Below are 242,348 nucleotides of genomic sequence, written 5' to 3'. Positions count from 1 at the left end.
TGTTGAGAAAAATGAGTTTCGTACTTGTGTTGTGCACTTAACAATGAAGATGAGCATATAAATATTGTAATAGTAGTAAAACATGAAATATATTTTTCAAGGTGATTGTGTTTTTTGATTGTGCAGTAAGTTGACTTTATACTCTTCCAAGGTGATGTTAAATGCTGATTACATTTGTAGAAAAAAGAAAAAGAAAAAAAGAGGTCAGTCACCTGTTGGTTCTCTTTGAGGCTATAATGAGAATCTATATCTAAACATTACAAGACGTTGCCGATGTCAGAGCTTTTTATACATACACATTTTATACGTTTATATCAAGAAATTTACTCCCAGATGACTTGGAATCTTTCATTTGCAACTCTTGGACTTTGTCCCTTTCAACACAGTGAAAGCTAAAACTTCACTGCTACATAACATAACACACACTAGAATACCACACCCACCAACTCAGGTCATGTGACAAATAAACTAGTATATTCAAGACAAATAACATGAACAGTCTTTTCAATGTTATGCTAATGCTAAATGAATACCGAGATAAGCCAGACCCGGATCACAGGTTTCCACAGATGATTTTTGACCTTTAGTGCAAACCAATCCTAGGCTTGTTTTACTACCCTCCCCCCTCCCCCCCTGGATCTCTGCCCCACCACACTCACAAACACACATGCACAGTCCGATGTCAAGAACACTGCATTTAGGAGATGTATTATCCCAGTAAATATAAATGTTGCTAAATCACACACTGTTATCTTGTGATTCCATGATTTGTGTGGGAGCTTCTGGAATGGGAACGGATGGAAACTGCTCATTCCTTGGCATCAAGTTCTTGCAAAAACATGAGGTCTTGAGTTGGATTGGCAATTGCCTGAAAACTGGTGGAGTGATTTTATAAAGAGATATGAAACAAAGTCTTCAAACCGTAGTGATCAGCTCACACTGTACTTGAGATCCACCAAGGGCCCCAGGCAGTTTGGTTTCTCTTTGCAAATGTGTTACTCATCTCCATTCCTTGTAAATCCTTTCATCTCGTCTTCCCACTCTCCACTTGAGAAAGATGCCAATCGTTATCAACTGTGTAACTCTCATTGGCTCTGAACATGACTCATTGCTAATGCCATTTCCACATACATGCAATTCCACTATTCCCCCCTTCTTTCATGATGAAATCGTAGTGAAACTGCAGAAATGCAATGTTGTTATCTTTCACAAAGGTGCGTGACAAGAGAAGCTTTTATGAAGAGGAACTAGCGGCCGTCTCCAGTCTGAAAAGTCCAGTGCATTGAAACTCCCAGAGTGGCCTCTCCATACGGGTAATTTACTCCGGTAACTCATGTCTGTGAGCTCATGTACAGCTAACACTGTACGGCTGCGGCAAAAACACACATTTTCACATAATCTATGTTTGTGACTGTCACATATTTGCACATACAGCCCTTACAGCAAACAAACATGGCAAATTATGTAAGCCCATTGTAGTTACCGTTAGACTTTCCTAACAGTCAATTTGGCACGCAGTAGAGTATTAGACATGTTGTGACATATTATACAAGTTAAACAGGTTAATAAACTCCACTGTATTTCCTTATAGGGGCCCGAGACTTAATTTCCGAGCACTTCTTGTCAAATGTTCCCCAAACACATCCCACAATCTGCACATAAAACATAACCTGCCTCAGCTCCTTCACATGTGGCCAGTGAGGACACTCCCTCACTCTTTGTCAGTAAAGATATAATTGGATTTTTTTCCAAAGCAATTGGCAGACAGTTGATCATTTTAAAGTTCTTTTAATGGTTTTTAAGTGTCTTAATGGTCTTGGTCCTTCTTATCTTGCAGAACTGGATTTACCTTATGAATCTTCGTGGCCCCTTCGCTCCTCCGGCAGGGATCTCCTAGTTATTCCTAAAGTCAACCAAAAGACTCACGGCGAGGCGTCTTTCCAGTATTATGGTCCTCGCTCTGGAAAGACCTGCCGGAGGAGCTCAGGGCTGCAGAGAACGTTCATGTTTTTAAGAGCAGGCTCAAGACCCACCTTTTTAGCTTAGCTTTTAGCTGATATTTATTTATTTTAGTCCCATTTATTTATTTATCTATTTATTAATTTTGACAACTTGATATTTACTCACTTTTGTTTTTAAACTTTTTATCAATGTTTTTATACTGCTTCTTATTATTATTTTTTAGAATCTCCAGTGTTTCCTCTGAAGGAGCCCTCTGCCTCGGGGGCGGTGACTGGCTGTGGCTGTGTGGGTGCTGTCCTGTGGGTGCCCAGGTGGAGGTGTGGTGTCTCTGCCGCGCCTCCTAGGGGGAACCTTGTGTTGTTGTGTCACCCATTTTTTGACAGGGAAGGCCACAAAGGAGATGGATTGAGCAGTATGCACGTCACACACACACGTTAGATTAAAGTGGGACAAGGGGCCAACCCACTTTCTCACACTCAGACAGTTTTGTATACTGTAGAAGTCAAGCAACGTGACATGTTCCTGCATCGTGTGAAGAAAACTGCGGAAAGTAGTTAAAACTTGTAAAGCAAGTTCTCAAATTGAAAGACGCTCTTCACTTTATTCTTTTCCATTTGGCAGCAAGGTGCAAAGTCCACAAAGCAAAGCACAGGTCATACCTTCAAAAACCACTCATGTGCAACTCAAACCGCGAAACCTTGTGTGAAAATATGCACTTCAATCATGTCCCCACAGCTCCACCAGCGCTGACATGACTGACTTGACTCAGCGCTTGCATCTGTCCAAGCAGCTTTCACAACAGCTCTTCTGATGGTTGTCATTCTGTCATGCTTGATTTGCTCACTTCTTTTTTGTGATAACATTTTATATGAATCACTCTCTCTGTGGCTCAGATTGCGTGATTGGAGCACTTTGATTCACTTCAGGCACGGTGTGATAAAGTGAATGTCTGAGATGGGATTGAGGTATTCAGATGAAACTGAGAAAGCCGGGCGGACAGCTAAACGGTCAAGCAGATCAAATAAGGATCACTGAAGCTAATGGTCCGTGTCAGTGAGTCAGACTCCAAAGGTGGAAGAAGTAGCTCAGCTCAAATCTGTATTCACCTAAACATAAATCTTACGAAAGAAAGTTTTTACCAACAACTTCTTTGCTCCTTTAATGTTCGAACAACTACGAAGAGCTTGTGCTACATACTGTCATTTTTTCTACAACCCACACTCCTTGTTTTCAAAACCAGTAGTGGAAAGGTGAAAGGTGAGTAAAGTGTCTTGCTGAAAGTACTATCCAATCAAATCTTGCCATGTTGTGGAAACCCAGGGTGCTGAGGGCGCTGCAGCACGCCCTGGTGGATAGTTTTCGAACTGCAGGCAATATTAAAGGAAATATACACAGAAAAAGCATTTTTGGGGAACATTTTGTCCCTCAGCGCCCCTAACAAAAATATCTTCCCATGGCTCTGCACGTTAATGGTTAGAAACTCCAACTCTAAGACTTTGAAAGCATTGTCTAGACTCTAAGTTTACAAAGTTGAGGTGAAGTCGTTCTCATTGCTTGTTCTTGCAGTGCCGTCAGCCAGACTCTGCAAGCAAGTGTGGTCAAAACTGTGTGGGTTTCTATGGTGTATATCTTGTTACATATTCTGTGTCCTCGTTTCAACTCCGTGCACTCCATAGTCATCGGCACAATCTCCATTCACCGTGATCTTACCCAGGCCGAAAACAATGCAGGTCATGAAGAATGTTGGGAGGCCCCATGTGGAAAAAAGCTCATTAGAATCATATGTAAGTCTTTCTTCCTTTCCCTCTTGGTAAAAAAAAGAAAAAAGAAAAAAAAAATCCTACCTCATCATGGGAAAAACAGAAAGGAAATGATCCGGATCCAAAGTGTTTCAGTTGGTCCACAGAGTGTTTTTATAGAGGCCAAAACCACCGTTCAAATAACTCTAACATAAATACACATGGTGAAGAAATTTCACAGGAAATATTTGCTTGGTGGGATTCCTCCTCTTGTTGTCCTTGTGTGTCTGCCAAACTTCTTTTTCTGACTGCTCGCCATTGATAAGGAAACCATTTTGCTATTGTTTCTTTTGTCCGCCCTTATCTTGCTCTCACAGTCATTCACACAATCAAAGAAAACCAATCCATTTCTGCCAGTGTCCAAGTTCGTCTGGAGAAAGGTGGATTTTTTGAATTAAAAATAACGATTCGCCTGCATCTTCTTCTGCTCTGCGTTTGACCTGAAGATGTAAATGGATTCTTTCACAGCACTTGCATTTGGGTCAATTTGCGACCCCTAATTGATTTATCTCTGGCTGGACAAACCGTCAGTCGATTTGTTTTGGCTGTTTGGAAACAAGTAAATGCACTCGCTTTGTATTGACTCCTGTGGGGAAACATTAATGGTGAAATGATTTCATTTCCAGCAGAAACCATAGAAACGGAGCTTTATGATAATACGCTGAATATGTAACTCCAATAACCTTGAAAAAATACTCTTCATTATAAATATCATGTTTCCTTACAATTATTCGCAGGAACACAATTTAATAGAGGGTGATTTATGTAGGATTGTGGGGGAAGAAAACACAAACACTTAAAAAGTTACTACACAAGCACTACAACAAGTTGCAACAAAGCATCAGCATAATTGTTGAAAATCATCATAAATTACCACCAGATCATTTGGAGGAAGTAAAACCAACACTAGAATGCTTTTTTTATGGAATTTAATAGAATAGAGAAGTAAAACTGCAGACTATTATTAAATTGTCACATAAGCTTTGCTTTCGTCTGAAATGCACATCCTCCTATAGTGCCTATATGCTGGTTGCGTCTTCTGTGCCTTTGCTGAGTGGAGTGATTTGAAATGAAAGCAAACCTCTTTTGTAGTCTCATTGCTCCCACACATCCCCTCTGCCCTCTGCTTTAAAGCCCACTCTCACATCCCCCACTGACTATCGACCAGCACGCACAGCTGCATACAAAACACTGCCATGCTGTACTTTAAAAAACCCGATGGGTGAACACAACGCCCAGTGAACCTTTAATGAGCTACCAAAGCCAAAAAGTATTCAGGGCAATAGATTAAGTCAGACAGTGAGATATCCAAGGGGAGTTGCAAGGAGTATTTGTCCTGTACTGTGCGAGGCTACTAAGTGGGACAGATGGAGCAGGAGGGATTGACGTTTTAAGATATGATACACAGTGTTGCTACAGATGTCGCATCTGCTACAAAACTAAATCTCAATCAAATACCAAAGGTCCAGGCTTAGCAGATTTATCCGAGCAAGGTGGAATGACCCACTGACATCGCCCTGGTTTTCTGAAATCAATCCTTTATGATGTGGCGTCAACGTCCAGAAGAGGGTAGTTTTTGCTCTCTGTGCCATTGGCTACAGTAAACTCGGGTGCTCAGACATTTTTCTTCAACTATCACATAGCAGATGGTCACACACTATGACTTAAAGTACTAAACTATTTGGCTTTCCATGAGATGTATCAAGATGCCAAATATTAGCAAAAATCAACACAGTAACAAAGTGCTGCACCAAAGCAACCACCAAATTAGGGTTTGTCAGCTCCAACTCAGCAAACACATGACAGAGGACTTTGACTTAAAGCTGAGGACAAGGCAAAGACAATCATACTGCATAACTCATTTCTGTCTTTATATTCTGATTTCGATCATTAAAATCGAGACTGATTTTTCTCTCTCTCGAATCCTTAATCTATTACTTGCAAACGAACAACAACAAAATCATCCTGTCAGGGCCTTAAAATCAATCATCCAGTCAACCACCAACCTTTTACTTTCTCTCGGGAATAATTTGTTCACCTCAAACGCTGGATCACCAATTTTGTGATTTATTTACGCAGTGCAGGAGGGTGCTGGAAGGCATCCCAAAAGCTGCACTATTCTCCTCACAAAAATCTTTTTGCCAAGGGCAGTAAATCTACAATTAACCTGAATAGTGAGTCGAAATCTTTCTGTCCTCAGGCTGGCATCACGGATAATCAATGCTCCCTGTTAACGAACTCTGCCTTGTTGCGGAACAATAAACAGAAAGTCCGCTAGTCTTTGTTCGATTGAGGCCTGCCTATTTACTAATTCTGGATGGCAGCATATGAATAGCTGCTTGAAATTCTGCTGAAACAGAGGGGTCTTTCATGGGCTCTAATGAGAGACTATGGGGATAATCTCATCCTCAAACAAACTCCTGTGGTTAATAGTGGGTAAAATTAACCAGTCATCATCATACAACAGAGAGGACACCGCAGCTGCCTGTTTGAGTTCTTTCAAGCTATACTGTCCAAAAATATGCATGTAGTATTGTAAGTTTGTGAAACATATGGCTCCAAATGATGTTTTGTCCACATGTTAGCTGAACCTCGGACCCACCTGCCTGATGAGTCCCTTGCTTTTCTTGTCACTGTCCTGAAGTTTCAGCAAGAAGTGCCAAAATGCACCTCATCTTTCTGATGGTAGTTTGCCTGCCCATAAAAGGGAACAATTTAGTGGCCCGTGTGTTGCTACGCTGGGAGATAAACTGTTTATGTGTCATTTTGTGTATCGTGGAATTTGAACGTATTAGGAATTGTGCCATAGGGGCCTAAAAAGAATACACACTATTTGGACTGTTTTGTAGAGATATATTGTGGGGAAACCTGAAAATCAAAGCTGACAGGAGGTGACCAGGACAGGGTTGTTTTGGCTTTAGAGTGGTGCTCCACAAGATGTATCTTTTGTCCTATACTGTTTATGAATTTTTCATCGCTGAGAAGGAGGGTCTACGAACGGGTGACGCCCAGAGCAACTATCTGTTTCTGCTTAACTGTTCATGTGTACAATTGTTTGTCTTTGAACTGCTTGAAAACGTATTCATTTCTGTTTGTCAAATGCAATATTTTGGGGCTATGCAATAACGTTTTGCCTGATTGACGTGATGGCGGCCGCAATTGCGCAAAATAGTAATGGCTGGGCAGCAGAGTGGCAGTGTTCAGCATTCTCAACTCAAAATCATTTACAAATACTTTCAAATACATGAACCACATAGGGTTCATCTGCACTCTAGATGTCCTGTCTTTACCATTTTTTTTTTTTTTTTAATAATCCAGCTTTGCTCATAGACCTACTCAGTCATGAGGTATTGAAGGGTTCCCCGAGCATTTCCCTGTAGTAATAAGCCGAGATGGTTGCATTGTACCTGAGTGGCGAGCAAGAAGGTCTTAGGTCAATTCCCAGACTTTGTGGGCCTTTCTGGATGGAATTTGCATGTTCTCCCCAAGTCTGGATGGGTGCACCTGTTTCCTACCATGACCCGCAAACAAAAACATTAGGGGAATCCCACAGCCAGGTGATTCTGACCATGAGCCTGGTTCCACATCTGGAGCAGGGTTGCCATGGGTAAAAAAGGACAAAGTTGATTGCATATCCATATGGGTTTTCACAGCATGAAACCCTCTTGTGGTTCATGTATGTCTTTAGTACTGGTCCCCTTTTGACGCGCTATTGTTCGTTCACATGAGAGGATGTGGGTTCTTCTGGCTGGTTGCAGAAAGATAAACATGACAAAGCATACATTTCTGATGCCTCGACCTACCTTTATTGCTCAGTGTATATCCAGTACCCGGCACCCGTTTTTGCAGCTGACCATATCCCCTAAAAAAAATACAATGAAAAAATGCATCCAACACACTGAAAAGATTACTACGCTTTGTTGAATTATATATTAATAGCACATCTGACCTTAAACTTTGTTCGATGTTGAACTTCCACTCTTCTTTGCCAACGATTGTTCATTATCTAGTTGGTTTCAAAAATAGTGGAGGGACCTAAAATACTCACACAATGATTAATCTTTGTCTGTCTCTGATTGTCTCTCTGCCTTATCTTTTCATTACTAAATATTTACATTACAGGTGTTCCAAATATTTACAACTGCCATGAGACAGTCCATGTGTATAATAATAACATGTATGTTTCACCAATTTGCTATTGTATGTTAACAAACACACTTGTAATAGAAATGCTGCAAAAACAAAAAAATGTTTTGCAGACTTGGCCACAACTCTGATTTGAGTTCCTCGTTGCAGAAGATCGCTCTGGCTAAACCCAACTGTGATTTCCCATGGTGCACATCCTGACATGTACTTTCTGATGTAATCTTAGGTGCCTGTCCACCCCCGTGATAGACGACAGTGTTGAACAAAGAACACTGTGTCGTTTAACTCAATAACTCAATCAATTCCTTACTTAAAAAAACAAAATCATTTTACTCATCATATTATGTGGCAATTGAAACCTCCAAAACAGATTTTGTACTTTTTGCTCTGGAATTAATAATCATAATCATAATCATAATAATAATCATAAAAATGCATTGGTTTTATATAGTGCTTTTCTGGACATTCAAAGACGCTTTACATTACATTATTCATTCACTCCATACTTGGTGAACATTGTCCTATTTAATCATCAATGGTGGAAATTGATTCCTCTGCATGATAGTCATTAACTAACATATTTTGGCTTTGGAAGCTGACCTTGAGTTTCTCCAGAGCCCATTTTATACTTTTCATAACAAAATATGGTCTTGGTCCTTGGGGCTGTTATCTGTGTGTCCACCATTATCCGCTGCAGTGACAGCCATGACCCAAGGCCAGTTTATCCAAAGGAAGGAAAAGTGGACAATACAGGAAGATGCCCTGATGTCCGCAGACAAAACATGCTTATTAAGTAAAAAACTTAAAAAAAAATAAAAAAATAAAAAGATAAAGTAGTAAAGAATATGATGACCTGTTGTGTATTCAGAAAACGTTCAAAGCAGAATAGCTCTGAACAGAATGAACTGGAAAAACTTATCCAGTCCATCAGCCTATTTTCAGTATAGCCTGCCTATGCAATGTAGGCATAAGATACCTATAAAAAATATATATAAATATATATTATATTTTTTATAGAAAAAGGCTTAGTGGACAGTGCCCTCTGGCGGACAAAACCCGGACAGAACTGCGCAAATACTTGGAAAATGTAGATAGATGAGATGGTACAACATTATTTGACTAGCATTACAGAAAGTGTACTCAATTCTTGAGTAAACTTTCTTCAAAGTTTAAAAAAAAAAAAAAAAAGAAGAAGAAAAGTTGGGCTCGTCCGGGATTTGAACCCGGGACCTCTCGCACCCTAAGCGAGAATCATACCCCTAGACCAACGAGCCACGTGACGCACTTTGTGAAATTCATCATTGAAGATCCGCTGGGAAAACATGGTCGGCACAACTTTCATTTGCATTGTAGTATTATCTTTTATATAATTTTAATTTATTAATATATATACATATATTTTTTATTTTATTTTATTGATTGCACTTTTTTGGGGGCTGCCCCTGTTTTGTATTATAACTACTTTACTTTGATACATGTTGTACTTTTATAAAAGCCTGTAAAACAATACTTGCTTTTTGAAAAATTCTATAAAAATATACTTTAAAAAAATAAAAAAAATAAAAATAAAATCAGCTACAATATTGCGTTACAAGTAGCGAATAGTTAGGGACACATCTACAGAAACCCAGGAGTTACTTCGCGGTTATGTAAGGACTTGTAAGCCTTTATTAAACCCAATAATAATTACTGTGCTTTGAAATGCAATAGATTGCATTCTGCTGTTATTATTATTATCATACATTTGGCTCCTAAATAGCAGAATACATACACAATGTGGAGTGATGTGTTTCTCCTCTGGTCGGCTGATCAGCTCCTCCTCAGCCTCCCAAAGACCGAACGAAAGCTCAGGGGGATCGGGCTTTTGCGGTGGCTGCACCAAAATAAGCTTCTTCTGTGCCTGCTTTTAAAGCTGTTCTTAAAACTCACTTGTTCACTTTGGCTTAACACAGCTTGAGTTTTCGACATTTTACCAGATTTTATTCATTTGTATTCGATGCACCTTTTGTATTTTATGTTATGTTTGACCTTTGTAGCACTTTGGTCAACTCAGTTGTTTTAAGTGCATTATAAATAAAGTTGCCATTGCCACTGCTCAGTTCAACAAACTGAGATCTGTTTAGTCCTGGTTTAGTCCAGGTTTAGTCCTGGTATTTTCACTGCGTGCCTTTTACCTGTACTTGAGCCACATTATTTGTGGTCAAGTTGTTGGCTACTGCTCTAACTCTACCCATCTCTGAACAACAACAACTTCAAAAAAATGTCTAAAGAGCAATGATGGATCCGGAAATGCTTGTAGCTTGTTCTGTCCATTTCTAAAAACACCAAAGAACGTTTTCAAGAAATCGAAATAAAAAATATGAAATATCACGGACTTTACTCAGTCCAAGAGACTGTCCAAGATTCACTGTTGTGAATCCGCTGCAAACAGCAGAGGGCGCTGTGACTATTGTGGATGCGCCTATAGCTCTGCTCTGCTGCTTCACACGATAAAACATAAGCCCAGAGCAGAAGTATATTTACTTTAAAAAATAATGGAAGAATAAAAGAATTACCCTTCGTTCCGCGTTCAAGGTCTTTTTTGTGCTCTGTGATAAGTTTATTAGCCCTAACAAAAGCTGCGTTTATAGAACTGCCCCAAGGTTAAACTCTCTTTGCTAGTTACTGGCTCCTTATAAAAATGCCTGAGATAAAACAAAGGATTATTTTTGACTCATCTGATTTTAAAATGTGGTGTCACTAAAGGCTAAATACATTTAATCCAAACCATTTTTCAAACCTTAACCTTAAGTGTTTCCCTATTCCTAAACTTAAAGGTGCATCATGCAATTTTTTATGCTGAAAAGTCAATATTATGTGTATTTGACCTTTCAGTGACCCAGTGGCTGCAACATGGCACCTTTGTTTTCCATCCGGGTGGCCTCTGACACTCCACGATCAATTTTATTACAGTTTCTGGTAAATTTTCTGGATGGAATGTATTCACCTTATTCCAGAAGATCCCGTGGCGGGTGCTGCCATTCATTGTGTCCTTCACTCATATTATTTAGAGAAAATCAGTTCTACAGGAACACAAAGCCGTTTGGTCGCTCAGAGAAACCCGTCCTGGAGCATCGTAGAGGCCACCGGGATGGAAAGTAAAGTTGCCATGTTAACCACCCATACAGCTGTTGGGTCACTGAAAGGTCAAATACGCACATTTTTTTTTCTTGTTTTTGCATAAAATGTTACATAATGCACCTTAAAGCGTTTTCAAACTCCTGGCCCTAACCCTTACCAGTTTGATATCACCCATATCGAACACATGTGGCCGGCTACTGACAAAATCTTTATTATCAAAATGTTATGATACAGTGAGTTCAAAAAGGAGCAGAATAGTAAGAGCATTTCAACAGTGTTTTGCTTCAGCATGCATTAAGGGAGACACATGTAGCCTATAGTATATTAAAATCCAGACCGTACCGATGCCTTTTATTGGCTTAGCTTCAGTAGCCTTTTGTCCTGTGCTGCCAGAAACCGGTATCCCCCAGTTTCACTGACGCCCCACGGGTGAGTGAGCCTTGTGGAGAAGCAAAGCTGTCTCTGGGAAAGATGTTGCTTCATGCATGACAGCCGTAGCAGGCGGGGTTGGCACAGATCTCGCATGGATCCACAGGTGAAACGAGCATGACTGAGAAATGATAGAAAATTGTCAGAAAATGTGTTCAAAACAACAAGCTCACATATAAGTTTTTAGTAATGGGAGACACAGCCATATTATCAGCAAAGGTTGTTTACCTGCGCTGATAATATGGTCCTTTAGAAGTGCACATGATTAATGTTTATCGGTCTTATCGTTGTAGGTCACTTTAGGGAGCTGCACTTGCGGTTCCATTGAAAAGGTTAATAGTTACCATGGAGATCCGCCATCTTTGCAGCTGTCAGCATACATTTCCATAGACTAACATTAGCTAAAAACAGTATAAAAAGTGGAGGAAAAAAAACAGTGGAATGACTCCGTTAGCTGCTGAGATACTGCTGGTAAATACATCTAGCACACTGTGGTCTCCAAGTGTTTTAATGTGAACAATAACTCCAGTATTTTAACTTTTAAAATCTCCATTAGTTTATTATTGCTGCTAATCCATAATGCTTAGCGATATGACGTCACATTCCCGAACTCTATAGTGAGAACAAATTCATTCAACCTAACTTGCAGTGACATATGAGTAGCTATGTAGCAGTTGCAGAGGAGGGACAGGTAGTTCTCGACATAAATAGCATCCATTTATGTAACTTGTTGTTGAGACCTCAGATTAAACCAGGAGTACAAATAAATGCAATGTTCTTCCAGATGTTAAGATGTTCTGAGCATTTAATCCTTTTGTATCTCTCCCCATCTCCTTTATTACACCGCATGTCAAGAGCCATGACTTTATTCATGCGATAGCTATTGTAGTGCTCTTTAAGAGGAGGCTTTCTATTCATATGCAAAACAAGCATGTTGTCAAGTGGTTTGACGTTACAGCTTTGCGTGACATAATGTTAAATCTCTTGTGTTTGTGTCTTACCTAGTGTGGATAGGGTCATGGCTGCCCCTTTGCCCTGGCACACTGGGGTGAAGATTTGTGGCAGGAGAGGGTCTTTGCAAACAGATGCGACACTCGTTTCCGCAACACGTGGGTTGACATCGAAATCCTCAGTGTCCATCAGAGCCTTCAGAGTTTTCACCGCCTCCAGAGGGAAGCTGCTGTCTTCCACCTGCAAGTGTTCAGGCAAGATTGAGTGGGATTACAAAATCTACGGGTTTTGTTGTAGGAACGTAACGTAAACCTGATGTTGACAGGAATGAATATGGATTAATGTTAGTATTAGTAGAAGTCATTCATCTGAAAGAGGTTGGCTGAAGGCATTGTAACTTAAACTTGTTTACATTTAAGTGACGTTTCTATAAGTGTATGAATAGAAAGAACAACAAAACTCAAAACTGTTGCTTAGTGTGACAGTTTATTTTCAGATTTAATTTGATTTTGAAGCTGATTTCGTTCAGGTTAAGCAGTTGTCGAGAGTTTGTTTAATCCCGCTTAAGGCCTATCTTAGCCCTGGCTCTTACCTCTGGTTTCCGCATAGTTTGGCGAAGCTTCAGACTTATTGATTAAAGATTGTTTGGGGGTTAGCCCTGCTCCTCGTGTTATTTTGTTGACCCTGTCCTTGTTAGTTTTTTGTGTACAAATAGAGTTTCTCATTGTTGAAAGTTTGAATTGCTGATTGCGGCTGTTCAAATACACGTAGCCTGTCTCGCTGTAGAAACTGGATCCACAAACATGAGATGTTAATTTCAGTCACAGTGCAATGAATAAACACAATAACTTCTTTTTGTGTGTGAGGAAAAATACCCTCAGTGTAAAATATTGCGCAAAATAGCTTTTAAATTATCTTAGCCCAATTGCGTAAAGCTAGAAGCAATTCACCCGCGCTTCTGATTAGCACATGCGAATATAGCTTTACACGCTAAACATTGTATTTACCTGTACAAACACGCCAAGGGCACCGCTGCAGAGGCATACTCCGAGAATACAGAGAAAAACGTTCATTTCTGCTTGGAGTTCAAGTTCTATCTGACTTATTAAGCTTCGGATTAGATTTCTTCTTTGGTCTCTTCTCTTTTTTTGTCCAGCCCCTTTTATAAGTCCCGGGACAGGCTTGGCAGAGATTTATGAGTGAATGTCTGATAAGATGAGGAACAAAGATAACCTCAAAATGTACACAAAGTCTTACATTTTGTTTATTAGAGCTCATTATTAACCTCCACAGTTGCCACAGTACCTCACTGTTGACTCAAGGGTTTTTCAGTAACTCAAACTGAGCCTCGATGTCTACTCATAAATTAAAGTCTTAGCCTTCCTCGCAGACATGTCATGGAAATGCAGATAAAGACAAGCCGGTCTACGTGCAGAGCAGGTGATTGTGGGTAGCTTGTTTAAACAGCTGTGATGCAGTATGATGAGTTTTGGATGCAATGGCGACTTTGGTTATTTGTCCCCACAGCTTAAAATGTCACCCTGAGTGATATGTGGAGCCATACGTTGAACTGAATACGTACAAAGAAAATTCTATTGCTGACATAGAATTGTGGACTGCTTTGTTATAGATAAGCTGATGATGCTGTGAGTTAAATCAATATGCAGTTTAGGGCTTTAAGTACTTTTACTCTATATCCCTACTTTACATTACTTAACAACAATTTATTGGCTCGATTCATGCGTAATTACTGTGTTTTTTAGTGCACACTTATTGAGTACATGCTATTATGATTAAAGCAGTGCTCAGTAACTAGTGTTAATGGGATGATTGGGGGGTCTTTCATCTCCCCAGTGTCTCTGGCCCGAAAACCACGGGTCAGAGGCCCCAATACACAAAAAAAAAAAAGGTAACAGGCTAACGGGCAAAGCTAACTGCGGGCTAGCGCCACTTAAACAGTATTTACAACCAAGTTTGAGTGAAGAAAATATCTCCATTGTGTCATTGGATGTACAATATCCCTCTCTCCCTTTGTCTTTTCTGTCAGCATAGTATTTACTCTCATGGACAATTAATGAGTTAAAAAACGCAACATGCTACGATACCTGCAGTAGCGCGTATGGCCTCTAGGGGCATGAAGTACATAGTCATGCTATATTAAAAAAACAGCACTAAAGTATACACCTTGTTCCAAATTTTGTGGATTGTCTTGTGTCCTAGGAAAAGTCTGGAAAACAAACTTCATCTTAAAGGAACTATACATACTGTATATACTACACTATATATAACAAATGTTGAAATTATGTATTTTCCTCCCCTACTTGCTCCAGCAATGTCCTAATGTGTAGAATGAGCCCAGACCTATTCACCACAACTGCCTCTAAAATTCGGCATTGTCACTCAAAAAGTTAAGTGCACGAGCTTAAAGGAATAGTTCACAGTTTTTCCCATGAGATATTCATTCATTCATTCAGGCCTTACAGGTAACTGCAGTTTCTATATTAAAGGAATAGTTCACTGTTTTTACATACTGAGATATGTTCTTACCTGAGCTGAGATGAGTTTACCTGTCTGGTCTTTGTGCGTGCCTGTGGAGGAGCGTAGTAGCTCCCAACTTTACCCCTGTTTGGAGCTATAGGAATACATTGGGAGAGGCCAAATGCTAACAACATCTTTGGTCTTTTTGCGTGACTGAGCGCACGCACAAAGACCAGACAGGTACATATCAACTCATCTATGCTCAGGTAAGAACATATCTCAGTATGTAAAAACAGTGAACTATTCCTTTAAAATAGAAACTGCAGGTACGTGTTAGACCTGAAGTGGCAGTAGTGAGTATAAAAAATGTCAACTTCCATCTAGTCCCTTTAAAGCCATACCCACAGCTATACTCCTGGAATTTATTTCTGTCAGTAGGTATGAGTAGTGAACTCTGCTCAGCCAGTGCAGTTTCTTTTTGAGAAACAAAATCCTTTGGAGACCATTCTTTTATCCTCACAAAACCTTACCACACAGAGAACATTTTCAGTGCCTGTTGCATCTTATAGTAATCCTTTTAAATCCATATGAGCCTTGGTGTACGTTTCAAAACTTTGTGTTGACTCGAGTGTACCAAAAAAAAAAACTTTAGAAATGTCTCTATGCGGTATTCATTGAAGTTTCTATAATTGGGGAGACTCGTGCTAATGTGTGATTCATCGCTAATTCACTGTATCAAAAAGCCTGTCTTCAAACACTCCCCATGGCTCTAAAGTGCTTATGCTTATTAAGTCATTATTTCAGGAACACACCAGACCAGCTTATATTCAATATAGGTTTGTGTTGGTCATAGTAGTAGTTTTTACATATGGTTAATTGGTCATATTTTAGACACATGTTCTTTTCAACAATTTGCGCACATTTAGCTAAACATAGTAAAGTTTAATGTGTTGTGGGTAACTGTCCAGGGAGAACTTGAAGTCGTATGCAAGTATCTTCATGCCGAAGTTGAAGTGCGACTTTCCACTTGGTGTCACTGAGCAGGGACAATACATTGCCATCACAGAACACAACACAGAAGTGTGAAAAAAACAAAAAAACTGGAACATTGTTTTAGCTGTGTTTTGTGAGTGTTCATCTTAAAACATGTCGATTAACATTTGAACTCTTTTGTTGTGTGAATATACTTCTAACCACTTTTTATTTACCAATTTAGAGAACCATATAATGTGGATTGGTCACTTTGTAGACTCAAGACACACTTTGAGATACTCTCTACATTGTGCTGAATGGATAGATTGAACAGCTTTATTAAAATGTCCATCGTTTGGTCACTTACATATGAAGTATATCGCCATATAAAGAAAGAAACCATCTGTAAATTCCATCTACACCAAATATATTCCAGTGTTCCTGTTCCTACTTGTTCGGGTGCAGTAAGTCCCCAAGTAGATTCTTAAGCTTATGCCAGATGAAAAATGAGGTCCTTTCAGCTGAAGATTTTCTAAGAGCAGAAATTCTCAGTTCTGAGCAGGTAGTTGTGAAGCACTGAGTCATGCCCCAAAAGAGTGTTGATATATTTCCCCCTGGGCCTGGCTATTTGCTCTGTGTGATGCCTTTTCCATTTGTGCTGTTTCGACGTTGGTAATTTCCTGTCAATCTCTGCTGCGCCCTGTCAATAAAGGATATAAGACCAAAACAAACATCACAGGAGGGCAGCTGCTGGAGGCATGGTCTGATTGATGTTTTGATGTTTTTGGTGTGTGAACAAATCGGAAATATGTACTTGTAGTTCAAGTAGTAGTACTATTAGCTAGTTAGGAGTCATGACGGGTGGAAAGTGATTGAGCAGTGCATTAGCAGTGTTTTATAGCTTGAAGGTCAAAGCAAAACTATTTGAGAACTGGTCTTGACTTATCCATCTTGTTTATTTTTAATTCTCCATTCCTTATCGAGGTAAATGATTGACCACATCTGGCTAGAACAGAGTTGCACAAGGGCACAAGATTAGCTGAACAGTGAATAGTTTTATGACTGTTTTTGTTTTATAGTTTTCTTCCATTCTTTATAACACCTCGAAGTCACATCATGTATGTGGCAAGTAAAATAAATATAAGTGCACCATACACAGAATATACGAGTGTCGCTACAGTTATAGTATATTTCAATCGATTTTTCATAATTACTTTTGTCATTTTGTTGAATACTATTCACGTCATAAAATAATATAAACTATATCTACCATGTAAAAATAGGTTGATTGCAGAATGAATTGCTTTGGAGGACAAGGAGTTGTGTGGTAGTGCATTTCCACGTTGTGTTATTTAGAAGAAAACAAATTGGGGTAGAACGATGTGCCTCTTTCCGAAATTGAGCACAAAAGCAACTAGTACATACTCCCAAATTTGAGTAAAGGACAGGCATTTATGACATTGTATCAAAGTATTTAGCTAAACCTTTGCTATTTCCAAAACAGTCCAGACTCAACTTTACAAACTGCCTGTGTGTGTGTATATATATATATACTATATATATATATATATATATATATATAATAAATCGGTTTTATATAGCGCTTTTCTGGACACTCAAAGACGCTTTACATTGCATTATTCATTCACTCCTTACCCGTGGTGGTAAGCTACTATTGTAGCCACAGCTGCCCTGGGGTAGACTGATGGAAGCGAGGCAACCAGTCATCAGCCCCTCCGACCACCACCAACCACTCACTCAGCTAGGCTTCCTGGTGTTACTAAACGGTCTCCCATTCAAGTACCGACCAGGCCCTGCCCTGCTTAGCTTCCAAGGTCTGACGGGATTGGGCATCGCAAAGGCGGGTACTTATATATATATAAAAAAGACTTACTCTAAAAATTCAAAATGAGAAATACTTGTGCTTTCCCACTGACATTGACTAAGCAGCCCACAGTTAACACTACCTTTGCAGCCAATACTAACTAATTTATAGAACTGTTCAGGAATGTGTGCTGTCCCTTTCAAATAAACGTCACAACATTGCACAGAACCAGTCATGGAGTCATTAAAAACACAAGACAATTTAAAACAAATCCTTTACAAATGTTTCCACTTCATTTAGCGTTGACCTGGGACAAAGCTCACAATATGCACGGTTTACACATTGCAATTTTGTTACTCACTTTAGCACATATCCTCAGTACCTTAAAGAAAACTTCTACAGTAAGTTTTCTCAGTACCAGTATATTAAGACCAAAACTTGTGTTTGAGTTAATTTAGCCTTAAATATAGTTTAGTATTATGTTTTGATAGTTCTGTCAGTATATTGTGCAGCTGTTCAGAACGAACAGTGTTATTGTTAGCTGAAAAAACAGTTGTAAATCTGCTGCACAAACCTGACCTTGCCATCATTAACTCCAGGCATATTAACAATTTACCAAAGTAGGTCTGATAAGATACATGCTCCGTTTTGGAAAAAAAAATAAAGTACAGCAGCCATGAGAATGCAAGCCATTTATTTTTTTTAAAGATACAGCAGAAACAGTAATTTAAATAGCCAGTCTATAAAATGGGCAAAAGCAATTTAACAAATCAAAACATCTTACGACAGGCAATTCACTTGAAGATGAAGTTGCTCTACCTTACTGCATACAATGTGTTGATGATTTTATAATTCCTGAAGGACTTTCATAATGGAAGACAATTTCACAGTATCTTGTGGATCCCCTCAGCAGCCAGAGCAGGCAGCGAAGGCGCAAATCTCACACAGGTACAAAGGAACAATCACTAAAGAGAAAACCACAAAATGTTAGACAATTGCAATGACTACTGTGAGTATACCTGAACTCTACCACCAGCAATTCTATCGCCTGCTATTGCGCCACTGCTCTTAGAACCATTACTACAGCTGCCACCTCAACCAGTCAAACTCTGAGGTTGTGCAATCTAGTTAACACTCATCTACAAGTAGCCATTTACCTTGTACCATTATTGCGATTGCACTGTAGAATCTTATCAAAAACCGGTGCTATTATCAGAACTGCGACCATTAAGTGCAGCCACACCTCAAAAACACTATTGCAACACTTAAAAACTTCACTAAAACCCACTACCATTTTTAAATAAAGCTGCATTGGTCTTACCCAGCCTGGCCAGTGATGCAGATGCCCCCCTCTCCTTACAAAGGGGCAGAAACTCCTGAGGGAGCAGGGGGTCGGTGCACATGGACACAGCGCTGGGCCAGAGGCATGGGTTCTGCTTTGCGGCCAGCGTGTTGTTGGTCAGCTCTTGCAGGCGCCTCACAGCCTCCAGGGAGAACGACAGCCCGCCCTCCTGGAAACATAAAGAAGCACATGTTAGGGAGTCAGGAACAGGTTGTAAAGAGCAGAGCGGTTTTGCCGGGTCATGCTTTGCAGCAAACTTTGTGACTTGTGTGACCAGCATAACCAGCATTATTTCCGTATATCCGCACACATAGTCCGGTAGTTAAATCACTGATACCACTGCGGGCATTGCCATAGCAACACAACAGCTGGATCAGATAAACATTTAATTAACTAGCCTACATTGGGTGACAAGTCGGCTCACAGTAACAAATAAGATGGATTTTGTCGTCAAGTTCAAAATGTGTGGCCAAAACAACTTTTATACCGTTATTATGAGTCTTCCATTTCTCTTGAAAACGGTTCAGTGGAGGCTTACTTGTCAGCCTTTCTGTATATTATCAGACTTACCTTCACAATCACAGCTTCAGAGGTCCAGGCATGTGCCAGTACAAGGAAAGCAACTATGACAAGTGCGGTCTTCATGGTGATTACTGACGCTGTAGGAGTGTCTGCTCTGCCTCTGTCCACAGGCATCCTTTTAAAGTGTTCTGCCCAACACACCTGCGCCTGCGACGAGGTGCGCACCTGTGACGAGGTGCGCACCTGTGACGAGCTGCGCACCTGTGACGAGCTGCGCACCTGCGACGAGCTGCGCACCTGCGACGAGCTGCGCACCTGCGACGAGCTGCGCACCTGCGACGAGGTGCGCACCTGCGACGAGGTGCGCACCTGCGACGAGCTGCGCACCTGCGACGAGCTGCGCACCTGCGACGAGCTGCGCACCTGCGACGAGGTGCGCACCTGCGACGAGGTGCGCACCTGCGACGAGCTGCGCACCTCGTCGCAGGTGCGCACCTGCGACGAGGTGCGCACCTGCGACGAGCTGCGCACCTGCGACGAGCTGCGCACCTGCGACGAGCTGCGCACCTGCGACGAGGTGCGCACCTGCGACGAGGTGCGCACCTGCGACGAGGTGCGCACCTGCGACGAGCTGCGCACCTGCGACGAGGTGCGCACCTGCGACGAGCTGCGCACCTGCGACGAGCTGCGCACCTGCGACGAGCTGCGCACCTGCGACGAGCTGCGCACCTGCGACGAGGTGCGCACCTGCGACGAGCTGCGCACCTGCGACGAGCTGCGCACCTGCGACGAGCTGCGCACCTGCGACGAGCTGCGCACCTGCGACGAGGTGCGCACCTGCGACGAGCTGCGCACCTGCGACGAGCTGCGCACCTGCGACGAGGTGCGCACCTGCGACGAGGTGCGCACCTGCGACGAGCTGCGCACCTGCGACGAGCTGCGCACCTGCGACGAGGTGCGCACCTGCGACGAGCTGCGCACCTGCGACGAGCTGCGCACCTGCGACGAGCTGCGCACCTGCGACGAGCTGCGCACCTGCGACGAGCTGCGCACCTGCGACGAGCTGCGCACCTGCGACGAGGTGCGCACCTGCGACGAGCTGCGCACCTGCGACGAGGTGCACACCTGCGACGAGCTGCACACCTGCGACGAGGTGCACACCTGCGACGAGCTGCACACCTGCGACGAGTTGCCTGCCTCATATTTTCTCATCACAGAGATCTACTTAAACCTGCAGAAATGCTACAGAGTCTTCATATTTGACAGAAAGTGCCAGTGTGTTCAACATATGGCCTACATTTAAATAAGCATAAGTTTATTATTCTAATCCTAAACTGTAAGAGGAGAGTGTGTTATTTTTGCTGTAGTGATGGGGCTTCTGTCTGGTGTGTGGGAGAAGCAGAAATGTGTCCACAAACTTCTAAAATAGTTTTATTCCCAGACTCTTTCTAACAAACGCGAGACGCTGCGTGATCTGAGGCTCCTCTCTGTTCTCGGGGCTGAGATGTGTCTGCCTTGATTAGAGGCGCCTTTCTCTGCCCTTGGACGCTACCGCCAGGTCTAGTCTGGAATCGAGGCGAGGCGCACTTCATCTTAAACACTAGTCTCGCCAACCAGACTCCGCTTCTTTACAGAAGAGGGTCTGGCAACACTCCATTGCTCGCTTTCAAAGGAAGTGACGCAGCGATATGGAGCCTACCAACCAATCAGAGCAGCTCCCTGAACGGGCGTCACGTTGTTGCGCCTTTGTTTTATAGTTTTTCAACACAAGCACCCACTTCCCGTAATGCTCCGGTATGCTTGTATTCTTAAGTTTTTCTGACATAAACGACAGAAGTCATTTCCTGAACTCCGTGTGGCAGGAGCGCCATTGTTAATGTCCGAATGACTACACAACTTTCTTGTCGCTGTTTCTGCCGTCACATCCACTATGTTCTCATTGGCTGCTATGCGCTTCTGTTGTCCCACATTAGTCCCGCCTCAAGCAGTAGCTTTTCTACGACAGGGTCGCCAGACTATTCTCCTATTTATTAATTAATAAACATCGGAGATTAGTCTGGATGCCAGGCTACTTAAACACACCTATTGTGACCGGTTCATCCACAAAAATAATCAGTGGGAAGATTGAGTTTGGGACATTGTTTTGGTATAATATCAGTTTGATCAGTGCAGCTACTTCCATAGTGTTGAACTACAGACTTGTCCCATAGACTCACATTTGAATTAGCATATTTTCACCTGCAAAATAAAGAGAAAAAAAATATATATATTACTTTCCATTTTCTAGAAGCAGTATTCGTCTAAGCAGAATAACCCAGTTTTGCAAAAAAAAAAATTTTTTCAAAATGAAACAGAATTTTTCCCACCCCAAATATTGTCCCTGAATGCATGTGTTTGACGACTCTTTCAGATTCCCACACATTTCCCCCGCCCCGCCTTTTGCTCCCACAGTGGGTCATTGGGTGTTGAACATGAAGGGACTATTGTGCGTTTAGTTAAATCCCCCCCAAATTAAGATATTCAATTCAATTTTATTACGGACTCGAGGTCCAAAGAGACAGAGTGACATCACAAACAAACAACACCAAAAATACAAAAAAATAAATACAAATGAATCAGTCACTTTAAAAAGACAGCTACATCAGTGCCTCCACATCCTCGACTGATAGCGAATGGCACTACAGGTGACATCAATCATTGAACCAATTACTGTATTCACCGACCTATTCAAATGGCATATAAAACGGTACATGCAGTGTTAATTCCAGCAGAGAAACATCTCACTCGCACTGGTCCATCTCAGCCTCCTGAGAAGCACACGCAGAGCATCATTATAGGCCACGCTCTAAATTGTCTGTGTATGTCAGCATCATCAAACAAGTCCTCTGTCAATATACGCCCAAGATATTTTATTTTGTTTGTAACATGAAGCGTTACATTAGACAAATAAAAATTACGAAATGGTGTCTTTTTATCCTCCTTGGTTCTACAGATCATAACCAAACTTTTCACAACATTATATTTAGTGTCATGCTCCAGGCTGTAGCTTGAACAAATGGTAAGTAACTGTTGCAGCCCAGCAGTGCTTGGACTGAACACAACTAGATCGTCAGCATACAACAAATGATTTAACACAAGGTTACCAGCTGTACATCCAGTAATACAGGCCTTAAGTCTTGTTGACAGATCATCCAGATACAAGTTAAAGAGAATCGGGGATAGTATACCCTCTTGTCTGACCCCCATTGCTTTTTTTAAATGGAGCAGACACACTGTTCCCCCACTTAACCTGCATCTTTTGCTGAGCATACTAGTATATAAGATCCGCACAATGAATTTGGGAAAACCTTTCTGAATTAGTTTAATAAATAATTTCCTGTGATTAACTCTGTCAAAGGCCTTAGAGGCATCTAAAAAACACATAAAAACCGAGGAGTTTTGACTCTTATATTTAGAAATCATTTCTTTGAGAGCATATATACACATGTCTGTGCCCAGGTTAGTGTAATGGCCGGTGGGGCAGTTTTACTTATTGGTTCAACCAAGTCACTTCCGGACAACGCCACCCTGGAGTAGACTAGTGCCAGAAAATATACAGTTTATTTTGTAAATGTTAAAACAGGAGACAAACAAAATAATGCAAACAGGTAAAATTCAGTAGACTACTTTTTCGTTTTCAATTAAAATTACCAAGTGAACACGAGTTATTGCACAGATTCCCTCAACACAGCAGCCCCAAAGTGTTCATGTGCCCGAAGGCCCTACCCGGGATGCGCGTGGGTCCACGGGCGCAGTTTCTGCACAGCCTTTTGCGGCCGCGGTCCGGCCCGACGGCGGCGGCAGCGAACAAGACCCGAGGGTCAGGCGACAGTTTATTTTGTTGTTGTTGTGTGTAGCTAACTAAAACGCTGAAGGAAGACCCATGGGCAACGGAGGAAACGGTGGGGGAGGAGAGGAGAGGAGAGAAGAGACCCGCGAGTGTCCTAATCCTAGAGGTGAAATTTGGGGAATTAATATCCTGTAAGAATGTCCATAACCATACGTAGCATGAGAGGCCAAACACCAAAAATACCTACCAAAGCGTACGCAGCGCACAGCGCGTAGCCTATAGATGGCAATCCAAGAGGTGGCCGTATCCAATGTGCCACGCTACAAAAAAATAGAAAAAAATGAGCTAATGTAATCTATAAATTTCGTCTCGTTTGGAGGGTTAGGATGCTTACCAGAAGTTTCTTTCAAACGAGGCACCGCACAAGAGGGGAATTACCCTGCTTCGACTTGTGCGTAAAAGCCGCTTGACGCCACCACTAAAGACAGCGGGAGGTTAGAAGATGTTGATCTAAAACCAATGTTTATTTAGAAACGAGCTTTCGACTATGCCGAGCATGTAGCACGGGCCCTAGGTGTAAAGGTGGAGCGGAACCTTGTGCGTGTGCGATGCGCCACCGCAACGCAGTCAGCACGCACTCTGAATCCCAGTGTCCAAGAAGGAGTTTAGCTGTAATACGTTTTAACGTTAAAAGGATCAATCCCGTAGGACAAGGCTCCACTCCTCGTGCTCCGTGCTCAGCTCCCAAACGGCGGGTGACGTCAGAGGCGACCAAGGGGGCCGGCAGGTGAGGATACCTCCTCTTAAAGGTTCAGGTGGCGCGTAATAGGCTGCCGGTGGATGTGAGGGCCTACTGCCACATTAGCTTTCAAACCAAACTGGCTATCTGAAGACAGAACAAACTTTGATTTTTTTTATCCAGCAGAATAGGTTCAACCATTTTGGACAGAATACTGGCCAATGCTATTGGTCTGTAATTGTCTGAACAGCCAATCTTCCCAGTTTTATCTTTTAAAACCTGAACTGACAAAACATTGAGCATAGAATCAGGCAAAAACCCATGGGCAAAAAAAGCTGTGAAGCAGATGGAGAGCAAAGGTGCTAGCCGTGCACTTGCAAATTTGAAGTGCTCAGCTGAGACATGTAAATTTTTTACTTGTATTTTTTAGGCTTGGTTGTTTCATTAAAATGAATGCCTGCGCTTGAATGTGGAAAATTAAGTTTCCGAGGCACATCTGGATTTAGTGATTCTGACGCGTTTCGACCCTTGGGCCTCTGTCAAAGCAATATACCACTCTGCACCTGATGAATGCCTGCACTTGCTGTAAATTAATTTTTCCCCCTGCCTTACAAAAGGAACAAAAAGTGTTGTTTTTATAGTTTTGTTTACTATAATGGCTTTACATGAGGAGAGTGGAGCCTGCATTTAAAAAAAGTCTGGTTTCTACACACGAATAACCAATGCTGCCTAGTTGTGGTTTAGGGCCTTAGGGCACGGGAGGGAAGGGGTTAAAAATAGGCAAAACTAATAATTGCATATTTTTTATACATTAAAGTAAGGGGTTGGTACTAGCATAAAAACTGGAAGTACTTGATTTATAGAGGTGAGGTCAAAATATGAAATAACGGAAGTCAATGGGAAACACTGATTTATTGATCTGCAATTACGGCCAGGGGGAAGGGTTTAAGTGTTAAAAAATCATTTTCAATTCATTTTTTATTTTATTTAAAGGGTTAGAAGATAAAAAGGGGAAATTGCAGGGAAATTAAGATTCACTTTTAGACCGGGAGCCAGACCTCCTCCTCAGGCACATTTTTGCTACCTTTTCCAAACTAGTATCTTTCAATAGAGTATATCCTGGGTCATTTCCAGTGGGGACCCCCCATTGCAACTCGGCCCCGTTCGGCTGTGGGACCCCAAAAACCACTTTAATGGGACAGGCTTCAAATGGAACTTTGTGATTCTATCCAAAGTGGTGCTGTGGTCACATACAGAGTCACAGATTAAGGAAATTTAGAACACAGAAAGCTGACATGATGAGGAACAAAGGAATATGACAGTTTTGGGCTTTAGCTTTTTCTTTTTCCATATATTCAACTATATATCTGCAAAAATGAAAAATAAATGTCATATAGATAAGAAAAGCACTTCACAAATGAGTGCATTATTGTCTTTTTTGTTTATTTTTACCTTTTCAAATGTAAATAGAAAACTGCCCCAACTCATCAGCTTCACATTAAGCCCAAGATGAGCTCAGTACCTCAAACAGATCAGCAGCTATAACAGAAAATGTGTTCCATGTTCCCTCTCAGAGCTATGGAATTCTCATGCATTTGTCCATATAGGCCTGTGGGACCATTCCATGGTGAAGTTACAGCTTTTAGGACAACAGTTCAACTTCACCTTTTTGGATTTGCTTTAAACTTGGCACAGTCGATGTTGATATACTAAATATTCTGTGAATAAAATTTGAGCTGCATATCTTTTTTAATTTCTGAGTTTTAGGGGTTTTCAAAGGGGGGTAGGGTAAAATCAGGCCTTGATGCAACAACAAGTTTCACCAACTTTGGGGACTTTGGACATTTGTGACAGACTGTTGGGAATTTTGTTACTTATTAAATTAATATACATTATGCATTATTATATCAAAACACTACAATGACAATATATACCGAATATGTTGCCATTGTCATCACTAAGTATGATATATGACGGTTCAAACATATGTAACATTAACTTAACAACAACTAAGAACAGTTTAGGACCTGTTCATCAGCCTTATCCGACTTTACTTAAACTCCCCAGTGTTTACTGAAGCAAAATGTATTGCTTTGTGGTTTACCATCTCTTCTATGCATTTTTATTGCACATACTGTGTTACTAGTCCACACGTGGGTATTAACGTATTGAGGAGAGACACAACTTTTTTTCATACAGTCATCAATTTTAGGTTCTTTGTTTATGTTTTCTCACTCCACATCTTAGTTTTATTGTCACAGTAAATATTGGACCAAATTCACACATTAAAATGACCATTTGTGAATATTCGCCTTTGGATTTTTTCCTAAAATTATTAGAAATGTGTGTAACGCATTCTCCACTCACAAAAACCTGACCTGCCTGATGCTGTTATATTAGAGTAGATTGAACTTTAATGTCTACATCAGTTTAGATTTGTCTTTGGTTTACCATCAAGTGCTATAGGTTGATACCATGTACAATATAACTGAAGCACAATTCAACTTATAAAGCCTTCGTATGGTTTTGAAGGATTTGTCTGAAGGGTTTTTCAATCTAATTTCTAGCCTGAGTTATAGAAGCTTCAATCCCTTGTGTTTTGGGGATTCAAATAATTAATTACACCGACCAACGTTTCAGGAATTATCCATTTCACTTCTTCATTGGGCCAAAGAATTTCAGTACCACTATATTGTAAAATGGCTGGTTATTCATTATTCTGAAAAACAGAGTATTCTTATCTCTATTCTAGACAATTGAGTTTTTAAATTCAATCTAAACCAAGTCAGAGTCTATCTACACCTATTGTGGTTAAGCTTCGGTTTAGACCAGGTTTATGTGTGGTTAGACTGGATTTTAGATCACATCTAAACCCAGTCTAACCTTAAAAGAACAGGTTTAAGCTCTGAATCGGTAAACACAGACTCAGACTGTGTTAACTCAAGCTCCAATTAGACTGATTCAGGCAGGGTTGCCAGGTCCTTGGGCAGGTTTGACTCCTGAGACCTGGCAACCCTAGACTTAGGTCAGCTTTAGACTGGGTAAAGGGGAAGGGAATCTTATTTTATATAGTGTGTTTCATGACACAAGTCCCCCAAAGTTCTTCTCAAAAGGAATGGGGATTTTCACTCATGTCACACCAGCTGCAATGCAGCCAGTTTCTTCTGGGGCAGACTGACAGAAGCGTGGCTGCTTACATCTAGACCACCAACTCACACTCACTTAGATGTGATGTTTAGATGGGCTTTGATTGGATTTAAAGTGGATTGGACAAGCTCAAATTGAAATGATTGAAATATTACCAAATACCAATGCCACCAACACTTGGGTCTCGAGTACTCTGCAGTGATAAGCTACTGTTGTAGCCACAGGTGCCCTGGGAGCTGTGGCTATGGAAGCAAGGCTGCCAGTATATGCTTCGACCAATCCGACCAGCACCATTCACTCACACACTACATTCATATATAGACAATGTGGGCTAAGTTTCTTGCCCAAGGACACAATGGCAGTCTGCACCTGCGGGAGCTTGGATTCTCCGCTTTACAATCTGAGCCACTGTCGAGGGTAGAAATGGGATTAATTTTTAGAAACAGTCCACAGTTACTGAGGTTTTATCAAATATGAATGATATCACATGTATTTTTGTTATATCATTAAACCATACCAACCTTTTATCAACCGAGGGCGATTTCAAGAGCATTAAGTTGTTTGAGAGTTACCAGTTAAAAACGAATCCTAAAGACTTAGACGTTCTGTGTACTTGTAGGATATTGACCCCATATTATAGCAAAATAGTTTTGTTTTAACCTCATATTGAGTCACATGAACAGAAACAACTGTATTTGTATTTGATTCAAGAAAAATACGTTTTTTACACCTTAAAAAAAGTACTTTCGTAGGTGACCCCTGCATTAAACCATTGTGTATCTTATTTAGAGATGACACTGGCAACATATTCGGTATTGATTGTCAAAGATATTTTGAAAAGTAGAAATAACTAATACAATTCCCAACAGTCTGTCACAAATGTCCAAAGTCCCCAAAGTTGGTGAAACTTGTTGTTGCATCAAGGCCTGATTTTACCCTACCCCCCTTTGAAAACCCCTAAAACTCAGAAATTAAAAAAAGATATGCAGCTCAAATTTTATTCACAGAATATTTAGTATATCAACATCGACTGTGCCAAGTTTAAAGCAAATCCAAAAAGGTGAAGTTGAACTGTTGTCCTAAAAGCTGTAACTTCACCATGGAATGGTCCCACAGGCCTATATGGACAAATGCATGAGAATTCCATAGCTCTGAGAGGGAACATGGAACACATTTTCTGTTATAGCTGCTGATCTGTTTGAGGTACTGAGCTCATCTTGGGCTTAATGTGAAGCTGATGAGTTGGGGCAGTTTTCTATTTACATTTGAAAAGGTAAAAATAAACAAAAAAGACAATAATGCACTCATTTGTGAAGTGCTTTTCTTATCTATATGACATTTATTTTTCATTTTTGCAGATATATAGTTGAATATATGGAAAAAGAAAAAGCTAAAGCCCAACACACTCATATTCCTTTGTTCCTCATCATGTCAGCTTTCTGTGTTCTAAATTTCATTAATCTGTGACTCTGTATGTGACCACAGCACCACTTTGGATAGAATCACAAAGTTCCATTTGAAGCCTGTCCCGTTAAAGTGGTTTTTGGGGTCCCACAGCCGAACGGGGCCGAGTTGCAATGGGGGGTCCCCACTGGTAATGACCCAGGATATACTCTATTGAAAGATACTAGTTTGGAAAAGGTAGCAAAAATGTGCCTGAGGAGGGGGTCTGGCTCCCGGTCTATTTGATTTAGAGATGGGAGGTCAAAAAAGAGTTTATAATGGAAGTCTATGTACATAGATTTCTGCAGAACTGAATGAAACTAAATATGTTCAAAAACATGTAAAAACACACATCGGTGCCAATTTTCATGGGAATTGGACAACCATAGCAAAAGTTAGCCCCAAGAGTATACCCTTAAATACACAGATTTACCTTAAAGGAATAGGCCACCGTTTTTTCATGTGTTTACGTGATTGAAGGCACGGGTGAAGACCAGACAGGTCCGAAAGAACTCGTCAAAGCTAAGGTAAGAACATATCTCAGTATGTAAAAACAGTGGCCTATTCCTTTAATAGGGCACAAGGGTTAATGAGTAGAAGCAGTTATTTACACAGTAGTAAAGATAAATCAGATATCCTTCTTTGGCCAAATCTCCAGTGACTAATGAGGTTTTATGACTCGGCCTACCTGTCTGAAATGTTGATCGCACCTCATCCGCGGAGTTGGAGATTTACCAAGGAGGGGGACAGCTCATTGCCCTGTTATATTTCAAGAAAACACCAAATTGTGTGGGCGTAATGTCACAGCCACTGATATGCCTTTACTTTAAAATGATTCTGATACATTTACTGCAGTTTATGGTCCCTGAGCAATGAGTCTCCGAAATCTTTATTGATAATTTTAAGATCAGACTTTGTAATGTTCTAATCTTAATTGTTGATTGTTGAATTGTTGATGACTTTACTTTTACACAGTATTGTATTTTTTCTGAGATGTACCTGTATATTAAAGGGACTATGCAGAGTTTAAAAATGTTAAAATTAAGTATTTTCCTCCCCCTACATGTTCCAGTCCTAAGGTGTTGAATGAGCCCAGACCTGTTCACCACAACTGCCTCTGAAATCCTGCACTGTCACTCAGAAAGGTGTTACTTCGGGTCCGAAATGCCGTCATGCACGAGCTTAATATAGAAGGTGCAGTTACACGTATGACCTGAGGTGGCAGTAGTGAGTATAAAATGGCTAACTTGCATCTAGCCCCTTTAAGACTAAAACTTGTATTTGAGTTACATTGAATTTAGCTTTAAACTTAAACAGAGAAATGTGCATATTTCATTCAGAATGTAGTTTTTTTTTCATTATTATGGTTTCATGATAGTATTTTGTCAGTATATGGTGCAGCAGTTCAGAAAACCATAGGGTTATTGTTGGCTGAACAGGAAGTGGTGACTGTTTGTAAATCTGCTGAACAAACAAACCTGACCTTGCCATCATTAACCCCAGGCATATTAACAATTTACCAAACTAGGTCTGATAACAAGACATGTGCTCTGTTTTGTTCACGGAGACTGGGAAAAAAAAGGCACAGCAGCCATGAGAATGCAAGCTGTTTATTAATAAAAAGATATGACAGCAGATAACACAGATAAATTTAAATAGTCGGTCTATAAAAATTGGCAAAAGAGAAATGTAACAAAAAGTAACAGCGTAAGACAGGCTAATTCACTTTTAAGAGAAATTTGCTCTACCTCACTGCATACAATGATGTATTGACAACGATACAACATTATGAAAGTCGTTCAGGAATTATAAAATGAAAGAAAATATATAATCCCAGTTTCTTGTGGATCCCCTCAGCAGCCAGAGCAGGCAGCGAAGGCGCAAATCTCACACACGTCCAAAGGAACAATGGCTAAAGAAGAGAAAACCACAAAATGTTAGACAATTAAAATGACTACTGTGAGTATACCGACTACTCTTCCTCCGCTGCTCAGTACCATTACTACAGCTGCCACCTCAGCCAGTCAAACTCTGAGGTTGTGCAATCTAGTTTACAACACTCATCTATAAGTAGCTAACTTATTATGGCAATTATGTCTTTTAATCTTATCACAAACCGGTGCTATTATCGGAACTGCGACCATTAAGTGCAGCCACCCCTCAAAATAACACTATTGCAACATTTGAAAACTACTTCACTAAAACCATTACAAGTATCAAATAAAGCTGCATTGGTCTTACCCAGCCTGGCCAGTGATGCAGATGCCCCTCTCTGCCTACAAAGAGGCAGGAGCTCCTGAGGGAGCATGGGGTCGGCGCACAAAGACACAGCGCTGGGACGGAGGCGCGGGTTCTGCTTCGCGGCCAGCACGTTGTTGTCTGTCAGCTCTTGCAGGCGCCTCACAGCCTCCAGGGAGAACGACAGCCCGCCCTCCTGGAAACATAAAGAAGCACATGTTATAGGGAGTCAGGAACAACAGGTTGTAGATACATTTGTAAAGAAAGAGCAGAGTCTGTAATGCCAGGTCACACTTTGCATCAGTTTGTTTTGGTGACTTGTGTGACCAGCATAACCAGCATTTTCAGTTGTTTTCCTCTTCTGTTTGTGTATGTGTGCTCCTATGCATAGTTATGTTACCACTGAGTCTTACTTGGTTCTGACATGGACTTACAGTTTTCATCATGGCTATTTAGCTTCCCCATTCAACAACAGCACTTTTACCTTAATCTCAATGTTAAGTCATATAAGGCAGTAAATGAAAAATGAGCATATGCCCGATTTACCTCCACTACCACAGCTTCAGAGGTCCAGCCAAGTGCCAGTACGAGCAAAGCAACGGCGACAAGTGTGGTCTTCATGGTGATTGCTGAAGTTCTTTCTCTTTCTTTTGTTTATGATATTCTCTGTTGGTTCTGAGCCGAGTGTCTGCTCTGTCTCGGTCCACAGACATCCTTTTAAAGTGTTCTGCCCGACACACCTGTGACGAGGTGGGATTCAAAGAAGAGCGAAGTTTTTTCTCACGGGTTAATGATTAGAGGCAGTTATTTACACAGTAGTAAAGATAAATCACACATCCTTCTTTGGCCAAATCTCCTGTGACTAATGAGGTTTTGTGACGCGGCCGGCCTGTCTGAAATGTTGATCGTGCCTCATCCAGGGAGTTGGAGATTTACGAAGGAGGGACAGCTCATTGCACTGATGCATTTCAAGAAAACAACACCGAATTGTGTTTGCTAGGTGTGGACGTGATGTCACAAGCTGATGTGCCCTTACTTTAAAATGATTATGATACATTTACTGTCACATATAGCAGTTTATGGTGGTCCCTGAGCAATGTGTCTCCACAATCTTTACTGATAACTTTAAGATCAGGCTTTGTAATGTTCTGATCTTAAAGCAGTACTAAGTAACTCATGTCCCTAGAGGCCAGAAGCGCCACTGCAGGTGTCATAGCATGTTACGTTTTTTGTTTTGTTTTTGATTGTCTGTGAGAGTAAATACTACACTGACAGAAAAGACAAAGGGAGAGAGGGATATTGTACATCCAATTACACAATGGAGATCATTTTTTCCACTCAAACTCGGCTGTAAATATTGTTTAAAGAACTACTAACCCCTCCTTCCAGAGCCTCAGCGCCAGAGCCTCAGATTTGAAAATCTCAACAGAAAGGGGGCGTTGCCTGGAGGACTAAGGGGCACGCGGGAGGGGTGAGGGGTGGGAGGGGCCTGGGTCTGTGATTGACAGGCTTGAGGCTTCTGACTTCGACGCTGCACCTGCACCGCTCCTCGTAAACAAAGTCCGACCATGGGAGCATGGAGTTCCAGCGAGCTAACTTATTTAGCAACATGTTCCACTGGGACAGCTCGACAGCTCTCTCTACACAGGGGGGGCATCGTGGCAGACAGCGGCCTTGTACCTGAGGCGCTGGCTCATTTATTCCTCTGTCATTTACAAAGCTAGCAGCTTAGCATTGAGCTCGATCGACGTTAGCATCGCAGCTAAGGGACCAGACGTAACTGTCCTGGCTGCTTTCAGAATTTACCGATCTATTTTAGATGTAGACTTTTGCTGTGGTCTACGTGAACATGGGAGATGTATCTCAGTGTCCTCAGCAGAGTGTGTGATATAGAGACGTGGCTAATTGTGTTACAAAGATTTTTATTATAGCAAAGTGCACAAAACATATCACATAAATAAATATATGTAGGCCTGTATTATTGAGCAGGAACACTGTCTTTTTGAAATTGTTTTTGGTTTGCCATTGAAGATGTGAAATAATCTTTCAGGTTATGTTTCTCTAAAGGCTTGACTCTAACATTGTGAACCCAAAGAGCCAGTTAGCCCTAAGTAAATAGCCTGAAGTAATTTCTATAACTAAATTTAGTGAATTAAAGGTTTAACCAACGTTAACACATACACTAAACTACCACTGAATGATGACACTGTAGAGTAAAGACTATAATTAAGTATTTATATGTATGCTGTTTTAGTTGAATATTGAAATATTATAGATCTTGTTTTGTACCAGTTTTCTTACTTGATTCTGCACTTCTGGCTCTTACAACAGTGCAATTTCCCTATTGTAGCACAATTTCTTTGGTAAAACTTACTACAAACTTACTACATCAGACAGCTCATATTTCACTTGAGGTTGAGCTGCATGTGCCACTCACTTGGCCTACATAGATGTGTGCAATAAACAAATTGAACAGACAAAGTTGACTGGTTATGTTATACAATACCAACTGTAATAAATATACATGCAGTAAGTTTTCAGCTTCTAGAAACAGAAAGTGGTGCTGCATACACCTTCCTGTGACATATCTGACAGAACATATACAGGCTTCATTTTTTTTTCACTGCCCACAATTACATCTTGCATGAAACATTGATTTTAATCTATTACGTTGTCCAATGGGCACAGAGTGGTTCAGGCACAGGTGCTTTGTCTGTGTGCTCCTGATATGGGAGAGGATCCTCGACCACACTTTCAAACAGCAGGGCCATTAGTTGGTCAAAGTAGACTGTAAACAAAGCACAAAACATTTGTCCTTGCATTGGTTGTGTTGTTTTTAATGTGACATACCTGAGGTAGCTCTGGTCTTCATGGCTCTCACTGTGTAGTCTCCACGCTTGAATTTTGGATACACTATGGCATACAGCAGCAAAACGATTTGCCTTTTTAATCATAATTCAAGGCACCAACCTGCACCCTAAAATTTCACAAATAAACATTAATATGCAGTATCTATGTATTATTTTCTAAACATTTCAAAGTGCTAAAATAACTCTAGTGAATATTTGTTGAACCTTTAGGATTCATTACCTGGCCAGCATTCCTTTGGATAAGAAGCCCAGACTATTGTGAGAGAATCAGACTATGGATGCCTCAATATGCGAAGTGTGGTATTGTGGGCTTATTTTAGCTTAATCTTTCAAAAAACGTGGTGTTGGAGCCGCTTTCAAGAGCCTCCCTGATGAGGTCATCCTGCTCCAGCTTCCACTGCCAGTTGACCGTATGGATGAGGAGCTTTGCCTGATGCCTGTAGAAGCACTGCTCTGACAGTCCCTGAATATTGAAGGCCCCCAAGAACTATAAAATTAAAACATCTGTTATCATCGGATAATATATGGAAAAATAAAATGTTTTTGTAGTACCTTTGAAATCTGGCTAAAGGATGAGCCGGTGAACAGCACAGCAGCACAGAGCTGTAGGTTTCCAGCTGAGATGTTGTTCACCATGGGCTGACTGGACCACTGACTGGAGAACTCACAGCGAGGACACTGTTGAGTGACCCAGACAGGACATCGCCTAAACAGCTCCAGCAGTTGGTCCTCAAGAACAATATGTTCTTTGTCCTTGTGTGGAGGGACTTCAGCAGGAATGCTATATAAAAGAAAGGATATTTCATCCCTCAAAAAACCAGGACGCTGTATATATTTTTTCAATTAAAACTCTAGATTTTCTTTTTACCTTGAACAGTTCACAGTGCTGGCACTGTCATCAATGTGGAAGCTGGGGTCAGACGCTGACACCTCACACCTTCTCCTTTTTAAAGGTGTAGAGGCTGCTCTGGGACTGTCAGGAAGAGGGATTTCCATCAGGTCCCCTGTCCCACAACCGACGCTTGTGTAAGCGGTCCGGGCTTGAGTAGCTGTACAAAACACAAACAAAATAAACACGTTTAAAATGGCAGTAATTACACAACTTGTGTCTAACTACAGTATATAAAAAAACAAAAGTGTAGACTGTTTTATACATAAAATGACAGTACTGTATAAAGGATAAATAGATTTCACCTTTGCGTCGCCTGCTCGGCTTCACATTGGCCTGGACACTTGCATGCCTTGTAATGACTGGATCAGTCTGGACATTTCTCTCTGCTCACTTTTGGCTGAAAACATAACAATAAATAATATTTATAAAGTGCACACACAAGTGACATGCAAACACATTGTTTGTATTGATGATTTATAGACTTTAGAATATGCCCCCTATAGCAGATCAACCAAATATTTGTATCAGGTTAATTCTGGCTACAGTCGGCTACTAAAAACTTCCAAATGGTTTGGCATTTTGAATAGCTGCGTCCAAATAGGTGTAAACTTTGGTTCACTTCAGAAAACTTGTCAACATGAACATAATTATCAGAATTTATCCTACTTTGTGAACCTGTTCAACAACAATGGCAATAACAACTATACTGATTCTGAAAGCACGTAAGAACAGCTCACATCTGTGAGCGCCCACTGACCACACGGTCCACCTGGAGAGGTCAGCCCTCTCCTCACTGACCACACGGTCCACCTGGAGTGGTCAACCCTCTCCTCACTGACCGCAGTCGAGCATCAAACGGGAGCAGAGCGCACACGGAGCCGCTCAGTTTAGCCTCCGACACACAGTGCATTCTAGCTATACGTTAGCTTTACAGGCTAGCTTGTAGCTACTGTCAAAAGCTACAGTCATATCAAACTTAGATTAGTTTGGTGCTCACTGCTCAGACTCGTGCACATTTGCGCACAGTGTTGGCGTAACTTTGCAGACTGATGCATTAGCAGGCTGCCCCGGGCAGCGAGTAGACGCGCTTATAACCTGTGGCTGCTGTTCCTCAGCCACAGTGAGCGAGTGCGGGACACGTCGCCTGGAGCTGAGGCTGCAGTGTCTATTTACACGCCATATTTTTTCAACAGATCTACACGACTCATGTGATTGGTATAATCAGAGGCCAAAACAGCGCATTTGTTTGAGACACTACAATAACGATCTATTCTGACGTGCACATAAACATTCTATATACTGTACATGACTCAATCTGTGAGCAAAGTAGCTTCTACTGACAGAAATGACCGGGACAGAGTGAACCAAGTGCCTCTTTTTACAGCAGCTACAATCAATGCAATTATTACCAAATCCAAAATGGGTAAATCAGCATTATTTTTCTCACTCACCTCACATTGTTGGCGGGGCAGCAGAGTCGGTGGGGACGGCCTCGCTCTTCAAACGGAGAAGACTAGCATAGCCCAGTTCAACCTCGGTGAAGTTGGCGAAGGAATCAACACGTAAAATGGTCTTTGCAAACTCCAGCCCCACTACGCTACACTTCCTCCCCATCCTAACACAGTACAATTAACAACTAACAATTAAATTATACACGATAGAACACTAAAAGCAATACTAACAAACGCCCTAAGCTAAATTGAGCGAACTAATCTAACAATAAAAGCAACTAGTGATTACAACTACAATATTCAACAACTAACACTACTAAAACTATACACTTATTTATAATAAAAAAAAAAGCTATCCTAATAAAATCTACCTAAATGCTATGATAACTAATCGCAAACCTGACAATCGATGAAAATATTCTCTCGTTATTCCAACACCAACTCGCTACGGGGGCGTGAGCGAGACTGAGCCCTTTTATACCCCAGAGCGGCAGGGCCCGTGACATCATCTCTCGCCTCCTGACATCATCTCTCTCCCCTCCGCTAATTGGGTGCCGAATTCAAAAAATCAAATGCAGTACCGACAGTTCGCTGCAGATGGCGCCACACAGACGGTTTGGGACACAAAGACAGGATTTCAACAAATTTGCACTAAATTGTTAAAATAGTGACATATACACGTAGACAACACTATAAGATACCCATTTATACAACTTAGCTAGAAAAAAAAGTTGATTTGGGGGTTAGTTGTTCTTTAAGTGGCGCTAGCCCGCAGTTAGAATTGCCCGTTAGCCTAGCTTCTTCTCCGTGATGCTGTTAGTGCGTATTGGTGGCACCTACCCAGAGGCAGCAAAGTTGCAATTGTGATTTTCTGGCCAGAGACACCATTAACACTTGTATTACCCCCAGAGGTACTACGAAAAGGATTTATTAAGGTAAACAAGTTACTTAGTACTGCTTTAATAACTGTTGATGAAAACAACCATTACAGTGTGAAAAATCACATATAACAGGGATCGCAAAAAGTTTGAGAACCCCCATGTTACAGTGAAGCATGTAACTTAAACAGCCTTATTTAGCTCCACTAATCTCAATGAAATCCAAATAAGAACAATATAAAATCACTAGATATAAAACTTTAGGCTACATGGAAAAATAAGACTCAAAACAAAAACAAAGTAATCCATATAAGATTGATGGTTTTGTTCTGGTTTATAGCCTCCCTATATAAATGAAGCGGTGATCATTGAAGGCAAAATGTGACAAGTTGTACGCAGGGAATTTATGAATCAGATAAACTCGTGTGGGAAATTAAACCTGACCTTCAATTTTCAACCAACTAGCTGTGCTACCGATCCGATTGCAAATGAACACTGGAGTTAAGTTTATTTACAGTGCACTTTAGGGATCTCTGAGTTATTACTTCCGCCCAGCCATTGCCCATTGTGTGTGAAGCGCAAATTAGCTTTAGAGGGACTGTAAAGCGCCCGGGATACAAGCTCCAAATGAGTCATCATGACAGACACAGACTACCATTTCATGACTGCCATGTGCATAAAGAACAATTGTAATGGAGGTCTGTCATGCAAGGCCACATCCTGTCTGCACCGAAAGGTCAGACATGTTAAAGAGTTCATCATGAAGGAGGCACGTAGATCATCTAAAGCCGATCCAGACAATCAAGAATCAGATTTATGACCTTTAACCAACGACTCCACTTGTCTAATTGCCTTGGTGCTAAAGTGAAGTGGTCCACCGCAGCAAATCAGTTTGTTTCACTTAGTGCTGGGACCAAGTCTGCACAGCCAAAATGTCCCAGATTTCCCTAATGAGTCTCGTAATGAGCTCATTAGTCATGAGACACAATTCTCTACTCCGGGAAGTGATGGTTGTGTGATCTTATTCGATTCCTGATTAAAAGTTTTGACGTCAAAATATGCAAACAATTGCAACCCACTCAAGTCATTTTCTTGACCATTCTTTTGGGATTGACTGGTTTCAGCAGAGCATTATGAAATCGATTTGCAGCAGGGATAAAGGATGTCCAAAAACGCTCCATGGAGAGACGGTTAGTTCCATGGCTTGTATATTTTTCCCCATGCACTTCTTCACCACAGCACCGACTGTGTCCAGTGATCCCCCTGACCACTGATCCCGCCCTTTTAACCAGCTCGTCCAGCTTGTTGCAGTTTTTAGCAGAGATGTTAATGTCAACGGTATCAAGAAGAGTGTGGTATCAGAAAGAGAACACTTTCTGTTTACATGCAGGTATTTCATTTCAGAGAATTTGCTCCTTGAGAGGAACCTAATATGATAACCAGCCATCAACGTAATTCACCTTTCCTTTTTGTACCCCACTCTCACCTGGAAGATAATTAGACTTATAGTTAAATCTATAATGACTGAAATGGCTGAACCACTGTGTCATTCAATGTACACGTCATTAACTGTGCTCTTCGCCCGGTGGTGGGCGGGCCATAAAACAAGACAAATCACACTGTTAAGCATTAACCGCTGCATCATCTGTATAGATTTACTTCATAATGTGACGTTTTGAAAGTAGGCCACAAGCTACTAGACCTGCAGCTCTGGCGGAAATGGGTGTATGCAATATGACGCAGCCAGGTTAAAATACGAGAACTCGTCAGCCTGATCCATGTGTTTTCTGAGCTTTGGCATTTGAATGTAAAATCTACCTAAATTGTATAAACTGCTTGAGGCGGACACCACTCCTGTTGTGAGCGATTCTACATGGCAATTGGCCTCAACCTGTAGCTCTTTTCTACCATCATTAGGCCCAAAGCACATAACAGCAAGGAACCAGTCAGCCATTCACACACAGACACTTGAGGAGATGTGGGTGAAGTGCCCAAGGACAAAACAGTAGTGTGCATCATCAGGAGCCGGAATTCAAAATTGCAGAAACACCATTAGCTGTCTGAACCTGTTCCCACATCTGTTAGCCAATAATGTGTTCCCGGCGCTGTTTAAACGGAACGTTCATTCCCCTTAAAAATGAAAGGCACATTTCAACAACCAAACGTTTCCAAAGTGCTGCGCATGAGATCATAAAAATAAATAAAAACAGCTATCAAAAACAAGAACAATTCAAAAAATAAAATAAAAGACAGGCGATGTTGAGTGGTCCCTGGGAGGAAAATAGCATTTCTCTCAGAAGCCACTTTTATGCAAAGAACTAATGAACTCTGAAATCTTTCCCCTGACTTGCTGACTGTCGAGCACCTCTTCTCCCTTTTATTTATTTGTTTTTTTCATTTGGATTCTGTTGCTTTCTTTCTTTTATGTCCTGGCCATGGGCACTACATCTGATTATCTTGCACTTATGTTTCATGAGTTTATTTATTTTTTGGAAGTAAGATTTGCATTTTCCAGTTAGTTCTGTGTGACAATGACTGCTCTCCCAAGTGTAATTAGTGATCGGGACATGATGTGTGTAACAAATAACCCTTACAGACAGTGTAATTTAAATCCTTCACTTCTTCTCAATTTCTCTTTCATTTGTAACCTGTTGTGGCATATGGCAGATATCCATTAACTGTGCTGTCTGCTTTGACTCAATTATTCAAAGATATGAATCAGCAGCTTCTCAACAGGAGAATGATAATATGTCAGCAAGTAAGGAACTCTCTGCAGTTTCTGCCTGTTGTTGGTACTGTCATTTGAAAGTGGTTCCTGTTTCCTGAAAGGTAGTTGCCTTACATCAGGGCTGCGGGTCGCGGGCCGAAATTCAGCTCCCACGACGGGTCGCGCCTGCAAATAAAACAGAAATATAAAATAAAATAAGCTGTGATTTGATCAAAGGCCCAACTTCACTGTAGCTTCATTAATAACAGTGGCTTACACTTGTATTGCACTTTACTACATACAGTAGTAGTCATTATTCATTCACTCCACACTCGGTGGTGGTAAGCTGTTATTGAAGACACAGCCGCCCTGGGACAGACTGTCCATTTACCACGTGACTATATTATGTGTTGTTCATATCCTGAGCTCTTATTATGTCAGTGTGGAACTCTTTCCTTTTTTTTATTTAATGCCCCCTAGTGGCTAGAATGAGCATTCTGGTTATTCTTTAAAAGATCATAACTCCGCACAGGAATGGGCTTTTTTTTTTTACATACTCTGGAATGTATGCTCTACAGGGCAGGGGGCCGGATTAAATCATCTGATCCGGCCCGCAGGCCGTTTGTTTGATACCCCTGCCTTAGATGCTCGAATGGGCGTGATTATTAAAGAAAATTGTATCTCTGCTCCTGCATATTGATATGTATCGTATCATGAAGTTCTTGGCAATGGATCATCATCGTTGTCATGTAAAATATGAATAATAAGTATAATTTGCTATAATAATCTATATATGTTTGTAAGCTTTCAGTTGTACAGTTTTCCATCATAAAGAAGGGTTGTCAGTCCTTGTTGGTGAGTAAGAGATTACTAAGTAATCATCCACTGTAATTAGAGTACTTTTTAAGTAACAGTAATATATTACAGTTACCATTACAAAACTGGTCATTAAATTAATTAATTAAAATTAATTACTTTGATCCTATATGAAAACTAAAGTAATTAGTAATCAGTAATCAGTAATCATATTACCCTTGAAATAATACAATCAAAGAAGTAAATGACTTTTAGAAGGAGTAATCAATAACCACTAGTTGGTTTACTTTTATGGTCTAATCCCATTAACACCTTATCAGATGAGGATTTGAACAAACATTCCTCTACCAAATAGCTGTCAAAATGCTGCACAATGAGAAAAAAAAGAAAAAAAAAGAGAAAGAAAAATAAAGTATCTAAAAATGTCTGAAAAGAAGAATAAACAACCAGACGGTCAATGTATGAAACATTACAAGACAACAAAATAAAAACACCATTATACCCTCATTGGAAGCTTATGGGCCTATACGTTTCCTCCCGTTTGAGCTCACCTGGTTAACATGCCCCATAGCTCTGGACTGAATGTCAACAGTGTGCTTGTAAATCACTGTCCCATGACATATTGGAGAACTCTCTTATGCTAAATGCCAGCATAAATAAAGTGCGGTAGCATATATTATGGACAGGCCATAATCTCCCCTCATGTCACCTCCTCTTATCAGTGTTTTTGGCTTTGGAAAGCAAACTCTTCCCACTCTTCCCATTTCACAGACATGTCAGAAGCTTTAGCACTACATTGTAAATCAAATCATGGCCAGTAAAACAATATATGGTCCAACAACTACAACAAACTACTTTTCAATTTAATTATTTGACCAAACTCTATGTCTTCATTGTGATTCTCGAATGACTTTCAAATCACACTTCGAGTTGGAAATACCAAAGTGGACGTAGACTACGTTCAGACTGCAGGCGGAAGTGGCCCAATTCCAATCCCCTATGCGACCTGTATCTGATCCTTTCATGAGTCTAAATCCAATATCTGATCTTTTGCAATGCGACTTCAGTTTGAACGACCCAGACACATTTATCCGACCTACACATCATCAATGCGCTACAAATGCCATTCATTCTGCATTAAAGTAGACGGGAGCGGACCGGAAAACAACACATGCACTTGTTATAGATAAAGTCACTGCCTCTGCTCCACAACAGTCCATAGTCCAAAAATATGAGATTTAAATAGGTTAGGCCCTCATTCAAATCCATTCTTTGATTTCCAACTGTAAAAATAGCATTTTCTGTGTCGAGAAAAAGAGAATCAGACCCAGTGAACATTAAAATGTCAAATGACCTAAAATGACACAACCGATAGTCAAAGCGGAATGAGTCCAACATATCTCCTCTTTCCCGTTTCTACCTTTCCCCCTACTACCTACTACCTACTACCTTCTATCGCTATCATAGAGAGTAGAATTATGAATGTCTTTTTTTAACTTATTTCAACACTGATGAGCAACATACAGTATATTCAGTCGGTTATTCATGGAAACCTTTACACGCAGCTGTTCTTTTCCCTTTGACGTTACATAGTAGCATATGCACACTTGCTTACACTGCAGTCGCTTCTGCCTCTTTCTTGCAAATTTTCTAACTTTTGGTGACTGTTAACCATTACATTTAGCATTCTGCGTCACTTTCCTATTGTGAGGTTTTCTTATCTTTACATATCAGTTGTGCTGCAAACTGCCCTGGTTTGATAAATAGTCTCTTAAGTGTTAGGGGCATGGACTGAGAATTTACAGTTTTCTGTCAGTAATAATAATAAATAGATTGGGTGCTAATTCCACCGTTCCCAATACATACCCAGATAGCTGAGAACTGTCACTGTTTATTACTACTATAGTAGCTGAGGTTCAAATCCAGTGTTTTGTTACAGAGCAATATAACCTTTCAAAGTGGCATATTCAGAAGGAACTACTGCAGCCTTATCTGGACGCATTGATTTATGATACAGTAGTAACCAAGATGTGGAGAAGTTCATGCGTCACTGTTTGATTTTACTTCAGGAGTCAACACGGGCCCGGTCACGTTGGTTGTCTGTTGCGAGTTCTCAAAGACAGACTCAAGTATGAAGATAAAGAGTCTGTAGTTTGCTTCATTGACCAGTATGGGGCACTGTACATCCTGTTGAACCTGTATTATATTTTCAAATTCATCTGGCATACTGCCTATTGCAGTGTTAATTATGTCGACTAAAATATTTAGTCTTAATTTTAGTCAATGTGATATTTTTGACGACTTAAATTGGACTAAAACTGAATTAAAAGTTTTTCATGAGACTAAAACTATGACTAAAATGTGATATTTTAGTCGACCAAAATAAGACTAAATAAAAATGAAAAGGAGAGATTAAAATCATCCAAACTTCTATTGACTCATATCATGTAAGTTCACTGCCAAAGGATCAGCTCTGAGCTTTGTTCATGTGGGAGCAGCTCCATGAAGCAGAGGACCTTGATTCAATATGATTATGATGAACATTATAAATGCAAAGTCGGCTAAATTTACTTGCAATTTTAGTCAACTAAAACTAGACTAAAATTTAAGATATTTTTTTATACAAAATCTCGACTAAAATGTGTTGTCATTATTAACACTGGCCTGTTGTTTCTAAAAAGCGTCTGTAGCTGTATATGGACCTTCACAAGATGTGTGCACATATAACTTTGCTTTACTACTTTACTCAGGTTACTTTTTTAGAGTAATGCGTAATGTAATGCTTTAGTATTGCTGTCCAGGCTGTCTAGTACAAGCAACATTTTCAAATCAGTCACTTTGGCTATACAGATTAGTGTGACAAGACAGAAAGACGGTATTTCCTCCTCTTTATTAAATAACTAATACAATTTTATTAATGCTAAGTTTGAATAACTTGTTCGATTGAAAAATAGAGTTTTTCTAGACAAATACCAACATTAGTTGGTAGTGATACACTTATCCCAGTCCAACCTGTGAGTCCCTGGACAGAATATCTATCAGCTATAATATATTGATTATAGTCTGTATATAAGGACTTCCGCTGACGTCATGCCTGCAACAGCAGCTAGAAGAGGGGGCTCTCGTCCAAAAGTTTTAAAATGTTAACACTTCGCGGAGTAACACCACTCCGCTGCGCGTCGTGGTGTTCTTGACTCCGCGTCGTGCATTATAACCATCTAATGCACGGCTCCTCGTTGTTTAATCCTTACATATAGTAACACAACCTAAAGACATAGCAGGAGCATTTGCAGCTTACTACACTTTGCTATATGAAGGCCAAAGTCAAATTGATAAAACTGAAAAGATTGCAGGATTCTTGGAGCCACTTAATACGGTTAAATTAACTAATGATGAGACTGCGGACTTGGCAAAGCCTATAACAATAGCTGAGGTCAGAGAGACTATTAGTAACTTGAAAAATAACAAGTCACTGGTAATTGACGGATTCCCTGGGGAATATTACAAGACTTTTATAAATGATCTCCAGTTTTGACAAGAATATATAACGATGTTTTGAACAGCAAAGACCCACCTGCCTCCTGGTCAGATGCGATAATAACGGTGATTAAGAAAGAGGGAAAAGATCCCGCGCTGTGTACTGGTTACAGACCTATTAGTCTTCTGTGTGTCGACCTCAAGATCTTAACAAGTATCCTTGCCAAACGCATACAAAAGTATACTAAGAAACGGGTAAAGTCTGATCAAACAGGCTTTATTAATGGCCATCACGGTTCAAATAATATCAGAAAGACCCTAAACCTGCAATCACTTGCCATCTCAAAAAAAGAACCATCAATGCTTCTCAGCTTAGATGCTGAGAAGGCATTTGATCGAGTTGACTGGCAATATTTACAGCAGGTACTACTAAAAATGGGGTTTGGAGATAAATTTGTAGGCTGGATAATGATGTTTTATAAAAATACAAGATCAAGAGTTAGGGCTAGTGGACACTGCTCTGATTTTTTTAGCCTGGGTAGAGGAACAAGACAGGACGATGGGCTCAGTCCAGTCCTGTTCGCCTTGAGTATCGAGCCACTAGCAGAACTCCAGTTGAAAATGGAGTTGTTCTCACAAAGATGGACCCTAGTGACACACTATTTGAAAATGTGAATGGAAAACCCTCTGTCAAAGTTGTATTTAGACATAAGATTCATGCTTCATTTAAATAAACTTGAAGTAAAAAAAAAAAGTATATAAAGTATATAAATTGCATTTAATGTATGTCCAAATCTCTGTGTAACCCAGAATTTAAGGTGATATTTTACTTCCAAGTACAAAGTTTTAACAACACAACCCCATTTCTGACCATTTCCATTATCAATAGAATGCAATGAAAAGAAAAGGGTCAAACGTCTATAACCGGTGTAACCTGTATCCATAATAACCTTTTATTACTTTCTATTCAAAATGAAATGTCAGGCTTCAACTGATCCCCTTTCTTTCATAGATCATTCCAGACAGTCATTTGCATGTGTGCTGTAAAGGAGAAAGCTCTAAACGTGTGATTATAGTGGACCTCGAGGCACTACAGGTCTTTATTATATTCTTTATTCTTTTAACTTGGCGTATCAACCGAAACACTTCTTTTAAGCTTATTAAGAGAATACTGTTTATTAAGAGTAAAATTATGAAAAAGCTGCTGCAATGAGTTTAAACAAGCTACGTCTCCTTTTCAGTTCCAACACACCCCTCATCCCAATATCCAACAGAATGAAAATTGATTAAATCTGCTTGCTCCTGGTGTGGACGATGGTCTGTCATTTATTGTGTTTATTGTTTGACTTGCATGTTTTAAAGGATTTGTTTTGAAGGATTTGTGAATGAAATAAATGAAAAAATGAAAGCCAGGATCACTTGTACAAAGGGAGTGGCACTTAACATGAGGAGATGATTAAGAATTAAAAAGTATTTTAGGTATTTCAGATCCAGCAGATCAGCTGATTAGCTCAGGGGTGGCAAGACAAATAGAAGCACAACAGTAAATATAGCCGCAAGCGGCGATTATGGGCCCTCGCTGACCGCCCTGCCCCCTTTTGTTTCCCTCAGTCTAAATTTACGGTATTGCTACTGCCTTTATGTTTGTTTGTTTTTTAAGTTGTTTCCCTAGGGCAGGGGTGGCCAACCCGCGGCTCTCGAGCCGCATGCGGCTCTTGGCCAATCAGAGTGCGGCTCTTTGCATGATTGGAGATGTTTAATACAATGCAGCTCTTTGCAAAATAATTGGTAAATATTTCCCATAAACTGTAACAGTCTTTGACCACAAATCCAACCATCGTCCTACAGACCCTGTTTCCATCTCTACATGAATGAGAGTCCGTATCTCCCTCCTTTTCGAGGCGGTGTAAAAGGAGCCCGTGCGGCAGCCTCAGTCAAAACGGGATGTAGGTTGAACAACAGGCAGATCGTGGCACAAGGATCAGCTTCTGTGCTTTTCAGGTTTCTGATCAGCTACTCTTTATTTGATGTAATTTGGCCTCATATTCACAGAAAAAGATCAAAATTAGGAAATGGAAAAAAGCGGAGCTCTTTTGAAGCATGTGATGCGAAGCGCGACATCGTAACGCGGAAATACGCAAAGTCATGACTTTTCTTTCACACATGACAGTAACTGTAACAGATGCAACTTAAAACAGACTCTCAGTCGTCCAGAGGCTCCTGATTAAAGTTTATGAACTTTGTGCTGCCCAGAGTGCGTTCTCTGCACAGTCCAGTCAGGACGAAGCTGCAGGCACTGAGCGCACAGGCCAGGGGCGAATCAGAGAAGGGGGCTCAGTGGGCAGGGCCCCACATACAAACACACCCCAGCATTAAAAAATAATAATAATAATAATAATCTAATTCTGTCTCAGTCAGAGCAGGAAACACAAAATGTAATTTAATATACATGTATTTCAATCTTGTTGAGGAGTAAAACCATTCAATCTAACACAATTATTTAAATAAAAAAATAAATAAAAAGGCATAAAGTTATAGTTTATTGTGATATAAATAAAACAGTCACATTCTATTTAATCACAATAAACTACCGCCCCGGAATCTTGCTAATGGTCGGTGCCTTTGTGGCTCTTCACAGGATCAAGGTTGAAAATTTCGGCTCTTGGTCTCTGACTGGTTGGCCACCCCTGCCCTAGGGTCTAAGTTTTAGGATTTTTGGAATGCGCTAATGTGCCCTCTCGGTATCTGACAAAGTTTTTGTCAGAAAAAAACAACAACAGTTTTTTGACAATGCTGAGAACTCTGCTCTTAATTTATACATTATACAGAGAAAAAGGTGTACACCGCGTTCCAAATTATTATGCAAATGACATTTTCTCTGATTTCCTAAACTGTCAACTCAAATGAGAGTCTGCATCATTTTCAAGTCTTTAGGTCGAGGATCATTTAAATGTGGTTGAAAAAATCTCCCAGTGATAACAGTATTTTTTTCAAAAATAAATATAGTAAAAAAACTCAAAATCTACTGTACCAAATTATTTTGCAACTCATCATTTCAATACATTTTAAAGCTTGTAATTAACTGAAGATGGTCATTTGTTGAATTTGCAGCAGTAGGAGGTCATATTTACTGAAATCAAATCCGATTTCAATCAAAAACATCTCAATAGGTCAAGTTATATTTTACCATAGGACCTTCTTTGAGCAGCTTCAAAATTCTTAAATCCATTAAACTTGTGAGTTTGGACAGTTTCTGCTTGGATTTCTTACGTTCGGGGCATTTTGATGCAACTTGACACAAGGGGGCGCCCTTCCAACCAGTGTTAACCCTAACCAGTAGTATAATATAAAATGACACCGAAGCCTTTAGTATTTATGAATGTAAATTGGACACTTCAAACAGTACAGCATGGAGTTAAAGTGCATTTCTGGTCTTGAGACAGCTTTCTTCAAGATTCCTACTTACCCTGTACACTGTGTTCACAGTCATTATGCCATTTGTATTTCAGTGTCAAAAAGGTAAAAAAAAAAAAGAAAGAAAGTTTTTCCGTGAAAGTCATGGATGTTATTGTGTCTCAGGGCTCTTTGAACCACTAACATCAATCTCAGACACATGTGATAATTAATTTGTCAGGTACGTCCAGTTAACGGAAAAACCACTGAGACGTTCCACATTATTAAGCAGACCATAATTTTCAAGCAATATAGGACAGAAAAAGGATCTCTCTGCTGATGAAAAGCGTGAAATAGTTGAATACCTTGGACTAGGCATGAAAACCTTCCATATTTCAGAAAGCTTGAGTTTAATCATTGTACTGTTAAGAGATTTGTGGTTGATTCAGAGCACACACTGGTTTGTGCAGATAAAGCCACAATAAGGACGGTTTCTGCCAGAAAAATACATCAGATAAAGAGAACAGCTGCTACAAAGCAGCAGACAGGTATTTGAAGCTGGTTCCTCTGAAGTCTCCTGAACATCAAGGTGTAGGACCCTCCAGAGGCTGCAGTTGTGCATAAACCTTCTATCCGGCCTCCCCTAAACTGTTCATTGAATGGTCATGAACAGAAACGGCTGCAGTGGCTCAGAAATACATGAAGACTCATCTTCAAACAGTCTTGTTCACTGATGAGTGCCGTGTAACCCCACTGTTAAAAGTCGTATGCCCATTTTGTTATTGTAACGTAAGAGTGTAGTTTGTCTTCACATGACAATGATCGTTTTAAATGTTTAACTTATGTCAGTAAGTTCAAAGGTGAAAAACTCTTTGAGGTGTGTTGGGGTAACATTTAAATACATGAACTTGACTTAGTTTGGTAAGTTTTAGAAAGAGACCGGATCTTGTAACCCCACAACCATATTACTGCGCCACACATATAGTGCTAGAAAATAATATAAAATAATATTCAGCTTTTTTGAGAGTGAATACTTATTTTTAATGATAACTCTTACTGTTACAGCTTAAGAAATGTTGTTGGTAAAAATCAATCTGGACAAAACTGGCGTAAGAATGCGATCCACATCAGTCCGTCCTGCGGTACATTTCAACAGTTTTGTTTTTCAAATGGAGTGAACCTTTCTTCGCTGAGGATCGCGCTAAAGTAAGGAAACAATCTTTCACTTGTGTTTTAGCCAAATAAAATATATGTTCAATATCACCCTAAGCCATGTCCTGCCAATCTATAATAATAATAATAATCTATAATAGAACAGTGATACAAAAGAACCAGATCCTAACAAACCCTAGAACACTATCGCTCAAACTCTGTCCATATTACTCTGTTGACAGAGTAATATGGACATTTAGAAGAAAGTCTCATATAAATCTATTAACACATATCTGAAGGAATGAAATCTTGAATCTTTTAACTATACTGACGAAATCAAAGCACAATAACACGTAGAAATCCAAACTTTAAATGCAAATGTGAATATTTATTCAAAATTTGAGGTCACACACACACTTAAGCATCAACATTATTAAGGTTTAATGTATAACAGGTCTTAAATGGGGTGAATGACAATTACAGTAGTTGATGGAGTATCTTTGTTACATTGGTCTAATTATCTTTAATACGGTTTGGCCTGATCGATTTACAAAGGGTTTTTAAAAGTAATGTAATAAAAATTGTCAAAGGTAGCCTGGTCTTACCTCATACTCATTTCATACAGAGGGTCTGGATCTTCACAATTGAGCTCCATTTTCAGGTGGTAGGGGTGAACTCCTTTTATAGTTTGAGACGATTGGATCTGATTTCACGTAGGCGATGTAATGCGCCCGAGTGAGTGAAGAGAGCGATCAAATGCTACACCTACAAGCCCCGCCTCCCCTGCTCGCTGATTGGTAGGTTGAAAATCAACCGATGTAACGCGGCCACTGAGATCAGACCCACACGAAACATGTAGGGAGATAATCATTGGCCGGAGTTACGGATGGCGATGGCGAGGTCAAAGGGGACATTTTGGTCAGAGCTGGAGTAGCCTGCGCTCAACACCAAGCCGACAGACACCGCAGGATGGAGGCGATCTTTCACCTGGAGGCCATGGAGGTGGACAGCACTTGTTTTGGAGGACGGGTTTGGCACCGTGGTGGTCAGCCTAGTGGCGCCCGAGAGGAGCCAGGTGCGCCTGGTTTGACCACTTCTCTCCTTGTGTGGGTCCCCAGAGGCTCTCCAGTATACTCGCTCAGGCCCAGCGCGGGTACTCTCGTGGAGCCGCACTGAGCTGCTCTTTAAAGCTACTGCGGCCGGCGCTTGGTCGAGCCCGTCCAGGGCTTCATTATGTTGCAAAAAGTGCTTTTAACAATTGTGATCAAAAAACAGTTTCCCCAACCACGAAAAACGGATGGAATTAGCCCAAGGCTGCAATCCAGTGTGGCATGTTTACATGCACGAGACCCATGTATGTTAATTAACACGCACTGTCCCGACCAAATAAACCAATAAATTAATTAATTACAAAATTAAAGACAAAATTAAATTTGTAAAGCTATTTTTTTTTACCAGGATTTGCTCCAAATGGTAAATTGTCGACTTAAAAGGAGCGTATACGATTATACTGAGCTCAAAAATGTATATATTTTTAAAGAAAAATAAATGAGAAACACAATGTTTGAAATGGAGGGAAGACTATCGTGACCACGAGGATGGTCACCACAACAAAGAGAAGTTTTATAAGAGAGCGAGATCAGGCCGTACCTCTAATTTTGAAGGCAACATTAATACTCCATCAATTACTGATACATATTCAACAAAGAGTAAAACATTTGTGTGACACACATAGTGAGGCAGTTAATAAGTACATTAGTCACTTTGTTAGTAAAGAGTCTTTGGTCTCGTCCAGAGGGTCCATGGCCAGCAGCAGCTTCAGACTTGTTTCATGAGTGTCATCAAAGAAACAAATAGTTGAAATCTGTTTCTTTCTTTGTGATAGGACAGTCTTTGCATGGAAATCCACTGTCTGTGGGGGAACTTTGTCTGACCTCAAACACAAGGCCAAGATGTTGGAGATTTAGCAGGGCTGGCCACCTTCCCCCCATTTCAATCCTGAATCCAGAGGAGTGTGGCTTTTCAGCAGATGTTAAAAGCTCAAGGAAGTTTCATCTTTGTGAATGAGTTTTAACATTAGTATCAGTTCCTGTTTTTACTTTTAGTGGGTTCTTTGCTATCCCAGTGGGGGTCTTGCTTCTGGCAAAAGGAGAAACAAAGGAGTGCCAGGCTGGAGAGGATGGAAGTCATCCATCTTGTTTAGATCCTAGGAGTTTAATTCTAAGTTCAGTCCCAAAGAATTCATTATGCTATGTCATTACTTGAGTAAAAGCATCTTTGTAACAAAAATATGACGGTAAACTTCTGAAGACGACCCAGTTCCTGATCACCTCTAAACATTTGTCATACGTTCTTAAACTAAAGGAGTGATTAAACTCACACCAGCTGTTCCCCTTATTTCCCTCTGCAGGCCTGAGCTCTGAGGCAACAAGTGGCCGTCCCAGGAGGAGAGTGTCCCAACACAGGAGACTTGAGCCGAGGACGTTGAGCTGAAGAAACAACCTAAATGCAGGTACAAAGCGGTGCTGCCCGCAACAGCAGCCACAGAACGAGGTCCACTGCAGCTGCTTGGAGCCCTGCCCCGGGTCCTGCACATGGGGGGGGGTTGGTGACCCATCTGTCCCAGAGCTGAACTCAGAAAAGCTATCTTGTCGCTGCCCAGTCCGGTTACACATAGTACCCTCACGCCCCATAATGTCACGCCCTATCCTCTCTCGCAATGTCCTAGCCCTCGCTAATGTCCCGCGCGATGTCCTACCCCTCACTAATGCCCCGCGCGATGTCCTACCCCTCGCTAATTTACCCCATGCCGTCCCATCCTGGACTATCAAATCTCTACCAAACTGAGCTCAGTAAAAGCAAATTTTATGCCATTGATGTGAGAGAACCTTCCCCCCTACTCCTGTAACCACCGTCCTGTCCTAATCCTCCCCCCCCCCTACTCCTGTAACCACCGTCCTGTCCTAAACCTCCCCCCTCCCTTACTCCTGTAACCACCATCCTGTCCTAATCCTCCCCCCGCCCTCAAGTCCTACAACCACCGACCAGTCCTAACACCGGCCCTGTCACACCAATGGCAGCAAATTTACCTCTCTGACGACTAATCAGCTTTTCGTAGGGTCCGCTCGCCGCAGAGGCCCCTCCCACCCCACTGTGCGGGACCCCGGGGTCTGAGGCTTCCAGACGCAGCTGCAGGTCCTCGCTCTGTGGCCCGCTGTCGTTCGAGCAGCATCATCCTTGCACCTGCATTAAGCTGTTTCCTCAGCTCAACGTTGTCTGGGCCCTGGTCTCTTGTAGGGGGCGTTCTCCTCCTGGGATGGGCGCCTGGTGCCTCAGTGCTCCGGCCTGCGGAGGAAACCAACGGGAGCTGAGATGTGTGTTTATCCCCGAGAAGAATATATTCATATTTTAGAAGACACAGTTTTCATTTGACCGAACAACTTTTACTATTAAAATAAGTTCAAGCACTTTACTTGAGTAAAAGCATCTTTGTAGCTTCAAAAACAGACAGTTCCTGATCAACTCTAAACATTTGTCATACATTCTTACTCTTTTACCCAAACCGTACAGAGTTTAAGAGGGAGGGAGTGATTAAACTCACACCAGCTGTTCCCCTTATTTTGCTCTGCAGGCCTGAGCTCTGAGGCAACAAGTGGCCGTCTCAGGAGGAGAGCGCCCCCTACAGGAGACCAGAGCCCAGACAACGTTGAGCTGAAGAAACAACCTAAATACAGGTACAAAGCGATGCTGCCCGCGACAGCAGCCACAGAACGAGGTCCACCGCAGCTGCGTGGAGCCCTGCCCCGGGTTTTGCACATGGGGGGGTTGGTGACTCATCTGTCCCAGAGCTGAACTCAGAAAAGCTAACTTGTCGCTGCCCAGTCCGGTTACACACAGTACCCTCACGCCCCATAATGTCACGCCCTATCCTCTCTCGCGATGTCCTAGCCCTCGCTAAAGGCCGCGTGATGTCCTAGCCCTCGCTAAAGGCCGCGCGATGTCCTAGCCCTCGCTAAAGGCCGCGTGATGTCCTAGCCCTCGCTAAAGGCCGCGTGATGTCCTAGCCCTCGCTAAAGGCCGCGCGATGTCCTAGCCCTCGCTAAAAGCCGCGCGATGTCCTACCCCTCGCTAAAGGCCGTGCGATGTCCTACCCCTCGGTAGTGTCCCGCGCGATTCCTACCCCTCACTAATGCCCCGCGCGATGTCCTACCCCTTGCGCGATGTCCTACCCCTCGCGCGATGTCCTACCCCTCGCTAATTTACCCCATCAAATCTCTACCAAACTGAGCTCAGTAAAAGCAAATTTCATGCCATTGATGTGAGAGAACCGCCCCCCCCCCCTACTCCTGTAACCACCGTCCTGTCCTAATCCCCCCCCCCACTCCTGTAACCACCGTCCTGTCCTAATCCCCCCCCCCTACTCCTGTAACCACCGTCCTGTCCTAAACCTCCCCCCTCCCCTTACTCCTGTGACCACCATCCTGTCCTAATCCTCCCCGCGCCCTGAAGTCCTACAACCACTGACCTGTCCTAACACCGGCCCTGTCACACCAATGGCAGCAAATTTACCTCCCTGACGCTTTTCGTAGGGTCCGCTCGCCGCAGAAGCCCCTCCCACCCCACCGTGCGGGACCCCGGGGTCAGAGGCTTCCAGACGCAGCTGCAGGTCCTCGCTCTGTGGCCCGCTGTCGTTCGAGCAGCATCATCCTTGCACCTGCATTAAGCTGTTTCCTCAGCTCAACGTTGTCTGGGCCCTGGTCTCCTGTAGGGGGCGCTCTCCTCCTGGGATGGCCACCTGGTGCCTCAGTGCTCCGGCCTGCGGAGGAAACCAACGGGAGCTGAGATGTGTGTTTATCCCTGAGAAGAATATCTTCATATTTTAGAAGACACAGTTTTCATTTGACTTAATAGTAAAAGTTATAGTAAAGTTTTGAGTTTAAGTAATTTTGACCTATTTACATATTAATTTGTTGATGCTTTGGTCTTAGTGGCACCATTTCTACAACTGTCACTGAAGGATCGTTCAGAAATCGTTCTCGCTCTGGAGGAAAATCCCCAAATGTGAGCAAAGCGTGGTTATTGTGGCCTTCGCTCATGTTGGCGCTGTTCGCTGGCTCAAATGTTTGCTCTCGTGCGGCGCTTTCAAAGTCTTGACTTTCACACCAACGTCTTTCATTCTCAAATTGCGTCTCTGACCACTGTCGTTCTCTGGCATGAAAGAACGACAGCCAGAGCCTGTCACGCTCCTGTCTCCATATTTCTCTCTGAAGGAGACCTGATCTCTCCTCTCTCCACTGACGCTCTCTGTCATGGAGCTCCTGGATCTTTTGTTTAAGTTTGTCTTTTTCAGAAAACGCTTCAGCTCCTTCTGTAACACTGTCAGAAGTGTCTTGGGCGTTTTCTATTTTGCTAATGTCACAAATGTTTGTAAAAGTCGATCAAAACTGTGAGAAAGTGCTGTTGCGTTTGCTAAGACGGCGTTGCAATGTGAACTAAACCAACAGTTGGGCAGAAATGACCTGGACTCACCATAGCAACAGACACAGCATTCCATATGGAGCAGGAAGGAATGTGTCATGACACACTTTGGAATATGACCTGTTGCTAGGTTACAAGGTAGATTCCACTTTCCCAGGTCAAAGGTCATGGTACATTACACCAACGTGGCTAAAACTGAAAATTGCAAATGGTCTCAACTTATAAAGCGCTTTTCCACTTACATTAGGCACTCAAAGCGCTTTACAGCAAGGATCATACTCTCATTCACACACCGATGTACGCAGACACTGGGGGCAATGTGTCTTGCCCAAGGACACAACGACAGTGTGCACTTTCATTAGGTGGGATTCGAACCCCCGACCTTCCGATCATGAGACGACCCGCTGTACCAGCTGCACCTCTGTCGCCCCTATAATAATGATTTCTCTTAAAAGGTGCTCCATCTCAAAGCGCTAAAACTAAATTAAAATGAACACTGCATGAGTGCATCTAGTAGTTGTGGGAGGACCCCCAAACCCCCCTTCAGAGTACCCTCCCACACTTTCAATAGGTTCTGATGGCCATGTGGGGTGGTGCCAAACCCCCTCTGATCCATATGCAGCTCCTGATGTGCTCAGTCATGTAGATCGTAGACTTGCTTTTGGCTTAGAATTTAGTACAATTACGAGACACTATCGCCATGAAAAAGCCCCCCAGCTCAGGACCGACCAATGTCTCACTCCAAAGTTTGGTGAAGAGTTGGCAGGCCTGCTAGTGATTCTTTCACTGTCAGTATGGTCTGCGTTTTGGCCCAGTTTTACATTAAATGCTGGGAGCAGGGATTCAAACCTCCAACCTTCCGATCACAAGACGACCCGCTCATCCCAACACACCCCTCATCCCCTACCCACCCCTCATCCCAACACACCCCTCATCCCAACACACCCCTCATCCCAACACACCCCTCACCCCCTACACACCCCTCATCCCAACACACCCCTCATCCCAACACACCCCTCACCCCCTACACACCCCTCATCCCAACACACCCCTCATCCCAACACACCCCTCATCCCCACACACCCCTCATGCCAACACACCCCTCACCTCCAACACACCCCTCATCCCAACACACCCCTCATCCCAACACACCCCTCATCTCAACACACCCCTCACCTCCAACACACCCCTCATCCCAACACACCCCTCATCCCAACACACCCCTCACCCCCTACACACCCCTCATCCCAACACACCCCTCACCCCCTACACACCCCTCATCCCAACACACCCCTCATCCCAACACACCCCTCACCCCCTACACACCCCTCATCCCAACACACCCCTCATCCCAACACACCCCTCACCTCCAACACACCCCTCATCCCAACACACCCCTCATCCCAACACAGCCCTCACCCCCTACACACCCCTCATCCCAACACACCCCTCACCCCCTACACACCCCTCATCCCAACACACCCCTCACCCCCTACACACCCCTCATCCCAACACACCCCTCATCCCAGCACACCCCTCATCCCAGCACACCCCTCATCCCAACACACCCCTCACCTCCAACACACCCCTCATCCCAACACACCCCTCATGCCAACACACCCCTCACCTCCAACACACCCCTCATCCCAACACACCCCTCATGCCAACACACCCCTCACCCCCTACACACCCCTCATCCCAACACACCCCTCATCCCAGCACACCCCTCACCCCCAACACACCCCTCATCCCAACACACCATGACAACACACACACATGCAGGGATCGCAAATGTTTGCAGCAACAGTTAGCAGATTTATAAAAGATCGTGAACAGATAAACAGCTGACTGACTTTAATAATTCAAAGGGAAGAGAAGAGAAGAGAAGAGAAGAGAAGAGAAGAGAAGAGAAGAGAAGAGAAGAGAAGAGAAGAGAAGAGAAGAGACGAGACGAGACGAGACGAGACGAGACGAGACGAGACGAGACGAGACGAGACAAATTGAGTTAGATGGCCAAACCAAGAAGACTATGTTTAATATCAGTACGCTCTCAAATAAGCTCTGATAAACCCTTGTTAAGATGTCGTTACTGACTTCAAAACCTCTCAAATAGTGCGGCAGGAAAAGCCTTTGCGCTGCTTTCTTGTGAATACAGTCAACAGGTTCATTAAGTGTGAACAGTGGATTTGACGGCTCCAGTTTCCTTTGGCTGGTGAAGCACATTTCTTAAGTTTTATTTACGTTTAGCTGCCGATTAAAAGGGAAGTTCGCAAACAGTTCATCATCGAGCCATGTAGCCAAATAGCCTTTAAATTCACCCGTGTTGGGTCAAGGATGTAAAGCACTTGTGGAGCCAGAATGAGACATGACCTTTGCATCACTCCAGCTGCAGGCAACGTCCCATCTGGCAATGCATAGGTTGGCTGCCGCACATTACAGGGCAGTACTTTTTGGGATGGTAGGAGTCCAGAGCTGCAGGTGAGAGTCCCTGATACAGTTTATAAGCAAAACAGGACAGAGCAATAGTTGACTGCAGTGTTCTGTAATACTCAGATGTTATTTCCGATCGATACGGCATCTGAAGAATTATACATACAGCGCCGTTGAAGACAGTTCACCAGCATATCAGCACTGGCAATACTTGAGACGAGATTTATGATCAGTCTGGTGGTATTTGGAAGGTCAAATATTTATGATATGGTAATTTGTGTGAAGGGTTTGAGAACCAATGGCCGAGAGAATACACGCTCTATAGCAAGCACAAGCGCAGAGCTTTCTTTCTACTTTTACCAGACATGTTCTGATTTAGTTTCATATGAAAAGTGTGTGATTTTTTTCCCCCTGTACATTTATATGTGTGTAATGGTGAAAAGACATTTAGAGACTCTATCTATCTACTCTATCCATGTAAGAACCTGAAACGCTTTCACCATTCACACAAAATGTCACAGTACTTCCTTGGTTTTGATGAGGTCACTCTTTCTACTGTGATTTACACTAAGAATATACTGTATTGCAGATCTTGCAGCATACAAATGTGAATTAATAGTCATGATTGCCTTTGATGCTTTAAAATAAACAGATGCGTAAAATGCATTATGCTTTACATATCTTCGGAGTGTTGCTGTAACCGTAGCCGTCATATAGAGGACAGACGATCTGTTGACTACATGAGAAGGTGTTTTTTTTTTTTTTCAGATTCAGATGAGATGTGTCAGGGTGTTTTATGTCAAAATACAAGATGCTACATGACCGCAATCAATGTCAACAGTTTTCAGTCTGAAAATAAGACTGGGTCTCATAGATCTTAGTTAAATGTGGAACATCGAATGAATGAAACATTTCTATTATAACAGGCGTACAGCATGTTTGCAATCATTATTATGCATGAAATCGAATCTCCTCTTCAAAATGCACAGTGAATGTCAACATGTTCTAGCTAAATTTGCCAAAGAACTGTTTTCAATCATGTTGCGTTCAGTTCCTGTCGCTGTCTCCCTGTATTGCTCCAAGGCATAATGAACCCGTCTCCGTCAATTGTTCTCAGTTTTTGACAATGCACTGGAGGACATTTTGAGTGTGCTACTCACTGAAGTTTTGGAAATCTCAACAAAATGTCGACCACTTGGCAACGTAGGGCTCAATAGAAGACAAGGTCAAGGACTTGCGACGTTACACACCAGTTAAAAAAAGTCATCTTTTCAGTGCTGCTTTTTATGTAAGCAGCATTGTGTTTTTATGCTTGTTGCAATAGTTATTATTATTATCATTATCATTATTATTATCATTATTATTATTATTATTATTATTATTATTATTATTATTATTATTATTATTATTATTATTATTATTATTATTATTATTATTATTATTATTATTATTATTGGAACAGGGACAATGTACAGAACCATTAGTCTTTACAAGAGGAGATGGTTTGTACCAGATTTAGCTCAGCAGCTATTTTCCATCCGCAGTCCCTGGACAGGTGTGAACATAAAGCATTACAATTATAATCTATAAATCTAATCTACAATATAATCACTATAAATAATATGTTCTATGCTTTTCCTAAAAGTGTACACAAAAAAAACTAAACAATCTCTATAGTTTACAATACATTCATTAATGCTGACACGACTGATGATCTAAAATGTACTTTTTCCAATTTCGTGTAAAACTATTACACAGACAGTTTCAGACTGTCTGGAAGTTCGTTCCACTATTTAATGGAGTGAAATGAGAAGGCACATTGTGCAAAGGCCGACAATTTTTATTTTCAAATGACACAGTTTTTATTTGCAGTGGATCAAGTAGCTCTAGTGTTTTGCTCAGAACAAAGTCTGACAAAGTTCTTCAGTGGTGGTCGAGCTGTGTTATTGGTGATTTGGAATATAGTTCTTAGATTATTGTATAAAATTAGATTGTCAAAACTAAGCAGTTTGGATATCAGGATATTGCAATGATGATGAAGTGTTTTTTTATCGAGTGCCTTTAAAGCCTGATTATACATGGATCTTAGTGGTTTCAGTGTGGTCTCCTTTGCCTGTGACCAGCTGGATAAACAGTAAGTAAAGTGAGGAATTATCATGGCGTTGAAATAAGTGAAAGCCGCCGCGACCGTCAGGCTGTTCCTCATATGTTTTAGAGAGGAAATATTATATTTAATTGTGTTGGTTACCTTTTTAATATGCTTTTTGAATGTCAGTGTTTGGTCTAAATAGAGCCCTAAGTATTTTGTTTCTGTTACATTTTTAGTGCCTCTCCATTCACATGGATATTAGGCATCTCTTTTGTATTATTTGTTTTGTGAAATACATGCCAACTGTTTTATTTGTGTTTAATGTCAGACAGGAGGATTGGAGCCGATTTTGGATTTCTTCCAATGCTAAAGACAACTTTGAGGCCACTGTCTGCATATCCTTTCCATGTGTGAATATGACGGCATCATCTGCATACATAATTATATATAACACTGTGAGTTCACACTTACTTTGGGCCCCTTGTGTTACAATCAAGAGCTGCTTGGTGTCCGCCTTGTGATGCCCGGCCAAGGCTGTACTCCACCTAAACCCAAAGCTGCACTGGGAATATAAAGAAACGAATGAATGAAAATTAAATGTATCCATGTTTATATGTAAATGGTACAGTTTCGATCCACACAGTCTATCAAAACCTCAATAGTTGGAGTCTAACTGAAAGTACATTACACATAAATGCATGAGCAAAGATCTATAATTAAGTGTTATGATTGCTGACTGACTCTGTAATGACCTGTTTACCCCGCTCTCGCCTCTGATTGTCCACGGCTCTCTTCCATAAATGCAAAGCCATGGTCGCTCCACCCCCTCCTCCTCTCTCTCTCCTCCACTTTGAATCCCAGTTTTGTCTCCCTCAGACGTGATGCGGTGGCAGCACAGTTTTCTCTGCCTTCCTCTCCTCCGGTGCGCCCAGTGATGTCCTCTCGGAAATAAGTGCCACAACTCTGCCCAATTATTTTCCGGCACCTTTTTATTTAGTTAATGAAGAGTGAATGTTAAACGTTGGAGCAAAGAATCACAACATCAAGGTGAGTCCTTTTGAGTTTTGTGGCGTTTTGAGGCGGGTCTAAATGTTCTTTAATCAGTCTTCTTTTTTTGCACTAGTAAACAGTAACTTTCAAGTTATGCATGTGTGTATTAACTGTGCCATAAATAGCCTATTAAATGAAAAGCGGGCAAATGCATATATTAAGCATATCTGGCCAAACACCTGAGCAATCTCCCACGATTGAGGGCAATTTGATCAGTGCTATTGTTGCTTGGACGGACGTGATATAACAATTTCAATTTGGGAGTTCTGTTGTTGCAAATTAGCTTTGTTTTACACTTTTGGCTTTTGGCCATGCATTATTTTTTCCTTCACTTGTTGGTGGTCTAGAATTTGAAAGTGAATTGTTTGTACACAATGATGCGTTTACTGCTCGACTCCATTACATTCCCCATTTTCCTCCCGCAGACCATTAAGGTTTCTTTTGACAGGGCAAGGTAGAGGCCAGTCGTTACCTTTAGGGTGACAATCGCACAATATTTTGATTTCTGTCGCTGAATTGTGTATTCTGTAAACAGTGCCATTTGCAGGTGGTATTTGCGATTACCATGAAAGGCCGGGTCAATTTTGCACCTCTTGAATTAACAATTAACAAGTAGATTATGATGTTAAGTCGAGACACGTGGGGGTATCGAAAAAGCCTTTCAGAGTGGCATTTTCCTTAATGGATGCAGTACTCAAGTGGCATTTATTTTCACTTCATGAGTGCCGATTTATTTCCCCCTCCATCTTGCCAAGGCAACTGTATTTGTAGAGCTCAATTCATACACAAGTGATTCACAGTTACCCACGTGTTTTACAGTTGCATAAAATTACAAGATGGCAGATACAATCATTCCAAAAAACATCAATATAATCATGAATTAATTACATTAGAAGCGCAGATGAAACACTGCATAGAATCAATATTGCTGGTATGGTCTTTCACACAATCACTTTGCTGTATACCTTTTGCTTTAAAGGTGCATTATGCAAATGTTTATGTAATAATAAAAACGTTGATTGGTGTTTGCTTGGGTGGTCAACATAGCGCCTTTACTTACCATCCCGATGTCCTGCAGGACGCTCCAGGATCAATTGTTTTTTCATAGTTTTCACTGTTGATGGAACCGTATCCATGGTTACAGACAGTAGGAGGAAAATGTATGTGAACGCTGAGGATTTTCTCATATTTCTGCCTAAATTGGTCAAAAATGTGGTCTGATCTTCATCAAAATCATAAGAATGAACAAACAGTGTCTGCTTAAACTAATACCACCCAAACATTTACATTTCATCATATTCTTTATGTAAACATTCATAGGATAGGGAGGAAAAAGTAAGTGAACCCAGGAGTCTCACTGAACTGCAGCTGTTTTGTAAAGATGAAAGGTCCAAGATTGATCCTGATTGTTGTGAGCGTCTAATCTGCAACTACAGAGAAGTAGCTATTGCCACAAAAGAAGGGTCAGCCAGATATTTAATAAAGGGGTTCACTTGCTTATTCCACGCTGTTGTGAATTCATTTTTCTATTGATGATAGCACATTGTCCAGGCCCTGAGGCAACTAAACAGCCCCACACTGTGATTCTCCCCGCTCCATACTTCACAGTGTGCATAGGGTTTTGATATTGATGTGCTGTTCCATTTTTCCTCCACACATGACGTTGTGTGTTCCTCCTAAACTATTCAACTTTGGTTTGTGAAAGAGCTCTTGCTGCACAGCAAAACTGGAACAATATAATGTGAACTGATTAACCCAAAATTGAATAGTTTGGGTTTATACACATATTTTGCAGAAAGACCTGAGACTTTCACAACAGCGTGGAATAAGTAAGTGAACCCCTGTATTAAACAGGTGGCTGACCCTTCTTTTGTAGCAATAACTGCTTTCCTGTAGTTGCAGATTAGACGCTCACAACGATCAGGATGAATCTTGGACCATTCCTTTACAAAACTGTTGCAGTTTAGTACTTTTTCTTCCCGGTCCTGTGAATGTTTACTTGTCATGGCCATTAAAAATATGGTAACATGTAATTGTTTGGGTGGTATTAGTTTAAGCAGACACTGTTTATTCATTCTTGCGATTGTGATGAAGATCAGACCACATTTTATGATGATTATATTCCGAAAACCTACCAGAAATCCTATTTAAAAACAAAACAAAAAAACGGAAATAAAACTGGTCCTGAAGCATTGTAGGAGCCGGAATGGAAAGCAAAGGCGCCAAGCTTGCCCCCCCCCCCCCCGTACAGCCACTGCATCACTGACATAAAAAGTTGCATAGTGTACCTAAATAATAAATAATAATAAAAACATGGGTGTTGTGTTGTCTAAAAATGAATCATTACTTTGCATTTAATGGTCAAAATGTTTTTTACAAGATACAAGTGATTTATTTGTTTTCCATACTAGCCAACCTCACTTGAGAACGCTCTCTATTTTTTGACTGCTGCCAAACAGTGACTTTGTAGTACTTCCTGGAAGATAATTGGCTCGAGCATGTGTCTGTGAGTCACCGCGCGCCCGTCCTAGAAATGTGGGCTTTGTGCAAAAAGTTGAAAGTAAAAATCATTTTCATTTTATATGCTAACCCGGTACCAGGACGTGATTCAAGTGGATTAGATGAACAAAGCATTTTATAATATATTTTCCCTTCCCTTTCACAGACGGCGGCCTGTTGAAGTAGATCACTCCGAAACTAAGGCAGGGCACGATGACGTCCGTCGGTGGTTCGCACGATTTCTTCTCAGAAATGGAGCGCTCTTTAATGGCTTCCTCCGCCAACTGGTCCAGAATGTTCCTCAATGCCAGCTTGCCGATGAACAACACTGCAAGAAATGCGAGCGAACAATTTGTGGATCTCAATCTATACGACATCCTGGGGCCTAAGCGGTCGCCATTTTCCCTCCCAGTCACCACCATCTACCTGCTGATTTTCTTAACTGGCCTTTCAGGAAATCTACTCACCTGTGCCGTCATTGCCAAGCACAAAAAGATGCGCAACCCCACCAACTTTTACCTCGTCAGCCTCGCTGTTTCCGACTTGCTTGTTCTGATGTTTGGGATGCCATTGGAAATCTATGATCTTTGGCAAAACTACCCTTTCCCCTTTGGCGAGGGGGGCTGCTACTTCAAAACCTTTCTTTTCGAGACTGTTTGCTTTGCTTCAATCCTCAATGTGACAGCGTTGAGTGTGGAGAGGTATATTGCTGTCGTGCACCCGCTTAAGACGCGCTACCTATCTACAAACCAGCACGCCAAGAGGGTCATCACCGTTATATGGGTCGCGTCTATGATCTGTGCCATTCCTAACACCTCGTTACACGGCATCTTCTACCTTCCGGAACAGATGGAGGAGTCGGCGATATGCACCGTGCTCAAACCTTTGTGGATTTATAATATGGTCATGCAAATCACCACAGTTTGCTTCTATTTCATTCCTATGGTGGTCATTAGCATTCTGTATCTCGTTATGGGGCTGCATTTGGGCAGGGACCGAAGCCAACGCAGGGAGACGCTGGACAGTGGCTACAGCAGCCACACGCGCATGAAAATCAGCGCAGAGAATGGACGCAGGAGACAGGTCATCAAAATGCTCTGTAAGTGTCTCTCATGTATTTCCTAAAAAGTGCCTCTGACGCCGAGACATGTGGAGCAAAAACAGCTAAAAAATAATGACAGTGTTTTTTTGTTTTTTTTCATTTACATTCCCCTTCAATTTACATACAACGCTTTTTCTTTATTACATATAAGACAAGGGACATTGACAAGACAAACAATTTAGACAAATAACACAAAAGACTAGACACACAAACAAGACGAAAAAAAAAAAAAAAAACTGACGGAAAAAAAAAGAAAGAAAAAGAACTCATTCATTCACACAAAAAACGCACACGTTACACTGGTGGTGCTTCTTTGAATGAACTGTTAAAGGAAAAAAGAAAAAGTTTAGCATTACAAAGTTAGAATTAGCAACCATTAAAAAAGAAAAAAGAAAAAAAAATGAGTTAAGCTGAGCTAGCGTTGGGGCAGTTACAGGGCATCAAATATTGCTTTCCACACAGAGTTGAACTGTTTTTGTTTATTATGATCTACTGACATAGTTTTCTCAATGTTTAAATAATATTTCATTAAGTTTTTCCATTTATCCAACCCTGGGGTATCTGTGCTTTTCCAATTTTGTAACAGCAGCTTCTTATAGACTAATGAGGAAAGTATTAATTGCCATCCCATAGGATATTTCATTTTTGTCACCTTTTGGAGTAAGCAGGCTTCTTAAAAAAAAAAAAAAAGACAGTGTTAGCGTTTATATTGATCATTCTTTTTTGCACTCCATCGTGGCTTCAGAAGTCATATTTCACTCTGTATTAAACTCACATGCAAGCCACATTTGTTTATTTTAATGATTCATTTACTGTATAAATGGAATTAATTGTCTTCTTCCAAATTTAAAGGCGCGTTATGCAAATTTGATGTAAAAAAAAAAAAAAAAAAAGTCGATATTAATATGTATTTGACCTTTCAGTGACTCAGCGAAGGCTTGGTTGGTTTTTCTCTGTTGAATGAGCTGTATCCTTGGTTACATATGCACTCCATTCTGAAAGCGAAGCCGCCAAGCTAACCCTCCAAACAGCCACTGGGTCACTGAAAAGTCAAAAATACACTAATATCAACTTTTTTTTCTTCGTAAAAAGTTGCACCTTTAACCTCTTACCCCCAAATCTAAAAGGTTTACCTGTCGTCTTGTCACTTTTTTCAACGCTTCTTTTTTTCCCGTCACATTTTTGACATTTTTCTGTCGCTCTTTTGAGTTTTAATCAGGTTTTTGTCGCTCCTTTGTCGCATTTTCATCCTCATTTTCATTTCATTTGTGTTGCTATTTTGACACTTTTTCTCATGAAGCTTTGACATTTGGGTGAAGCCAAACCGGAGAAAATGTGTTATCAGTTCAGGTGGGGGTTAAGTGCTGCACATTTTATAACAACCACTTCTAAGCATAGACCTAAAAATAACTGACTGTTTCACACTTCTCACCATGTATGTTATTAACGTGGAGATGCAAGGGAATCCAAGATGGCTTCTTCTTCATTAATATGCATTACTTAACACCTTTTGAAATCTACTGTGCATAAACTTGCGTGATCATTAAAAAAAAACAACACACACATAAGTGGTCTGTGACTTTTTTACTGGGCTTTTCTTTTGAAGTTTAAAACAACCGAATTAAAGTAACAGCACATTTCTTTTTGTTCTTGTCCTCAGCGATTGTTGTGGCAGTGTTTGGGCTCTGCTGGGCTCCCTTTCACATAGAGCGGCTCCTGTGGAGTTCCATCAGCCATTGGACTGACCTCATGCACAACATTTACCAGTACGTGCACCTTCTGTCGGGTGTGCTCTTCTACCTCAGCTCTGCAGTCAACCCCATCATCTACAGCCTCCTGTCCACGCGCTTCAGGGAGTCTTTTAGGGAGCTCGTCTGTTCGCACGTCGATGAGAGCAGCTCGGTCAGAGGCTCTCCTCCCTTTCCCAAAATCCTGCTCCACTCCACCGTGTCCGGGCCCAGGGAGGAGAGGAGCAAAGACTCTAACGCATACCCTCTTCTGCCCCATGCCCTATCACTCACTATGGACTCAACCATTCTCACCTGCTCGAGGAAAGACTCAGACCTCACGACCTCTGGATTTTAATTAACTTCATCTATTGAAAAGAAAACTGCAACAAGAGAAACAACTTTCTGTAAATGTCTGTTATATGGACCAAAATGAAAGATAAAAGAAAGGCAAGATATACTATATACCTTGTTTACAGTTGGAATTAAAATTAATCTAGGGTTGCTAGGAAAATGCACTCAAATGCCAGCAACTGGTAAATACTCAGAGCCTGACCCTCTTGAGGCAGCCCTATTGGTAGCGTTGAAAATGAGCAGTAATTAAAAGTGTTATGAGCATGTGGTTTTAAAATATGACCATCGACAGAAATACGGATAAAATGGTGTAACTTCTCAGTCATCCTGCTTGTTCATTCAAGCTTGTGAAGTTAAAAAAAGACAACTGGACTTAAATTTCTCTATACAGACACCAAACGTTCAGAGAGCCTCCTCATGACAGTTTTTAGTGACCGTGTGGGCATGGATGGTCTCTTTTGGATTTCATCCCCTTAAAGGGGGGGTATTATGCAAAATTGACTTTTTCAAGCTTTACATCATGTTATTATGTCATTCCCTCATTAACAACATGCCTGAAGTGTTGCCTTGGCACATTCACGTATTTTTGAGTAATCTGTAAAACCTCTGATGGCGGCCATTTTAGGGATAGGTTTGCCTGAGTCCTCCTAGGAACGCCCCCACCTCCTGGAGACGCCTCCGGGCTTTCGTCACCAGCCGAATAACCAACCACTGCTCCTCAGCAGAACCCCCTCCCCACTGATGCCACAGACAGCGTGTGGAGGGGGCGTGTCGGAAAGGGTCAGAGGTTCTTAAAGAGACAGAGGCCTATTTCAAGACATTCGCTACAGCCATTTTGAGAGAGCAATTTTATACAAGGCAGTTTTTCTAATTTACTGCATTTACAGACCAACAGAAGGTTTCGTCATCATTGTAGGGTGCTATAGACTGGTGCTATGTGATTGAAAAAAGCCTAATACCCCCTCTTTAAGGTTTACAAGCAAGAAATATAAGGGCTTCAGTGGAAAACTGGGACCATGTTTGAGGAAAACACATTGTTCTGACAAGTTCTGCTTTTGGGTTTCTTGTACTGACTTGCCACTTGATCTGAATCTGAGGTTAAGAATGTGCTCTGAATCACAGAGTATTAACTACCCCTAATGAGACGATAAGTGTGTGTTGTGTGGAGAAAAGGAGTCTCTGTGTGTCCAGGAAAGACAGACAGTTGTTATTTATGTCTGCTTGTGCCAACTTGATGTTTCAATCAATCAATCAATCAAACTTTATAAAGAGCTTTTCATACCGAAAGGTATCAAAAAGTGCTTTACAGATTACAACATTTAAAACAATATGCCTGGCACAACCTTCCATATATATATGTTATATATTAGGATTAAATAAATAGATGTCAGTTAAGCTAAAAAGGTGGGTCTTGAACGTTCTCTGCAGCCCTGAGCTCCTCCTCAGGTGGTTCCAGAGGCGAGGGCCGTAATACTGAAAAGACGCCTCACCATGAGTCTTTTTGTTGACTTTAGGAATAACTAGGAGACCCCTGCCGGAGGAGCGAAGGGGCCGTGAAGGTTCATAAGGTAAAAGCAGTTCTGTAAGATAAGAAGGACCAAGACCATTAAGACATTTAAAAAACATTAAAAGAACTTTAAAGTTGATCCTGAAACACACTGACTTGATTTGTCACAAGAAACACGGTGTCCAGATATAATGCTTGTGGTAATGTATTGCAAAACTAAGCCCTTTTGAAACTAAATATAAGGTTTTTGTAAAGCACTACTTTGTCTCAAATGAAATGTAGTCTTGACAGCTTTTAATTAAATTAAATTATTATTATTTTTGCATTTTTCAACAAAAGAACAAACAACTCAGATAGCGTACTAATTTGACTGTTCAATAAATGAAGTAATAACCAAGTTATCACATTGATTGCTGGCACTCAACAGTTTTGATGGGAAGATTTGGCACAGAGCTCTATTAAAAAAAAAAGAAAAAAACAAATCATGATAAAAATACGATCATGTTGTGCCTTATGGCTGTGTTGTGACACTTAAAAGACAATACAGGTAACCCGAGAACCACCTTGAAATAGGGCCATTTTTTTGTATCATAATTGTTGCTTGTAAATAAACTTACAGCTTCTTAGATGCAACTTCCCGCAGTTGTCTTGTGCTATTGTGAAATTTAAAGGGAAGCAAAACAGAGAACATTGTGTGGATAATGGCATTTCAAATGATCTTTTTTGCCTTAACCTAAATGTTAATATTGCTGTTGTTATGAAGATGCAGAAAACAACCTTTTGCTGTATTGCAGTTTAAAGAATTATTTTTCTTCTCACTGTCATACGGCTTTATCGCTTGACTTGCTTTTGTGGACATTATTTGACTGATAGCTCGTGTCGGCTGTGATTGCAATGTTGAGCAGTGATCATGGCTATTGTGCAATAAATGCAGCTTGTGACTGAAAATTACTGTTTTGTGACAACTCTGCAAATGGCAGACAGAACAAAGAGAGACATGGTGTGTAATTTTACATCTTAGTGTTGTATTTTTGTGTAGGTGGAAACAGGCTTTATTATTTTCAGTATCAATATCAAGTGAACAATTGCATTCACACTCAAACCTGTCAATCTTCACGCACCTTGGCTTCAAAGAAACCATCAATTTCAAGATGCTATTTCAGGTGCTCTTTTTACGATAGGCAATTTCGTATGATGCACTGCTGGACCTCTTGCTTTTCTGTCATGAATATTCATGTTCACTTCAGTCAGTCAGGGACAGTTGAGGTGTTTTCTCATTTGGACTCTCATTTAGGCAGTGCACAAAATAGTGACCGTAGTGGCATGTAATGTGAAAACAAAAACATGACATGAAAGAGAGATTCATGCATGACATGAAAGCTGTGTTTGACATTCTACCTCATGATAACACAAAGGTCAAAGGGGCAAAAGAACCATTGACAGAAAATGAATTATGAAAGCATTAAGGGATTAGGACATCCATAAGAAACAAAACACATGTTTGTATTCCAATGATTTCATTTACGAATTGATTTTATTGAGAACAAAAAAGAAAAAAGACAAACATGTTCAGCACCAGCAAATATCCAACTACCCAATGTTTGTGCAGGTTAAAGCAGTACTAAGCAACTCATGCCCCTAGAGGCCATAAGCGCCACTGCAGGTATCGTGGCAGGTTTCATTTTTTTACTCATTAATTGTCCTTGAGAGTAAATACTACGCTGCCAGAAAAGACAAAGGGAGAGAGGGATATTGTACATCCAATGACACAATGGAGATATTTTTTTTCACTCAAACTTGTTTAAACGGTTTAAGTGGTGCTAGCCCGCAGTTAGCTTTGCCCGCTAGCCTGTTAGCTTCTTCTTCGTGACTCCATTAGTGTGTATTGCGCCTATGAACCTCAGGCAGCAAAGTTGCAATTGTGGTTTTCTGGCCAGAGACACCAGGGGGAGGTGAACAAAAAAACAATCATCCCATAACACTTGTATTACCCTCAGAGGGACTACAAAAAGGATTTATTAAGGTAAACAAATTACTTAGTACTGCTTTAAGTGGGTCATGATAACAACAAAATGATATTATCATTATCATTATTTTTATTACTATTTTTATCAATGTCGGTTTCTGATGATAAATACCATGAAAACATCCTCAATCACACACACCTTCACCACTTAAAGAACATATTTATTAAGGGGTCAGAACGGCATATGAATTTAAGTATTGGTTTTGTACAGTGAAAAAGATAGACACATTTTGGTTTACAAACTATACAGTGTCACACATCTTTAAAGAGCCATGTACAAAACGCACCAGTCATTTCTCTATGTACAAAAGTCACAGTACAACACACAACACACAACACACACACACACACACACACACACACACACACACACACCCTCATGCTGTTGGTTACAAACTCTAACTGGTCCTCACAATGTTGTAAGTACAAGAACACACACACGCACACGCACACACACGCACACACACACACAGACACAGCAGAGCAACATTTCAACATTTATATAGCAGACCGCGTCCATTGTAAAGAATTCAGCAACGGTGCAGGTGAAACCTTAATAATTAATGGCTTTACTTTGTTAAGATTTCACCTTTTTGTTTAAACCTCAAGGACAACTTGAAGAAACCTTTGAAAAAGCAAAAGCAGGGAGTGATCTCAGGGGAACTCTTGGACTTATATAAGGAAGTTTGTCACGGTCGCAGCATCATTCATCCAGCAAAACAGACATACCTATTTGTGCAAGGCCAAACATACTTCTCATTGCATTATTGTCCTGTTTATTGGTTTCATAGCAACTCAGACGTTTTCCATTCTTTGCCTTTTGCCCGTGGCGGCAAGGGCCCACTATTAGTCTTTAAGCTGCATTGCCAGAATTCAGCTTGAAAAAGTCGGTCTTCGAGCTATTCTCACCACATTATAAGTATTCAGTCCTGGAGCATCAAATCCGGGCGACACACCCTGTTTATTGAAGGTGTAGAAGTTAAATAACTGACCATCTTGCGCTTCTAGAGATACAGAGGCTGTGCCAACCCGAAGGATGCAAGGATATTCTGTTTCAAAAACAACTCTAAAAACCCGATCAACTAAAAAATTGAGTTTTATTGTCCTGTATTTTTCAGGTATTAGCTCCTCTATTTGAGGTCCAAATTGTTGCATGATCAAAACTCCATCAGGGCCAGCTTTTATTTCGTAAAAGGTGATGTTGCTGTAAGTGAAGAAACCAATGTATGGATCCGGATTGGGCGGCGCGTTGAGGATCTTCTTGGCTTCCCTATAAGCTTTTTCTATTGCAGGGATGATGTGGCTGTAAGCTTTGACAACTACATTCTGTTTTTGTGGTCGACTTCCTGCCATAAGAACTATGAGACCCAGCTTTAGTCTTGGCACCAGGGAAAAGGTCGCTGAGTATCCGTCCAAATCACCGTCTTTGCGCAGCACCTCGTATCCCAAAAGCTCATTGACCTCCCATGGCGTCCCGGTGCGGTTGGCGAAGTAATCCTTATCACACCGGTAGAGCGGCGTGAGCATGATCTTCAAGGAATCCGGCTCGAGTAGTTTACGGTGATAAGCTCCCAAAAGCATCATGGCGAGTTTGGCAAGGTCTGCTGCGGTGGAGTACATTTGACCAGAGGGGCGGTACCAACCCAGGTCGTAGAGGGGCGCCGGTTTACCGTTGGCATAGACTCCGATTGCCATTTGAGCGTGGAGTCCAGGAGAGACGTCGAAGCCACTATCCTCCATTCCCAAACGGTCCAAAATGTTCTCGGTGACCCAACGCTGATAGTCCATGCCAACTATTCTTTCAGCCATGACGTGAGCAAGAAGAGAGAAGGCCAGGTTACTGTAATGGCATCTGAAAGAAAGGACACGTAAAGAGCTTTTATACAGTGCAAAGAGCTTGCCAATTTTGAAAAATATCTTGATTTATATCTGCATAATGTAGCCTGAGCGTTTCCAAGGGTTCTCAGAAATTGAATCATAGGTTAAAGCAGATTTTTAAAAAGTCCTTCACTCAGGGCAGTTCCCCAAAGTGCAACAGCAAACTCGAAATGTATGCGACCACTCCCTTGGAAAACAGTCACACCCATTCACGTTGAATCTTATCAATCAATAAAAAAAAATTCTCATATAGTACTTTACAAAGACACAAAGGAAGACCAAAGTGCTTCACAGAAAGACAATTTATAAACACAGCATTACTACTACATCCTAGAGATAATTCAGTGAGTCCTAAAAGCCAATCGATCAGCTAAAATCTTCCACAGGTCATGGCATTTCAAGATATGTATTTGTGTTAACATCTTGTCAATCTAATCAACATCAACAAACATAAACCAAACCCCATTTCAAGAAATCATCCCCGTTTCCCCTATAGTTATCATCGTCTTACTTGGTGCCTGGGTCTGCTACCAGCACATCATCTTGCAGCAGGTTGAGAGCAGTTTGTGTTCTCCCTTTCCAAAGCAAACTGGTGGCTCGAAGTCTTCTGGGCAGACCTGGTTGGAAAAAAAATGTAAGACTAAGAAAAAGCACATTACGCCAAAGCTGCCGACCCAAGGCCCTGAGCGAACGGTCTTGTTTAACATATGTTTCATGTTATATATGAAAGCATATTTTTATTTTCTTCCACGCAGTTACATTGACCTTAAAAAACCAAACCAAAACCTGCATATCTGCCATAGCTGTATGTTCTATTTCCTGCGCTGCTTGACTGTGAGTAACCAGGCATATCATAAGGAAAATCACGTTCTTTCATAATGGTTAATCATCATTGTTAATTGGAAAAAGTAATCGATAGAGAGCTAAAATTCATTCATTTCTACATTTACCTTTATTAACAAGATTTGATCTGGCAATTGTAACAAATTATTCTCTTTTTTGGAAAGCTGATGTAGTGTTTACCTGAGAGCTGACTGGCCATTCTCCTGAGCGTGACTGATGTGGAGCGGATTGGTACCTCGCCGCTGTCCAAAAATATAAGTCCGTCTGTGATGTGTTTGAGCTCAGAGTCCCGGGATCTCCCCAAGGGGTTTTTAATGGTGAAGTTATCCACATATTTCTCCAAAGGGTCATCTAAGGAGGCAATCTTGCCATCCTCCCACAGCTTGTACATCATCAGTGTGGGAAAGATCTTGGACAGGCTCGCAATCCTGAAAAAGATGTACTTTGGATTAACCAGCAGTTCTCTGAAATAGGCAGCACAGTGGCTGAGTGGTTTCCTCCGAATATTCTGGTTCCCTCCATCAACCAACAACACAAACAATGCTGTAGGTTAATCCTCCACCCAGGTGATTCTGACCATTAGCCTGGCTCCACATGTGAAGATGGGTCCCCGGGCGCTGCACTGCCCCAGCGGCATCGAAGATGTGTCAAATACTGAAGACAATTTTCCTACAATAAAGGACAATGAAGCACATCTTAACCTAACCATAACCTAGAAGCAGGTGTGATGAGTGAGTCATGAGCGGAACATGACATGAGTGGAAGAATTCTAAAGTATTTGAGATTTGCCATGTGGTCATTTTCACATCAAGGAAATCTTATTTTTTCTAATTTAACTTTTACGTAAGGCAAGACATTGCAGGTGAACAGGGAACATTTTTTAAATTTGCAGATATCAATTTGAAACTTTTGCTGTAGATCCATCCATCCATTTTCTTCCACTTGTCCATTTCCGGGTCGTGGGGACAGATATTGGAGTTGCCCAAATCACATTGCACCAGCCCCTTATGGCTCCTCCTGCAGGTGGTGGGTCCACAGAAGGACGGCCTCACAATTAACCGGGCCTGTTGGTCTCTCATAAGGGGCTGACCCGTCACCTAGGACCTGTTTGCCATGGGAGACCCTACCAGGGGCACAAAGCCCCTGGTACGTAGTAATACAGAGCCCCCAGGATCATTCAGGTGCTCAAACCCCGCCACCACGTTACTGGCATAAATGTGAGAAAAAAATATATTACAAGTTTTCTGGTATTTTATGTTTTCATGGGTGTGGTGCTAGGTGTTTTATGCCTATCTTTTCGGCAACGAAATCTGAATAATGGATTGAGCTACATTCAAATTTATAGCTGTTTTACGTTTTTCACCTTATTTTTTGACATTCAAAACTCAACAAATCAGGCTAGGAATTAGCTATTAAAAATCCCTCTGAAGAATCTTCAAAATATTGTCTTTAGGTGCTTCTGACGTGGACATAGTGTCGCCACAATGAGAGGAAAACGCTTTTTGAGAAAACGGCGCTTGAAATTGCATTTTCCTACATAAATCTATGGGGAAACATTGAAACAGCGCAATATTTAAACATGTTCTTGTGAAGATTAGGTATATTTTTGGTTTCCAGGTGAAAGCATTCTGGAACTTTTTCCATCCATCCATCCATCCATCCATGTTTTTTTTTTAAATATGCCAAAATATAGCCCTATACTACAATTCCCAGCATGCACATATTTAAATAAAGAGTTTTGAGAATGTTGGAGTGCTGTAACATCCCTGAACTGAACAACAGTTCTCCCAAAGCAACATCAGGACGGGGTAAATTTAATGAATAAGTTTACATCCTGAGAAAATGAGAACGCTGCTTCCCTTGAGCTTGGCTGTGGATATGTCTAAATTATTGATGCAACCCTTCTCTGGAAAATCAGAAAGCGAACTCAATGAAAGTATTAATTATTCAGACATATGCTAGATGTGATTCCTTATGGAACCTCTTCCACGGAGCCAGGTGAAGACCCTAATTACCTGTAGATGGTGTACTCATTTGGGGGTCCTGACAGAGCGTCACTGATGTTCTTCCTCCCAAAGTTGCCAGTCCACAGCACAGTATCATTCAGAACAACAATTGCCGACAGTGAGGGGAGGCTGACAGGATTTATACTCTGCCGCAGCATCACATCCACCTGCCAGCAAAAAATCACATTATCACACTTTTTTTTTTAGTTGTAAGACTAGAGAACCATAGACTGTAAACCTATGGAGAGAGGGAGACTCCCCCCAGAGCAGCCAGCACAACCAAAGCTCGTATCTGTCTTGGGTTTTTGGTGAAAGCTCTTAGAACATGGTAAAAATGAAAAAAAAGAAAGAAAAAAAAACTCAGACGGTACTTTTGAGACACATGGAGGTAAGAATGACAAGCCTGACTTAAATAGGGGCGAAAAGGTTTAAATGGGAAGTCCACAATTAGTCCATTGATCATCAGTTTATGGCTAGAACACTATTATATTCAACAGCACCCTAACTGGTCATGAGTGTGACACCCATGGTTTGAATGTCTCCCTCCTTAACCCCTTTCTATCCAATACAGTCTGTGCATGAATATCATCTTTTGAGCTCTGACAAGGTGCAGCTGTTGCTTTCAATAATGCTGCCAAGAAAAACAATGGCCTCCAGTCAATCTACTCACGAAGAGCATCTCATACTCTCTCAAATGCTGCAACTACAATGTCTTTTGTACACATCCTGCCATTCAACGGCACACAAAAAAAAAACAGTTAATTATGCTCTGCTGACGTTCACGTGTATTCAGCCATGAGACAGTTTCACAAATGAACCTGCTTTGTGAATTAAAGTACTTGCTCGCCAGATGCTTCGGCACAGATGATAAGAATAATACAATGTGTAAGTAAAGTAAAATGTAAGTCATGGTATTTTGGCATAGCATTCTCAGGATCACCTCACACAGCTCTTTCTGTGCAAGGTGGTTTTTCTTTCATATAGTTTTTCCTCCACCACAACTTTAATCTCCTTCTGTTGAGTGAAATGGCATTTGGTGTGAAGGATTACAGGGACTAGATTGTAAATTTTACCTAGAAATGAGTGAGAACAAACTGTGCAGACGCAAGGCAATAACAAGCAGCAACAATTCGATTTTGGGCTTATAATAACATCTCCAATTCAACAATAATTGATTGAAAATAGGGCTGCACCAACCATTTTATTTGAGCTTTACGCAAGAAGAAATTCTCAATTTAGCCACAGCCTTTGAAGTTGCTAAAGGATTTGTTTTTATACCTCTTTTGTTTGCTGTGGTTATCATGCGTTTATTGCTTTTTACCTGTGCTTAAGGGAGGAAAGGCAAATGTTCTGCCTGATGTTTTGCTTATTATTGGTAATTTTGTGGCCTTACAGCTCACATGGTCTTTGTCATTTGTTTGCCCATTTCCTCACCTTCTCAAGTGCATCCTTCAGGCTGGGAATGGGGTGCTCCAGGGGCATCGGCTCAGGGAAACGTGGGCAGATCATTTCAGCTTTAGTATTTCTTCCCATGCTTTCATCTGATTTAGAGGAAAGAAACACAAAGGAGGCGTCTCATGAAATAATTCATCTCTGGCGACCGGGACCGTTTCAAAGCTTTAAGATTGCAGGTCTCAGTGCCCTATTGTTCCATTCAGCATTGATGAATAAATTGATGACATTGGACATGTATCATGTACAGGCCATTGAGCATTGTGGGCCCACTGAGAGCGTCTCGTGAGCTGCGCTATTTCAATAAGATGCCCTTGTAAGGAATACGCATATGTGTGAAATTAGGTTTCAAGAGTCATCATGAGTTCATTGAAGCAGTAGGATTGATATGTCACAATGGAAACAAAGTTAAATTACCTAAAGAGCATATATCGGCAAATTTAAAGTGTCCATTCCAACAAATATGTGTTTTGGGGGACACCCAATCCAATATGGCACAGAGATTATGCAGACTGTGGAGAAAATATAAATGGTTCCGAATATGACCTTCGATTACAGTACATTTCCGGCGGGCGATTGCCAGCATTGTGCAGAATAGAATAGGCCATATATGATAAAATACATTGTGATTTTCTATTGTGCTTGTGTTTTTAAATGCTATGTGTAAAGTCGATCACATTAACAGATGCCTCACGCTCAAATGGCATATCTGTTGATCTGGTCATTTGTTGATTTCTATCAGAGAGCAGACACGTGATTTCAATCTTTTAATCAAACAAGATAATGAGAAAACCTTATCTATTGATTATCAGAGCAATACTGCCTGTGTAAATAGACATATAGCCATGAACCAGCGGCAGTTATTAAATAAACAATCAGGAAGCAACTACTGTTGGTGGACTCATGTGGTGATAGGGAAGCAGTGTCGACAAATCTTTTCTACATTTTTCATATCTGATGTGTTGCTGTACTGTAGATAGAGGATGTTACAAACTGCAATTACCTGGTAGCATTTTGGGCAGCTGGTATTGCCAGAAGAAGCAGCCCGTCATGACCATAGACACCAGCAGGAAGAAGACCATTAACACTTGACTCCATTTCACCTTCATCTTCTTACTTTTAGTGAGTCCTTCAAATGTCACAACAGCAGCAGCAGCAGCAGGTGCGGCCACAGCAGGCGGTGGCTACAACACACAGACAATCAGGGTGACCCAGGTCAAAAGGTCAACTGTGTTCTCACTACGTCCTGTACATGCTTACATTCCAACAGTTTAAACAATAAATCAGGTCAAAGGTTATCCCTCGTGTGTTTAATACTACACTCACCACCTGATGCGTTCCAGTCCGAAGCACTACAAATGGGATTAACAGCCAATGAAGTATAACTGTAAATATTTACTCCACAATAGCTCTTGTGTGTAAGCAGATCCCATTCCCTAAAGGTCCTTTGTGTCCGATATAGGGTTTGCAGAGCCAAAGAAAGTCGTTGGCAGAGACTTCCATGTCTGATTCCTGACTGACTGTGCCGTAATCCCAGGCCATCAGCACTCACTGCCCACAATTCAATTTCCTCCTCTGCAGCCACAGGCTGGTGACATCATAATCCCCAGATTTACTCCACCAAAGCAGCTAGGGAACTCTTAAGCCCTAATCCCTGTGAATGAATTTGCTTCAGTCCAGCACGGTTCTGTTTAGAGCCTTGGTTAAATCTCAGAAGCTGACAAAGATGGCACCCAACATGTTGAGATGGGGGTGATAGGGAGTTCCTGTTAGCCTGTGTGCCAAGCTAGCCACGTTACAATCCTTTAGAGCAGGAGAGTGGATCAGGACCAGGCAGTAACACACACATTGGAGCGTTGATTTAAATTTTAGTTTAGACTAAAACTAGTATTAAACATTTAGAAAAAGTAAATGTTTAAATCACCGATAAACTGATAAAATGCCCAAAAGACAATTCATTTTAAATTTCCAAAACAATGAGCTTTCCCCCCCATATGTTGTTGAGTGTTAAGAGTTGAACTATTCCTAAAAGTTTGATCTCGTTGGCTGTTGAATCTTGGGGTCAGTAATGGTGATGTCTCGCTACACTAATCTTCCTTGATCTCATCTGCTTATGTCAACGACAGTTTACTGATATGATGTAATATCAGGGTTTAATTTTAGACTAATCTGCCACACGGATACATGCAGGACATACCTCTAGCTACATTCTGAGAACAGGAGATTCTGGCATTTGAAATCAAATTCAGCTATCAATTTTAGACAGTAGAGCAGCGTCTTCATGTCCATGCAATAGAGGACTTTTAACTAAGTCAGAGTGCCTCAGATCATTTTTTTCCTCTGCTCATCAAGTTTTATACCTGATCTCTGAAGAGCACCTGTGCCTACTTTTTTGGACCTACTGATGCACTCACTTTTTTCTGTTTTTCTAGAGTAGAGTGCATTCCTTTGGGGGCTAAATCAATGTTCCTTTTGGTACATCTAGTGATTATGGCCTGATGTTAATGGTTCGCTTAATCATGTGACATTTAAAGCGTTATGATGTGACCAGATGATTACAGATATGATGTGATGAGAAAAGTGTGAAAGCTACAGATCATCCTTGTTGCATAATCTGTTTGCTATAGAGGCCACACAACAGTTGTGTGTTTTTAACTCGGGAGAGCATGAAATATATAAAAAAGCAAACATGATTAATAGTATCCCTTCACGTTTATGTCAGTATTGTATATATGTGTGTGAGAACGACTTATGCCGAGTAAATAACTTACCGGAACTTGAACCCCATCCATTGAGGCCTCAATCAGAACTTTGCTGCTACTCTTTCCCATGCTGCATGGACTGCAACTGCACACAGAGCACACAGATATTTTCCTGTTAATGAGCAATAACAATAATCTTGTAAACAGTATGGCACATATCCATATCCATATTTATGTTCTTATATTGGCTCTGCTGATGGTATATGCATGTGCTGTATTTTAGGAGAAAAATTACCCGCCCAAAACATTATCAGCATCGCCCTTCATCAGATGAGTCACAAGCAAATAAATACTGTATTTTTTTCTGCACGAGTCCTGATTAGGTTGGAGCGTCATACTGAGTAGTTAAACCAAGAAACAATTACAAACCTGCACATTCATGGAATAACTGACCAGATCAGAAACACTATTATGTCACTGCTCTTTGTGATTTCAGAAATCGTTTGGAATATACCATTTTAGGGCAATGATGCCAAATGTTTTGATGCCTGCTGCTAATTCCTTGTACAGCCTTTACTCCATTCAAATCAGATTGTATTGTGAGGATTGCATGTTATATTGTGTAGCCTACAGCACAATTCTATTTTACAGCCATTTACAGCAGATGCATAGGCTGTATGAGTGTCACCTTGTGTGCTTTAGCTAACGATATACACATATACTGGAGATTGCCACAGTCCTTTCTTCTCAATTAAACTGAAGTCATATTCTCACATATTCTCATATTATCACCTGTCCAGGGACTGCGGATGGAAAATAGCTGTTGAGCTAAATCTGGTACAAACCATCTCCTCTTGTAAAGACTAATGGTTCTGTACATTGTCCCTGTTTCAATAAATAATGATAATAATGATAATTCCTGCAGCAGAAACCAAGGTCAAACCAAAGAAATGCATAATATTCATCCCCAAAACAATGGTGCACATGGTGCTTTAGTAATAGTCAAATGAATAACATATTTATGTGCATGTATCTACAGTTAAATGTTGCCTGACGTGTAGCAACAGGGACACAGCACACACTCAGTTCCACATCTACAAACACAATTAGTGACAGGGATTGTAGCATTTCCAAATTGGTTTAAAATGTACAATTTTCATATAAATCTAATTGATGTGATGTTGTGTGTTGTAAATATGTTGTGATGAAGTCGTATCAGCTGCTGTCGTACTCGTACCCGGAGGACGGGGAAACTATCAGCCGTGGATTAATGGATCACTTTTACATCAGCACACTCTAAATGCACCATTTCAATTACAGAAAAGCCTTCGACGTGCACTGTCTCCTGAGATGGGTAATCTGAACGATAATCCCCACACTCAGAATCAGGAGACACACTTTCGTCCAATCATCATCACCACTTACGGACTATTACAATATCAAAGACCTGGTCATTAAGACGTAAATAACTGTAAGAGCAACTTTCTTATTGGGCCTGTCATTACTCAATATGAGTCAATCATGCTTGACTGTTTGCAGACGGATTGTCTTTATTATTTTACTATATGGTTGTGGCCTTAATTTGATGTCCAGTTAAGATGGATAAAGGTGTAGAACAAAACGTGGCTAATCTGAAATACTAATCTGAGATCACGCAGCTTGGGGTTTTCTCTGCTCTAGTCTGTTTGTTCAGTTTTATCAGCATTTTTTTTGTCAGATATTTATAGTGAGAACTATATGTCTACATACACTTCATAAAAAGACACATTTCTCACTGTCCGACATGAAACCACTAACTTTTATTTTCCTTAGGTCAACTATAATTTAAAATTTGTCAAATTCCAGAAGAATAAGAGAGAGAATTCTAAACAATGTTGTATTACTTTTTACAAAGTCAGAAGTTTTACATACAAAGACACATTTGCATTTTTCCCCCTCACTGTCAGACATGAAACCAGAATTAACTTTTATTTTTCTTAGGTCGACTTTTAAAAAATATTCATTTTTATCAAATTCCAGAAGAACGAGAGACAGAATTTTCTACACAATTTTTTTAATTACTTTTTACAAAACCAAAAGTTTACCTACATAGAATGTCAGACAGTGCAGGAAAAAAATGCAAATGTGCCTTTTTATGAAGTGTATGTAAACATATCAACTCATTCAAAGTGATCAATAGCATTTCAGAAGTGGCTTGTTCCTGTACATGTCATATTCAGCACACTGAGCGAAAGTGTGTCTGAGCATGTGTGGCTTGAATTCACCCAATTTAAGTCAATATTTGTTTTGTTGTTGTTTTTTGTATTTGACAGTTCTCTGGTCAAATAAAAGTTTAACAAAAAGCGAGTAGCTGATGTAATTCCAGTAAACGCTCAGCTATTAGAAATATGTTAAATCCAAGCTAAGTTTCTGCCACAGGAAACAAGACAAGTTCAATTTGCTCATTAAGGAAGCAAGATCTGCCACCACACACAGAGGGGCTGAGTGTTAAATTTGATTCCTCTTACAAAAACACCATGGAATTTGGTAATGTGACAGTAAATAAGCACATATATGCGAGTTACCAGACTTCTGCACTTTAACAGTTAAAGTTTTCTGTTCAAAGTTTGCAGAAAGCCTTCAAGACTTGGTCTGGCCCTAGGCCACCCCACACCAATGGAATAAGTAAAAGTCAGACGACCCCTGTAAACCCTCACATGAACCCTCAGCATTTTGGTTGCTGTTATTCCAAATGCCACACGTAATAAGCTGAAATTAGCTGTTGCTTTGAAGCGCAGAGCGGGTGGCAATGCTTTGGCCTTAGCCTTTTGCTTGTGCCAAAGCGGACGATAAACAGACTGTCTGAGATACATGTTAAAGACCATCATTAATTGGAGTCCGGGAAAGCTTTTTCCAAATTCCAGTGGGACAAATAAGGTCATGACCTTCTGCAAATGCAAACCTAACAAGCAGACTTATGCATAAAAAATCAATAGAATTCGAACATGATTCTGCAATTCAAATCCTTTCTTTTGATTTGGTTGCCTGCATCCCTAATTTCCTGTTGTTGACCTGTTTTGGCCAGCTCAGGGTAAGGGTTTTAGGGTTAGCAATTATGCATGTCCAAATCTCTCAGTGTATATGCCAGTGTGATACCTCAGTTCAAAGTCAAGACAGATCGTTTCTAAAACTATGTGTAAGATCTGTGTGAGTGAAACACAACTTACTTATTGGCCTGGCTGGTGTTTTTTTTTAGCCATTTAAAAAAAAAAATGCACAGAAACACAGATAATACAATATTTTTTAATCCTGTGTTTATATGTACATTTTGCTTGACATTTTAAAATCATCTGATGATCATTTTGATTGTTGCAATTTCAGGTGTCAGAATTTCTACAAAAAATGTTAAATCGAGTGAAATTCGACACCCGACTGTAGTTTTTCTGTAATAAGAGATGATATGTAATTGAGAATGCTGCGTGATAAGAAAAAATAAACGTCAGCATGTGCTACTCATTTTGTACATGAGCCAACTCTTAATAACCCCCAATCTTTAGTTATACACGCATCTACTGTGCCTCTCGAAAATATTCATACACCTTGAGCTTTTGCACATTTTGTCATGTTTACAACCCTAAACATAAAGATTGTATTTAGATTTTTTTACTGAACGTTCACACACAAGTAACAGACAACTGTGAAGTGAAAGCAAAATGATACATGATTCTGCTATTTTTCAAAAAATAGAAAAGTGGGGAGTGCATAAGTATTCATACAGCATTTTCTGAGTGCATTAAATTGCCTTTATAACATTCCTCATGACTCCAGAATGTTCACTCCTTGGCCTAACCATTAAATAGAGGTCACCTGTGTGTAATCTACTCTCAGTATAATTTCAGCTGTTCTTTTAGGCCCTCAGAGCTGTGGTCGGAGTGTATTGGTCACTAAACAACATCATGAAGGCCAAGGAGCACCAGAGAGGTCAGGGATAAAGCTGTGGACAAGTTTAAAGCAGCATTAAGTTATACAAAGATTTCCCAAGATTTAAACATCTCCCGGGGCAACTGTTCAATCCATCATTCAGAAATGGAAAGAGTAAAGCACCACTGCCAACTTACCAAGACGTGGTCGTTCACCTATAAGTCGTACTCTACACAAAGCTGGCCTTCATGGACGAGTGGAAGAAGAAGGCCATTATTGAAAGGAGGCCATAAGAAATCCTGTTTGAAGTTTGCTAGAAGTCATATGGAGGACACAGCTCCATGTGGAAGAAGGAGCTTTGGTCAGATGAGACAAAAATTGAACTTTTGGCCCAAATGCAAAACGTTATGTATGGAGCAAACCTAACACTGCTCATCGTCCTGAGTGCACCATCCCCAGTGTCAAATATACGGGGGGGAGCATCATGCTGTGGGGCTGCTTTTCCTCAGCGGGGACTGGGGAGATTGTAAGAATAGTTGTGAAGATGGATGGAGCCAAATACAGTGACATTTTGGAGGAAAACCTGCTGGAGTCAGCAAGAGAACTGAGGCTGGGGCGGAGATTCACCTTCAGCAGGACAATGACTCTAAACACAAAGATAAATCTACAATGGAATGGTTCAATAAAAACATATTAATTTTGTAGAATGGCCCAGTCAAAGTCCTGACCTAGATCCTATTGAAAATCTGTGGAAAGATCTGAAAACTGCTGTTCACAAACGCTCTCCTTCTAATGTGAGCTTGAGTTGTTTTGTAAAGAGTAATGGGCTAAAATATCAGTCTCTACATGTGCAAATCTTGTAGAGTCAAACCCCAGAAGACTTGTGCTGTTATTGCAGTAAAAGAGGGTTCACAAAGTATTCATTCACGCTGTATGAATACTTATGCAAGCCCCACTTTTCACTTTTCTATTTTTTGAAAAATAACAGAATCATTTATCATTTAGCTTTCACTTCACAGTTGTCGGTTACTTGTGTGTGAACGTTCATTAAAAAAATAAAAATAAAGTCTTTACGTTTAGGGTTGTAAAGATGACAAAATGTGCAAAACTTCAAGGTGTATGAATACTTTCGAGAGGCACTGTATCTACAATGAGGAAAAAAGTGGAAAGTGGAGAAATGCAATGAAAATGTCAGATTTCCTCAGCAATGTTGTACAGATGAGTCAAGCCTTTCATTGAAATCAAAGAAAGCCGTGTGATGTAACGCGAGGACAAGCTCAACGCATTTTCAAAAAGAGCGCGCTTAGATATTGTAGAAATTCTTGGCGTTATCTTGGACTCAACACTTTGAATTATTTATACATAAATATTTTTGTAAATATCAAATATCTTTGTAATTTAAGCCAAAATATCTTTGTAATTCAAGCCAACGTCGAACATTACTACCAGAAAATGCAGCTAAAATGTTTCTTCATTGTATGATTTTTTCCATATAAACTTTTTCCACCCTCCTTGAATGAATGAATGAAGTTGAAATCCTGTACAAATGGTAAAGTGACTGGTGCCTCTACTCAGGGCGACCGTGTAGACACACAGCATTCAGTTCACCTTGCAGTTAAGTCAGTGTTTAAAATTACATTTAAATATAGGCGAGGAATGAGACATATGACCACTGATGATAGTTTCTCTTGTCTCAAATGTTGAATGATGTGGATGATCTGTGTGATCATCTTTGAACACTGTTTTTTGTAGTTTCTTGATCTGCCAGGGACCACAGAGGGAAAGTAGCCATGGCCACTTCTGGCATATTTGCATTTCATGTTAATTATTATGCATCGTCACTTTAGATAATGAAGGGCTGACATTACAGCTTGTGATCTGAATCGGTTTTGCAGTGAAAAAAAAAAAAAAAGTGTCACTAGAGACTTTACGTCCTCTTATTTTGCAATGCACAACTTTTCTCCTATCTATTAACATGGGACTGGAGAAGTCCAGATAAAATCAGTCACTACACAAAAACAAAGCCGTTTTTCGGCCGCTCTGAGAAACGGTGCAGTGTTGACATGTTGGTGCAAATGAACATTGGCCATTTCACACAAATCAATCGACTGAACATCAGATTTGAGCGGAGAATATTTTTCCTTGTTCTCTGTTTAAATGAACGGGCTTTGCCCTCGACCGGGCTTTGCCCTCCAACGGAAGTGCCGAGACAAAGCAAAAAGTGGCAAAAGTGGGCGGGACGGACTAAGGTGAATATGTCTTTGAAATATCTATGAAAATGTTTGGCAGGCCGGGCAAGGATCTATGTTCTCGTAAGTTCAAGGTTCAAAAGTTCCTAATGACGAGAGACCAATACTTACAAGAGGAGTTATAATGACTGCATTGTTTTCCTGCTGCTGCCCCTACGACCCAGCTATGGATAAGAGGAAGATGGATAGATGGATGCATATACCGGATTGATATTACCGTGCAAATGTCATCAGCACATGCTCCGCGAAGAAGACGGACTTTTGGGGGGATATTTGCTGCAGACTGGAACAAGCGAACATTGTTTAGCCAATCACAGCTGAGTCTCAAAACGCAGCTAAACAAAATAAAAAATCGATAAAAGCGCTTGTTGTTATCGGCGATTTAACACCCTCTCATCCACGGCGATACCGCAATAGGGTAAATCAATTTTGGTTCTCAACTTTCACCCATCCAAGGCTCTAATCACAACAAAGCCCCTGACCCTGTGTTTATTATAGCAAATATTACAAGGAAAGAGTTTGAGTATGCATGTGCAAAAAAGAATGAAGAATGAGAATATAAATATATATAAATATATGTTGATTTCAGTTTTAGTCACTGATGTGGGCGTCGTGACATGGTACATCATACATAATAATAATAATAACCAACGTAGGCTGTGTTATCCTGGCCTTTCCTTCTTTAACTCATTTCACACATTATATAAGCAAGACAGATTTCAAACTGCACATAACTTAAGTACTTTTTTCCAAATTGTCTAGCTCAGGTCTAACAAACTGTACACGTCAATAGGTTAATGAGCACCGCCGCCAGTGAAGTTTGTCCTAATCGTCCCAGAAATAATCACTGTAATATGGACATGGATTCGCTGATCCAGGCTGATCTGAAGTGACACTGTTACCACTTCATATGTTCAGTTTCTCAGCTAATTAGCGCTTTACCTCAAGTGCTCTCACATAATTACAGACAAGCGCATTGATGAGAATAATCTGCTCATATAATACTCCGACTTGTTCATTCATTATTCAAATTAGAACCGCGTTAATTTCGATAGCCGCCGGTCTCTCCATGATGATGAGTTGATGACAGTTTTTGCATTTTCATAAACATGACGATGCAGCATGAGGCGCCGGGGTTTATCCCAGCACAACACGTTGCATAAGGGGGAGAGGTTGAAAAAAGAAACTTCCGGGCACGAAAACCGAACTGAAACATTCCTCATATAACGTTAATTGCTGAATCGCTTACCTTTTTATCGCTGTTTGGCTTTTGATCCTTCGGCGTTCCTTTGTAAACCGCAGTCGCGTGGCTACAGACAGACAGATGTTGGTGGCATGGCGGGTGGAAGACTAAATCCTACTCGTTCAAACCCACTGTGGTGGATTAAGCCCACGGCCAATGGTCACAGCTGCCATGCCACCAAAATGGGTGCCCTTTCACTGCGGCTAAATGCATGTTCAGGCATTTGGTTCTCGCATTTGTCTAATTGTGTGTATTTGTGAAGGCTTAAAATAGGTAGAAAAGATTATACACTGACGGATACAAATGTCATAGGTCAACGGGGTGACGCTGTTCTGGAAATTTCCCCGTTGCATGCGTCATTTGAGCCAGAATTATTATAACTTTTCCTAGTCATTACTTTCCCATTATCATATCCGCTTTGAAATTAAAGGTCAAACAAGACTGGAAAGAACAAAAGCATGTATCCACTTTAAAGTCACTATTTAGCATAATCCCTGTCAAGTATTAGGCCTGCTTATTGATTTTATTGCACTGGTTCATTTTAAAAAGGCAGAAAACATTTATGCATCTGCAATACTTCACATCCTGCAATACCTGACCGTTCTTCACACAGCCTTTATTCGCTATTAGTTCTGTTTAATTTAATCGTATCCATCTCTGTTTTCAGTTTCTTGAAGTCATCCGTCTGAAGGGGCCCGGACTCCATCTGGTTATTGACCTGAAAACGGCCCTATATATCCACAATGTTCTCGCAGTGTTGAATAGAAACATGGACGCGTGTCTTTGTGTCCGATGCATTTTAATCTAAACCCATGGACACGGATAAGCTCTCAGCTGGTGCCCGTCGTCCCTGGCAACACACCGTGTTGCTTTCACAGAGCATGATTAAGAACCACTGGGTACAATTTAGTTATTTGGCAACTTGAGCTGTTATTGTCTTCTGACATGGTATAAAACATTCTCCCCATGAGAGCATTTCACACCTAGATTGTCTTTCAAGGACAAAATATTAGGAAAAACAAAACATACAAAACCGATCAAAGGTTTGGGGTCAACTAGGCCAGTTCTATAGCTTTTCTAATCAGCACTGTTTTCAGCAATGCTAGCATAATTGCTCAAGGGTTTTCTAGTCATCAATTGCCCTCTAACACGATGAGCTAACACAATGTACCATTAGAACCTGCGCCTCTGCACACCTATAGGTATTCCATTCAAAATCACCAGCTTCCAGCTAGAATAGGCATTCATGTTTTGTGAAAGAACTGTAATGCATAATGTCGATACTGCCGTTTTACTCTGTTTAATTGCATTTTCAATCAAATATATAGCATGGCATACAATAATCCCACGCCTCGGTTACAATAAATGACATGACTAATCGGCAGATTTCAGCTGCAGGAATGTAATTCTTCAAATTAAATATCCAGTGCGGACTATCATGAAATATTTTTTAGGATTTACTTTACTTTGTTGAGTAGAGTGGTACATGCAATGCTTGTAATTTTGTACTGGAGACATAAATATGAAGACAAATGTAATTGAAAAGTTTTTGCCATTATGGTTTGTATAGCCCAATATCACAATAGGAGTTGCCTCACAGAACTGCACAAACATTAAAACAATGAAACAAAACAATGAACAAGACGATGTAAAGTTCAGGCAGATGAAGTGTTCAGGCAAACATAAAGTCCAAATAAGTGTCAGCAGTGGGTGGAAGCGACGCCACCCGTCCTTAGACTCTCTAACATGGCGAGGAAAAACTCAATAAAACAGTGGGTGAGTCCTCGGGGAGAAACACAGAAGGAGAGATCCACTCCCATGGATGGACAGGCTATAGAGACCCAGGGCCGATGGACGTGCCTCAGCAGACTCGGAGCCAAAACCGCGGAAGAACGTCCAGTCCTTGTTGGAGCTTCAGTTCCTCTCGTCCAGTCCCTGTAGGCAAGAGTTCATACCTACGGCGACAGTTTGTATTGCCAAAGCACACAACGGCAGTCTGCACTTACAGGTTAGAACCACCAACCTTCTGGTCCTGAGACAACCTGCTGAGCACCCTTCACAATTTCGAACATACAAATATTCAACTTTTCTTTTTTAATCACTTTTTACAGTCTTTGTATATGATTGCAGCACTCAGAAGTCAAAATATGGCATGGTGGTGCAGCAGTCAGCACTCTGAACAGCAGAGAGGTCCCCCAGGTTTCTGTGTGGAGTTTGCATGTTCTCCCCATGTCTACATAGGTTTCCTTCAGGCACTGCGGTTTCCCCTACCACTAGAAACATGTACAATAGGCCAGGACGAATGCAAGCGGGGGGCGGTGGATATTAGCCCATGGCTACAATTCAGTGTGGTGTGTTTACTTGCATGAGTCCATGTGTATTCATTGACACGCACTCTCCTTACCTAATAGATCAATAAATATTCATCTTGGAAGGCAAATGACAATGGATGATAAGAGCATGTTTTATTTCCCACACTGCCCACCCTCATGCCTCTGCAGTTACAAGTGACTAATATAATATATATTACAAAAGTAGTATTTTTCCACTCTTCCCACAGGATCGCAACAGAACAGATTTTCTTGTGGTTATTAACACTATAATCAATCTAGCCACACCTGTGTGTTCTCACTGTGCCCACTGCATAATATTAGATGAATCATCCCCAGTTGTGTTAGTGTAAGTCATCCTTCTGCATAATAGAAATGTAAAATATTTAGCTGATTTGATGAAGTGCTGCAGCATCAGTGAACCCATCAAGGATGTGCTTAACCTTTATCAAATGCACATTTCAAATAATTTAACTTTGGTCATGCTTTATTTTCCTGTTACCATAGAAACATCATGCTTCATCATTTTCGTGTTTATTTAGATGGAGATCTGAGACATCTCAGTACATTTTTGTATTTTGTCCTCAGGACACACTGATGGAATGAAGACTGCCAGCAAACAATGCAAATAATGCAAATAATGCAAATAATGCAAATAATGCAGTCCCTCCAACCATCACCACACAGAGGCACACACCAGCATTATGGATAATGAGGGTGAAGTGTCTTGCCCAGGGACACCAGGGACAGACCGTGATTTGAAATGAAATATCAAGACGTTTGTGGGTTAACGCTGTGCTCCTGAGCCCCTTCTGCTATAATAGATCATTGTTTTTGATTATCATCTTATTAAATCCAGGCTATAGCTACAAGTGAACATGCCTAACCTGAAACTTAAACGCCCACACGAAACTGAAGAAGTCTCAAATTAAAATGACCTGAAAGGGTTATTGATATAGTTCTTCAATCTTTATACAATCTTTTTGTCTTGGCTTTTATCAATACAAAACCACAGTATGACGTTCCTCTGGAAAAGGTGAGTGCGCTAAGCTGTCAGAGATGGACGAATTTATCAGTGAATAGCAGCGCTTTAGTTAGGCAATTGGAACTCTTAGATAACAACAGAGAAAGTACCGTCGGGTTCAGATGACTCACACAGAGTGAATCTATATTTAGGTGCTACAACATTACCCAAAGAATACATTTCGCTAGATTTGTGAATGACTTTAAAACAAACTTCTTCAGTGCACCCTGAAGTGATCAGTCTGTTTTATAATGTTTCTCTTGACTATGGCAGACATAATCAGTATTTGCAATGGTAACATTTTTGTATCTGCTGGTCTTCTCAACAGAGTTACAACAGTAAAGTAGTGAAGTCATTTTTATTGCACTACCTGCTATCTGGCCAGACAGAGTTTTTCCTTGAATCAGTCATTACTAAAATTTGGAAAAACAAATAAGGCGATCATGTTCATTCAGTTTTCAACACATTAATCATATAATATATTAAATGCAGGGCCCTCAGGAACCAAAGCTGTGCTCAGATGCACAAAACTTGCCTGAACTGTGCTCAATTGATCAAAAATTCATTTTGCACCCTCATGTCCCTGTTCCAAGCCTAATTGACAGTGCAACCCTATTTTCAGTCAAAGCACGCTCTCCTCACCATATTCTCTGAGCAAAGTGTTTACTCGGCGTTGCCTATAGATCAACACACACACACACACGCACGCCTACACACACACACACACACACACACTGCCAAAGCAAAGTTATTAAAACTGCCCTCTCTGCGAGCTCTTTTTCAAAGTAACTTCCGTCTCTGTTGTCTTGCCAGCTCATTCAGCTGTATACTCCAAACTCAGCATTTCTATCTATTTCATCAATACAGAGACTTTTGTACAGCACTGCAGTGCATCACATTTACAAGTTACTGTACTATGTTATTATTATTTGTTTAGGTCAATGTAATGTACTCTGGTTGTCTGAAAGTTTTTACAGCCACACTGGAGGCACTGTTCCAAATCTTCTGCTGTATATGTTTACATGCATCTGTCTATGTGAAGGACTTTTTTTTTTTTCAAGTAGGTGATTAAAAGTCTAAAATCCAGCAAAAAGGCAAAGATGATAACTATGAAAACAAGCCATATGAGAGCTGTGTTTGGCAGGTTTTCAGATGGGGATGGTTGTCTTGTAAAACACATAACATGAGCCTAATAGCTTGACACATACAATGCTGTATTTGCAGTGGGTAATCAAATGGATGGATGGAATTGGAATGGATTTGGATCTGACCTATTGAAATATCATATTTGGCTCATTCATTCATTTTTACATATGTTTCTTTCTTCTATAGAAACCATGTTTTGGGCTTTGGGGTGAATCCCTACAGTTTACTTAACTAAACATGATTTACCGGGTACATACATTACAATAAATGCCATAAATTACCCATTGCACTTAGTTAGTACAATGGGTGAAACACATCAAAAACTGATCAGCGAAACACAAAGAAAAAATATATATTTTCCCCTTTCATTTCATGTTGAAAGTGGAAACCCTTTTAACATCTGAGACAAGCCCACACATTGGGACAACCTGCTTCAAACATTTAACAATACGTTTCCTGATTTTTACGCTGGATAACATAAAAAAAAAAAAAAAGAAACCTACTTCAAGTCAGGTGTGAATGACTCTTGTGGGATGTTCTTTCTGTGCACTTTGTATTGCCTGTGTACAGCACTTTGGTCTGTCAAAAAAAGCCTCAAACGCTCAACAGCCTAAAAAAAAATAGCCCACCCTTGCATTCTGCGTTCCAGTGAAGCTTTAGAGGTGTTTTGCTTCCCTCTACTGGACCGAATGAAACATTGCACGTTTTGTCTACAAATCCGTATTCTCTGGATTTCTATAGTATCAAGGCCGTGGGAACCCAGGGTGCTCAGGGCGCTGCAGCACCCCCTGGTGGATAGTTTGTGAACTGCAGGCAATATTAACCCCTTAACTCCCACCTGAACCGAGAACATTTTCTCCAAGTGACGAAAAAAAATACAAAAAAATGACACAAAAAAATGATAATAAAGAGAAAAAAATGGCAAAAAAAAAAGACAAAAAATGACCAAAAAAAAGACAAAAAAGAACTAAAAATGACAAAAAATGTGACAAAAATGTGACAAAAAATGACAAAAATGACAAAAAATGACCAAAAAAAAGAACAAAAAAAGACAAAAAAAGGAGGAAAAAAAAGACAAAAAAAGACAAAAAAAATGACAAAAAATTACCAAAAAATTACCAAAAATTGTAGACAAAAAAAGACAAAAAAAAGAACCAAAAAAAAGAACCAGAAAAGAACAAAACATGACTAAAAATGTGACAAAAATGTGACAAAAAATGACAAAAAATGACAAAAAAAAGAACAAAAAAAGACAAAAAAAGGCAAAAAAAAAAGACAAAAAAAGACCCAAAAAAATGACAAAAAATGACAAAAAATGACAACAAATGAGTTGAATACCCCCCAAAAAAAGATAGAAAAAAAGCTGATGTCTGATGAGTTTTGTAGATCTTAGCTTTCAAATGAGGTGTTACACTGGCCTACAGGATTAGGGTAAAGCTGAACTGGAGAAAATGCTCTCGGTTCAGGCGGGAGTTAAGAGGTTAATAAATAGGATTTATGCACAGAAAAAAGTATTTTGGGGGTACATTTTGTCCCTCAGCACCCCCTAACTAAAATATCTTCCCACTGCTCTATATCATTTAGTAGCTTCAGACCACGTGACACTGACTGGCACCTTATGAATCAGTTTTATTACCTCAGGAGGAGAATGTTCAAACAGTGTCGTGCCCACGAACACACAGCGATTGCTTTGATGCGCCACAAAATAATAACATGCACTATCGCGTCACTGACTAATAGACCTGTTTGAAGTCTCAATCTGAAGGCACATGTAACATACCTATCCTGGCCATCAACCCCCCCCCAATAATTATGATCTCAATTATGATGAAATGATCGTGAATCGAGAGGTCAGTAGAGGTCAGTCCGTGTACGCTTTTTTGATTTACTTTATCATTTTTGCATAATAGCTCGAATCAGATTTGTGTTATATTAAATCCACCTGTAGATGGCAGCAGCCCTTCACGTTTGCTCGCCGTCTGTTCTCATTTTTGTCTTTCAAAACAGTAAACCGCATGAAAAGCCGAAGGTACAGCCTGCAAATGAACGTGTCCCCAACTTATTATCAACCGCAGCGCCATGATATAAACAGGCCTGATAAACTCCAGTGGTCAAATGACTTTCTACGGGCATAAAGAGTGCGAGTGGTCTGGGTTGAACTCCAGCTTGTTTTCTTCATTGGATATTCATGTGCCAACTCCCTTGTTTCCCTGCCAGCGGCTGCCCCGACACAAAACCCACAAGGCCCTCCAATTGGCCGATACAAAAAAATTGCAATCAAGTAGAGTCCCCGGGCCCAGCGGAAAGCAAGGGCCCACTTTGTAATATTCAGGGCTGCGTTGTGTGCCAGAGCATCAGGCCAACGGGCTTGGAGAGGCAAAAGTGGAAAATTTACAAGAGCCGGTTGCCAGAGCGTTTGTGATGCAGTCCAAGTAAAGAGAGGAGATAGAAGAGTACTGTATCTTCATGCTTTTGAATGTGTAGTTTTGGCAAAGGAACAGTTTTTTATAGTTTATAGTTTTTTATTGTCAACTCGATTGATTGGCCAACAAAATAGTCATTCTGGTAGGCTATAGGTCGGGTGACTTCAGGTAATTTGGGACAGCATTAGCAAATGGCCTTTTACCTGAGCTCTAAAAAGTGTGAGCCCAATTCTTGCTTTGGGGGTCTATTAAAAACAGTGACATGTAGTGAGGCGTGGCCAGCATCAAAAAGGAAGTTTACCCCAAAAAACATGGGGTCTGCGAAATGACATCTGCCTCTGCCTTTAATCTTAAAGAGGGGGGTGTTATGCAAAATCGACTTTTTCAAGCTTTACATCATGTTATTATGTCATTCCCTCATTAAAAACATGCCGGAAGTGTTGCCTTGGCACGTTCACGTATTTTTGAGTAATCTGTAAAAACTATGATGGCGGCCATTTTAGGGATAGGTTTGCCTGAGTCCTCCTAGGAACGCCCCCACCTCCTGGAGACGCCTCCGAGCTTTCGTCACCAGCCGAGTAACCAACCACTGCTCCTCAGCAGAACCCCCTCCCCACTGATGCCACAGACAGCGTGTGGAGGGGGCGTGTCGGAAAGAGTCAGAGGTTCTTAAAGAGACAGAGGCCTATTTCAAGACATTCGCTACAGCCATTTTGAGAGAGCAATTTTATACGAGGCAGTTATTCTAATTTACTGCATTTACAGACCAACAGAAGGTTTGGTCATCATTGTAGTGTGATATAGACTGGTGCTATGTGATTGATAAAAGCATAATACCCCCTCTTTAAAGGGATGATATTTAACTGATTAAAACACTGCAAATCTAACCTATAACTATGCATTGTGCTATGGACAACAAATTATATGTTAATTGTTTCAATTCTGTGTATATTTTTTACTTTTTAATACTGTCCCAAATTACCAGACCATGTAATTTGGGACAGCATATTTCAGGTGATTTGGGACAATAATAAATAAATAATAAATTCATGATCAAAAAAGTCATTTTATCAGCCTGAACAGTATTTGAATCAGTCGTGCAGGAAGGATATTGTAGTTGGTATTGTAATTGTTTGCTGATTATGTTTTTAAAATAAATAAAAAAAATACTGGAATCTTACTGGGACTTGTTGTTTTCTGTCCAAATTATATTCTTATTCAGGCTGATTTGTTCAGATTTATTGGCTATATTTGGTTAATTGTCAAGTTAAGAGACTGGTTCAGTTCTGGTTCCTATTTGGAGACTCTAAAACAGCAATTTAGTGGAACTGGACTGCATAAAAAAGACACATTGTTTCACCTGTCAAATCCCATAGGAAAACAGTGTCCCAAATGACCAAACACAACCCCAACAATGTGTTCTCTGTCAACCCTAACACAATTGTGGGTCGCATCATGTCAAAACAAATTTCAAAATTGAGTTAAAGAAAGAGTTTTCATGGACATGCCGGGACATTGTCTTCATTGTGAACAAGACAAAACTCACAAATGACAATACGAAAAACTGTCCCAAATTACCTGAATTGACCCTATATTTGAGGGGGGAGAATAAGCAAATTTCAAATGCATTTGCTTTGACCACCCACTGAATCCACGCTGCATCCGGCGTCTCTCTCAGCTTACCCCCAACACGTTGTTAACACGCAGAGCCCTGTCTCTTTGTTCTGGTCCACACAGGCAGCGGCTGATTGTGTCAAAAGCCCTCCTTTTTTTTTCACCCGTCCTCTCGTGACCCATGACCTCTTTTCAGACCGGAGCGGCAGACTTGAGGGCATCTGCATCGAGAGTTCCCATTATAAGAGCCGGTCAAACAGTGCACGCTCTATGTAGGTCAGCACATGGCACTCCTGGCCTCTCGAAAAAACACAAACAGATCGAGAAAGTGTGTGTGGCATATTTCTACTCGCATCTTTACGAGTGCAGCCGACTTGTGCGTACCGTGTGTGCCTGGGTGTGTGGCTGGGGATGCGACAAACTAATTGCGGAGTTGATGTGCATTTCACGGGGTGTCGGAGCACTGGAGAGGACATTCCATCTGTTGCCAACGCTAGTCATGCTTCATGCTACTTTAGCCGCTCATATGGTCTGAATTAGGACTTGTTGTTGGACGTGCATTACACAATGTTCTTGCTAATCATTTTGATGTATGGGGATTGCTACTTACTGAAGGAACTGTGTTTGAACTTCAGTGTGATCTGGACACAAACATGAAGTGGGCCTAACTTTATTTTTCTACTAATAAAAAGTAATAATAATCCATCACAGACTTTTTCTTACTAATTTTGGATTGAGGAAATTGGCTAACAGAAAATAAAAAACATCTTCATTTAGATAAAAGGAAGAAATTACTTTGTAAATTGTGAATTACTAGTGCTTTAAATTAATCTACAGATTAGTCGGCGGATTGAGTTTTTGTCTAATTCGCAAACGAAACACACACAAGCTGTAATGACTCCACATGATGTTTAGAACTACATTAAAACATAATCCTGCTCACGTACAAACCGCTTTTAGGTCACGCGGCTGAGCATAGAGGTCACTCAATAGGCATTGATTTCCAATTACACAGCCTCATAAGAATAGTTGGTGTATTGATCCGCCTGGGCAGTGCTCTGGGCTCACTCTTTCTTTCTTTCTTTTTTATTTGAGCAGCTGAGTATTCAGCAGATGACGTGACAACACAAACAGCTAACAGGTAAGATGCCCAAAAGGAGTAGGCAGAAGCAAGGTGCTTGTACACGCCTACCCCCTAATTCATTTGGAGTCGAACTGAAGATTTGACCTGCACTTCCAGTCGGAACAGGACACTTCAGTATGGCCCCTAAATGACCTCCATGTGACCTCTGCACCACCTCTGTGTGACACTTCTTATCTGAGCTCTGAGATTATGCTCGGAGATCAAGGACTAGCCAACTGTCAACTCCAGTCACACTGCACACACATTCACACTCATTACGTCCTTCAGGACCTTTCACAGCACAGAGAGTGCTTGGATTGTCTGTGTGGCTCCCTACTCGTAAAAGAATAATACAGCACAGAAAGACATAACACAGGAGAATATATAGGTGCTCGTCATTTAATTAAAATATCATGAAAAAGTGTATTTATTTCTGTAATTCAACTTAAAATGTGAGACTAATATTAGCTTCATAGTTTAAGTTGAATAACAAACGCATTTTTTCCATAATATTCTAATTATATGATGAGCACCTGTACAATACACAAGTCCATAGCAGTATTTACAGCCAAGTTTGAGAGAAAAAAAAAAGTCTCCATTGTGTAATTGGATGTACAATATTCCTCTCTCCCGTTCTCTTTACTGTAGTATTTACTCTCACGGCAATTAATGAGTAAAAAAAAAAACGCAACATGCTACGATGCCTGCAGTGCCGCTTATGGCCTCTAGGGGCATGAGTTACTTACCTCTGCTGCTTGAACGCCATTCAGTGGGAAAAGTGTGTGACAATTTATACTTCTTCCCTCCACGCCCATATAATTGATTTATCAGCAAGTACATAAAACAAAGTCTGTGGCCATAAGCTTTTCAGTCACACGTTTCCCTCTCTCCCTCTCTGTCTCTCTCTAAAAAAAAAAAAAAAAAAAAACCTTTCATAATTACTCCTCAAAGTACCCCAGCAGGCCGCAGTCCGAGTCACCTGCGAGTCCCACATGAGCAAAGTGACAGCTAAATCCATGCTCCTCTTCCTCCCTCCCTGCTCGTCCCGCGTGCGCGTCTTCACACCTGCTGGTCACTGCGCCCCGGTCCAATCTCCTGCGCACCCGGGGGACTCGCTGCGTGGCAAAAGTGTCGACAGCCATCGATTCAAGCGTCACAATAATACGCCTGCCAGTATGAGAAGGAAGACATTTAGACTCAGTGGTGTGTTTTGACGTTGCTGTGCTGTTGCTCACGTGTTGTTTATTTATCTTTTTTGAGTGTAAAGAGACGGTGGCTTTTACTTTTCATTTTGTTTGCATTTGTATTCATTTTGTGTGATACAAATGAAAAAGAAAAAAAGAGAAGAAACATATCATTTGTAAATGGCAGATAAAAATAGTAGGTATTTTGTAGCTGCATTTTTATAAATAATATTGTTTTCCTATTGTATTGACACTTTTAAGGCGAGACACTGCAGGCAGGGGCGGACTGGCCATATGTCCATTCTGGAAGAGCACAGAAGGGCCACTGGCTCTAGGGCCACCAGTCCCGCCTCAACCGAGCTTTACCCAAATCTAAAAGCTAAAAAGAAAAGCATCAAAATTGCGAGAAAAAGAGGATGAAAACATGAGAAAAACACAACAAAAAATGCTAGAAAAAAATAATTAAAAAAACAACAAAAACATGACAAAAATGTGGCGACGTGACGAAAAGTTTCCATCACTTTTGTAGGTCTTAGCTTTCAAATGAGGCGTTACATTGTTGCTCTCCAGTCGAGAAGCTTTTAGATTTGGGTAAAGCCCAGTATATAAAATATGAATCTAAAAGGAATTCCGTGGAGTATGGTGTACCACAAGGTTCAATTTTGGGACCATTATTATTTATTATTTATATGAATGATTTTGCTTCTGTTTCTACGACCACCTTTACCGTTCTTTTTGCTGATGATATCAGTCAAAAAAATAATAATAAAAAGCCAAACTGGGGAAAATGCACTCGTTAATGTTAAGGCAGGTGGTAAGAGGTTCAAATATGTATTTGTGGAAGTTCACAATTACGCTAATTTGGGCCAGGCTAGTCAGAGTCCAGGGCTGTTTTTCAGTCCCAGTCCGCCCCTGACTGCAGGTGAATAGGAAAAAAAAATATATTTACAGATATCAATTTGAAGCTTTTGTTGTCGATCACTGGCATGAATGTGAGAAAAAAATACATTGCAAGTTTTCTGTCATGTTATCTTTTCATATAAGAACAAGGTGTTTCATGCCTAAAAATGCCCCAAATTTCCCATCTTTTCGGCGACGAAATCTGAATAATGGATAGAGCTACATTCAAATTTATGGTTTCATTTTATTGATGAATGAGTTGCCAAGACGTTTTCAGAGAGGATTTAGGATATCTTGTTTAGTTTTAAAATAAGCTGTTTTTTAGTGGAAAATTTTGTAAAAACTTAATTTTCGCCTAGTTTTTTGCCATTCAAAACTCAATAAATGGGGCTTAGGGATTAGACAATAAAAAATTGCTCCGAAAAAATCTTCCAAATATTGTTCAGTCCAAGGCTGGAAAATTTGAAGTCTTTAGGTTTACATTTCACACAAACAAAAGGGGTTTCTTGTAAAAGGGATCACTTTATGGAATTCTTTGGACATTGTTCAAAAATCATGTAACACAATCACTCAATTCAATAAAATGTATTAAAAAAAAAAGTACTTGGAAAATACGAAGGCAACGAAACATAAGAACCAATGTTTTGACAAATTTGAAACAGTCATTGATTTAGATGTAAAGTATTATTCTACCTTGATACAGGCTGAAACAAAGCAAAAACGGGTGAGCTATCTGTTCAGAGCCAGCTCAGATTTTGGAGAAAAAAATGGGGCATGAAATTTATAAGACAACAATGTCTTCCTCATGCTCCTATTTAGCATTGAATACTTTGCTGTTGCTGTTGTTGGTATTATTGTGTCTGTAATAACGCCATGGCTGAATAAAAACATTTGAACTGAACTAGGTCCTACTGACGTGGACATAGTGTCGCCACAATGACAGAAAAATGTGTTGAAATTGCATTGTCCCATATAAGTCTATGGGGGAACATTGGATCAGCACAATATTTAAACATGTTACTGTGAAGATTAGTCATATTTTCTGTTTCCGGGTGAAAGCTTATATGTTCAGAGACCAATTTGGCCCAAAACCTGAAAAAATTGAGTTTTGCCTGTAGTGTCTCCCCTTACAATGTAATGTTTTTTGTCACCAGCACAATTATTCCTTGTTCCTCCTGACCTTTTGAACTCACCTGCCTTATACATGTTCGTCTTACATTGCGCAGACTGCTCTCTTTTTGCTTTCAAGAAGGATTTAAGAAAAGCAACATTAACAAGCGACTGGGACGGCCTTTTGTCTTCCACGCTCTTTCCCTTTCAGAGATCTCTGTCTGTATCCGGGACAGCATCCTGAGTGCAGCGTGTGCTCATGTTCCAGATATTAAATTACTCATGAAAAATTTGCTTGGCCTCCAGGCTTCTTTGCTTCTTGCTCTCAAAACGCCACTTACCCCTAAAACCTCCCTGAGTGCAGGCTTGTATCACTTTGTTGGGGAAGGTCAATTTTTCTAATTTGGCAACAGGCCATTACAGGGCATTTCACGTTGCATTACTGTCACACACTTATTTTTCTTTGTCACCTTTGTGCCACCATCAAATCTAAATCAAACCTGTTACTATTTTTTTGTGTGAGATGGTTAAACGGAGAAACACTTCAAATAATAGTGGATAGATTGAAGCAATGTTATCTTTTCTATCCCATTTTAAAGCCACACCGCGTAAGATTTCACTCAAAAAAAAAAAAACTGAAACACAAGCGTTTATTTTATGATATATATTTTCACCATTGAAAAATACCTCAAACAAACATGTGCTTTTGCTCTGAGCAGCTCACCTCTGCTAAAACATGGCTATGACTTTGCCAGGAGTGGGTACGTCTCTGGCTCGTTTCCATGGAGACGTCGACTAAAGTCAGCAGAATTGAGAGTTAAACGGGATAGGCCATCATCCAGATCCATTCTTTCACTATGTAGTAGTAGTAGTAGTAGTAGTTAACCCAGTTTACAGACTTCCACGAGAGAAAACAAAACAAAACACAAACATTAATAATGAACAATATCAAGTGTCAAACAGAAGAGAAATAAGCATGTATCTGAAGTTAGTAACATAAATTTCAATATTCCAACAAATATGTATACATACATTTGTTTTATGTTAATTTAGTTGGAACTAAATCATGTCATCATTATTATTTTGTATTTATTTTTCTTACTTTATTCATCCTAAGCTTATATAATCTTGAATTTTAGTAGCTTTAAACAACCATCTTCCAGGTCGTTCCACAGATTAACACGTCTTACAGAAATACATCCACTCTTTTTATTCTTTTTAGCTTTTGCTATCCACTGCAAAAAAAGCATTTTCTGTGTCGAGCTGGTCATTGAGAGCAGGTTTTGTGTTGATGGTACAGTATAGTCCAAAATGTTGCGCAGTGTGCCTTTAAATAAGTAAAAAACATAAATAAATCCCAGAACCATAAATTGACTAATTGACAGAATGAACTGCTAAAAAGTAGTAATAATTGTCTCCACTTTATTCCAGTGTTGGTTACTTAGAACCACTAAAAGAACAATAGGCGAAACCTCACATTGTAGGAGTCAAAGTTGGGCTACTCGAGTAGAATTACCCGTGTACTTGCTGTAGCGCAATGCGGCGGTTGCACTCGGTGGAGCTGAATAAGAGCGGCTGCAGAGTTGCAGAGTTCACAAGGCCACGGAGGAGTTGGGAGGCACAGGGTGACATGTTGTGACTGAGCCCCGTGGCTGCAGTTCATGAGTTCTGACGGCGACATCATTCCGCTCTTATTGCACTTTAATTGACCTTCGGGAAATACCAAAGTTCTCGTGCACGACAACAAACAAAAGAAACAACTATGAATATTAAAAACAAAGGAAGTGCTGAAACCGTGTGCATAACCATTTCAGTTTATTATTAGTTAATTCTTCTTCTTATGTCAAAACATGTAAAACAAAATGCTGTAATCCAATATAAATATGTGTGAAATAAAGGTGGTAAAGTAATAAAGCTCTGTCATTGTATACAAATCTAGAATAGCTTTAGGAATAAAACTGACAATTCTTACTGAGACATTTCCCGACCTGACAGATCTCCGCTGATTTTATTTGACAGTGTATTTTGTTGAACAGTGGAGAAGGGCATGTAAAAGATCCGTATAAAATGGTATTAATGAAGAAGGCTGAGACAGAGATGGTGCCTATTATTAATAATGACATATCGTAAAACATGCACAGTATAGGCTAATCCTCCAGCTATGTAATCCTGACCAAGGACCCGGCAAAAGGAGTTTATGATGTGGTGGTGGATTTAAGAAACGCGGTTGTCTTCTTTGACCGTGTGACTCAGGCGACACGGCACTGTGTGTTTTATGTAAGCGCATGTCACAGTCTGCGGAAAAACTAGGACACAGACACAACAGTTACAACACACGGGACAATGCCAGCGGTGTAAGGATGAGTCTGTCTGGGTTAAAATGTCAAAGTTGTTTCAAAATCCACTCACGCGTTAAAAGGTGTTACACAAATGAAACATACTGTTAATGTAACAAATAAAAAATGGCTCCACAGTTAAAAAAAAAAAAAAAACAGTATGAATGACGCAATATCATTTTGTCAAATACACAGAAAAACAGACAATCATTCAAATGTGAAAAACAACCCACAGCAGCTTTTAATCGAAGATGGATTTAATCTGGGTGCTAAAATTTTATCCCGCTTGAGTTTAAGTTTAGATGTGCAGGAGTCAGTTCAAAACTTCAATATAACAATCCCCTCTGTGTCATTATATTTTTGTTAATTATTCTCCCATTGATATTAAAAGAGTATCATTTCAACAACTAGCTTTGATACAGACGGCATCCCGTCATAGAAGGGGGCGTGGCTTCGCCGAGGGGGAAAATAGAATCTTTTGGGAAACACAATTTTCACTCATTTTCTGGTGGAATATGAACTTATCTATCACATACAAATAAAGTCAAGTGTAAATCGGGTCCATATGGATATTTTCTCACAGCAGATTGTTCTGTAGAAGTGAAAAAAACGGCAGTTGTAGCTAGCGCTAGCTCACCGTTAGCATTAGCCCGATGCATTCTCAGTTTTTTTTAAGGATTTATGGGCTGTCGAACCACTTTGCTCCTCTCCATGTCTTTGTATCTTTATTTAGTAGAAACTATATTCATAATTCAGCATTTGTTACAGTTTTGGAATAATTAGAGAAAGTTTAGATTTAAGGCGAGACACTGCAGGTGAATAGGGAAAAAAATGTAAATTTACAGATATCAATTTGAAACTTTTGCTGTCGATCACTGGCATAAATGTAAGAAAAAAATACATGGCAAGTTTTCTGTCATTTTATCTTTTCATATAAGAACAAGGTGTTTTATGTCTAAAAATGCCCCAAATTTCCCATCTTTTAGGCGACGAAATCTGAATAATGGATAGAGCTACATTCAAATTTATGGTTTCATTTTATTGATAAATGAGTTACCAACACTTTTTCAGAGGGGATTTTGGATTTCTTGCTTAGTTTTAAAATAAGCTGTTTTTTAGTGGAAAAATGTAATTTTCGCCTTATTTTTTGACATTCAAAACTCAATAAATGGGGCTTAGGGATTAAATTAAAAAAAAATCCCTCTGTAAAAATCTTCCAAATATTGTTCAGTCCAAGGCTGGAAAATTTGAAGTCTTTATGTGCTGCTGACGTGGACATAGTGTCGCCACAATGACAGAAAAATGTGGTTTGAGAAAAAGGCCCTTGAAATTGCATTGTCCCATATAAGTCTATGGGCAAACATTGAATCTGCGCAATATTTAAACATGTTGTTGTGAAGATTAGGTATGTTTTCTGTTTCCGGCTGAAAGCTTGTATGTTCAGAGACCAATTTGGCCCAAAACCTGAAAACTGAAAGAAAAAAAAAAGTAGTTTTGCCTGTAGTGTCTCCCCTTAAAAAAAAAAAATGTTTTCCCCTTAACAGGTTTCAAACATAACCATATATGGACGATTCCAGAGATGCCGTCTGTAACTTGGTCTCACTAGATTCCTGTCCAAATTATGCATCAAAATGTTATGTGCTTCTGAAAGTATTAATGCAAGAGGGGAGGGGGGAAGCAAAGCAAAGTGTGGCCGGTGAAGCGTATGTGTGAAGATGGCTGTACTTGACCCTGTGACGGTTCCCATGCGGCCCCCGCGGCTCGCTGGAGGAGAATTACTGATAGACCTGAGCCAGAGGTGAGAGTCCAGTCACCCGTGATTATCGCAGCTTACGCAGGAAATGTCTGACCACAGGCAGCCACCGAGCAGCGGAGTCCGGCCCCGATTCAATCAAACAGTCTCTGAATATAAATAAAAGGTACTTTAGAAAAAAACTAAACATCATTTTGGATTCCATATTTACCTATAATAACCTTGAGAGAAGAAGCAACATTTTTTAATAATCCGTCCAAGTAGAAGTTGCATTTACTGCTTTGAAAAATATAAAAATGTGTATGTACATTTTCCTTTCATTCCTCAACTTGACCACATTACATGACATTGAAAACATATTCATAAAACATTGATGTTGCTGCATAGAGAAGGTGCGTTCCATTTCCTGTTCATTTGATCCCCATCGGATTCAGCGTTTATCTGTGTTTGAGTGTTTGTTTGCTCGACATGTGAAAAACGTCTATCTCTAAAGTGAAAGTTCCACTCACAGGCTGCTTTTATTAATGCATAACCGAGAGTAAAGGATTCAGGCTTGACCGAAATGGGATTTAACAGTTTAGTGAACCTGAAAAAAGCCCCACGTCGCAGTGAATTTTCAAGACTGAGGCTTGCGAACGCACTATCTTTATACACGAGAAATCATGAAATATGCAAATGTGTGTTTCTGGTGCTTTTCGCTGTGTCGCGAGGGTCAAATGGTGAGGGCACAACATCGGCCTTTTAAAACAACCTCCATGTGGCCTCCCTATGTATTTGATCAAACTGTGTGTCTGACTGTACTTCTCTATATCATTTATTACATCAATCTGTAAATATGAAATGTAAAAAATAATACAATATCTTCTATCTGCAAATTTGAAGTGGCTTACAATTGGCCTAATGCAGTGTGAAGATTAAGCTTGAACATTTGTACTTAATAAAAAATTACAAAAAAGAACATTTGGGTTTATTTGATGTGGTAATATTTAATTTTCCGCTCTGCATTTAACTCAATCTTCATTTTTGTTCAAGAAACATATTGCATCACAATTAAGTTCAAATTAAGTTTGAAGTATAACATTTGTTTTTGTTGTTGTCCACAATTGCCTGAAGTTATTCTTAACTTTGCTGTAAAAAAGACAGACAGAGAATAGGCAATAACCAGCAATTTAAGTAGAAACATGTATACGGCGGGAACCATATGTTTACACACACTTTATAAATAGACACATTTGCATTTTTTCTCACTGTCTGACATGAAACCAGAACTAACTTTTTTTTCTTTTTCAATTAGAATTAAAAAAAAAAAAAAAAAATAGGATGAGGATCTGTTGCTCAAATAAACTAAACTAAACTGTGATGACCACTTCAAAACATTGACTTTGTTATCCTGAAGCCATTTTGTAACCAGTTTGGCAGTTTGATTTCATGGTCCATTTGGAAGACCCATCTCCTGAGATGTTGCTCCAATATTTCAAGATGTCATCTGTGATGCTGTCACCCACGTGTTTCACAGTGGAGTAAGAGCTTCTTCCTTTTACCTGTTTCACTCCGGATAATAACAAACTCTTACCAGGTTCAGCATCTTCACCAGGTCTTTTGCATTTGTTCTTGGGTTGATTTTCACATTTCCGATGTTCATCTGGGACACAGAGATTATTTCTGATCTGTATGATGGCTGGACATTTCCATCATTGTATCTGGCACTTTCCCAAATTGTTTAAAGGTAAACAGAAATATTTTTTTTAAATTCTGATTAATTAATTCTGGTTTCATGTCAGACAGTGAGAAAAAAAATGCAAATGTGTCTTTTTATGAAGTGTATGTAAACATATGGTTCCCGCTGTAATTTAGGCACCCTAACAGTGGTTGCAACATAATTTGGAGATAATATTTTTTCCATTTTTTAAATTTTTTTTTTTTATTTTAGTGAAATTGGGCCAAATATTAAAATACAGTATCCAAACTAACATGTTTTAAATGTTTTTCACCTTAAATTATTATAAATGCTAATTACATTTTACAGGAGGGGGTCCCGAGAGTTCGAGAACCCTTGCCTTATAAAAAGTAGCACCATGAGCTCTGTAATGAATCAGAGAATCTATGAGATTATGACATCAAACTGAATTGTCACTAATGATCAAGTGCACTGCGGCTTGTTTTGACTGTCTTGCTCCAATGTGCTGCAGAAGGCGATTTGCGCTCCCACGGTATCATGTGCTCCTGATCCGTGTGTTTGCTCCTCACTCACAGACAACACGGACCTTTATTGACACATGCATTTAGTGGGTCAGCTCATCTGCTCAGTGCGATGTACGCCATTACCATGCAGACACAGCAACAAGACGAGATAAACCAGCTTTCCAATACAAATTATGACCTACAAGTGCAGCCAGATTAGTCCTGATTGGATCTCTGGTGCCATATGTGACCTACAATCTACAGCGGGGCAGGGCGGGGCGGGCGGGTCACTGATCTCTCGGCCCCGGGGTTACCATGGGAATGACCTCTGGATGCTCCCTTGCGCTCTCGCCTCATCTTCAGGATTTCGCCCGTCTCCAGACCGGACTTTCTTCTGCTCCACTTCCTCGCGCCAGTGCACTCTCTCTGTCGCTGCTTCCACTGCAGACACCACAGACGCGCAGAAGATACTGACATTTATGTGCACAGAGGAACAAGCGTCGACTACTTCACTGCGGCTCATATGAATATTTACTGAAGAAGCATTTTACTGTTTGAGACTTGTTTGGCATTGGGCTAAGGTTATCTCTGGAAAGTAATAGAATCATCATCAAAAACAAAACAATAAATAAATAATGAAAAAGATTCAAGTGGTTTAACCTCTCAACCCCCGCCTTAACCAAGTACAGCCTATAGGCCAGTGCAACACCTCATTTGAAAGCCAAGACCTACCAAACTGATCAAAATGGATCTTTTTCCTTGCAGTTTTGGCACGCTGTCGTCATTTTTATTTTATTTTTTTTGATTGCTTTTTTTTTAAATTTATGTTTTCGTCACATTTTGTCACTTCTTCATTACATTTTGTAACTATTTCATCCAATTTTTGTGACTTTTTCCATCACATTTTGTCACTTTTTCATCACATTTTTTGTGAATGTTTCATACATTTTTCATCACATTCTTGTTACTTTTTAAATCACATTTTTGTCACTTTTTAAATCACATTTTTGTAACATTTTCATCACGTTTTGTCACTTTCTCATCACATTTTTCTAAACTTTCAATCACATTTTTGTCACTTTTTAAATCACTTTTTTGTCACTTTTTAAATCACATTTTTGTAACATTTAATCACATTTTGTCACTTTCTCATCACAATTTTCTAAACTTTCCATCACATTTTTGTCACTTTTTAAATCACTTTTTTGTCACTTCTGTAGCGTTTTTGTCACACATTTTTGTTGCTATTTTGACACTTTTTTTTTTTAAAGGAGCAATACCTGATTTTACTTCTCGAAATGAAATGAAATGTATTTTATCCTCCATTAGTATATTGTGAACTCAAACGTTTGTGGGGAAAACAGCATGCATTAGATTAAAAAACATTTGTATCAATGTTATGAACTTTTAGACTATTTTTCTAGCACTTTAGTGAAAGTGACCCTAAAAAGTGACCCTGCAAGTTATGAAATGTGCCTATAAACCTGCCCCTGTAAAGAAGTTGGATGCTACAAATATATTAGGAAAGTTACGAATGAGTTTGGATCACCAATAACATTTTAATTTAGTAGCTTCCCCTTTCATTGTTTGCAATCAAAAAATCAGGTATAGGGCCTTCTCCAGCCAAACTGGAGAAAACGTGCTTGGTTCAGGTGGGGGTTAAGAGGTTCTTTACAACTAAAACCAATTCTGTATCACTTTGAATCAGATGTTTGCTCAACCTTAATGAACGTTGCCTCCAGAACTCAAACATGTTCTTAGATTTTCCATCAGGAAACTTAACAAAAAATGTAGCGACAACGCTGCTGAGCCTTTGGCTAAACAACACTGTTCATTATCAGTGGAGCGTCTTGAATCCTCCTGGTCACTGCACAGGGACACATTTGTGCTCCTCTAACAACGGTGGCCATATGCAGCCTGCGTCACAAAGTTCCCAGGACTTTTTGTTTAAAGTTCATTGTTCTGAATGTGCTCGAGGTGAAATAAAACGACAAATTGTAATGAAGTTATTTTAGATTCCTCAATAGATTTTATTTTCACTTATAAAATACAGACCTGCCTAAGGAGTCCCAGGCCAGTGTTCTCTTTCAGATAAAAGGACGGAGTCAAGAAGGAAAAAGCCAAATCTAAATGTTATAATTTCCTCAGCAGCAAAGTCATTATATTCCTCTGAACACTGTAAAGAATGAAATTGGATCCCTTGAGGGATTCTCGGTTCCTCTCTCAGGGTTAAGGTTAAATACAGCGGAAACACAATAAAAAGCTCATAAACTCAGAGTCAGGTAAATTGAGCGTTTTTTTCCTCTTTCAAACTCTTTCTTGTAACAAGAAATCGGAGCCGTTACAGTTTTTATTGCGCATTTATTTCACCGTGCTTCTACCTTGTTACGAAAAACTGCTATAAAACACATGAAATACTTCCAAATGCAAGGTAAATGTAGCACAAACTAAGCATGGTCTTACAAAAATCAGCAGCAAAACTAGAGTTGACAGTTAAGCCAACCATCATGATGAGGATCTGCTAGTAAAATACAACAAACCAACACTTTCAACAGATTAAAAAGCTATTTGTTGATCCAGTCAGATTATAGTTTTGAGGTTCAAAATTTCAACCAGCATTCATGTATTTACACAAAAAATCCCAATAGGTCATGTTATGTTGTAATGGTAACATTTGCTCGTGTGCAAAGAGAAGCAGATCTGCCTGGAGCGGCGTGTAAATATAGCTGCTATGGGTCACCGGCTTCGTGCTTTTTTGTACGGCTTGAGGGAAGGCTGCAAAAATGGCCTTTAAAAATGTTTAGCCTTGACCTGGCAATGTATTTTAACTAAAAAGTAATTCCACGGTGACGTAAAACTGTAGACTTGAATGGAGGTAAGCGTGATGTATTGCCTTAAGCAGAGGTTCCCAGCCTTTTATCCTTGAAGCTTCCCCTGCAAACGCTGTGAGATACAACTTTATTGATCTCACAAAGGAGAAATTCACTTGTTAGAACAGCTATCAAGACGGCTCGCGGGTGCAAACAGGAAAATGTGCAATCAAAGAGGAACAGGATAATGTGTAAACAAGTAATAGTTTATGAGAGTATCTGATGTACAATAAATAAGAAATTAGAACATCGCTCTTTCGTGCCCCGATCTTCCACTGAAAGAGCTGCTCAGCCCCTTTACAGTCCCATTAGCTTAAACCCTCCTGTCCCTCACCTCCTCCACAAAGTCCAGAGCTGGCCCTCCTGACAGCTTGTTTAGTCTGTTCTTGTCCTGCTCTGTGCTGCCCGGGGCCCAGCACATGGCAGCGTTTTTATGACAAAGTCATAAAAAGTCCTGAGCAGAGGCTGCTCACTCCGAAGGACCTCAGTCTCCTCATGAGGTGGAGGCTACTTTGGACCTTCTTGTACAGGGCGTTGGTGTTGTGGGACCAGTCTGGTTTAGTGTTGAGGTGAACACCCAGTTACCACCAACTCAATGTCCTCCCCCTGGATGGTCACTGGTGTGTGGAGTAGTGTCCTCCTCCTGAAGTCCATCACCAGGGCTGGACTGGCTAAAAAAATCGGCCTGGGAATTTTGGATCAAGACCGGCCATCTAAAAAAAAAAAAACAGTCATATTTAATGCAATAGTCGAGGTGATGAGCAAAACAATAAGCCCTTGGCTTGAACTAAAACAGTATAAGCTACAAATCGAGGACAATAGTTGCATGTTGTTTCTGCCGAATTCAAGCTAACGCCTCATAGCGCTCAACACTTTAATCTTGTCATTTATAACTTGAAGGAACTTTTGTAAAATTACTTAACATCTTAAAATGTGCGTTCCGTTAATGATCCCACTGTAGATTGAAGATGAAATGGTAAAACTCACCACGGAGTTATGGAGGTGTGGAGTGAAAATAGAGGTCCCAAAAAGACCAAACAGTGTAAATCCTTTCATTGGAAACTAGAAGATTTACAAACTGCGCGCACTGACGACGAGGGGCAAGACAGAGTCACCTGACAATTCCCAGCATGCACTTCTTTGCAAACATTTGTCTAAAATGTATAAAAAATAGAGGTCTAAGGTTCTGTGGGTCCTGGAGGGAGTTACAATAAACTATTTCCTCTTATATTCACAATGTGAGGGGCATGAGTGTTATATCCGAGAGGCCCATTGCTCATTATACGAGATTATCTGGGAACCATGACTCAAGAAAGCGCCACTAGAGGGGTATAAAAGGCGTCAAATCCCTCTAATGAAGGAGTTGTGTAATTGCATAAATGTTATGATAGAGATTCTGATGGCTTTTCCCGTTAATTGTGGGCCGGTGTAAGGTATTATTGGCCTTATTTCGGTGTGATTGGCCCATCCGGCCCAAAAGTACGTCGGCCCAGCAGGAAAACTCCCAAATCTTCCGATGGCCAGGCCAGCCCTGTCGATCACCATCTCCTTTGTCTGATGTTTTGCCACTTCAAAACAGTGGCCCCCAAATGACTCAGAGCCTAAAAATAATTTATTTTAAACAAATAAACTGAAATGTAAGTGTTTTCTGCACCTCTACTCCTTTCTCATTCATACTGTATTTGATGATTTAAAAAAAGATCATTTAATCATTTAAAATGATTAAATGATTTCAATCATATCAAATGTAATCATTTTCATGACCTGATCCTCTGACCAGACACAGCTCTGGACCCCCTTTGCAATCCCAGGCCCTTTGGGGAAGCCCGTCACTCAGGTTGGGAACCACTGGCCTAGAGTCGTTTCTCTTTATTCTTTGCTCAACCAGCTCCAAGTCGTCCAGGTTTTGTTATACATTATTGTTCACGTTGTGTAATTTCCCTCCCATGATCTTTTTTGCGCTGTCTGCTTCAGTCTGTGTATGAAATGCAGCCAGTAACACTTTTATTATCAATAAACAGAAAACAAAAAGTATTTTGTCTCAATGTAATAATCAACAAGTACACAACAAAGACTGGTTACTACACTGAATATATATTTACATTTTTGTATTTCGTCCGCTCAATATTTTACATAATACAATAAACACAATAAAAGGTGTTTTTTTTTTTTTCAATCGTAATTTCAGTTTTACATCAAAGTCAGAAGACTTAAATATTGAAAAAAAGAAGAAAATCTGCCTTTGTCTCCCAGGAGATTTTGTTTGTTGGCTGTTGCGTGGTATAAAGTACCTCTTGAAATAAGGGATATTTACAGAAAATGCAGGAAAAGTGCTTGATTCTCTGCTACTGTAAACACCAAAGAACAATTATTTGACTAACATTTGACGCCCTCTGAAGCAGAGATCTTTCGTACTGGGTATGACCATACTTAATGTTAGTTTAATTGCATTAGAACAAGTGACTCTCTCCTTTCACTCTCACAGAGCTGTTCCGTCCTAGCCTGGCTAACGCCAGACTAAAATCACAAGTGAAATTTAGTCTGGGGACCACCCGTAGCCGTTTATTGGGCGCTAAGAATGTCTATCATGCGTCTGCTGCTGTCATGTTGGAATTTTTTTTTTTTAATCCGTAAATAAACTACAAGCTTCCGTATATCGAATAGCGCGTCATCATTTTGCCGTCCCTCCTCGTTCTGTGATTGGTTCCCAAATCCATGCAAAAATTTCGGCCATGGTCCCCAGGCTGCTGTGCAGTTCGAAATGATTCGAGCACACACAGCAGTCTGGCATTAGCCAGGTTAGTTCCGTCCCTCAGTCAGAGCTCAAACAGTCCCTGGCTTCACCACACTCCCAAACGCCGGCTAATCCCTGCACAGTTTTACACAATCCCTGATGTGTGGACTGGGCATTGGTGCCAAGCAGGCCAGCGCGGTCTGCAGAGGTTATCCAAAGGCTTAACCAGAGTCCGCTCAGCAGCAAGCCCTGACGCTGGGGTCAACATGAAAGGGTCCAAAAGTGTAGACGGTCCCCGGCAGGTACATGAATCCTGTTAGGGATATAGGGTATTGACAAAAAATATATAAATTACAAAAATTTACTATGATATACACTCCAAGTAAATTTAAACAACATCAGTGCAGTTATTTATTCCCTGACTTTTGGTGATTATTTTACAGCATATACAATAATTCACAATTTTCTCAAATCAATCAATGTACATTTGTGTGTATCTAGTGGTAATACCCTATGATACTAATAACAAATGTTGAATTATGACAATATGTATCGGATCCTGCACAGAAACAGATGCGAGGGTCAGTTGCTTTGACCCTCGCATCAAAACAACACATAATTTGCTAATGAGTGAGAAGGAAAAAAGAAAGAAAAAATCAGCATCACTTTTTGAGAATGGAATAGATCAACAAAATAAAAAAAATAAAAAAATAAAAAACACACCGTAATCACACACTGTCCAGAAGCGAATCCCATCATGTTATCAAAACAGCGTGACGGAAACCACGGCGACGGCGAACGTCACCAGATTTATGTTCGGTTCAGCGATTGGATCAATTAGCCGTGATTGACGACTGCCATTTCCTCCAGACATTCATTTGGCCGCGGCTGTCATCTCACTGGCTTTTTACAGGCGGGGTGTGTTGCTGATATATTTATTATGATAAGGCCCCATCGTCCGCCCTTACACGGCCATACTCCTTTCACGTCCATTTCTCTTAAGGCGGCGACACCATAAACCACAAGAAGACACCGACTCTGACCCCATTTGTCACAAGAAAACGCCGTAAGTGATTTAATTTAAACGTAGTGAAAGGAGAGGAGTCGGGAGCGAGGATCTGTTTTCAGGTCCCTGCGGTCCATAGTAAGAGCACTACAGTGTCTGTTAAGTTCACATCACAAGAAAGTCAATTAAATTCTGCCAGGGCTATTTAATTAAAGCAAGAGCAACTTAGCAGGATTGAATTAAATTTTTGGCAGGGGTAAACCAATACGCTGGGAAGACTAAGGCAGTGTCCGGGCGGGGTGCACTTTTCATGTAAAGTAGCACCCGGTACTGAATGATTAGTTTCCATGTGTAACAATTGACGGTTTGTGTCTCAGGGGCAATAATGGATTCTTTTTATGCCAAACATTGTTGAAGTGAAAAAGAATTGTATTAATAGTCACAATGTCAATGTTCGCGACTACAAACAAAAACAAACAAATGAATGGCGTATGATAGACCAGGGATTCTCAAAGTTGTTAGGTCACAACCCCTTAAAACAGGGTGTTCCAAATTTTTCACTGAGGGCCACATACAGAAAAGAAGAGGTCATAAATATAACTTCACCTCTATTGTATTAAAGCTAGCTAATTCAATACAATGTTAACTATGCTTTTTAATTGAATACGCTTAAAGTACAAAAACAGCCTTCATCACAGCTTTCTATTAATGGATTTTCATTTATTTTATATATATATTCAATATTATAGTATATTCAACGTGATTACTGATTGCACATTTCTTTGACCAAATCCACAGTTTCATATTTATGTGTAAAGCCCAACAGCTGATAACCGGGATCTTCAGCCATTTCTAAAGATCCTGGGATTGATAACTCACTTTTTAGAGACATTTTCTTTTATGCTGAACCTTTTGGACAGAAACTGCAAACTTTTAGGTTCATGAAGTAGAATATAAGGACAAAATATTTTTTTTTTTTTTTTTTGAAATAGGATAATTAAATTAATCAATTAATTATATTTGCGATATATATACTATATAAAAATACAAATATATTTTTAGAATTTACAGCGAGCCAATGAAAAGTGGGCCATGGGCCGCGGGCCGTAGATTGGACACCCCTGCCTTAAAATATTTACGCAGACTAATGGGACCCCATTAAAGTAAAATGTAATCAGCACTTGCTTGAAAAGGTCTTAACATTTAACGGCTTAACCCCCGCCTGAACTGAGCATATTTTCTCCAGTGCGGCACTATCCAAATCTAAAAGCGTGTTTAAAAAAAAAAAAAAAAAAAAAAAAGACGAATAGTGACGAAAAAAAGTGACCAAAAGAAAGCAACAAAACAGCGCCAAAAACATGTAGGAGAAGCAAAAATAACACGATAAAAAAGCAACGAAAACAATACAAATAAATGTTCGAGAAGCGGCAAAAACACGACGAAAGAAAACGTCCAAAAAGCGACGACAAAGCAACAAAAATGCCCCCCCCCCAAAACGCTACGAAAACGAGACGAAAAAGAGACAAAAACGTGACGTAAATGCGCCGACAAATGAAAATGAAGCATTACCGTGGCCTATAGGCTGTAAACTCCAGTCGAGAAGCATTTAGGTTTGGGTAAAGCAAAAATGGAGAAAACACGCTCGGTTTGAAAGAAAATTCAAAGTGCTGATAGCAGATATAATTAACCAATAAAACATCAATATAATAATGAACACACTTCCAGTTGTCACATGCAGCTAAAAAGAACGTTGTCACAAACACTGTCCCGACCAAATAAACAACCAGTACGTTTTCATAAAACTGGCACTTCACTGTTGTAAAACTGTCATTACAGCAGCCATTGTCCCATCAAACTAATTAATAATTATTAAATAAATCTGTCATCTCCACTTTAATTCTCATCATTCTCCCATCTTTCTCTCTGTTTGCAGGTTCCACGAAATAACAATAAAGCAAAGCAAACAAACACAACAGTGCAGGTGTCATAAAAAAAATAAAAAAAACACATGAATTCTTGGTAAATTGCGGCTTTAATCCCCTGAGGTAAATACGAGAGCGCGCCCACAGCTGGGGTTAATCCTGTGCTAAAGGTCTTTGTAGCTTAGACAAGTCCGTCACATTTTCTCAGCAAAGGGTCAGAGATCATGGTAAAACTTGAAAGAAACCAGACCGTGCATTCACACACTGTAATGACCCAACTAAATAAAATTAAACTCTGGAAAATTAAGATATGATCACTCACTAGGAGCCATCGGTCAGAATAAGCACATTTCTGTAAACTGATTTATTTGTTTGAAATTCCCTATGTCAGTAAAATATATGTCCAATAAACAGTTTCGAAGCATTTATTATTATTAAACCTAAAAAGTCATTTATTGAAAATTTTCAATTTTCATCTTTCAAAACAGCCTAAACTGAATCAGGCGCCTTAAATGAGTTCTAATTAAATGAGAAGAGTCCTTCCGGCAGAGTTTACTATAGGCTAAGGACATATTCATGCTGAGGGTTTTTACAGAGAATGTGCAGCTTTTGACCTCTTGGGGGAGCTGTTGTTGAAAGAAGCTATTGCTTTAACAAATGCAGGAAAAGTAGGAAAATAAATGTGTTTAATAAATGTGAGGTAAATGTATTGTGGTGCTCATGAACACTTACATGACAATAATCCCATGTTTGTGCCTCTGCATAATCTGTACATTTATGAAGCAATGTTATGTATTTGTCCATCAAACAAACTGACATACATGTGTAGGACCTGAAGTTTCATTCATTTTCTGGCCTGTTCGATTTAGTTGTAATTCATACTTGAATCCATACTTGCCTTATAAAATTGAAAGAGAAAAATATATACAGTATATAAGGAAAAAGATTGTATTTAAAATTCAGTGGGCAAAGCAATAGACTCTGCGTGGTTATGTAAAATAGTGCTCACACTCTACACTGCATTTGACAAAAAGCAAGACTAAAATCTGAATAATACTTTTGTGTAATATGCAATACACATAGGTTAAAATATACAGGTAAAAATGTTGATATCTGCTCATTCAAGAACCTTAATTTATAGATTTTTGAATAAAAATGTGCATTTGTGTTCCCGCTCTGCAGCAATTTCTTTCTTTGCCAACAAAATATGAGAAGGGTTGTTCATATTCTGCCCTCTGCTTTGCATTACGCACACATTACAGCACCATTATGACAGCATGCTTCAACTATATCATTCTGTAAGCAATATCAGGGAGTGTTACCATTTGCCTCTGCATATCTCCCATCGATACTTGTCTTGTATGGAACTCATTATTACAGGGCCTTCTCTCTCTCTCTCTCTCTCTCTCTCTCTCTCTCTCTCTCTCTCTCCGTTTGGTGCCTTCTCTCCATCTGTGCAGTCACCTGGGCCTGAAGTCAGTCCAACAACTGACCTGGAATCAATACAGTCAAACTCAGTGGAGGCAGATAAATCAGGCCCGGCTCATTTAACCCATGAGAGTCGGAGCCGCATGGGCCCGACGCACAGCTACATAATAAGCAAGGCATGTTTGATGACAAATAATTTATAGGCAATTCTTCTATTAGGCTGATTTAGAGGCCGTATAACCGTAGGGCATCTGTGCACATACATTTTTGACTCGCTCCTCGTGAGCTATAAATCCAGACGAACACAGCTGTTTGTTCTCTCTAAGTCTGGCCGGGTCGTGTTATAAAAGCAACATGAAGCCGATACTTTGAGAGTCTTTGCTCTGGGGTCTCTGGCCTTCGCTTTTGATTCTAATGTAACGTAGTCGGAATAAAAAGGGACGCACGCATTTTTTTCAGATCTTCAACCCTTATAGATTTTTAGACGGTTATATAAAAACATTTTTATATTGTCTCTGTATATTTTTAATAAAATAAATAAATAAATAAAAAATCTTGAGCGAAACAAAATTGCTTGACACTTTTTATTTTATTTCAGAAATAATCACTAATTATGATTGAATTAAAACAATATGTTTCTTTGGGTGATTAAGTGAGGAAATATTATAATAAAAAATACTAGTAAAAAAATACAATTGAAAATAAAGAAAATAAATAATTCTTGACAAGATAGCTTTTGTGTGAAAGTATTTTTTTTAAAACTTAAAGCAGTAGGAGGAACACGAGCTTGAGAAGAGCCTATACTTATATAAGAAAAAAAGGCTATTGAATTTTTTTTTAATTAATTTTTTTTTTACACAATATGTAAAAAAAAAATATTGAAAATAAAAAAGCCGTACACAATAATTTGTATGCATTTACACTAAAGACTCACGGAATCGATCAACTTAATTCATCAAATCTATTTCTAACAAACTATATAAATAAATAAATAAATCTATAAATAAATCAATGCAATTGTCACAAACGCAACATCTTGGAAAACATATGAGGGAAACAAATCCACGAGGGATAAAATCTGTTCTGAAGCTACACAAAACAAAGTCAGCGTTTTCATCTGAAAAATGAATATTGCAAATGGACTTTGTGACAGATTTCTTCATGCGATTAAAACTTTCCTAATAATTGGCTGCTAAATGTCTAAATGTCAGAAGCCTTGCACTTTTCCCAGAATATCTGCCAACTTAAATCTGCGTATTGCAAACACAGCACACCAGAGTAACTGTCGACGTTATGGGGCCCAGCTGTTTGAGCCAGCATTACATCAACTGATTATAGTTTTATAGTGATGTGAAAGCACAGGAAGGAAAGTTTGGAACCTGAGAGGAAGTCGCATTTCACTTTGGGCTTTGGCTGTTTTTTTGGCTCGTGTTGTTGGAAATGACTGCTGTTCAGGACGAGGGACTGACAAAATGGACCGTTCATGTCACATGGCACCTCTCATGTGATGCCAGGTTCACTGAGAGCTGTCCGCTTTAAGGGGGGGAAGAAAATAAGAAATAAAACATCATAACATCAAAATGAGTAAAAATAAATAAATGTGTCTTTTATTAGCTGAAAGTATTGTTTTTACAATGAGCAAAGATGAGCTAAAATGACTGTAACATTATAAATACATTAATAAATGAATAAATAAAGACACATTACAATTGATAGTATGTCTTTATTAAGTCATTTATTAATGTATTTATAATGTTTTAATACCAAGTGAAATTACAAATTGAGTTGATCATATTTTTTTATTAAAGAGTCGAATCGAAAGTTGAATCGTTTTACAGATCAGGCATTTGCCAGGGAACAAGTCTATGTCAAAAATGAACTGATAATCCACACATTTTACATTATCGGTTCCAGATATTTAAAGCCACACCGCGTAGAATTTTACCCAATAAATAAAATTGAAATACAAGCGTTTATTTTATGACCAATTTTTTTCATCATTGAAAAATACCTCATGAATGCAGAAACAAACATCTGCTTTTGCTGTGAGCGGCTCAGCTTTCCTAACACATGACTCTAACTTTGCCGGGAGTGGGTGCGTCTCCAGCTCGTCTCCATGGAGATGTGACTGAAGTCAGCAGAATTTTAATTTTAATATATGTAGGTTAGGTCCACATCCAAGTCCATTCTTTGATTACCCACTGCAGTAATGTCTCGAGCTGGTCACTAGAAGCATGTTTTTTTTACTGATGGCATGAGTATAGTCCAAAATGTTACGCGGTGTCCCTTTAACCAAGACGTAGATTATGTCATAGTAATGCAGCATAGTGCAATATACTGTTGCAACTTGCTATGAAAGTATGAGAATGTAAAGAGTTTTAACCTGCAATGGAGTCTGCAGGTTATGATCCACTAGGCTGTTTCCACAAGGACCAGGCCTAACATCATCAAAGTGCGTGAACAAAATACAAAACACATTCTTACAATAAGTATTTTTTTTTTTGTCACCAATTACTCAAAGTAGAATTATTTTTCTTTTAAATTAAACAACGGAGACAGATTATGGGGGTGAAAAAAGTGAGTTCGTACGCACAGAAAGATAAAAGCGTGCACTTACTGTGAAATGGTCCCCGCCACCACGACCTGTTCTAGCGTCACGGCGCGCAAACCTTTTTTCAGACAGTAAACAGGACAGCCCTGTGGTTTTCAGACGCAGCGGTGCAGCCTTGAGATTCCTTCTTTCATAAATGCCCCACAGGTCCCCAAACATTTAATTATCGGTGCAGAGAAGGCAGAGAGGACTGTCCTTCTGCTGATTGACAGGTGGGCGAACTGAAGCAGCGCCACGAGGGGACGGGGGATTCTCTGCCCAGTTTGCTCCACATTATTCTAACGCCGCGAACCTTGGCTTTGATAACAACAAATCTGAAATAACTTGTCTCGTCGCCCCGTGGTTGGAACTGGTTGAGTTGTGCGTCGATGCGCTGCTGCGGAACTGCGTAGCGCGGAGCTCCCCTCTGTCTGCGTATTTTGGTTTCGCCCAAACTTGGTACAGATTTGAGTTGGTTTCCCTGCTATCGCGGATCGCTGTATCGGGGGTGACGGAGCGGCGGTCCCTTCTCTGCTTTTTTCACTGTCAATGGCTTCCGGGACGTATTTCATTTGAATGTCTGGACCTTTTAAGTGACCGATGATGGATATTCTGTGGATATTATGGACCATACCGGCCGTAATAGCAGTTGAAGGTAAGCTCTGTTTTCATCCATCACAGCGTAACGCCGCATCCTCACGCCGGTTTGAGTTTGAAACAACAAAGCGCACGAGGGGACGTTTTCTGTGTGTAATAAGGACACGCACTCACATCTCCTCTCTTTCCTCTCTTTTCTCCATAAAACACCATCGCTTTTACGCACTAGAACACGGCATCTGGGCGCTCCATGAATGGCAAGCGGTGATGATGGAGGGACACAAAAACACGCTCATGTCTCTGGAGGTTTACAGTCACTATAATGTTAATTACGCGCGTAATAGCGTGTTTTACCGTTAGTTTATTGAGCCAGTCTTCAAAACGCTTCACAGATGATATACGTGTGTGTCGCCGGGTTAGTTGTCAAACAACCGGTGACAAAACGAGGGATAAACATCTCTCAAACCATTTTGGAATAATGCGTGCAACTGTTCAGCGTATGGTTTTGGAAGTAAACGAGCACACTGTGAAATCTCACCACATGCATAGGCTTTAGTGACTCTGGGACGCAGTGCATGGCCAGGCAGGCTGTGATGTGTGGCAGCCAGGCAGCGTGGCTCTGCGCACAAAGGAACAGGTTGGCTGAATATCTGAACTAGGTGTTTACACTGGGCCCCTGTGCCTCTGCACACTGGAGGAAGATATCCTGACTTTTATCTTACAGACACCCATTTACTAAAGTGCATATCACCACCTGATCATAGCCTATGTCCTCTTAAAGTACACTTTTTCATTGGACAAATTGACATAGCTACTAAACTAGGTTCTTTTAATTGTATAATTACCACTTTATTTTATTTTATTAGAATTAAATTCAGTTTGACATTAAAGATTTTCTCTTTTCAAAGTTGTCAAGATACTTTAGCTCTATCTGGCATTAACTTGCTTGTGAAGAAACATTTTTCTTAACGGCCTATGCTAATTCTTCAAAAAAAAGAATTTAAGCCACAGTAGAAAAATAAATGTTCTTGTCAATTATAAAATTGCTGTAACCAAGTTCAGTAATTGGTTTTCCTGATGTTGCAAAATGTCGTAAAAAAGATTTAGAAAATGGTGTTGTGTGTCAACTCAATGGCAATTCATTTTTAAAAATGATTTCATTTTTTTTTTTTACCATGGAAGTAAAAAGTAAAACAACATAATGAATAAAGTGCATTGTCTTAGAAAGTGAAATATTAAATATAAAGACATCAAAGCTAGATTAGTAACAATTCTTTTTTTTGTTATCTATAAAACCCAAACTCTTACTTTTATCTATTGTTGACTTGTCCCATACAGGTCTGAACAAGCCGATCTGCACTGTCTGCTCTCAGTAAAGTCATCAGCAAACATGTTTCTGTCTTTGTAATATAAGACACGGGCAATTCCATATATAATGTAACAGACGATTCTACTCGATGCGGCTTTTTGTGTCTTAATGTCTTTAAGTTGTTGCTTTATATTGTACCACACATAATTCATGCTTCATTAATTGTCGCGGTATCTCAGTTGCTTTAGCGTGTATATTTTGGCTCAAATAAAAAAATATGCATTAAGTTACAGAATCGCCTTTCCATTAGCCAATCCGATGAGCCCTCGCTCCATTTTACCCCATGACTCACCCTAGTCGGCCGTCCAATAGGGATGTAGGAATGGCTTACGTGTGAGAAGTAAAGGGTTGAGAAAGAGGTCACCGAGGTCTTAATCGGGGAAAAGAAAAAGAAAAAAAAAAATCCAGTAACCATCAGTCCCTCGCTCTTCCCTGAATCATTTTGACACATTTGACAATGTCGTTTCGATTTAATTCAAGTTGGCGTTCCTTCGTATGGCTGTATCGTTTGATGACAGGGATCAAAAGTGGGACGGTTCAGTATTCAGATGGAGCTTAATGTCAAAGTTCACCCGCAAGATGTGAATTATTAAGAATCAAATTGTTTATGCATGCCACCATGTCAAGCACGCGTTCGCCACGCTGTTGAGAGGCGATACTACATCGGAAACAAGAATACACTTCTAAGATGTAAAGTTGTTAATTATTCATTTACGGTATTTTTAGGCCACATTTGAAAAGACGTTCTGATGTGGCTGGAGGAAAAAAACAAAAACAATCATGTTGACCTTTAACCTTTGTTTTTGTACACTATATCTTCCATCTTTTTATCACAATTTAAGCATATTTTTTGTATATACTGGCTTGGTTATTGCGAGACAAGTTCTTCTGACTCAACATAATTTCACTGTTGTCTACGTGTCTTTTTAGTTAGTGCACAGAAAAACAAAAGTATAGCTTTAGGTCAGACGTCATTGTCCATGAAACACAATTTGCTGTGGTCGCTTTCCATTATCTTATTAACAACCAAAATAACTGAGGTGACCTTGTATACAGGAACAAAAACAAAGAGTCACAAATAAAACAATAAAAGTCAGACATTTTTTTGTCCCTCATTATTCTTCAATAGCTTTTGTGTTCCTCTTTTTTATGCTGATTAGATTTTGTGCTTGTACCTCCTAAACAAGGATTAAATTTGACATAGAAATACATATTCGCTCTCCAAACTTCACTTGCGCTCTTTTGCATATTTACCCTCTTTCTGTTGTGGCATTGCAAACATTTTATGGGCAGCTTGTTGTCGCTATGTTGCGACGAGTGCCTCCCCCAGACATGTGTGCGAGTTGTTGTGGCTTCAGCCGGATGATGGATCACTTTGATACCAGACTCTTTCCCTTTTTATTTGAGCGAACACAATGAGACACAGCCCACTGTAGAGAACAGCGAAGTGGGTTAGAATGAGCTCACAGCATGCCGTCTTTAAAAAATGTCTTGTCGATTTTGATTGCATTTCAGCATGTGCGCCACATTCCTTCAAGCAATGTATCCCACGCAGTAGAAAATCACGTTGGCAAACATAGCCCAACATGATGTTATTTCAATTCAGATTTGTCACTTGAATTAATGCACCAAGTTACATATCTTTGTATTGCCAGTTTCAGAGATATGGCTAAGCTTGGTAAAATCCTTTCAAATGTAAATATGCTGGCAATGGTTTTGTATGGTGTAATCTGTAACATGGAAGCGTTATACTGAAGACCAACAAAAGACAGGCGATAGGATTAGATAAAGGTAAAAGGAGTGACCATATACAATTCACTGTTTTTGCAATTCACCCAATGAGCAGATGCAGGGAGCCGTGCACGCCAACCGCCACAGCAAGCTTTCACAAAGAATCTGTCTCTATTCAGGGCCTAATCCACGCTGCCCAGGGCTTGGGCATTGTCACTCTGCATGCAAAATTTCAATTAGTGCTGGTACCCGTTGTTTTACTTGGAAGGGGAGTGTTACATATCAGTGTAAATGTACCTTTACTTTGAAGGTAAACTATCAAAATAGCTGAGCGCGTTTTTGTGAAAACATTGATTTCTTGTTTCATTTTGTCCTTTGGGAGATTGCGTGATTGTGGCCACTTTATGACTGTGACCCCAAGAGTTGGTCAATAAAAGGTGTTTCTGTCATGACTGCACAGGATTTTCCACATCTAGGCAGAAAAATAATTATGTGGACCTGGCCTGTTGTTCAAATAGAGATGTGCTAATCGATCGCTGAGCGACTGGAATCAGCTGGTTTAAGCATGACGGATCTCCCACCAATACCATCTTTTCAAAGTGTTGCTTCTGAGCGCGTTCGGCGAGACGCACAGTCTACGCCACAGTAACGTAGGGCTGGCAATTCATCGAAATTTACGCAAAATCGCTACTTTGGTCAATCTCAATAATCGTCATGGGACTTTATAATCGACAGGTTTACAGCCATTTCTTTGGCATAAACAGTTCCTAGTTTGGGAGTTTGGACGAGACAATGGACAACTTTTGGCGTTAAATGAGACTTGATGAAAGCATTTGTTTTTGTTTGAGCTGAGGTTTGCATTTTATGAATCAGCAAAATACATTTAATTTATTATGAAAAAATTAAATTGAATTGAAAATCGAGATCGATCAATATGGGGAAAATAATCGGGATTATTTTTTTTCCAAAATCCCCCAGCCCGACAGTAACGTATGTAACATGCTAACTAACTACAACATAATATTGGCAGTGCTACAATAAAGATGCATCATGTAAAGAGGTGACTGAGGAAGGTAACTGAGTGTAATGCAAGTCAATCGTCTTTATATCGAGGGGCAAAATCAAGATATTCTTTCATAGGCTGCTACAATAGCAACTCTCTCCACTAAAATGGATAACCTCGAGAGTGGAGTAAATAAAATCACAATTATTTTTTAAGTAATTTACTCAGGCACTAATGTGCTTGAGTAAATTATGAAATTGGGCAATGCTTTATAAATGTAAGTAAACATGAAGCCAGCGCGTTAAAAGACGACTGTCAGATGACGGTTTCACCCACACCACTTAATGAATCACCTCTTGAAAAGTGCAAGTTAGTTGTTGTGGTGAAGGGTGAGTTTATCTGGAGCACAAAGTGTTGTCAGCATGGATTTTATCTGGCACCTGCATTGTACTAATTATAAATTATTTGACTTATATGAGGATCTGTATTCGGATCGGATATTCAGTATGTTCACTTTTGTAAACGAAGGCTGTGCCCTCCCATTACTGTGACAGACGCTTGTGAACTGCTGTAATCTGAATGGACATTATCAAAGAGGCGGGGAGATTCGGTGGATGATTTAAATACGTTCTAAAGTTACTGTCTTCTTCTCTTTTGGGGCGATTGTTGTTTTTGTAATTGAATTGTGTACAGTTACAGTGTATAATTTCATTTAGATTAATGGCACAGCTCTTGACGGGTCGTTTGTTGTTGCTTGTCCGTATTTTTTGTAGTTTGTGCCTGGCTGTTGCAGGCCAATGCTAAGAGCCAAGTCTTTTCTGTGTCTTTTGTTTAACCGCCAATAAATAAATATGAATAAACATGAAATACAGCTGCAATAGAGCTGTGGAAATAAATTCTTTACCTCTTTGTAACCTCTGTGATGTTTCACACAGGAATCTAGATCAAGGATGGTCTCATATTCTGCTGTCTTAATTAGCACATGTTAATTGGTAATGCCTATTCTCTTGGTGAGGCATATTTATTAGCAGGAGCCCGATTCATCCTGACCCACTGGGAATAGAAATCATTTGGGGACTGTCAAGTGTATTTCCAGACCTTGTTCATAACAAGCTCTCAATCTGCCCTGCAACAACTAGCCTCAATTTCACTCCGCACACTTCATGTGGTGCTCCTAAATCAATTCTTTGTTGTATTTGAGTTATGTGTGTGTTCGGGAAGTCTCATATGCTGCCTCTGGAAAAAAAACAAAAAAAAACTTGTTTGTTCCAAGAGAAAACACTAAGTTGCACTTAACTCAAAGAGGTCCTGAGTGCTAGATAGTTGTTACAAATAAATATAACAACAATCTGTCCTTGCAGTATCAGGCATGATGTTGAAAGGGCACATTTCGGTCCAGTTGTATAACGATAATATAGTGTAATATAAAGCCATATATTCATATTTCAGAGTAATTCAGTTCAACTGGACTTCATTAAGCTGCTAGATGTTCAACCAGAGTTAATTTGCGGAAAATGTTTGGGTTTTTTTACCGTTCAAATGTAATGGGTCACTTGCATTATAAGGTTATGTGTTATGAAAGTGGTTAAACAAGTGTCTGCCTTCACCCATCAGAACAGATGACCTGCTCAGCTTGACCCCCCTGGGCCTTGTCACATCCTTCATGTGAACGTTGAGTCAGTTTACAATACGGCTCATAAGTGTTATCTGCTCACAGTAGCCCCTCATGTGGAGGCAGAGAGAGATAAAGGAGAGAGCTCAGGCCTGTGCACACCTGACTCTGCCTGTGCGAGCACAACACAAACCCTCAGTATTAGGGCCTGCCTTTCAGCGAGCGGGGAGCACAGCCCATTGGCCGAGACAAAGCTTGGCTGATTATCATCTGCATGACAAAGAGAAGCCTTTTCTACCTGAGCCGCTGCGTATGCACGCGCTGTAGCTCACATCTATCAGCGACTCTGCACCATGTGACCCAGCCTTTTGTTTTCTGATTCTTTCTGACCCACGCCGTCTGTCCACCACGGGCCACACCAACACACCCCTCCCCCTCTTTTCTTTGCAAACTACTCACTGCACCGCACGACTTCTTGAGGACATTATATAGCATTTCCTTTATCTCATTATCTTTATTTCTCCTTGTATTCTCAGTTTTAGGGTATCACAGCCCGCAGTCAGGCTTTAACTGGTCTGTGGGTCTCTCTCAGACCTGTAAGCCGACATGTTTTATCTGATTAGTGCAGCGGGCAGACAAGCTCTGCTCCTCTATAACCGATGAGGGTCGCTCTGGGTTAGTGACCCAGCAAGCTTTAGCAGCCATAACAGATAGATCAGGCCCCTAGATTATCTTCTCCGGCGTAAAGTACATGTCGGCACATTTCACACAAGAAAGAGAGGCCTATACTTTAAGTTTCTACATTCTTTTGCTTTGCATCAGTTGTATGAAATGCTATATGTTTTAAATTGATCGAAGCATTTGGAAGCAAGTGGAAAAGTTACGCAGTTGTATATCGCCTTTATTGCCAATGTGTGAATGATTTAGCATTAAGCATTGGTCTCAGTTGGCTTAAAGAACCACAGCTCATTTTCCCTGTAACAATCAATGTGCACATAGGCTTTAACGGCATAGCAGTACTGCAATGTAAAACTATATGCTATATTAGCTACAGTTGAACTGCTCAAACAGAGGGTTGATCTTCAGAGAAAGAGGTCAATGAAGCCTCAGGATAAACATTCAAATTACAGCTTAATCGTCTCTAGTCCAATTACTACAGACTTCTCAACCGCACTAAGCAATTTACAACACCAGCGATAGTGCATTGATTTATAATGGTTTTAAATTTGAATAGGAAAGTGTATTTTTAATAGTGTATCGTTATCACGTCTACATTTGTGTAGTCTATAACCAGTGACCACTCCAAATCAATACCCCAAGCACAGCCAGTAAGGGAACCGTTTGTTTTCACATCTATCTGTGGTCTCTTTAGAAGATCTAACGCTAACGTCCCATTTGGATGAGTAAGATTAGCCGGAGTTGCATCCACTTATCTGAAAGTTAATCTTTGTGTTGGGGGGGGCGATCAGTGACATATGCTACACTTGGTGAACTCTGTTAATGCCACAAGAACATGTCTCCTGTACCTTTAATTCATTGTCCCACCTTAAAGTGTGTCTGGACTCACAACATAAACTGTGTGTAATAGGAGTTCAAAAACAGAAGCAGGTATAGATGGAGCTGATACCGTGTGGCTGCTTTCCACAGCGTCCACTGGCAGGACCGTTTTGGTGGTGAAATCACAATAGATCATACGGGAGGGCAGCTGCAAAATCCATAGACGAGCCCCAGAGACCTCCAGTGTGTGTGAAATCAATCTACCGATCCAGCTGAGGCCAATAACGGCGAATGATTGTCACATGATAGGGTTAAACACATACAATATTATTATTCATACTGTCCAAATGGGTTTTTCATCTGTGCATAACAGAAGAAGGCATTTTGTCAATAAAGGGCTTGCGGGGCTCAGCGCTTGACCCACTGTTTATTCAAAGCCTTGTGTACAAGAATAAAAGCATAACATTTATAGCAGTAGCCATGTCATTATAATGAATAAATTATGAAACAATCCTGTACAAATATTAGTACATTTATAACAATTTTGGTTGTGTAAAATACGTACTGCTCTACGAATATAACTATCGCCACCATGCCTTACCTAACATGCCACATTTTCTCACACTGGAGTTCTCACACAACTGTTTATGTGCTACATGCTAAGAAATGTTTGACTAATCTAATTACAGTTTGTATGGCACTTTAGTGAGGCTTTCATGCCATGGATAGAGATGCACCGATCCAGCTACTGATACCGATACTGGGGTTTGAGTATCTGCCGAAATCCCATATTTACTGATGCCAAGAGACTTTCTTAAAGTGGCCTTCTCTGAGTGAAATATCTGAATTGACTCTTTTCTCCATTTTAAGTCATATTTTATTGTCATGATTTTACAGATTAATTATCCATTATATCTATTGATAAACTAATGGATTAACATTTAACAAAGATCACTGGACTTTTCTACACTAAATATCCTTGGGTATATGACAGGATTCAGGTTACATGTTAATATAAACAACTCACATGAAGTGATCTGATCATTACAAATATGTTAGATCAGTTATTTCTTAAACTAAAACATAAACATTTGGGTCCAGCAGTGGTTATTTTATTTTACTAAGCTTCTTTAGGTATTTCTATGTTAGTTTCTGTCCCAGCCTTGATTACCTTTCGCCAGCATTAGCATATACCCGCTAGCTGTAGCATGCAATTGCTAGTGCGGCAATTTGCGCAGCGATCAAAAATACGTTTGTGGAGGTTAAAACAAAATCAGTGATTGAATTCTCCAGGTAGCTTAGCTTTAAAGCATAGATTTAGGTGGTAAAAGTTGTGTTTTCAAAGCGTTGAGAGCCAAAACTGGTATCGGTTCAGTATCGGAGATTTGTGGCCGATACCGGATATCGTATTTTTTCCAGTATCAGCTCTGATATCCGATACCAGCATCGGATCGGTGCATCCCTAGTTATGGGTGGCCCCAGCAGCAGGATAGTAGCTCAAAAGCCTGGTCGTCTCACCCCCACTGACGTAGTATCACCCCAGCACTAAAATCCCTCTCTGCTCACTGTTCAAATCAAATCAAATCAAATCAATTTTATTTGTATAGCGCTTTTCATACATGTCATGTAACACAAAGTGCTTTACAGATTTAAAAACATTCTCTCACACCCACTTCCTTCCAAAAAATAAAATAAAAATTAAAATTAAAAAAAAAAAAAACAAAAAAAAACAGACACATTGTAGCATTCACACTCCCCCCACCCACCTCCCCAAAGACATACCGCACAAGCACACAATACACACTCAAGGTAAAACAGTGGAGATTATGGACAAAAGGCTAAGATAAGGCTGGGTGCAGATAAACCAGGTAAGGGAACACCATCCAAGGAGCCGTCTGCATCGGGAGCGGCACCTCGGCTGCAGCCACAGGGACCAACACAGGGTGCCCGGACAACACCACACCTCCATCCAGACACCCACAAGACAGCACCCCAGCAGCCACAGCCAATCACCGCTCCCGAGGCAGAGGGCTCCTCCAGAGGAAACTGGGAGAGCATAAAAATTGTTAAAATAAATAAAAGTACGTAAGTAAAATTGAATAATAGGATAATAAAAAATAAGACCGAGAGGTAAAATACATAAATACAGAATAAATATTAATAACTATTAAATGTCAATTTAATTAATTATAAGGTGCTGATAAATAATAATAAATAGGCCTAGCAAAAATAAACATCAGTTAAAAGCTAAGCTAAAAAGGTGGGTCTTGAGCCTGCTCTTAAAAACATGAACGTTCTCTACGGCCCTGAGCTCCTCCGGCAGGTGGTTCCAGAGGCGAGGGCCGTAATATTGGAAAGACGCCTCACCATGAGTCTTTTTGTTGACTTTAGGAATAACTAGGAGACCCCTGCCGGAGGACCGAAGGGGCCGTGAAGGTTCATAAGGTAAAAGCAGTTCTGAAAGATAAGAAGGACCAAGACCATTAAGACATTTAAAAACCATTAAAAGAACTTTAAAATCGTTCACTCTACTTCAGCTTTAGCAACACTTTGACGCTTTGCAGTGGTTTGGGGAGCCGCAGCAGAATGGAGTCGAGCGCATTTGCAAGTTGATGGGGTTAGTGTCAAGAGGCCTGCCTGTTCCTCTGATTGGAAAAGTATGTTTGGGATTATCTATCTTCAGCTGTGCGACGTTTTGGCATACCTAAAGGTTGCACAGCGTTCAGGGCTTCCAATGCTGCTGAGTGATAGAATACACTGGTACAATTTGACCCCAGGTTTTCAAAACATTGAAGACTTCTCCTTTCAATAGTTAATGTACTTATGATTGTGCTAATGTTCTTTGCTACATTGTTTCCTGCTGGAATTTAAAAGTCACATGGAGAAAGCTGGGCAGACTTGCATATTGGCTTACATTGTAACATGCACTGAATCCTGCTTTTCCCATCTATAAATGTATAGGAAACATATTAACATACTGTTTAGTAACAATAGTAATTTAGCCTGGGCAAGGCCAAAGAGCTATTGTATTTACTATATTGTACTATCGGCTTCTCCTCCTTTCACATCAGCTAAAACACTCACATTGCAAAAGCAGTTTCCAAGCTTAATTTCCCCTCAGAATGGAAAGATGGGATTATATTGTGTAACCTATTTTTTCTTCAAAAACTTTATTTTTTTTCAACACGCTAGCACATTCACTAGAATTATTTCCCTTTGATCATGGTTCTGCCTGTAATACCTTCGTCCTCCTTTTGGAAAAATGGAAATGGAGAACCATTATGCTGCAGAAAGATTTTCTACTGAGCTTACACTAATCACTGCATGCTTGGACTTTTTTTTCTTTTTGACTCAGACACACTAACTGTACCTGCAGCGTGGGCTGGAAGCCTTTTGGAGAATTACGGCGCTAACATAAAAAGCAGAGGCTTGAAGCAGGATTACTCACTCAACGTGTGAACACAAGGTCAACCTTATGATGGTCTTTTATCTTGCCGTTATACTTTATCTCTCAGGTTTTATCAGTGCATTAACACAAATAGGTCATAAAGCCAACTGCTTGTGTTTGGCCACTGGCTTTGAGGCGTTCTTTCACGGTACCTCTGTCTCTTTTATATGATCATGGCTGCCAGTGAAAAATTGAAGAAGGTTACATTTTGATGAACCAGCTTTTGAAAGTGCTGGTTTTGAAAATTAATGAGCACTTAACGCTATTGAAATGTGTTGTACATTCTTTGAATTCTCATAGTATTCAGTCAATGTCAATTTTAATATGATTTTTGAAATGATAAAGTAGTGCTAAAATAATTGCAAAAAGAATGTAGTGATTGATTGAATATGATTTGGCATTTTCGTTTGACAAAACTTTATTTGTCAAGGTCGAGAACGTGCACAAATTCCTTGTGGCTCACAAGCATCAATGCAACAGTTTTATATAAAACCAGTACAGACTCTGCTCGACATCTCCTCAGCCTTTATAACATTTTATAGATCCCTGGATGTGAATCAGCCAAATATGGCAGGTTTGGGGAGAACCACTTGGGCAAGTATTTCTATAGGGATATAAAACATCATTATGTGTTCAAGCGGTTTGAAAGCGTTTTTTGGACAGCGCTTGTATAATAATAACCAAATTAGGGACATTAGCTTCAGTGCTTTGCTGAAGCTAATATCCCAGGCATTTTAAAGTTGATTAAACAGACTCTCTTGCTGTAGCTCATGACACTAGGGCTGTGACGATAATTACTATATCGACTTATCGTTCAATAAATAACAGATAAACGATACATTTTTGAGCTCGATATTTGTCGTGTGTACATTTATTAGCCTTCCCCCCTATTTTTTCTTTATAAAACTTTGATTTATATATCGAACTTTCAATTTGTTTTCTTGATAGGTTTACATAAAAGTGTCACGTAGGCCTATGTCAAACTCTAATTTGATTGGGTGTAAGAGAACCTGCTTATTGGGACAGAAAAAGATAAGCACCCTGAGGTAGATGGGTAGAACGTGATGGTGGTTAATAACACGTGTGATACTGGTGGAAATGTGACAGACAGGTGTGACCGCGTTAGGCTCATCAACACATACAGGCTGTGAAAAATATGAGAGAAGACAAAAGCACACCTTTCGGTTTCCGCAGTCCCGCTCACTGCAGTGCAACAGTGAAGAAATTAACAAGATCAACAACTTGCGAATATACTTATTATACGCAAACCACTTGTTCTCGAGGCTTTTTTTTTACATTCAATTTCAACAAGGTGATCAGCGATTAACCGCAGCTAATCCTCTGACCAACAAAAGAAGTGTGTAAAAAACTCAAGCGTGTTGTGAAGCATGCTCTTGTGCTGCGTGGCTCGAGGGTCCTTGTAAAACGCTCTCACTCTCATCCTCCCATTTGAAAACGTTTGCCGCTGTGTTTACCTCCTTTGTCTCGCTCCGGGCTCTTTATCCCCACGATAAAAAACGAACTTCACCTGCCTCGCCTTGCTTGCGTCGGACAAACCAGCACCTGTCGGTTTGCGCGCTAATGTGAAATATTAACAGCTGAAGCCACTAGAATATAAAAGCCACCGCTCATATAAATACATTACCTGTCACTCCATGTCAGGATTAGGACCTCAGCGCCGCCACAAGATTTGGGGTTCTTTTTGCCGGGCTGTCAGAGCGGACATGATTGAGCCTGTGGCCATAAAGAACCATATGTGGCTCTGTTTGAAGGTGTCAGGCAGCCAGTACCAGATGTGTTCGCTCAATGGTGTGTGATATTTTTTTTTTCCCCTTTCACACTCGCGCATGTCAGGCACTTCGGAGGAGCTAAGTCTATTTTACCGAGGTGAGAAGCAGCGGGTCTAATTGAAGCAGTTAATGGGGTGTCTGAAACCATCGTTCTGTATGACACTGCGCACAGAGAGGAGCCTCCTCACTGACTCTGCTCAGACAAAGGGCAGACGTTGGATGAATTAGTGTAGTTTGCACTGTACGTCTATTTATTTGAATGAAATGGAGGCAGTCCATTTTAATGAACATTTGCAACAGTTGTGGTGTGTATGCCAGAGCAAAGGTGCTAGTTTCCATCTGTTGCCCTTGGGCTAATGACAAAGAGAGTCAAAGACAATGCAATCATAAAGATACAGCAACGGCACAGACAGAGCAGAAGCTACAATCATTCACAGATTTGGATTATGACCAATACTTGATTGAATGGAAAATTGTGGAAAGTCAGTAATGCACGGAAAAAAAGAAAGACAATGTGTTTTGTGCCGTTTATCTGGATAATATATACGGTAGATGGGGGTTGTGCCGTACTAAACTGACGGCTGCAGTGCAAAGTTACATCATCCAAAAACACGTGAAGCCTGCGTGGCTTTGTGAAGGTTTCTCCTGCTGATGACCGGGCTGCGGTTAAATGATGGATCCAGTGCACTGCGCAATATCATAGTATTATAAAATCATAATCCAAAAAAGTACAAGCATAATGTTGTCCAGGAACGGCCCAAACACAAGCCTCAAATCAAATGCGCTGCTCTGTGCGTGTTGTTTTAGCTGGCGTATATGGAAAGTGAAACTGAAACGTAAGGAGCACACGGCCTACACTATGCTACACTTTAGAGTTCAGCAATTTGTTTTGTTTATAAAGCAGCTTGGAAAAATTAGAAGTATTGCCAATTTCATGCTGAGACTATAAATACGGCCTAATGATAAACATTACGAATTTTATTTCAAAACCAACTCAAAGGCTGAATCGAGGGTCCTGCGCCGTGAACCGGACCAAGCCTTGAGAGACCTGAACCGCTACAACCCTACTAAATGAGTGGGTCTGTTTCGTCTAATATATTTTTTTTGTTGCTGTCATCAGCAAAGATGGCGTTGGTCCATAACATAAGATTTCAATAATTTGCCAACACTGCCATGTTGCGGCTTCTGGCTCGGCTGAAGATGAGCTAAAAACAATATAAAATGTGGGGAAAAGACAACTCCGTTAGCTGTCGAGTCACTACTGGTGAATGCATGCAATACCGTGTCGCCAAATGCTTGAATTTGATCAATTTGGTCAGTAGTTTACATTAAATATATAAATAAATGTTTTATTATAGTGAAATGTGATTTCACGAGCTCTAGAACCAACTATGTGTTTGGACGTCTTTTTAAATGAATATATGTCGAATATTCCCATTTTGAAACAAGTGCACTTTTGCTACTGACTCCTGGAATAAACGTTGACGCACATCACCATTCGCCAAGGTCAATTCTTTATCTTATAGATTATTCATACGGTTGCATTTTGTTCATTTTGCATTTTCTTCAATTGGAAATTAGCTTCCCACACCCACACTTACCCCACGGCTATCTCTCAGAGCCTTTTCTCTCCAGTATGCGGTTCTGATGCGCGCACGGCCGCCTCCCCTGTGGACCCCACCAGCACTGCCTTCACTACTGGTGGGAATTACGTGATGCAGTTACAGAGGCTCCCTGTAATGAATGCCTTGTTTCAAAGCCAACTACGCTTCGCTTCTGACACAACCTTGCACCTTCTCCTGAGATCATCCCGCAGGAGCGATTCACAAAGTCAGCGATGCTATCCCCACCGCCCCTGCCACTCCTCACGCTACCTCCGCCTGAACTCCCCGGGTTGAACAAATGTGGAATAGCCAAACACAGTGAACAAAAATCTGGATTACAGTAAAAGAACAATGGATGCTTTCTTCTTTGCCATTGAGATGTTGGAAAGATATGCTTCCCTAATGGTTTTACTTCTTTCTAGTAGTGTAGAAGCCTTTTCATGAATTCAGTTGTAGTTGGAGGGGTGAATAGGGAGAGGCTGTGGCTTGAGGCTGACACACATGGGGAGTGGGGGCAGTTAACATAGAAAGTAGGTTCCTAGAAGCGTGGACAAGATTATTGTCCAAGTGTCTTGCTTCTGAATGCAGGCATTTCTTTAAAAGGCAGTTGTCTACTTATAAAATACAATAATAATAATAATAATAATAATAATAATAATAATCTGCATTCAGCTGTATGATAGATATTGCATAGTGATAACTAGGTCAAAATTAATTATTAACAAATGGTAATCCTCTGGTCTGTCTTGTGTTGTATTTTGCTATCATGAGAACCGAACCTGTGTTTTCTCATAACGTCCAGCTTTGAATGCTACGGCAAGTTCTTATGAAAAGGGAGTTGAATTCCTACTCCCTTTTCAGAAGAACTCTTCAAGCCCTTTCCCTTACACTTTTCGTAATCAGTCTGAAATGAGAGCTGAAATGTTGGCACACTTGTGAGGTGCGAACATGATTGAGGCACTATTCATTCATAATGCCACGGAAGCAAGATTTGATGTATTTTTTTTTATTGTTGTGTGCAATATTTTACTACCATCAAAGATGACTTTTGAGAAGGACAAGACTATTATTCATGATGCAGCAAAATATTCCATTGTATTTCTGTCCAAGCCTGTGTCTGCCATCGTTTTCTGAAAAATGTAATATTTGGGCAAAAAAAACAAACAAAAAGTACAAGCAATAACTATCAGGTTGCGAATTGGAAGTATGTCATCACTCCAGCCTCCCCCGTGAGTAATCCATATTAAAAATAGAGAAACATCCTGGACTTTGATGTAGTTCCTGGTTCCGTTAATCCTTTGATGTTTTCATTTGTTTTATGCAGCAGCAGTGATATTGTTGCTCATTTCTTGCACGGCGTTACAGCCCCTCGGCGACTGCCAACTGGATTTTACATGGCTCACTTGGAGTCGTGTGTGAATTTCAGCAACAGCCATCTGCATTGTGGATCTCTCTCGCTCGTGCAAACAGCATATGCCCTGTATGTAGGTTGGTAACCCATTCTCAGAGTGAGTTAACCTACCTTGACATGCACCCATTGCCCTGTGTCATTAGCTGGAGCAGAGCTATCCAGTCAAAACTGCAATGTTGAATTCTCCGTTACCGTGTGGCATCAAATACTTTTTTCTTGACGTGAATTTGTGTCATGCCACCATTGTTTGTCTAAAACGCAGATAAGTTACTTCCAATAACACGAATATCGCCTGGGTTAGTCATAATATTGTTGCAGCATTTCTCTTTGTCATTATTAATCTCAAGCAGATTTTGTAAAACCTAGCAAAGAAAGAGACAAACAATGTTCATGCAATGATTGTCGTCCTTAAAACAGAGTGCAAATGGGTCCGTGCAGGTCTTTAAGGACTTTCAGACATGATCAGACCTTTTGCATATTCAAAAGGTCTGGACTTGCCGAAGGAAGGACGTACAACAATCTTGTATTTTCATTTTGAAGTGGGACGGCAGTGGCCTTTCGCTGTCGGCAGCAGTATGCAATGTGCTGATTGCTCAGGACGTGCTTGGCAGAATATAGCCTTAGCAATAAATTACAGCTATAGCCATGAAGATGATGATCAGACGAGAGGAGAATCATACCTAATCTCCTTGTTGAGGAAGCACAAGTCAGCATGTCATTTTCTCCCTCTGTGCGTGCGTCTTGTTCTTGGTTGAGATCGGGTACAGAGAAGTTGAAGCACTAAAGCATGTGCATGTGCTGCCCTCGGGCAAAGTTTGGTCACTGGCCCATGTTGTCATGTGACCTCGTTGTTAACCTACCTGCTCTCAGATGGGAGGCTTTCTGTTTCCATCTTATGTGCTTTTAATAGAGAACTAAATGGGGTCAAGCGTCTCTTTCTGTTATGTTTCGTGTGGAGATATGTCTGGATTGTAAGATTAGAGTCAGATGCAGCAGAATAGAATTTGCAATTGACAAATGCTGTAATTACTAACATTTGCAAACAAACAAAATATGAATTCTTATTATATAAAAATGAATATGTTAACCCTGTAGTGAAGATGTTCAGAAACACATGTGACTCATGCGGTAGCTATTTTGCTGAATTGCACAAACTCGCAACCTGATATTGTAATTTCAAACGCAGTAAGGACATACATCTAATCGCAACTGTAAAATTCCACACATTGTTTCGCCCCCATCTCTCTTCACTGGTGAGTGCTAGCACCACACAAAATATTTATGAATGGCATGAAGTGCATTCATTCCATTCAGCTCTGCCAGTCAACCTTTGTACAATAGTGTCTCAACTAGGGATGCACCAATCCGATACTGGAGCCGATACTGAAAAAAAACCAATATCGGGTGTTGGCTACAGATATCCGATACTGAACTGATGCCAGTTTGGGCTCTCAAAACCTTAATCACACATTTTTGACCACCTAAATCTGAGTGAATATGGGCATGCTGTATATCGTTTTAAAGCTAAGAACCAGGGGAATTCTGATTTCGTTTCAACCACAGCAAATGTATTTTTGAACGCTGCGCAAAATACATGCTAAAGCTAACAAAAACGAATTACGGCTGGGACAGAAACTATGAAATAAATACAAGTAGCCTGATAAATAAAATCGACCACTGCTGAAGCCAAGTGTTTGTATTTCAGTTTAAGAAATAACTGATCAAACATATTTGTAATGATCAGATCACTTCATGTGAGTTATTTATGTTAATGTAACCTAAAGTCTGTCATATACCCAAGGGTATTTAGTGTAGAAAAGTCCAGTGATCCTTGTTTAATGTTTATCCATCAGTTTATCAATATATATAATTGATAAGTGATCTGAAACATGACAATAAAATATGACTTTATTGATGGATGAAAAAAAAGAAATGGAGAAAAGACTCAATTCAATTTGTCACTCAGAGAAGGCCAGTTTTAAGAAAGTCTCTTGGTATCAGTAAATATCGGATATCAGCCGATACTCCAACCCCAGTATCGGTCTCGGTAGCAAAAAAGCTGGATCGGCGTATCTCGAGTGTCAACATTATAAATACTTATTTGTGCTGAAGAAAAGGCCAAATGTAGCATCTTACACACCCAGCTGTGTACAAATCTTAACCCCTTCAGTGTCCTAAAGAGAAAGTGCTCCACTGATTCTCGCCCCTCCACATTTCATGCCTTAGGAATGATATCCGGCTCACCTTACTTAATATTTTATCACTGCTTCAACAAATTTTCCGATGATCAGCACACCGTCGCCTCCTCCTACCGTTACTTTAGATAGGTAAGCAGCTTACAAAATCTACATTGCCACAGCTGAGCGCTTTTAAATATTCAGCACCTTCGTTAGGGGTATTTACTGGAGCGGTGAGAGATCTAATAAATCTGAGTAAAAATAGCATCACTTTACATTCACTGTGTCATAGTAGAGTGTGAAGAAGTCAAAAATGAAATAAAAAAAATAACCCTTCATGTTTAGAATGATGTCAGATTACTTTGAGGGTGAATTTAGCTTGTAGTAGTATGTGGTGATAGCAGTAGAGTTAAAAGAAGTCGTCTTACATTAGGAGTTGTTGAATAACCTCCATTGGCCAAAACAATATTCACAAAAAACACAGAGAAAAGAACCGTGAAACATCTCCGTAGCTTCTGGGCCACTAAAAACACAGAATAATTCAGAATAATTTAGCGTGGAGTGGTATTTTCCATTTTAAAATCCACATTGGTTTAAAAGTTGAACATTTCGAGCGCTGCGATGACACAATTTCAAGCTCTCACACTCGCGGATTTGGACTACTTCTTCCACATCTCCAGTAGATACGGAGGCTAAATACAGAAGCATTAAATGTTATTTCCCTGGGCGATAGCGCACCAACCACAAGGGAAGACGTTGCCCTATAATTCCTCCTCGACATGTTTTTCTTCTCTTCCTTTCTTATTTTTAATCGAGTTAGTGGCGCGTCGGATTGGGTTTAACACAAGTAGCACTGGCCTTGTTTAACACTGGGACTTTTATCATCTGCGAGCGGGGCTGCTGGGAATTTGGCCTTCTTTAGGTTACGTGGAGGCACCCACTCGAATTGGCACATTTAAGATGGCAACCTGGGTCATTTTGGAGTTGTTTTTGTCGCGCTTTTATTTCTGAGAGAAAAAGCCGTGTTTGCTCAAAGTGGCCATGGTCAAGGAGAGAGTTCAACTACCTATTCACAACCACAGCTGATAAAACAGTAATAGAGAATGAAAGGATGACTGTTTCAAAATGATGCTATATACTCTAGCATGGCGTTTTCTCAACCTACATGGCCAGTACAGCTACACGTGTACATGTATGTATCACAAATGAGGCCTGGCGTGCAATTGAGGGCAGACTAGTGTGTTATATCCCCATGGTAGATACATATAATGCATTTCATTCATTTCCAAGTCAGTCAGTCCTTAAATAATTTATCCCAGCAGTTGACTTTGCATGACTTCCATATCAGCGTTCAAGTTACTGCATAGCGAGTGCATTTCCCCAACATTTACTGCATGTATGTAGTTATAATTAAGGTCATGCTGAGCTCTGTTGAAGTTCCATACTGTGTTATCTGTCATGATAAAGCAATGTTGGAGCGATGCAATAAGTATCATCTAAAAATAGCCCTAAGTGGTGGCCAAGCTGTGTCTGTTCACTCCACCGGGTGTCCTCTGTTTTAGAGGGACTTAAATAAATGGTCGGCAAAATCCGTATTTTGGATGTGCACGTCGCGGCTTCCAGTTTGTGCGTTTTTTCTGAACCCTCACGGCTTACTATGCAGCTCGATATTCTGACTTAATCTGAAACTAAAATAAACTCCATGCTGTGCTGCGTGCGCAGTGATCTCGTCCTTCCCTTTACACGCTGCTCGCTGTGATCGCCAGTACCCACGAAATGAATACATTTAACTCCAATCAATAGGATTTATGGTTCCGTTAAAAGCCAAAGGTGTCTTTTCTCTTTTCAAAGTGCTGTTTTGGCTGCAATCCAGTGTACATCACCCCAATGGCCAGTTGTGATAAATTGTTTCTATCTTGGCCGGTCGCGAAGGATTCACACGTCTTGTTCAAGTTTGAAAGAGCTGCAATGTCTCCGTGCTTTAAGTAGCGCAGGTTCGGGACTCGGGGAGTGTGCGCACGCAGGCGGAAAAATTTGTCTTTGTCCACTTTGTGAAACCGAACACCCATTTATCTCTATAATGTTAATCCTTTCTGTTTTGTGGGATTTTATTGCACAGGTGGCTCTGGACTTGGGAATGCACCGATCCGATACGGGTACCGGAAATCGGAGCCGATATTGAAAAAAATACGATATCGGGTATTGGGTTCAAATATCCGATACTGAACCGATGCCAGTTTTGGCTTTCAACGCCTTAAAAACATAACTTTTACCACAGAATCGAAGTGAATATGGGCATTGTGCATATCATTGGAAAGCTAAGAACGCATTTGTGATCGCCGTGCAAAAAGCAGCAGTTAGCATCAGTAGGCTAAAGCTAATTAGCATAGAAATACCTAGAGCAGCCAAATAAAACAAAACCGACCACTGCTGAAGCCAAGTGTTTGTATTTTAGTTTAAGAAATAACGGATCAAACATATCTGTAATGATCAGATCACTTCATGTGAGTTGTTTACATTAATGTAATCTAAAGTTGAATGTGAAAAGTAAAAAATGGGGCTCCACATTTGTAAATAAGAGAACAGCCGACTTGCTGCATAGATCAATGCATAGATCTTTATATAGGTGTAGACACACATATTTATGCAAAAGTCGTTTTTCTACTTTAAGATATTTCTGAGATCTGCGGATGAATGCAGATGCCTTTGAACAATTTTAATTGCTCTGGTCGCTGTGTTGCTGCCTCTTGGCCAGGTTGTAAATGAGAATTGGTTCTCAATGAGCCCTGGATAAATTGAAGTTATGTAAATAAGAATAATAACTAATGTTTCAGAAATATGCTTGGAGTGTGTATCCTTCGTTTTGCCTGATGATAAAACCCTGTGAGGATGGTAACCTTGCAGCACCGCTTCCATCCAGCATGCAAGGCTAAGGCTACGACACTTGAGTTGTACCTCCTAATCTCACAACTTTTATAAAGACAGTGACACTGAACAGTTATTTTTTTTTCTTTTTCTGCGGAACATTTCAGTGCTGTGCAAATTGGGAGCAAATGTCAAGGAGTTCATTCTGAGTTTCATCTTGTATTTCCGATCAAACACTGCACGCCAACATGGAGGGAGGAATGGAGAGATATTTTAAATTGAATGCAATATAACACACATGATTTTGCTCATTCAAATAACGTCATAGTGTCTCTTGGCTGAGACAAGGTTTGAAGTTTGACGACCTTGAGTCTAGTGTGGATTTGAAACATAATCAACTTCACATCACATTGAAGCTTAATATCATTTTGTGGCTTGCTGTAACTAGGTTGTGTAGGAAATTGAAGATTTCATTATCTGATAGCAAACAACTGGGCTTCTCCTGGAAATGCATTTATTGTGCACCACAAGTCAATTGGAAAAAAAAAAAAAATGAGCAACCGCAACCTCACACTGAGCTGGATGAAGTCTGTGTGCTACACCGTAATATCAAGAATTACGTTTATGTCGCTACCATCATAAATGCATAGTTGATTTCTCTGCATTTAGTCGCAATAATAGGTAGTAACAGACATTTGGCGTTTCATTTGACAATATTGGCACTGGCAACAGTCTTTTCAATTTGAGCGCTATATTTTTCATTACGTCAGGTTAGGGCTGCTCGATTATAGGAAAAATAATAATCACGATTATTATATTTATTCATTTTTATTATTATTTTCAAAAACAACTATGGACTACATTTTCTAAAAACTAATTCTATAAGATAGACCTGCCCCCTGCTGGCCAGCCCTCACACCTGTCCAACAGAGCCGCGCAGCCTGATGACTAGGGATGGGTACTGTTCGTTTTTTTTCGATACCAAGTACTTTAACGATACCTGCTTTTCGGTTCCGGTGCCTTAACGGTACTTTTTTCGATACCTATGTTATTTTAATTCAATAAAAATAACGTGTATTAAAAGTATAGTTCAGGAAAAAATCCTAAAACGGCACAGCAGAAGCTACACAGGAGCAACAGCGTCGCCTGTGATGACATCATCACACAGCGCTAATGTTTTTATGTCGGACCAAAGCATGATACGAAGGGAACAGAAACAATCATCTCAGCAGCATGAAATAATAAGAGGTTGCTTTGAGCTCCGTTGATCTGCTCCTGAAGAAGAGTTTTAGACTTTTCTACTAAACAAAACCAGTGCCTGAGCAAAGGACTGTTCTAAAACAACAGTGGCGTTATCTTAAGGGATAGGTACAACAAAATATTAGTACGATATTATTTACAGTTGTGTCACGCTGCGCTGGTGTTTCAGCTGATCAGACGCCTCACACAAACCGCGTAGGACGGACTTTTTGCGCTTTGGATGGACGAGCGGGAGGGCATCCTTAATAATCGTTTTTTCCTCGATTATGCTATTTTTGTGATCCGCTAGGGTAATAATCGAAATCGTAATCGAATTTCGATTAATTGCACAGCCCTACGTCAGGGAATAATAAAAGTTGTGCTGTCACGATAATAACTATATCGACTTATCGTTCAATAAATAACAGATAAACGATACATTTTTGGGCTCGATATTCATCGTCTGTATCTGTAAACCTTTGATTTCCGACTGAAGCCAGTTGAGTTACATTATATTTCACTTTTATTGCAGCTTGTGTGGTATTTTAGGATGTGATTATACACTTTTAGAACAAAGGTTTACTGTCAGAGAGTTGACAGTATCTAGTATCATCAGAGCCAATAATATCGTTTATCGAGATACTTTCCTGCCTCAGTACATCGAAGTTCAAATTTGTTATCGTGACAGGCTTGAATACATCCTGACAGAGAGAATCAAAGTACAGACATGTAAACTCCACAGAGAAAGACCCTGCTTACTCTAGGAATTACCTAGTTAAGGGAAAGTTTTCAACCACAGTGCCCGTAGATCCAAGGTGGACGATGTTATAAGGCCAATGGGCTGTAACAGAATGGGCTTTTTAATGTTTTTTTCCCCCTGTAGTTTTATTCCTCAAATAGATCTGAATGGGTTCGAACTAAATGGAGAACACTGTGTTTTAAAAGGTGTCTGAGCACTTAACGTCATGTAGGCACCACGAAAAGAACCACATGTGACCAGCCCTGTTTTACAAAATGCTCACCTTCCAATTACACATGATTGCACTTTAACATTCCCTCAAAAGCAGACAATCTAATCGAAATCACATCGGCACAGCGCTGAACTAAATTTATCCTGGTTAGACGCTGTTAAAGTGTTTCCTCCCCGACCATGTCCAATTGCAAACATGTAATTTAGACAAGAAGGCCTAATTACCCGCGGTTAAAAGTAACGGCTGGTCCTGGTGCTTTGTGTGCAGGGGTTTCCCGGCTAATGCCAGCTCTTAGTGAGTGTCAGAATGCGTCTCGAAAAAAAGGGGAGCGGGTTCCGTGTCCGCTGTCTATAGTCTGTGCATGGAAGCTCATTTGCCTAATCTTGGGAACTAGAGTGGAAGCCGTGTATAATGAGGCCCGAGTTGTCCCTTGTCTCTCGTCTGCGACGGCGATGCGGGGAGGGGCGGACTGAAAGACATGAAGGTATTAGTCGGGACAATGGAGCAAGAGAGGAGTTTGTGCAGAAGCCAGTGGCATGGTCAAGCATTTTCAGCATTTTTAAACACTTTTGTGCGAGTGTGAATCAAAAGACGGAGAAAATGCCCAAAGAATAGATAGAATGCGGTGGTGGTTTGAAGTTTTCCGGTCGCTTTGGGAGATGAGATAATGGGGAGGACTTGAACTCATCTGGGAAAAAGAAGAAGAAAAAAAAAAACCTTTTCAATTTAGTTCATTTACCGATTTCCCTCCCAATGTTTTGCAAATCTTAGTTTTGCTTATTGTAAATCAGTAATGTTAAGATGAAATTTTATATTTTGCATACCTTGACAACTTTACCGGTATTAATAAACTACAAACAAGCAAAAGTATACATCAAAATACGTGAAAGCGTCCAAACTCTTCCTTACAGCTCAGTTGACTGAAGCGTTGATCATAACTCTGTCAGTTAGAGTCCAAACCCACACATTGAGAACCGCTCATGAAGAATGTAATAGAAATGAAGAGTCACGCAGGGATCTGCAGCCGTAACCTTGGCGAGTGAAGTCTGATCAAATATTCAGTTTGCGACTCGTTTGCATAAAATCAGCCAAAGGTGTGAATGCATTACTGTGAGCTCAAAGTCCTGTTGTGAAGGTCACAGCATATTTCAAATACAAAAAATAATAATACAGTCTCATAAATAACAATTAAAGCGAGGCAAGCTCGACTATGCTGTAATTGGTTCTAAATGACGCCCTCAGAAATGATACGGGCGGTTGTTTAAACATGACATTGGAGTTTTTCTGCTGGGGGAAACGGAGGCTTTAATTGACATGAAATACAGTCACTGTCAGTTTGTGTTGGAATCGGTGGTATTGTTCTGCACAGTTGCACTGCACGATGGCAAGTTTTTTCACTTATGAGAGGTGACGGTGGCGCAGAGAGTAGAGCGGGTCGTCTTGGGCAAGACACTTCACCCACCTTGCTTCCAGTGTCTGCATACACTGGTGTGTAAATGAGCGCGTGAATGGGTGACTGGTTCCTTGATGTAAAGCGCTTTGAGAGCTGATGGAAAGGTTCTATATAAATGTGACCATTTACCTTTTACCATTTTACATTTACACAATAAATTAGAATTGATTTATTGCCATGGTTATGAACAGGCCCACAACTAGGAATTGTTTTCAGTCGATCGTGCAACAAGAAACATAAAACATATAACACATAATAACTTAGTTAAATAGTAAACTATAACAACTTTAAACTACAAGACTATAAGACTATAAGGCCATGCGTAAGAAGATTAAATTTAAACTATGATAAAGACAGCAATAATTTGAACAACAGCGTGAGTGTATTTACCGATGTACAGGTGCATTGAGTGTTAGCACCAGATATGTGTGGACATACCATATAGCAGATTACATTCATGAGTCTGTAACTGAGGTATAGGGTCTTTGTTGTCGATGTATTTGTGTAACCTGAATGATTTAAGATTGTAAAAAGGATTTATTCAGAGCTCAGAATGTGGAACCCGCACAAATGCACTTCTCTATCTAATATCCTTGGACAAGTCAAAGTTCAGTTCAATCCATCGACATCACCTGCATTAACCTACAGCGTATAGACTCAATTTAACTGTGACCATAATGTGACAAAATCTGACAAAAATGTCAATTAACTTAACAGCGAAAAGACTCAATTCATACTTGACTGGAGTAGCTGTCTGCAATATGATACAAGACATGGCTCAAAAACAGGAAATCCGCCATTGGAATAGATGAACCTCATTATCAATGAAAAGCTCCAGAACAGTCCAGACACCCCGAGCTGTGAATACACTGCGTCACACAAAGACAGACACAAGGTCACGGGACATGGCTGGCACAATGGGCTCAACGTATGCAGCCCCACACTCAGCACAGATCACACAGGCAAATTAATGCAGTGACACACTTCAGTGAAGATAAGCTGTGGCCACACGTAGCTCCGGGAATTTGATCATCCATATCATGAAAATAAAGGCTCTATTAAATTGTATGGTACTCAACAACTGAGGCTTAAAGGATCTGTATCATGCTATTTTAGCCATCCCAAAGTAAAGTATAGGCATTTGATATATTTTATCTCTACCACTATGGAGAACTATTTTTCTGGGGGTATTTTGCAAACCCGGAAGACAAGATGCTTCGATGCAGTTAACTCCGCCCCCTCTCTCCGAGCGGATCTGCCCATACATTATTAGCAGTAAAATAAATATAAATATAAATATCACAGCAATAAGTGAAGTTACTTCAAGATGCAGTTATAAGGAGTTGACATGACTGCAACACAGCTTCATAAATAGCTAACACACAAGCTAGCACGCGTTTTGACTCACCACCGCTCTGTCCTGGCCTCTCCATCACATTGGGGACTCGCGTTGGTTATAAAAGTTAATCCACTTTGATTCTGGCGAAGATTCACCAAACAGAAAAAACACTACTTTGGTGATCGTCGCTGCATCCCGGAAAGAAATTCCAACTTCTGGCGAGTGTCTTCTTCTTTAGGAAGGTTGAAAAAAGTCCTGCACCTCTCGTAGCCAAACGCGCTTTTCTCCGCGACATTATCGTTTGGTAAGAAAAAACAGGCGTGTCCTGAATAGTTTAGAAAGAGCTCCATCTTCACATCCTCCAGTGCAAACATGATCTGTTCAGACGCTCAGGGGCTCAGGCCGCAAGGCATTATATTACAGAAGTTGTGCTCTTCCTGTTTGACACTATGACGTAAAAAACGTCAGAGTGCCACAACTCAGTGGTTTTCCAGCAGAGGGCAGAGCAGCTGCTCAGAGAGCAGGATTCAGGAGGATTGCTGAGAAATGCGTGAATGAAGCCAAAAACCACTCTGGGGGTATTTTTGACAAGAAAATAGCATAAGAACATGGCTGAAAGCTCCAAAAAGTCGATTTTGCATGATATAGGCCCTTTAAAGAGTATCAATGTATATGGAACTCAGTCTTTGCACTTAGCTCTGACCTCTGAACACTCCCAAACGTGGCTTCATTTCTCGCATTTCTTTTGCTAAAGCAAATTTTAAGAATCCCTCACTGATCTATCTTTGCATATTTAGCCCACTCTTTGCTAATTCACTGGAAAACACTTGTAAGGTTGGCCTGAGTTTGCCAGACGCAGAATGTGATCTTTTGTCTGCTTCTCTTCTGTTGTGCATCTCCCACCAGTCTCAGGGGCAGATTTATATCGAATGTTTAATGAGGTGATGATATTTGGAGTATTAGCTGCAGTTGTACAACTACAGACACCATTTTGAATTATTTGTGCACAGTTTATTTACTGAGTAACTCTTGGCCACAATGTTTTAACGTGCATTAACATTGGGCCTTGAGAGTGAGCAGTTTGTTGGCCAAGTCTTGCCAGTAAATACTTTTGTTGATAAAAGACTCCTATCCAGTAACATAGTGGGTCACATCCAGGCTTCATGTTTCTCATTATTGCTACACCACCACAATAATGCAACTGAAGTTTGAAATTGTGTGTGGCCTTTGTTTCAACAGTTACACTTTAGTGCAGATGTGGTTAATTACGTAAATCTTTGGACAATTAGTAAATGAGTGTGACAGTAACCTCCCAGCATTAATCACTGTAAATTACACAGAGGATGGCGCTGCACTGAGGTTCAATTAACCTTTTAGCCTCAGTCGAAACGTGGCGCCTTTAACACTCTCCCGGGTCACCGGGGAAACAGGGATCTGCTAAGTCCTTTTGCATGGGCCCAAATCCCACACGCTGGAATTACTGCTCTGTCTGCAAATCAAGGCCACCTTTGTGAGCTGATGTTTGCCAAAAAACAACCAGCGCTTTTGTCTCCAACACACTTGAGCCCGATTCACACAATTTATTTATACATTTATTTATTTATTTATTTATTTATTTATGTCTAATTGTTGAAGCTGACCTAATGATTACCACCAAAACATATCCAATGGGTTCAGAAATGTTAACACCTCTATCTTGTCTTATTAAGTCTAATTCTAAAATCATACAAACTTGTTTTAAAAACAAAAACAAAAGGGCTTGTATCAGCCTACAATAATGCATTAACGAAGGTTTTGAAAAATATGAAAGAAAAACAAAATTCCAAAGTGAACTCAGCATTTAGACAATTAAAGGGATATTTCAGGATTTTTGACATAGGGCCTCATTTCCTAGTTATCCAGAGTGTTGTGGATTTCTGGAGATATACATATTTTTCAATTGATGCAGTCCTTATATTTGAAGAGCTTAGTGGTGCTAGGCTAGTGCTAGGCTAGCCCATGTCTATGGTAACTAGTAGCCTGCATTAAAACCTCTTCAAAATCACGGGGTAGTCTTCCGAACGTTGCCATATCTGATTTGTAGAAAGCTCCTTTGTGAATTCCACGTGTAGTAATGCCGGCAGAAGGTAAACAAACTACTGTAGATCCGGCAACCTAGCGTATCACGTTCTTATAAATGCAAAATGGTTATATTTAAAAAATGATTCATTCGACACAGACATTTATATCGGTAGTCTGGTGTTATACGTGATTTACCTCAGGTGCACTGTTCTTGGGTCAGACTGTTTTTAATGCAGGCTACTAGTTACCATAGACATGTGCTAGCCTAGCACCACTAAACTCTTCAAATATAAGGACGCATGAATAAAAAAAATATATATATATCTCCAGAAATCAGCAACACTCTGGATAACTACGAAATGAGGCCCTCTGTCAAAAATCCTGAAATATCCCTTTAATGCAGATCTTCTACATTGCCCTTAATAAAAATGTACTGGTCCATGGTCAATTTGCCAATACTGCACAACAACAAAAAATAAAACATCTCCAACATTAGACTTTGCCATCCTAAATAAAGAGAGAACAGATTATGAATGTTCCCCGAGCCCACTGCATTTAGTTTTGATATAGTTGATTGTTGAAGCTTGACAAAGGCTTCTGCCGTCACACATTACAAACGTCTTCATAGCCAAGTAAAGCAAACATAATTCAGCTGCTGTCAAACAACGATAGGGATTTACTAGACAAACTGGACAGATCTGTGTTATCTATAGCATGTTGGGTTTTGAAAGTATGAAAGACTCTGGTGTCCTTGGGTTTGGCTAGTCGAGCGTCTCTCAGAGTGAAGGTTTAAATTATTCTGCGGCTTCTGAAACGTCCTGGAAACCTCAGCAAACGTGCGTCACTTCAGCAAGCCAATTCCATCGAAGATATGGCTATGCTTTTCGAAATATCTTTGGCGATCTTCCACGCAGACTTGCGGCTTCGAGAGTGGCCGGGGGACTTTATCTTAACTGCTCTCACCTCATTAGCCTTTAGCACGAGGCACTGATCCACTGATTCCTGTGGACTGGCAGCCTCTCAGTACATAAAGACACTTCCTCTGACACGATGCGCTGCTGGCAGGGCGCTCCCACCCTTCTCCAACCCTTCTCCCTCTGATGTTTGCTTTGGTAACGTTTGCCTGCCCTCGAAAAAAACACACACTATGTCACGTTCACAACAGTTCGCAGTAGCCTAGTTTCCATATCACTCAAATGTTGCACTGAGAGGACAAAATAATCAGGAACTCTTGTGTCTTTGACTTCATTTTCTGGTTATGCACATCTGTTGCTGCTTGTTTTGTTTTTGAATAGTTTTCCGATTGCCTAAACACCTAATAAAAATCAAGTTGTGAATAACATTTTGTAATGAGTTGCCATGCCGACAGATTGTCCAGACTGCCTACATCTGTAACAACATCTTTTATAGCCAAAGCTAGATTAAGCCTCAACAATGGGCAGTGCCATTTACTTTTGTTCTGGGTGAGTGCACGCTTTAGTCGCAACGCGCTCACGGCTAATACAGTCTTCTAGATGTTAACTTTATGGCTGTTTGTTTAACACTACAGGTTAACTGCTATTAAAACAGCCGTCCGACGCCACTGAAGATGTGGATCACTGTGACAGAGCACAAGGAAGCCCTTTCAGCTCACTCCCTGTTATTTACATAGTTTCTCATTTGTGTGTAATGGTTAACAACTTAACAGTGATTTAGCTCCAGCTTGTAGCCATACGTCTCCAGCTAACTTCCTGCTCTCTATCTGTTTTAACAAGACAATGAAGTGGCAGAAGAAACCATTTCGACAGACTCTCCCTCTTTTCGACGCAGCGCCGTCCTTTCGGTGGTATTACATCCTGCCATGAGCAAATAGTGAAGAGTAAGAAAGGAAGAGGCTTTCTTCTCTCTGTGTGTAGGTCATGAGAAACAGACAACAGCGAAAGACAAATGTGGTGTGGGGATAGAAGAGGCATACAGACAGATAAATGGAGGAGGAAATACTCTTTACTGCTGTTGACTCAGTTCCCAGAGACCCGGGGCGGGTACAGTGCGCCCTCTGTTCTGCTCCATCTCCTCACTTTGGGCTTGTGGCTTGATGCTGATGTCCCAGAATTGATTCGTCTGCATTCAGAGCAGAGACACCCCTCGCGAACAATTAAAACAGGCATGCGGCCCTAACACGCTGCCCTGTTGTTCGCCGCCGCTGCCCTTCGACTCTATGAGAACCCGCGGTCACCAGGAGCCGCCGACTCTTTCAAACAAGGGAGGGTCGCTTCCGTTGCTGCGTCTCGTGAAACCTCCACCCCCCCCCAGGACCCCCCAGTACTACAGCCATAGACACTTGTGCCTCGTGCATGTTAAACTACTTTGCAGGTACCTTGATAACAGGCTTTTTCCACTATTGTTCACATCTGGATTTGCACTATTTTGGAATCAAAGCCGAAGAATGTCGGCAGTAATTGCTTTAAACAACATTGTCCCGTCTTATGCAATGTTTCTCTTGGTTTACATTCCTGTGTCTGTCTATCTGACCAATGTCCAGGGTGTAGCCTGCCTAAAGCCCATAGTTTCAAAGAAGATACATAGAGAACATAGAGAAATGACAAATGTTTATAACAAAAAGATAAAATGATTTAGAACCTTTACGATAGAAAGTATTAGTACTATGCATTCCAGTTATTTTAACAGATCAAATCAGAAGCCAAATGTATAACTTTCTAAAACTTTATGTTGTGCCTCAGACATTCTGAAAATCAACAATATAGACCCTCAAAGTTGCCTCCTTTGGTCCGTAAGTCTTCCATTGCATATTCAACAAACAGATGCTAAATCACTTACAAAAATCCCCACAATTGTGCCAACACTGTCGAGTGTCAGACCCTCACAGACACATCTATCATCTTTTCTTCACTCCCCCAAAGTGTATCCCTCATAGACACTCACTCATGCTTTCCTCTGTGTGTACTCAACACCATACACTCCATTCACACTTGACCACCCAGCTTCTACAGCGGGCGACAATAAACCACAGCCCTGGACCCACACATGCCTAAACAATATGACCCTTTGTGATCCATACCGGGACCTCTCTTTGGGAGGGGCACTATTCAAAGTAGAGACATGATTTTAGCCTTTAAACCTTCATTCAGAAAGACTCTCACGCAGACACTTAGCACAGATGCACATTAAGCCCAACTTCCCCTTCTTTATCTTGACTTGTGCTTTCCCCCAACCGCAGAGCAAAAAGGCCATTAATGCGCGGTAACACCATACGATAGTTGTATTTCTCCCATACTGTCATTTTACTAGCTAGCTACTTTTAGTTCTTAAACGTAGACAAATCCTCAACTAAGTGCAGCTGGGCCCATGTTAGTGTCCCAGGAAAGTTAAGCCAAGAGACTAATTCAATCTTTGTACACATTCATTCATAATGGACCATTTTGGCTCTTGGATTTAGCTCTTAATGTAGCTTTTAACTTTTACCGTTTCCCTAACATTTCCTGAGGCTTTCCTTGGACACATGGCTGGGAAATGTGTGCTTGACATGGTAGAAGTTAAATAATAGTTATGACAATCTAATTTCCAATGGACAGAGATCATTTCCAATGGACAGAGAAGATGCAGGGCCAAGTTTTCAACATAAGTTACATTTGATTTCATCGTATTCTTTAACTAACTCTGAGTAGATGCCAACAGTTTTTCCATGTGTGGATCCTGACTGAGTAGCTTTAGCCTCAATGATACTCCCATTGAAATGCTTCAGGGACAGAGACAGTTCAAGAAGAGTGGAGCCCAGAGTCATGTGCGAGACGGAGAGGAGATCAGGGCTCAGTCTGAACACTGTGATGTGTGCTGTCTGTGTGTAGCAGGTCGTACTGGTGTTTAGGACACCGCTGCATAGATTTTTTGACAAAAGGCAGACCAAGAGTGGGTTTGGAGCCTTTTTCAAAGCATTAATGCTACAATTTCATCAAGTTTTTCAAAGCTTTACAGGGGTCCATGGATCATTCAGGATGCATAGCTCTTATTCGGCACCAACAGCCTCTGATCATCATCAGTCATACAGTACATTCAGACAAGAGGGTTACCTTCATTTGTTTGATTTTAGTGTGTATTTTGGTGCGTCTACAGCCTTCCACCTGTGATTTGTCCAGTCAGATTGATCCGGAACCAAAATCCAGTCTCTATGAAGCACCGCTCTGTATAGATTGCATGGGGAGAGTCCGTCAACTAACAAGGCCTCCAAAGTCCATCAATTTCTGGGAATACTCAGAAATAGCTGGACTTTGCATGGAGCGAATGGGGGACGCTCCCACCCCCCTTCCATCCACCCCATGTTGCCGCTCGACTGGAATTCCTCGCGGATCACTGCTTCTGAACTCTTTATTCCCATTCTGGAGCTCCTCCGACACCTGGCCGCGGCCCCCTCCCTCTTTGCCCACACCCCCTTTAGCCCCTCATTAATCGCCCCTGATATTGATGGGAGTTGAATGGTGGCAAATGACTGTCCCGCTATAGCCCCTCTCACGAGCCCGCTTCTCACCCTGCCTCGGACCACATTCAGCCCTGATTAGCATGCCAGCCCATCACCAAAACTGTGAATCACCTCCTCTGTTTCCACTCAGCCCTCTCCGTCAGTCATTTTTGCCTCTTTTGTTTCGTTGTTTGTGTCAATTTTCTGTCCTGATTCACAGAAACGCAGGTGCTTATCAAAACACCATTCTCTGCAAATTGGTCAGCATAACTTAATGTTTTGGACCACTGTGTTAATTTCACTGTGAAGAGATTTTGTTGCAAACAAAACCTACAGCCTGTTGCAATGTTGTTCCGGGCCAATTTTTTTTATCAACACGGTGTCGGCTTCCTCCATGCTCCTTCTGTTTCCCCAATACTTCTTCTGAGACTCTGCGTATCCAAGTGATGATTTCTCACCTCTTGATCACTTGCAAAGTACCACAAAAACCCAAAGCACTGTATGGCTGCAATGCTTTGTGACTATAATGTCCCGACAGTCACTCAGGACCAGTGATCCCTACTGCTGCTCATTACACGTCCACATCGATTGGCTTGTATCCATAGCAACGCCAAACCCCGTCTGGATTGAGGAACTAGTTTGCGCCAGGAGAATTGCTCCAACATGACAATCTCATCTCTCACTGCTGCTAATGGATGGTGCTATCTGGCTTTAACTACACCAGGACAGGTCCTTTAGAAATGTGTTGTTCCAGAGCTCCCAGTCAGACCTGGGCTTGGGTGTTGAAATGTGCCCCTTGTCTCTGCCCCTGTGGGAATAAAACCGTAAAACCTAAAGTATCCTTTTTTACAATGGTTCACTCAAAAGCAATTTGTCTTTGATGCGTGTCATGAGTAAACATGGAGAGACCTAAGGTTGTGCAGACGTCCCAAACACTTGTGTGCGTTTTAGCTGCACAGGAGATAAGGGAAACAAAGTGCACTGTCACACTAAGTGGCCGTAACAGCCACCGAACAAACAGATGGACGGCTGGCAGCTTCAGACTGAGGACGGCTTTGCATTCTTCAGAGCAGAACAAACCAAAGACTCTTTCTTGAGTTAACATAAGCCAGACATGCTATGTTTGCCTTGCAGATTGTTATGCAAACATTCATTTGAGTTATAGGCAAAAGGTGAAGTCTAGATAGACTCTTTTGCTGTGTGCAGTGCACTCAGCCTGATGTTCCTGTTCACACTCGGAGAAACATCTTGCCGTTGAGTGGCCAAAATTACAGGCAGTAACTTTTCAAGTAGTTTTGAGATTTTCTTAAATGCCTAGAATGCCATGGCACATTATGCATTAAGCTTTCAATATTTTTTGCAGACAGCATTAAGCTCAAGAAGCACAATATTACACTTCAATGTATTCATAAGTAAATGAGTATAAACTGGGTTGTACGTACACTATTTCAGCCCATAAGCAAAATGACATAAATGGATAAACTATAAAAATTAAATTAAATTTTAAAATTTAAAAAAAAATTAAATAATATAATATTACAATAGAGTGCAGTACATTGTATCATTTTACACGAGCATGGCACACTCTTGGCTTCAGCTGTTGGGCATTTTAGCAGTATGCATCATAAATAAGGATAATATGGTGTAAATGTTTTGAATACGTTTCAGCTGACAGGCTCGTAAAGCATGACTGTGTTTGAAAAGTGTGTAAGCCAATGTGCCACATCGCTTTGACAGAAAGTATGTTTTTGTTTGCTGAGCTGACTGAGAGAGGTTGAAAAGGCACATCTGCGAAACACGCATCACTATTATTTCCTTCAACACAAAAGAAGTGCAGCATTTGTCTTGGTCACCTTCACTATAAACCAAATCCTAAAAACGGCGCTGTAAATCCACATCAAATTAATTAAGCAAATCAGGGGATAAGTATTACAAACGGAAATAAAATGAGCCTTTTTTTTAATGGCATTGGTATGCGATGAATTGCCCACATTTGTCGACAATTAGTTACGAAAACTACCCCACTAATTCCCTTCCCTAAAGTTGGACATAGCGTAACATTGTTTTTCTTCCATTAGCACCATCTTTTCTTGGTTGGTTCTCGTCCCGCTAACCGCCATGAAACCATTAGCTGGGTGTTTTGTGCTGTGGCGGTGTCCGATGTCTCCCAGTGTATATTAGTTTGACAAACAGACAGTTCTGAAAGTGCCTTAATGGCCGGCCAACAGCACTTCCACTGTGCCGTGCAGTTAATGATTAAGAGGATGTTGATTGCAAAGGCTCGAGGGCTGTTGTACTGTAAGCCATATTTGGGTTATTCTAAGGCCTCTTGTTGCCCTGATTGGACGCAGTAATGGTCCCAGTTGTGCACCAGGCGAGCCAGCCCGAGCACTCCCTGTACTTTTTTAGCTGTCCTCAGGTCACAACCCCATCATAACTCTACAAAACTTGCTGAAAAAGAGGGAAAAAAAACCTTTCTGTATGTGTGGTCCTTCTGAAAGAAGTGAGGTGGAGTTAGGGGGAAGCTTTCTCCACGGAGGATTCGGGATCAGGCGAGCAAGTGATATCAAAGTGTTATGTTAAAAATCCAATGGGAGTCAAAGTCAGCACCGTGTTTTAATATTTGAAGTCGATCACAAAATGAGTGAGTCTTTTAGTGTTCTCCAAAGTATTTCTAAGTAAGTTTTCTCTTTGATGATCAATAATTATTGCCATATTGTCATTTGTGTCTTAATGGGAAACAGCTTAATATGCATGTCTTCTCAGTATAACAATGATTTTATGGCACAGACAAAACTGTATTGTTTGTACTTATAACTAGACTACTTTTACCCACACAGCTGTACATTATAATCAGATTAATAACTCATTATCAACATACCACATAGATTTTTAATACTGGGCTGCTTATCTTATGGTTGCATATAACTTAGCTCAGCTGTTTTCTGACAGATTTTCCGCTCGCGCAGGTCAAGCGCTGGGTTAGACTGCTGTTTTAGCGCAGTGTGAAGGAGAGCTCAGGGCTGTCAGAGTCTCTGATGTGATGACTTTGTTGGCAGACAGACAGCATCGACTGGCGAAAGATCAAGTCTCCCAGTTTGACCCTCACATCAATAGTTCTCTTTCCCTTTCTGTCTCGAAGCCTGCGCACCTCAAACCAGGACGGCGCTATGCCGGCCGGTAAAAGTTGAAGTGGTTCAATCATTGTATCTTGAGATATACTGTACGATATTGCAACATTTTGTCTATATCTTCTGATCCCCCCCCCAGATGTTTCTTGTGGTAAAAATCAATTTTTCTGAAAAACACAAAGTTCTCACTGATAGATGGTGGACATGTTTGCCAAAGAATAAACCTGAGAATTGTCTGTTGAGTAACATGACAAAATTAGTACTTAGAATACCAAAATGTGTGCTAAATATTTAACATTTAAAGTTGTTTTGGCATGCAAAATTGTTTTCTCCTCCTATGGCACTATGTAAAGCTGTGCATGTGTTCTCTAAAATGTACTTTCACCGTTGAACTATTCTAAGAGCGAAATAGAGCCACGCAGCTTTGACAGGTCAACAGTTCAGGCCTATCGCTAAACTTCAAATGATAAGGATCCACCGCCACAGCCCAGGAATTTACTACCGACTTATAAAAGGCTCTCTTAGAGGATGAAAGGCTCTTTAAATGGATGTAGAATAGGCCATAAACGAGATTTGTTTGTCAGACTTTAATGACTGGACTTGGACAGCATTATGTAGTCCAGAGTTGAGCGCAAACTTACGGGAGAACTCTTTTATCAGCCAAACAAGGACAGGTCATCACAGTAAAATTAGGTGCTTGTCTTTTACAGTAATTTACATGCACGCGGCCTATACACTATTCCTCTGCAGTGAGGACTCTGGATACTCCGCTTAATTAATTTTCAGCATCATATCTCACTGTCATTGTGTTTATCGCCAGCCGGTATTAGTCTGTGCTGCCAGTCATTACAGCTGAGGTTACCAGCCTCCCAGGGGACTGCATCGTCTAATGAAGGTAAATTAAAAGGGGAAATGGTCCTTATGCACCACACTCAGAGATAAGTGTCTACAAAGCTGTGAGGTGGGACGCCACAGGGTTATTAATAGCAAAGTCAGTGTGCAATCAACAAAGCAAGTTTTGTCCAATAGCTCCTCTTCATCTGGAGTCAATGTATCAATGTGTTTTATTCACGTCTATCATATACTGTGAGACTTTTATCCTTTATCCTTGTGACTGATGAGTTTAGATACCACTTAAACCAATTAGAACCATTAAATACAAACCCCTATTATGCAGCTTAAACCTAACAGAATAATGTGCAGGCACAGATACTCTAAATGTATTTATAATGCATGTAATATTGCATTACTTATTTTCCGGACAATAAGGCGCACTGTTTTTTTCATAGTTTGGCTGGTGGCGCGATTTATACTCAGGTGCGACATATACATCAAACGGTATTATTTCACATGTTTGTTATTTTCCCATTGACAGCTGCTAGAGGGCGCTCTAGGCTTGTGTACCAGTATCTGCTACTCCTGCCACTGAAGATTTAAAAAAAAAAAGTTAACTGAGCAGCAGAAAGAAAGTTTGGAGTGAGTGAGACACGTGTGAGGCACTGCCGAAAAGCAAAGGTTACTCTTACTGCAATAAAGAAAACAGACAAAGCTAATTGCGGGCTAAAAGCTAGATGGCCATAGGGAGAGGAACGAGTTTGCAAATGGATGCTTAAACAACGTGCTGCCGAGAGAGGCTTGTCAATGGAGCCCAAGTAGTTGCCAAGGGCTGGTGCAACTTATGTGTTATTATCTCCTTCATTATGCATTCTTTGACTTGGCAACTCGCTGTCCCTTATTTTGTACTATGCCGTGCTATAATCAAATTTAATAGAAGAATCATACAACACAGAAAAATACTCCCAAAATGTTAATGTTCTGTCATATATTTACGAATGTTTAATCAGCCGTGCTTGGCGTTTTGCTCCTGGGCATGAGTCACGCTATCATTATTTCCATCAAGCCAATTGGTCGTTACATCTGAAAAGCTGCCACTTTGACAGAGAGCGATTTGTACTTCGCCGCTCTAACTTTGCTGCAGGTATTTCCCTTTTTTTCTTTCCTTTGCACGGCAAGCCGAACACTGCGACGCTCGTTTTGAGGAGTTTACGTGATCGCTTCGCTAGATGAATGTCACTTGTACCGTTGCCTGCCTCTTGCTTCACATCATACACGTGTTCCCTTCAGCTGCCGCTAATAAAAACGCGGGGCCCCCCGATTTTTACTGATTTTTTTTTTCCACAGTAGAATTCCGAAACGCACTGATGTGTTAAACAGGTCTCAGCGGGTTGTCCGAGATTTGGGGGGAAAATATGGAAAAGCGCACTTGTAAATCCGAAGTTATTAGGCAGCTTTTGCCCACGTCGCCCGTGATTGGCTCGGTGACAGCTTTCTCATTCTCCAAATTTACAGCTCAGATTGATGTCTCTCCGCCTTGAAATATGGTGTCATTCAGGACTAGCTATAATTTAATGGCGGAACTAAGCTAACGACACTTTTACAGGTGCCGCTAATTGCCGGCACACATCACGAGACGGGGAGAAGGAGAGGCTGATTATGATGCATTGCCCGTGATTACAATGCTATCAGGAGCGCTGCATTGCGGCTATTACGAGCTGAGGCATCTGACATTTAGCGGGTATATGTCAAGTAGCAGTTTTTTTTGCGGCACTTCCATTTGTTTTTGCCCGCTGCCTCTTGGCTCCGCTGACAAGTGAACGTACACTGACTGATAACGCGGCACAGTGCGGTTGTAGAGATTACTGTCATACATTCTGCCTTTGGGGCCCCCGGGAGCGCCATGTTGGATCTCTCTGTCAACAGTTTCTGAGTGCTCCGCTTCATGCGCGTCGAGGTTTGTGTGTGTGTGTGTGTGAGTGTGTGTGTGTGTGTGTGTGTGTGTGTGTGTGTGTGTGTGTGTGTGTGTGTGTGTGTGTGGTAACATAGTTCTCACGTCGTCAAATGCTGCCAAAACTAACCATCCGACTTCCTCTCTCGTCTTTCTTTGCCTTGGAAATGAACTGACTGCGTGGTAGATAGTGATGATATATATTTAACTTGTTATGGCCATAGACTGTAAAAAATAATGGACGTCTTATGCTCACTCCTCCCCGTTTACCATAATGACCACGGCCGTGGGGGAATTCATGGCGGATTTACAGACTCCCCCTCCCCAGCTCTGACGAAGCATGTTCCTAAAAAGGACATACGGGCGGGATCTTCACCGTAGACTCGGCCCTTGCGTGACGTGTAGCTCGCGCTGCTCCAATGCTAACAGTCCGATCCTCATTAAGTACGAGATTTCAAAAATTCTTATTATGAAAACCAGCGTGGTTTCATATATTGTGATTAATCCAGCGTTATCTCAGGAGGAATATCTAGCCTAGTCTAGTGTTGAAACAATTGAAACCAGGCTTTAAAGTTGTTTTTAAGGTGTCTAAACTCCAATGCTTTTCAATGGGGGCCTAGTGGCGATATGGAGGTACTACAGCAATGGCGGAGCAATGGCGGCCCCCAGTGTCGTGGTCATAAAGCAGAGCAGCCAGCGCCCACTGGTTATGGCGCATACCCTTTGTATTGTGAGTTAGGTTTAAAGCTGTACTAAGTAACTCATTCCCCTAGAGGCAATAAGCGGTACTGCAGGTGTCGAAGCATGTTGTGTTTTTATTTTACTCATTAATTGTCCGTGAGAGTAAATACTATGCTCACAGAAAAGATAAAGGGAGAGAGGGCCATTGTACATCCAATTACACAATGGAGATATTTTTTTGTACTCAAACTTGGATGTAAATACAGTTTAAGTGGCGCTAGCCCGCAGTTAGCTTTGCCTGTTAGCTTGTTACCTTCTTCTTCATGACTCCATGTGTGTGTATTGATGGCTCCTACCTGGTGGCAGGGAAGTTGCAATGGTGGTTTTCTGGCCAGAGACACCGGGGGGAGGTGAAAGACCCCCCCCCCCCCCCCCCCCAATCATCTCATTAACACTTGTATTACCTCCAGAGGGACTACGAAAAGGATTTATTAAGGTAAACAAGTCCTGCTTTAAATAAATAGTTGAGTTGAAGTGCCAGTTTACTGACAATACATTTTCAGTTTATGACCTTAAAGGAACAGGCCACCGTTTTTATATATTGAGATATGTTCTTACCAGAGCTTAGACACGAGTGGTCTTTGTGCGTGCCCTCAGTCACGCAAAACGACCAAAGATGTTGCTAGAATTTGGCCTCTCCCAGCATATTCCTATAGCTCCAAACGGGTGTTGAAGTTAGACGCTACCACGCTCTTCCACGGGCACGCACAAAGACCAGACAGGTACGCATCAACTTGTCTAAGCTTAGGTAAGAGCATATCTCAGTATGGAAAAAAAACTGTGGCCTGTTCCTTTAAAGAAATTCACAGATGATAGTTCTGGCTTCAACAATTTCTCTGTAAAAATTAAACAGGGCAAAACCCTGAGTACTTGAAGCAGGCCCGCCCATAATAGTTTAAGGATTACTGAAAGGCAGCAACTTTAAATTGATCTTGATATGCAAAACGCTGACAATCATCTAATCAGATCGGGCCAGGTCTGTCTCTCCCCTTCACCTTGTGGAATATCATCACCGCAGGGACATCTCAGCACTTTGTAACCTTCACTCTGCATAAACCCATCTGACACGTCGCTGTCTAACACGCTGTTTGCCGCTCCCAGTCTGCGTGCCAACCTGCCATTAACTCTTCAAGTGACTGGAAAAGGAAAAACCTTGCAGATCTCGCTCTACAAAAAAGCATTAGGGCTTCGTTTATGCTGGAGGAATGGTGTTGTAATGTGACAGTGGTGGGAGCTCTACCTTAATGGCCCCAGCGTGCGTTGACAGATGAGTTGAGTTTCTCCGGACTGCTGCCTCGATCCAGTTCTTCCCTAAACGACGCAGCGTGTTGTTCTTTCCAGCGAGCCATACAGTAGCTCTGTCCGTCATTAAAGTTATGAATCATGTCCGTGGCTCCCTGTGGGCCGTATCATTGCCTTGCCCCTTAATCTGGGCAGATATCCACACTGGTACATTATAGATTTCTGTTTGTAGAACAATTAACAGCTTACTCATGTTACTCTGTGTCCTGCAGTCGACCCACATTTGCTATTGACTATACTGCTTTCAGTTATAATGTTGAAATACATGGACATATGGAATAGAGCTTCACAATATGCTGTAGCACCTTTAGACATTGCACGCAAGCTCTGGTGTGGTGATGAGGCTGACCTGTAATCATGCAGTTTAGCATTTTTAAAGTTTTTACACTAGGCTGGCAGGAAGCTGAACTCTCTCCCTCTCATTGCTCCCTTTGCTTCCACCTGCAGTCTCAAACTGTGGTCCACAGCGAAGTAAAATTATCTTCCATTCCATATGGTGAATGCAATGGAAGCTTATACAGTCATTAAAGCAGCTGGGCTAAATTTGGAATTCATTGCTAAAGTAATCTCATCTGCATCTTGTGTTTATTTTTCTCCAGTATTGATGCCATACAAGTGCCAAAGCAAATGTATCTATTTCAATATTATGCAATAAAAAAAAAAAATACACTGTAGCCTACTGATTTGTTTGTATTGCCAGTTGTGGATTAGCATTGATTAGCATTTCTTATAACATTTTAAGATGATGCAATTAATATGATTTGTTATTTCATCTAAATAATAACATAACTTGAAAATGAGACTGCTATAAATCCCAGCAGGGATAATATAGCATGAAGATTCACACAGTTTGTCCCTGGGGGAGCGGGGTAGGACCTGGAAGTGTAGGTTTAACTGAGTTCACGTGGGGCAGTCAGATGTCCCCATCCGTCACTCACGCTCTGTGTTCGGTCTGCTCCTCTGAACTAATTGGCCGTCTGTCTGTCAGAGCCTTTGGACAGAGCATGGCTTGTCAGATGCTCCATCTGGAGACCTCTGCACAGTCTGAATCTCTGCAAAAACCAAATAAGCAATGCTTTATTTACTTATTTATAGTACATTGATTTTAACAAGGACATATCTTTGATTTTGAAACACAGTTGTCCAGCTTCCTGTCTGGAGCTTTTGTATGTGCTTGTTTGTGTGAAATGTTTATTTTCGTCCTCGCTGTATTCTTTACACTCTGTGATCTGCACTTGTTTGAATGGCTCTTTGAAAATGCTGTTGCTTTCTTTAGAGTGTGTGGAGATGGTGCTGACCCCCTCTCTCTCTCCTGTCACTTCAGACAGCCTCTCACTGCAGAGAGCTCTCACATCACACTGAAGTCGCTCCTTAGTCTCAGGAAGTGTCTGAGGAAGCACTCTGCACCAGGCAGCTTTCGCAGACTCACAGCTCTTTGCATATTTATGGCCTCCCTGGCTGCTCACAGTTTATATAAAGAAGAAAATGCATATTTTCATGGTTTTTAGTTACGTTGACTTGACATTTTGAGTACCGGTAGTTACATTTTTATTACCTCCGTCTCTGGAATGATTGCAGAATGAATAGCATAAAAAAGCTACGATACTTGCACAAAATGTATCCTAAATAAATGAAATAAAATTAAATTAAATAATTTAAGGAAATAATTGTTCTAGATAGCCCCAAGACATCAACATGATGAAATAGTGGACAGCCCCTGTGGCGGCCCAAATGCCCATGATACAAACAGTCCTGTGCAGCTCCAAACACTGTAAGAGTCTCCTGCAGTGGGCTGCCGTCAGCTGAGCGCTCCGACCTCCTTCAGATTAATAACCCGCAGGTCCAGCTGAGAGCCTGGCCGCTCGGCTGGGGGTGGAGCAGAGGCAGAGGCTGTGAGCTATGTGCTGCTCTGCTCTGCGGGAGGAAATGGATGTCTGTGGCTGCTGTAACAGAGCTGTCGACAGCACGTGGAGGAGAAGTCATCAGTCTTTCTGCGTGTCCAGCGAGGGGGCAACAGATAGACACAAATAGAACATGGGCTTTTTGTGTGCTAATAAATGACTGGATTTGTTTGAAGTCAGACACTAAATTAGCACTATTAATCTCTATGAAGCCGGCCCTGACACTTTTCCGTTGAATCGTTGAATAAAAACCCAAATATATAGTTAATTAACATTTAGCATGTTGTAGAAATGTGTTCAAACAGCAATGACGGCTGTAGAGGCGGCCCAGAAAGCTTTTTGGGACCCACGGTCTGAAACTGAAAGTGCGTACCAAAGGCTGGGGCGTTCCTTTTTCTTTGTTTCAGGGGTACATTTTCTTCCTGTTCCCCCCACAAGTTTTCCCCATGCCACCGCAGAGGGGGTTCATTATTCTCATTTTACTCCTCCACTAATTATCATTATCATTACGCCGGATAATTACCATTTCTCTGCCGAACAACCGTACAGACTACGGCACGCACGTCCCGGAGTCTCACACGCACAAAGGTTATCAATAGCTGCTCAATTGCGGTTTCATCTGCCTAATTATACGATTTGGGCTTTGTGATAAGTGAATAGGAGGGAAAATCTAGATTACGCATGTGGGGAGACGCGGAATGTAAGCAGAGAGACCAGGAATAAACACAAAGCATGCAAAGGATGTTAATTAAAAAGAAGCTGAGCTGGATGGGGGACATAAATCAGGGAAACCGAGCTTATGGTTTACGCTCAGAGCAATGTTGGTAAAGTATCCGGATGAACAAAAAAAAAGAAAAGAAAAATGCACGGCGGACTGTGGGCCCTTGGTGTGGCCTCATTTGAAAGCTAAGACCTACAACATTTTTTGTGACTTTTTCGTTGCTTTTTTAAATTGTTGTTTTTGCTGCTTTTCTGGCATGTTTTTGTCACTCTTCTGTGGCTTTTTCATCATTTTTCGTCATGTTTTTGTCACTTTTTTTATCGCTTTTTCTTTTTTTTTGTATTTTTTTGTCTCTCTTTCATGGCTATTTATCATCGCTTTTTTTTGTCTCTCCTATATCACTCTTTTTGTGCGTGTTTGTTGCATTTTCGTCACTTTTCTGTCACTTTTTCATCACTTTTGTTTGTCCCTTTTCCGCTACGTTCATGACGCTCTTTCGTTGTTTCTTTGTAGCTTTTTCGTTGCTTTTTCCTCACTTTTTCCTCACTTTTTGGGTGCATTTTAATCCTCTTTTTGTTGCTGTTTTTCCCCCAGAAGCTTTTACATTTGGGTTAAGCCAAACTGGTGAAAATGTGCCCAATTCAGGTGGGGCTTAAGAGGTTAAAAAAAAGAATCTATCTTGACTGAATCTACTTTTGCACCTGATAGTATACTGTAACAGCAAAACAAAAACAAACGTGATCAACATTGCTCATTCAGCTTTTTCCAGTGGACTTGAATGAAATCCGGACAATGCATACATATGGCGAAAGCTATTTTTAAGCCGTGGGACACTCCTCGGCTAAAGTGCACAATTAATATGGCTAAATGAATGCAGCAGCAGTGAACAATTGCTCAAAAGTGTTATATTTCAACACTGGGGGCTGACTTAGGGGGAGCTTAGAAACTGTGTTCGTCAGGGGACTTTGTAAATCCCTGTGTGGCATTTCAGAACTGCAGCTGCCGCCTCCGACCTGATGAATGTCCTCTCCATCTGCTGTCGGCTCACTCTGCCTGATACTAATGTAGAGGGCCCCGAACAGCAGCACAAATTCATTAACGGGGGTCCAGGAGTCAGCCCAGTGTAATGTAAACAGACTCTCGCAAAATGCCTTTCTGAACTCTGTTGATTTTGTGCATTTTATCATGAGTCCTTAGAATAGATTAAGATAAAAGTACACACTGCGATATTACTTTAAATGATCATCACAATGTCATTTGTTGATCCTGCACACTTTGCGACTCCATGAGCAAAATGTGCATTGTATTGTTTAAGAATGATTAGATAAAAATATGACTTATCTAATGCATTTTCTTATTCTTAGTCGCCAGTGTTCTCTTGTATTCTATGGTAATGATGCAGTATTTACGGTTATTTTGGTTGTGAAAGCCGAGGAAGTTGGCTGTGAACGCTCGGCTGAGCCTTTGATAGACAAATGGGTCACATCAGTGGAATGTCGTCTACAGTGGACCTCATGACAGACAAGAGGCACATTCTTTTTGACCCCAATTACCCGAGGTGTTCCTTTCCACGGATTATCCACTATAGCTATAGGGTTGCCCCTCTTCTGAACAGGCCTGCACAGGCTGCGGGTTGCTCTCCAGTTGATTGGTGGATGTCACAGTGGCAGCGCTGACTTTTTCTGTCTTGTTATTAAGCGGCTGCCTCTAAACATTATTTTCATTTCTTTACTATAGTTTTCAAAACCTAATAATACATTGTGCATTGGAGTTGCTATTTTATTTCATTGCTCTGCTATAATAACTAATTATTGTTTTGTTTTTGTTCAGAAACACTAATGGACTCCACCACAGCGACGGCGGAGCTGGGATGGACGGTCTACCCAGTGTCAGGGTCCAGTGACAACAGTGTGAGTATTATATTACGATAAACCTCGCCTCAAAACAGCCTTATCTCTCCACAGCTCACATTAGTGACTTCAGGAATGATCAGTTTGACAAACAACCTGCTCTGATACAAGCCAAGCCAAGCAATTTAATCCAATATTAAACAGATGCCGCCACAAAGGAAACAGTGGTCTTTGGTCAGTGACCTGGGATAAATAGTGCAGGGACTTAACGTGTTCAATTAATTAATTACAATAAATTAATGAAGTAACTAATGAACCTACTAATGAAGAAAAAAAAGAAAAACACAATTTATCGCACTTAACTTTAGCGTCACTGAACCTTTCTGAGTTTCAGCTCAAAGATCAGTGCGGCTGCATTTTAGCTCCGTCCCTCTGGGACGTAATTGGCCTGACTTTACCAGGGCTCTGCCCAAAGCCAGTAGCTGCGACTGACTGAGTGGTGCTCAGCCATGAGAGAGACAGACGGAGGCGTCCACGTGTCCACGAGCAGGTAGATCTATAACCTCAGATATCACTGTGTTTGACGACGGCATTTCTATAAAAGTGGGATCACAGCAACTTTGGCTACTTTAGCTTTTTGAATGAATCTAAACCTTTATTGCCCCAGAGGGATTTTTGTATTTCATTCATTCAGCTATTTAAACTGTCAAGCACAGCATAAATTATTTTTGTGCAATCATTTTAAAAGAGTTTTCTCCAGTGTCTTGGGGGAGGATGAAATAAGTCAAAATGTCTGTAAAATATATGGAAATATATTTCCATAGATTTAGTAGATGTTGGCCAACTTCCTGAAGATCAACAGGTACTAAAACGATCATTTCAACATAAGAAAGGTCACCACAGTGACATCAGCGGACACTTGATCAGTGTCTCTGAGAAAGTGCAGGCAGCTGAGTAAATCGGCTCACTCCCCTGTGGTCAATTTACTCCAGCCAGGTTTTGTTATCTCACCTTTAGGTCAAAGCTCAATTAACGATCTGGTCTGTTCACGAGAGTCAAAGCTGCTCAAGCCTTAGCAGCCGATGGTTGAATATTCTAATACCAACTATGAGGCACATTATTGAAGAACTGAAACAAATCCACTGTAGAAATACAATTGTTACCTGTTTTAGTTATCAAGTTTTTTTTTTTTCTAATAAACTGGGGCACTATAACATGCCAAGTGCCGACAGAAGAAGCTTTATCACTCAGACAGATGTCTTATATGTTTTTTGGGTAATAAGGCCTCAAGCGACTCTTTAGCTTCATGTGGTTGAAAATTGGTAAAAACATCAATTGATAAAATTGTTTCATAAAAAGTGATCAATCGATGAATCACTCACCAAAATGATAGTTAGTTTCAACCCTATTATTATCATTTCAATATGCGCCCAAAATATGCTGTGAGATTCTCTGAGTCTGTGTTGCAACATGGCCGAACTGCTTCTCACAGAAGGAACGACCAGTCCCAAAGCCACACTGTTAAGCCCAGAATTCCTAAGCCAGACAAATAGCTCCAGTATGTGTTGCACAGTGCTTTGGTGCTGTTTGATGCACTGTGTTTCCACATGGTTAGCCAAGGCTTGGGTTCCTCTGAGCCACATTGAAGTCAGGCCTACGCAAATCCAGCCAAAACCAGAGTCTCGCTCTCCTTCACTTTTTTTCTCACCACAGGATTTAGGCTTCTTAAACAGAGTCCAAAAAGAAAGAGAAAAATTATGCACTCTTATTTGCGGCTGCATTTAGAAAGAAAGAAGAAAACGCAACCAATTTTACTCAATTAATGGCTTTGTTTTAATATGGTTTCAATTATTACTAATCATTCTCATCGGAAACATGGCCCAGAAGAAACATTTTTCCAATGTTTTTTTTCCCCAAATTGGAATATTCAGGGCAACTTTCTCGTTCAACCTGAAGTTTGAACATAATTTCCATCACCATCACCAAAAGGATTATTTGAAAGACGAAATATCCAATACACACATATGTTGAAGTTTAAGTTTAATAACATAACAAATTGAGAAATCCACTTAATATTCTTTTTCGATTTTATATTACAGTATTTATTATCATGATTTTGTATTATTATTCATTTTAGCATGCTCTCATGTCATTTTTGTAAAATGCTGAAATAAAATAAAACTTAGCAGGGAGGAAAAGTGCATGGTAGTGTAAATGTATTGCCAAGTTAAAAATATTGCACTATGAATCCAATCGCAGGCATGGCAGCCATATTGAACACACAATTATTAAGCTCACCCACCTGTGTGTGAAAGTTCAATTATTTCCCCGCCATCCAGTTTACCCGTCTTATTTTGGCACAATTTGCTCACCTAACAAGCTGGGCACACATTCTGTTTTAATTTAATGGAGCGTACTGTGTCGAGATAGTCGTGTGAAATATTGCGCTGACAAAATCCATTGGACTGGGCTGCCACTAAAAGCACTAAAAGCACTAAAAGTTGTAATAATCTCATGTTCACACATCCTCACCGAATTCTACTTTCTATGTTTTGTCGAACGCAATGAAATGTTACACACGTCTTCCTGAAAATCCCCTTAACAATCGGGCTTTATCCCAGACTTGGAGCGCAATGAAACGCAAACTTCCTGAGATTTAGTCAGGTATTACTCGGCCTACAGTTTGTGTGGGTATTATGCTTTTTTTTTCTTTCTTTTTGTTTTATGAGCGTTTTGGCGTGGTCCGTTGGAAAGCGCACGGCGGCAGTAGGCGAAAGTCTGTCTCTCGCTGCCCACGACAACAGGTGTGGAGACTCTGAGACTGGCCTATAACCCTCGCAGCCAGAGGTGCCCTACAGAAGCTATTGTCTTACACACATGCGTGGCTGTATATGGACTCAGCCAGTGGATCAGTGATATCCAGCAGAGTGCCGCACCGGCGTTTGGCTTTCACTCACTCTGTAGCGTCATGAAATATATCCTGATGTGACATGTGATACTCATAATGGAAACGCAAACAAAACGAAAGCATGTGTCACATCATCCATTTTATTCAACCAGATATATGAACATCAGCTATCACGTTATAAGCGCAAGGCAGTCGTCCAAACACCGCCATAAAGCAACAGATACACGCTGATTTATGTTAAACGCTATCTCAGCTTTTGTAAATCAACTTAATATCTCGCTGTATGTATAGCCAAGCTGTGCCGCTTTTTCATTAGGTAAGATGACAAGTAAAGCAATGGTGTATCTGCGCCAGACGAGTGAAAACTCTATTATTCTTGTCAAGAAGAAAAACTCATAACATAACTTATCTGTCCTGTTAAAAAACACAGCCAAGATATAATGCACAGGTTCCCAAAATAGACTAACTTTTGACCTCAGATTCCAGTGAACATATGGATTCATGAACATTGCTCCACCCACATGAAACATACTGTAGCAACGAGTAACAGGGAATACTGAGCACGAACTGTACTGCACCTTCAGGGGTTTGGTTATAAACCAGTCAAAATGTGAAAAAGATAGGGCTGCATGTTTAGAATCGCTTTAGATTAATGTGTGCTCATTAAGTATTAATAAGCATTAATTTGGACAGAATTGTTTCTCTGTAAAAGCTGCAGGGATGTGGAACTCGTTGCCATTGATTGTTCGAGAGAGTAATACTTTACAACAGTTCAAACTTAATCTGAAGAAGTGGTTGAAAGACGGTCAGATCTGTGAGCATTAACACGGGGGTAGTAGTAGATATGAGAAGGGACACGTTTTTAAAAAACTGTATATAATTGTAATTGCTATTGTAAATACTGTAAATATTGTATCTGAATGTTTGAGGTGTGCCTTATATGTATTTTATATTGTGAACAAACTCTAGAGTCAGATGCTCATCGGTCACTGTTTAAACCTGCTGTCACTTTGCCTCTGCCCAGGGACGACAGATGAAAATTAGCTTGTAGCTCTCACTGGTTTGTGCAACACATTTGTTGTGCAATGTCCCTGTCAAATAAATAAATAAATAAATAAATGGCCTATTACTATGTTAACAGATAAAAGTATAATAAGCAGTGTGTTAATACTTACTACTTAATACACGCATATTATTAAGATAAGATAAGATAATCCTTTATGCTTTAATGCTTATTTGTACCTTATTAATACTTAATGAGCACACCTTAATATAAAGTGTTACCAAAAAGTGATCTTTGATATAGTCTTGAATACAGCAAAAAAACATTTTATTGCTATATTTTACTCCATCTCGTTCCATAATGTTTAGACACAAATGGCTAGCAAATTGTTTTTTTTTATGTAAATGCATCAAAACAGGACTGAATCAGGAACAAATGATAGAAATGGGATGAGAAAAATCAAAACTAAAACTTTTTTTTAAAAGTTTTAAGTTGTCATGCATTTTTGTTTTGGCATGATATGGATACACAGGGTATCTGCAAGTCAAATTTAAGACTTTTTTAAGAAACCCTTTAACAACTTCAAGGCCTCACGGCATCTTCGAGCGGCTTCAACAAAGGTTTTAAATTCTTCAACCGACCGACTTGTCTAGGGGTAGTTTCACGGAATGGTGGTCAGCAGACATGAAGGCAAAAGAGCACAGAGGAGGGAACTTACAAATTATAACATTCACATAATTTTGCCGTCCATTTTATGAATAAAAGTAAGAAATCTACGATATTGTCAATATTTGATTACATATTATATGATGAAGTTCTCTAATAACTGTCTCATGTAAAGCGCTTTGTGACCATGTCTGTGAAAGGCGCTTTACATATAATCCTTTCCTATAATTTCAGATCAAGTTCAAATGTAACACACAAATAATCATATATTTATAATAATATGAATTAATTCTGTAAAAAGACATTACATTTATGCATTTTTTTTTTTTTTTTTTTACATTTTCCAATACCCAAATAGTTAAAAAAAGAAAAAACAAGATTGAATGTGAGAATTGTTGTTTGTGCCGATGGTATCTGAGAATCTAAGCATAAAGCTCTTGTTGTGTAGAATTATAGTTATATTTAATATCCATCTATAACTCCTATGTACAGCACACAGCGGACCACAGCGGATCAGGGTTAAGTGGTCAGGACTTTCATCTCAAGTGGAGCTGCTAAACTCACGAACAACAGGTCAAAGCTCCTCATGACCCTCTCACTGCCTTAATTGAGGGCAGACAACGAGCACGGGCGTTTAGCACCATCAATTGTCAATATGGATCTGTTTAAAGGAGCAGAAAGCCGTCATGATGAAGATTGTTGTGCAGTTAAAGGCGAAGAGCAATAAATAGCTAGTTGTAACTTTGTTGTTACTACAATAGTGGTAATCTCTGCACTAAAAGTAAAATGTAATGTGTTTTTTCATTTAAAGTAAATTGAACACATCCAGTTTGATTCTCATCTCTAGTAGTTTCCAGTTGTGGGGTTGCTAACTTTTGAAGAAATTAGTTCAAATGTTCCGATTATGCCGTCACAAGATAATCATATCTTGTAGCGTGGAATCATGTCGGTGCTTTCACATGTTGTGCATTAGCAGTGGTCAGTGGTAATCGGAGCTGACTTGAGCAGACAGTTGTACTTATGGTTGTGCTTGTATCTGTCCCTCTCTGAAAGTGAGCCTCCTGCACTTCCCAAGGCCCGTGTCGGTGTAATTGAATGCAGAGAGTGGGTGTCATTTGTCCAGGCCGTCCCTGCGGGGGAAGGCTCTCCTGCTCTGACACATTTCCCACATCTGCAAATGGGGCGACGGTGCGGCTGTGGCTGCTCGCAGTTTTCTGCCGGCGCTCCCTCTCTCTCTCTCGCGGTGCTTGATTTTTCTGTAAATAATTCATTTGGCTCTGTCAGTGATAGAGAGCGTAGTGCAGGCTGTGGGTTGTGAAGCACGACTAAGTTAATTCATACGATGTAATGGCAAAAAAAACACGTGATAAATAGACGGTTGGTGCGGCGTCGAAAGTGTGGGAACGGTGTGTTTGAGCGCCGCTATATTGGGACTTGGTAGTGCCCTTGACGGATGTGGGAAAACATTTCAACACTACTCTAGGCTGTCAAAACAGAGAGGAATAACACAATGTATTTCCCCACGTGAAAGAAACAAGCCGTCTTAAAAAAAAACTAACGCTAATGGGTGTTGTTTCATTTGGTATGATGTCTTTCTGCATTAATCATTCTATCTGTGAAAAACACAGACCTTTGCGAAGTTACAGATCCTTATCTCATAATGACTAAAACCACACTGTGTAACATTTCACGCAAACTAAAAATCCCTCCTCTCCTCAGACCTGACTCATTTGTTTCCTCGGAACGGGACGTCATCTGCTCTTCTCTGTGAAGATGCTGCAGTTTTGTTTTGACTACAGGCAGCCAAACATTAACTTTCCAAATGCTTTATTTTGGTCACACACTGGTATCGCTGCCACGTTTTGTTTCATTTAAAGGGATATTTCAGGATTTTTGACATAGGGCCGCAGTTTATATATAGTTTATATATAGGGTATATATATATTTCTTTCAATTCATGTAGTCCTTATATGTGAAGAGTTTAGTGGTGCTATGCTAGTGCTATGTCGATGGTAACTTGTAGCCTGCATTAAAAACAGTCTGACCCAAGCACAGTGCACCTGAGCCAAATCACTTATAATACCAGACCACTGGTTTAAATGTCTGTGTCGAGTGAATAATTTTTGAAATATAACCATTTTGCATTTAGAATAACTTATATTTGAGCAGCATCAGCTTCCTGGTTCAAGCTATGCAGCGGCGGAGTGATCTACTAGCTTACCGGATCGTACCAGTAGTTTGTTTACCTGTGGCCGGCATTACTACACGTGAAATTTACAAAGGAGCTTTCTACAAATCAGATATGGCAACGTTTGGAGGACTACCCCATGATTTTGAAGAGGTTTTTAATGCAGGCTACTAGTTATCATAGACATGGGCTATCACTAGCCTAGCTCTACTAAACTCTTCAAATATAATGACTGCATAAACAAAATAAAAATAATATCTCAAGAAACACTCTGGGTAGCTAGGAAATGAGGCCCTATGTCAAAAATTCAGAAATATCCCTCTAAGATATCGCGTTGACGCTTCACAATAGCCTATATTTAGTTTAGTTCAGAAAGTAGACATAAAAAAAGCAACCTTCCGGGTTAAAGTGAAATGCTTTCGGAGGATTCATTTAATTGTCCTGCAGACACTTCTGACTGATATTAGGCATTTTTGGTGTTGCTGCTTTTTTTGTGTGTGTTCAATGTGGAAATGTCAATGTGAGGTGTGAAAAGCTCTTCTTGCATTGTCATTTTTCACAAAACTAGTTTTCGCTTCACAAAGTTGGCCCCAAAAGAATGAGGTCGTTGTCAATTTGCAATCTGACTGAATATCTTTCCATTGGCTCTTGGCCTCAGCCCACACAGAAACCTTCAGACAACCTGGATTTATTATTAAAAAAACATTAGCTCTTCCAAAGATTTACATCAGATGTCACTTTTCACTTTGTTTGGCAGAGGACTCTTCGAAAGTGCCCATCTTTAGAAAAAAAAAGCTTTCAGAGTGAACATCTTGTGGTTATTTTACACTTCGACCCTCTGTCTTTTACCCTTTTGAGGTTTGCATTCAAAATCCCCTTTCAAATACCTGCCTTAGTGCATGTCCTTGAACATGACAGCCCATCCATTACCGACATTACTGCCAATTAATTTGGATTTTGGACGTCGGTGAAGAGCCACGATGTAAACACGTCTCTCTTTTCTTCAGACGACGGTGAAATTAGCGGTGATAGAGGAGCCCAATGTTGAATCTCCGCAAGTACTTCGTGAGTGAAGGGGAGTGCTGTCTTTGGCCTTGACGCAGTGTTACGGTTGGCTTTGCAGGGACCGGCTGTCACAGAGATGTATTACGGAGGTTAGCTGAACTCGGCCCGTCTTCCCCGGAGAGGCACTAGACGATATTGATTCTGAAGTTCATTGTCAGTGAGCGTCGCTGAACTGTGCCGCTTAAATGTAACTCTGAGAAAGTCAACTGGACTGCAATAACCCCAGCTGTCCACGATATACTGAAATATAAGGTGAACAAGCGTCAGAGAATGTATTGTCCATATTGCAATAAACTAGATGGTGCCGTATGCTCAGGAAGTACTCGCAACCATATTTTTCTTCCTCTGTGTTGACGTCTGATTCTAAAAATGGGCATATTTTCTTTTTATTCTTAATATTACACGAGGCTTGTTCAGAGTCTGTACATGTGTTTACCATGAGCATTAAAGCAGTACTAAGTAGTTACCTTAACGAATCCTTCTCGTAGTCCCTCTGGGGGTAATACAAGTCTTAATGGGATGATTGGGGGGGGTGGTCTTTCATCTCCCCTTGGTGTATCTGGCCAGAAAACCACAATTGCAACTTTGCTGCCAACAGGTCGGAGGCCCAAATACACACTAATGGAATCACGGAGAAGAAGCTAACAGGCTAACGGGCAAAGCTAGCTGCGGGCTTGCGCCACTTAAACATTATCTCCATTGTGTGATTGGATGTGCAATATCCCTCTCTCCCTTTGTCGTTTCTGTCGGCGCAATATTTACTCTCACGGACAATTAATGAGTTAAAAAAAAAAACACAACATGCTATGACAACTGCAGTGGCGCTTATGGCCTCTAGGTGCATGAGTTACATAGAACCGTTGTAAGGAATTAATTTCAGACGTACATTCTTAAGCATTTAACTTAACCCCTACCTGAACCGAGCACATTTTCTCTAGTTTGGCTTCACCCAAAACCTAAAAGCTTAAAAAAAAGCATCAAAATAGAGACAAAAACAAAGACGAAAATGCAGCAAAAAAACGTGACAAAAACAAGGTGAAAACGTTGCCCTGCGGAAGAAACGCGTCGGCATGTCCGTTCAATAAAGTACTTTTAATTAAGTGTCTCAGATCCTTTTTTCCCCTCTGTTTATCAAGTTTTATACCTGATCTCTGAAGTGCACCTGCGCCTACTTTTTTGGACCTACTGATGGCATGGTATGTTTTTTATTTGGACAGGGACAGTGCACAATTTAACATTGACCAAAAGGAAAGATGCATTGTGCCAGGTTATAGTACAAAAGTGCTAATTCCCACCTGTAGTCCCTGGGCAGGTTGATGTTACAGTACAAATCTACAAATCTACTTTTTGCTGTTTTTCTGAGGCATTACACTGTTTCTCTCCAGTAGATTTGGGTAGTACCGAACTGGAAGAAATGCAGTTAGTTCAGGCGTTGGATAAGAGGTTAATCAATGAAGTCTGAATACTTGAGCCACAATGGAAAGTCAATCTACATATTATTGTAAGGTAATCAGTTTTTAATTATGAAAATCTATCTGATTCATAATAAAATAGAGGCCATTGTATACCACAACAACGTGTTTCCTTCAACTGTACTGATACCGCACGTCTGACATTATTCCTCCGTTCAAACAATACATATTTTTGCAGTTTACAGTTTGCCGGAGTGTCGTCATTCCTTTAACTGAATTACAGTTTGTATGGAAATGCCAGAGGGCAAAAGAGAGAAGCATCCGTTAGGAGCCGGTTTTGTCGACGAAGATGAAAGTACAAGTTTATTCTGTAACAACACAGAAGCGCCTGCAAATGTGGGTGATATAAATCTATTTCTCACAGTGACAGGTGTGTCGCTAACTGACAAGCGGCACAGCGTAATGTTAGTCAGTTAATGTACGACAAAAAACACTATTGCAGTTCTTATTTTTTACGCGGTTTATGGATTTGATGGATTTTCTTTCTCTTCCACCAATGCGTTAAAAGTTTGTAACCATACAGAGATAAAAGTGTTAAAGCAAGTCGATTTACGGCATTACCTTGAAAGTTTGTGTGTTGAAACATAATCACGTCACCTGCCGGGAACGCGAAAGAGTAAAACTCATTTGGCTGCTTTGACGTTGCATAAACAGGATTATTAAAAGCCTGGGACCCAACAAGAGTAATTAAAACATAAAAGAGAGGGGTTTTGTTTGGAGGTAGTCATGCATTGAATCTCACAAGAGTACGCTGTGTGTGCATGGGGTTCTCTCAGGGGACAGAAGAAGATTCACTTCACCACAATAAAAGTATTTCCTGGTTGCTTACCCCCCGAGGTTGATTTGATGACATTTTAGGTGAGTCGAGGTTGGAAGACAAGTTTTGAATCTATCTGTACTAGAAATCACAACTGTTCACCTTCACTCTAATGTTGGCATACAGTCTATTCTATATATAAAGTAAAACGAGACTTTACTTCCTTTGCCTTCATCCTGACTGGCCCTAATCATTTCTGACACTCGCCACCTCCACTTTCTGTACTTAAAACACATGACCAGCCTTTTCACACCGGCGCTGGGTGCAAAGCTGTGAAAATGAAGACGTTTCTTCTGATTTCACACTCCAAGCTTGATCGTTAGGCTCTTATTATGCCCCATTTGCTTCCCTCCACTGGCCGTGATGAAAGCAGGGCTAAGAGGCCACGGTAGGACAAAAAGGGGCCCTCCATCAAAACGCATTTTGTTTGGGGTCTTTCTGCCACCCCTTCCCCTCCCATCCCCCCCGCCTTCGAAATACAGGACCAAACACTTTCCCCCCCGTCTGAGTCTCTCATTAGTGACCACCCCCACCTGCCTCCGCATTCATGTTTTTAAACTGTTTTTATCCCGGGCTGCGGCAGACTGTCCACTCTGCTTTAATTGGCCCACAGCCGCCCCACTGCTTCTCAACAAGTGGGAAGGTCAATGGCTGCGCATGACCTGAGATGATGATGTCTGCCAGCTCAGGGCCAGAAGACCCGGCAGCTCTGCACTTTGGAGACGTGTTAGTTAATCCAAGCTCAGAATGTTGAATCTGCTACGTTGTCATCCAACACAACTTGCGAGCCAAAAAATAAGATAACTGTAATTCCTGAAATGAGTTGCTGTGGCTTAGTGGCTTTTGATATTGCAGATCGATTACACTTTCCGATATTTTTAAACTGCTCCCAAAGGGTTGAGACAGCCACACGCGACCACTAAATGCCTTTTGATTTCTCACACAGAGTTTTACGGGAACCACAGTTTATCTGCCTCGAACTCGTTCTAATCTAATGTCAGTAAAAACAGTATGAAATAACTTTTTTTTTCCCCTTACTTGACTTGATTCAGCCAAGCATGCTTTCCTTTCTGTTTGGGTTGGCTCTTGAGAGTGGTCGGGCACTGGGTCAAGCCTTTGCTGAGCTGTGATTAATTAAGACATGGGAATTACCAAACTAAAGCTGTTGTAATTAGTCCAGGGTGTTTGATAGAGGTCGCCCTGTAACACGCGGGGTGATTTTCTTCCCCGAGCCCGTCAAAAACTGTCAAAATCCTCATGAGCGGGCACTAATTTGAGGAATTATATCAGCGGTGTAGTGAAGAGTGAAAAGCGGTGGGGCGCTCAGGGGTTGCCGCTGATTCAAAGTGTCTCGTGGGGGTTAAGAACAGACTTTCTTTCTTGGCTGCGTCGTCGGGGTCAAGGTTATGACCTCCAAGTTGAGTGGAAACACAGCGTCTTGTGTAGTTTATGGCCAAAAGGCAAAAAAACACCAGATGCAACTCGGAAGGACCTGCATAATTACATAGGTGTAAAGTAAACAGTGTCTAAAAGTTATTCTTTTTCATCTGGGTGTGTGGCTTTGACCTCAGTGTGTGTTTTCGCCCATTGGTTTTGCACAAAGTTAAACTGGTGCTGAATAGAAAAGAGTGGTCAGAAAACACATGACATTTGACTTGGCTGCGAATTCAAAAGCATTTCGAAATATGTGTAAGGAGGTATGAGCAATGTGACCAAGTTGATAGAACCAAGATTAGATTTCAAGTGTTGTTATATCTGGAATAAAAATTGTGAAAAGAGACTATTAGAATAAAGTAACTTAATCTGAACTAATATTTAAGTGAAAGCATAATTACAAGAAAATAAAGTTATGTGTCTTCTACAAAATGTTAAAGAAGAATTAAGTAACATGTTTACCTTAATAAATCCTTTACATAGTCCATTTGGGGGTAACACAAGTGTTGATGGGATGATTGAGGGGTCTTTCATCTCCCCTGGTGTCTCTGTCCAGAAAACCACGCTTGCAATTTCCCTGCCTCCGGGTCGGAGCCACCAATACACACTAACAGAATCACGAAGAAGAAGCAAGGAGGCTAACGGGCAAAGCTAGCTGCAGGAGTTACTTATTTCTGCTTTAAGCTATTTGTCTATCCAAAAGCATATTTGGCTTCGTTGTACATCTGAATTCATCTTGGTTGGTTTTATCTGGCTTCACAAGAGCGGTAAAATATAATACAATGGATAAAGCTTTGGCAACAAAAACACTAATAAAGGTGCAATGAAAGTGCCTAATAAAAATCCAATAAAACACAAGCACTATCACATAAAAGAGAGTGGCTATGAGATTAAATGCCAGCTTTACAAGTTCTCTGAAGTATTAAAGTAAATGTTTACTGTCAGTTCACTTTGTCAGTACTCCTGCTAATTCATTTTCCTCTGTTGTCTTCCTCTTTTACAGTGGGAGGAGGTGAGCGGTTACGACGAGAACATGAACACGATCAGGACGTACCAGGTCTGCAATGTGTTCGACTCCAACCAGAACAACTGGGTGCGCACCAAGTACATCCGCCGACGGGGCGCCCAGCGCATCCATGTGGAGATGAAGTTCTCCGTACGGGACTGCAGTAGTATCCCCAATGTCCCGGGCTCCTGCAAAGAAACGTTCAACCTGTATTACTACGAATCGGACTCGGACACGGCCACCAGACACTCTCCTCCTTGGATGGAGAACCCCTGGATCAAAGTGGACACCATCGCAGCCGACGAGAGCTTCTCCCAGGTCGACTTAGGAGGCAGAGTGATGAAGATAAACACGGAAGTTAGAAGTTTTGGCCCTGTTTCAAAAAATGGCTTCTATTTGGCCTTCCAAGACTATGGCGGCTGTATGTCGCTGATAGCTGTCCGCGTCTTCTACCGGAAGTGCCCCAGGATCATCACAAACGGGGCATTGTTCCAGGAAACACTCTCAGGAGCAGAGAGCACTTCCCTGGTGGCTGCAAGAGGCGTCTGTATCCCTAATGCTGAGGAAGTGGACGTGCCGATTAAACTCTACTGCAACGGAGATGGAGAGTGGATGGTACCGATTGGACGCTGCATGTGCAAAGCTGGGAATGAGGCTGTTGAGAACGGGACTGTATGCCGAGGTATGTCTTTACATTTTAAAATGAAATCAGACATGCTTAATGCCAATCCAAACACTACTAAATCCCTTCCATACGGCATGAAGCAATCTCAACTCAAAGATGCATTCGGTTTTAGCTCCCCCATATAGGAAAATGCTTATGCTTATCCTTATTGTGAATATATACATTCTACTTTATTTCCATCTAAATGTCAGCATTTTTCCAGTTTGTGCTCAGCCGACAAACGCTGCTGAATATATCAATTCAAATGATAATTTTAGTCAGGGTTTGATCAGAGAATGTAGAGCTGCATTCATGCTGGAAATCAGGACAGTTCTTTCATTCCAACGGATAAAAGGGATATGTGGGCGTCACTGCAGGTGTTCGGTCACAAATCTCAACTTGACAGTAAGCGTTTTGTGTCTTTGATCAAAGTGCTCACCGACAAGAATCGTCTTTTTGAGGTCTCTAATTTTAGCTTCTTCGTACAATTTGAATGCTTTTGTTCTATTCTATTTTTGTAAAGTACTTTGTCTGGAGATTTATGCAACAGAAAGGTCGGCAAATATCGCCTTTCTGTCGGTTCCGCTGTCTCCTTTCTCATGTGAAACCAACATAGACATTTTGAAAGTGACAAATTTCACTTATAATCTGCCGGTGAAATGTCTTCCTTCATCCGGGTGAACAAAGAGGACATTTTTCGAAATTGCCCCCATCTTCAATATCAATTTTCACCTCTCGCAGGCAAATCGATTTGAGCTTCAGAGCATCGATGCCGCAGACATAGTGCCATAGTGAATTGGGCCGGTGCGGTGGCAGGTGGCATTTGGTCAACGTGCGCTAGGCTCCTCATCATTTGTAGCAGTGTGAGCGAGCGGGAGCCTGCAGACTGGAGTCCCGCTGTTGTAGCCCCGAACAACAAACCTCCCACCTGTGCCTGTGATGGCTGTCTGGTGTGTGTGAGGCTGTAATTACAACACTTCCCCCTCGTGTGTGTGTGTGTGTGTGTGTGAGCAGGGAGGAGGAACATGCCGGGTGCTGCTTTGTAAACACAGCCAGGCCTATTCTCTGACTGGTAATGAGGATAGAGGCTCGCTGTTCCTCCTACAGAAATACATGCTTGTAATGAGAAGCACAGGGTATAGAACGCACAAACATACACACGCTAACAAGAGAGCAGAGGAACCACTCTCGTTGGCATGTTTCAAATCTTTTAATTGTTACAAATGGGATCACTTTTGACCTCAGTACTGTAGAGCGTCTGCCAGTGCTGATGTCACACTGTACCTGAGCAGCCTTACCTTTTGACACGACAGCTGTGGGTTCAGTTCTGAGAGTGGCCATGTCTTTAAGTTGCCCGTATGTGAATCAGATATAGAAAAAAAGCTAGCATTGCTACAATGACGTTGTTGCTGAGATTTTGCCGATGCTTTCTTTGTTTAACAGATATTTTCAGTTTCGTACACATGGCCATCGGCAAGCTGAACTCCCTGAACTCCCTCCCACCCCTCTTACCCCTCCCCCCCTCCACAATCAAGGATGAGAGAAACATAATTTCAGACCATTCACACGGTTTGACAAATAAAAAATCTTGAATCTTGAATCCTGAATATATAAGAGTCTGCATTCTATGGTAGCCTGGTAAACCACACCCACTTCTTTTCTGCTCGAAAGAAAGTGGGTCTGGACATACACGGTAAACAAGTGACTGATTGGCGGCTAAGGCCTAGCCGAACCATTCACGACCGTCACAGAGAATTGACAAGGTTACGTCACTCGCTGCACCACTATGTTTTAGTTCAATCAGTGACAAAAACTGATCATGGTTAAAGTAGTCGAGGATTTTGCCTTTGCGTTCTTGTCAGTTTATGTTTACTACAGCTGGGTATGCCAGCCTAATTCACCCCAAATAATGAACACTTGTGTATAAGATCTGCAGTTGCATGTAGCTAACGTCCTCATATGAAAAACACAAGAGAATGGGGAAAAGCAAAGGAAAAGAAACCTTTGACAGCAGTGTTGCTCGGTGGCATTATCACTCTTTTCGGTTTATATTTTGCCAAAAGTAACTCATAGTAGTGTAAATCAGCTAAATTTTTGACACAAACACAAACATATTACATTTTTATAGCCGTAACTACTAATACAGAATAAATTACAGTTTTAAAGTGACTTGCCAAACACTGGGTGCCAGGCTAGCTTCCCTGCGTGGAATGGACAGGGCAAAGCTTGGGAAATTCTATAGCAACACAATGTTATGCTCCAGATCTGGAGTCACTGGCCATATGCTGCGCCCATCGCGGCAATGCATGGATTAAAGCATGTCTTATAAGCATATTTCAAAGAGTCGCTACAGTATGAGAGGGTTGGGACTGTCCTCTTCGTCACGCCGTATCCCCCACCATCATGTGACGCCTGGAGTCCACATTAAAGCTTTATGAGAAGAATGCATTATCTAAGATTGCAGCTGTGGATTGCTACCCACAGATGGAGATTTTATATGGCTCCACACAATAGCTGCAAGTCAAGGGCTGCACCTGATTTAGGGAAAGGGTATGTAGGATTCACTCTTAAAGGTTAAAAGAAAAAGTGCTGTATCTGAACCTACGTTGCCTTTAACTGCATATTGAGGACATACCACTGTGCAGTCATTGCTGCAAACCTGAATGTGGGAGAAATGTGTGCATCTCGATTTATAATTGTAAATGTGCATTTTTCAGATTTTCTGTACAATGTAGAGGATGATCTTAAAGCATTTTCTTTTTTGTATAGTTGTGCTAGTGGTTAGGAGTTGGATACTGTCCCTAAATTATTCAGCCCTTATACACTAAGACTATTAATCTCACTCTTAACTGTTTGATGAGTTGTGTGTGTGGACGTGCAGCCCCCCCACATTTTTGACGGACAGCGTACCGTAGACGTCTTTCTAAACACTGAAAGCCTATCTATGGTTGGTTAAACCTGTGGTCAGTGCCTGCCTTTCAAGTGCCAGAAGTTGGATAATTAACTCGTCCATGAGGGATGCATCTTGGTTTGCCCATATTGTAATGAATTGATTTGTAAGAGATGCCGTTTGTGGTTCTTGGGTAGATATCCTCTTTCATAGGTGGATTATGGAGCTAAGACGACACGCTAGATGAAAGGGAGTATCGGTGAAGCAATATGAATATGGGAACAACTGCTTTGTTCCAAGATCTCTTCAACTAAACGTGTAATTACGCATGGAGAAATTAAAGGCTTGGCGGGGCTCCCAGCAAATAATTACGCTGTCATGAAATATGTCAAAATATTGATAGTGGAAGCGGTGCTTACATCAAATTGCAGCCGCTTTTTCAGCGCGATTGTCTTACAAGAAATATGAAGTTTTCTTCTCAGTGAAATTCAAGGGGTTTGAAAACCAGTGGAGACGGACTAATTTCTGCTCATCTCTAAAAGTCACGATGATTAGTTTTGGTGTGAATTGACACTCTATTTTGACATATGGGGCATTGTCACTAAGAAGTTGCTTCTTTTCCAATGTGAGTTAGGTTCATGCGGCTCTGTGGAGAGAGCATTTTCTTCATTAAAAATTGGATTTCAACATCTGAACCACCGACTGACCTGAGACGATAGAAATGGCAAAGTCTCACAAGGGGATTTAAATGTAAGAACTGAGCCACATTGGCCAAGTCGATGTTTCTTCTCCACAGGTTTGGCCAAACAAATTATGAATTAAATACATTTACATGATTTGAGGAGATTTGGATATGCTTGAATATTTTCAGAAAACTTGCAACAAATCAGTTTGAATACCAGGGGCTGTGTCTGCATTTCTGGAGGGGAAAAGCACAGTGCAGCACATAATCTACGATTCACTCGGTATGAGCCAATCATGTATATTCTCAGCAGTAAACAATCACAGTCCAGGTTTGCACCGTTACACCCAGAGCAATTAGATTAGGAAGGAGGAAAAGTGCCTCTCACCCCTGTGCTTGTAGATAAAAAGAGTTGAGGGGCTCGGGTGTGAAGGTGAGCAAGGCAGTGTAGATTAGATTGAAAGAGGTGGGGAGGAGGGACTGGAAAGGAAACAAATTTTCCGTCAGAATCCCCAATTATTACCAGCGTTACAACTGGAGAGGGTTTGAGGGCTAGAAATCAGTGTAGCACAGTCAAATCTGCGGCGTTATTTCCCCTGGTGGTTCTGTCTTATAATGGCGGGCCTAATTGACTTACCGCACACGTGGGGTAACTGCCTCGCCAATGACTGTCCTCTGCGCCGGAACGAGACGCAAAGCAAAACAAAACAAACGCACCCCTCAAGGCTTATACGCTGTAAGCAAACAGATATGAAGGCAGCTTTGCGTTGAGCTGTAATAACAAGCAAGGAGGAGCGAGAGAGAAAGCAAGAGAGAAATGTCAAAAATAATGGGTCTCCTCACAATGTTATGCTAGAGTAAAAGCTCTGCTTATTTCCTCAGATTAATGGCTGCTTTAGCTGCTGGCTGCAGCCATGAATGTTTTGCTGAACATTATTTTCCCAACAGATGTTCATTACCGCAGCATTCGCCTGGTAAATGGCCATGCAGACAACATGACTCAATTTCAGCATGAAAGGCAGCGCTTGCTAATTTACATACTGATCTTTTTAGCACAAAATAAAGCCGGGTCGACGTGTGTTTGATAGTTGCCACCTTAGAGGGATGTTTCAACCAAGACAAAACCAGAAGGAGAGCTATAAGACAAGTCGTTTTGCTAACGGAAGCTCCGGAGAGCACCGCAGCTGTGATGGCTTTTCAGTGTGTCCAGGTGCCTCTTTCCCATCTCTTTCCCCCCTCCTGGTTTTACAGTTTAGGCAGTTTGAAAAAGCTTTGGACAATCCTCAAGAGATAAAGGTTGTAAGACAGCAATTGAATTACCAGACCCAATAGCATTAGTTATTTATCGTATGTCTACGTAGAGTAATTCCTCTCACATGAAAATGTGTCATATGCAGATGTGATAATGTGACCTGTGAACTTGTAAATCTCCTGAATCACAGATCACAACCTGCTGAGTATCTTAACACATGCTTCCAAATGTTTTTCACATAGAAAAAAATCTGATAGTTCAACATGGGCGCCATCAGTGTTCTCTGACATATTTTGAATGCCAAACTTAATATTACATTTAATTCTTTGAAACAGACCCTGGTTGGTTATCCCAGGAGATTATGGTCTGTTTTGATTACTCTGTATCAATTTTACATTAGGTACAGTATTTGGATCACCTTACACTTGTGCTGTGGCTTATCGAAGTAAAGAATTTGGAAGGGGGCTTAATAATCATTACGTTTGGCCACTTCCTTGTCCATTTAATTATAGTAATGCAATGTAGAAGAGAGGCACATTTGTTGTTGAGAATACAACACAGTGTTTGCCTTTCAATAGTAAGACCGGTGACATTTTAGCTCAATGCAGATTTGTGTCATGAGCACACTAGCCTGGATGTTACAATTTACTTTTATTTCTTAGTTTATGTGGTCGGGACAGTGTATGTTAAAGAACAAACAAGAGACTCACGCATGTAAACACACCACGCCAGATTGTAGCCTGGCCTATTGTGCATGTTTGTAGTGGTAGGGGAAACCGTATTCCTCTGTATAAGTTGGTGATTAGACTGTTATTCTAGAATGATACGTTGTTCTGGTGTGAGAGCTGCCTTTGCTCTAAGTTAAGCTGCTGGTGAACTTGTCCAGGCCTTGCTGCCTTTATATAACGGAGCGGGCACATGCACGGAAGCAGCTCTTCCATATGTGCCTCTTCCCCGTCATCAGGGACACGGCCGGGGCTTTGTCAAACTATCCCCTTGTGCTCTTGCTCCGCTGTCCCGTTAGAGCATTCGCGTCTGTCCCGTGGCTAAAGGAGCCTGATGGATCAAGCATCTGTCTGGTTAAAGGATGAGAAACAATTGGTCGCTTCGGCAGGAATCCCTCTCGAGTATCGCTGACCTTGTTTCCTCTGATGATGTATTAGAAGTCGGTCAACATTGTGAGAAAACTCTGGTGCCTTGTGTTGGGTGCCGTTGACCTATATGGGCGCTATTCTCTCGAGTCGCTTGGCCATTCCTTACATTTGCGGCATATGGTGGCCGTACTTTTGCCCCGGTTGCAAGCATTTGTTCATTTGCATTTGACTCTCAGGTGTGGTCTGTTCGCAGCATCATTACACTGTGGCGTACACACGCTTTTGTGCTTATGCCGTAGTGCAAATTCCATTGCTATATCGTCGTGGTTGTTAAAATTATTCGTCAGTTGGTTCCACTTGCGCAACTCCACAACTGGCCTCCCTCTGACTCCGCGCCGGTGCGGTAAATCACGCTGGGGCATGATAATGGAATCTAAAATAAGAAACATCGCACTTCGGAGAGATCCGCCGTGGTGAATTTCAAATGATTTAGTGTTAAACAGCTGCACGGGCGAGAGATACATGGGGAGGAGAGAGAGATGAAAACAAGGGCGGTGTGGACGAGTGATGCTAACAAGGACATGTGGAGCTCTGGAATTCACCTGTTAGTGCTGAATGCTTTCACTCCACTCTGGAATAGGAGAGATGCCAAAGGATCTTCATAGGGCTGCCACAACAATTGATAGAAGTGTTCGAGCCCATCTTGAAACTAGGGTCGGGCGATATGGCCTCAAATCTATATCACAATATAAAAAAGAAATATCACAATAGCGATATATTTAACGATATAATTGACAATGGACAAATTAGTTCAAAATCCCAGCCTTAAAGGGACTATACAGAGTTTAAAAATGTCCAAATTAAGTGTTTTCCTCCCCCTACATGTTTCAACAATGTCCTAAGGTGTAGAATGAGCTCAGACATGTTCACCACAACTGCCTCTAAAATCCTGCACCGTCCGTCACTCAAAAAGGTGTTACTTCGGGTCCGTCATGCTTGAGCTTAAAGGGATATTTCAGGATTTTTGACATAGGGCCTCATTTCCTAGTTATCCAGAGTGTTGCTAATTTCTGGAAATATTTTTTTAGTAATTTATGCAGTTCTTCTGTTTGGAGAGTTTCGTGGTGCTAGGCTAGTGCAAGGCTAGCGCATCTCTACGATATCAGCTCGCCTGCATTAAAAACAGTCTGACCCGCTCCACAGTGCACCTGAGGCAAATCACTTATGACACCAGACGAATGATATAAATGTCTGTGTCGATCGAATAATTTGAACCATTTTGCATTTAGAAGAACTTATATTTGTTCAGCATCAGCTTCGTGGTTGTATAAGCTACGCGGCGGCGGAGTGATCTGCTAGAAAATAGTCCCCCAAAATACGATCATTCATGTGATGCAAGGTCAGTTATATTCCAAAAAATATTCTATTGACACAGACATTTATATGGTTAGTCTGGTGTTATAAGTGATTTGCCTCGGATGCTCTGTGTGAGATTGTTTTTAATGCAGGCTCGCTGATACCGTAGAAAATGCGCTAGCCTTGCACTAGCCTAGCGCCGCGAAACTCTTCAAATATAAGAATTGCATGAATTACAAAAAAAAAATATCTTTAGAAATCAGCAACACTCTGGATAACTAGGAAATGAGGGCCTATGTCAAAAATCCTGAAATATCCCTTTAATATAGAAGGTGCAGTTACACATATGACCATGAGTATCAAATGGCTAACTTGCATCTAGCCCCTTTAAGACTATTGGGAAGATTGGGAAGAATATGATCTACTCAATTTACATCCTTCATTTCATTTTACTTTTTAAGCACCGGTCCCCGTGTTCTACAGTCAGTGTTTAAGCTGCTTTGATGGAGCTGAGCGTAACATAAATTATTTCAAATATATCATTATCAAGATAACAATAAGATAACGATATGCGATACGATATGGCCCTACTCGAAAAGTCTGTGAGGAAAATGAATGAAACTTCCAGAACCAGAGCTGATTTCAAGGTGAAAGGTTGGATTCCTGCCAGTTCAAGCTAATATTGTGTTTTTATTCAAGTGTATTCGTAGTTTCACAAAGACCTGACCACCTGATCTTTTATGGAAGTTGCTCTTCGACTTGAATGAAACAAACTGCAAGTGTCCATAATTCGGGGATTAAATGGACAGCCAAACAAACCCATCCTTAAACCCCGTTTGGACATTTGGAGGGCCCAAACGCTTTGAAGGCTGTAAATCCAGAGTCTCCTCTGTTGCAGTAAATCTGTGCGATCTGCTGGGCTGGCGCTGCGAGTCACTGCTCGTGCTTAAATCTCTGTGTCTGTTTGGTGTCTCTAAGACAAATCCCCACTCGCTTTATTACCTACTCATCAAAGTGATTGAGAATCCAAAAGTACACAGCGCTACAGTCTGCAAAGTTTACTCAAATTCACTGTTAATCTTGACAAGTGTGCACTAAATAGGAACAAATCCCCCCACTGCTGAGCGCAAAGTCAACAACCAAACCAATCGCATTTATTTTTCTTTGGGGTTTTTCATTCCAAAATGTTTAGATATCCACTCGCTAATGTCAACAGCGATGTTTAGCTGGCTATGCAGATATTTCCGCTATTATTCCCATCGGAGGTTTCTTGGAGGAATTCGTTTTGAAATTGAGCTCACACTTCCAAGGAGCAAGTCAAAGTTATCTCCTGGTGCGAGGCAGCACTCCGGGTCTGCTTTGTGTTTCCTTTGCTCAGTGACCTGCTGTGTATCCATAACTTAAATACAGGTGAATAACACTTTGGTCGACTGCTTAGATTTCTGCTTTTATTACATTTTCTGAGCTAGATATTAGGACACAGCTGGTTTAAGGCTGACCTGATGTTGCACTGAATTAAATGTTATAAGCTGCGAAAGTCAACACTTGATGAAAATAGATTATAACCAAATGTTTAAAAAAAAGCTGCCACAAATGCTTATAACCAAGATCATGCATCATATGACAGTAATGCAAAAAGAGTGTCTTTGCCATCCTATTGCTAGATTTTGATTGAATGCAATAAAACGACATTTTTCTTCTGTTTCTTATTTCATCTACTACTCAGTGAGCGCATATATACGGGTGGGAGCCTATGCCTGGATTAATTGTGTGGGATCCATTCTTTCCCTTTGCTCAGGGGGAGCTCAGCAGCTTTGTAAATGGGCTCAAATATTCTGGACGGTATATTTTTTTTCTTCTCCTGTGCCTTTGAGCAACAGCTAGACAAATAAATTACTCACTATAATGAGGCGTTCAGCGCTCTCTGTGGAATACCCAGCCTCCACATCGGAGAGGTGCGGCTCGACATGCTTTCTCATTCCTCCAGCTATCGCAACCAAGTTCAACCAAAGGATAGCCGCAATTGCAATCGCATTTCAGAAGATGAAAGGCCAAAACCCAATCCGTGATAAAGCCTTGTCTCGTCTTTGTAGCTGACATCATTGTGGATGAGAAGTTTCTCTTTGTACTGTGTGTTTAACCTGTTCCACTTTTACACCTTTTTTCATTCTTTGGATTTGCGGGGTCCTGACTGTTGTCCCAGCAGCATTGAAGAGTGGGTCAGAAGGTGAATTCCCTAATATATAGCTTTGCTTTATTTAAAAAAAAGACATTTGCATCTGCACAGTTCATTCATTGTATGAGCATTAGAAGGACTATTATGAGAGCGTTACACTAACATCAGCTCCATAGAATTTTACTTTTGCTCAGTAGCAAGAACGATGATAGAAATGTGTTATTTCCTTTAACTGGCCTGCAATGCGAGTTTATTTGGAAGGTTTTAAGAAAAGTAAACTACACGTATCTTAAATGTATGGCTGGCATACTTTAAAGTATTGAGTGTACATAAAAGCTCTATTGCTGTAGAGAAAACAGAAACGGAGAATCAATGGAAACAACAAGCAAAATCCCACATCCACGCTATTGAGGCAGACATTAACCACCCCCCTGTGTTTACTCCGGAGCGCTGATTGGCCCACGCTGCAATAACGCCTGGGAAATGCTCACTTCGTGCCGAAACCACGGTTCTGGTTTATTGTGCGCGTCACCAGGCAGAGCAGAGAAAAGGGCCAAATTGTTTTCATGTGTGTTTTTTATTTAGCCCTGGTAAAAGAACTGTGTGTAAATACACCAGAGTCTCCTCGCTCTGAGGAATGTCATCACCTGGAATACATTAGACAGGTTCACTAATGTGGTCACATGTTTGCTTGACTCAGAAAGATAAAACACAAAGAAATAGCAGACCATATGGTGAAACGGGAGGTAATTGTCAAAACATCTAGTGTTAAAAGAAATGCGAGTCTATAGGAATTCTTGACTAAACAAGGCCTTTATCTGCTATATTTCTCCTGTTAATCCAGTTCTCCAATTGAATGTCCTTTTTTCACATTGGCTTCTCAATCTTCAAAGCCTTCTGACCTAAATGGAAAGTCAAACTCTATTTTGTTTTTTTCTTGATAACTATTGGGACCACATATTGGTACTCCCCCTTTCTAAAATCTTGAGAGTTCTCTGACATTTTCTGACTCTCTTGGAAAAGTCTCAACGTATCCCTTTAAAGGTTATTACTGTGCCCTTGACTTGTGGCAAAATGATGACATTTGGAGCAGCCAGGAGGGGCGAGACTCTCCATGGGGTGGATTTTTCACCAGGGAGGACATTTTGGATCCATCTCGATCAAAGCAGCCTCCACTCAGTCTTAATAACTCCTTCTGATGACCTTCTTACTAAATATAACCGTTTTTGTATTGATTTGGGGCTTAGGCGTCCTCTCAGCATGTCTCCTTCGTAATGACCTATTTCAAAAGATTGCATGTCAATTTCGGCTTTTTGTACCGAGTCTGCTGGAAGGAAGAAAAAGGCGTCGCCATTTTTGCTCTCTCCACTTAAAGTATTTTTGATGGCCACTTGGCAACACAAGCTTGTCTTTTTATGCACTTCACGCACACTGATTCTATACTTTGTGCACAATTTGTTTACACTCTCAAGGCTATGGCTGTTCATAATGGTTGGAAGTAGAGTTGAAAGTAAGGCTGCAACGACGCGTCGACGTCGTCGACGTCGTCGATTACGTAAATACGTCGACGCCGTTTTTGTGCGTCGACGCGTCGCTTGTTTACATTTCACTTCCAGCGTGACTGCGCGTAATGCAAACGCTGCGACCGAGGGGGGAAAAGCATGGCAAAAGTCGTCAAAAGTGTGGGAGTATTTCCAGAAACAGCCTAATAATGTTGTTGTTTGCACACTGTGTCGAGTGGAAATGTCGTATCACAGCAGCACAACTAACCTGGCTAACGCCAGCTGTGTGCGCTCCAATCATTTCGAACTTGTGATTTTAGTCTGGCGTTACAGCACAACGGCTATGAACGAACATGTGAAACGAAAACACCCGCGGCTGCAAGGGCCCCGTATCTCAGTCAAACTACGGTGTTGTTTCACTGATTAATCAACGCGTTGTTACCGGTACAGGCTCTGACAGCGCGCACTCACTCTCCGCCTACTTTGCCGCATATAAAACCAAAACGGAGCAGTCTGCTGAAGTGGAAGAGCAGGAGAGACCGACCGTCTCTCCCAACACGCGAGTACGCTACTTCTCCGCTCGTGCCCCGCACGGCTGTCTGTCTCCCGGTTCTCGGTTCGCCTCATGCTGCCCTCATGCGCGGCTGCATCCCGTCCCCGTGTCCCGGGCGCTGTTCTCATGTTTTCTCTGCGCGGACTCGGGGCATCAGCCACACACTCATTTAAACTCTCTTGTTGTTGTGTCTAGCGGAGAATCAGGGCAGTAGTTTGATGGATAGACGAGAGTAAAGCCGTGTCCGTGGCCTTTTTGTCTTAAAGAGGAGTTGAATCCACACGGTTCTCACGAGCACAGTAACTTACAGTAACTCTGGTTCTCTGAATGTGCACAGTCTGTAACGGGTTGGGCGACTCACAGGCTAATTCTCAGTGGTCAGACAGAAATAACCATCAGGTGCAGGTTTCAGTTAGTTTTAAATCAGCGGTTCCCAAACTGTGGGTCAGGGCCAGAAGTGAGAGAATGGGCCCATTTGCCATTTACTATTTTAAAAAGTGAGGAAAATAGACTAGTAGTAAATAAATATATAAAAGCCATGCCATTTGGACACATCAATGTTTTTTTCTTCATTTTAAATGAAAAAATAATCGGTAACATGAAAAATAATCGCTAGATTAATCGAAAAAATAATCGATAGATTAATCGATTAATCGAAAAAATAATCGATAGATTAATCGATAGAAAAATAATCGTTAGTTGCAGCCTTAGTTGAAAGTTCAGCATCAACCGGATCTCTGAGCTGCTGCTACAGTCACGGCGCAGACCTGAGCCACCGCTGTTGAATTTTGGCAATAGGGAAACGAGCCAATGAAAACTTGGCCTGAGACGGTTTCTTGTGTGTACAGCACTCCAGCAGCAGGCGTCCCGTCGCAGAATGAGTGACTGTGATTGAAACGATAGCTGTTATGTGCCCTGTCAGCTGTCAGTGCGGTGTTGGCGAGGAGCATGAACATCAACAGGATCAGTGCCGTGCCGTGTAGCAACGAGAGATCGAGAAAAGTCGTAGGTATTTTATAATAAAGAAAAAGCAAGCTGAAAATATCACTGGCCTTTGCTCACTTTTCCCCATTTCACTTTAACAAAGAAATGTCTGAATATACTTTACATACTATACTTTTATACAAACATACCACTCCAAAATGAATGACACTGATAGTGGAATACATGGGGGGAAACCAGCGCTCCTCTGGAATAAGTCATGTGAGTCACAGTCTCTAAATATAACCAATTTAGATTACTGTTCCCCCTCTTTCTAGTGTGTCTCCTGGCCATACTGTGCGTTGTCATGTTGCAGGGTTGTTAGTATCAGTAACATCTCAAAGCCCCTGAGAACACCAGTCCTTCCCGACTCTTTACCTGTTCACCTACTTTTCTGTGGCTGTCACAATCAGGCCTTTGTCAGCTGAGCTTGTCTGTCATCTCCCTGGTTCTGTTGATATGGGCCTCATGCTCAGAGCGTGCACTCCTCATACACTGCACTAAATGCTGGCTAATTGTGCTTGTCCAGCCAGAACCTGTTAGAGTACTGATAAGAAGATATTTGATATATAAGCGACCTCCACTGATGCTCTGTGGAATACGCTCTGCAAAGGTCTCAACTCTGGCTGAGCACAGTTTCCATTAATGCTCATTCATTGTTAAAATTGTTTTAAATGGGGCCTCTCTAATAAACAGGCTAATGTAGTAACTTAAGTAGGCTAATTCTTTACCTATCACTAGAAGTGTCATTATGCACTGAGCTGTCGACAACACAGGCATATGCAAAGCTTATTGTCCAAATGGTCCAAGCTGCAAACTGTAGACATCACATCTCAGTGAAAGAAAAATAAATAGGAAAAATATGTGTGTTTGGAGGCACTTATCAGAATATGAGCCTGAAAAGCTTTTGTTGAGCATCATCATACTGTATACATTTATATAAAAACATGCTTTTTGAAAATAAGTCATATTTTGTAAATATAAAGTAGACTTTTGTTTATGAGTAAACTGAGCCTGCCTCCTTTGTTTTAAACCCTCACAGCAATATGTCTCATTTAAAATTTGGAAAGCCTTTCAAAAGCCATTTACAAGTTCTCCTTAAGGTAATGATGTTTAGTGCTTTCTTCCCAATAACTTGCCCTGTTTGTAGGCAACACTTAAACTGATGCAATCATGCATATAGGATGAACCCAACATGAGTAGTTGCCAAGCAACAGAGGGGTTGCCTGTACCCCTCTGCTCCTACGTTGGCCCGATCCCTCTCTGTGTGAGCGGGATACTTAATTTCACTGACCCCCTGGGTCTGCGCTGAACAGCCTCCATTGATTAGTACAAATGGATGGAAGAGCAAGCAGCCAGCCCCATTCTTTATCAGGGTTAAAGATGTAGTCATAGCAGGAGAGAGGTACAGGGCCTTGCATGAATAGATCAGTGATCCCTTGTTTTAAATAAATCAATGGCAAATATAAAGGCTAATTGGTTGATCTATTGAGTGAGTATAAATTTTCTGGGGCACTCACTGATCCTCACAGGCATGAATGAATGAGCGCCTCCACAAACAGCAGCCATTAAAGCCTTCAAACAACAAGCCTATAATGCCGCTTCTTTCACACTTTGAAGCTCCAGTCAAAACACATGAAGGCATTTTCTGCTTGAACCACATATCCATTTGTGCGTAACACCAAAACACAAAATTACAAGAAGATTGTATGTCTGCAAATTGTCCTCTGTTATACTGATCACAAATGTTTCTCCTTAATTAACCTGCATGCTGCAAAATGTGTGCACTTTCTTTTTCATTTCAGCTCCTGGCATTGTTGCTAAATGATACTTCATAACTATTAAAATAATAAATATGCTATGTTTTATATACATAAAACATAGTATATGTGTTTATTAGATTTTTATTAGACACATGTCAGGAGAGTTCCAGTACAAACACAGGCCTTGTTGGTTACTTTTTAAGGTTGCTTTTTAAGGTTTTTTGCTTAAATGTTGAGGTGAACAAGACTGGCAGTATTGTTTTTGCTATGCAAGAACAAAAACATGCAACTTGGCTGTTAAAGTTAACAAATATTCATCTGTGTGAGCCATTGCTTCGGTTTTTTAAGGAATCTTGTTCCCAAATGCTCTGATTGTAGCTGCTTCCAAGACTGTGTGGGCTTGCTAAATGCATGCGTGCGTACAAAACAGTCACATTACAGCTGTTGTTTCTTTCTTTCTCTTGAAGCTCCAAAAGATAATAGCTCATGCCCAGACTCCCCGCTGGCTCATTGAATGCCTGTGGTCAGAAGAATTTATATAATCTTTAATAAGTGCACCCGAGGGAGACTTGGCTGGACCTATCAACCCAACTCTGTAAATGTGATAGTCCGGCGCGAGGAAGCGTCTTTTTCTTTGTTTGAGGTGTATTCACAGACTGCATTGGAGGGTTACACAGGGACAGTGACTGGATTTGGCACCAGCTGCTCCTTCAAATGCCTCCTCCCAGATTCAGAACTCCCTCCCTTGTGACACCCCCTTGTCCCCACAGACTGGACAACATGCCGGCCCTTTATGCCACCTGTCCATCAGCTCCACTGTACCTCGGGGAGCCCCTGTCACTGAGTGGACGATCGTTGCTTTTGTTCATGTTCTGGTAAAATCCCCCCTCCGCTCCCAGCCCTCTCGTCGCTGTCCTTTATAAATACAGACACACCGAACATTGGATTGCCTTTGTCAGCTATTTCCTACATCAGCCTTCAGGCACAAAGGCTCCCATCTCCAACACGGGCATGTCACCACTGTCTGCTACTCACCTGTTCTGTCTGTCCCCCCTCCCACACACACGCACACACACACACACACACTATCTTTTATTTAGGCACATAATATAATGAGCACACTAATCCTGCATAATCATCTTGTCATGTGTTGCTCGATAGATTTTCATTTTACCATTCCCAAACCTTTCCTTGCACACCCCTGTATCTCCAGGTGCCTGTCCACTGCTGTCATCTACTGTGGCCAGGACTTGTAGGTCTGGGTACAGTGTAAGGAATGGAGCAGAGCAGCTCCTTTCATGGCCATGTCTTCAGTTGCCCCGGCAACAAACTGTCCTTGGGAAAAGGGTGAGTTAGTTGTTTTGGAAGCGCTCCGCACTGACAGCCACAGTCAAAACTCAGGCAGAGCTGTGACTGCCATTTGCATACACTGTCCTTCATACCAACTTCAAAAATGTACAAATTTGAGCATTGGGCACTGAGCTGGACAACATCGGTCCTCTGAAAAAGAGCATTTCAAAAGGAATAGGCACTTGTTTCAGATATGTTCTTACCTGAGCATAGACGGGTTGATGCATACCTGTCTGGTCTGTGTGTGTGCCCGTGGAAGAGATACTGGGAGAGGCCAAATGCTAACAACATCTTTGGCCGTTTTGCATGACTGAGGGCACACACAAAGACCAGACAGGTACACATCAACTCGTCTAAGCTCAGGTAAGAACATATTTCCGCATGCAAAAACGGTGGCCTGTTCCTTTAAATCTATGAGCTGCACGCCTCGAGTTGCTGCTCGTGTGGGTGTGCTGTTCAGGAAAACCAGAGCCACAAGTGCTCATTTCACACAAGATCCAGGTCGGGTTAGGTGGGCCACAGTCTTTTGTTTGCTTTCACAATGGCTTGTTAAAAAGTGGGTATCAGATCTCTCCCAGCTCTCCTTATTTCCTACCTGTCCTAATGTTTCAGAGTTTTCCTATTCAGGCGCAACACAGAAGAACAGGTGTATAGCTTTTACGTCTTCCCCACCGCCCGGAACACAACAGCTGTAAAACCACATGTACGAGCACAAACCGCAATTACAGCCTCTCCTGTTTCGATCAGCTACACACCAGAGGTTTTAAAGCTGAAAGAATAAAGATTTCCACAAAGTTCCATTAGTTCGTGTGACTGGTGCTGCTTGCTTCCACTCTTGTGCAGCCTCGGTTGACACAGCAACAAGACTCAAGTTAGTTTCCGTTTGGTCAAGTCCAAGTTTTGTCCTGTCTAAATAAATTACTCAGCTTGTGAATGCTCCAACCAATTTTGCCTCACGATGTTCGGGCAATGATTAAACACTGTTTGCAATATTTGACAAAATCCTTTTTGAGCTTCAGAAAAGGACTCATGTCTCTCCATACGCCCCATCTTGTTATTGCTGTCAAAATCCCTCAAGAAATTGCCTCATACAGTCGGCCTCCCAATACTGGTTCGTCCTCCCTAACATTTGAGTCCTTTGATAGAGACTTCCCTTAAAAACAATGGGAAACCAAAATGTAAGTGTCCTACAATCAGCAGCGAAACTAACACATTAAGAAAAGTTGTAGACTCTCCTCTTTCGGCAAGGGACAACTTAGTGGCAAAAAGGGAGGAAGGGAGGAGAACCATATCAAATAGAGAGAGAGATCCATGTCCCTGGACAAACACATATGACGTGTGACGCATACAGCCTGTGTCCAGAAGTAGCGGCTTTATCTGCAAATAGCCGCTAAACAAGGAAATCCTAGATTAAAGCAGTACTCAAGTCACTTGTTTGCCTTAATAAATCCTTTCCATAGTCCCTCTGGGGGTAATACAAGTGTTAATGGGATGATTCGGGGGGTCTTTCATCTCCCTCTGGTGTCTCTGGCCAGAAAACCACAATTGCAACTTTCCCTGCTCCGACAATATACACTAAAGGAATCACGAAGAAGAAGCTAAAAGGCTAACGGGCCAAGCTAACTGTGGGCTAGCGCCACTTTAGCAGTATTTACAGCCAAGTTTGAGTAAAAAACCTTTTCTCCTTTGTGGAATTGGGTTGTGGCACAATGTACAATATGCCTTTACACCCACGGACAATTAATGAGTAAAAAAAGAAGCTACTTAGCACTGCTTTAAGGTTCTTGAGTTATCATCTCTCTCTAGTTACAACTACAGAGTGCAATGGACAACTTCTGTATTACATCTAAACAAGGAAAAGCAATAATATGATATAGCTCGATATTTCATTTTTGCTACTGGCCAATTCTCACTCGTATCTACATAAATGTAATATATTTGCACCAAGGCTGTCTCGGTGGCCAGACTTGTCATTTCAAAAGTATCTACTATTTTTTACCATCAGAGGGCGTTCATTGTCAGCTCTGACCTGCCGTTGCAGATAATAGAATTCAATTTAGTCACGTGGAATGTGATGTGAATTGTGCAGGTCCACAATTCCTCCCTAAATGGAGATTAATGCCGACACTGGTCCTGCCTCCTGCCACACCCCAGCCATCTGTGGCCCAGTGTAGCGAGGAGGTCCATCCGCAAACCTGATTGGTGTCCTCCATCCTCCGGAGAGCAAGCTGTCAAGTGATCCGCCTGCATGAAATGACCCTTTCCGCTTTATTCCCCACAACCACCCACCCCTCTAACCTTCTCCATACTTCTGCCCTGCAAGTATTTGCTGGCTCCGATGCCTGCAACTTCACCAGTCCATGCTTCTTCCTTTTTTTTTGGGGGGTGCCTGGCATCCCGCTTTGCCTTGAGAGAAAGAGCAAAAGAAAAGAAAATTCCAGACATTATTACTACACTCCGTACATCGCTCCGGGAATAAGCACTTTCATCTTTGTTTCTTCCTCCACTGGCAGATGGCTGTTATTAGACAGAATGGAAATAGTGTGGTCACGATACTTATCACTCTTTTTTTTTCTTTGGTTATTTATGACCTGGTGATTATTTTGAGGGTATTGTGGTCGTGAACAGTGGGACCCTCTGCCAGCGTGAGACTCTGCTAACGTTTGCCACATGGGAATGACGCACTCTGTTCATTTATATTGTTCAACATGCTGAAGAGTCGTGCCCTCAGGTAGTTACAATAAATACATGAAAAGCCCAACATCGCCAAGGTATTTGTTGTTTTCAGATATTACGATGATGTTATTCTCTCAGATGAGGGTCAATAGCCATAGTATTTATGTTGTGATTATACTGCATGATGCTTTCATGAGAAGTATCCATATCAAACCGCCAATCTTATTAACGACAGCCAGCAGTCCTAATTTTGCATGCTCCCATCTAAACCGCACAATACAATACTTTTCCAACAGATTTAACCCCTTAACCCCCGCCTTGAATCAAGCACATTTCCTGTTCAGCTTCACCCAAATCTAAAAGCTTCTCGACTGAAGCTTACAGACTCTAGGCCAGTGAAATGCCTCATTTCAAAGCTAAGGCCTACAAAACTGATCTACGTTTTTTTCCTTGTGCTGTTGTCACTTTTTTGATGTATTTTTGTCATTTTTTCGTCACTTCTTGTCGCCTGTTTTGCCCAATATTTGTCACGTTTTGACGCTCTTTTGATCACTTTTTTGTTGCATTTTGGTTGCTCTTTTGTAGCAGTTTTTTATGCTTTTCATTGTGTTTTTGTCGCCTGTTTTGCTGTGTAATGGTTGCTTTTTTTGTAATTGTTGTTTTTGTTTTTGCTATTTCATCTGCATACAAAACATTAGGGCTGTGCAATTAATCGAAATTCGATTACAATTTCGATTATTACACTAAACAATTATGAAATTAGCATAATCGAAAAAAAGAAAAAAAATATATATATATATTCTTGCACATTTTTTTAAAATATATATATATATTTTTTTTTTTGCAAAGCAGATTTGCATTATTTCATGGCGCTGGGATTTTTTCCCCTTCACATTTCACGTGCCATAAAAACAAACAGCTCTGTGTGATGATGTCATCAGGCCGCGCTGCTCAGTTTACTTGCGCAGGTGTGAAGGCTGGCCAGCAGGGGGCAGGTGTGAAACAGAAACCTCTCCTTAATCGAGGCAAACTTGAAATCATTTGTACTTTTATGACTGTTCAGAAAACAGAAAATATACAGCACAGTTTTTTATAATAATTTTATTTAATCATTTAATAAGTATATGAAGAAAATAAATACTCGTTTGAATAATCGTGATTTCAATTATGGCTAAAATAATCGTGATTATTATTCGAGCAGCCCTACAAAACATTGCTGCAATATCTTTTGAATGGCCAGACAAACTAAATGACACACAATCGTCATATACAAACGTCATATTCACAGCTTCCATTAACATTAACAACATTGTGACCTCCTTGGTGGGTATATTATGGTTAACTTATGGTTGCGCATGCAGTGTATCAGTTTCTGGCCTTGTGCGCTGCTGAGGAGATAATGAGAAATCAGGCCACTTGGAACTCAATTTACACTGGCTGTTACGTGACTAATATCTCCCTTGTGTCGTATTTTTAGCTGCCAGTGACATTTTGAACGTCGCCCCAGCTACTTTTTTGACCTTGTAAATACCAAACCGGTGGCACATACATTGAAAGGCTAAGCCCCGCCAATCTGAGCTGAAATTTCCCTTCAGGCGCTCGACAGATGAGGTTTATCAGCCACTTCCCTGCATTACTCCTCTGTTTATTTAAACCGCCACAAATATAAATGAGGCGAAGATGCAATTAGATAGTGTGGCTGATGCCGATTACTACACATGCAAGAATTTTTTTGCATTTGTGGCAGGTTGAAGCCCGAGTTGCCCTGATGAGACCGCACCTCGGAGCTCATTTCCCAGGTGCCCCACATTTCTAGCTCTAATCTGCACCGCACTCCGGCTCCTAATCTGTCTCCTGAGTCGTGCAGGGGATTGGAGTGGAAGTGAGATCTGTGACAACTGCAGGGGAGAAGGAGCTTAGAGCAAAATGCTATGGGATACACAAGGCGTTTTCCAACTGTTTTGCTGTCTTGACATTTCCTCCCAATATCCTACGCATATGTCCCAATTATAGGTACATATCCTCTAAACACAGAGATGTGCCGCTAAAATGCTGTTGACCACATTTTTAGGTCACTTCATCATCATCTGTTTGCTGTCCTTGGCCAGTCACTTCACTTTTTAATGTATAGTTTTGCCTGGTGAATTATGTACATCTAAACATGAGTGAAATTAAACATTTTCTATATTGCATTATTAAGCATTTGTTACTACACTTTTAAATAGTTAATTCACTCGGTAACAGAGCTTTCCTGAAGTACCTAAAAACCATGCCATGCCAATCCCAAAACCTTTTTTTTTTAACATGCTCCCAACATGCGCTCGAGCTCGGAGTGTCCTGGTTATATGTTGGGCAGATCGCAGTAACCCATTTAAATGACCCTGTTGATATCCTTGAGCCTGATTTACACCTAGCGGGTCGCCGGTGGTCAACCACACGCACACTGGCACTGTCCTGGCTTACGGTGCGCCCTGCTCCACCGCGACTCCCAAACCTGTTAATTGCACCAGACGTGGAAAACCTTGGGGGGAAGAAATGAATATCCCATTTGTGTCGTAGCCTATGTGTGTGTGCGTGGTGTGAAGCCAATGCCAGTTGTCTCTAATAGCGTTCAGACAAGCCTTGATTGAATTAAATGATGAGGGGGCCGGCGTTCCTAATTGAATTGCCCGGGACCTTGTGTTGCAAACAGTGCGGTCTAGTGTTGCCCGTGGAAGTGCTGAAGCAGACGGGGGACAAGCTTTTGGTAGCGCACACACAAGCGTCCTGTGGGTAATGTCTGGACATAGATTTCTTTTCACAAGGTTGCACTCCACTTACAATGCGACTGGTTCAAAGGCTAGTTGCGGTTTCACAATGGTAGCGGTTATAAAAAACAGCAATAGCTAACAGGTTGTTTCTGTTTATGCTTCGTACGTACTTGTGTATAGGTCAGTTCTAGGTGAGTTTTATTTATTTACAGATGTGACTAGGATTTGGGAAATGTTTAATTCCACTGCAGAAGTTCTATTGGTAAGAGAGTGAGAGTATTTCCGTCTGAGAGCAAACCTGACCTAAATACTGGTATCGGATAACGCAGCTGATACTGAAAAAAATACGATATCGAATAATGATATCAACGCCTTAAAGCAGTAGCCTACTAAGTAACTCTCCCCCCTAGAGGCCATAAGCGCAACTGCAGGTGTAGTAGCAAGTTACGATTTTTTAACTTCTTAATTGTCTTGGAGAGTAAATACTACGCTGACAGGAAAGGCAAAGGGAGAGAGGGTTACTGTGCAACCAATTATACAATGGAATTTTTTTTTTTTCACTCAAACTTGGCTGTAAATACTGTTTAAAATGACGTTAGCCCGCAGTTAGCTTTGCCCGTTAGCATGTTAGCTTCTTCTTCGTGATTACATTAGTGTGTATTGCTTTCTCCGCACCGGGGGCAGTCAAGTTGCAAACATGGTTTTCTGGCCAGAGACACCAGAGGGAGATGAAAGACCCTCCAATCATCCCAAAAACACTTGTATTACCCCCACAGGGACTACGTAAAGGATTTATTAAGGTAAATAAGTTACTTAGTACTGCTTTAAAAACAAAAAATGGAAAATCAATCGCAATCGCTCAGTTAGTTTTAACCTCCACAAATATGTCTGTGATCACCACGCAAAAGCCTGCGGTTAGCAATAGCATGCTAAAGCTAGCGGGAGCATGCTAATGCTAATGAAAGCTAATCAAGGCTGAGTCAGAAACTATGATAGAAAAACCTAGAGAAGCCTAATACAATAAAATAACCACTGCTGAACCCAAGTGTTTGTATTTTAGTTTGAGAAATAACTGATCTAACATAATGGTAATGATCAGATCACTTCATGTGAGTTGTTTATATGAACTTAAAGGGGCTTGATGCAAGTTAGCCTTTTTATACTCACTACTGCCACCTCAGGTCATACGTGTAACTGCACCTTCTATAAGAAGCTCGTGCATGACGGCACTTCGGACCCGAATTAACACCTTTTTGAGTGACAGTGCAGCATTTTAGAGGCAGTTGTGGTGAACAGGTCTGGGCTCATTCTACACCTTAGGACATTGTTGAAACATGTAGGGGGAGGGAAATACTTAATTTTAACATTTTTAAACTCTGTATAGTCCCTTTAACCTAAAGCCTGTCATATACCCAAGGATATTTAGTGTAGAAAAGTCATCCTTGTTAAATGTTTATCCAAGAGTTTATCATAATTGATAATTGACCTGTAACATGACAAAATATGATTTGAGTCAATTGAATTGTTCACTCAGAGAATGACACTTTTAGGAAAGTCTCTTTGTATCAACCCCACATATTGTATCGATATTATCGGTAATATATTTCCCAGATCCTTACTATTGAAAAACTTTCTTTACAATTTGAACATGGATCTGGATGACCTACGTGGTTTTGTGCTGCCTTGTTGTTGTCAGACTGTCTGTCGCTATGCTGCATTCATTATTATTCAGCACGGCTGTCCAAAGGCTGTTCCTGTACCTACAGTAGTAACTAAAGCAAACAGACGCCAGAACGCCCCATTCTGGCCTCATTGGTCACAATAGATACAGGAAAACACCCAACATCACACACACAATCCCTCTGACGCTGGCCATTTTCTCTCCTTTCAGCACTTTTTCCTGCTGTGTTCACAAAACCTCCCACCTCTGATTTTTTTCTCTTTTGCAGCCCTCCAGTCTATTCTCTTTTGCAATCCGAACACGTGCACATGCTCTGCCCATCTTTGTCTGCCTGCTCCCTTTGTATCCAGTAAATAAAGCACTTTTTGGGGCTGGCAGGGCTGCGGCCTTGAGTTGGACATTGGTAAAGCTTCAGAGTAATGATAGCTGTCTGTATAGTAGATCTGTAGAGAATACTTTTTATTTAATGTTTCACACATGGAGTTTGTATCGGTAAGGGAATCATAGCACTTTTCACAAGGGAATTGGATTTTCATTCACTCCATAGCTGCTGGTGGTAAAGCTATGTATGCAGCCACAGTTTCTCCAACCACCACCAATACGGATAGATAAATACTGTACAGGAGAAATCCGGAACACTTTATAGTAACTACACACCGCTATACTTTGGTAAATGCTTAAATCATATTTACTGGGCGACATGGTGGCATAGCAGTTAGTGCTCATGCTTCACAGCTAGTAGGTCCCGGGTTCAATTCCCACCGTGACGGGGCCTTTCTGTGTGGAGTTTGCATGTTCTCCCCATGTCTGCGGAGGTTGCCTCCGGGTACTCCGGTAATACTAAAAACATGTACAATAGGCCAGGGTGAATGAGAGTGTGTTTGAGAGTGTGAGTGCAGGACAATGGAACAAAGTAAACCAATAAATAAAATGAAATAAGTAAAAACTTGTCTAATAAAACATTTCCAGCATGTATAAGCAGAACATTAGTGTGTTAGTGTATAATGTGCTCAGATTATACATGACCTATTCAACTATATTTGTTTGTATTTTTTTGTAAGACTATACCTTACTATTTGGGGATTCAGTTTATATTAAAAAAACAACAACTTTTTTTTTACTATTCAAACCCTTTTCCTAAAACTTAACCATTCCTTCTACATTAACCAGACTCAGAGACAGTATTACTAATTGTTTTCAGTAGGCAGTAGTACATAACAAAATCATTTCTGATATGTTGGCAGCATCACATTCACAATGTCGCAATAAGGACCTAAAATGAGAGCCATGTTTTCGTCTTTTCAGGTCATCTGCTCCAATTTTCCCTTCATTGGTTTGTCGTGTATCAAAATTTGTTGCCGCGTTGTATATTAAATCCAAATCCACTGTGCTGGCTTTATAGTAGAAGTAAGGGTTGCACATTGCATTTGGGTAACGCTCTAACACAGACTTGACTCAAAAACCTATTGGAACTGACTATAAACAGACCAATAAAGACCCATTCACAAGTTTCCGGTGCTGTAATGTGCACGTGGACACAGCTTTCCCTTTCTTTTCCCCTTCTCTTCCCCTCTCCGTTCCCTTCCAGTCCCACAGTGCCCCGCCACGCAACGTTCATATGGTTTTAGCTGCAGGTCCCCCCCTTCATGACGCTATAAATTTCCAAAGCCGTAATATTCAGGAAACCTTTGAAACAACCAGCAAATTACCTGCTATAAAGACTGACTCGTGCCCTGGCAGCCGCGCTCATGTGTCTCGCAGTGCTATTTTTAGGCGGCACAAAAAAAAAAAAGCCCTAATTAAAGCCTTATATCTTATTGGAAGTCGTAAACAGAGACAGGGCGAGCAGATGAGGGTTCTGCAGCAGTGTGGGAAATGTGTTATTAAAGCTCCCACTTTATGACGTGGATTAATTTGATGTAAAAACTTCAGATTACAAGCAGTGCGGCAGCAGACCAACCAGAGTCTCTTAAGTCAATATTCTGGTTTATGTCTGGAACCACTTTCAGGTGATCTGGACCTTTTCGACACCGCGGACGCTAAATTGAACGTGAACTGTTTATAAATTCTCTTAAAAAGCTTTTTCATGAGCTGTTTTTTCTTCTTTTTTTTTTTTTGTCTCTGACTCGTTGCCAAATTGGATTCTCCGCGTCGGGAAAACAGAAAACCCGCGCTCGCTCTCCCTCGAGACGCCCCGTGTTTGTGTGATCATTTAAATAACATTAATAAGAAGCAGGGAGTGTTAATGAATATTCCTGGCATGATCGGCGCCGCTAAAAGCACGTGCGAGGTTCAGACAAAACAAGTTCTTTGCCGTGTTGATCTTCTAGACGTGTGGGATGGCGGCGATCAAACATCCCTAAGTCTGGGCAGGCAGGAGGCGGGGAATTAAAAGCCCCTGATCTGTTTTTTAATCACCGCTCTGGTCTGCTACATCTGACGGCACCCAACTATTAGACTCTTATAAGCCGTCATCTGCTGCAAGGTGGAAATTCCCCAAATATTATTACCCAAGTCACGGCCATGGAGACAAAGGAAGCATTTGGCTATTTTATTGTAAATGTGCACAGTTTACAAACCTGTTTATAAGGCATCAGGAGAAACAATAACTTCCAGGGCATAAACTGAAGAGCTACGAGGCTGATTATTATGAGCCTGTGCATTCACACTTCACACTACCGATACAGACACTGGGGTTTGAGTATCTGCCGATATCCGATACTTACCAACACCAAGATACTTACTTAAAAGTGTCTTTCTCTGCGTGAAAAACTGAATTGTCTCTTTTCTCCATTCGCTACTTGCGCAATACCATAATGCATTGCGCCTTGGGGGGGGGTTCGCTGCTGTAAACAATATGGCGTCGAAGAGACTAATATTAATCTTCCAAATACTATAAAAAAAAAGCATCAAATTCCACTAAAGTTAGTTAGAAATGGCGTTTTTGATTGATGCACAGCAGAAGTTGTTATTCATCATTGTTTGGCTGTAGCTTCACTTGCACTCAAAGGCTTCCAGGTCGTAGCTACAACCCCACCCAAGGCGCAAAGCATTATGGGCTTTGTGCAAGTAGCGAATTGTAAGATCAATAAAGTAGTTTTTTTTCATAGTTATGGTGTAATTATATCTATTGATAAACTCTTGGGTAAACATTTAACATGGATCACTGGACTTTTCTACACGAAACATCCTTTTTATATGACAGGGTTTAGGTTAAATTACAACTCACACAAAGTGATCTGATCGTTACAAATATGTTAGATGTTCTTAAACTAAAATACAAACACTCGGCTTGAGCAGTGGTCGATTTTATTTATCAGGCTACTTGATGTATTTCTTTCATAGTGATTGAATTCCCCAGGTTATGAGCTTAAGAATGAATGATGATTTGCATGCCCATATTGACTTAGATTTAGGGGTTAAAAGTTGTGTTTATAAGGCATTGAGAGCCAAAACTGGTATCGGTTCAGTGTCGGATATTTGATCCCTCGATTTAAGTAAAGACAATCGCATTAAATCTGGGTTACCTTTTCCCCTGGGTTGAGGTTAAGTAAGGTTAGGTCGGCCAAACTTAAGCATTTCTATATACACATATTAGTATTGTATCAAGTTGATAAAGATGTGAAGAATTGACAATATTTTTGACAACATTAACTTTTGAACCCCCACCTAAACCAAGCACATTTTCTCCAGTCGGCCAAATCTGAAAGCTTCTTCAAAAAATTGATAAAAACTACAACAAAAAAAAGTGGGGGGAAAAAAGCAACAAAAGAGCGACAAAAACACAAAGTGAAGAAAAAGCAAAAAAGAAAAAAAAAGAAAGACACAAAGAAGCAACAATAACACAATTAAAAAAGCAAAGAAAACACAACAAAAAAGCAGGGGAAAAAACACAACAAAAAAACAGGCAAGAACAATACAAAAGAGAGATGAAAACACGACAAAAACGCTTCAAAAATGTGACAAAAAAGGCAGGATCAGCTCTGTAGGTCATAGCTTTCAAATGAGGCATCAAACTGACCTAGCCTGTATGTAAGCTTTGAGCTCGGCTGAACTGGAGAAAATGTGCTGTGGTTAAGGCCGGGGGGATAAGACATGAATAGGTAGCTCTATGGAATTGCTCTCAAAATCATCTCAGGCTCAGAGGACGTTGCCTGACATACAGTAGCAGCGATGTATCCCACACAGTACCGGCAGATTCCTAAGGTCCACTTGTACAGAATAGCTCTGTCTCTCCCTCTCCTGCTCTCCTTGTTGTCCATCTTTACAATTTATTCAGTCACTCACTCTCTTCTTTCTTTTCTTTATTCATTTCCCTTTGGTGCCGCTGCTCTCCCCATTCCTCACACAGCGGTTGCCTGGGCCTCTTTCACACACACACACACACACACACACTGTTGACTGGCAGAGTGAATGTCCCAGCTTCATGTTTCGCCCCGTGCCCCAAAAACTTTACTTCATCAATCATTGACCAAGAAAAACATGTCAGAGTTAATATTTACTGAAGAGATCTTTGAGATTATTTTGAATTCAGATTGGAAATCCCTTCTGATATTTCGATAACACACATTTCAAAACACTCCGCACCTTCTCTTTTATTCCCATGCCGTAACAATTTACACGCTGTTTTGCGAACTGACTTATTCATGTTGATGCCATCCATCATTTTCTTTGTCCAGTAGTGAAGTCAACTTGTGTTTTAATGGAACAGCTTCTTGTATTGCAAAAGCTTTTAACATGCACATCCTAATGAGACGTGATCAGTCCTGCCACCACGCTGTAACAATGCTGAAAGTGAGGTAAAGTAAATGCCATACAATTTTGTTTATAAAAAGACAGCTTGCCGATAGAATTCAATAGAACCAAACGACAGGCCTTACTCCATGTGCTGGAGGTTGTCTGAGTTCGCCGACGTGTCTAGCATAAACATGAAGATTGGATGAGGTCTAATTCTACTCTGGGACTGTATGTGATTTGACCTCGTTTAATGGAAATCGCAGCTGTTTTTATATTCCAGATGCTGGAGTTTTAATTGCAAATGCAGTGGCAAAGAAGTAATGATGTTTTATCACTTTATAATAATATAAGTAATAATGTGTTGGACGCCATGTAAAGTAATGGACAAAGTAAAAAAGCACTGACCCACCAATAGAAATGGTTCTGTCTCACACACACATGGTGCTCTATGATTTAAGCTTATCTCCAAAGAATCAAATATCTGGAGTCGGAACAGTTAGTCCAACGGCCCCTTTTTGGCTGAATCTTTGATACAATAGCTTTGTCTCTTGCTGCAACAGTGTTTGCCTTGGCTATGGAACCCTCTGATTTGTGCATAGATTCAATAGATTTTCTGACAAACTCATAACCATCGAACAAATCAATTCACATATACAGTATATATATCCTTGGCGATGTACCAAAATAGACCCAACCCTAGGGCTTTTTCCTGCATGTACTATGTCCCACGTGTACGTTTTTGATGCGCCTATACTTCCCATCATCTCTGTTTTCACACCTTGTTGTTTTTTTCTTACCTCTCAGTCCAGCAGGTTGGGAGCTTTGTTACCTAGAGCTAAACCATGGCTGCACAGTCCCGAAATAGAAAGAAGGGAAAATCTATTAACATAGCGAAGGTGTAAATGCAAGGGAGGAAAAAAAAAGGTTATTTTTCAACGGCGAATGTTTGGGGAAGTGTGGCTCAGGAGAGGAGAAGGCACTTGGCAGTTAGAAAGCAGCCAAGTCGGTTTGTTTATCAGGGTTTATAGAGGCCAGCACTCACCCAGGGGCAGATGCACAGATACATGTCGGTATTGCAGCAGTGTGTGTCTGTGTGCTCTCCTCCCAGGTTTCCTCCAAAATGCCTTTAGCGTGGCTCTTAACAGAGAGCAGGGCACTTCAGAGATTTCCCCGGCAACTGCAGCCTGGTGAATAATTGAAAGCAAACTTACAACGTGTTGCAATGTTGCCTGCGAGTTGCTTCCCATGCAAAGCTTTTCCTCGAATCTATTTATATGTCACGCTCTTGATTTTTATTTATGTGGATGAAAAATCAGGCCTTGCTCCATTTGTGGAGACCCTCGCTGTGACGCTGACGCCATCATTTCTGTTTTATTTTATCTCTCATGTTTACATGCAAAGTTAATCTTTGTAATCAAATCATCTAGATGTTCAACAATTACATCTGCATCTGAAAATCTGTTGGCTTTCGTTGATACATCTTTATTTGTTATATTGTCATGTATTTGGTGTTTGTGCAAATGCAAAAGGGTTCCCAGAAAAAAAAAAAAAACATGATTTTGGAAGACCTGTAGAAAATGAAGAATACTCTTTGTGTTCTGAGCTGTATGTTCTTTTCTTCTTTCAGCCTGTCCGTCTGGCGCTTTCAAACCGACCCAAGGAGACGAGGCATGCATGCAGTGTCCCATCAACAGCCGCACCACCAGTGAAGGCGCCATCAACTGTGTCTGCCGCAACGGATATTACCGCACCGACTCGGACCCTCTCCAGATGCCCTGCACCAGTGAGTGTATCCCATTTGAAAACGCCTCTCTAAAAAACAGCGGGCAGGCATTAAAGGCCAAGTCTTTCATGTCAGATATGAATCCATCGTACAGTTCTCATTTCACACCCGCGGGCCGAAGCGCCCAGGGATCAGAGGACAGTGGTCGTCTTGTGTAAATCTAAACAGAAAAAGCCTGTCAGAGCTGTCCTTCACACCGATGCGACCATGGCATGCCCATAGTGTAGCTGTCCAAAAATCTGACCCGACACACACAGCCCGGGACATCCCTTCTCAAGCATCACACTGCGTCTACTCCGGGCCGGGGCAAAGGTTAGTGGGCCAGGCCGCGGGGCATTGTACTGGGCCAAGCGTGCAGAATGGGCCCAGCCGACACTCTCTCTTGTCATGCCAATGAAGGTGTTGAAATTTGAATTTGAAGCTTCGCTGAGGTTGGAGTGTGGACAGAGGAGGGATACCACGATGAAGAGAGACTGAGTGCACGCCACACATCTTTATGCGGCAGGATTGGTTTGGACAGTGTGGTCGAGCTAAAACAAAGCAGGTGTGAGTTGGGTGGTGAAAAAAAAAATGCTTCTTTCAGCATATTGGTAGTGTTTTTCCTCACCCTCCAGCAGCCTGTTGAAAGGAGGAGAGGAGGGGAAAAATTTGATGGTCTCCAACAAAGGCAATTTGCATAAGCCTGGCTCTGGGAGTAGAGCAGCTGTTGTGAATGAAAAAGTGGCCGCGTCACGTCACCAGAATTAAACGCAGCAGGGCCCGGCCTGATTAAAGCAAAGGGAATAGGTCCATCACAGTGGACAGCTAATAGAAGAGAGCAGTGGTCCTCTTCGCCAAAGAGAGGCCCAGGACAAGTTATGTATGCATGTAGAAGAGACACTAAGAAGGGAATTCCAATGGGCCTGTACCCAGAGCTGAAGACCTGTTAATGACGGGCAATTAAAAGAGGGCTAAATAAGAAGATCAATTTTGGTTTTAGGATGTTTTGGGTGGAGTGGAACCGCTTATCCCATTAGTGCTAGAAGAGGATATATGTCCTCCAAAATTGGCCCCACATGACGGTTAAAGATAAACACATTTGGCTGTTTGTTTGTTTGGCCTGTCACTCCGCAGCTTCTGGTGGAAAGTTTCCGCCCTCGCCGCCGGGAACGAAGCGCAAAACATGGGTTTTTCGGTGCTGCGGTAACTGTGCAGAGCCCCATGAGGAAGTCATCAGGAAAAATGTTAAGAAAACACTTGACTAAGTGGACAGCGTTGGAGAAAATGAGAGCGTGTAAACAAGGCTCTCGAGGGAAGAGGCTGAAGGAGCGCATCGAGCCAAGAGCTTAAGAAGTTTTAATTGTCATGAGCTGGTTCGTTCTGCCCCGTGTCAGTAAAGCCCCATCCACCTAAGAACAGAAATTAAATTCGTAACAATCAGCTGCCAAATATTAAACTCTCTCTAGTCACTTTTTTGTCTTTTTCTATTTTATTCTTCTATTGCCAATATTGTCAGTCTTATCTACTGTTTGAAAACCTAATCTGTTTGCTCAGTGCAGCCGCACATTTTCACACGACTCTTCTGAAATATTGACAATAAGTATTCTGTTTCATTTGTTAATATACAGAAATATGAAATAAATCTATCCACAAAGTTCACCAGCCATTGCTCTCCAGTTCCAATCCTAGATAAATCATGTACTTCATTGCTAAGGGAATCGGATTAATTGCAAGGAGGCTGATGGGAAGGAATTAGATTGTCACATTCCTTAGTTGAGTACTGCATTACCAAATGTGGGAAACATGTTCTGCCATTCATCACCGTGGTTTGTCATTTTGTCTGTGTTTTTTTGCAGCCGTGCCCTCCGCTCCCCAGACCGTCATTTCGAGCGTGAATGAGACCTCTGTGATGCTAGAGTGGATGCCTCCCAGGGACTCGGGAGGGCGCGAAGATGTGGTCTTCAACATCATCTGTAAGAGCTGCGGCGGCGGCCGGGGAGGGTGCACCCGCTGCGGGGACAACGTCCAGTTTGTGCCCCGTCAGCTGGGCCTGACTGAGGCGCGGGTCTACATCAGCGACCTGTTGGCCCACACGCAGTACACGTTTGAAGTCCAGGCTGTCAACGGTGTGTCAGACCAGAGCCCCTACTCCCCCCAGTACGCCTCCGTCAACATCACCACGAACCAGGCCGGTAAGTGGGCCCATCTGGCTCTCACCACACTTCGAGTTCCACATGTGCTACACTCTGTTCTTTTGTCTTTCTGTTTTGTCCAAACTATAATTTAGGCTGTTCTTTTTTTCTATTACTATATCCTTGGCAAATGCTCCAGCACATCACGGTCAGTATTTATATAGCATGTCATCAGTGTCCTAGTATAGACCTTGCGTAGATCTGGTTTAGAACTGGCTTAGCCCTGGCTTCATCCTTTTCTGCATCACTTTGAATTTAACCTCAAGTCTGTAGTTGGTCTAGTGTTGATTTAATACTGCAGAGTTAAGACCTCGAGATTCTGTCATGGTAACAGCATGGCAACAGAACCCACATGTTTGTGAACATTGAGTTAGGAGATTTGTTATTATTCGCTGTGACACTCTGTGCGGGACGTTGAGGGTTTCTATTTAGAATGAAAACAGTCTGGCTGAAGTTGAGTGTTATATTTGGACACAGAGGCACACACATCCACAGCCTTAAAATTGTGCAGGATAAGAAGACAAATTTTTTTTATAAATATTGATTTTTTAGGTCAAGTTTAGTGTGATAATCCTAGTAATACCACCACCTCATGTAACTACACACAAAGTAGTTGTCGAATAGAGCTCCCACCCTATTTTTCCTGTCTTTGTGCTAGTCTCTTCCAATGTTAGCCATGTCGCAGACTCGATTTAGTAGCCGGGAACACAAAAACCCTGCCGGCCACTCCAGCAACTCATAAAGAGCAGAGGCCCTCTCGTGTGTTGATGTATGCAGATGAAGTGCCTGAGAATGGGCCTGTAGTGAGAGGCCGATGATGTGACAGATGAGCTGTGATGGTTGTGAGTCTGAACAGTGTGACCTCATCATCATGCCGCTCTGAGTGGGGGGGACTTTGGAGAAGCGTTGCTCTGGGCGCGCTCTGTGGCAGTGCATGTCTGTTCACGCTTTATATGGTTCACTTCTCTTTATAAAAATAGGTTATGTTTCTCTCCGTCACGCAAAACAACGCAAAACTCACTGTGTTCGGTGGCATGTTGGCCTTGTCTGCTCAGATTTGACTCACGATGAAAGTAGACGTGACAAGTTGGCCAAGAGTGAGACTTGAGCCAACAACAATGGTAGAATTTTTTTTTTTTTTAGTGAGAGGATTAAACTGTTAAAGGAACAAGTCAAGATATGTTCTCACCTGAGCTTAGACGAGTTGATTTGCACCTTTTTGGTCTATACGCGTACGCTCAGTCTTGCAAAAACACCAAAGCAGTTGTTAGCATTTAGCCTCTAGCATGTTCCTATGGACCCAAACGTGGGTGAAGTTAGAAGCGACCAACCTCTTCCATGTTTCCCCTATTTAAATACGGTTACGTGAGCAGCTACACGATCCAAGTATAGTTACACAAAACTAAAGATGTCATTTGCAGTTATATATTTAGGAGTGAAGATGTTAACGATTGGACGTCGAAGTGCTTACAATACACTGTGTTTTCCGGACTTTTTCACACTTCTTTTCATAGTTTGGCTGGGAGTGAGTATTATACGGCGGAGCGACTAATATGTGATTTTTCCTCCTTTTTTAAAATTCAAATATATCACTTCACATGCCGCTAGGGGGCACTGCAGGCTCATCGTGCAGCAGTGAGCAAGAAGCGGAGGTTACTCTTATGAAGAAAAGGTTATGAAGAAAACAAAACAAGCTAATCACGGGCTATAAGCGAGATGGCCACAGCTAGAGGAACGAGTTCGCAAATGAGAGCTTAGAAGTGACACCGAGGATGACGATTTCGATGGATTTAGTCATTTGGAGTGAGATCGAGAGCTTGGTATGTTCTTTATGCTATAGTCATCTGAAATGTTTATATGACGTTAACATACCAGACACCTATTTAGTTCGTTGTTTATGCTTCATGTAGCTAACCATCAATGTGTTATGTTAGCATACCGTACGCCTATTTAGCCTGTTGTTTTTTTTTAATTATAAGGCATTTTTTGGCTAGTTCGTTCCTTATACTCCAGAGTGACTGTACATGGATCATGAAAACTACTCACGTATTTAAATAGGGAAAACGTGGAAGAGCTTGGTCGCTTCAAACTTCACCCCCGTTTGGCCCCATAGAGCAGTGGAGGAGAGGCTAAATGCTAACAACATCTTTGGTCTTTTTGCGTGATTGAGTGCACGCACAAAGACCAGACAAGTACTCATCCACTCGTCTAAGCTCAGGTAAGAACACATCTCAGTATGGAAAAACGGTTGCCTGTTGCTTTAATGCCTGACGACTATAGTGCTATTGTTATATGATCTATTCAGCCCAAGCTTTACACCATCCCTTTTTTATATGGTTACATCATATTCCGACCAATTGATTTGGAGACAACAAACAGAACTGCAAAATTCATATTCATTTTCCGCACTGCAGCACTCTATTATTACAGAGGATGCGAGGCCAGTCTCTAATTATTTTACTGAGACGGCAGCATTGATTTGCTCTTTAATTGTCTCTGTGTGATGCATCACTTGGTGTGCCAAGCTCTGCTGCCCGGAGCGCTGATGAGCTGTGCACTAGAAGGAGAAGCATGAGAAGAACTGCAACTAAGTACTTTCAAGTATTTTGTCACTTAAAAACCAGTAAAGTCTAAATAAACAAAATATTTATATAACAGTATATATTAAAAAGTAAATTTACAGACTTCCAGAAAACAAAACTTAAAAACGTACAAACAGAATCAAACAGAAAGTTGAGCATATACTTGCGTCTCACCCTTACGTTTTCATTCTTGCGGAAGTGCTTGTATTTGAAAGCTTCAAACAGTCCCGACTCCTGAGTAATAATGCCCGCTCTCCTGCTTGGATTATAAGTGAGGGCCTTTCTTTGGACGGCCACCTCCTTTTTATTGTCTATTTTGATTTGAGTCACTGGTGCGGCGGGTTAATGAGGCCCTGTGAGTGCAGTTAAGCGTTGTAATGGGCCCCCTTCTCTCACTCATTCTCGCTGCACCACAAAAAGTCTGCCCACCGCCATCGCCACCCCTTTGCCTTCTCTGCCTCGGTCCGGCCGACAGGGTCCTGCATGACGGAAATTCACGGGGCGGGCGGATTGGGGGGCGGCTGGGTTGCTCCGAAGTGTCCCGTCAACTCGGATTAGGCAGGCAGGGCTGGGAGCTGTGAAAATGACTAACTCTTGCTTGGCCCTGGTTTAGCCTTGCCACCTTTCGCCGTCGCCCCTGTAGTACCAGACCCGTTCCTAGCACACGGGATGGCAGTGTTTGTGGTGTTAGAGCTGGCGGGATGGGGTCATAGGGAACAGGAGCCCGTAATTGCATCTGGTTGGTGAGGCTTGGAGGTTACATAAACATCATGTCAACCCTAATTACCTTGGGCAGTCCCGTGCCTCCCTCTTGCGCGGAGAATGAGAGCGTGAGATTGAGGAAAACAAAGATAACAGGCAATGAATGAAGGTGTACACTACAAGTTTGTTAATTGCCATACAGGCTGTAGCTGACTGAGTGCTGTGAAAACGCTTATTTCAATTAAATAAAACGATTAAAAGTTATTTATTGCAACTTCCACTATTAGGAAATATGAAAATAATACATTTATTGTAAATTGTTCTACTAGTTCTTCTAAATATTGAAGCAGAACTAAGTCACTCATGCCCCTAGAGGCTGTAAGCCCCACTGCACGAGTCGTAATGTTTTTTTTTTTTTTTAATTAATTGTCCATGAGAGTAAATACTACGCTGACAGAAAATACAAAGGGAGAGAGGGATATCCGTTAGCCTGTTAGCTTCTTTTTCTTGATTCCATTAGTGTGTATTGCGCCTCCAGTTTGGAGCAGGGAAAGTTGCAAGGGTGGTTTTCTGGCCAGAGACACAAGGGGGAGATGAAAGACCCCCCAATTATCCCATTAACACTTGTATTATCCCCAGAGGGACTACGAAAAGGATTTATTAAGGTAAACAACTTAGTTTTGCTTTAAAGGGACAATACAGAGTTTACAAATTTAAAAAATCAGTATTTTCCTTCTCCTACATGTTCCAGCAATGTTCTAAGGTGTAGAATGAGTACAGACCTGTTCACCACAACTGCCTCTAAAATCCTGCACTGTCACTCAAAAAGTTGTCACTTCAGGTCCGAATTGGCGTCATGCAAGAGCTTAATATACAAGCTGCAGTTACACGTATGACCTGAGGTGGCAGTAGTGAGTATAAAATTGACTTTTGAGCAAACTGGTTGATGTGGATATTTTAAGAAAAAGAGTAGGTTAGCAATTTGGTAGAATGCCCAATTGTACAATATCATTTTAGAATTGGCACCGGGAATGTATTGTTATGTCTTTCATTTATTATAATTTTGAGGTGAGAAGGAAAACCCTCAACCGACAGATTAATTTTATCATGTATAATAGTGATACAGTGAAACCAATACCCCTTTTAACAGTAATGCTCATTAAAAACACTCCCACTAAATTACTGACAAATCATTCCCAATGAATAAATCCAAACCACGCAGCAAATTTAAATCATCTACGTAAATGGAAAGTGAGTAGTGTGAAAGCGCGCCTTTGTGCGGGACGTCCCGAGTCCTGAGTTATGGCTGTGGATGTAAGCGGTGGACGGGGGTGAAAGCAGTGACTCAAACTTCTCAGTCCCTCAATCAAGTACAATACCCAGCGGGCCGCTCCTCCCCCTTAGTAGGTGGCTGGCGGCAGTTGATAAAGGACGTGATTGCCCTCAAAAGAGCAGTGCTTGATTACACACCGCACAAAAGATACTGGGAATGGCATCTCGGTCTGTTTTATAAGCACATGACAATTACCCAGAATGCATTTTGCTGTGTGGAGTAAATGCAGAAGGTGTGAAATCCCTCAAATTAACTAAGGTTAGTGAATTAAGTTAAGCATCGAAACTTTATCTTATCGCTATAAACAAATCTGAGCCTTGCAAGTTTAAAGGGATATTTCAGGTTTTTGACATGAGGCGTCATTTCCTAGGTAGAGTGTTGTTGATTTCTGGAGATATTTGTCTTTTTTAAATTCATGCAGTCCTTATATTTGAAGAGTTTGGTGGCGCTAGGCTAGTGCTAGTGCACGTCTATGGTAAATAGTAGCCTGCATTAAAAACAGTCTGACCCAAGCACAGTGCACCTGAGGCAAATCACTTAAAACACCAGACTACCCATATAAATGTCTGTGTTGACTGAATAATTTTTTGAATAAAACTATTTTGCATTTAAAAGATATATTTGAGCAGCATCAGCTTCCTGATTGTAAGCTACGCAGCAGCGGAGTGATCTGCTCGGTCACTGGATCTACAGTAATTTGTTTAATTTGCTACACATGGAATTCACAAAGGAGCTTTTTTACAAATCAGATATGGACTACCCGGTGATTTTGAAGAGGTTTTAATGCAGGCTACTAGTTACCATAGACATGTGCTAGTCTAGCACTAGCCTGGCACCACTAAACTCTTCAAATATAAGGACTGCATGAATTACACAAACTATATATCTCCAGAAAACAACACTCTGGATAACTAGGAAATGAGGCCCTATGTCAAAAATCCTGAAATATCCCTTTAATTCATAATTTTATTTGAGTTAGTTTGTGTGGCAAAAAGGTTATTGTAGAAGCCATGCCTATTTAGTTGAGGAATACATCTTGGGAGAGTGGCCAAGGACAGATAGGAAGACTACGAATATTTAATCCACTTTAGGAGGCTTGACAAATTGTACTTTATGCGTGTGTTTGGACAACCATAATGAAGGGAGGAAAGTGAGTAAAACGTAAGAAATAGGCTATTAAAACAGTAATAATTATAGCAACGTTCATGATACAAAGTATAATTTATCATCCCTGCTCTTTGTCTATTTGCATGATTTCTCTGCTTCAATGAAAATCATCTAAAACCTGTGATCACATTTTTGAAAGTCCTCCGAAATGGCACTCTGCTAAGATCACACAAATGAGTGAGAGCCCGAGACTAGTTTGAAAACACGGGATTCGCTGTGACTGGTGCTGTTGAAGATGAGACATTAATCAGATCTCGGTTTGTAAATGTAATTTTAAAATTGGATTGAAGCCGTCGGGATCACACCACAAGTATTCGCACACATGATCTTCCCTCGCAGATGTAGAAGCTGAACCAAACAAGACAGCAATACAGTAGCAATGGCTGTGATACGTAAATTGTAAATCTATATCAACTATTTAAGAAAGGTAGGGTATTTTTAGCCCTTTGAGAATTGAAATTTGTATTTAATTAATTCACATGAACAATCGGGACGTGTGTGAGATATTGTTAAAGCAAGAAACAAGTTGGAGCAAAAGCTAATAGTTAATTCTCAATTACCTCCTAGCACCTTACCTTTATATTTTCTGACTGCTCTATAGGTCATGCAATACTCTTCAGGCTGTTTACTCTTTAAAACAATATTAAGATACCTTCGCAATAAGTCTTTTTTTAAGTTAACTACAAACGTCCTCTTCTCCACAGTCCACAAACATTTATTACTCTCAGTCTGAAATGAAAATTGTAATTGCAACCACATTTGTGCCATGAACTTCAATCTGTCACTCCTCATCATGCAAACGGAGAATCGAATACATCCTAATGGACTTCTCCTGCAACATCCTGCCACGTTCGCCCCCATCGCATTTGGAGTAATAGAACTGGAAAGACGGGTAGCGCCGCACACAGCCTTTATTCTGTGCTTTCTCGACATGTCAAACACGTCAGTAAAGTGCTCCGTCTCGGTTATGGACTGCCAAACCCATGTTTAAACTGCCAATACATCTCAATAGCGTGGTTCTGATTAGAGCCACTGGGGCGGATGTATGGTAGTCATGGTTGAATGTTGTTTATATGAGGAGAGACGGCCTCTGAAAGCCTTTTATTGCCTACAAAATTGCCTAGATGTTTTTTTTTTTTTTTTTAAGATGTGCACAAATGAATAATGTCCATAAAATCCCGCTGTGCTTTTTTTTAGTCTGCATGCATGTTTTTGCTAATTTATCGTGAGCTTCAATTACAATTGTCAACTATAATCGCCATCGAATCTCTTCTTACTGACTGCGTAGTGTTGTAATACATTCACAGTTCACTTGTCAGCCTTTTCTCAAATGTTCATATCCCTGCTCTTCTTGAAAAAAATAATGATTGCATTTCGATATTTTCCCAAAACCGTGCACCCCTAATGTCGACATCTGCAATTGCTGTTGGTGGTGAAGTAAACATTTGCCTCAATATAATCCACAATCAAAAAACTGACCACTACCCACAAGATACAGATTGGCATATGGCCTATGTGTGATTGCATTTGTCGGTTCACCATATTGGATTTCAGGGGACATATTTGTTAAGTCGTTCTATTAACTCAAGGTGAACTATTCAGCCTATTCAAAAACCATGTGTATTGGTTTCTTATCAGGTGAACTGATTGAGGAAGGTGGTCCACATAACCCGGGAGGAGGGGGGTTTAATCAGTTTCCGGCCCTTTCAGGAGGCTTGGTGAAGATTTATGACTTCATTATATTGCAAATTCTTCAATTCTATGCAAGCGGCGCAGGTTAGCAGGGTTTAGCGGATCCACTGAGCCACACAGTGAGCCGCTCTGGTGTAAGGCCAGGGGGTGTTCTTGGTGCCAGAGCGGCATCATTCGAGGACAGCATCATCATCATTGTAAGCATGGATTTAGTGTGGTCCAGTGGAATGTTTTATTGATTTTGTTATTTATAAAGCGGTGCATCATTAGCTGATCTCATTCCGGTACCCTCTTTTAATGAACTCGTTTATGAAACCAGCGAAAGAAAAGGGGTATTTGTAGCAGTTTTGTTTAGAAAAGGAGCATAGTTAGCCAGGATTGCCCATTTAGTGTTGAGTGATTTCTACTACTGCTGGTGCTTCTGTTGGATGTGTGTAATATTGTTACCGCCCACTTCACAAAATGATGACGATTATTGTTTTTTTGATTTTGAAAACATCTGAAATGAAAGAAAAAATATTGACAGTTTGGCATGTTTCCCCAAAAATCGGCCTAGAGTATTGACCTCGCCAGTGGTTCACAAACTTTTCACACCAAGTACTACCTTGAATGTATTTGGCCAGATCTAAGCAAAAAAAACCAAAACACATTTATGCATAACTAAAGATTAAAACATAATAAAATAAATAAATCATTGCAATTCATCAGGGGGAGCCTGCGTACAGCGAGGCTTCCAGTCTGCGCCATCGGCCATCAGTATCACAGTTTGAGAAACCCTGGTCAATACAAAAGTTGCATAAGGTGACAGGCCCAAGTCACATTGTCATCCTACACTAAACATTGATATATATATTAATATAAATCTCTCACAGGGACTAAGATCTTGGGTTTCAACACAGTATTCCCAACTCAGAAAATCCCACTCTTCATTAGTCACCCCTTACTAATTCACAGGAGACATCGTTTGACGACAGGACCCAGAGTCATGGTGTGTGGCGTGATAATGACTGACAGTGATGAGACAAAGCACATATGGAGGACGCCACTGTGGGTCAGGCTGGCGCACCTGGAACTCAGAGCTGACAAAACCTGACACAAGGCTTTTGGTCGTCACATGCTCACACCGACACACAGGGACCCTCCAACGGGGCACACGCCACTAAGCTAAGGGTCCTTAATGACTTAAAGTTCATTGAATATGAATATATTTCTGAATTGAGGTCAAGCTACACGTTTAAATAATTGAAAACATTTATTAAAAAAAAACTGTTTTGCTTATTTATAATATCACAAGCACCCTTACTTTCGACAGTGCATAGTAATTTTAGGGTCATCACCCGAACAGTTTGGGACACCTTCTTGTCTAGAGCAACTATAAAAGTATACCCATGGACAGTGTTGGGCAAGTTACTTTAAAATTGTAATATATTGTATATTGGTAGTTACAGCTTGTTATAGTCTGTATTAAATATTACTGTTTCAAAATGTAGCTGAGTTACACTACTTCGAGTTACTTTTGTGTTACTTTTGGCAAAATATAAACTGAAAATAGTAATAACGCCACAGAGTAAAGGAAAAAAAAAATCCTTTTTCTTTCCCCCATTAATCCTATTTTTGTTTTAAAGCAGTACTAAGTAACTCATGCTCCTAAAGGTCATAAGCACGTGTTGCGATTTTTTACTTTTTAATTGTCTGTGAGAGTAAATACTACGCTGACAGAAAAGCCAAAAAGAGAGAGGGATATTGTACATCCAATTACACAATGGAGATCATTTTTTCCACTTAAACTTGGCTGTAAACTACTGTACTACTGTACTGTTTAAGTGGCGCTAGCCCGCATTTAGCTTTGCCCGTTAGCCCGCTTCTTTTTCGTGATTCCATTAGAGTGTATTGGTGACTCCGACCCGGTGGCAGAAAAGTTGCAACTGTGGTTTTCTGGCCAGAGACACATCACATTATCACTTGTATTACCCCCAGAGGGACTACGGAAAGGATTTATTAAGGAAAACAAGTTACTTAGTTCTGCTTTAATGCCGTTAGCTACATGCAACTTGTACACCAGTATCCAATTTGATTTGGTGCTCCACTTTTTGCCTTTGGAGAGTTTGGCATTTTTTCGTTTAAATGCACTTGTAGCTTGAGTTACTTAAATTGCCCATGGATGAGTCAAAGCTAGTCAGTTCACAAGACGTGCTGGGACAGAGCATCCCTAAATGAGACCTATGAGTTATAGTTGTATTTTTATTCAAAATCTACAGTATAAATAAGGCATCGAAACGAATGTGATGATGACTCCCCACGAGAACATTAACACATCGACTGTCAGCATTTGTTAACTAATTGCTCTAGTTTGTAAATATTTCAGCACCCGTGTGTGTGTTTTTCTGTGTACATCAATGCATCTCCTCCTTCTGCTCGGGATTTGCGGGGCTTATGAGCTTTCACCGGAGGAGAATAAAGTATGCACATCGCCTGCATACAAATCTGGGTTAAAAGGCCATGATCTTTTGGACCAGTGGGCTGTAAAACGGATCGTAATGTGGGCACACAGTTAATTACCGTTGAGTGCATTAGTGCTATTGCAAAATGATCCTATAATTGACTATGCTTTAATGCACCTTTTTTTTATGTGCAAAATCATTAAAACAACACAGTAAAAGAAAGATGGTAAAACAAAAAGGGGTCACGACCAACTTCTGCCTCTTGATTATTAAATATATGAGGTACTTTATCCAATTAGGAAAATGGATTGGAATGGTTTACATCAAGGTCTGTCTTCCCTCAAAATATGTTTGGTTGAAATTCCAGTGGTGGTATGCATATTAAGGACTGCTTTTAAGGCGGTTTGGAAAACAGAGTTGTCATTGTCTGCAGCAACTCGAGTTTGCAGCACAACAAGCTGTCCTCCCCGGCCCCGCTCATATGTCACTAATACCTCTCATTTGAATGTAGCCTGGATTCGCTCACATGCCATCAAGTCTCATCCCCTGCGAGGTTTTATGTGTAAATTGAGGTCAGGAACTTTATAAGCACAGATGATCTTTTGTAATCCTTCCCCATTGTGCGCCGCTCATTGCGGCAACATCGTACTTCGTAGATAAACGTGATTCTCATTGCTAAAGCCAAAAGACATAACTTTAAAAAAAAAAAAAAAAAAGGATGTGTGGAGTGTTGTTTCTGTTTTTGTGTTTTCGCCGAAAAACAGGGAGTTTGAGTTGCAGGGGGATTTTGTTTAACTGAATCCTTCCTTGCCATTGATTTTTTTTTTTTAAATCAGAGAAGGCAATACTAAATGATTTTTGACATTGTTCATATTTTGTTACAAATTTGAACCAATATTTTCAACACATGCTTCTCACAAACAATGCACGGCCAGGCAGTGCCAAAGAAATTGTTGTGAAACGGAGGATTCCCTGGACCAGTAAGGAGCAATAGAAAAAATATAATATAAAAAGGGCGATCTCTTTTTAGTGCCAGTCTCAATACGCACCAGAGGAGGTGACAAACAACATTACAACCATCTCTGGATAAGCAGAAGTAAAGAGGAGTTCTCCACTGTCAAGTTATTCTACACTTGATAGAAAACAGATCTGACCGCTCTTTTTAATACCAGCTTTACTGCGAACGCTGCTGGGGCTCTGTTGTTTCTGGCCCATGTGACCTCTTGAATATTCCTGGCTACTCGACGCTTCTTAATGTGAAATTCTTGGCAAACCAGTGAAAAGAGGCCATTATTCTACCTGTGTTTTATTTTCTAAGTCTTGGCATTGACCCCCATGATAATGTCCCCCCCTTCAGTGTGCTGCTGCAGTATTATTAAAACACTGACATGGACTAAGGGTTGTCTTTCAACGCCGGTCACAAATGACTCACCGGCCCCCAGCATTTTTGTTGTGCTCACGCCAGCGCTTCGCCCGCAGTGAATGAGGTCTGTAGGGTTTTGCAGTATTTCTCATGTCACTGACCAAGGAGAAAGAGAAGAATGTTGCCTCTCACTCTTGCCTTTGTAGCTTTTTGTAGCTTTGTAGGATATTGACATGAAATCTGCGGTTTGTGGAGTGTTTCCCTACAGATGTCGTCGCTGAAGTTGTTTAAATGCAGACAAACATCTTGCTGATTAAACAGAGTCCACAGCCTTCCCGGGGGCTGTTTCGAGAGACACACACACTCACACACTCTCACACACTCTCACACACTCTCTTTCACAGACACACACACACACACACACACACACACACACACATTTAGTCATTGAGAATATTAGTTAATTTAAGATTCCGCCCCATCCAATCAGAAGATTTATACCATGGTCTGGGTGAATTCTCGATTCTGATTAGCTCTAGGGTGTTAAAAAGTGTTATTATTTGGCTCGTCACAATGCAAGTAGAGTGCTCCATTGACTTGAATGGGATTTTCCAACGTTCTGCCGGTCATTATATTCTGCTAGAGGACCTCTGAAAAAATGTCCGCTGCTAATGGCAACAGAGTTTGTGCTTGTAATACAGGTCTTTCATACCACTCCGCAAGTAGTAGTAGAGGACACTATCTCTGTCCCCGTCACTGCGAGAGAAGTTGGGGGAATCGCTTGTGAAGTTAACGGGAGTCCGACTTTCAAGTTACCCAGAGATTCACCACCATTCCTCCAACTGCACCTTCAACTAAGTAGCTAGGCTAGCAATAAGTGGCTAGCCTTGCTGCTACTAGCCTAGCCACACTGCCCCAACTTTTGGGAACTATTTGCAGCGGAAATCATGGAATAAACCTTTCGCCCTTTGTGAAGCGTATGCAGTTTATTTTGTGTGTGTTTAGTTGGCAAATAGCCGAGCAATACGTGGGATAATGTATAGAACGCTGGTCATTATCGGGAAAATAAGCACCTTCAGGGCGAAACAAGACCGCTCCGCTTCATGTCAGGGTCCAGTTCGCCCTGTTGGTACTTATTTTCCTGATAATGACCAGCGTTCTATGCGTTGTCCCTTACATAATGGACCCCTAGTCCGGCAACAGTTAAATCACATTCTGTATCACTTTACTACAGCTGTGATAAACAACTGAGCTGGAACTAGCTTCAGGTAAAACAACTTAAAAAGTTAAATAACTCCTGCCCGGGACTTAAAAGAAAAGCAAACAGGCCCCCATTGAACCGTTTCAGTTTGTGGGACCATGGTATAAGCACTCCAAGGTGTCCATAAAATATAAATAAATAAATTATCCCTTACGTTATAATGTTGCGCTGGTCTAAACGAGAGTGACCAAAAAAAAAACCACTATATGTGGAATTAATATTATTTAAAGCCACACCGCATAGGATTTGACCCAATAAATAAAACAGAAATCCAAGTATTTATTTTTTGACAGATATTTTCATCATTGAAAAATACCTCATAAATGTACAAAACAAACTGTGCTTTTGCTGTGAGCGGCTCAACTCTCCTAAAACTTGACCGTAACGTAACCAGGAGTGGGTACATCTCGAGCTCGTCGCCACGGAGATGTGACAAAAGTCAGCAGAATTTGAGATTTAAACAGGTCAGGTCCTCATCCAAATCGATTCTCTGATTAACCACGGCAGTGATAGCCTTTTCTGTGTTGAGCTGGTCATTTGGAGCATGTTTTGTACTGATGGCAACAGTTAAGTCTAAAATGTTACGCAGTGCACCTTTAAATAATTTTATAAAAGGTGGTTTTAAGATGCAAACTTTGAGATAATCAAAATGAATCTACATCATCACATTATAAGACACATGTTATACACATCTTACAATATGTCAGGAGAATTGTGTGTTCAATAAAGTGAGAGCTTCAAACTCAGAATTGTTCAAAATAAAATCGGGAAAGTAAATTGAATTCCCACATTTTTTAGTAGTGCATAATCTGATAAAAGCATAAACAATATGTGAGAAGTCCTTCTATAGAGTCACTTTCTTCAATGAGCTGTCACATTAACCTCAAGGTTTCCACTTCTGCTTACATGGTACTTATCTGCCTTGTAAATTGGTATAAGCGCTAAACCAAAACCTCCGCTAACATGTCACTTCCTGAGCTGCCTATTTTGGAATTAGCCTGTGTCACAACCCCCCGTCTTTTACCAGATGGTTTTAAACTTGATGAACGCAAATCTTACTTCTGTAGCTTTACTGCGCTGGAAAATCTTTATAGATGTAAAACCCACAATCCTTTGCAGCTGAGGGAAAAGGGCAGGCAGCCAGTGCGCTCAAACTACATGCAAATACGAGGCTCTCCCTCTCAGACGGCTCAGAGCGGCACTCGTAAATGGACGAGCTGGAGAGCAGTGGCGGGTCGATCAGGAGACTGTTGGCGAGAGAACCAGCTGCTGTGTGCCCTCGGAGTTAGACGGAGCTGAGCGAAAACGATTTTTACAGCACAGGGGGGAAAAAAAGAAGGGGATTCATTAAGTTAGGCCTGCTCCTGGTCCGTTCAGCTCAGGTTTTCAAAGCATTTGTGATTGACACATGTCAAATTATTAATGAGGAATACAGTTGGATTTCACTAATATCCCAACACATTAGAGTTGGTTTAAATGTTTGGCAATAGTATACAAATTGGTCTAGGGTTGACAATTTCTGAGTCTTTCAATGTTGGCTCCACTGCTGGTACGTGCCGCTGACAATAGTTCTTTAAAAGAATGGAATCCTACTAAATAGCCTAACAAATAATTCCATTTATGCAGTGCATCTATGTGAATGCTTTGGATAAGTATCGCAGAATCTTCCCCTATAAAAACAAGATTTTGAATTTGAATGAGTCAAACTGTCCAAATAACATGTTTATAGGAGTGTGTGTGTGTGGGGGGGGAGTTATTGGCTGCTAAACACTGCAGTAAAACATCTATTAGTGACATTCTTCAAAAACGGGCCCGTTTTATCTTCCTCCTTTTGGGACGAGGCCAAACTGTCTCGCTACAATAGACTCCCCAGCACTCCAAAGTCCTTCATATCAGATCCCGGGCTGAGCAATAATGGTGCGCCCTGAAACAGTATTCTTTAACAACAGCTGGGGCCTCCCATCCTCACAATTAGACCATGTAATATAGACCCTTGAAGCCCTCGCCAGCCGTATTTACCGTTTAATGTGATTACAACTGTGATTTTCGGTACGATCTGATTTTTCTTGAGGGAGGAATGTTGTTGTGACTGTGCGTTATCTGTCATTTTGACTAGGGTTCGTTGTGAATACTCTACTGTGTGTCTTGTGGGAACGCCGTAAAACACTGTTTCAGTAAATGCCATTCATCTTCTTGGTAAAATCGACTAATTCAATCATGTGAACTTACAATGCCTGTCCTTGCTTCGTGAGTTAGAGGAGGAGCATTCATTGAGAAAACCTGAGAAATGATAGACGTCGTTCCCATTGCTGTACATTTCATAAAACCAAGCATTTATGGTATTGTTCTAATGTGTAATTGCCTTAATAGGGAGCAATCCGCAGGGTTTAAAAATAATTACTGCAACAACAGAGAAAATGGCTTGAAACAACTCAAACATGTATTTAGCGGCGTAGCGCGTAGACTGATGTTGACACAATGAAAACCGAGTGTTTACTCAACCTCTGAATTATAGATTAGGTTGAAGAAGGGAAAATGGCAAGGCTTGAAGATCACTAACACAATAAGGACTTGTAGTCGGGGAGTACATAAATTAGTCGTGCTGAAATGGCTTTCATATGTGCATCAGTGCTGTAGGCCCAAGTGAAGTGAAACGGGGACCTGGCATTGGACCACATTCCACAGTCAATTGGTGGAACGTCAGCTTTAGCTTGAGATGCATGGGCTGCACAACGCAGCTGCATGGCTATTTTCTTAAATATTTCATCACACTGGAAATATGACAGTGTTCAAATTAGTCATCGATTATGCGTTGTATGAATTAAGTTCCAAGTTGATTTCTTCTTCTGTTTTTCCAATAGCTCATAATGTTCATACTTTATTTCAGATATAACCGATTATTCTCAAGACGTCCTTGGCCAATGTTGGATGTGAAAATCAAAAAATAACTTGGTTGAGAATGGTTTTGTGTTTGAACAGACTGAAATCCAAATATTTTCAATGATGTATTTCACTCTTATTTTTGATTAGGAGTTTTAAGGGACTGTGTAGGTTTGTAGGTAGATTTTTACGAAGTCCTCCCCAGTCCAAGCGCTTTCATGTTGGCATGTGTCCATCCCCTCTGCATGAATACATGAGCGGCCTTTTGTTGCTCTGCCTCCAGCTCATGTTACCCGCCATGGCCGTACTGTGTGTTTAATGGAAATAGTACGCAGGAGCTGGCCATGTGGCACTCCTGAATATGTGTATATCCGTAATGGGATACTCGTGAGCTCCCCTCAGACTCACTGTTTGCCTTATTAGGCCGTCGTCCTGTGAGCACAAACAAACTGTGTTGCAGCGTGTGTTCGAGGAGATTCCCCGATGTCCCTGCTGGATACTTTGGTGTTTATTATGGTTCCTCCGGCTTCAGGAAAAGGCCGTTCTTATGCATTCATGCAGCAGAGACAGGAAAGCATCAGTGTTAAGTGCTCTACGCAGAAGTGCAGAACAGCAATTTATTATCTCCATTTGCTTTGTATCTCACCGTGACTTGTGCTTGCGATCATTTTTTTTAATGTCAGACAGGAGCGGTTGTAGCCTTAGATAAATATCTCTGTGGGTGAGAGATCAAACAGGGCTTGATTGATTGGCCGATGCATAATGTAAAGCAATGCAATGTAGGATTGGGGACAAACAGATACGACCCAAACATGTCCATCCTTCAAAGGCTTGTGTCCCTGAGATTCTTAATGTGTATTACAAGTGCATGGCAGATGTTCACACAAGATACTTAATAATGTTTCTGATTGATTGTCTATTATTGGTATATATATGGTAAAGTCCTTACCAACAGAAGTATTACTTTGACGCAATTGAATATGTTTTTCTTGTTCAAACTGTCACGCCCGGCTTGGTTTTAGGTTCTTTAGTGCAGAGAGACTGAGAAAAGTTTGTAATTATATTTTTAGAACAGGTGCCGCACCAGCTGTTTTCGCATAACATAAATTGTCCAATTATCGGCGCGCACTAGAGATTTATGGCAGACATAAATTGAACAGTTGAAAAGCCACAGTACAACGGCGTAGATTACCTTATAGTCAGCGTAATAAGGGAGGCGTGGCTGCTTTTCCAGTCAGTAGACTTTCCACAGAGAACATGTCTTTATTGGTCCACTAGGCGAAGCGTGGTTTGTGTGTGTGTGTGTGTGTGTGTGTGTGTGTGTGTGGTTTGTGTGTGGAGATGAGTGGAGGCCCCTGTCATAAATCTTAAGGCAGCCCCCCTCCACCCCTCCCATTTCAAACGAACACTTCCACAGACACTTAGCGGGGCGGACGCAGAGCTCCTGCAGGCCCAGACTTTGCCGTTCCCTCTCGGACTTTGTTAGCTTTACACTTAGCCTGAACTAATCTTAACTGTTCACACGGGGCTGACCTTGGCTGTGCAAGAAAAACAAACAAACAATAAAAGCAAAGTCAGCATTGTTTACGAGGAGATAAAATGTCAGTTATTTATCAGGAACGGAAAATCATTACAATTTTGTTTATTTAAGTTAAGAGTATATCTGATGTTTACAGTTATATTTAGACGGTAAATCCAGTTGTCAAGCAATGTTTGTAGTAGTGTAGGCTGTTGCAATACTTATATTTCTTTTAAAGACATAATATTAGAGTATTTTGAGTTTTTGTTATTGTATGGAGTTCTTCATTTAGACTACATTAGACTACATTCATGTTTTTGCGTCATTGGTTGCAGTCTAATGTTGGTCATCAATCACTCACAGACTTTTAAAAACTATGATAATAGCCCAAAAAGAAACATTTTATCCCATGAGCTTTCAAAATAGTAGCAAAGCATCTGCTTCCCCCAAAAAAGATATTTATCTTGGACACGGCAGCTCCAATACTCAAACTCTGTTGTTAACTTAACATTTGCTGGAATTAACTACATTTTCCTGCACAAACAAAACACACACAAGTGAAATGTTTACAAGAAGGATATTAACGCTGATAGTTATATGATTCTCACTTACACAGTTTATGGGCTACACAACGTTGGCCTATGTTACATCTCTGACACAGAAGTTAAATGATACGGGATTCACAGAGGGTGGTCTATCATTAGATGTCTGAGTCAATAACATGTAACTGAAGGCTGATACTGGGGAATCCCACGAGGGCACTTACGTTTTTTTTGGTTTTTTTTTGCCCCAACATGCCATCCTGCCCCGTCTCTCTGAAGATAGACTGCCTTACGTCATGTTACTGGCATTGCAGATTCCCAACTAGTATTTTACTCCAAGATAAAAGCTGAAGGGAAAGTTTTTTTTGTTAGCTTTTAATATGTTGTATTTATTTTTTTCCTGTTTGCAGCTCCTTCCACTGTCTCCATAATGCATCAGGTCAGCCGTACCGTGGACAGCATCACCCTCTCCTGGTCCCAGCCTGACCAGCCCAATGGAGTCATCCTGGACTATGAGCTGCAGTATTACGAGAAGGTAAAAGAAGGGGTGCTTGTTTTAACTGTATTTATTTTTTACACAACTTCAGTGTAAATACAGAATATCACCCAGGTTAAATCGAAATCACTCTTGAACCTATGGCGGTTGCTTAATTCACACTGCACCTGATAACAGCGGATCCAGAGAGGCTTGTTGCTGGGCTTCTGAACACTGCTCAAACTTCTGTTCACTCTTTTTCAATTAGAATCACGATCAGTCACTGGGAAAGCAAACCGCGCTCTGTCCAGCACGCAGCGCGGCCACTGGGGACCGGTGCAGCGAGACTTGTGGCTGAAACAATGGCGCGCTGACTGCTACAAAAATAGGAGTCAAAGGCCTAGATCAGCAAACTTTCTCACAAGAACATTCACAGATGGCTGATGACCCACAGGCATGTAATGTAAAGACCCCTGTGTAGTTTGTAAACTAATACTGCATTGGAAAGATCCATGCCGTTAGCTAAAAGCGGTACACTGTACATTTCAAATGCAGGATTCATCTGGCACAAGCTATTGCAAACAATCAACAAGATGGTTTTGGCAACAACACACAACATCCATCTAATATCAGAGTCTATGTAGTTAGAATTAATTTATTATTATTAATTACACAATACTGTAAGATTTTTTTGCACTATATTTTGACAATTAAAAAAAAAATACATATAATCTCAGTAAAGTACTTCGCTTCTATCTCTGAATGCCAATATATATTTCAAGGAAAAACCCAACCTAAAATGGAACAAACCGCCAGATCTATTTTCCCCCTACAATTTCCCTTCTGAAAACACAATGTATTTAATGTATATATTTCAGTATCCACATTGCGACATCCATTGTCAGGCTTTTCTCTCCTGCTGAGCCATTCCACCTTGCCCATAATTTCCCCGTTTTTTGTGACGCTGCTGGAGTGAGCTGTCAAAACAGTTGTCCCGAGCCTGCTGTGTCTCTGAAGTGTGCGCTGAGCGTCTGGGTCTGTGTCTGAGCTATTAAACCTGTCACTGAGGAGATGAAGAAGATGAGAAGGAAGAGGAGGAGGAGAGAGGCACAAAAATATGTCTGTCTTCATCTAACGCTACGATTTAGAAATGCTTCCTGACCCAGAACTGTCACTAAACTTACATCCAGAATCACACAAGCCTTTTAAACATTTCTGGTTTCATCAATTATTTTGTGTTGGTGGCATATTCAAATAAGGCCTATTGTGGAAGGTTTTATTTTTAGTTCAGAGAATGGACAGTATTGATCAAAAAAAGAGCAAAAGTTGTATTTGCAGACACTTTGTGACTTAAAGCCTCTGATCAGTGTGCAAAGCCTTTTCATTTTTTCACCAAATTAATTGTATTTTTTCTCTACTGTGAAAAGATCAAGTTTAACATTTGAAATTGATGCATTTTTAAATCAGTATTATTTTGCAGTTTCAACCCATAATCGGCTCCTCATTTAGTTTTAAATTAAGAAATCAGGTACCTTTATTTTGTCTTTACTTTAATAATAAATGCATTAAATACGTATAAAAAATATTCTCTAAAATCTATTTATATAGTATTACAGTTAGAATTGGTTTTATAAATGTATCCCATTTAAATGTGTAATATTTCTATGTTAGTAGAGATCATTTGTATAAATTTACCTGATAGTTTGGCTGGGGGTGCAACTTACACTCAGGTGCAACTTATATATGCAAATATATAATTTCACATGTTTGTTATTTTCACACTGACAGCTACTAGAGGGCGCTCTAGGCTTGTGCACCAGTATCTGCTAAGACTGAACTGAAGTGAAATATGCAGCCAATAACTGTAATAAAACATCAGAAAGAAAGTTTGGAGTGAGTGAGAAACTTGTGAGGCACTGGCGAAAAGCGGAGGTTACTCTTACTGCAGTGAAGAAAACAAAAAAGCTAATCGCAGGCTAAAAGCTAGATGGTCACAGCTAGAGGAACGAGTTCGCAAATGGGTGTGTGAACATTGCGCTGCCGGGAGAGGCTTGTCAACGGTAGATCAGGGTGACCGGTGCGACTCATACTCCGTTGCGATTTATAGTCCGGATAATATGGTACTCATGTGCATACTTAAAACTTCTATTGTGGATGTTTCCTAAAATCACCACGCGTTATTTGCTTTGACTGATCATGCTGCATATTTTAGCATAACTTGTGGACAGCCATTGTATACATAATTGTCAGTCTTTGTGCCTACACTATCATTACCAATGCACTCCCATGTAACTCAGTGTTTTCTCTTCCTCCTGCAGGACCAGTCAGAGTATAACGCTACTGCCATCAGGAGCCCAACCAACACGGTGGTCGTCCGCGGTCTGAGGCCCGGCAGTATCTACGTCTTCCAGGTCCGAGCACGCACCGTGGCCGGGTTTGGCCGCTACAGTGGCAAGCTCTACTTCCAGACCATGACTGAAGGTGAGAATCCTGACAATGTACCCCTGAGCACGCACTGCTGTTGTCACCTCACAGGCACACGGCTGCACGGACACTGACAGCTGCAGACCAGGAAGTAAACAGTTGGACACATATGAGCACTGAGGAAAAAGTCTATACTTGAATCAAAGCAGTGGTTCTCAAACTTTTCACCACCAGTCCTGACTAAACACGGCTCAAAAATCTGAATGGATCCAAATCACATTTATTGCAGTGGGCCACAGCTCTGATGAACAGTGATCAGTCTGTAAACATTATTCCTGCAGCCTAATGCTAGAGCCAAGGACTGGATATTCTCATCATCTCATTTCCTTCTGACTGCACTGCCCAGAGCAATCATTAAACGTCAACAAACACAATTGAAGCTGCTGCTTCACGAACCACTTGGATATGTCCAGCTCTCCTCTAGACTCTGGAAATGTAGTGTATTTTGGTGTATGGTATTATGGTTGAAACATTACCTGAGGAAAACAAATGCATTAGTCAGTGTGTTTATGCGCCAACTGTGCTGTAAATTTAACTAGCTCTTTACTCTGGATTATTTCTAGAATCTCACGATTCCATACGATGCACGATACATAGTTACGATAACGTTTATCTCCCGATACGCCAATTCTGTGATAATCGATATATTGCACAAAAATAATCTATGATGCATCATGTTTAAAAAAATAACACTGACTTTTAACCTTTATTTTAACATATTATTCATCATATACATTTCTTTCCATGTGCTGTTTTTTAACCTCTTTCTATGTGAATAAATGGTCCCTGACTTACACACTGAAGATGGGGCTATAGATCTCTCAGAGGCATCACTTAGTTTACATTTAAATAAAATAGAAACCACAGTCCTATTTCAAAAGGAATAATTCACCCCTAAATTAACCTTATTTATAACTATAAAAACTATCATTAAAAGTAATATATTTGTGTGCACTACTGAATTCTTGATCATTATCGGCCTGTATTGACTCTGAAAACAGTGGAGCACTGCTGCCTCATTAATATGCATGACGCCATCAAAAGTATCGATATCGGAATAAGAAGCATCGGTCACATTGTCCCGCAAAATATGGCGATATATCGGGAAATCGATATGTTGTCACACCCCTTGTTATTATTTCGGTGTCATATTATAATCAAATATCTTTACTATATAACACATTTTTTTTAATACATTGTTCATACGTCCATTTAAATGCCCCTCTGGAACCATTAAGTCCGGTGTCATTTGTGGAGTCTGGCTTGGACCACTCTGTTGCTGGATGCTTTGCTCCTGCTGCATTAGCTCAGGTCTCCCTTTGCCAGATGATTTGTCCATATCCTCAGCATCTGAACACATTGAGGTCTGGATAAAGAAAACCGCCTGGTGCAGCCAGTCAAGATGCCAGCGTGTTCGTAGATTCACGCGGCCGTATGTCTGTCTGTCGCCCACTGCTCTCTCCATATGCAGAGGCTCAGATGCTCACCCATATGTTTGAACTGTCAGTGTGTGTCTATGCAGATGGCCTTGTCCTCATACATGTGTTTGTATCTCTGTGCAGAGGAATACAATAGCAGCATTCAGGAGAAGTTACCCCTCATCATCGGATCGGCCGCTGCTGGACTGGTTTTCCTTATTGCTCTGGTCGTGATCATCATTGTCTGCAATCGGTGAGTCAGTCAAGTTGCGACCATAGTTGCTGCTTGCAGTAAAGTTTCTGTAACACTTCCGTTAAACACATCTTTGCTGGATCCTCCAAACTGTCAGATTCTTTACCCAAAATGTAATTATGGAGAAACAGCGTCCCAAATTAAGTTGTATCAATTTAAACTTGGTTCTATTTTTCTTATTTGGTGTTAATAAATTATTCATTATAAAAGACACATTATTTAATAGTCTTTAGAAGCAACCCTCAACACATTTTAAATCATTCCCAAATAATATGATCATTACTGTATGTTAAAACTTCACAAAGACACAATTTAAGGAGAGTCTTCATTAAACAATAGAAGATCAGAATTACTAATAAATCCCATAAATTGTCAACCCTCAGAGATTGTTTTATTGTAGTTTTGGGTGACTCTGCTTTTGGAGCTCTTGAATTAAAAACCTAGTAATAGAGAGTCATACGTAAATGCTGCACAGGTTTAAAACTGCAACTAAAGCCGCAAAGAAAATCTAATTTATGGGAATGGAAGGGAATCAATACGCTGCAGTGCTGCGCGATGCAAGGACACATCACTGAGTTTTTTTTAAAGAACTTTACTTTTATAGAGTTGGTAGAAATAAATGCCTGAAGTGGACATTTATCTATTTGTTGTTTCCGTCTTATCAAAGCGATCATTTGGCAGCATTACAGAGCGGTTAGCTAGGAACAGGTTAACTCCACGTTGTACCATCTCAAACAGCATTCCCTGCGTGTTTGACCAGTGTCCCAGGCCTCTTATGAACCAGAGCTAGAGTTCTTTGTCTTTCCCCCAGGAGGCGTGGCTTCGACAGGGGCGATTCTGAATACACCGACAAACTGCAGCACTACACCAGCGGCCACAGTGAGTAAACCCCTATGCCACCGCCGCTCGCTCTCTCTCTCTCTCTCTTCCCTCAACTCCACGCACACCTGTCACCATGACGACCGCCTCATACCGCCATCTCCATAGCAATCACACCTGTCTCCATGGTGACCACCTTTCATGCCGGTGTCCTTGGCTACGGCCCAGCATCCCCCAATTTCCAATCATCCTGCCTGTTGTTTGACTTAGCTCAATTTTACCACATCAAATACCTGTGGTAAAAAAGAGCGCTCAGTCCATCATCACGTTTCATACTTAACTAAACCCATTGTTGTAGAAATGGGTCACTCTGCGCTCACATTAACACTATTAGCATGCTAATGCCATGTGAGTCACTTACCATTGTTGAATATCTTGAAAAGCGTGGTGCATGAAAGGAATCTTTGAATGGATTTACACCACTGTAGCGTGCAGTTTAAATTACAATCATTCAAAACGAAGCCTGAGGAGCACTGTGGGGTGATTTGTTCTCTCGCTGTGCCTTAGATATTATGTTAATCTGCCTCTCACCAGCGCGACGTGAGGAAAACATTTATGATTTCATTCTAATTTGTTTATAATTTTATAATTACTTCTCTCTCCATTCCTCCATTGTGCGCTCTTTCCCTGAGGCCAGTAGCTCTCTCAGTGTGATCAGATCGCACTGTGCTCCAGTTTCACAACCATGCCAGTTACAGTTCAGGCGTCGTCTGCCCTTACCTTCGGTGGTCTTTGCCATCGGGTACATCGGTCTGGTGAACAGCGCTCCAGTTTGGGGATAGTTGGTTTGTTTTGTAATAAGGGCTTTGCCAAGCAAGATCCTTTCCATCTGCTCATCTCTGCAGCACACCGTAATATGCCAGCTCTCAGACGGTGCTCCTGTATAAGCGCTGCCCGGGCTTGAGGACAGTATCCTTTTTAATAGCCTGAGGTCTGATGTGAAGGTGAGAGGCGAATAATCGGATTTAAAACTCAGGACACTTAAGTCCCTGAACACTTAAAGGCCACCGTAAGCCAATTTACCTGGCATCGGGGCTTAGAGGAGCCAATTTATTTCTTGGATGAGAGCTGTGCCATGCTGATATAGACTCAGGGTTTCTCGCGCTAGTGTAATGGCGCTATGACTCACACAAGTTGATAGATATATTTGAGCCTAACCTATCACAACTAAGGGCTCAGGTTCCCATGCCGCACTGCGCCTCATGATAGCCATAGGGGCACAAGTCGCCATTTGTAACTACACCATTAGCCCCCGTCTTTCATGTCATACACGAAATAACACGACCGGCCAGCACGCGTCAATGCAGAGTGAATTGATTCGTAGATGTGTATGAATAGATTTGACTGCGTTGCCTGTGGGGCTGTGAACGTGGGGCCACGAGAATCAAATATTAGAGCTGTGTTCTGCTTTTTTCCAAGTGACTCCAGGAATGAAGATTTATATTGATCCGTTCACATATGAGGACCCCAACGAGGCTGTGAGGGAGTTTGCCAAGGAGATTGATATATCCTGCGTGAAGATTGAGCAGGTCATCGGCGCAGGTAATGGGAAAAAAAAAAAAGAAGTGAAATGAAACGTGTCTAGAATGCAGCGGACCGTGGTTGCATTTTTAACAGTCATTTGATTTGTAAATACAAGTGGATGCCTGGAGGATTTTAGTTACAGTACGGCAATGACTATGTTTTGTTTGTGTTGCTTGTTTTATTTACAGGGGAGTTTGGCGAAGTGTGCAGTGGCAATCTGAAGCTGCCTGGTAAAAGGGAGATGTTTGTGGCCATAAAGACGCTCAAGACTGGATACACAGAAAAACAAAGGCGGGACTTCCTGAGTGAGGCCAGTATCATGGGGCAGTTTGACCATCCCAATGTCATTCGCCTGGAGGGAGTGGTCACCAAGAGCAGCCCGGTCATGATTGTCACAGAGTTCATGGAAAACGGCTCTCTGGACTCCTTCCTGAGAGTAAGTAACACAGTTATGCTGTAATGTAAGATAGTAATAATGATAATGATAATGATAATGATAATGATAATAATAATAATAATAATAATAATAATAATAATAATAATAATAATAATAATAATAATAATAATAATAATAATAATAATAATAATAATAATGTGCAGGTTTTCTCTGGGTGGTTCAGTTTCCCCATCACTAAAAACATGTATCAGTGTTCAGTGATATGAAAGTGCTACTGTAGCTCTAAATTGACCATATGATGGTGAAGTTGTCGCTTTTCATTGTCACTGAGTCAGTGACTTTTTGTTTAAGACCCATATTAGCTATGAAAGCCACACCGCCTTCGCTCTGCCCAATCCTGTCAGCTTTCAGAAGCTAAGCAGGGAGGTGCCTCCTACTAGAATGAGAGACAGTTTGGGAACACCAGGAAGCCTGGGGGAATGTAGTGAGTGAGTGAGTGAGTGGTTGGTTGGTGGTGGTCAGATGGCGCAGACTGGTTGCCTCTCTTCCATCAGTCTACTCCAGGGCAGCTGTGGCAATAATAGTAGCTTACCACCACAAAGTATGGAGTGAATGAATAATGCAATGTAAAGTGTCTTGTCCTGAAAAGAGCTATTTTAAACCAATGCATTATGATTATTATAATTATTATGAAAGAGAATAAGCTAAAATAGATCATTAAGTGAAATCAGAATCTTTCTTTACACATAATTTATTCAGTGATATCTTCAAGCAGTGAAAAATGGTCTGTTCACTAAATGATATCACACTTGTTTGTCTTCATTTGCGCTGGCGGGAAATACGCCACTCTTACAACTTCACAGCATTTTTGTTATGCATAATCCAACCAGAGAAAGATATTACTCAGATCTGTCCGTGCTCGTCTCTGACCCACATGCATAATTCAAATACTTTGCACGGCTTCAAAAGAGATGTCAGATGTTTAAAAATGTAGTTAGCGTTGAGATGTCACACGGCCTTTCCCTGTATGTCCGTCTGGTGTAAAAGATATGTTGACCTAATTCTGCAGCCGGTCGACTTATATTTACATCTAAAATTAAAGATTTCTCTTCCCCCATGCGCATAGCGTGAGCTAATTGTCACAGTAATTTGGTGTGAATAAAAAGGTTTCGAAAAGGTTTCAATCATAGAAATATATATACAAATATATAAGAGGTTGACCGATGTGGGTTTTTCCAAAGCTGATGCACCGCTGATATTTTTGGCCATATTGTTAAAAATGTCTGGTCTATAATCTGTTGTCTGAAGCTTCTAAACGTGTTGAACTGTGACAGCAGGGGGCGCTGTATATTTATGTGTAGTAGGTACTTCAGAGGGAGCTCTTTTGGAAGACAAAAATCAGTAGATTCCAAAACATAAAAGTCTGCAACATAAAATAATAAAATAGGTGAACAAACTTGTGACCGATTTTCACCACGATGTTTCTCTGCTCCCCTGAGGGAGGCTGGCTGAGATCTTTGTGCGTGCGCTCTGTCACGGGAATGTTGTTAGCATTTAGCCTCTCCTAGCACAGGTATAGCCCCAAACTGGGGTGAAGTCAGAAGCTACCAAGCTGTTCCACATTTTCCCTCTTTAAATACAAGTTATATTGTAAGGCGTAATAATACCTTAGGAGCACTTCGACGTTCGCACAGTAAAGTCAGATATTACTGCGCGGACATCAAAGAGCTCCTATGTTATTACTCCTCACAATATAGTATAAACTGGTAGACCTTTTTTTCTTGACTGGCCCCTCACTGTCAGCTCCTGTAGCATCCTCGTCCTCCGTCTCTCCACCCGTTGTTTATTTCACTCACTCCAAAGACTGTCCATCCTTCTCTGTCTCTATCCGAAATACTGCCTGTGCCTGCCGCCGCGGTCCAAACCACACTGGTCAGACGAGCCTCAGCCAATGAGTATGCGCTACGTTATTTATAGTTTGCGCACAAGTCTAGCAAGTCTGTGCATCGAATAATTTGGAGAAATACAGATTTTACGGATTATATAGAAAAAAAACAAAAGATTCAGTGTCCTGGGAGAATGTTGTTTTCCCCCCAGGACAGACCAATAAAAAGAAGGACAATATCACTGGTCGGGCCCTAGTGCATTGTATTCAAAACAGCCAGGAAGTTGGAGCGACTCACACCGACAGCTCCCTCCGACACTTGCAGACGTGTCAAAGCCTCAAACTCATCCTGTGTCTTCTCAGAGGTGATGGTGGTGGGTGGTGGTTAAAAATGTCTGCCGCAGTCTGAGCTGAGCTGTCTGCTGGAGGATTGTCTCTCTTGCCGCTCCTGCTCTGAAGTTGCGGCGAGAGGAGAGGGGAGAGAGGCACAGGGTAGATCGATGGAATTGCAATGGGATCTGGAGCAACTGTAAAGAAAGCACAGAAATAGTCTCGTTTTATGCCTCACCGCAGACAGCATTATTATTGAGCCAGCTTTGAGATTTGCTGTGCTTTTCAAGACAGTATTTTACCAGGTGGGAGGTTTCACCCCATTTCTTTTACACAGCTCTGCTGGTTGCTCAATATGTATTTACACAATATTATTTGAAATGTTTAGAAGAACGCCTGCTAAATAAAGTTGTGAATGGCTGCACAAAGATCTGCCTTTGCATCCAAATAAAAGATGGAATAACTTTGCAAGGATAATACATGTTCAGCCTGGTTATTTTGCATGAAAAAGTGCTGTTATTGCACAATCCACTTGGCTTTGATGTGGAAATATTTCCTTATAAAGGAACGATTTTTAACATTAAATGTTGAATTCAACTTTTAATGATTTGATATGCATACTATATTATAGTATTTACAATGTCTCTAGTTAGAATATCTAATTTGTGTCACAACATATTTCATAAAACTTATTTTTATTGTATTTTTAAAGTCAGTATTATTCTTTGTAATTGTATGTGCTGCACTATGAAGTTACTCTTAATATAGTGAGATCTGGAAACACCTCTTGAATTGACATAGCGTTCATTGTAAGACACAACAGCGCACATGTTAATTACGTTGTGTGGATAGACTTCAGCTTGAGATGTAACCTCCGTTGACTATTTTGTTGGCTTTTTTTTGTTTTTACACCAACTAGTGGTTGTTTAAGTTGAGTCAGACGTGATTATTAATATTGTGTAACAAGTGAAAATAACATCCATCCATTCTAAAAGGGTGAAAACATGTTTTTTTTAAGCTATCCCAACCCTGCAGACTTTGCTAAAGTCTTTCCAATTAAAATATACACAAACACAGCCTTCAGATTATGTGGCAATTTGAATTAGGAAGAAAGAGTTCATGAATTATGCATCCAGCTTAATTGCTTTGGAACACTATGAGCAGCTTGACGTGAGGAGACACTTTCAGTCAGCTAATGAACAGCAAACTGTGTGAAAGAGACGGGGCGAGTGGGGCGGTCACGCAGACTGGTGATATTGCAGCACCCTGACTCTGGCCTCTCTGTCCGTGCTTTCGCTCCCCGCCTGCCCCCCTCGCCCCATTGGCCTGCCCTGTATTGGGACGATGTCGCGGTGGGTGGTGGCAGGAGTGCAGGTGTGCGCATTTGGAAGCACAGCTGCTGTGGTGTTCCAGACACTCCCCAGTGCATGGGGTAAAGCCCTCTCCAAAAGCATAGAGAGGAACAGCTGTAGACAGTTAGCCAGACCCCTGCTCAGGCTGGGACAGCTCTGCCAAGTCAAATACTGGATTCAAAAAGCTATTGTACCTTTATTCAGAAATCAATTTATTGCTATTTGTTTGTTGTTTGTTATGACAAGACGGTAGGCATTTTAGAAAACTATTCCCTTTAATGGATTTTTTTTTTTTTTGCAGTAAATGTTTGTGTTGCGAAACAATGTCGCCAAGCAAGAATGAAATAACCTTCGCCGAAGTCACTTTGTTAACTGATTAATCTGATCAGATCAATCTGTATTTCGCAGCAAAACGATGGCCAGTTCACTGTGATCCAGCTGGTGGGGATGCTGCGTGGAATTGCATCAGGGATGAAGTACCTCGCTGACATGAACTACGTGCACAGAGACCTGGCCGCGCGAAACATCTTGGTCAACAGTAACCTGGTGTGCAAAGTGTCGGACTTTGGTCTTTCGCGCTTTCTGGAGGACGACACTTCAGATCCTACCTACACCAGTGCTCTGGTAAGAAACTGTATCCATTTTCAAGAACGAATAGCATTGTGCTAAAGTAGGCTCGACTAATGCTTGGGGACAAAAACAGCCTAGACTTCTCAAAGCCTTTGTGTTCAGTGTTGTTAGGTCAACTGCAAAGGCTGCACCTGCAGAAAACACTTCCTCCTGGATACAGGGAGATTCTTTAACACTGGTAATAGCAGGAAAGTCACAAATCAAATGAACGCACAGTCATTTCATGGCCAATGACAGAGACAAACAAACATTAAACATGGGTACTAGTCTTTCTTATTTCATGAATCATTACTATTAGATACAAAACAGAACAGTTTTCAGTAGGTGTCAGGAAATAAAACAAAAATGTTTTAATGCATCCTTGGAGTAATTGTGAGCCTGCTTAGAGTTTCATCTAACACAAAAATTATTTCATAATACATAAATTGGATAATAAGTCGATCATATTTGCTTAGTATTTATACATTTCCATTGATTGTTGTTGTTGATATTCTCTATAATTATCACTTGATGAAACTAGAGCGCCAGACCCCACACAGTCCATCTTTTCTGCTATCTGATGTTACTTAAGTCTGGGTCTGACCTGTACACTACAGTGCCTCCTGACATGGGTGTTCCTATCAGACCCAGCGTCACCTTGTCACCCCTCACCTTCCTGAAGCTCCTGTATTTCATGTTCTGCACTCCACTCCCACAGGCTCAGTCATATCCATCTCCAGTTTGAATTACCTTCTTCATTGTCTTGGTGAACGGTGTCTCTCTCCAAAGCCAGGACACTGTGACGGTTAGGTTTCGTTTGCTGAGGTTGTGGCCTTTGTGTTCTCAGGGAGGGAAGATTCCTATCCGATGGACCGCTCCTGAAGCGATCCAGTACAGGAAGTTCACCTCGGCCAGTGATGTGTGGAGCTATGGGATCGTCATGTGGGAAGTCATGTCCTATGGCGAGAGACCGTACTGGGACATGACCAACCAAGATGTATGTATCTTCCAGATTCTGGTGCTTTTAAACTGAAAATGTTGTGCCACTTATCAGTAGCATTGTAAATATTAGGCGACAGCACAAACTCAGTTAACACAATTAAAATTAATTTACTCTAAAACAATGTGATACCACAAAGAATGTTGCTATTGAAATTAAAAATGACATATGACCAGTGGTTTAAGGTCAAGAATGCGTTAATGTTCTTCCAGGTAAAAATGGTTTCCAAAATTAGGCCAGTAGAGAATACCTTCTGTCTTTGATTATTCTGTTATTGTATCTTATATCAGCACTGTACAATGAAAGAATCTATTTCTTATGCTGCTATCTGGATTTCATTAGAGCCCCATTTGCTGAGAGACATATTGTGTCACTGTATCTGCTTTCCCTTGGCTAAACTGTGGCTTCCACTCATTATTTTTATATGAAAATTCCCACACACCACTGTGGTATAATCAGATCATTTAAAATGCACAGCCGAGCTCTGCAGGCTCTTGACTCGCGCCTCCATTTCCTCATCCCCCTGTGGGCAGCAGTGGAGAGCAAATTATGGCGAAGAGATAATGAAAATAGTTTCAAATTGAAAGTGAGAGCGCTAATGTGCTAAGAGAAACTGAGGTCTTCCACAGTTATCTTATTAGCAGCTCCAGATAGTGTTTCTGATCTATTGGGGTGCACTCTTGGAGGTCTCGTCTTAATGGCTTAAGCGGGAACTGAAAGGATCGCCTTTAATGACCCACAGAATGACGGCGGGATTGTGGGTCCTCAGCTCAAGTGTCCTCTGGGCTGATCCTCTACTTTCACTCTTAGCACCTTTTACCTGCTACTTGACCCAGACCATCGCCAGGCCGAAAATGACACACGTTTACAAGAAACTTCAGAGAGTGATATGAGTCCTGATGGAGTACAAGTGGAAACAAGAACTTATTGAAATGTGATTTATGTTTTTATTCCAATAAAGTCTTAGCCGGACTTCATATGCAGAGCTAATGTATGATTTATGTCACACATAATGGCTCCATTGAGCCTTAACAGATATTAATGCATAGCAGTTCATTGTAAGTGCACAGCCAGAGAATGAACAATTCTCGCAATGTTGTAATAACCTTTCACATCACCTTGATTTGAACTATTTTTTAATATTCATTCATTATGTTTAGCTCAAGCCACAGGAGACTGGAGCATATTATAGCTGCTGTGGGCCTCCCTGAACAATTCCAGTTAGTGACAGGGCACTGAGTGAGATTAAGTATGAAACAATAAAAATGCGTTCTTTTTTAACACACATTACTGCCTTTAGGTGTATGGATCAGGTGTCAAATGAGCTCTCCGAATTGACTGTGACGTCGGTGCACTCCTGTATTAAAACGATTGAATGCAGACAACCTCTCACTGTGCTGGCTAACTCAATGCTTCCCCCTGCAGGTCATAAATGCCATAGAACAGGACTACCGGCTACCTCCCCCCATGGACTGCCCCAGCGCGCTCCACCAGCTCATGTTGGACTGCTGGCAGAAAGACCGCAACAACCGGCCCAAGTTCAGCCAGATCGTCAACAACCTGGACAAGATGATCCGCAACCCCAACATGCTGAAGGCCGTGACCCCGCTCTCATCAGGGTGAGCGTGCTGCACGGGAGCCGAGCTAGACATAACACAGGCTGGTAGATACAAATAAGGGCCTTATCAGTTTCACAATCACAGCAGGAGATTACTTTAATACTGTGTTATACTAGTTCTAGAAGAAACAAGGTTCTAAAGAAGTGCTGAGCAAAATGTTTTGGCCAAATATCTAAAATACTGTATGTAATATTATATTTCAGATTGTGATCATTTTGGCACTTGTTTTGTAATACTGCTATATCAATTTTACATAATACAGAAGGGGTATTCACTAACTTTAAACATTATCATTTGAATATTGTGTAATGGGGCAATCAAAGAAGTTATTATCTCTTTTATCCCTGTTTTTTGGCGGTAATTGATTTGTAAATGGAAGTGTGCAACGTCTAAAACAATATCCGCTGTGAAGCAGTTGACTGTTGCCTATCATTATCTCTCTCCTGGCGTCAAGTGGTTATGTTAATGCTATTTAGTCTGATAAATGGAGTCTTCCTCTCCAGCACTTGAGGGGAATCCAGGACTGAAATATTTCTGTAATTTTCAGAACAAAACATTTTAAGTGTCTCTGGCTTTGGATGTCCTTTTTTCCCTCTCGGAGACAGGCTTTACTGATGTCCATTAGCGCAGGCTTTAGTTTCATTTGTGGTGAGCAGTACCAGGACCCACATTTTTCCACTGACACTAAGTAAAAGTATGAACTCCCTGAAGCCTATCACTTCATTTGGAAAATTTGCTTTATGAGATTCTTGGAAAATCTTCCGGAGCGGGCAGACCCTGCTTTTTGAAAAATAAATTGTTCATAAAATCCTTCTCAGGTGGCCTCGTTTGCAGATACTCATGATTTTATGTCCTCGTCAGTGTCCACCTCCCCCTTCTGGACCGGAGCATCCCAGACTTCTCCAGCTTTAGCACAGTGGACGAGTGGCTGGACGCCATCAAGATGGGACAGTACAAAGACAACTTTGCCAATGCTGACTTTTCCACCTTTGACGTTGTGTCTCAGATGACCATGGAGTAAGTAAACTAAATATTTTATGCAAAAATGGAAAATGTTGTGTCTAAATTATATGGGAATGAACGAGAAGAAAAAAAAACACAAAAGGGAACCAAATTTTAAAATATAACATATGCTGTAGTGTGCTATAAGGCCATCTCATTTTAAGCAAAGGTCTATATTTACTTGTATTTTAATCTCCTGATTCTATTTGCTGGCCCCTCATAGTCGTATCTTAGAATGTGACTTGTGTACAGACCACGTGCCTGTGTGTGATTAGCAGATTGCACTGTTATCGTGGGCCTAATCGCTCAAAGCCAAAGCAGTGCCCTTTAGTCTGAGCCATGTGCCAGACAGACGGTGGAGGAAACATAAAAATATGGGGTTAACGCTGAACACTGCAGCAGATAACATGAGAGTGCAGAAGATTAGGGCTGGCACCTGTAGGACAGTGATAAAAATCATTTCTCAGTGTAACCGTATCAGGAGCTGGAGCTTAACCCAGGCAGACCCAGCTTTGAATAAACTGCAGTCATGTGTAATATCATATCCTAGACTTTTCATTGTCTCCTCCATAAAAACACTAAGTGGAAGTGGCGTCACAGCCCCAGCGCTCAGCAAAATGTATTTAAGCTTTTTTGATCACAAACAGGTGTCTTCTGCAAGTATTTTATTGTATTTTTTACAGTTAAAACAACACATCCTGCTGAATTACACAGATATATGACTATTGTTTTCTTTTATTTACATAATCTTTGATGGCCGTGCTGTTTGTGTTTTCAGTGATATCTTGAGGATCGGAGTCACGTTAGCGGGCCATCAGAAGAAGATCCTGAACAGTGTACAGACGATGCGGGCGCAGATGAACCAGATCCAGTCTGTGGAGGTCTGACGTTCAGAGGGACAGGGGACAGAGGACAGGACCAATGGACAAGGGCTGGGCAGGATGGAGTGGATCTAGATTTTGTGGCAGTGTTTGTTCAGCCCACCGGACGCCCGTTCATACCCGACAACTCTCCTCCTCCAGAAGTCCCCCCCCCCCATCCTCAAACCAGCGCTGGACAGTTGTGGAACTCTTATCGGGACGTCCCAACAGCCACCAGCCCTCACCTGGAGCCCACACTTGGGGACTAGACGTGACCAGCAACTCCATTTTGCAATATTCCACCACTTTTCATTTCAAGTTGAACATTTAAATTTTGTGCTTTGTTTGTTCAGATATTTGTAAATTTTTTAAAGAAAAAAGTGAACTAAATTTATAGAGGTTATAAGGTTGTATGGTAGTGAACTGCGTAGAATGCTACCCTTTAAAAGGGCAAAAAAGATGAAAGAAAGGACAAGCTAATGGGACAAGACTGTCCCCTCAAATTGGGTTCTGAGAAGACAGTTGTCTGGCGTTTGGAGCGGGACAGAGTTGAGCTGCACTCCCATCTGCTTCTGTTAAAATATGAAGAAAATCCATGAAATGGACAACAGTGGGCACAAACTCACATCAAAGTGATTGAAAGACAGACTTTTCTATATAGTGTGAAATGTGATGAAGACTCCCTGTCACCATGCTTCCTCTCACTGAAGACACAATGACATTTTCACAACCTGCCAAACAGAGCTGTTTCCTATTTGCACCTGACCATGACCCTGTACTGTACATATCGAACTCACGTCGCAGCACTACACAGGATTTCAGACAGCTTTATTTTTGACATAAAATGAAAGTGCAAGTGTTCCTGTGTTGACTCAGCACGTTGAGTATGTCCTCCATTGCCCCTCACAGCACACAGCAGTGAGTGAGTGGTTCGTTTCACAGGGCTTTGAGTTGGTGCATACACTAGAGTCTGTTAGATACTGGTGTGGCTTTGACACAGCGTGGTAGCATTCAAATGACTGATCTTCCACTTTATAATGGATGTTATCTTTTTGCAACAACACACACAATCCTTCACACACGTTTCCCTCAGCTCATGCAAAGTGTGTTTCATGTTCACCATATAACACTACAGACACATTATGTACAGTAATTACTTTGGCTCAAAAAAAACCCTCTCTGGATCTTCCATTGATGCTTTTTTTTTCTTTTCTTACGATGGATAAGTGCTGACAGGTTTTGGACAATATGCATTTGGTCAATGTGTGTGTGTTGTTGTCTTTGAGCTGTCGTTTTTTGTTTGTTGTCGTTTGTTACCTGGTGTAAAGGTCACAGGGGTAAAAACTCAATTCATAGCGATGTAGCGCTCCCTGGAGAGGGGGACTCAGACTGACTGCATGTAGAGAGTAATGTGAGCGGTGCAAAGCTCCCACTGTGCTCCGCTAAAGGCTCACAAGCTGACACAAGCTGACACTGGCGGAAACAGGCCAGCATTGGTCGACACTGGCCTCCAGCTGAGAGACGTGGGTCAGAGCTGACTCCTGAACGGGCTGTGGGACCAGCCTTTGACGATGTGTGTACATAAGTGCCAGACACCTGTCTATGTGCCCTTTCAGAGAGGCCGTCAGCCGTTGTCAGCTCTCATCTGCCCGTCTGCAACATCAAGAACAGCGGGACATTGACACTCATCACACAGGCTTTTGTCTGCTGTGCTATCTGTGATGCTGTGTGCCAATCACTCCACTCCATTTGTGGAACTAAATTATTCTCAATCTCTCTACTGTGCCTCCAGAAGATGTGACCAACTTTTTACATTGTGTAGGCACATTATTAAAGAATCACTTTAATCACATTTTATCTCCAATCTAACAAGGTTTTAACATGGACACAATCAAGTTTGGATTCAGTATTTTTCATAGAAAAGAATTTGGACAACATTTTGGTGCTTTGAGTGATTGTGACACAACTTTCCATAATACATTTGATGTTTCTCACACTATTTATTTTCACTAACAAGTAACACACTTCTCAGTTCAGTTAAAAAACACAAGCAGTACTCATATAAACCTACATTTCCAGGCCATGTAAAACCGGACACGTAGGTGTGTGTATATTGGCAAGATTACTAGGTTCACTGTGCTATAGGTTTTAGAGATTGATACCTCATTGAACTCCATTTACAAACTGCTGAACTCTTTTCACGACCACAAAAATCCATCTTCTCAGTCTTTTTTTTTTTTCCCAACGCAAAGCTGTATTTTCATGAATTTGCCTTGACTTGAATTACACAAAGCTTCTATAACAGAGCAGAGCAGGTTAAG

General features: G+C 41.0%; 6 protein-coding genes across 9 annotated transcripts; 2 read left to right on the top strand and 4 right to left on the bottom strand.

The window, feature by feature from the left end:
* Positions 1 to 11,404: 11,404 nt before the first annotated feature.
* Positions 11,405 to 13,516, bottom strand: LOC306979955 (guanylin-like). Its single transcript, XM_079579142.1, has 3 exons — positions 13,415 to 13,516; positions 12,458 to 12,647; positions 11,405 to 11,577 (listed from the first exon to the last, which is right to left on the bottom strand). Exons 1-3 carry the CDS (start codon positions 13,478 to 13,480, stop codon positions 11,507 to 11,509), a joined length of 327 nt encoding a protein of 108 aa, XP_079435268.1. The 5' UTR covers positions 13,481 to 13,516; the 3' UTR covers positions 11,405 to 11,506.
* A 5,038-nt stretch (positions 13,517 to 18,554) lies between these two features.
* Positions 18,555 to 19,669, bottom strand: LOC306979808 (guanylin-like; the record flags this gene model as incomplete). The annotated part of the gene is made up of 3 exons (XM_079578933.1): positions 18,555 to 18,647; positions 19,004 to 19,193; positions 19,595 to 19,669. 3 exons carry the CDS (start codon positions 19,667 to 19,669, stop codon positions 18,589 to 18,591), a joined length of 324 nt encoding a protein of 107 aa, XP_079435059.1. The 3' UTR covers positions 18,555 to 18,588.
* Positions 19,670 to 30,504: 10,835 nt separating this feature from the next.
* Positions 30,505 to 31,620, bottom strand: LOC306979714 (guanylin-like). The gene is made up of 3 exons (XM_079578809.1): positions 31,489 to 31,620; positions 30,946 to 31,138; positions 30,505 to 30,616 (listed from the first exon to the last, which is right to left on the bottom strand). Exons 1-3 carry the CDS (start codon positions 31,561 to 31,563, stop codon positions 30,558 to 30,560), a joined length of 327 nt encoding a protein of 108 aa, XP_079434935.1. The 5' UTR covers positions 31,564 to 31,620; the 3' UTR covers positions 30,505 to 30,557.
* Positions 31,621 to 62,299: 30,679 nt separating this feature from the next.
* On the top strand, positions 62,300 to 65,778 carry nmur3 (neuromedin U receptor 3). The gene is made up of 2 exons (XM_079578770.1): positions 62,300 to 63,223; positions 64,887 to 65,778. The coding sequence occupies exons 1-2, from the start codon at positions 62,338 to 62,340 to the stop codon at positions 65,309 to 65,311; spliced, it is 1,311 nt and encodes a 436-aa protein (XP_079434896.1). The 5' UTR covers positions 62,300 to 62,337; the 3' UTR covers positions 65,312 to 65,778.
* A 3,761-nt stretch (positions 65,779 to 69,539) lies between these two features.
* Positions 69,540 to 77,862, bottom strand: lactbl1b (lactamase, beta-like 1b). Its single transcript, XM_079579157.1, has 7 exons — positions 77,791 to 77,862; positions 76,023 to 76,203; positions 75,002 to 75,108; positions 73,577 to 73,734; positions 71,742 to 71,989; positions 71,230 to 71,335; positions 69,540 to 70,692 (listed from the first exon to the last, which is right to left on the bottom strand). Exons 1-7 carry the CDS (start codon positions 77,848 to 77,850, stop codon positions 69,714 to 69,716), a joined length of 1,839 nt encoding a protein of 612 aa, XP_079435283.1. The 5' UTR covers positions 77,851 to 77,862; the 3' UTR covers positions 69,540 to 69,713.
* Positions 77,863 to 117,264: 39,402 nt separating this feature from the next.
* On the top strand, positions 117,265 to 241,357 carry ephb2b (eph receptor B2b). 4 transcript variants are annotated; one of them, XM_079579095.1, is made up of 16 exons: positions 117,265 to 117,442; positions 161,819 to 161,898; positions 174,395 to 175,079; positions 204,132 to 204,287; positions 206,123 to 206,458; positions 224,351 to 224,475; positions 226,734 to 226,896; positions 228,462 to 228,570; positions 229,385 to 229,449; positions 230,878 to 230,991; positions 231,162 to 231,409; positions 235,346 to 235,561; positions 236,394 to 236,543; positions 237,972 to 238,165; positions 239,027 to 239,182; positions 239,946 to 241,357. In XM_079579095.1, the coding sequence occupies exons 1-16, from the start codon at positions 117,388 to 117,390 to the stop codon at positions 240,052 to 240,054; spliced, it is 2,961 nt and encodes a 986-aa protein (XP_079435221.1). In that variant the 5' UTR covers positions 117,265 to 117,387; the 3' UTR covers positions 240,055 to 241,357. The 4 variants fall into 4 exon arrangements, with proteins under 4 accessions (XP_079435221.1, XP_079435220.1, XP_079435219.1 ...); XM_079579094.1 differs by having other exon boundaries at positions 229,382 to 229,449; XM_079579093.1 differs by having other exon boundaries at positions 229,382 to 229,449; positions 230,869 to 230,991.
* The last annotated feature ends 991 nt before the right edge of the window (positions 241,358 to 242,348 follow it).

This window comes from Gobius niger (assembly GCF_951799975.1).
Source record: "Gobius niger genome assembly, chromosome: 20".
Taxonomy (NCBI): domain Eukaryota; kingdom Metazoa; phylum Chordata; class Actinopteri; order Gobiiformes; family Gobiidae; genus Gobius; species Gobius niger.
The sequence above is the reverse complement of the archived record's forward strand: the minus strand, read 5'-3'. Positions and strand labels throughout refer to the sequence as shown.

Bases quoted from the DNA above. Each gene is read 5' to 3' on its own strand.
- LOC306979955 (XM_079579142.1), bottom strand. From the start codon at position 13,480: ATGAACGTTTTTCTCTGTATTCTCGGAGTATGCCTCTGCAGCGGTGCC. The intron at 12,648-13,414 runs GTAAATACAATG...GAACACTTGCAG, and splicing joins CCCTTGGCGTGTTTGTACAG to GTGGAAGACAGCAGCTTCCC. The intron at 11,578-12,457 runs GTAAGACACAAA...ATCATTTCTCAG, and splicing joins CATGACCCTATCCACACTAG to TCATGCTCGTTTCACCTGTG.
- LOC306979714 (XM_079578809.1), bottom strand. From the start codon at position 31,563: ATGAAGACCACACTTGTCGCCGTTGCTTTGCTCGTACTGGCACTTGGC. The intron at 31,139-31,488 runs GTAAATCGGGCA...TTATGTTTCCAG, and splicing joins CTGAAGCTGTGGTAGTGGAG to GAGGGCGGGCTGTCGTTCTC. The intron at 30,617-30,945 runs GTAAGACCAATG...TCTCTTCTTTAG, and splicing joins TGCATCACTGGCCAGGCTGG to CCATTGTTCCTTTGGACGTG.
- nmur3 (XM_079578770.1), top strand. From the start codon at position 62,338: ATGACGTCCGTCGGTGGTTCGCACGATTTCTTCTCAGAAATGGAGCGC. The intron at 63,224-64,886 runs GTAAGTGTCTCT...TCTTGTCCTCAG, and splicing joins ACAGGTCATCAAAATGCTCT to CGATTGTTGTGGCAGTGTTT.
- lactbl1b (XM_079579157.1), bottom strand. From the start codon at position 77,850: ATGGGAAAGAGTAGCAGCAAAGTTCTGATTGAGGCCTCAATGGATGGG. The intron at 76,204-77,790 runs GTAAGTTATTTA...TGTGTGTTGTAG, and splicing joins TGGATGGGGTTCAAGTTCCG to CCACCGCCTGCTGTGGCCGC. The intron at 73,735-75,001 runs GTGAGGAAATGG...TTTTGCTGGCAG, and splicing joins TGAAGGATGCACTTGAGAAG to GTGGATGTGATGCTGCGGCA.
- ephb2b (XM_079579093.1), top strand. From the start codon at position 117,388: ATGATGGATATTCTGTGGATATTATGGACCATACCGGCCGTAATAGCA. The intron at 235,562-236,393 runs GTAAGAAACTGT...TTGTGTTCTCAG, and splicing joins CTACCTACACCAGTGCTCTG to GGAGGGAAGATTCCTATCCG. The intron at 239,183-239,945 runs GTAAGTAAACTA...TTGTGTTTTCAG, and splicing joins GTGTCTCAGATGACCATGGA to TGATATCTTGAGGATCGGAG.